Source organism: Nyctereutes procyonoides, unplaced genomic scaffold, assembly GCF_905146905.1.
Source record: "Nyctereutes procyonoides isolate TBG_1078 unplaced genomic scaffold, NYPRO_anot_genome, whole genome shotgun sequence".
Lineage (NCBI taxonomy): Eukaryota > Metazoa > Chordata > Mammalia > Carnivora > Canidae > Nyctereutes > Nyctereutes procyonoides.
In genome coordinates, this window is record NW_026575052.1 from 71,231,230 (window position 1) to 71,518,137 (window position 286,908).

General features: G+C 41.8%; 2 protein-coding genes across 2 annotated transcripts; one reads left to right on the forward strand and one right to left on the reverse strand.

Annotated features, from left to right (window-relative positions):
* The first annotated feature begins 33,868 nt into the window (after window positions 1–33,868).
* PIP4K2A (phosphatidylinositol-5-phosphate 4-kinase type 2 alpha) lies at window positions 33,869–211,185 on the forward strand. The gene is made up of 10 exons (XM_055332768.1): window positions 33,869–34,254; window positions 145,378–145,475; window positions 146,779–146,875; window positions 163,069–163,221; window positions 176,192–176,338; window positions 181,241–181,279; window positions 195,996–196,109; window positions 204,826–205,069; window positions 207,527–207,630; window positions 210,227–211,185. The coding sequence occupies exons 1-10, from the start codon at window positions 34,111–34,113 to the stop codon at window positions 210,305–210,307; spliced, it is 1,221 nt and encodes a 406-aa protein (XP_055188743.1). The 5' UTR covers window positions 33,869–34,110; the 3' UTR covers window positions 210,308–211,185.
* LOC129514185 (60S ribosomal protein L32-like) lies at window positions 67,044–67,501 on the reverse strand. The gene has a single exon (XM_055332769.1). It carries the CDS (start codon window positions 67,449–67,451, stop codon window positions 67,044–67,046), a length of 408 nt encoding a protein of 135 aa, XP_055188744.1. The 5' UTR covers window positions 67,452–67,501.
* Window positions 211,186–286,908: the final 75,723 nt, after the last annotated feature.

The following is a 286,908-nucleotide window of genomic DNA, read 5'->3' on the forward strand; positions in this document are numbered from 1 at the left end:
GAATATATTCATAACCATTTAGTCAGGAATTTTCTGGTCAGCACCAGTAAGGTAATCTGTCACATGGGCCCTCTCCACCCCCAAAGGAAGATGGGGTAACCCACCTACTGAGGCCCTTTTGTGCCCAAATGAAAGTGACCTCACCTGAAATAATCCTTTTTTCTGTTTATGACTTGCTGTTCCCACCTTTCAAAACTTTCCCCTTTCTGTAGTCCTTTGGAGCTCTCTTCTTGCTAGATGGAATGCTGCCTGATTCATGAATCAATTAATAAAGCCAATTAGGTCTTTAAAATTTACTCTGTTGAATTTCTGTTATTTAACAGTATGCAACTGCTCCCTCCTCTGCCCTCTCGCTGTATGCTGTGTACCACCCTATGGGGCACTGAGATCTTTGTTTTATTTACAGCAGTTTCTTGACATCTGTGTCTCTACAAGTGTGACCCCCTTGGGGGAAGAGGTTTTGTTTGATTTCTTCTCATGATTGCCCCACCACCTGGCATTTTTCCCATTGTAGGCAATCAAAAACGTTGTTTAAAGCTTATTGAATAAATTAATATCTAATTGTAATACATCATTGCAATTATGTTAAATGTAATATACTCAAATATTCAATGACTCTCCAACATCTTATTGTGAACTCTGCTTCCTATTTCCCTCTTTTTAAAGAAAGGAGTGCCTGGGTGGCTCAATCAGCTAAGTGTCTGACTCTTGATCTCAGCTCAGGTCTTGATCTCAGGTGGTAAGTTTAAGCCTTACGTTGGGCTCCCTGCTGGGCATGCAGTCTATTTTTAAAAATTAAAATAAATAAATAAAATACAATAAAATAAAGAACAGATGTAAACATACAAAGAAACACACACATTCCACAGGATTACACACAGAACTGGGAGCTTTAGTGAGTAGAGCATGAGTCACTCCAGCTTCTCAAATGGAGAAAAGATGGCAAATAAAAGAAGAGAGAGCTTTCAAAAGTTTATGGGAAATCAGTTATACTTGAAAAATGAGGCAAGCTTCTACATTTTCTGTGATAATTTACATTGCTCATTTTCATTAAGATGGAAAACAAAACAAAGCCATGATTCCTTTGTTGTACCTCAACCACTGACATTTCAATTGCATTGGCTCTTTCCTGCAGGTGTTCAGCCAACCCAGAGACACTTGCTGATTCATGTGGGCAAATGCAGAGCTGGCACTAATAGGCTCACAGATTTCTAACTCTTCTTCAATTGTACTTATGGTTTATTTATTGGTCAACTATGATTTTTGAAAATTATTTTACTTTTTTTCTCTTATTTATTTCAGAGAGAGAGTGCGAGCATAAGCAATGGGAGAGACAGAGGGCGAAGCAGACTCCCTGCTGAGCAGGGAGCCCAACTCAGGGCTCCATCCCAGCACACTGGGATCAGGACCTGAGCTGAAGGCAGAAGCTAAACTGACTAAGCCACCCTGACACCCCTGAAAATTATTTTAAATCATTCTATCCATTTTCCACAAAAAAATTCTAAACATATTTTTCCATCCCACCCCACCATATATCAAGTGGAATTCCAAATAGTAGTAATATAGAATAATCTAGCATTTCATTTTCTTCAGTAACTAATCATTATATATCTACTATCTATATACATGAGAGGGGATATCTGGCTGGCTGAGTCAGTGGAGCATGAGACTCTTGATCTCAGGGTTGTGAGTTCAAGCTCCACATTGGGCATAGAGCTTACTTAAAAAAAAGTTTTTAAAAGCTAAATCTAGATTTTTATGCCTGAAATACAACATTATAAATAAAGCCAACTATATATAGTATTTTCCAAGTGCCAGGAGCTATTCTAATAAGTGCTTTCCTTATTTTAGCCTCTAGATGAATGCAAAGAATGAATCTTAATATGCACGTATGATTATCAGCTTCCTTTTTCATTTGAGGAAACTGAGGCACAGAGAGATTAAATGACCTATTCAATGGCATACAGCCATGAGGCATAGAACTGGGTTCCAACCTAGACAGCCTGGGTGCAGTATCCATGCACTTAACTGTTACACTCTTTACCAATTCTGGCCTGAAAATATAGAAATATTCAGAGACCATGACAGTAGCCAACTTCACTTCAAACTATTGCAATATTGGCCTGAAGATGGTGATGAAACATGCTTGATAAATTTGGAAAGTAGACTACCTGAAATCCAGAACTGAAATTGTAGGGGTGTGTGTGTGTGTGTGTTTAAAGTGATCTTTACACCCATCTTGGGCTTTGAACTCACAACCCCGAGATCGAGAGTCACATGCTCTACGGACTGAGCCAGCCGGTACCCCTGAAACTTTTTATATTTTCAAACAATGTTTTACTGTGAATACAAGTAATAGATTACAGATTTGAAAATCATCAAGGTAGTTAAGTATATAAATATACAGGGGATCCCTGGGTGGCGCAGCGGTTTGGCGCCTGCCTTTGGCCCAGGGCGCGATCCTGGAGGCCCAGGATCGAATCCCACGTCGGGCTCCCGGTGCATGGAGCCTGCTTCTCTCTCTGCCTCTCTCTCTCTCTCTCTCTCTCTCTCTCTCTGTGACTATCATAAAAAAAAGTATATAAATATACATACATATATATATATAAAGAGAGAAATACATGCATTTTCCAATAAAATCTTTGGAATAACAAAGACAGAAATGTTGTAGGGCATTGTCAGTGCACTCAGTATTCTTGTGCTTATGCAAAGAAATGTGATGGGACCATGAATGGCAGAATGGAAGAACAGCTGCCAATATGTGTAATACCCACGCAGGAAATAGGCCAGGCCACATTCAGTAAAGCTCAGCCCTCTTAGGTGCACCTCAGTGTGGCTGCCTTACAGGGCTTTAGCTCATTGACAGCAAATCAGACTTGATCTGAATTACAACAGATGGCCAGCCTAATGATGTCAATGCCAACAGGAGGGAACATTTTAAGTGTAAGGAAGAAGAGCCAAGAATTTCAAATGAGCTTTGTCAAGCACATACTTAGATCCAATGATGACAAGGATTTGTGAGAATATTTTAAAACTTAAAAATACTTTCAATATCACTAATTCTGTTTACAAAACAGTATTGATCCAGCTGCAAAGAAATGACCAAGTTTTTAAGATAATTACACATGAAACATAGTTATAAAATGCCATAGGCTTTAGTAAAAATGTATGGAACACCACATCATTATGTTTTATTGGCTGTGAATGAGAAGTTTCTGGAGATTATTAAAACACAGGGAGTTGGGTCGTGCAGTTCTTCACACAGGTGTACAGTGAATCCGGTGGTTTGCTGATAATTGCCTTCCAGATTGGGATTTATCCTTTGTTTCCAAGTTTTTCTTATGTGCTACCGTTACAGAAATTCTTTCTAAGGAAATTCAAAATGAAACCAAAGACATTTTTCTTTGTCTTCTAAACCCTAAGCTGTATTTTGTTGTTTATCATCTGAGAGAAATGATGAATTTTTTTAACTATTTGGAATAGAAGAGATGAATAATGTCAGAATAATCTTGAAAAATTGCAAAGTAAAAAAAAAAACACCAACATTCCTTTCAAAGAAAAAAATCCAAGAAAATAGATAAAGTCTATCTGTATAAAATATTTTCTCTACTTCATAAGAAGGAAGGAATAAATTAATAATCACAACTAAGAACTAAGTACTATACTGTGGAATTCAAATGCTTTAAGAGAGCAATTATAATAACATGAATAAATGCTAAATTCACTATTTAAATAGAATGAACCACCAGGTACAGCAATAACCAAATATGAACAACAGTTTTATAAGCATAATGCAAATGTGATCCTAGAAACTCAATTTGAATGCAGCCACCGAAAGCAGAATTCCACTTAGACAAACACCATCAGTCCAATGGTTTCAAAAGACAGCAACTATTTTCATTGTTTCTTGAGGGTTACATAACACATAAAGGAAATGGTCGCCCACCATTGGTCAGAAAGAAGAGATGATATGTTGTGTGAGCCTCACATTCAGAAATAGGTTCTGGAAACAGAAGTCCCAAGAGCTCGGTAACCATTTCTGAAAGCATGAGGAATTTTGAAACAGTAACCTAAGCCCTGGTGAGATCGTCTCTTGCAGATATGTCTTTCAAGCCTTTGGACACCATACACACAAATGACTCAAAAATATGTTTACGACCATATCTCTTACTTGAGCTCCAGCCCCATGTATGCAACTGTCTACTTGGATGTCTTCTCAGGAGTCTCAAAGGCATTTCAAATCAACATGTCTAAATCCAAATTTAAGATCATTCTCTCCAAATCTGATTTTCTTTCGCTGTTCTCTAGCTCAGTGATTGGTATCATCCACCACGAACCTCCCAGTTACCCTTGATGTGTCCCTAGAAACCTGCCATTTGCTATATCCTGTCAACCACTGACACTTACCATCTTCCTATCTCTTGAATCCATCCAATTATCTCTAATCTCAGGTTCCAAGGGATTTGCTGCACAAATCCAGGGACCAGCATTCTTATAAACCACAGATTAAAGAGTGGACCCTCCTGGATCCACGCCAGGTTGTGGCCCTGTCACCATCACCATCCTGTTGTGGTCTCTTGCCTGAGTACTGCCACACTATTCTGGCCCCCTGAAACTGTTCTTCAAACTTCACACAAATTCCAAAACCCAATTCTAGTTGTGTATCCTTTGGGCTTAAAACCCCTATGGATAATCCCGGTTGCTCTTAGAATCAAGACTCAAGGGGCACCTGGGTGGCTCAGTGAGTTGGGCCTCTGCCTTCAGCTCAGGTCATGATCCCGGGGTCCTAGGTTCAAGTCCTGCATTGGGCTCCCTGCTCAGTGGGGAACCTGCTTCTTTCTCTCCCTCTGCAGCTCCCCCTGCTTGTGCTTGCTCTCTCCCTCTCTCTCTTCCCCCCTTCTCTGTCTCTCAGATAAATAAATAAAATCTTTTTAAAAAGAATCAAGGGGATCTCTGGGTGGTTCAGCAGTTTAGCGCCTGCCTTTGGCCCAGGACATGATCCTGAAGTCCCAGGATCAAGTCCCACATTGGGCTCCCTGATGGAGCCTGCTTCTCTGCCTATGTCTCTGCCTCTCTCTCTCTGTGTCTCTCATGAATAAATAAATAAAATCTTAAAAAAAAAAAACTCAAGTCTCTAATATGGTCTACCAGTTACTGGATAGCTCTGCCCCTCTCCACTCGGTCCCAACTCACAAGGTGCCCCCCAGCTGATTATGATCCACCCACCAGTTTCTTTACAGTCCTGGGAAACTGCCATGCTCCCTCCTCACACAGGGTTTGCACATGCTGTCCTCTTTATCTATAAAATTCTTTGCTTAGTTAATCCCTACTCATCTGTATCAGTTAGCTGTGACAGCTAATAAATATGTCAAAACTTAGCCTCTTAAAACAACAAACACCAATTATGGCTCGGAGATCTGAGTCAGCTGGATGGTTCAGCTGCTCTGGGCCAGGCTTGGCTGATCTCAGCCTGCTTGTTCATGGCTCTGTGCTTGCTTAACAGGTCAGCTGGGGCCTGGCTGGTCTTGGATGGCCTCACTCACATGTCTGGCAGTTTGCTGGTTGTTAGTTATGGGGTCAGGGAGGACTGGGCCACGTGTCTCTTATCATGCAGCAGCTTAGCCCAGCTTATTTGTGCAGCATTGTCAGGGTTTTCAGGGTGTGAGTGGTCATGCACAAAGCCTCACAAGGCCTAAGTGCAGAAGTGACTTTTCATTATTTCTTCCACATTCTATTGGCCAAGGTAAGTCACAAAGTCAGCCCAGATGAAAAGAGTCATGGATAGATTTTCCTGATGGGAGGAGTTGCAAAGTTGCCTTAAAGGGATAGAAATAGGGGCATCTGGGTGGTGCAGTGGTTGAGCATCTGCCTTTGGCTCAGGTGGTGATCCCAGGGTCCTGGGATCAAGTCCCATATCAGGCTCCCTGCAAGGAGCCTGCTTCTCCCTCTACCTGACCTTCTCTGTGTCTCTCATGAATAAATAAATAAAATCTTTTTTTTTTAAGGGATAGAAATAATTAGGACAATTTTACAATCAATCTACCACATTATCTTCTAAGATATTGGCTCCAGATAAGCTTCCTCAGAGGAAGCCTTTCATGGGCTCCCCGCCTGGATTTAATCATACTATTATGAATGCTTTAGAAGGCACTTCCCTGGTCACAGTTGGGATTTCACATGTATTTGTCTGTTTGCTTGAGCTATTTCTCCCCCTCCACTCACTCCTAATTCCCAGACTCAGAAGTCAATAAAAAGCCAGCCTCCATCTGTGGACAACACAGCATTCTCAGTACCCTGCACAGAGTAGGGACTCAATAAATAATTGTTTAATGAATTATTTTACTTCCAATTGTGTTATTTTTAGAATGTACTCCCTGTCTCCTAATAAAATGCTTTTAAAAAGTGACCTTTTGCTTATTTGAGTGAGGCAGCCAGACGATTTTGAGTCCTGTCCATAGTAAAATGCCCAAGTGATAGAGTATTATCACCTCTTTGGGACACATGGCTAAAGAAAGAACTGCAGGGGGGCCACCAGGTGCTGGAAAATAGATTTACACTTAACATATAAAGACTCATATTGGGGGCACCTGGCTGATCTGCAGAACTTGCAACTCTTAATCTCGGGGTCATGAGTTTAAGCCACATGTTGGGTATAGAGATTACTTTTTAAAAATTAATTAATTTAAAAAACAGCTTACATGGGGTCTTCTCGTTAACTGAGCAACACAAACACAGGAAAAACAGAAGGTTATTAGGAAAAAAAAATAACAGATTCCATTGTAGACTTGTTGAGTTCAAGGTGCCCAAAAAACATCCTTGAATCTAACTCTAGGGACAGAGCTTAAGATTGGAGAAGGAAATTTGAGAGTTAACAATAAAGACATGGTAGTGACTTCTGCCATAGATGGAGGTGAGAGTGGGCATGGCAGGAAAAGAAAGCTGAGGATGATGGAATTCAAAAGACGATAATATTAAGAGGCAGGAGGAACAGGCAAGGTGAGGAGTGCTCAGAGAAATGAAAGAAGTAAGAAACAGCCAGTCTGAAGTTAAAGGAGGAAAGAGCTTTAAGAAGGAGGAAGTGGCCAAATAGCATCAAACACAGCTGAGATGTCAAGAGATTAAGGCAGAAGAAAGACTCATCTCAATATGACATATGAGGTTAACGTCACAAATTCTTTTCGCCTCGAAAGATTGTTTCCACCAATGTGTATATCCGGAAAGTCTTAAATTTAAGATTGCATAAGTTGCAAGAGGACAACTTACAAGCACTGCAATCCATGCATTGGCCATTTTGTGAATGCACTTCTACTTTGAATGATCAGACAAGCCTGTTCAAATTCCTGTCCCCTTCTGCCTGTGTTATTTGGCCTCTCATCAACTTGCATATGTAAAATTAGTTGTTTTGATAATTTTCATTGCCACTCATAACAGGAAAAACTACTAGTATAGCTTAAGTATATTTATTCCCATATTGGAATTTTTTTTTAAGATTTTATTTATTTATTCATGAGAGACACAGGAAGAGAGGCAGAGACACAAGCAGAGGAAGAAGCAGGCTCCATGCAGGAAGCCCGATGTGGGACTCAATCTTGGGACTCCAAGATCTGCCCTGGGCCGCAGGCAGGCGCTAAACCGCTGAGCCACCCAGGGATCCCAACCCCCTCCCCCATATTGTAATATTTGAACTTCAATTAATAATCAGTGTCAAAATACCTTTAAGAACTTTTTTTTTAATTAAAAAAAAGAATAAGACAATTTAGGGCACTTGGGTGACTCAGTCGGTTGGACATCTGACTCTTGATTTTGGCTCACGTCATAACCTTAAGGTTGTGAGATTGAGCTGGCATTGGGCCCTATGCTCAGCGCAGAGTCTGCTTGTGATTCTCTCTCTCCTTCTGCCCCTCCCCCTGCTCACATGCCCTCTCTCTAACATAACTAAATCTTTAAAAACAATTAATTAATTGCTTTAAAAAAGCAAGACCAGTGAAGCAAATAAGACACATTAGATCTCTACCTCTAAATGTAAAGGTTGCTGCCAAACTTGGTAAAAATCCATCCATTTGTTAAATAAATGTTAACTACTGAGCTATCAGCTGAAAAAATGTATAGAATTTTTCTGAGTTCTGTCTTTTCAGAGAATTACAGCACAATCAAGTTATAAAAATGAAGATAACAGATGAAATATTGAAGAAGAAATACTAAATGTACCAGGTGTTAATGATGCTCCACCGTTTTCTAATATTGAGCTAATCATAAGTGTAATTGTTCAGCAATTTTTTTAGACAGGGGGGAGGGGTAAAGGGAGAAAGAGAATCTTAACCAGGCTCCATGCCCTGCACAGAGCCCGATGCTGGGCTCCATCTCACAACCCTGAGATCATGACCTGAGCCAAAATCAAAAGTCACATGCTGAACCAACTAAGCCACCTGGGCATCCCTGTTCAGCAATTCTTATAAGCCCTTTATTTTTATTTTTATTTTTTTTAAATTTTTTTTTAAATTTTTATTCATTTATGATAGTCACAGAGAGAGAGAGAGAGAGAGGCAGAGACACAGGCAGAGGGAGAAGCAGGCTCCATGCACCGGGAGCCCGACGTGGGATTCGATCCCGGGTCTCCAGGATCGCACCCTGGGCCAAAGGCAGGTGCCAAACTGCTGCGCCACCCAGGGATCCCCTTATAAGCCTTTTAAAAACTGTTTTATTAAAAGGGCTTCAGATGCATTATTTCATTTTATTATATTTTAATATAGATTTGAAATATAATGACCTAGGATATGTAGAAAAAGAAAAATAGCCTGACTACTACCTATAACCAGGCAAGTTCATAGGTAATTTTTTCAAAAATTTCCAATGATTGAGACCCTAGCTAAAGATATTTCTAATCTTTTTTTTAAAGATTTTATTTATTCATGAGAGACACAGAGAGAGAGGCAGAGACACAGGCAGAGGGAGAAGCAGGCTCCCCATGGGGAGTCTGATATGGGACTGGATCCTGGCCCCTGGGATCACACCCTGAGCTGAAGGCAGACACTTAACCGCTGAGCCATCAGGCATCCCAATACTTCTATTCTTATACATACTTGGGTTTGGTTTTTGTTTTTGCCATAGATGGGCTCTCAAAAAGAGGATCCACAATTTTATTGCTGAAATGAAGCAAGGATTTTGTTCTTCAGACCACTATTCTATAAATGAAGAAACTGAGCCTTCAAAAGATTAAGTGATTTAGCTAAGATTGCAAAGGATTAGAGGCAAAATTGAGATTAGTCCCTAAGTCTTCTACCTCCTGCTTTTCTCACCATACCACATAAATATTTATGGTAACATACAAATGAATTAATAAACTGAATGTTGTTTTAATCTAATAAGATAATGTTATCTAAGAAGAATAACTTTTAAATCAAGAAGCCTTTTACAATGTTGATATTTGTATGTCATTTTGAGGCTGTTGTGTTATTATAACAAGGCACACCAGTAAAAGATTACATTGTATTTGTATTTCAAAGGAGTTCATTAGAAACATTTCAATATTTACACTCAGTCAGATTCTGATAACATAACATAACTTCATTTAGCAATGAAAATGTTAACGAGAACATGGTGTTACATTATGATAAGTAGTACTTCACATCAATATCATGTTAGTGTTTTAGGGAATGGAGAGATTGTGAAAATAGCCACAGATTCTTTCCCTTCCTGCATCCACATTCTTGTGAAGTGACTTTGCAGATTCTCTCATCAAGAGGTGGAGTCTACTTCTCCACCCCTTGAGTCTGGGCTTGGCTATGTGACTTGCTTTGGCTAATGTAACATTAGCAAACCTGATGTAGGAGAGACTTGAAAAGAACCTATACATTAGGGTCTGCTCTCTGGCAGCTTGTGGGAAGCCTTCCAGCACCATATGGAAAAGCCAGGATATACTACTAGATAATGGGATCAAGTGATGTGGTCCCAGCTAAGAGATGAGTCTTCCCAGCTGAATCATCTAGGTACATTAGGAGCATGTACCTAGAAAGTGATCATACATCCACAAATGAGCCCAGCCAAGACCAGCAGAACTCCCTGAGCTGAAGTCAATCTAAAATGCTTATCCACAGATTTTGAGCTAAAGAAATTATTGCTTTTTGAAGCCAGTTGTGGGGTGATTTGTTACACAGCAAAAGCTAACTGACACAGGGAGAGAGAACAAAAAAAAAAACAGATATATTAATGTTTGCTAAGCAAGACTACATGAGAAAGAAAAGAATATTATTTTTCTTATCTGAGATAAGTAACTGAAGTATGATGAAGTCCCACAACTTTCTCAAAGTTCACATTATTGATATAAATAAAGATTTTAGACAAAAAAAAACCTAAATAGCTTGTATATCCACTGTGTTCTAATTACAACTCTATAACTATTCCAGATCACCCAGAACACTGTAGTTCTATCAGATTATTAAAAGCTGATTTGAATTTTGGTATGCTAATTGCTATCAAAACTAAAAATTCTAGATCATGTAGGCTACAGCCAGGTAGGTTGTGAAGCAGTCAAAGGGTATGTTTCTTTAGGTGAGGAGGATATGTTACTACATTGGGTATAACTAAACTTTACTTTTCATTACTCTAAAATTATAACACAATATGGAGTTTTTCCTCATTGTTATTTTGAGTTTTCTAAAATCTCTATATGTTCCATTTATCTTTTTATGGGGCTTTGTTCAGGCAAAACTGAGTCTTCCTCCTGTGGTTCTCCTTTACTCTCACATACTACTGTTATACTCACAACACCGCTGACCAGGTATGTGGGCATTTTTCCTACACCAAGCAATTGTATGACACCAGCTGGCTGTCCCACAATTTAGCTCAATTCCATGGAGATAGTGTCAGATCCCATAGAGTTAGGCTCAGTCCCATGAGAATGGTCCTATTTTATTTTCCATTCATAAGTGGTGTCCCCCAGATCACACAACTTCTGTGTGACTTGACTACAGATTGGAGGTTCCCATGGCATTCTCGCCATTAGATTTGATTATTTGCCAGGACAGCTCACAGAACTTAAGGAAATGCCCTCCTACATTTACAAGTTCATTAAAGGACATGGTGAAGGATACAGATGAACAGCCAAATAAAGAGCTACATAGGGCAAGATCTGGGAGAATTAAAAGTATATGAGCTTCTGTCCCCAAGGAGTTGGGGTACATCACCCTCCTGGCACAGGGATGTGTTCACTAACCTAGAAGCTCTCTGAGCCTCCTACTATTAGGGTTTTTGAAGGCTTCATCATGTAGGCATGATCAGTTTTTAACTCCATTCCCAGCCCTTCTTCCCTCTCTGGAGAATGAGCAGTAAAGCTGAAAACTCTCAGCTTGTGATCATGGTTTGGTCTCTCATGACCAGCCACTATCCAGGAGTCCACCAAGAGTCACCTCATTAGAACAAAAGACACGGCTATCACCCCGGAAATTCCAAAGGATTTAGGAATTCTATGTCAGGAACCAGGGTCAAAGACCAAATATTAGAACAAAGGTATTCCTAGTGTTGTTATCATTTAGGAAATTACAAGAATTTAGGTCCCCTATGCCAGGAACTGGGGTCAGAGCATACTTTAAAAAAATAAAAAATAAAAATAAATTTAAAAAAGAAAAGAGGATGTAGATGGAGCAAATGGATCAAATGTATAGGCTACCATTTTAATTATGACATTTTAACAGTAGAAATAATTTCCAAACCACTACAGCCAAAAAAACCCAAAGAAAGCACATACTAATCAGTCCAATGTTATGGTAGATCGCCTGCAGGGATGGTGAAACAGTCCCCCACATCCTGTATACCTGACCCATCACAATGATACTTTGCCATTTCCCCTCATCAAAGGTGGATTTTCCTCCTCCATCCTCCAGATCCAGGCTGGCCTTGGGACTTGCTTTGGCCAGAACAACAATGAAGAAGTGATGTTATGAGTCTTCTGAGCTCAGGACTCATGATGCTTTGCAGCTTCCACAATCACCCTGTTGGTAAAGGGCGATGACTGAAGAGACCCGTGCAAGCCTCCCTGAAACCAGGAGACCATGTGCAGAGAGAGGTCCAGCTGAGAGTCAATGGCAACACTCACACATGTGACTGAAGTCTCAGTAAAGCCACTGAACAGTTGCACCTGCATCAGAGATCCCAGGCAGGATCAGCAGAAGGACCTCCAGCAGAACCCAGCCCAATGTGCTGACCCAATGAAATAAGAAACAAATTAAAAGATAGTTGTTTTGAGTTTGGGAATGGTTCCTTATGTAGCAGTATATAACTAATAAATGAAATAAAAGTACCTTTGAATGGCAAGCAGAGAGCAAATTTAGCATTACAAAACAAAAGTTATAAGCAAGAGTTAAAAAGCCAAAACGGCATGTTTAAAATAACGGGACATCACCTTTACTCAGTTAAAAAAATAAAATAAAATAAAAAAGAAAAGAAAAGAAAGGGACAAAAATCAGCGTGCAAACCAAAAAGTAATTAAAAATAGAAAAAAACGAGAAAAAGTAAAAAGTATTTGGAAAATAAAGAAGGATATTTCATACCGATAAATGTAATCTTACCCGGAATAAGCAAAAGCCAATGACCTTCATACACCTAATGTTGTAACTTCAGATCAGGTAAGAACTGCTTTAATATGAAAGAAAATTTGACAAAAACACATTAGAGATAAATAGATTAAAAGTAAGTAAAAATGTAGACATTAAACTTACATAATCAATAAATGTTAATTGAAGAGATATATTTTAAGAAAATCTGTACCAGGGGCACCTAGCTGGCTCAGTCAGTGAAGCATGCAACTCTTCATGGTTGTGAGTTCAAACCCCACATTGGGTGTAGAGATTACTTAAAAATAAAATGAAGGGGAAAAAAGAAAGAAAAAAATCCATACCAAACATATGGAAAAATGTGTTTAATAGTCTTATTTTTCCTCCTGTGTATGTATTATTTCCAACATAAAAAGTACAATTCAATAGAATGTACCTGCCAACAAGATTGCTTAAAGGCTGACTTGCTTTTAATATTTGTTTAGATCTTTTTGCTTTTGAGAAATAAAATGAAATAGGTATAGCAACACTTTCTTAATCCCATGTACCTCTCTCCCTGCCTGAAGGTAATAACAATTCTTACTAAAAAATGAATTTCCCACCCTGTTGGTTTTTTTTTTTTTTTTTTAAGATTTTACCTATTTATCTGACAGAGAGAGAGAGAGAGAGTGAGCAAGAGCATGTGCACAAGAGCACGGTGCAGGTGTAGGTGCAGGGCTGGGCAGGGGGCTGGAGGAGGTTGTTGGGCAGAGGGAGAGGAAGACACACACTCCTCACTGAGCGAGGAGCCCTTCTGGCTCAAGGCTCAATCCCAGGACCCTGAGATCATGACCTGAGCTGAGGGCAGATGCTTAACCCTGACTGAGCCACCTAGGCACCCTGCCACCCTGTTTTTTATACATTTGTTACATTATATGTCTCCATAAATAATATATGAGGTTGCTTTATGTATTTTTAACATATACATTGTTGGGGAGGGAAAAAAAAGCTTTTCCTCTCTCCTCCTAGGTCTGTGGCTGGGGCCCTGAAAATTAAACTGACAAAAGACAGATTAACAAGAGAAAGACAGAGTTTATTAACATATATAGTAGAGGGGATCCCTGGATGGCTCAGTGGTTTAGTGCCTGCCTTCGGCGCAGGGCGTGATTCTGGAGTCCCAGGATCGAATCCCAGGATCGAGTCCCAGGATCGAGTCCCGCATCGGGCTTCCTGCCTGGAGCCTGCTTCTCCCTCTGCCTGTGTCTGCCTCTCTCTCTCTCTCTCTCTCTCTCATGAATAATAAAAAAAACAACATATATGATAGAACCTCAACGATGAGTAACTCAAATTGGGTTAGAACTCTCCTAAAGCATCTTAACAAAGAAAAATACATTTGTAGAGAAGTGACAAGAAAAAGGAATAGGGATTTGGGCTCTTAGAGGTGGCAAACTGTGGGAAGGTAAACATATGGGGAAAATACTGGAAGATGAGGGCTGTTGAGTAAGATTTGTCATGCAGAATCCTTTCTCTCTGGCTGAGTCTAGAGTCACGTCTGGGAATGAGTCCCAGTGAATAAGAGTTGTTCTCTGTACAGCATGGTGACTATACTTGACAATACGCTGCTGTGTATTTGAAAGTTGCTATGAGTGAATTTTTAAAAGTTCTCATCACAAGAAATTTTGCAACTATAGGATGTGATAGACATTAGCTAAACTTGTGGTAATCATATTGCAATATATAGAGAGAGTTTGCAAAATGAACATATGTATATACATATATATATGTGTGTATCAAATCATTATGTTGAATACCTTAAACTAACATAATGTACTAGTCAATTATATCCCAATAAAACTGAAAAAAATTTAAATAAAATAAACCACCACCACCCTCAACAACAGCAATTTTCCTTTTCTGGTATTGGAGAGACAGGCACCTTTACAAATGGAAATATGATGTCCTGCTTTTCGCTGGATAGGGGAGGACAGGGAGCTTTTTTTCTGGTGTGTGTGTGTGTGTGTGTGTGTGTGTGTGTGTGTGTGTGTGTGCTGTTCTTAATGTATATAAATGTGCCTCTTCCTGTGATATTTTTTGAATTCCAAATAAAGTAGCCAAACTATATCCATTTATTTTTTTCGAGCTTTACTGAGGTATATTTGACATAGACTATATCCATTTAAATACATAACACCAAGTTCATTCACCATAGCTGCTGTGAAGTCTTTAATCCAGTGATCCATTCTTTTACTGATGAATATTTATTTATTTGTTTAAAAGGATTTATTTATTTATTTGTGAAAGACATAGTGAGAGAGAGAGGCAGAAACACAGGAGGAGGGAGAAGCAGGCTCCATGCAGGAAGCCCGAGGTGGGACTCCATCCCGGGACTGCAGGATCACGCCCTGGGCTAAATTAAAGGCAGGCGCCAAACCGCTGAGCCACTCAGGGATCCCTACTGACAAATATTTAGGTTGCTTCTAATTTTTTGCCATTGTAATCATTCTGTGGAGTGCACCTTTATATACACTTTTGTAAATATATGTGAAAGCATTTCCCAGAGAAGTGGGATTGCCGAGTCATGGGGAATATACAGCTTTAGTTTCAATAGTTATTGCCAAATTTTGCTAAATTGCACCAATTTACACTCCACCGGCAGTAGCTGAGATCTGACTTCTTCACATATCAACCAATATTTTGTATAGTTAGATTTTTAACAATCTGTGCCAATCTGATGGAAGAGATATAGTATAAGTTCAGAACAGAGGTTCCTAGGTTGACAGTTACTCTCCCTCCATAATCCATTATCATATGGCATCTAATGTTGCAAATGAAAGATGGGCTATCGGTTTAACTGTCATTCTTTTTATCATTTTTTAAAGTAGTCTCTATACCTAATGTGGGGTTCAAACTCATGACTCTAAGATTAGAGTTGCATGCTCTACCAACGGAGCCCGTCCGGCACCCCTAACTGCCAATCTTTTTAGGTGACTTATTTATCTATCTTTAATATTTTTCCTTGTCTTTGACATTATACAGTTTATAAAAATGGTGATTGTTGATATTTTAATTCATTCTGCTCTAGACGAGGCATCCTCTTAAATTAGAGCCTTTAAAAGCTTCTAAAAAATTCTCAATTATTATCTTTTAAAGCATTGTCTCCTGACTTCTGTTTCCAATGGTTTAGTAAATTTGATGTAACCATCCAGGTACAGAACCATTTTTTTTAAATTTTCTAAATTATTTATTTATTTTTACAGAACCATTTTTAACTGATTGATAGAAATAGGAAATATTATACTTCAAATTGTTTCTGAGGGGGGAGGGGCAGAGGGAGAGACAAAATCTTAAGCAGGCTCCACGCCCAGGGAGTGGCTTCACCCGAGACTCCAACTGTGTCTCACAATCCTGAGATCATGACCTGAGCCAAAATCAAAAGCCAACACTTGGGACGCCTGGATGGCTCAGCGGTTAACTGGTTAACTGTCTGCCTTCGACTCAGGGCATGATGCTGGGGTCCTGGGATAGAGCCCACATCAGGGTCCCTGCAGGGAGCCTGCTTCTCCCTCTCCCTATGTCTCTGCCTCTCTCTGTGTGTCAAATAAATAAATAAATAAATAAATAAATAAATAAACTTAAAAAAAAAAAGCCGACACTGAACCAACCCAGCCATCCAGGCACCCCATGAAATGATATATTTCAAAAGGATGTTTCTCTGCAGTTGAGAAAGTGATGGGAAACAATGAGAGGCCACAAAATGCTAGAGAGCATGATTTCACATTCACTCAAACGAGCATTTAACCTGAGAGCATCTGCAGGTCCCCGATGGCCCAGGATCTGAAAGCCAAACAGAATAAAGGGTCAAACCAGGGGTTGTGCATGAAAGCCAGAACCTTCCCCTAAATATGACATCATCATAAGGGGGTTAACTGGAAAAGATATACCTAGAAAAAGAATACTTGCCAGTTTTGGCCGTGGCTCTGGGTAGAGTAACAAGAGAGGGCTGATCGAATCAGTGTGTTGTATAACTGAAACTAACAAAAAATTGTGTGTCAACTATACTTCAATAAAATCAAATGAGTAAATAAATAATTTTTAAAAGAGAGGGTGGAAAAGTCTCCTGAGCATTTGTAGCCACAAGGCACACTCACCCAGCACACTCACAGCATGTACCCACCAGCCACAGGGTGCCTGATTCACACTATTTGTATGGCAAAAGGAGGCCCAAGCTGGAATCCTCTCTAGAAGAACATCCTGGGGGCACAAGCCTCAAAGAATGCCAAAATATAAAGTTCCAAACACACAGCTGTGTTAACACCCTGAGTTTAGCCCAATGGAAGCCATCTCAGACTTCTGACCTCCAGAACTGTAAGAGAATAAATTCTGCTGTTTTAAGCCACTAATTTGTTGCCTTTCCCAAATTCCCATGCCAGGTTCTCTTGGAGGGACCTCTCACTTGATTTGATATCAGAGAGAAGCAGGCCCCTGGCATTCTGCAGCGTTTATCAAATTTACTGTAATTTGTAGGGCGCCTGGGTGGCTCAGTGGTTGAGCATCTGCCTTCGGTTCAGGGCATGATCCCGGCGTCTCGGGATCAAGTCCTGCATCGGGCTCCCCACAGGGAAGACTGCTTCTCCTTCTGCCTATGTCTCTACCTCTCTCTGTGTGTCTCTCATGAATAAATAAATAAAATAAAAAAATACTGTAATTTGTTATAGCACAAGAGGAAACTAAGTCTGGCAAAAGTGCCTATGGGGCGTAGTAGATCTGCGGAAAGTAGACTGCCCCAACCCTCACCTAGATGAATGGCAAACTTCTTTGTCTCCTTCCTCAGGCGAGTGGGCAGGCTTCTTTCTATTATCATTTTCATGGGCAGGCAGACTTTTGAGGTCAGGCTCTACCCACATGGCTCAGTTCCAGCTTTCAAACCTGTGCAGACCCAAGGTCACGATGCCCAGGCTTTAAAAACCTTAGCAGATTGTCTTTAGGGCCTTTTCCTGTCAGCTGTGGGAAACATGGCAAATATGACATCATTCTAGCTTAAATCATTTCATTCTTTATTTCTGGCCTCCGGAGATTTCTTTTTCATTTCAGCTGAGCTATTGACTAAAAATATTTTTTGTTATATTTTGTCCTTCATTTCCAAGTAACTGTTAGGTTCAAAAGGACATTTAAGATAAAATTACAAACTATCTGGAAAAAAGCAAAAAAGGGGCACCTGGCTGGCTCAATCAGGAGAGCATGTGACTCTTGATCTCAGGGTCATGAGTTCAAGCCCCATGTTGGGTGTGGAGCTTACTTTTTTTTAAAAATTGCAAAAAAAATAAAAGAGCAAAAAATGAGAAAACATTAAAACTATGAGATATGGGAATGCCTGGGTGGGTCAGTGGTTGAGCATCTGCCTTTGGCTCAGGGCGTGATCCCGGGGTCGTGGGATCAAGTCTTACATCGGGCTCCCTACAGGGGAGCTTTTCCTTCTGCTTATGTCTCTGCCTCCCTCTCTGTGTCTCTCATGAATAAATAAATAGAATCTTAAAAAGAAAAAAAAACTTATGAGATATGGGCAGAATGATAACGAGAGAAAAGTGAATAGGCTATTTGAAGGCATATATTAGAAAATAAGTAAGATTATAAATAAATAAAACATCTAATCATTCAATTCAAGAATACAGAAAAAGAATTAAATAATCCACAGAAGGAAGGAAGAACAGAGAGCTAGAATTTTGTCAAAATAGGATCAAGGAGGGGGAATCCTTGGGTGGCTTAGCAGTTTGGCGCCTGCCTTTGGCCCAGGGCACGATCCTGGAGTCCCGGGGACGAGTCCCGTGTCGGGCTCCCGGCGTGGAGCCTGCTTCTCTCCCTCCTCCTGTGTCTCTGCCTCTCTCTCTCTCTATATATATATATGTATCATGAATGAATAAATCTTTTTTAAAAAATAGGATCAAGGAAACACATCTTGAAAATATACGTAAGTGCAGGTATAAAAATTATTAATTTCAAGAGAATGTCATGTAGAAATTAAAATTAATAAAATATAAACCTAAGTGGTTAATTTTCTAGAAACATGTATATTATCAAAATTTTGAAAAAAAAAATTGAGGATGCCTGGGTGGCTCAGCGGGTTAAGTATCTGCCTTCGGCTCAGGTTATGATCCCAGGGTCCTGGGATTGAGTCAGGCTCCCTGCTCAGTGAGGAGACTGCTTCTCCCTTTCCTCCCCACTCATGCTCTCTCTCTCACTATTGCTCTCTCTCTCTCTCAAATAAATAAAGTCTTAAAAACAATTGAGTCAAGGAGATAGAAAACTTAACAGGTAAATAACTACTCCCCAAAAAAACCCTGAAATAGATTCTGTGCCAAGTGAGTTTTATGAGTGGTTTCTGCTATATCTTTAATAATCAAGTGAATCATATCTTATTTAAATATGATAGAAAAACATGTAAACTTATGAAAAAACCCCCCAAGTTAACTGTTACCAAAACCATGTAGCATTTATTAATGTGAATTGTCATTATAGACTTTAAATATAGTAAGCATCCTTTTTAAAAAATATTTTATTAATCTATTTGAGAGAGAGACCCTGCACTCATGCCCTGAGCCAAAATCAAGAGTTGAGCACTTAACCAACTGAGCCACCCCAATAAGCATTGTTTTTAAGTCTATATTTGATAGTTCTAATATCAGAAGCCCCTGTAGCCACTTAAATGACTAGTAGATGGGCTAAAATCTATACAGGGCCTTTTTGCTTCCAGTTCCCCTTTACTTCCTGGGTAGAGTCATCTTGTGTGTCAATTAGAAAATAAGAGGATGTACAAGGGTGACTATCATGCTACTCTAAATTGTGGCCTCTAACCATGAAAGCATAAAAAGAACTACTCAGTCTTTCAGTCACCTGTTTGGGAATTTGTAAAGGTCTCTCAGGGAAAAGCACCCACTTCTATGGATTTCCATCTTGTCCTTAATCTGAAATCAGAAATACTTCACAACTTTTAGCTCTCTGATGCTCTCAAACAGATGCTGGTAGTAGAACTCCTCCCACCACCTCCACCACTCCACCCAGCTCTAGTTTGCTCCGTGAGAAAGCTACTCAGTAGTTACTTAATATGTCACTTGTAGAAGGGGAAGTCTTCACCCAGGGCATTTTAAGGACATATACTTTGGTAGTTCAAGGCAACAGAAAATTCAACTTAGAGCAATTGAGGGTTTGTAAACAGAACACAGATCACAGGAATTTGAACTAATTGGTGAAAACTATTTGGTTTTTAGTCATGGAATATAAAAAAGCAAACATATTAACAAACAAAAAACACTACTTTTTTTTTTTTTTTTTAAGTTGACCCTGCAAGGCTGCCAAGGACTTAATGATTTGCACCTGGTCTGGGAGGCACTAATTTAAACACCATTTCTTCCTGCCAGAGTAATATGCTCTGGTTAGAAATCTGAGCACCTTACTTACACCATGAAGCTTTCAAGACACAGACACAATCTTCAATCATTCATTGACCTCAAATGTAACTTGCTCCCTGAGCTCATGAATGACGCAAATTGACTTTCAAAGAAAAGTGGGATCTAGTCGATGACACTTGTTTATGGTTGTGGATAAATACAACTTTTAAGAACACAAATCTTATTTTCTTTTGAGTAAAACAGATGATCCTGAAAAAAAGAAAAAGAATTGTCACTATAAACCAATCCCACTTATGAACATAGAAAAACATAGAAATGATAAAATGGTAGTAACCAAACCAGCAGATTGTTACATGTGTAATGTCCTTGGAAGAAAAAAAAATTCCATTGACAAAGGGGAAGGAAAAAAATATTTAGAAGTAAACCTAACTAATAAAGTTAAAACTTAAACAAAAAAAAATTTTTAAAGTAAACTCAGCAAGAAATGTATAAGCCCTATGTGAAGGAAATTATAAAGTTTTACTGAAGGCAATAAGTAAAAAGAAAACTTAAAAAAATAGAAATATATGTTCTTAGATGAGATGTCTCAATGTTGTAAAGTTATAAAATTTCAATTAGTCTGTAAATTTAGTGCAATCAACAAGACATGTTCATAAGAAAAATAAAATGGTTGGGTTGCCTGGCTGGCCCAGTTTGTGAAATATGCGATTCTTGATCTCAGGGTTGTGAGTTGAAGCCCCACATTTGGTGTGGAGGCTACTTTAAAAAAATCTGCTTAAGTAAACCCCAAAATTTTGAAAAATATCCATCAAATTGGAAGATTTATCAACCAGATACCAAAATAGAAAAATACAGTATTTTATAAATAAAATATTAAGAGAAAAATAAATAAAAGATAACTGGAATTGCATAGTCAAGACATATACCCATTTAAGTGAAAATTTAAATTCTAGTATGCATGTCTTTTTACATCAGCTGGTAGAAATAGTCTATTAAGTACATGGTATTGGGGCACCTGGGTGGCTCAGGCAGTTGAGTGTCAGACTCATTGAGTATCAGACTCTTGGTTTCAGCTCCTATGATTTTGAAGTCATGGGATTGAGCCCCCATGTGGGCTCTGCACTCAGCATGGAGTCTGCTTCAGATTCTTTCCCCTCTCCCCCTCTGTCCCTTCCCACTTGCATACTTTTTCTCAAATAAATAAATAAATAGAATCTTCAATTATAGGACATTACCTCTTACCATGAACAAAAAAACTCCAGAGGAATTTAAGAGCCATGGACATTTCTTAAAAAGCATGGAAATATTCAAAAATATATAAAATGTTTTTATAATCTTAGAGAAGGGAAATGGGCAAATTTAACTATTTAAAAACATAATAGGTCTTTAAAATAAATGACCCCTTAACAATGTTGAAGACCAGGAGGAGACTGAGATAAAATATTTGCAACATGTATAGCATATTAAGGATTAATACCCAGAATAAAGAACCACTACAGATCAATAAAGAAACAGAAAGACTATGAACAGGCAATTCACAAATTAATGAATATACTTAGTATAATGCATACACTATGCTGTGTTCTGGTCTTGATGGATTTTTTTTCCTCCAGCTGTTGGGGGTGTTGCTGGCTGCCTGCCCTCAACTGTCAGCCTTCTCGGCGAATGCTCCTCCATAGAAGAGTCTCCTCACCCGAAGGTTATGTATCTTCCCAGGGCAGCCCACAGCCAATGACTGAGTAAAGAAAACCCTCCTCACCAATGTGGGTGGCCATGATCCAATCCTTTGAAGTCCTGAATAGAACAAAAAGGCAGAGGAAGAGGGGACTTGCTCTCTGCTTGAGCTGGAATAACCATGTTCTCCTGCCCTTGGAAATCAGTGCTCCAGATTCTCAGGCCTTTGACCTATACTAGGAGTTAACATCATTGGCAAAGAAGCTATCTCAGCAGGGTAGTTGTTAAACTAGGGTCTGTCAGGGGCCGTCTTCTCTGGCACATGGTCGAATGAAACCAACACACTCAAGGCTGATCAAGAGATGGAAACATTGATGTCTGAAGCAATCATTCAGTTTCCAGTTCCAGCTGTGCCTGAATCTTCCATTTCAATAAACCAACAGTTTCCCTAACTTTGCTAAAACTAATTTAAAACAAGTTTGTAAATCCTGAAACCAAAAGAGTATTTATATAATTTGTTGAGTTTTAGGGGACATTTTAAACAAGTGACAGTGTGCTGGATAAAGCCTAAGACTCTTAATCTCAGGGTTGTGACTTCCAGCCCCACATTGGACATGTAACTTATAAATAAATAAACAAACAAACAAACAAATAAATAAAATAAAGTGACAGTATCTGCATATCAAAAGTTAACAAACTTAGGGAGCCTAGGTAGCTCATCTGACTTTGGCTCAAGTCACAATCTCAGGATCCTGGAATCAAGGGGATCAAGCCAACATCAAGTCCCATGACCAGCTCCACACTCAGCAGAAGTCTGCTTGTCCCTCTGCCTATCCTTCTGCCCCTTCCCTGCATCCTCCCTCTTGCTATCTCTCTCAAATAAATAAAATCTTAAAAAAAAACAAAAGAGTTGGCAAACTTTTTTCAGTAGTAATCATTTTATTTTAGGCTTTGCAGGTCATATGGTCTGCATCACACCTATTCAACTTGGCTGTCGTGGCATGAAGCAGCTAGAGATGGCACATATGCGATGTATATGGCTGTGTTGCCGTAAAACTTTATTTACAGAAATGGGTGGTGACCAGAGTTGGTCCTCAGGAAATAGTTTGCCAATCTCTGCTGTATCATGGAAACATGAAGTAATTAAAGTGCTGTCCTTCTATAGATACTCATACAGTAGGATAATATTTTACCACATAACCCCCTGGCTTTTCATTCTCAGTAATTCCTTTTAAGCTTTCTGCACTAGAGCCTTACCACCTGCAGGCATTCTGCTCGGAATATTCTTCCTTCAGTTACCTGCCTGGCTTGCTCCCTTTCACCCCAGGTTGCTTCTCAAATGTCTCAGTGAGGTTTTCCCCCCAGTCATCTCATCTAAAATCACAAGCCTTCTGCAATGCTGCCTTTCTTACTCCCCTGCTTCAAGCTTCTCCTGGGTTATTTCCACGTTTAACCTACTCTGTATTACCCTGCAAGCTCCATGAGGACAGCTGTGTTAATCTGTGTTAGTCTCTATTCCAGTGTTTAAGACAGGCCCTGGCACATAGCAGATGCTCAGTAAAAATGTGTTAATAAAGAATAAATAATTATAATAAAGAATAATAATTAATAATAATTGTAAATAAAGAATAATAATTGTAATATCTATTGAATACTTACTAAAACTTAAAGTATTAATAGAAAATGCTTTAAGTACTTAATACAAATGCATACTTACATTTAATTTATATCCATTATGTATTATTATAAAATACATTAATATGTTGTTAAACTTACATTAATCCTCACAACAATCATTCACAGTCGGTACCACTACTATACCTACTTGATGTGTATCTGGGCAGTGACAATGCTGGCACCTATTGTCACAGAGAAAGACCAGAAATAAACACCTATAAAGTTAAAACCTTTGGCTTTTCCTCCCAAAATTGTTCCTCAAAACCCACAGTGAAGGTAATAGTGTTGAAAGCCAGGGCATTTGCTTGCAAGAGCTGAACTTTTAAAAAATAAAAAAAATATGGGCGCCTGGGTGGCTTAGTCGGTTAAGCATCTGCTTTTGGCTCAGATCCTGATCTCAGGGTCCTGGGATTGTGCCCCACTTCGGGCTCCCTGCTCAGCTCCCTGCTCCCTGCTTCTTCCTCTCCCTCTGCCACTCCCCTGGCTCATGCTTTCTCTGTCTCAGATAAATAAATAAAATCTTAAAAAAAATAATATATATATATATATATGAAGGTTTTTGTGTAGCCAAAACCCAGTATCCAAAGGATTTAAGTATAAAGTTTATCCTTAAATAATAGTTTGGAATGAACACATGCCTTTTAGAAGGAGATGAGGAAAAACACTCTTGGCTTAGGAGCGCCTGGCAGCTTAGTCGATGGAGCATGCAGCTCATGATCTTGGGATTGTAAATTCAAGTGCCATATTGGGTGTAGAAATCATTTTTTTAAAGAAAATCTTAAAAAAAAAAAAAAGAAACCAACACTCTTTGTGTAGTTGGGAAATCTCCTCAGAGTAAGAGAGCAACAGAATGGGCCACTGGTGTGGGTTGGAAGATCATTCTGATGACCAGAATGATCTAGGCTTTGATTATCAGATGTATCCCAGGAGGCAGAAAGCTGCATCTCCAAGAACCAGGGCAGGACCAGGACGCTGAGTAGCTTGGACTGACTAAGGTTCCAGGTAGAAGGGCCAGCACAGCCCAAAGCCCCTGGGATCCTTTGGGGGAGGCAGAGGTGGCTGAGGGAGAAGGGCAGACCTGAAAGAAAGAAACTGGAATCTAGCTAAGAAGTTTCCAGAGCACGAGGCCTGAGTACAAGAGACCACAGTGTGATGGAAGTCGTCTGGGTAGATCCTGGGAGGTGAGCATGCCCACAATCTTCAAAGGTCTTCACCCACAAGCCATAACACCTGCCCCCATCCTACTTATACCTAGGAAGAGGGAAAATCCACCTTCACTGAGTATTTACCTAATAGAGGATGTGATTCTAGAAGGTATGCAAGCAGGTTCTCTGGGATTCACCTAAGAACTGGGCTAAGAGCTAAATGAAATGTAAAATTAATTAAGAAAATGACAGTTTTGTATGCATGAGATTTGTGATGATGAGACCAGTCCCTGTTGCTCCGATGTGGACAGATCTCCAAGGCATAGTGTTAAATGGAAAGGAAGCAAGTCATAAAACACTATGTAAAGTATATTCCCATTTATGCAAATGGGAGTAGAGGGAAAGTAGGAGGGGGGACTTTCCCTTTTTAGTCAATGGCCTTCTTAGGGTATAAACTTTTTGTATTTAGCTAAGTTTTATACAAATACAACAATGAAATTTTAAAATGCTACCTATTTCTGGCTTCAGATTAGTCCCTGAGTTCTATTTTATCACGTTTTAAAATATCACTATTATGACCTACTTAACATTTGAGTATGAAAGCGAAAACAGAAAAAGGCAAAATTAATAAAAGAAAAGCAGAGTTCCTCATTGAAAGTTCATTTCTCAACAACTCCCTAAAAGAACCATGTCATATTTAAGATGAAAGCACCAACAAAGGGCATGAGTATTGTGAATTATCAACAGTCTCTTACCTTTAAAATTCAGGCCTGGGATTTTATGTAACAATGATTCCATGTATAGCTTCCTTTTAGTATAACATTTGGATGTTAGCGGACACTAAAAATACATAAGGGAAATTCAAAGGAGCTCCTCTGAGTCTAAGCAACTGATGAAGCCCAACTTCCCTTCCCTTTTCAAGATTTTAAGAGACTTGACAAAGTGACCAAGGCAGGTCTAGATAAGGTGACACATAGACAGAAAATTATTATGACTGCAAGTAACCAGAACTTGACACTCTAGGCACCCAAAGCCAAAAAGAACTCAGATGTAGAATTCTGAGGTCTCTGTACAGGTGACAGAGCAAGTTCAGTGGATTTGCAGACTTCTATGTAACTCTCTGGGGGTCAAGTTAGGGTATTGAAATGGGGCTCCCCAGGTTTGGGAGAAGGGGTGTGAAGTGCACAGATGTGTCTGAGGGATGCCTTTATGGTGTACCTCCTGACTGCTCCCAGGCTGTTTCCGCTTAGGCACAAGGCAGAAACAGCTCGTTTCAGGAACTGAGAGCGGGGAGGGGGAAGTGGAAACAGCCTGCATAGGAATGGGAATCTCACCGGGACCCCTTGTTCCTCTTTCCCATTTCAGTTCTCCCCGCTGGGTGGATGGACTGAACCTGCATAGAGATAACCAACCCCAACACTCGGTACTACCAGCATAGGAAGGGTTTTGTCTCTTCCATTTGGTTCCATTTGGTTCTCAAGGGCAGCAAAGACCATGGGAAGCCTCCCATCTCTGACTGTTGGATAAAGCAGCCCAAAGACGGCATGATGCTGATCAATTATTTCTCTGGGTCTTCCTTTGGTATAGCATCAATATGGAATATGCTGTGTTTTAGAAGTAAAAATACCACCATTCAAGCAGAAAGGTGTGGTGAGATGTCTCTTTAGGTGCCTTCTCATTAAGAGCAACAGGTGCTTATGCCAGAATGCCCCCCAATCTCAGGAATATTAAAAGCACAAATGCTAGAGTGACTCCTTTGGTGCTTTCTTTACTCCCATCCACCTTGAGACACTACTGCCCCTTGTAGATTAATTTGCCCATTTTTTTCTTTATCTTTACTATCAAGTCCAAGCCACCATCATTTCTTACCTGGATTCCTGTATAGTTGCCTTATTTGTCTCCCTATTTTGGCATTCATGTTTCTTCAATTTGTTCTCCTTCTAGGAGCCACTGAGATCTTTTTACAAATTATTAGCTTTCGCAGGGCTCCTACTGCACTTAGAATAAAATTCACATTCTTGCCAGTGTCTCAATGACCTGACCCCTGCCTTTCTTGCCAACACAGTCTTCCTCTGGGTTCTAGAACAGAAGTCCTCACAGCATAGCCCCTCTGTCCCACTTTTCATCCCATTCTTTACATGGCTGACTGCTTCTCATCTTTCAGGCTTATCTCTTCCTCGAAGAGGTTTTCTCCAACACTCTGCCTATTTTCTATTTCTGTACCAGATTTATTACCGTCCGAACCCTCATCACAATCTGTAATTATAGGATTAGCCCTTTACTGCTACTTTGTAGCTTCTCAGACTGTGAACGCTATGAGGGAAGACATCATATGCAGTATCTAGCACACGGTAGGTACAATCAATATTAGTTGCATCAATCCATTTTTCTGAAATATTCATGGAAAAATAAATAATGGAGGAAAATCCCAACCACCTTAATGATAGTCAAACTTAACTCATGCCACAGCCAAAAGGGATTGGGGCAAATTCACAAACACCTTGCAGAGCTTTCTGTCTCCCTTTGGAGGGTCCTCAACAGCCTCCATATAGCTGAAGTCCTCTTGTTTCCTGCTTCTTGACATCGCGGACTTTTCTCTTAACCAGGAAAAAAGGCTCAGGTTAAAATCTAATACGTTTAGCCTTTTCCATCAGCCTTGACTTCTGAAGGTCACACACATTTGAATGGACATTGTTGATCAACAAAGAATAGACCCTCCCTCTTCCCAGAGTATTTGAAAGGCTCTCTTAAGTGCTGGGCATTATTGTTTTTAGAAGCTCCACCCCTTCATTGTATCAAACATATTAAAAGGAACTCATAACTCATATTTTTAAAAAGATTTTATTTATTTATTCATGAGAATATACAGAGAGGAGAGAGAGAGGCAGAGACACAGGCAGAGGGAGAAGCAGGCTCCATGCAGGGAACCCGACATGGGACTTAATCCTGGGTCTCCAGGATCATGCTCTGGGCCGAAGGCAGTGCTAAACCGCTGAGCCACCCAGGCTGCCCCATAACTCATATTTTAAAAAATTTTATTTATTTGTTTGAGAGAAAGAGAGAGCATGAGTAGGGGGAGCGGCAGAGGGAGAAGCAGACTCCCTGGGGAGCAGAGAGCCCAATGTGGGGCTGGATCCCAGGACCTGGAGACCATAATCTGAGCTGAAGGCAGACACTTCACCAACTGAGCCAACTAGGCACCCCATAACTCACATTTATATATATTTTAAAGACTGTATTTATTTATTCATGAGAGAGCATGGAGAGAGGCAGAAACATAGGCAGAGGGAGAAGCAGGGTTCCCTTGGAGAGCCCAATGTGGTACTCCATCCGAGGACCCTGGGATCAGGACCTGAGCTGAAGGCAGATGCTCAACCACTTAGCCATCCTGGTGTCCCAATAAGATGTTTATTATTAATATTAATCTTACAGTTTTATTTTGGATTCAGTTTGAGCTTATTTTTATTTTTATTTTTTTTAGGTTTTATTTTTAAGTAATCTCTGCACCCAACATGGGGTTAGAACTCATAACCCAGAGATCAAGTGTCGCATGCCAACCAGGTGTTCCTGGATTTAGTTTTCTTTTTATAATCTGATCTCAAATTTTTTCTCAAAAAAAGAAAAGAAAAAAAAGCCATAGGCCTAAGAATCTATTTTCCTCATATTTGTAGCTTTCTTTTTTTCTTAGAGATTCTGTGAGCTTCTCCTCCCCCTACATATCAGAAAATGGACTGTTCCAGTACAAACTTAGCTCAACACTGCCGAAATTTTTCCATAACTATAACAAACAGCAAGGAATAACTTAAAAAGTTGTTCTCTTATAGGAAGTGGGCCAGTATGTTAAATGCTATTACTGTTTTATTTATTTAACAAGGGAAGATTGTTGCATTAAAAAAATTACTATAAACATAACACAAATGAATTTTAGAACACTTAAGAAATGCAGAAATATATTTTTAAAATCATCCATCATCCAAACTGCACCCTTCATATATCACTCTTAACAGTATGATGTAATTTCTTTTGGTCTTTTATGTGTACACACACACACACACACACACACACACACATTTTGTAATACTAAAACCATTCTTATACACAATTTTATATCTTATTTTTTCCACTTATATTAACATTTAATTACTTTATGTCATTACATTCTCTGGAAATGCCACTTTTATTGGTTGCAATATAGTCTGCTATTTGGATCTACTGTAATTAAGTAAATTGCTCTCACAATGTTGGAGATTTCTATCTCTATTCTAAAGGTATGCATAATAAAGATATAATCCACCAGAGATTGACTCCTGTCCTCCATAGAGATTCCAAAGGGCTTGCTAAAGTTCTCACCTCTCTGGCTTGGTGAGTAGAGGAGAAAGTGAGGCAGACTGGGGATATGGTCAACCTCTTTGTTTGCTCCTTTATATCCAGTTCTCTCTCCATCCAATTTCCCTAAGTCAGGGCAACAGAAGAGCTGCCAACTAAGTGGTAGATTCCTGGAATTACTGCCACTGTCCTGGAAGTCCCAGCCGACTGCAGAAGCCAGAAGAATCACTATCAATATTTCAGTTAGGTGGACAACCCTACCAACTGGTGCCAAACCACAGCCAGCCCAGGAGGGGTTTGGACAGCACAGCTAGACCCTCAGAGCTCCCAGATGGCAAGCTGTCTCCTGTAACCTCCCCCACCACCAAAAGAAAAAGTAATTCATATGTTGCAATTGAATTCTTGGATCTTATTTATTACATTTTGTTTGGGTTCAACTGTATGTACTTTAATGATAGTCTTCCAAAATAAATACCATTTTGAATAAGGCTCTGGATGACACTACATTAGATGAAATGAAATAGCTCCATATCTTGCCTTGATTTCCTCATAGAGCAATGAAAGGCATAAAAGCTTCCAAACAGCATTACCGAATTCCTCTTCTCAATGAAGAATTCTAACTGGAAGTATTCAATTGAGGAAGTATTTTTCTTTTTTAATGAAAAGGGTAGTAAAATATAAAAGCAAAGTATCCACTTATTCCAAACTTCATTTTTAGTGTTGTATACCTTAGTTGACATAACATTTTCACTATACTTTTCTAGGAGAGTGAATAGAATTGGTTACAGTAAAGGACAGTAATACAAGTATAACAGTAACAACAAGCAGAAAACAAGTTAAGTATCTGTCTTTTAATCTTCTGGCATTTCCTTCCTTCTTTGTAGTGAATTGGCTGCTAGAGAATTTCTTGCAGCTGTGATGGCCTTGGCACTTGGATGAACAGCCCAAGAAGCCCAATGCAAACAAATGGGAACAGCATCCCCCCCTGGACCACCATAACCACATGCAACCTGAGATAAATTTCCTTGCTCCTCCTTCTCCAGCCATGCCTCTCTGGTCAAGACCATTGTAAAATGCTGGTAGTTGGGGTGCTCCAACTCTGCGGCAACAGACATAAGCTGCCTGAATTAGGTGCTGAACCAAGGTCATATGCAGTTTCATTATCCCACAAACTCCAAGAAAAATAGTGATCAAGTTGCTAAGTTGCGAAATCCACATAGCTCTCAACTTTATTATTTTAATTAATTAATTTTGAAAGATTTATTTATTTATTTATTTATTTATTTATTTATTTATTTATTTATTTTAGAGAAAGAGGTAATGTGCATGAGTGAGGGGAGGGGCAGATAGAATCTTCAGACAGGCCCTTCACCCTCCTGCTGAGCACCCAGCCCACATGGGGCTCAAACTCACAATCCATGAGATCATAACCTGAGCTGAAACCAAGTCAGACACTTAACGGACTGAGCCACCCAGGTACCCCTAAGCTTTAACCTTAAATACCTCCAACCTAAACTAATCTCCTGATAAACTATTCTGAATGGAGCCTGGCACAAACACTTCCTGGGCTTGGAATGTGTAACTTTGTTGCAGAGATGAAAATTTCCTTTTCATTTGTTCACCAAAATTTTACTATACATGTTACCAGAAAGAGAATATGTTAGGTTCATCAGGAGAATAGAGTTAGTACCACACAGACCCTGCCTTCAAGAGTTTTTTTTTTTTTTTTTTTTTTGCCAACAAATGAGGAAATTTCTTAACTCTAGATCCCAGTTGTCTGATGTATATAATTTGAGAACTGGATTAGGTATTTCCTGTGGTCATTTCTGTGACTGCAGAATTTCTGCATCACACACAACCTCTGCAAAGTACAAAGTTAATGTAAAGGGTCATTGGCAAAATCATTTAATGACCTATTCACGAGTGGCATTTAATATGCCATTCAAAACAAGTTAAATCACCCAAAATTCTACCCCTTAACAATACTGTATTGTATACTTGAAAGTTACTGAAAGTAGATCTTAAGTGTTCTTATCACACATGTGAGCACACACACTCAGCAATTACGTGTGATGGAGATGCTAACTAGTCTTATTGTATTAATCATTTCACCATATATATGTATCAAATCATCGGGCTGTACACCTTAAATGTACCCAGTGTTATATGTCATTTGTAACTTAATAACGCTGGAAAAAAAGGCAGCCCAGGTGGCTCAGTGGTTTAGCGCCGCCTTCAGCCCAGGGTGTGAACCTGGAGACACGGGATCGAGTCCCACATCGGGCTCCCTGTGCATGGAGCCTGCTTCTCCCTCTGCCTGTGTCTCTGCCTCTCTCTCTCTCTCTCTCTGTGACTATCATAAATAAAAAAAAAATAAAGCTGGAAAAATAATGCTGTCCTTTAAAGGATACAACTCGGGGAACCTTAGTGGCTCAGTCGGTTAAGTGCCTGCCTTGAGCTCTGGTCATGAGCTCAGGGTCTCGAGCCTGCTTCCCTTCTCCCTGCTCATGCTCTCTCTATCTCTGTGTCTGTCAAATAAATAAATAAATAAATAAATAAATAAATAAATAAATAAATAAATAAAATCTTTAAAAAAAATAAAGGATACAACTCTCCTCATTGCTATCTGAAAATAACACATGGAGGTTCATCTCCATGCCTACGTTCTGTCTGCCCCAACACGGATGACACCTTGTGCACACATCCACAGCTTGTGGCCCTCCTATATGAAACCTCATCTGACAGTACCCACAGATGTCCATCTCTCCTTCCTGCAGGTTCATTCAACACTTTCTCATCACTAAATCCACTTTTTCAGCATTCACAGCAAGCCTACTGTCTTGCATTAATGATATACAATTGAGTGCAATGAAACTGCAATGGACAAATGAAGTGTTCTGGAAGCACTGAGGTGAACAGATTGATTTTGACCGGGAGGACCATGAAAGCACCGGGGAAGAGATAATATTTGAACACACCTGTTTTCAAGGCCAGGACCTGGTAAAGGGGTTCATGTGGAGTAATGATGAGAGGCAGTAATCAATGATGATTCTAAGCTTTCAAGCCTGGATCAATGAAAATCTGTTAAACAAATGAACTTCTAGCTGGGCTGAGTGTTAGGAATGCCATTTCCTTTTCTTTTTTTTTTTTTTAAATTTATTTATTTGTGATAGTCACAGAGAGAGAGAGAGAGAGAGAGAGAGAGAGAGAGAGAGAGAGAGAAGCAGAGACACAGGCAGAGGGAGAAGCAGGCTCCATGCACCAGGAGCCCGACGTGGGATTCGGTCCCGGGTCTCCAGGATTGCGCCCTGGGCCAAAGGCAGGCGCCAAACCGCTGTGCCACCCAGGGATTCCAGGAATGCCATTTCCAATATAATATAAAAATGAAATAAACACGTGGGTTGGGGGAAGATGTTGAAATTGGTTTTATTAGACACTTTTTAAAACAGATTTTGAGAGAGCGCACACAAGCAGGGGGAAGAGCAAAGGGAGAAGGAGAAGCAGGCTCCCCGCTGAGCAGGGAGCCCATTGCAGGGCTCAATTCCAGAACCCCGGGATCACTACCTGAGCCAGAGGCAGATGCTCAACTGGCTTAGCCACCCAGGTGCCCTGGTTTTTAGACACTTTTTTCTTAAAAATGCATTTAAGTTGTAGACACTTTTTAAAGGTGCTTGTGGACAAGTGATGTAGAGATTTTTACCCAGGCCCTTACTTCTCTGAGGTCGGCGGCGAATACATCTGCTGGTATTCCACGTTTTATAGAGTATGAATATAACGCTGTATGGTTTTACAAAGGCCTTTTCGTAGCCATTGTCTACTACTGATTTTGATTCTAAAAAACATCCTCTAAAGTAGGTAGGGCAGAACCATAATTACCAGGCCCTGAGTAGTCCCTCAAGTGACAAGTGTCTGATCGTCCCTTTTGTTAACACAAAGAACCTGAAACAAGAGGGAGAGAACAAGAGGACTTTGAGGCAACCCCTGTGTTTAAAGAACAAAGAAAATAAGAGGAGCAAATGAACCTGACCCACATGACCTGTCACTCCCCACCCCCATGAGATTGGAGCTCTTTAAGGGATGAGGGTCTGTCATCCTTTGTGTCCTTGACAGAGCAAAGCAGATCACCAAGCACACAGTGGGTATCCACTGTATTTGAGTGGAGTAATAGTGACAATAGATAACATGCTTGCCCAGCGGGCTGAGTCAGGGGCAGGTGTGGGGGACAGCGCTGTTTTTAGACACACTTATAATAGCAGTTTCCTGAGGTGAGTCCGTTGTTCCCAGCACTGAAGTGCATATGGATGAAGACAATGAACAGATTTCCGTGGAAGGTGAGTGGAGTGGATAAAAGGAAGAAATGTAAGGAACGTCTCGGAGGCTGGGAGGTCCAAGGTGCTGTTTGGGGCATGCTTCTCCAGCCGAGACCGAGGGGGCTGTGAACGAGGAATCCAGGGTCCTGCCCGGTGGAGGGGGTTAGCGGAGGAAGCAAGACAAGCCAGTGTGGCAGGTGGGAGTCTCCCCGCTGCAGGACTCAGGGGGTGCAGAAGACTGAAGTCCAGGGTGCGAAAGGCCCGACAGTTCAAGGCACCATAGGATTATCACTTCATCTCGGCGCCGCCCCGGGAGGGGGGTGGTGGTGGCCAACGATGTGCCCAGGTCCTTGCCCTCGGTGCTGGGGAGCCCTGGTCTCCACGCAGCATTTCAGGTCTCGCCAGCTCTGCGGACTCCGGGCGACGGTAAGTGGCCGTTGCATCGCTTCGGGCCGCCGCCCCTGGGGGCTCCTCTTCTGGGGTCTCTCCTCTCCCCTGTCCCTCCCCCACCCTTCCTCCCCGGGGAGCAGAAGGGGTTGCCCTGCGGAACTCCCCCGGCCCCTCCCCGCGGCCTCCGCAGCCGGCCGGGAGCTCGCCTGCACGCCGGGGGGCAGCTGGACGCCCGCGGGGCGGGGGCGGGGGCGGGGGCCGAGCCGGAGCCTGAGCCGGAGCCCCCGCGCCCCCGCGCCCCCGCTGCAGCCTAACGGTCCCGCGGCCGCGCCCCGCCCGGCGGCGCCGCCGCTGCTGCCCGCCCGCCCCCTGCGTCATGACGCCGGCGCCCAACGCGGAAGCCGTTCGCGGCGCGCCTGGTCCAGCCGCGGGCTGAGCGCGGAGCCGCGGCGGGCGCGGAGTCCGGGCCGGGGCGCGAGCCGAGCGCAGCCTCCCTCCTCCGCCGGGCCGAGCGGGCGCAGCGGGCGCAGCGGGCGCAGCGGGCACGGCGCGCGGGGCCGCCGCCGGGGGGATGCGGCTGCCTCCCCGGGCCGGCGTGTAGAGAGGGCGGGTCCCCGGCCTCGGGAGCGCGGCGGTGGAGGGGACAGAGGCGGCGGCCATGGCGACCCCCGGCAACCTGGGGTCCTCCGTCTTGGCGAGCAAGACCAAGACCAAGAAGAAGCACTTCGTAGCGCAGAAAGTGAAGCTCTTTCGGGCCAGCGATCCCCTGCTCAGCGTCCTGATGTGGGGGGTGAACCACTCGGTAAGGGCTCGGGCTGCGGCGCGCAGTCCCCTTCCTCCTCCTCCTCCTCCTCCTCCTCCTCCTCCTCCTCCTGCTGCTGCGTCTGCTGCGGGCCGGGGAGCCCGAGCGGGGACCCGGCCCTCCGGTGCTCGCCCTCCGGGGTGGTCCGTCCGCCGCGGCGCCCGGGGGGCCCCCATCCCGGCGGCGCGCGTCCGCCTCGGCGGGGCCCCCGGGCGCCCCCTGGACCCCTTTGGACCCAGGGCCGGACGCAGGACCAGGGGTCCCAGCTGCAGTCGAGCCCTGCGGCGAGGACCAGCGTCGTCCCGCGTCCGCCCGTTGGCTCGCCGGCCGGCGGGTCCTCGCAGCCGGGCAACTGGGAAGTTTGTGCGGGGCGCGGCTGCCCTGGGCTGTCATCCCCGGCGGCGGCTGCTGCGGTCTGGGTGTGGGTGGTCGCCGCCTCGGGGCGGAGGGGCGCGGGGGCGGCCGGGTCCGCCGCGGGCCGGCAGGTGTGCGGGTGCGCGGCCGGGAGCGTCGGGGTCCTCCCCGCGGGGGACAGGGGCGAGAACGCCGGAGATGGGGAGGTGTAGTCAGCGGCCCTAGTGCTTCGGTCCTCCTTTTTCCCTTTAAAGGCGGTATTATCGGACGCAGCGAATCTTTTTGGCGAAGAGAAAGCCCGTGTAAATATGGCCCTGGTGCTCAGCATCTTCGTCTCTGGTCCTTCTCCCGCGTCGCCCTGCCGCTGTGCGGGGCGGGCTGAAGCGCTGCTTGGCGGGGAGGCTTCCGCCCCACACGGCCTCCCCCACCTTGGGGAGCCAGGCCGACGGCACCCACTGCGGAAAGGCGGCCTGGGGGGGGGACAGTAGGAGAGGGTCTCGGCGGGCGCGGCGGGAAGCCGTGGGGGGGGGGGTTAAGAGGCTGGAGGAGAACGCCCCGAAAGGTTGGCTTAACACCCCAGCCAGGGGTGGTGGAGGATGCGCCGCCGCGGTTCTCTGCGGAGAGGAGAGGGTCTCTGCGGACTGCGGTTCGAGGGTCTGAAATAGCCTCCTGCCGATCTTACTGCGAGGAACTCCTGCAATTTTAATCTCCGTAGGATCAGGAAACATGATAGGAGCTGTTGGCTGAGCCATGAAAGTTTAAATGAGTCTGTGAATTTTGGCCATGACCTTACCCACTGCAGTCAGTCAGCGTGCGAGGAAAAGTGGAAGCTTGCTTCCCGTACTTTTGATTTCTGTGGGTGTCTGTGTGCCCTTTTCAGCATAATGGAAATGACACAAAACCATCGTGGTTTTTAAAAGAACGTTCTCAAGTTAATGAAGTTGTTTAACATGGCTCGGAAGCATCATGTTTGTGTTTTTCTTCCCCAGGCTGAGCTGGGTTGAAAAGGTGAAACAGAACCAGGATTGACTGTGTTTGCATGAAGCGACTGTGTTTAAGCAAGTTGTTTTAAGAAAATGAGTTGTGTTTAGGGAAATGAATGCCTGATTCATTGAAGTTCATTTTAACTTCTTGATGACCTCTTTAGCAATTAGGCACGTGAGCTTTTACAACTGCGTGTATCAATGCACCAAAACTCTCCAAAGTTTTATTGTAGTAAGTAGAATGGAATTTTTCTTATGTGGAAAAAAAAAAAAACAACTACAGTTTAGAGTTCTGTCTAATTCCATTATGCTTTTTAAATTGATTATGTTAGCTACTTTAAAAAATTAATATCATTAGTTCTGTATTTATTGGTGCTTTTATAAAACTCCTTTGGAGTTCTTGTGTTATGGTCAGGAGAGTTTGTGTATGAGAGTTTAGTGTAGCAAAGTAGTGCCAACAATATGCTGCGGAAAAAAAAAAGAGTGTACTTTCTGGGAATTCGTCTGAATTCCAGTTTACTTTACAAGATCTTGTAATTTTGCATATTTTGTTGTAACCACTTATGTTGCTACCTTGTATTTATGAATTGCTACATTTGTTTTAGAGTTTCTTGCTAATTGGAAATTTCAAAACTACTTAAGGCATGTTTATACATGATGTTTGATTTATAGATGGTACATCTTATGTTGTTTTCTTTTGCTATCAAGAAAAGTTAGCAATTCTAAGTATAGTCATACAGAGGAGTCAAGTTTCCATAGAATGTAATGTAACCGTGTTATTCTTTCAACAGATATGCAGTAGGCACATGGACAGTACTGTGCAAAAGATGGCTAAAAATGCCCATATCTTCGCCCCAAAATATTTATTTTGAGGGATTAATTGACATAGAAATGGTCTGTGTCACAACTTTCTTTTTTAAAATGTCTATTTTCTTTATTTCTGAAAAAAAGTATATATAACTATGAAATCTAAGCACCAAGATACCATGTATTTCTGATTGATTTCATTTTAGGTGACAAAGTCTAATACTAGATAAACATTTTTATATGAATTTGACTAAATAGGACCAAAGTCTACAGTATAATTTGAGAATTAACTACATCAGCATTATTAAGAAGGAGCAAGCATAGTGTTGTATATGGTAGGGATATTTGAGAAAGCATGGAAGAGAGGAGCAGATCATTTAAATCAGAGTGTTTCTTCTATATTTCTAATGAGACCAGGATTAATTGGAAAAGATTTGTCATGCATATAGCAATTTCATGCTTTTTATAATTCATTTGAATTTGTCTTACAGATATTTAGCAGTAACTGTATGTTTGTAGTACTAAAGAGAAACTTCATATTTATTTTACCATGGAGGTGTCTTATATGGGGATTGGGAACCTACATACCATGGTAAAATGCTCATTGTACATGTGTTCTAACTTTTTCCTCTAATTCTGCTAACGTTGGGCATGATAATTAGTTTTTGCATCGATGTTTGCATCTGTGAAAGTAAGGTGATTGGACTGGATGATTTCCAAGTATTTTTCTAACTTCAAGATTCCCCTATTTTTAGTCTACTAGGTTCATAGCATTATGTTAGAATCTGTAGACTGGCAGTAATTAATTGTATATAATAAAAGTCATCACTATTGTAACCTTGAAAATGCAGCAGCATTCAGAGAATTTTCAAGGCTGTGACTGGAGGGAAGGAAATCCGTGGTGATTGTAAGTGAGGTGTAAACTAAGTTTGTTGGATTGATTGGAGTTGAACTGCATTGCGGTCTATTAAGTCAAAGTCTATTGATTGAAATGTAAAAACTTGCAATTAAGGTGGAAATTTCCAAGTCCATTGTGGTGGTAATTCTCAATGACAAGAATAAGCCTGACTTTGTGTGGTGAATTTGATATGTTTCTGCTTTCTAACTTAAAATACCCATCAGTGAGTGGATCACTGCCAATTTTTATTTTAAGTATTTTAAGCAGGGAATATAATTGAATACATAAAGGAAAAACGACCACTTAAGAAGGCAATTTTGTCTTGTTACATTTAGAATTAAACTAAAAATGATCAGGCAGTTAGCTTCCTAAAATTATATTCTAATAGTGTGGGGAACATGCAGAATGATGTGAGCCAAGATTTGCTTTAAAGAGATATTCTTGGGCGCCTGGGTGGCTCAGTGGGTTGGGCGTCTGCCTTGGGCCCAGGTCATGACCCTGGAGTCCTGGGATTGAGTCCAATGTGAGGCTCCCTTTCAGCAGGGAGTCTGCTTTTCCCTCTGCCCCTCCCCCTGCTCATGCTCACGCGCGCTCTCCCTCTCTCTCTCTCTCTCTCTCTCACACACACACACACACACACACACTCCCTCTCAAATAAATAAATAAAATCTTAAAAAAAATAAAAAGAATAGTCTAAAAGATTTTTATGCAGATTGACGTGAGGCTTTTGGAAATTAGTATTTAAGAACCTAATTAGATAGCTAGAGGAATTCATTGTTTACTTTTTTAAGATTTTATTTATTTATCCATGAGAGATACACAGAGAGAGGCAGAGACACAGGCAGAGGGAGAAACAGACTCCACACAGGAAGCTGGATGTGGGATTCGATCCTGGGACTCCGGGATCATGCCCTGAGCCAAAGGCAGACGCTCAACTGCTGAGCCACCCAGGCATCCATCCCCTCAAACCTGTTTAAAACAAATAAACAGTATCTATAAGTAGTCAATATTAATGTTAAAATCCTTTTGTTGCAAGCTATAGAAATGTGAATGAGCTTAGCCAAAAACTTTAAATATTAGGGTTTTGGAGGCTTGTCACAGCGCAAGGACCAATTGCTAACCAAACCAAGAGAACAGGAATAAGACTGGGTTTAGCAATAATTGGAACCAGGTGGTTGGGTGCTCTTGGGACTTTTTTGTCCATCTTGGCTTTATTCGTGCTCAGAGGTGAGCTGACCAGTTTCCTCCACAGGGTAGGGAATTAATGATTCCTGAATTTCACATTTTATCATTTCTGCCCCCCAAAAGGGACTTTCTGGCTCCTGTTCAGTTCTAAAAACCCCATGGAAAGATTCTGACCAGTCTGGCATCCCCCTGGGCTGAGCAGTTAGGAAAAGGTGGGAGTGCTTGTCTGTTGGATCAGTTCCCTTAAGGGCGGAGAGGGCCCAGACAGGCTGTATCAGGCAGGTCTCTGTCCTCTTGGTAGAGCCAGGGTGTTTATCTTGGTGTCTGTGTGCCATGTTTTGTGTGTTTGGGCAAATAGTTTTCTGGGTAAAGTATCCATAGCTTTCGTTATATTCTCAACAAGGCCTGGGACTTGAAGTAAGTAAGTACTATGTTGGGGGAAGTAGTGACGTTGTTTAGGTCGGTGGGTTTGTATTTGGGTATTGAAAAAAAAATGAGGGATCCCTGGGTGGCACAGCGGTTTAGCGCCTGCCTTTGGCCCAGGGCGTGATCCTGGAGACCCGGGATCGAATCCCACGTCGGGCTCCCGGTGCATGGAGCCTGCTTCTCCCTCTGCCTGTGTCTCTGCCTCTCGCTCTCTCTCTGTGTGTGACTATCATAAATAAATAAAAATTAAAAAAAAACTAAAATCTTTAAGAAAAAAAAAAAACAAGGGAAAAAAAATGAAAGAAGGAAACTAGGTTTAAAAATGAAATGAGTGACTATGAAATATTGACTGAATAGGATAAGATGAGGCAATTATTAACTAGACATTAGATGAAACTTATTGAATGGAATCCAAATAACCATTCAAGAACTAGTCTCACACTATTTTTGTTTTTGTTTTTAAGTAGGCTCCAGAGCTGGGGCTTGAACTCATGACCCTGAGATCAAGGCCTGAGCCGAAATCAAGGCTCAAGCTGAAATCAAGAGTTGGATGCTTAACCAACTCTTAGCCACCTAGGCATTGCAGTCTCTATTTTTATCTTTTTCCTTTACTTTAGAGCAAAGAAGAATGCCAAGTAGACACACAATGTTTATTGTTAAGAAAATAGTTTTATGCCCCTTCAAATTTGGGATTATATCCTAAGAAGAGAATACATTTTCTTCTCTATTTCCCCAATACCTTAGACTGAACTTGAGTGTTTAGAATGATGCCCATGGCAAGACAATGATTTCTCTTATTAAAACCAGAATCATCTGCTCTGCTTTTAGAAATCTTTAGAAAGATTTTCAGCAAGAATTGTAATAAACAAAATCTACCTTAAGTTGAGAAAATGCAGTCAAGCAGAGTAATTAATTTAGCCAATATACCCTTTGAAATACAAATTTTGGAACTTAAGGGAATTGGTGCAATTTGGCAAAATGGTTTGTGGTCAGACAGCTTAGGTTCAAATCCTTCCTCCATCAATTATGGACTCGTTGAACACATGATTTATGCACTTGAGCCTCAATTTATTCATTCTTAAAATAGAAATGATGATTCTGTCACAGGATTATTCTGAGGGTTAAGTAAGATAATGTATTTAAAGTCTAGAACTGTAATTAGCACATAATAGGGAGTTAGTAATTGATACCAAAAAATGATCAAATTCAGATGCAGTTAGGCTGTTGACAGATTTATAAGCACCACAGAAGTGCTTCTCAAAATTTAATGTGTGTATGAATCACCTTAAAAATGCAGATTCTGACTAAACAGGCCTAAGGGGAGTCCCGAGTCTCTGAATTTATTGTGCTCTTAGGTGATGACACTGCTGGTCCTTGAGACAAATGTTGAGTACCAAGGCCAACAGAAAGAATAGTGCTAAAAATAAAGAGAAATATTCAGGATTTGTCCCATGACTGTATGTGATGAATATCCTTGGGAGAATGGTGACTCCATGGTAGAGTTAGAAAAGTTAGGAGAAGGAATTGTGTATTGGAAAAGGTTAGAAAATTTTCTGGCTGGCTCAGTTGGTAGAGGATGCAACTCTTAATCTCAGGGTCGTGAGTTCAAGCTGCACATTGGGTGTGGAGCCTACTTAAAAAAAAAAAATCATTAAAAACAAGTGTTGAGCTGCAGGAGATAAGTGAGTGGATATTCTAGTCACATTGTCCATGGCTGGGAAGGGGTAAGGGGTGTGTTGGAAGATGGAATTACATCTCAGGAGCAAGGCTAGGGCTGGGATGGAGAATGGAGAATTGTGGAAGCCAGGGGGATAAAGTAGGTCTCTAAGGGGAGCAATTGGCTTTGAGGGAAGGATGGAGGAAGAAGAAACAGGAAGCAAGACAAAACTCAGCAGGAAGTCCAGCAGATTAATGCTTCAGAGATCATGATGTTCAGGGATGTACTTTTTGAGACAGCGGCTGATTGGTATGTGTGCACACAAGCACATGTGTGTGCAAGCTTACTGATTTAAAGAACAATGAATGAAGGTAGAAGCAGCATCTCTTTTGAGAAGAGAAGGTTAGTAGTAGAATGAAGGTGGATGCCATTTTATTTAGGGATACCCAGGTGTTTTCCTCACCTCTATCACTTTACATTCTCACTTGTACTGACCTAACCAGATTTGTTACCTTTCTTGAAATGTTAAAACTACCTTCTAGTTGATTTCCCTGTTATCTGCTTTTATCCACCTTTCGTTTTTGTGCCACATACCCTGATGGCAGTCCAGTGAATGCTGTGGACCCCTTCTTAGAATAATGCTTTTGAATGAATAAATGAAAACACATAAAACTACATCCAAGTTCATGGATCCCCTGAATTCTGTCCATGGACCACTTGGGAGTTGTAGACCCTGATTGAGAACTCTTGAAGGAATAAAGTACAAGTGGTATGGGATGGGAGATGGGGAAAAGCATGCAGCAGCCAGGAAGAAAAACACATAGTAGGAATGTGCATAGATGAAATTAATACCTGTTGAGCACACAGTGCTAGTAGATGGTGAGGGATTCGAACCTGGACTTGCAACCATTGAACTTGGCTGCCTGTTCTTCCCTTAGTCTACTCTTTCCTTTCCTTGGTATTAAAAGCTATACTTTGACAGACTATTAGCTACTAATATGGAGTATTAGCCATTAATAAGTGTTTAAAGCATTTTTTCCTTTATAGAAAGAAGATCATTGCATATTTTCAAAGCATGTAGGAAGAGGGCACATATATATTTCATATATACATATATATTTATTTTTATTTTATATATTTATATATATAATTTATTAATGAAAAGTGTTTTAGGGAATTTGAAAACAGTAACTTACCTAAAGATACACCTTTACATTCAAAGGAAGACCTCATAGTTTTTCACCTCTCTGTCATAGTTAAGAGCTCAGACTCTAGTGAGCTGAGGTCACTGGAGCTCACTGTTTGGTTGGCTATGTGACTTTGACTAAGCCATTTGGGATCTCTCTCTTAGTTCCTTCTTAAGAGATAATAATAGTACCTAGTACAGAGGTTTGTAATATGGATTAAATGGGTTGGTACTGGTAAGATGCCTAAAGAGTTGCTGTCACATGGTAAGTTCTTAATAAATGTTAGCAGTCATTAGTATGTTTTAAAAAATGTTTTAAATGATAAAACATGAACAATTATTAGAGTGCATGTTAAATTAATCATTACATTAACGTTGTTCGTCAATATAAAGTCGCCGCTCACTTGGCATCCTTGTGCATCTTGGAGTTGTAAATTGATCCTTTTCGAATTATCTTTGTGCGCTTGCTTTAATTTCTGTATCTATTTTGTTATAATGTCTTTCTTGTATCTTTAATCCTTCCACTACTGATCAGGTTGTTTGAGGTGTCAGAAATCTCCATCAGATTCATTAGTTGTACATTTTGTCAGCTACTGATTTCTTGTTTTACTTTTTCTTTCTCTCTCTCCCTCTTTTTATTTCTTTCTTTCATTTTTAATGTAAGAGGCACTGTGCAAGACTCTTGGGATGCAAAATGAATACACTGTGGACCCTGCCCTCAAATTGCTCATAACCACAGGGGAGACAGACATAGATGCATAGACATTATGTATAAATAATAGAGTATCAGGAATGCTGGGGTAGTCAAAGTATAAACCTCATGAAGAAGACATTTGAGTGAAGGGATGAAGGAGATGAAGGGGTTGGGAAATCCGGAGGAAGGTTGAAGGAGATGACGGGGATGAGGATATCTGGGGGAAGGGCATTGTAGGTAGGAGGAATAGCTGATGCAAAGGCCCTGAGCTGGTGGTAGCTTGGCAAGTTTAGGTAACGGCAAGGAAGCCTGTGTGGCTGGAGCAGTGTGAGAAAGGGGAAAAGTGATAGGACAGGGGGCAGATGGATCATGATTACTTGTGCCCAGGACTCTTGGAGGAGTTCAAGAGGAGCTGACTTTGAGAAGGCCTTGAAGATGGGGTACAATCTCCCTTCTGGAGAAGGCAGGAAAAGGTATATGTGTTAAGAGGATCAAGTGGTAAAAGTAAGCAGATGGAGTGGAGCATGGTGAGTGGTCTGGTGTGACTGTGGCCTAGGGGCCTTGCCACTCATCCAGAGTGTAATTTACAAGATGGTAGCCTCAGCCATCACCCAAGCGCCTGCGAGAAATGCAGAACTGTGGGCCTCTCCGGGGCAGAATGTGCACGGTGACAAGACAGATGGTCTGTGAGTTCCTGCCAGTTTGAGGAGCACTGGCTAAAGTAAATCCTCCGTTTCAAATTCCATGTTTTCTTGGAGGTGCCTCAGGGGCTGGGAAGGGGCTGAGCTGGTGGGAGGGGGCTGAGTAGGTAGGAGGGGGATGAGCAGGTGGGAGGGGCTGAGCAGGTGAGAGGGGGCTGAGCTGGTGGGAGGGGCCTGAGCTGGTGGGAGGGAGCTGAGCAGGTGGAAGGAATTAGCCTCAATTTCAGCTTCATCCAGAGCAGCTTGTTTTTGTCCTCTTCATCATCTTTTAAACATTTTTGATTGGGGGCACTGAATACATACTGTGTATATACAAGGGCAAATATATACGGTGGCAGGTGGCGGTGAAAATTCTGCAACCAAGAAGATTGAAAACCACAGAGGTTGGTGATGAGGAATGTTTAGGAAATGGTAGAAGATGTGGTTGGAGGTCACATTTGAAGGGCCAAGTAGCTGATGTTTGCCACTGAAATAATTAATAACAGTTCTGGCAAGGACTGCTTTAAAATTTGCCATAGATCATTTAAAAAAATATTTTATTTGAGAGAGAGCACGTTAGAGAGCACGAGGGGGGTGAGGGGTAGAGGCAAAAGGAGACTCCCCATTGAACAGGGAACCCCATGTGGGGCTGGATCCCAGGACCCCAGGATTGTGACTTGGGCAGAAGGCAGAGCTTAACTGACTGAGCCACTCAGGTGCCCTACCATAAATAATATTATATACTTTTTGAAACCATTTCTTACTTTTCTTTCTCCTTAAACCACCCTCTAATGTTTTGTCCCTTTGCTGTCTTCCAGGTAGTAACCTTTAACGCTTTAGAAAACACTGGACTGGGGTGCCTGGGTGGCTCAGTGATTGAGCATCTGTCTTTGGCTCAGGTCATGATCCCGGAGTCCTGGGATCAAATACCGCATCAGATTCCCCATGGGGAGCCTGCTTCTCCCTCTGCCTATGTCTCTGACTCTCTCTCTCTGTGTCTTTCATGAATAAATAAATGAAATCTTAAAAAAAAAAAAAAAACACTAGACCAGCAGAAGCTACTAACTTCCATTTTTCCCACCCCACAGTCTGTTAATTTTGAATGGCTGAATTCATGAGCCCACAGACGTGCTGGAAGGCTGCACTGTCCAGGTTGGAAGCTACTCGTCACACATAGCTATTGACATTTCATTGAATTAAAATTAAATGTTAACGTTCAGTTTCTCATATCAAGTGCCCAACAGCCACATGTGGGTAGTAGCTCCTGAGCTGGACAGTGCGGGTGTAGATGGTTGCCATCCCTGTAGCACTTTCTACTGGACAGTGCTCGCTGCGCTGGGACCTCCTGTCTTAAAACCAAAATAAACAGCCTCAGTAACAAAAGTCTCCTTTGACATTGCATCCTCACTTTAGTGTCCACTCTGCTTCTCTGTTCCTTTTTATAGCAGAAGTTGCAAAGCCTAGTCTTCTGCACCTACCTCCTGTTGTCTGCAGCAGCTGGCTCCCTCTCCTGCCACCCTTCCCAGAACCCACTTCAACCTCGCTTTCATCCTTCCCACTTGGGGGATACAGTGGGATATAGCAAGTGCCCACTCATGTTTTCAAATCCAGGGGACCCCTTTTCTTGTCTTTTCTTGTTTTCCTTTTGCCTCACCAGCTGCTACCCCTTAGGTACCTTACAAAGTTCCTCCTCCTTTATCTAGTCTCTAAAAGCTGGAATGCCCCAGGACCCTTTTCAAGGTCTTCTTGCATAATGAGGCATATTTTCTCTATGCAATGTGTTTTTTAAAGATTTTATTTATTTATTCATGAGAGAGAGAGAGAGAGAGAGGCAGAGACACAGGCAGAGGGAGAAGCAGGCTCCCCATGGGGAGCCCCAATGCGGGATTTGATCCTAGGACTCCGGGATCGCACCCTGAGCTGAAGGCAGATATTCAACTGCTGAGCCACCCAGACGTCCCTTCTCTACACAATCTTATTTAGTCTCCTGGCATTTCATGCTGATGACAAATTTTTATCTTCAGCTCTGAGTTCCCTGCTAGGCTCCATACTAAGTTTCCTACCAGGTATCTTCCCTTGCAAACCAAATAGACATCTCAGATGTGATCCATACAGGGCTTTCCATGTCCTGCTGCCCCGCGACCCCACCTGCTATCACTCCCTAAGCCAGTTTCTTCCCCTGGACCACCATCTCCCCGGCTTCTTACACTGAAACCCCTCGTGCCCAGCTTAATTCCTCTCTCATTATCACCAATACCATTCCTAAGTCCTGCATGTTTGTGCTTATTTTTCTCTTTCCCATATAAATTCCCTTTCTTCAGAACACTGCTGTAGTCTGCAGTGTTCACCTCTGCCCTGTTTCAATCCAAATTCTCTACAGTGGTAGCAGAATGATCTTCCTGTCACTTCACTTCTTTGGTGAAAACCTCCCAGAGGCTTCCTGTTGCAATGTGAACCAACCCCAGGCTCTCCTCCGTGGCCTGCAAGGTCTTCCTGGCCTGGCCCCTGCTTCCCTCTTTGCCCTCATCCTTTCCCACTGTCTTCATGACTTCTTTGTTCTCGCCACACCAGGCTTTTTCTGTTCCTAAACGAGCCAAGCTCAGTGCAGCCAGAGCTTCTGCATTTACTTTTCTCTTTGGAATGTTCTCTCTTTAGGTCTTTGGATGGCTGTCATTTTAGTCTCTTGGCTAAAGGATTGTCCTCTTGGATGGCCTCTCCAACTCCCTGGAAAGTAGCCTTCCACTCCTATTACTTTTGTTACCTCTGTGACACTTCGCACCGTCTGACACCAAGTTGTTTACCTATTTCTTATTTATTTCTCCCACCCAGGTCGTTAAATCTGCAGCAGCTGAGACGTCTCATTCACAGCTGCACCTCCCAACCCCAAACCTAGAATAGTACTTGTATGTAGTAGGCGCCCAATAAATATTATCGAATGACTGAATGAAGCAAGATTGTGTAAACCATAGGCCATTAGTGCTCAGCTGGTCTACTGTGAGCCTTTCCATATTAAATTTTCACCCACATGTAAAATTCATTTTTGCTATGATTGAGCACAGTATTTAGAGCATTTTGCTGAGTGGCTTGGGCAGTACAGTAGAGCATGGAGGAACTTGCTGCACATCGGTGATAAGAGGTGTGGGGTAACCGCGAGCTGCTGCCAGAGAAAGAGCTTCGTTTGTTTACGGCACTATGCAAGAACTCTGCTTTGTGCACAGAGCAGAGAAGTTTCAGTGAGTAAACCTCTTCGAAGAAGGTCACAGTGTTGAAGGGGCCATGGAGTGGATCATGTAAAGACTGAATGCATTTCTAAACAATCTAAGAATTATCGTAGAAGAGTGCACTGCAGTGTTATTTCTGTTTTTTTTCCCAGTAATTTGGTCTTTTAATGATTTTGGGTATTCCTCTAGTAATTCTAGTGTTCAGAAGTTTGCCACAAGTAAGGTTTTTTTTTTTAAAGATTTTATATATTTATTTGACAGAGAGAGTGAGCAAGCAAGCAGGGGGAGAAACAGGGAGAGGGAGAAGCAGACTCCCCACTGAGCAGGGAGCCCCACGTGGGGCTCCATCCCAGGACCCTGAGATCATGACCTGAGCTGAAACCAAGAGTCAGATGCTTAACTGACTGAGCCCCCCAAAGTGCCCCCATAAGTTAAATTTGAGATTCCTTGACTGATAATAAAGATGGTGCTAATGCCAACATCCTGGATCTTTGTGGGTATTGTTCTGCTGTGTCATATTTCTGCTGTTTTTTTTTTTCTTTTTTTAAAGATTTTATTTATTTATGAGAGACACAGAGAGAGGCAGAGAGGCAGAAGCAGGCTCCATGCAGGGAGCCCGACGCGGGACCCGATCCTGGGTCTCCAGGATCACACCCTGGGCAAAGGCGGTGCTAAACCCCTGAGCCACCCAGGCTGCCCTATTTCTGCTGGTTCTTACTCATGGTGCCTCCTTCCCGTATCTGCTTGGTTATTTTTGGCTATGAGCTGCTTATTTCCTTTGGACAGTTACTTGGGGAGGATTCTTTGAGTTTTAGGGTCAAAGTGGGTCCCTCTAGAGAGCGTTGTTTGTCTTTGCCATCTGGCAAAGGGGTGGCTGGGGGTGCTGCAGACCAAGGCCATTTTGAATTAAACTTGTAACTTGGAATTTTTTCAATCTCACAGTGATATAAATTTGGACTGCAGTCCCCCGGGGTGAGGGGAGTGGAATGGGTTTATTTTTGGCTTGTACTTACCCTGAGGGTGTGACCCTTTTGGATTCTAGCCTTATGGAGAAAGGGTTCCTCTTAGACCTCCCACCTCGGGCCAGCTGTAGGCTCTGACTTCTGTGTGTCAGCCTGTGAGACCATCAGAGCCCTGAGGGCCAGAATGACTTCTGTGACTAAGCTGACTGCTCCACATCCAGCTCTCCCTTAGCCTTTGGCAAGCTACCTCTTGCCTCCTCGGTGCTTTGATATCTTTAAGAAGATGTTTACAAAATACTTTATTCCGGATGCTTAGTTATTTCCAGTGGGAGAGTTGATCTACATAACCTAGCTTTACTCTATTAGAGACAGGATGGTAGGCAGTAAGCAAGGGAGTGACAAGTCAGAGCCTGCAGTGGTCCTGGGGGCCGGATCAGCCAGAGACTTGGTGCCACAGGAGGAAAGACTGTTGAGGAGACATTGCTGTCCTCTGGGAGAGGCAGTGAAGACAAAGGATGTGCCCAAGGGATGTTCTGGAAGTAAAATCACCTGGATTTAGTAACTACTCAAGGGATTGGACAGGGGAGTGCAAGTCCGGGTTTTCTGGCTTGGCTGCATAAATAGTTCTCTTACCATTCCTGCTCTGTGACGTTTTTATCTTTTGTGCTATCGGCCAAAAAGAGTTTGTACGTAACTAATAAGTGGAAATGATAGTCCAATTTTGAAGTTTAAACAAATGTTTCAATTTATAGGTCAGTGTAGCATTCAATTGCTCACCCAGCATGGATGTCCTCAATCTGAATAGAACCCTGAGATGTGGTTTAAAGGTCCAGCTTTAACTAATATACTTCATTTTTTAAAAAATTCACATCTAATAAAACTCTACTACCATAACCTATCATTGGTGTCCGGAGTTTTTGTTGTTGTTGTTGTTGTTGTATTTTCTCTAATAGAGGCTTAGAGAAAGACATATGAAAAAGACAGTTTTTGCTTATAGGGAGTTCACAGTCGTACAGGGAAGAGAGGCATGTAATTAATTATATAAACAAGGTGGTAAATTAGTGAATTAACAGAAGTGCTCCATTCAAGGTTTACTTGATGGTAGATGGCAGTCATGAAAGTCTGATCAGCTAAAGGAAAACAGGGAGGGTTATTGGGTCACGCATGGAGCAGGAGGTTAGGAGCCTCATGGAGGCTAGAATCTGAAGTGTCTCCTTCCTCAGGTCTTTCTGATCTTTGCATCTGTTTTTCAAGAACCTTTTTCTCTGGGAATATTGTCTTTTCTTACACAAAGTAGCTACTTTGTGCAAATAGACCCCACACAGCTTCTAAGCTTGTTTGCTCCCAGATCCAGGTCCATTATGATAGCAGTTAGCCACTTTGCATCCTAATTTCAGATTTCTTAAGAGTGATGGAGAGGAGGAGAGACAAAAGAGAGTGTTGGTGGCCATGAGATCCAGCCAGCTGTTGCCACAGGAGCAGGGCCTCCTGCATTGCGGGCTTGGTGGCACTTGAGTGGAGGCTGGGTGACAGTTTTCAACCCTGGGAATCTTCTTGAGTAGCATCCCTCCTCCCAAGTTTTATGCATAGACATATCCCTCCTCCCAAGTTTTATGCACTACCGGGGTCGGGGCCGGGGGCAGGTAGTGTTATTTGGGTTGGACCTTAAAAAATGAATTGTAATTAATTCAGTGAAGAGACCAGAGAAAACAGGTGACAGGCAGGGTTAACATATATAAAAGCAGAATAGGGCCTGTGTCATTTTCAGGCAACTGCTGAACCTCTTTTTCAGATGTTATTAATCTTCCCACCTTCAATTTTTATGGTTTTATTTGCTTTCCATTCTCTTGCATATAATTCTGTTGACATTATTTCTGTTTGCATTAGTTTCTTTAGGCTTGGTTATTTAGGATTAGAACCATATTTGCAAGTGGCCTGACACCCTAACATTTAGAGCTTAGTGTTATTTGTAGTTGTAATAAACCTGCTTTTTTTGTTTCCTCAACCTGTACTTTGAAGCAGCTATTCTGTATCACAACCCGAGAATGACCTCTGGCATGAGTGCCTGGGTGCCAGGGGCAGGTGTTGGCTGAAATCAGCACTGCCACCTGCACACCATGGCCAGGGGCTGCGTTTTTAGCCAAAGACAGGCACCCTTTTTGTGATTTGCCTGAGCAGGAGGAAGCTCATTTTCTGATGTGCACAGAGGTACCCTGTGTGCTAGCAGCTGCCCTGTTTTACCCTGCTTTTCTTGGGTCACTCATCCCAAATTTCTCATGTCAAATTCCTACGGGTTGGTACCATTGAGGAAACTTTCAGGTGGTGTTTAGGCTGGCCACAGAAAAGAAAATGGGATTTATTAAGTTCCTTTACAGATCTGAGTCTGCTTTAGAAAATGTATCATCATGCTGTCTTTTCTGCTACATGCATTTTTCTGCAATGGGAAGTAGTTTACACAAGATAAACAAATAGGGAATAGTTGCATATGACGTGGACATTAGTACATAGACAATTTTCCTTGACTGTCACTGCATCCCAGGAACAGCAGCTGGAAGCAAAGTATGCCAACAAATAGCCAGAGGCAACCGTCCAGGTAGGGCCTCAGGACTGTGCACTTTGCTTATCATCTGGACTCAGGGGGCCAGGTACTCAGTCTTAGAAGTCATAATTATGTGGTTCTCTCCACCCTTTGTGCATTTTGTGCTAATCTTTATAACTTGGAAGCCCAGTCGTTCCTTACATTCTTTCCATCGGGTGATCTTCACAATTGTATTTTTAAAGATAAACTCCATCCTGTACTTAATGGGAATTAAGCAATTTGGAAGTCTCATACGTATATTTTTAGCATTTTTCAAATTTGTTTTTTAAAAGATTTATTTATTTGAGGGAGAGAGCATGGGGCAGTGGGTGGGGGGCACAGGAAGAGGGGGAGGGAGAAGCAGGCTTCCCATCCTAGGCGGGACCCTGGGATCGTGACCTGAGCTGAAGGCAGACACTTAACTGACTGAGCCACCCAGATGCCCCAGCATTTTATTTTTTGAAGCATTCTGTAGGTTTTGAGTGGTCTGCTCCAATGTGTTCTTAGTGTGTATACAGATCTTAGTTTTTCAGGAACACCTATCACAGTATAATAGAAACATTTATATTTACCATTTGTTTCACTTAGCTGCACCCCCCCCCCCCAACTGGAATTCCCCTGCTTCCAAACACAGAATCATTGTCACTGTGTTGGTTTGCTTCCAGGGATGACCAGGCGGAAATGTGATGGAAGCCTTGCTGATTGAGTTGTCTGTGGTCTCAAATAAAAGTTCGAAGACAGACACATCTAAGCCAGCCAAAACTAAATTTCTTCGTGGTCCTTGTAGATTTCCTTAGCAATCCTCCCCCTTCCTGGCCACACTGCTGTCTCCCACTCTGTCCTGTGTTCGTGTGTCTTTGATAAGTCTGCCCTGACTCCTTGCGTTCCCATGCTCCAGGATTGCCTGTCTCCATTGCTACTAATCGACTCTACCTTTTTGAAAACTTGCTCTGTCTTCTGTGCTCACAAACCTGAGAAGAAACTGTTTACAATGGACCCCTCCCTCACAGAACCTAGACGTCAGGCTTTTACTATAACATGAGAACTTGGAATACGTTTCCCCATAGAAACAAACAGCCAACTTAAAAATGAATGTTTGGAGCACAATCCATTCATAAATTACATTCTGGCTGCACACAGATGAAAAGTTCAAATGCTTTGGCATAGAAAGAACCGTTCAGAAACAATTACGATAAATCCATAAGGTGCTTACTTTTTTTTGGCACATTGAACCAAAGTTGGAGGACAGGAACAAATTTAAGGTTAAATGAAAAAACAAAACAAAACAAAACCCACATTAGAAAAAGCTAGTGTGTCCCTTTGTCTCCCTTACTGTCCTCTTGCAGGTTCCACATCAAATAATTTACAAATTTAAAACATGCTAAAGAAGAGTTGATCCAGGAACAGCCAATGGTGAACATTTTTATTTTGTATTATCTGAAATGTCTTTTTCGTATTTATTTAGGTGAACTAGAGACATTCATGATGTCAGTGGAATTTAAGTTCTCATAACTACAGAGGAAGATCTATCTTTCTCCCCCATACTTACTGGCATGGACCCTGTATGAAAAACTCGAAAAATAGAGATAAATACAGTCAAGAGTTACTACAGTCATTCTCTCCAGAGGCAATCATTGTCCTGTTTTGATGTATCTTTTTCAATCCTTTGGTTTAATCTCACTGAGATTATACTGTCTATATATAATTGCCTCATACCATTATGTATTCCTCACAATGATAGTTTTTAATGACTGCCTAGTAGTCTAATGAAGTTTTAATAGTCTATACATTGGTTCCACTTTTTTTGCTACCATAAATAATGCTGCAGTTAACATCTCCCCATATAAAACTGTTTTCTTTTTCGGTTGGTTTCCTTAGAACAGATAGATGCCCCTTATGAGGAATTACCTGGTCAGAGGGGATGAATTGTTAAGGCTCTTGGCATACATGTTGCCAAATTGCTTTCAAAAAGGGCCACACCAGTTTATAATCCCAGCAATGTGGGTGAGAGCTTCCTTATCACATGCCCTGTTGGAGTATTCCCAAACTGTACAGCAAGGATTGGAATAAAAAGATATGCGTTCTCTCTATATTTTTTAAAGGATGCTTTTACCCCATTTAAAGCTCTGTTTAGAGGCATTTTAGGCAGTTGAACATATGTGCAGTGTGGGGGCGTCAAGTCTGGGGGATGGAGGACCAGCCGACACGCGTGCTGGCTGTCCTCTATGGAGAGCTGTTTTCACTGACTCATTCATCACAATTTCGTTCTTCATTCAGGCTTAGAATCCTCAGGTTCTCTGAAACAGAAGACTTGATAATTCTTCCTTTTAAAAACAAAAGCGCAAGACCAACTATGTGCTTTCCTACAAGTCCAGGGTCTGGAAAGTGGGGGTCAAGATAAGAGTAGGACGGGTGGTTGTCAGTTGGAAACTGGTGATTTTTTAGGCAGAGTACTTGGATCCTGGAAGCTGTTTACATTCGATTCACTTCAACTGGCCAGATTCCATATAGATTTTTTTATTCCCAACCCTATATATAGCAATTACTGGCAGGTAAAAGTCTTCAAATAGGTTACTAGGAAATCTGTAGTTGATTACCTAGTCTTACTACTTCACAGGAGACTAGACCAATGGATGATTTGGATAACTCTGTTCAGAAGATGTAATGCAATACACCCACTGGAGTCCATAATTAGAATATATGTGTTTGCTTTATAAAGACTGAGTGTTCTCACCCCACGGTAGTCCTGTCCTTGGCTAGGAGCTCCATTCTGTGTGCTCTCCCCTCTGCTCAGCATTATGATGTAAATATGTCAATCACCTGTACTGACTTCAACAAACATGTTGTAGCCCAGCAAGGCCAGGTACAGAGAGGTTGAAGCTTCACCAGGTAGCTATGAGTGCCTGGCTCCTTTCTTAGATAACTCATATTCCAAAAGGAGAAAGCAATGTAATTTTTCCTTTGAACAGAAGTGAACAAATATGATGTGTATTTTTATAAAGGAATAAAATTCCCCAGGGCACCTGGCTGGCTCAGTTGGAAGAATGTGCAGCTCTTAACCTCAGAGTCCTGAGTTTAAACCCCACACTGGGGGTAGAGATTACTTAAAAAATAATCATAATAAAATTACCTATTTTAACTCCTTTACATAATCTAAAATGTAACTTTTTTTTTTTTTTTTTTTTTTTTTTTTTGCTGGAGAGAAAGAATTCCTGAGAACATTGAAGAAAATTAAAGGGACAAATGCAGAGTTCTTCTTAGAAAGAAAGGAAAGGTCATGCTTATAAACCACAGCCATCCAGATAAACTGTTATTTCCACTTATGTGGATGTGTTTTATTGTGACAGTGTAACTACAGTTGCCAGTTTTCACAAGGCCTAAATTACTATTTCAGATGGATGTTGGCTTTAAAATTAGCCCTTGGATAATACATTTCTTTTAAAATTGAACCTTAATTGATTTTTATTTTTTAAAGCTTGATTTAAGTAGAAAATTAAGGGCCTTTTATAAAAAGATGGTAATATATATTTAACTTGGATGATTACTTAATAGAGAATTATTCCTATCCTATTATTATTTTAAAATATTAAACTGACAGGAAAAGCAGACAATATTGGATCTTGCTAAAGAAGTCTCTTTAATTCATGTTTAAAAGTCACAGACCATTCTGAATAGGCTTTGGGATAGGTGTTGAGTGAGAACATAGCCAGTATGACTTCTCAATATCAATAAGCTAGATGTACTTTTTCACTAATTTCAAAATAAGAACTTCCTAGAATTTATAAATCTTTTATGCTCTTTTTTTTAAAAAAGTACTTTGTTATGTGAGAAATTTCTGCAAGAGTTCAAAAAACTTAAGTGCAGAAGAATATTTGGAATGGAATTATTTAGCTCCACTTAACCAGAGTGGCCAAATACTATTTCAGAACAAACGTATTCCCATTTCTGAACCTCCAAAAAAAAGAGACCACTTAAGAATTCATTTCAGGGGGCACCCATGTGGCTCAGTGGTTGAGCATCTGCCTTCTGCTCAGGTTATGATCCCGGGGTCCTAGGATCAAGCCTTTCATCAGGCTCCCCAGTGGGAGCCTGCTTCTCCCTCTGTGTCTCTGCCTCTCTCTGTGTCTCTCATGAATAAATAAAATCTTTAAAGAAAAAGAATTCATTTCAGTTTGGTTATTTATAAGAAGAAAGGACTCTTCTGATGGTATGTGGAATAGTCCTAAGTAAGAGTTGAGCTAGAGACATTTATTTATAACTATTGGAGACACCAACTGGGGAGAGGCCCTCTTATCTTGTTTCCTTAAAAAACAAAACCGAAGCATAGATGTTTTCTTATAATAAACAAATTAGGGATCCCTGGGTGGCGCAGCGGTTTAGCGCCTGCCTTTGGCCCAGGGTGCGATCCTGAAGACCCAGGATTGAATCCCACGTCGGGCTCCCGGTGCATGGAGCCTGCTTCTCCCTCTGCCTGTGTCTCTGCCTCTCTCTCTCATTTTGTGTGACTATCATAAACAAATAAAAATTAAAATAAAATAAAATAAACAAATTAGAAATAATATAAACATCTATTAGTGTGATGTTTGAGTTAAATGAAATATGATGCATCTGGATATTGAAATACATTGTAGCTATCAAACAAGTTTATGGAAGTCAGTGTAACTGCTGTGGACAACTGTGATAGGTTGAATGAGGACACAGTGTTTTAAAATATTACGTGTTTTAATGTAATTAGAGGGGGCTGGGGAGGAGGGAATGATAGGTAATTTTTAAAAATTTCTATGTACATCTTTTTATGTTTGATTTTTTTAAAAAATATTGAACATGCAGTATTTTTACAGTAGGTGTGGTGGGGGGAAGAAATCTTTTACATATTGAATTTGGATAGGCAGAAATAACTTGCACATTTTTGTAACATAGATATATTTGCTTGATAGAAAGGATTTTTTTTCTTTGGTTAGCTGTTCCAGGAAGTTCTTTGATTATCAAGCATTGTGTGTATTGGCAGAAACTAATAAGTGACAAATGATTCTGAAAGTTGTTACTTTTGGTGAGCTTGAGAAAAGCAGAGATAAACTGGAGTAATTACCACTAACTTGCCTGTAAGTATCCAGGTTTTATTGTGCATCCCATTAGTGAAAAAAATTGAGCATATTTCCTCAATATATAAACCCTTAACACATTTCATGTTGTACTACTACATTATTTTGTTTGTTTTAGGATACAAAGGGTTTTTGTGTGTGTGTGTGTGTGTGTTTTATTTTATTTACTTATTTTTAAGAGAGATTGAGAGTGTGGTGGGGAAGGAGCAGAGGGAGAGGGAGAGACAGAATCTTAAGTAGTCCCCATGTCCAGCATGGAGCCCCACAGGAGGCTCGAGCCTACCGCCCTGAGATCAGGATCTGAGCCGAAATCAAGAGTTGAACCTTTAACTGACTGAACCACCCAGGCAACCCTAGAGTACAAAGAAATTTTAAAGCTACCTTAAAGATAAAGTAAATATTAACAGGTAAAATCCTGCTGTTGTTAAGAATGTTATTTATATAGTATGTGTTATGTTTTTTTTTTTTTTTTTAAATAATTTTTTTAATATTTTTTTTTTAATTTTTTATTTATTTATGATAGTCACAGAGAGAGAGAGAGAGAGGCAGAGACACAGGCAGAGGGAGAAGCAGGCTCCATGCACTGGGAGCCCGACGTGGGATTCGATCCCGGGTTTCCAGGATCGCGCCCTGGGCCAAAGGCAGGCGCCAAACCGCTGCGCCACCCAGGGATCCCATGTGTTATGTTTTTAAATGAAGGCTGTGCTGATTAATTTTTGCCATTGTTTTAAAAAATCTTTGTGAGCACTTTGTGATTTGCAAGTCTGGTTCTATGTTTAACTGATTTTGTTATTTGGTTTGAAAACTTTTAATAGCTAAAAAAAAGAAAAAAAAAGTTTCCTCATGAGATAATATCCAAATGGATGAAGGGCATTTTTGACTAAATTTATTAACTCGTGAATCTCATTTTCAAGCTATCTACCAGTTATACAGAACTTTTGGTTAAAATTTGATAAATTTCCTTTTTTCCCTAATATCATTAAGTTTGCAAAAAATGTATTTCAGTTTATATTAGTGAGGGTGGCAGGGGATTGAAATAAACTTTTTACATTCATTGCAAAATTTAAAATAGAAAACTATTTCTCAGTTCTCTGTAAATGCAGAAGCACCCCTCTGTTTAAACTTCTGTCTCCATAATATGAATTTCTTCCAAAAAACAGTAATTTTCTTGAATGTTTTGGAACCTCATCTTTATCTTAAAGGGACTAGGTAAAGTTCATTAAAAAAAATATCTGCCAGGTAGCATATTACTGGCAGCAACTTGTGATCATGGAATGGGTCAATAAATTTAGAACAGATTGTATTTACATAAAAAGAAGAATGTGTTAATCATCCTTAAGACAATTCTTTTATGTATTTTGCCATGAGATAACTAGAACACCTCTGTATGGTGCAAAGTATTTTTGTGGTCACTCCTGCTTCATTAGTTAAAGCTTTTGTTTTTTATGCCACATATATGCCATCCATACTATCATGGAATGGATGACAGGAGGATCATCTGACATGTGAATCCAAATGAGGGTGCTGGTCTTGATATAAGCAGCATTTCTTTCCTTTGAAGATAAAAATAACTATAAATAGACATTCTGAGAGTTTCTTCCTAAACCAGCAGATTGCCTTGCTTACTCTTCCCCTCTTCCCATAGGAGATTCTACATGTATGTAATGGTGTGACTCCAGATTTGCACCTTTCATCAGGTTCTCCTCATTTCTTAGGTTCCATCTCAAAAAATCGTAAAATCTGGGTAGAACCAGATGCTCCTTGTGACCCCCCCACACACTTCTTTCATTCTATTCATGAGAAAATGGGCTCGTCTTCAGTTAGGAGTAGAATCATGTTTCCGTACCCAGGAGAAAGGGATCGTCTTCAGTTAGGAGTAGAATCATGTTTCCATACCCAGCATCAGGCTCATCTGTTCAATTCACTTCATCTCTGGATAGTGTGTGGATGACCCGCAACTACCCACAAACTAGTGGAGATCTGTTGATAACTGACTTCCTAAACACTAATTTCCTTCTCAAATCTCTCTCCTTTTCTTTTGCTTCCCAAGCATATGGCCTCGGAATCATCTTTCTTTTTTCTTTTTCCTTCCTTTTTATCATAGACACATGCTTCATCTAGATAATACTGAAACGTGAAGAATACTCATAAGTAGAGCCTCATTTCCTGAGAAGTAGCCTTCTAAGTGAATCAAGATGCAATACAGAAGGTCTCTCTTTTTAGGGATGAAGATGAAATCCTTACAGCCTATCTACTCTCCAAAAGTCTTGGAGACTTAACCATGAAAGCATCCATAAAATAAAAAACAAACAAGGTGAAATATCAAATTGTAAGGAAGACGATGGAAATATATATTTACCATAACATCATACACAGTCCTGGTTAAGAACATTTGCACTTGAATTTTTTAGTAGCCATGACAAAGCTGTGACGGAACTATCCTTGTCTCGTGGGAAGACAAACACTGGTTTCATTTTCACTCCATGGTTCTGAGGGAAATTTGTTGTAGAGGGCAATAAACAACAAAATGAATGGCCCCAATAGAGTAAAAGAGGATTAAAATTGTTGGATATGCATAACTATTATTGAATTCCATGAAAGCCATGGGCAAAAATGCAACCTAGGATTGGGAACTCAGAATGATATAGCCCAGGTGTATGGCCATCTCCTAATCTGGCTTTGTGCTGAGATAAATCTTGAATAAGTGATTACTTCAAAAATGATTTTTCCTGTCTGGCTTGGTGATGAATTGAGGTGATTATTGATTGCCTAAAGGATGTGTTTTTTGCATTGTTGACTGAACAAAGATTCACATGCTTGTAGAATTAGTACCTTGGTATGTAGGTAGTGAAGACTGGGTTTTATTAGGTAAAAGGAGAATGTGACTTCATAATAAAGGGCCACCTCTGTCAAGGGGAAGGTCACAAGCAGGACCTGGGTGTTTCTCAGAAGCATTCTACTGTAACACACAGTCAGAGCCCCCAGATTCTGAACTATCGAGCAGGGAAGATAGTGTTTAAGGTAAGAGATAACAAGCAGCTACCCTTATGATTGGAGAATCTAAAGACTGCTCCCATAATATATTTATTTAGAAACATATTCTACCCTCTGCTTTTCCTCAAACAATCTGGTGTAGATTTTGGACTATTTTCAGTTGTCTAAGACAGTGACAGCATTCTGATACGTGGCCCAGATTGGCAGTGACGAAGAATGTGGAGTGTTGACTCTAGCCCAGAGATGCTTTCCATGACTCTTCTTGTTCATTCATTATTAGAAATGTTATTAAGAGAGCTCATTTTTGAAAAGTTGTGCTGCCCTGAAGTCTGTTCTTGAGAGTCATTCACTGAAGGCCAGTCAGTTCAACATTTGCTGAGAGCAGGTCTCCCTTCCTATCAGGAACTTCTAACTGAAAACATTGGAAATGTAATGGACGAGCCACCTCATCATCATGGAATCAGGTAGGCATACATTAAGTGATGACTGATTTTAATTATTTTTGTTTTATACCAATGGTATTTAAAGACTTAGGTTTTATGATGAAAAGTAAGGAGTAAAATGTTAAAAATTCAGTAACAAGAAGTTGTATAAAAACTGAGAGGAACCCCCCCCCCCACTTCATGTACGAGGATCCATATATAAAGAAACCCATGATACCAGAATGGAAATCAATAAGCCTGAGAGGAGGAGAAGAAATGAGAGAATAAGAATAAATCTGGGGCTTTTGATATCTAGAAGTGAAGGAAAGAATGGTGGCCTCTAGAAAGACACTTGGGGTCTATTACGTATAAGGTCCTGGGAGACGGTGCAGGGATTCAGGAGGTCAGATGCCAAGGACAGAGGAAGGCGTGAGTCTGATCCAGCTTGACTGTGGGAAGGGTAGCTGGGGAAAAGCTCTGGGCTCAGTTCATCACAGCCCCCAGAGTAAACTGGGGTGTTGGGGCACAGTTGCTACCATTTGGCACAGATACACAGCACTGGTGTTGGAGCCTCCAGCATCTCTGCAGGCTTTACCCAAAACCATTCCATTTTCTTCTTCTTTTTTTTTTTTTTTTAGGATTTTATTTTTAAGTAATCGCCACACCCAACTTGGTGCTCAAACCCACAACCCCAGACACAGAGAGTCACATGCTGTACCTACTGAGCCAGCCAAGCACCCCCCCTCCCCATTTTCTTCTTTGTAAAATGGGGATTCCACTTCCTCTTCTGCTTCCCCAAGGGTGCTCTGTGTTCTGTGGGGACCACAGACGATAATGTTTGCTTGAGGTTAAGGACACTTTGATCCTTCAGAGCCAAGCTGGGGCAGGACAAAGGAGCTGGTGGAAATGTTTGTCCGGGTGCTCCACAGCCCATTCATACCCCATGGCTCCCGCATTTGCATTGAATGCCTTTGTTAATTTCTTTTGCTTGGCATTGGACCCGGGCTGTTCATACTGTAACCCTTCATTAGCCTTGGACAGGTTATCCATCCTTCCTAGCTCAGTTTTGTCCTCTGGGACATGGGGTTGGTGTTCTTGCCATGTCGTTGTAAGGACAGAACGAGATAAGGTACATAAAAGCATCTGGTTTTTATCAGGAGTCGTAGCACATTCAGTAACTGTTAACGTTTTCTTCCCTTTTCCCATAGTCATGCTCTTTGAAGAAAAATTCTCTTGAAAGAGGAAATACTTCAGCCTTGTATCCCTCTCTTGCACAAAGAATTGAGAATCTTTCAAATTTTGGGGTAAAATATTTCAATTCATGGAAAGCATATTATGATAGTAAATAATCTTGGGGCGCCTGGCTGGCTCAGTCAGAAGAGTACACGAGTCTTGATTGCAGGACTGTAGGTTCGAGCCCTACACTGGGTATAGAAATTACTTAAAGAAAACTTTTTTTAGAAAGGTAGTAAATGATCTTAGGATTTCCAGTTTGGGAAGTGATTTAAATGTGACCTGATGCTGTATTGAAGATGTGGGGGAGGTGGTTCAGCATAGTGCCTGAGTTCAGACTTAGGAGCCAGACCGACTGGGCCCTACCACTTCTGGGCTCTCTGACCTTGGACAAATTAATTAATCTCTCTGTACCTCAGTGTCCTCTTTCATACAACATGGATAGTACCAGTACGTACCTCATAGGATTGCCCCCCCCACCCCAGAATAGTTTTGAGGATTAGATGAATTAATATACATAAAATCCCTAGAACAGTGCCTTTCACTATTGCTTTTGTTATTCTTATCATTATGATTCTTTTGCTGCTGTTGATCTAATGCTAATAAGAAGGTCAAGATTAATGCAAGTTTCAAGAGATACTTAATTGCATAAAATAATTTCTTGGCATAAGCAATTATGAGGCTTCCCCCCCCCCCCCTTTCTTCAGGGCTCAAGTATTTGAGTAGAGTGATAGACAAATTCTGGCCTTATTCAGTGATGTACTTAGAGCGATTTGTCTTTTTTGATGTTGCTAAAGAAGTGCGGCAGTTAGTAGAGAGGCAGCAGGTTATCAGCCACACAGTCAGGTTTTCAGTGGTTGTGCTGTGTTTGGTTGCTCTCCTGTGGTCTCACTTTTTCCCAGTGCATTGTTGCACTTGGGGACATGATGATGCTCCTTGATGCATTGTTGACATGTCCAAATTGAAGCCATATATATTCCTTTATTGTTGTTTACAGAGAAATGCATGTATCTGTTTTATCTAAGGAATTAGTGACATTGCCAAGCGGTTTGTCAACATTTTTAGAGGTAGGAGCTGTTGTTACCTGAATGCTCAGGATTCAGCTCAGAGTGTGTTATGTGAGCCTGGACAAGGGGACCTGCTGTGGGTCCAATGGCCTGACAGAAGAGGAAGAGGTAGAGAGGGAAGGAAGCACAGGGAACTCCAAGGCTGGGCCCTGCCCCCAAAGGTTCCAGCAAGCCCAGTTTTGTGAAACTTCTGGGAAGAACCATGTGCCCATGAAAGAATAAAAGGATGAGTTGGTGTTGAGTCCAACAAAGTTGGTCTACTCTGACTGTAGAGTTACAGACAGATGAATGAATCTTTAAGTGATTCTTTTTGTGAATCTAATTCTTCATCGTGGTCTATTATTTTGAGATGTGCCATCAGCCCAGATCTTTTGCTCTTGGTTCTGGCTATGCATATATGTAAGGAACCCAATGGGAATAGGAAAGCTTCAACTTTGTGAGGAAAACATTTCCTCCTTTTAGAGGCCTACAGTTTCCCCATTGTGTGCTGTCCCTACCACTGAAGAAGTACGTAAGTGATTTCTGTGAGGTGATTCTTAGCTTTGTGCCTGATATCTGAGACTGTGTACAGGTTTGTCAGATATAATCCTTCATCTTAAGTCTGCATAGAATCCTGTTCTCCTGATAACTATTTTATGTTATCTATTTCAATTTTTTCTATTCATACTGCTTTTTAAAATGTATTCAGGAAATGTTTCCTTATTTTCATTTTAGTGGGCCTTTTATTCATCACTAATAAAATGTGAACTATGTTCATTTTCAAATTTAAATATTGAAATGTAACTAGCCTACTTGTTACTATACTCTTTTATTCAGAGATTATAACAGAAAGAAGAGCTTCCTTTCTTCAATGACTAATTGGCTCCTTAGTCTAGAATAACTGACAGGGAGAAAACAGTCTTTTTGACACCTACTGATACCACTTTTCAGGTCACTGAGAGGAGCCCAGGGGTTCAGAGTCCTCTCCCTCAGTTCACTTGTGAGGTTTAAGTCAGATGTAGTTTGTGTAAGTGATTGGGAGATGAGATTCCCTTCAGGAGATAAGAACAACAGTCTAGGAGTTCAAGTTGTTTAAGGATGCAGTCAGCTGCCTTTGGGAATAATGAGTTTCCTGTTCCTGAAATTATCTGAGTATGTGCTGGGTCAGCATGTTTCAAAGTCTTTTTTCCACAGTGGTAGACAAGATGGATAAACATTCACAATCATAGCACACTCCCATGGGCAGAGTTGGGTTTGGGCAGCATTCCTGACACGCCAGCTATAAGTCCATCCCTCCTCCTCATTCAAGAATGAAAGGGACCCTGTGGCAGTGAATTTACTTACATTCATATGTAAGAAGTGAGTTCTTAGAAAAAAATCTTTAATTACTATTGGTATTGAATGACCAAGTACACAGTTGATAATAATTCTCAGTTATTCAACGTGTGTGACTGAGGTTGACAGCTACTGGCCCCATGCCTGGTGTTGTCCAGGGGCTGACAGTCCCCAGGTGGGTAATAGGATTAGGCAGCTTCTAACTTTTTTTAATCCTGAAGATTCTGTGTCATGACCAAAATTTGAGAAGAATTTTTCTTCTTTCTTTCTTCTTTCTTCTTTTCTTTTCATTTATTTTATTTTATTTTATATTTGTGGATCCTGGACACAAAAGGAGTTTTCTTTCTAATGTTCCATTTTTCTTCTGAAATTTATTACAGTTGATGTGTATGGTTCAGAGACATAGAGACTTTGATTCTTATGTCCTCGCCCCTTTTGCCTATTTAGCAGTAAGTGCTTGCTTGACTTCATACTAAATATCAAAAACATTGGGTAAAGGGTAAAAAAAAAAAAATCAGTTGAGAATGCACATGTACTCTGTTAATAAATTCCTCTTAAAAATTATATGCATGGAATCTTTTATACTATGTAATTGTACTTTATAATTTCTTTTTTTGTACTTTATAATTTCATTCCCTCATTTTAAACACTCAAGTTAAGAACCCTCTTAAGAATCAAAATCCTTTTGCAAATGTAAACCTTTGAATTCTTGAAAATATATACACAGCTTCTCTGTCCTCGTTGACATTAAATGAGAAGATTGTCACCAGTAATGAGGATTTTCTCTTTGCATCTGTTCCGCAAGCATGAAAGTAATCCTCACCAACCCACTGTTTTACTAGGCTGGACACTTGCCGGAAAAGCTGACAATATAAGAAGTGAAGCAGCTGTGCATGGTGAGCTGAAGTGGGACAGCTGCAGGCAAGATGGGCATAAGAAATGCTATAAGGACACACCAGAGCACAACTTGAAATGATTTGGCAAGGCAGTGAAATGCTAGGAAGCAGCCGTAATAGACTGGGCATTTTCCCAGAAGTTTTCAAAGAACCCAGCGGTACTTCACAAACGGTCACTTTGGCATATGCGTGAGACATTGTGACAGTCTCTAGCAGGTGACTCTGCTTACAAGGGTTGATGCCCAAGAAGGCTCTGGTGTCCCAGAGCCGAAGGATCCTTTTGATAACAGGGAGCTTGAGCTGAGACTGCATATTAGGAGGGAACTTAAGGTTTTCTGATAAACATAAATTATGTTTCATTAATACAGCATGGAATTTTTTTGAAGCAGTTTGAGGACAAGGAGAGCCAGTGGGTCTAATTTTTTATTACGACTGTGACATGTATGCAAAAGAACAAGTATGGCTCAGAGAGTAGTGGCGAACTATGCTGGATGTAAGCTTTTTGGGAGGGCACTGAGGGAGAAGCTTTAAAAGATTTTTGACAGTTTCCTTTGGCAAAAGCAGTAAAAGGAGTTGCAAGAAAAACAAGGAATGGGGCAAAGGATATTTGTTGTCCATGAACTGCTAATGCCATAGATTTTGATGCTGGCTTTTTATTTAAAAAGATCCAGTCAGTAATATCTTTGAGATTGCCTAAATTTACATTTTGATAGTAAGCATTCATAGATATGAAAACAACAAACCAATGGGGAAAATAAACTGAAAGATGGTTTGCCACAGATCTGAAACCACAGGAGTCCGGGAGTTAGCATACTCAGCTGTATACAGAAAAATGGAAGGTAATACATTTAGAACCTTAGGAAAATATTAGAAACATTTCGAAAAACAACAGGAAGAGTCTATGTTACATGTAAAAAATATTGAGCTCTAAACTTTTTTTTTTTTTTAAGATTTATTTATTTATTTGAGAGGGAATGAGAACAGCGGGGAGGGGCAGAGGGAGAGAGAGTCCCAAGGAGACACCTCAGGAGTTGCGGAGCCAGATACAGGGCTCGGACCCGGGGCTGGATCTCATGACCCTGAGATCATGACCTGAGCTGAAACCAGTCATTTGCTTAACCAACTGAGCTGCCCAGGCACCCCAGGGGCCAAACTTCTTGTTAATATTTCAGAATAGGATCATTCAGACAGTTTCTAATGGGTATTGGACTGACATGCTGCCAGTTGTATATAATGACAGCAAGGAAATGCTGGGCAGTTCCAGGACAGGTATAAAGAAAATATTTCAAGATCCTACACTTGAAAAAAATTTTTAACTTATTTTTTTAAAAAAATTATTTATTGAGAAAGACAGTGTTCTTGCACATGAGCAAGTAGGGGGAGGGGCAGAGGGAGAGAATCCTCAAGAAGACTCCTCACTGGGTGTAGAGCCCTACTTGGGCCTGATCTCATGACCCTGAGATCATGACCTGAGTTGAAACCATTAGTCAGTCACTTAACTGACTGAGCCACTCAAGTGCCCCCAATTTTTTAAACTTTTAATTAAAGTATAGATGACATGCAATGTCATTCTAGTTTCAGGTGCATAACATAGTGATTTGATGTACTGTACATTACACTATGCTTGCCACAATAAGTATAGTTACCGTTGGTCACCAAACATTACTACAATATTGTTGACTATATCCTCTATGTTGTATTTTTCACCCTCATGACTTCTTTATTTTACAGCTGAGAGATTGTACCTCTTAATCTCCTTTACCCAACTCCCTACCCACCTCCCCTCTGGCAACCATCAGATTGTTCTCTGTATTTGAATCTGTTTCTGGTTTTTGTTTGATCATATTTTTGTTTTTTTAGATTCCACATATGAGATCATAAAGTATTTGTCTTTCTCTGTCTAATTTATTTCACTCAGCATAATGCCTGCAAGATCTATGTTGTCACAAAATGGCAAGATTTTATTCTTTGTGTTGGCTGGCTAATATACCATTGGATATATACACACCACATCTTCTTTATTGATTCATCTGTCTTTAGACACTTAGGTTGCTTCCATATCTTAGCTATTGTAAATAATGCTGCAATAAACATAGGGGTGTGTGTATCTTTTTGAATTGTGATTTCATTTTCTTTGGGTAAATACTAGAACTGAACTTACTACATCATATGGAATTTCTATTTTTAATTTTTGAGGAACATCCATACTGTTTTCCAGAGCAGCTGTACCAATTTACATTTCCACCAGCAGTGTGCAAGGGCTCCCTTTCCTCCAAATCCTTGCCAACACTTGTTATTTCTTGCATTTTTGATAATGACCATTCTGACTGGTATGAGGTGATATCTTATTGTGGTTTTGATTTGCATTTCCCTGATGATTAGTGATATTGAACATCTTTTCATGTGTCTGTCTGTTGGCCATCTGTGTGTCTTCTTTGGAAAAATGTCTATTCAGGTCCTCTGCCCATTTTTTAATCCAATATTTTTTCAGTATTGAGTTATATTAGTTATTTGTATATTTTAGATATTAACCCCTTATTGGATATCACTTACAAATCTCTTCTCCCATTCCATAGGTTGTCTTTTTGTTTCCTTATCTGTGCAAAAGGCTTTTATTTTGCTTTTGTTGACCTTGTCTGAGGAGATGGATCCAAAAAATATTGTTAAGACTAATATGTAACAGATTACTGTCTGTGTTTTCTTTTAAGAGCTTTATGACTTCAGTCTTACATTTAGGTCTTTAATCCATTTTGAGTTTACTTTTGTGTGTGGTATAAGATAGTGGTCCAATTGCATTCTTTTGCATGAAGCTCTTCAGCTTTCCCATAAAAAAGAAGTCATTTCCTCATTCTATATTCTTGCCTCCTTTGTTGTAGATTAACTAACTATATAAGTATGGGTTTATTTCTGGATTCTCAGTCCTATTCTATTGATCTGGGTGTCTGTTTTTGTGCCAGTACCATACTGTTTCGATCACTGTAGCTTAATGTAGTATAGTTTGAAATTTGGGATTATGATACCTCCAGCTTTGTTTTTCTTTCTCAAGATTGTTTTGGCTATTTGGAATATATTTTTAAAAGGTTTTATTTATTTATTCATGAAAGATACACAGAGAGGGAGAGACACAGGCAGAGACAGAAGCAGGCTCCACACAAGGGCCCAATACGGGACTCGATCCCAGGACTCCAGGATCATACCCTGGGCCAAAGGCAGACGCTCAACCACTGAGCCACCCAGGGATCCCTATTTGGAATCTTCTGTGGGTCTATATAAATTTTAGGATTGTTTGTTCCAGTTCTGTGAAAAATGCTTTTGGTATTTTGATAGGGGTTGCATTGAATCTGTAGATTGCTTTGGATAGTATGGACATTTTAATAATATTAATTCTTCCCATCTATGAGCATGGTATCTCTTTCCATTTATTTGTGTCATCTTCAGTTTCTTTCATCAATGTCTTATGGTTTTCTGGGTATAAGTCTTTCTCTTCCTTAGTTAAATTTATTTCTAGGTATTCTTTTTTATATAACTGTAAATGGGATTGTTTTCTTGATTTCTCTTTCTGCTAGTTCATTACTAGTGTATAGAAATGCAATAGATGTTTGTATATTAATTTTGTATCCTGAAAATTACTAAATTTGCTTATTATTATTATTTTTTGTTTGAGAAATAGAGAGAGAGAGAAAGAGAGAGAGAGAGAAATTGAGAGAGAGGATATAGGCAGAGGAGAACAGAGAGGGAGGAAAGAGAGAATCTACAGCAGACTAAGTGTGGAACATGATGTAGGGTTCTATCTCATGGCCTGGAGATGATTACCTGAGCTGAAACCAAGAGGTTTATGCTTTACCAGTTGAGCCACCCAGACGCCCCTGAATTTACTCATTTCTAGCAGTTTTTTTAGAGTCTTTAGGTTTTATACATGGTGTTATGTCATCTACAAATAATGACTATTTTACTTTTTTCTTACTATTTTGGATGTCTTATTTCTTTTTCTTATCTTGATTGCTGTGGTGATGGCTTCCAATATTGTGCTGAATAAAGTAGCAAGAGTGGACATCACATCCTTGTCTTTTTTTTTTTTTTGGAAGTTTTATGGTTTTATTAACACAAATATGACACGCACATAAGCTGTTTTATTCATTTTCTTCGCTACACAGCCTGGCATTGGGATTGGTGACTCTGATGGCCAGCTGGGCTGCTCTTTCCACAATGGCTTTGCGGTTCTTGGAGGATACATTGTGAGCAATCTCTGCACAATAAGATTTGTTGCACATCAGCAGCACTTCAGGCTCCTTGACGTTGTGGACTAGGAACTTCCGGAAGCCACTGGGCAACATGTGCTTTGTTTTCTTGTTGGTCCCGTAACCAATGTTGGGCATCAAGATTTGGCCCTTGAATCTTCTGCGTACCCTATTGTCAATGCCTCTGGGTTTCCGCCAGTTGCGCTTAATTTTGACATATCGGTCTGACTGGTGCCGGATGAACTTCTTGGTCCTCTTTTTAACGATCTTGGGCTTCACCAGAGGTCTGAGGGCAGCCATGATGCCCAGCGATCGATGGCTGCCACCTCCGCAGGCGGCGCCGAGGAAGGGAGGGGCACATCCTTGTCTTGTTCTTGATCTTAGAGGAAATATTTTCAACTTTTTACCATGGTGTATAACGTTAGCTCTGGGTTTGTCCTATATGGCCTTTATTATGTTGAGATATGATTCTTCTATCCTCTGTATCCACTTTTTTGAGTTTTTTAAAAATTTTATTTATTTATTCATGAGAGACAGAAAGAGAGAGAGAGGAGAGAGAAAGAGAGGCAGAGACACAGGCAGAGGGAGAAGCAGGTTCCATGCATGGAGCCCAACACGGGACTCAATCCCCAGTCCCCAGGATCAGGCCCTGGGCTGAAGGCAGTGCTAAACCGCTGAGCCACCCGGGCTGCCCTTTATTGAGTTTTTATTGTGAGTGGATATTGAATTTTGTCAAATATTTTTTCTGCATCTACTGAGATGACCATATGATTTTTAAAAAACATTTTATTTTTTTTAATATCTTAAATTTTTAATTTTTTTTAAAAAGATTTATTTGAGAGAGAGAGTGCATGATCAGGGGGAGAGGGACAGAGGGAGATTGAGAGGCAGACTCCCTACTCATCAGGGAGCCAGACATGGAGCTTGGTGCCAGGGCCTTGGGATCATGACCTGAGCTGAAGGCAGATGCTTAACCAACTGAGCCATCCAGGTGCCCTGATTATATGATTTTTATCATTCATTTTGTTAATGTGACATATCACATCAATTTGTGAATATTGAACCATCCTTGCATCCCTGGAATAATTTTATTTGATCATGGCGAATATCTTTTTAATGTATTGTTGAATTTGGTTTGCTACTATTTTGTTGATAATTTTTGCATCTTTGTTCATTAAGGACATTGGCCTATAATTTTCCTTCTTGTAGTGTCTTGGTCTGATTTTGGTACCATGGTAATCCTTGCCTCAGAGAATGAATTTGGAAGCATTCCTTTCTCTTTAATTTTTGGGAATAGTTTGAGAAGGGTAGGTATTAACTCAGTAAATGTTTGGTGGAATTCAGCAATGAGGCTGTGTGGTCTTTAGCTTTTGTTTTTTGTGAGTTCAGATTTTCTATTTCCACCTATTTCAGTCTTGGAAGATTGTATGTTTCTAGGAATTTATCTATTTTTCCTAGGTTGTCCAGTTTGTTGGTGAATAATTTTTTGTAGTAGTCTCATAATCCTTTGTATTTTTTGTGGTGTCATTTATAGCTTCTCTTTCATTTCTGATTTTAAATGAGTTCTTTTTCTTGATGACTCTGGTAATGGTTTTATCAGGTTAGTTTATCTTTTCAAAGAATGAGTTCTTGATTTCATTGATCTCTTCTATTTTTTTTTTTTGTCTCTTTCATTTATTTCTTCTCTGATCTATATTAGTTCTTTCCTTCTACTAATTTTGGGCTTTGTTATTCTTTTTTCTAGCTTCTTTGAGTATAAGTTTTGTAGCTTATTTGAGATTAATCTTGTTTCTTGAAGTAGATCTGAATTGCTCTAAACCTTCTTAGAACTGCTTTTACTGTATCCCAAAGATGTTTAACTGTTGTGTCTCCATTCTGATTTGTATCCAGGTATTTTGTGACTTTCTCTTTGATTTCTTGGTTGACTCATTGGTTGTGTAGTAGCATGTCATTTAGCCTCTTGTTGTTTTTTCTAGTTTTTTTTTTCTTGTAACTAATTTCTAGTTTCACATCATTGTAGTTGGAAAAGATGCTTGATATGATTTCAGTCTTAAGTTTGTTGAGATTTGTTTTGTGGCCTAACATGTAATCTGTTCTGGAGAATATTTACATGTACACTGGAAAAGAATGTATATTCTACTATTTGGGGATGGACTGTTCTGTATATATCTGTTAAGTCCATCCGGTCTAATGTGAAGATCTTAGACATTGAATTGTGCATTTGTGTGCATGTGTTCATTTGTACTTTGGTATCAGGGCTGTAAGAGCTGGGAAAGGTAAGAGAGGGATAATTAGATGTCAAACCATGAGGAGAAATTAAAACCAAACAAGACTCTTCATTCTTGAAAGATGAAGCTCTGATTTAAAAAACAAAAACAAAACAAACAAACAAACAAAAAACAGGATAGAACATAGGCTAAATGTTTAGACTTCTTATTAAAAAAATAATTTCACCCAATGCGGGGCTTGAACTCACGACCCCGAAATCAAGAGTCACACTGAGCCAGCCAGGCACCCCTGTTTAGACTTCTTTATCACACTCTGCAGAAGTGACCAGTGCAGCTGTTAATCCCTGAGAGGTAAGTTCATGATAAAAGAAAGTAACCTCAGTTTCACTTTTTTTTTTAATTTTTTTTTAAATTTATTTATGAGAGTCAGAGAGAGAAAGAGAGAGAGAGAGAGAGGCAGAGACACAGGCAGAGGGAGAAGCAGGCTCCATGCACCGGGAGCCCGATGTGGGATTCGATCGCGGGTCTCCAGGATCGCGCCCTGGGCCAAAGGCAGGCGCCAAACTGCTGCGCCACCCAGGGATCCCAAGTTTCACATTTATAAAGCAGTTGCACCTTTGTTATTCACTTGACCCTAACACAACACTGAGAGGAGAGAGGGCTCAGTGTTGTTATTCATATTTGACAGATGAGAAGAGGGCTCTGAATGAGAAAGTGACTTGACTAAGCTGACACTCTTGAGGGGTGGGGTCAAGAGCAAACCCACCTCTGACTCAAGTCCTGGGTTCTTATTCCTCCTCAGCATTTAGAAAAGTGAGGACATCAGTAGGTACTTGCACATCAAGTCTCTCTGTGGTGACTTACCACGGAACAACAAAGTACAGGTAACAAAGTAAGAATGAAAATGTGAATACTGTTAAGATCTTAAAGGAAAGCCTTGACTCTTTGCGGTATTAGCATAGCTTTGAAGAGCTGAGATCATAGGGAGTAATCTCTCATCTCCTAGCACACTTTGTTAGAGGCTGAGGGTGGAATAATCTAAGTTTATTGACTTGATCAGATATAAAGTTTCCTCATTTTCAGTTATACTGTGCTATAATGTAAAATAAGCTTTTGCTCTTGTGTGTGTGTGTGTGAGAGAGAGAGAGAGAGAAAGAGAGAAAGAGAGAGAGAGAGATGGCCTTTATTAGGCAAAAAGCAGAAGGATCCAAAAGATTAGTCTTGTGTGAAAAAAGAACTGCAGGTAACATGGTAGGTAATTACACATTGTTCATTTCCTGGGTTAATGCCAGAATTTTCAGACACAGATGATACATCTTTAAAGATTATTGGACCATCTGTGTCTGTTCAGATGCCTGGTGAGAATCCCAAGTGTTCCAACAAGGGTCAACATGGTGGGTTAACACTGGCAAATTTCAGGTTATAGTTACAGGTCCCTGCATAGAGACCCTAGGAGTCGTATTCAGGTTTGGAGGAATTCACAAATTAGGCAGGTTCAATGTGAGAACAGATACTCTTAGTATTTTAGAGGCTCTGTTGTAATATCTATGTTTATCAGCTCATTCCTGCCCTACCCCCACCACTGACACTGTTGTTTGCTCGTTTTCTGTGTGTTTAGATAAACTGACAAGTCTTGACTTGTCAGCACTTTTTTTCTTTTTTAAGATTTGTGGACATTGTTGATATGATAGCCAATAATTTGTTTTATCAGTTAAGTAAAACACTACATTAGAAATAAAATGATCAGAACGGGGTAATTCCCTAATTTTTAGTTGCTGTCATCTTTTGGTAAATAAAGCCGAAATGTGCACACTTGGGGTTTGAAGGCTACTATTGCATCCTGGCAAAGGAAGTGAACAGACCTTCTAGTTATCAGTAAGGAAACAGGTTAAAAGAAGCTAATAGTTGAAGTTATAAGAAAAGTTTAATGAAAAGTGAAATTGCTTCTTAAGTAGAGCAGTTTGAAGACAGTGAAAAATTTAGTAGCTAAAAGTTGAGTATTTTATTTTTTCCTTTTTCTTTTTTTTTTTAAAGTAAGCTCTAGGCCCAATGTGGGGCTTGAACTCATGGCCCCGAGATCAAGAGTTGCATGCCCCACCAACTGAGCCAGTCAGGTGACCCAAGGTTGAGTATTTTATACAGGAAATATATGTGGATGTTTGTATAGGGTATTCGGTAGAGTATTTCCTTTTTTGGCATTTTTATTATATCTTTTGAATTAACTATAGCACAGGGATTGACAAACTATGGCCTATGGGCCAAATGTGGCCTATGGTCTGTTTTTATAAGGGCCTTGAGCTAAGAGTGCTTTCTGCATACATGTGTGGGAATGGTTAACAATTTTTTTTTTAAAGAAGAATATTCCGTGACTTGTGAAAATTATATAAAATTCACATTTCAGTGTCCATAAATGTTCTATTGGAACACAGCCATTCTCATTTGTTTGCATATTGCCTATAGCTCATTTTGTGCTACTGTCAAGCAGAATTGACTAGTTGTGACAGAGACCATATGGCCCACAAAGCCTAGAATTTTTATTATATATCCCTGCTATGGCAAAATAATATTAATATCTGAAATTAGGGTTCTTCCCCTTTTTCCTGTGATTTTTTAAAAAAATAGTAACATTTTAGCAAACAATGTGATTTTTGTTAAATGAAAGGGTCAACATTTTTTCAGTAGAGTGAATCTCTTTATAAGACCATAGAAAACAGGTCCCAAATAGCCACAGCCTTTTACCAAGCACCAAGTGTTTCCATTAAATATCTATCTCAATAGCCAAGGCTCACTCCAGTGGATATTGTTTTCCCCTGGGATGCCTAGAGATTGCAGAAATGTTCACCAACAGTTCTTCACATTCTTTTATGCTCAAGAGATTTTTCCCCTCCCCTGGAATCTGAACTGGTTCTCAACTTTCACCAACAGAATATGGTGATTGTGATGCCATGTGACTTCCAGATACAGGCCTTTTGAAGTCTTGCAGCTTCTGTTTTACCTCCTGGACAACCAGCCACCAAATAGAAGAGGCTTGAGCTGCTGGACAAGGAGAAGTGACATAGTGGAGAAGGAAGGAGCCACCCCAGCTGAAAGCTGTCCTAGAGACCCAGAAGTAAGAGTGGGTCATCTTGGATGGCTGAGAGTATAGGGGAACACTTCATGCCTGAGCCCTACTCAAATTCGGACCCTCATAATTGTGAGCCAATAAAATTGGGGTTGTTTTAAGCACTGAGTTTTGGAGTGTTCTGTTGTACAGTATTACCTAAGTGAAATAGTTTGGGGATATATATGACTTTTTTTTTTTGAATTTTTTATTTATTTATGATAGTCACACAGAGAGAGAGAGAGAAAGAGAGAGAGAGAGAGAGAGAGGCAGAGACATAGCCAGAGGGAGAAGCAGGCTCCATGCACCAGGAGCCCGACGTGGAATTCGATCCCGGGTCTCCAGGATCGCACCCTGGGCCAAAGGCAGGTGCTAAACCGCTGCGCCACCCAGGGATCCCTATATATGACTTTTTATTATAAAAAATGAAAAGAAAAATATTCTCTAATATAGGATATTAATAAACTGGATGTTGCATGCTTGAGTTCCTGGTACATGTGGTTCATTTGAAAAATTAAATACTTATTTTTATGATTAAAGGAGTAGTACATGCTTGGGTGCCTGGCTGGCTCAGTCAGTAGAGCAGAGCATGCAACTCTTGATCTCAGGGTTGTTAGTTCAAGCCCCACTTTGAGTGTAGTAGAGCTTACTTAAAAAAAAAAAAAAAAAGTAATATATGGTCATTGGAGAAAATTTAGAAAAAGAAAATTCTAAAGCACAGTATTTAAATTACTCATAAATCTGCCATCTAGACTAGAGGATCATTGTTAGTTCCAGCCTTTTCTTTACAAACAGAGTCTTATTTTGTAAAATTATAAATATATATATAGTTTTGTGCTCTGCTTTGTTTTTGTAATATTATACCATCATTAAATATATTTCAAAAACATAATTTTTAAAAAAGATTTTATTTATTTATTGATGAGACACACACACACACACACACACACACACACAGAGGCAGAGACACAGGCAGAGGGAGAAGCAGGCTCCATGCAGGGAGCCTGATGTGGGACTCGATCCCGAGTCTCCAGGATAGGCCCTGGGCTGAAGGCAGTGCTAAACTGCTAAGCCACCCGGGCTGTCCCAAAAACATAATTTTTAATGAACACAACAGCTTATTTAAGTGGACTACAAAAAATTCACATAATTCAAATATATGGTCTTCATTTTCTATTTTTAGGTTTGCTAGTTAGAGAAATCTTTTTAAAAGCAAACTTTTAAAAAACAGCTTTATTGAGCTATAATTCACATGCCATACAAATGTACTATGTAAAAAAACATTTAAAGTGTACAATTTGGTGTTTTTTAAGTATTTTCACAGGCTTCTATATTATCACAATCTAATTTTAGAACATTTCATCTCTCTAAAAGAAACCGAGCCTCCTCTCCCTTCCAACCCCTACCGCTAGCCCAAGGCAACCACAAATCTGCTTCCTGCCTCTGTAGATTTATATGTGGTCTTTTGTGACTGGCTTCTTTCACTTAGCATAATGTTTTCAAGGTCTGTCTATGTTGTAGTATGTGGCAGTACTTCATTCCTTTTTATTGTCAAATAATATTCTATTGTATGGATAAACCACAGTGTCTTTGTCCATTCATCAATTGATAGATACTTGGATTGTTTCCCCTTTTTGGTTATTATGAATAATGTTCTGTGTGGACCTTTGTTTTCATTTTTCTTGGATATATACCTAAAAGTGAAATTCTTGGGTCATATGGTAATTCTGTGTCTCACTTCCCAAGGAATTGCCAGGCATTTTCCCAAAGCAGTTGAGTCGTTTTACCTTATCACCATGGATGTATGAGGTTTCTGATTTCACTGGTCCTTGCTGATGCTTGCTGATGTCCTGTTGATTTACAGCTGTCCTGTGGTGTGCAGTGGTATCTCACTGCGGTTTTGATTCTCATTTCCCTCATGGTTATTGATGTTGAGCATCTTTTCATGTGCTTATCTCCACATCTTTTTTGAAGAAATATCTATTCAGATCTATTTTGCCCATTTTTAATTAGGTTATTTGTCTTTATTATTGAGTTATAAGAATTCTTCCAGGTACAAGACCCTTGTGAGAGATCTAATTTGCAAATCTTATCTCCCATTTTGTGTATTTCTTTCCCTTTCTTGATAGCATTGTTTGCAGCATTAACATTTTCAGTTTTGATGATCTGCCAGTTTCTCTATTTTTTGTTGTTGTTGCTTCTTCCTTTGGTGTCATATATGAGAAACTATTGCCTAAACCAAGGACATAAAGCTTTTAGAGAATTTTTAAATATTTTATTTTACTCAATAGCCAGTATTGCTAGTTTTTTTGTTTGTTTGGTTGTATTAAAGTGCAGACCCTTCTGCGACAATATGTATAGAACACATTCTTTTTAATAGTTGCATAATATTCTATGGTATGAATATACCTTAATGTAGTCAGCCATTATCTGTTGATGGGCATAAAGTCTCATTTCCAGTTTCTTGGAGTTTGCCACAGACAAGACTGCAAAAGTCTTTTGACATTTATTATTTTGTTCTGGTGCCTTTGTTTCTGCAGGATACGTTATCTAGGATGGAATGGAAAGCTTCCTTCAAATCTAAGTAGCTAAGATTGTTCTGTATTGGGACATGAATACTCTAGTCAGCCAATTAAGAAAAAAAGATTATGAATCTACTGTGAGAGAGCTTTTCATTGCAGCAAATTCATTTCAGAGAGCAGGGCTGCCCTCATGATTATTTACTCTTTAAAAGCTTGTTTTTTGTTTTTTTGTTTTTTGTTTTTAACACCTAAAGTGGGAGAAGACTTCTTCCTAAACAGCAACAGAGTGACAGAAATACAGAAAGATTTGGACATAGCCACTAAAAAAAAGTATGCCAGTGCACCCTGTTGCCTTCCATTTGGATTTACAGTTTGTGGGGTTTTGCCAGGTACTGCTGGCACAGATTTTAGGGACCACATAAAGACACACTTGTACCCCCAGCATACATTGGTATGTAAACTGGTGGGATCCCTCTGGGGAGCCTGTGCTGGCTCTTTGCTGAGGTCCCATGACTGACATTTAATTTCTTGTGTACTCTCAAAGGGGATTGGCTGGGCTAAAACTCATGCCCCTTGTATTTTTCAGGCAATTGTGACAGACTAAGGACATTTAAAAAACAAAAATCCTACAATTATAAGTGAATATAATTTTTGTATGGTTTATTCATATTGATCTAAAAGGAGTGAGAAATATATTATGGGAGCTTTAACTGATGTGCTGGCCCCTAACATAGTTTAATGGTCAGCTTTTCATTTAGAAGAACCAGAGTGGCAGGGAGTGTTTTTAGCATTTTTAAATTTTCTTTTTAAAAAATATTTTATTTATTTATTTATTTGAGAGACACACACATACACAGCGACAGCACACACATACACATGAATGCACCTGAGCATGAAGCCCAATGCAGGACTAGATCCCAGAACCCTGGAATCATGATCTGAGCTGAAGGAGAGGTTTAACTGACTGAGCCACCCAAGCGCCCTAAATTCTTTTTCTTTAGCTTCCCAATGGCCCATGATATTGACTCTCCATTGGAACATACTTGGCCTGTTTTTAATAAACCTTCAAATTGTTGCCATTATTTAGACTTTGGTAGGGGGCTACTTTAGTGTCTTTGTGGCCGATTCACATGCTAAGTTATATCTTAGTTTTATTTTTAAAAATTATCTGATGGTTTTAGGTTCTGTTACTGCTTGGTAGGAGTTAAACTACGGCAAAGAACATGTGGGAAGCTGACAACTAAAGGTGCTTTCGAGGGCTTTTGTTTTTCTTTTAACTTGTTATTAATGGAAACTTGAAAATATTTAAAAAGTAGAGAGAATAGTGTACTAAACCCCCATGAACCTGTGACTCATCTTCCAGCATTTATCATCTCAGAGCCAATTCTGTGTCATTGTTCTGCGTGGCCCATATGGCAGCCAACAGCCACCTGTGGCTGCTCCTAACTGAGGTGTGAAATGTTCCCTCCCCGCCTGGTTTGAAGTTCTACTCTCCCTCCTGGGAGATCTTCAGAGAATTCTTCCCTGACCCTCACATATAAACAGACTTCCCCCCCCCAATCCTTTTCTCGGTAAGCTCCTTGCTTGTTTCCTTTCTAACACTTTTACAGCTTGTAGTTATTGAATTATTTGGCTTGCCTGGAAAGTTTGGGTCGACTCCTATAGTAACAAAACTTCAGGAGGGGCAGGGCCCTGCATAGGATTGGTGACTCCTCAGTGACCTCACACACCGTGGCAGGAATGCTTGATTCAGGCCCACCCAGCACTTCTTTCACAAAACATGGATATTGTAATCCCCTTTACTATGTCGATGTGATCCTCATAGATTATAGAAATTACCTATACACAGAACTTTTAAAAATGAATATAATGCCCTAAGTATAACATCGAGAAATATAAGGAATTCATAATAAAATAATGTGTTTTTGTCCTCCCTGTCCCTGCCCTGTTTCTAGTATTAGCAGTGTGATTTGTATCAAATGTTATAACTGCCAGCCAGATACAGTCTTAAACTCTGGTTAATGTCTTTATAACCCACACAAACAGCAATAATAGTCCTGCACTGCTTGGTACCGTAGTTATTTTCAGGTCTCTGCTAAACAATGACGAGAGAGACCTGCCCCTCACACAAACAGCAGCCTTCTAACCCAGCATTTCCCATCCCTCTTAACTCAGTCTTTTCCCCCATAGCACTCAGTACCACCTGACATTTTCCCTGGTTTTTGTTTTGGTTTTTTAACCTGTTTCCACCTACTGAAAATCTCCATTAAGGCAAGGGAGTTTTCTCTTGAGTTTAGCACTGTATCCTCAGCATCTAGAACAGCGTCTGGAATGTAGGTGTTTGATAAATTTTGAGTGAACAAATGAATCCTTATCTCTCTCTATTGCACTATGATTCTTCAGCAAGAAAGGCCATGAATAGCTGAATTGTGAGCAATTATCCAAAAAAGTCTCCCTCATCAGCCCATCATTGAGACCAAGTATTCCCCTTAGTTAGTCTCTTACCCTTGTTCTGCCATATTGAGCAGTCACTTGTAGAGGGACGTTGTATACAATATGAAGAGACTCACCACATGTGTCTTTTTCATCACATTCAGATTTTTAGGGCACTCCTCTTGATCTGAGGCTGTTAGTTGAGAGGTGATCGATTGATTGGGTTGAAGATTGAACTATAGCTTCTGACTTAGGACAGACTAGGGTTTGACATCTTTTGAGTGGTCACATTGCCTGTTGGTAACAAGGCATCAATAATGGAAAGTTCTGTTGGCATCGGTTCCTAAAAGAAGGGATGCAGTCTTTATTTGCTGTTTAACTGAACTTGGTAGTGTTTTGTCAAGTGGAAGAAACTTGTATGAAATAAAAGCACATGTTATCTGGGCCATGATCAGTGAGTCTATGCTGTCAATGGATTAATACATTTGCAAAATTCTCTACATTGTTAAGAGGAGATCTGAAGAAGGGAGTCGAGATCAAGAGGAACCAAACTGCCAACTGCCATTGTAGAGGATGGAGATGGAGTGGTGGCTGTGAGAGGTGGTGATAGTCTGTTCATTTGCCTGTGAACAGTATCTGCAAGATACTAACCAGCATCCCAAAGTATTTAAGTCATAAATCATTTATAGTAAATTCTGTTATTTTACCAAAGTGTAAATCAGTTTCCTTCTTTTCCCAAGTCAGGAAATGGAAAAGAAATAGCATTTGTGGCTGATGACCAGTGTTTAATGAGGCTTGCACACTTCCTGGTCTTGTGTCTGTCCTCCAAACACAGTGGAGTAGACACGACAGCCCCTTCTGGAAATCTAGTTCTCTGTCATAAGAAATATGCTACATTGACCATTTAAAGGAACCATCTTGCTTGTTAGGGAGATTCTTTCCTTTATAATGCCTTGTTTATTGGCCTTTATTATTTACCATTTTTTCTCAATCATGTCCTAAGAGTTAAAGCAAAGATGTCTGGTAATACTTCTTTGTAATGGTGGCAGTGATAGAAGAATTCCATTTGCTTGCTACTCTCTCCACATGCTGTTTCCCAACACTAAGTGTACCAATCAACATTCTATGAATAATAAGCAATGTAAAGGGTAAGAGTGAAGGACCAGAAAGATGTTCCATACCGGCAATGACCGCCCTGAGCTATGTTCCTTTAAGGCCAGTAAGGAAGTTCTCTTTGATTAATGGTTACCTCGGCTACCTTCTAACGGCCCATGAAAAGTATAGCTGGAAATTTCTTAATAATCACAACACTGGTTAGTAGCACAGTAGCCCAAATAATTGTTCTAAAGGCTATAAGGAATCTATAATTATGAAATTCCATTTCCAGAAAATAGTTCCATCTATTTTCAGCTGAGGCTAAGAGTAAAGAACTGCACCTAGCATGGGGACGGGCGGAAAGTGCCCGCACAATCAATATTTGCTGAGTGCCAAACTCGGTGGTGGAAGGAACAGACTTTGAGCAGCGAAAGCAAATAGTCTCCCCTCTTTTGCTCCCACGTCTCTTCCTCTCTCTGATCACTGTAGCATGATTCTTAGAGGTGTCTGATAAGCATGGCAGCAGTGCTTTTGACAGGAGGGTTCACCAAAAGCCAAGTGATCTAAGACGAAAGGGATTGTTAGAAAATAGCATTGAAACAGATGTCAAGGCTAGTTAATGTTTTGTAAACACCTGCCGCCTGCAAGTCAGCGTCCAGGGTCCGCTAGTTGCTCCAAGTCTGAAATTAAAGAAAGTGAAAGTCCATGTCCGTGTGGTTAAATGTTTGGTTGTCAGCATGCACAAGCTTGATGTGACACCAAATTAGATACAGAAAAAAAAAAAAAAAACAGAAGAAAAAGCAAAGGTTCTGTGTATAACCAAGAGGGTGGAGTAAGGAAGCCTTGCTTGCACAGCACATTCCTGTAGAAAATAAGTTGGTCTTTCAGTTGGTGAAGTGACTTTTCATTTGGCTGTAATATTCCTCTGGGAGGGCTCCACGAATTCAATAAAACAAAGCTAAAGAAAAGCCTCTTCTGTTTGAGGGAATATATAATTAACCCATAGAAATTAGTGCCATCTAGTATATTACTGAGGAAAAAGGATTAAATACCGGTATGAATAAAAATAGTGTCTGTTATTGTTCTCTCTGGGATAAAATTACAAGGACTGTCAGTCATCCTGTTTAAGGGTCTGGTTTGTTATTGGCTGGGTTGGGAACAGTGCTTTCTACCTCCTTGTTACATAATGGTCCACAGTGAGATGAATAGTGCGATCCCCCCCCCCCCCCCCCCGCCGCCGCTTTCCTCGGGGTCGGCTGTGAGGTGCCACAGTAACAGAGGAGGCAGTTATGATTGTTTGGGAATTGTGCTTAGTGGATGTTATCCATTAGGATAATTCTTTTTTAAAGATTTTATTTATTTATTCATGAGAGACGCACAGAGAGAGAGAGGCAGAGATATAGGCAGAGGGTGAAGCAGGCTCCAGGCAGAGAACCTGATATGGGACTCGATCCTGGGACTCCAGGATCAGGCCCTGGGCTGAAGGTGGCGCTAAACCGCTGAGCTACCCAGGCTGCCCTAGGATAATTTTTATACCTTTGAAAATTACTTTCTGGATATTGCGTAGCATTTTGTCTTGATGCTAGATCTGTGAAGCCGAGCTAGGTAGACCTCGGACTGCCGTGGTTTTTAAAATTAATTAATAAACATCGATTGCCTCTTCCTGCATTAAGTCCCCAATGAACAGAAAGGAATAAAGCCCAGTTCCTGCTTTTAAAGGAATCAGTTTCGTTGGAGGATCATCCATGCAAGCATAACGGAAATGTGTTTGAGCTATTTTGTGGCTGAGGGAAGGAACCCAGACCATCCCCAGTGGGGCACAGTGTGAGGGGTAGGCACCCGGGGGGGCTCATGGGCTCTTTGGGCCTTCAGGCCAGAGGTGTCAGTCATAGTACCATAAGTTCTGGTACTAAGGTGTGTTCGGAGGAGTCACTAGTCCACCCAGGTGGCCCTGCGCGGGGAGGCAGGAGATGAGGCTGAGGGAATGAGATCTCTGGATCTAGGTTTCTACCCCTGAAAATGAGACTGTGTTAACACAAAACTCCTAAAGAACTCTCTCATTTTCTTGAAAAGAGGCTGTGTTAACACTGCAAAGACTCTTAAGGAAGGTGCTTATTTTCTCAAAAACTTTCACATGGTTGCTCTAGGGGAAGGAAGACAGAACTTTCATTTTCCTTCACCCACCTTGGATTCCTTGGCTGGGGCCCTATAAATTAGGCTGACAAAAGACAGACGGGCCAGAGAAGAACAAACACAGCTTAGGACCATGCCGTTCCACTTCACAGTGACAGTCACTGCCACGGGACACATGGGAGTTCCCAGCAATGAGTAACAAAGGTAAAGGTTAGAGCTTGGGGCCTATAGACCTAATTTAGTAGAAGAAAGAGAGGGGGAGAGGGTCCTTTTGGGAAAATACATGATATTTGGGAAAGATCAGTGGGCTGTTAGGAGAATCAGTGGGAGAAGGTTGAACTTGCTCCCAGGGACAAGTTTATGACAGTTGAGTTCTTGGGGAGGCTCTACTTTTAGGTAGGTGTGGGATTTCAGGAACTCAGTCAGATGCCTTCAGCTCAGAAGAATGTTTCTGCCAAAGTGCTGTGTTTTAGGGTTGAATGTCCTGATCTCTTTGCTCCTGCTTAGTCAGTAACATATTCACCTGGCAGCCCATGTTTTTTTAGGGCATTGAGGTCTCAGTATTGTCTGGAGTTTAACAGTATTTTGACAAGAACACTCTAATTCAAGGTTGATATGACTTGTGATTGCGTTATTCTTCCTTCTGTTTTTCTCTAATCAGTTGTCTTTATCTCTGTGTTTGTCTCATGCAGCCCTGTCTCTCTTTTTGCCCCTTCTTAATCTGTCCTTCTGAAATTCATCTCTGCATCTATGTCCTCTGGACAAGTGTTCATTTCAGTTTTCTCTAGCCCATACCCAGGTCCCACACACCTGACTGGATTTGTTCCCGAACATCTCAGGTGCATCTGTGACACATGCCTTGTATTTTCAGATATTTGTGCTAGTGTGAAATGTGCACATATAAGACACTGAGGTGAGCATGTTCTTAAGGTTGAACTATTTTGGACAAGGATATCTTCATTTTTCTAATTCCCTGGAAGCAGTGTGGAGGTGTAAACAGATTTACTGTTTGGATAGATCGGACTACGTTGGATTCTGTGGCATCAGCCCCATCCCTCTCTTAAGAGCCCTTGGGACAGCCAGCAGGACATTTGTCTCCCAGTGCTCTGGCTGATGTATTATTCATGGTATAAGGAAATTCAAGGTGTCAGTTGGCTAGGTTCCTTTTTTCTTTTTAACACTTACTACATATTGTTGATTGATCTTTATCCTCACGAGAAAAAGCAGAAAAAGCATGACAGGGAGTCTTTTTGGAGGAAGAACTTTTGCTTTTAGTTGAGATCCACCTTTATGGTTTTTGTTATTAGATAGTATATGGGAAACATAGCTGCATATCTTTTATAGTAATTTTGACTTCTGGTGAAACCATTGTTGCCAAAAGAAATCATTCCATATATTAACATGTTACTAGTTATTTTTGCTAACTTATTCTTCCCAGTGGGTGCTTATCCAAACATTTTTCTGTTTCTTAACAGTAATGGGCCCGCCCACTTCCTGAAAAAAAAAACCTCAACAATTTCTTTACATTTAGCTAGAAAAATATTCTTGGAGGAAAGTCCTAGACTGCCATTTTGCATGTGCTTGTAGATGTGTAGATTCTAACTAAATCTGGAAATTTAAGGCAATTGAAAGCAAGAACTGTCTCTGTTCAGTGACCTTTTTTCAAGTCTCAACTTTTTTTTTAAAGATTTTATTTATTTATTCATGAGAGACACAGGGAGAGAGGCAGAGACATAGGTAGAGGGAGAAGCAGTCTCCCTATAGGGAGCCTGATGTGGGACTTGATCACAACCCCACTGAGCCACCCAGGTGCCCCTCAAGCCTCAACTTAAATGACATTTCCTCAAGGCCTGTGCTTGCCTCTTCATTCTGGTTGTACCTGTTTGCCCTGCCCCCTGTGTCACTAGGTGCATCCCCATAAATATTCACCTAAAGTCCAACCTCCATCTGGCAGGGCCTCCAGTAGTGCCAGCACTCAGGCTGCTGCCTTCCAACCACATGCCCTGATTATGTGGTTGTGAAAATTAAATAAGATGGCTTAGGTAAAAGCCTCAGAACAGTGGCTGATCCTAGTAAGTCATCAATGAATAGCAGCTCTTAGTAGAAGTTAATCAGTGTGTTCTCTCCACCCAGAGACCAGTAGTCAAGGTTCATTGGATCTTTCTTTCCCCTTCTTTCTTTGTGTTTTTATTTACTCATATTTCCTTCTGCAAATTGCTTATTGCCAAGGACATTAAGTAAATTGTATTGAATTTGCTACTTTTACAGTATTTTAGATGGGTATGTATCTTTTTAAAGACTTTTTTTTTTTTTTTTTTTTTACTTTAAAAAGTGTGGGGCTATACCCAACATGGGACTTGAACTCACAGCTTCGAGATCAAGAGTTGCATGCTCTACCAGCTGAGCCAGCCAGGTGCCCCCAAATGAATATATTTTTATTTTGTGTATATATGTATATAGATACATACATACATACATAAGTGTATCCTATACACATACATATGTATATATAAAATGTTTCCCCTAACTCCTCTCTAAGAAATTACTTTAACTTCTGGTATTTACCCCTGGGTCTAGTGGGTACTCACTAAAGGGGAAAGGCAGTCCCAGAATCCTTGCTGCTGGATGCCCAGTGGGGTGAGCCTGGTCTGACGCTTCCCTCTCTGCTCTCTCTTCCCCTGTGTCTATTCATTTCAAGAACTTTGTGCTCACCATATTTAAATAACAGTTTCCAGTGCCAGACTTATATTAGAAGCAAAACAAATCTACTGCTTTGCCCCCCCCCCCTTTTTTTTAATTAGAGGCTAGAATTCTGATACCATCCCTGGTGAGAATTTTTGGTCTCTTTCCACCACAAGCCTTGCTCTGAACTCAAGTGGAGTTAATTCTGTAGCCAGAGTTGCCCTTCCTCCGCCTTATCTTTCTTTTCTCACTTAGTTTCCATTTCAGACAGGTAGGTTTTTAAAAATTTATGCATACATATCTTTCCTTCCCTCTTTTTTGATCTTCAACCTCTCATTTTCCTTTTTATACTTTCTCTTTGTATACCAAAAAAATCTCCCCTGGTTATGGCCGAAAAACATAGTTAACATTAGTGACGCTTAACTCTAAAGAATTTCAGAACCATAAGTTTTGAAGTAAAACAAGGCTTAGATACAGTGTCCCTAGGCTCCAGAGCTCTTGAAAGCTCCATGAAAATGTTAAATGGTCTTTCTTTTTAGTTACACGTGCTTTCCCTAAACTAAACTGATAACTTTCTATGTAGTAACAGTGTATTACAACCTAGCAGCAAAAGAATGGGTATTGAAACCAGGAGTGTTTTATTAAAAAGAAACATATTAAATAGAGAATAGAGTTAACAGAAGCCAGACGCAAAGATACATTCCCAAAGTTTGCTATTACATTATTTCATTTGTTGTTTGTTTGTTTTAACAAAACTAGCCCAACTGTTTTGCCTCAAGCACCAGGCTTCAAGAGAAGTAAATATTTCTTATATAATTTGCATTAGTGTTTTGTTTCTGTTTAATGCCTAGTGTTGATGATAGAATGTATATTGCAAAGGAGATTATTCTCTGTGTTGAAACATATGTATTTCATTTACATATGGGTCATATAGAATTTTTTGGACTAGTTTAGAAAACCAACATCTGTTTATAACATTGAATTTTAGGGAAAACCTATTCTGAGTTGGAAGCTGCCTCATTTGTAAGCCAACAAAGGACTTTCACTTGGAACCATATTGAAATCTGATCAGAAGCATCTAGCTTATTTAGCATAATGAAAGAACAAAAGCATCTTGCTAGTTAGCTGGGAGAGGCCCTAGTTTTGCTTTGAAACTAACCTGTTGTCTTTTAGTTAGTGACAGTGGGTGATGAAAACACCAACTGAGAAACTTTTGGAGAATCTTTTAAAATTTTAATGCAGGTGTTTGTGTTTTTTTTTTTTTTTTAAGATTTTATTTATTTATTGAGAGACAGAGAGGGAGAGGGAAGCAGAGACCCAGGCTGAGGGCGAAGCAGACCCCATGCAGGGAGCCAGACATGGGATTCAATCCCGGGTCTCCAGGATCCTGGCCTGGGCTGAAGGCGGCGCTAAACCGCTGAGCCACCGAGCCACCTGGGCTACCCTAAATGCAGGTGTTTTTAAAGACCAATTTAAAAATATTACTTACAGGTCCACTGAAAACTTTAGGATTTTCCATGGCTAAGAGGCATATCAGTCATGAAAGCATGATTCTACTTCTAAAATACTTCGGAGGGGTTTTAAAAGTGGTATTTTCTAGTTAGGAAATACAAGTAAAGGATTCACTTTCCAAGAGAATTTCAATTTTTATAACCTCCTACGTTATTTTGGTGTGTGAAAACGTGTGTCAATGGAATGTAATGTGAGAAAGAGTTCATTTGTTAGGTGTTGTTTTTATGACCAATAGTTGTATAAATGATCCATTGTTGAAGAATGATTAAAACCACATAGATATGACCTTCCCACTTTAAACTTCCGTATGAAAACCAACACATTTAAAGCCAAGGAGTTTATAGTGGCATCTTAACATTAACCTTGCTACCATAATTGCGATTCGTTGCTCCCTGAAATAATCATCCAGTATTTCAAGAGTCGTACGTTGTATGTGAATACACACATCAAAATTTGCTAGTTACTTTTTTCCCTGTATGAAGGTTAAATCAGTTTAAGGCTATTTTTTAATGGAATGTGATTAAACAAGAGTTACTTTAGTTTCCTTGCTACTTGATCAAAACCTTGCTCTTTTAGCATTATAGAAAAGCATTCAGGGATCCCTGGGTGGCGCAGCGGTTTGGCGCCTGCCTTTGGCCCAGGGTGCGATCCTGGAGACCCGGGATCGAGTCCCACATCGGGCTCCCGGTGCATGGAGCCTGCTTCTCCCTCTGCCTGTGTCTCTGCCTCTCTCTCTCTCTCTCTCTCTCTCTCTCTCTCTCTGTGACTATCATAAAAAATAAAAAAATAAAAAGAAAAGCATTCATACCTCCTCTTAAAAGAAGACTTTTTACATAAAATGGAAAATATTATTCTTAATCCGAGGAAAGATATCTGTAGTTATCTGTTCCAGTCAATACATTGTTATTTTTACAAAGTTACAGCCTGTGGATTAGAAACATGAGGGAGTTTTTTTCTTCATTTTATTTGGTATAATTATTAATATAATCAATGTATTTTACTTAAAAGTAAATTTTACTAAAGCAAGTAGTGAATGCCTTCCACCTGCCCTTTTTACTCATGGCCCATACAATGGCAGCAACTAATGGTGTACTTTCTTACAGATGTGTCAATGTTGGTTATTCCGACACTGTGCTGGCTTATTACCCCTACCAGTGGAGGACCATTAAAACTTTTTACAAGTATAATGGAAACATGTGTATTTGGGAAGCAGAGGGGTAGGGCTTATCAAATGCAAGTGACTGCTTGAAAAGCTGTGTTTCAGATGGGACCTGCAGAGAAGTAGGTCCCCGGAAACAGTACAGGGAATGCTCAGGTACAGAGGAAGAACTGCAAGTGGGGTCCGTATAGGCTGAAGCAAGCCTTTGTTGATAAGCCCACTGCAAGATGTTGCAGAATGGCTATGCTCGTCTTTGGGGTTGGAGTTGTCTTCTGAGTAGAATTTTAGAGCCGCTCCTGAGTTCTCCCTAAATACTTGATTATATCTTTTTAGATTGATAAATGTTCAAAACAGATTTCCTAAATTAGTGCCTTCCTGCTGCATAAAAAGCTGTTCTTTGATATACTGGGGAAAGAGGCCTTGAAAGGTCCTGGTTTTCTCTTGGGACTTTTGTATATATGTCCTACCCCATGCCCACCCCATCTCTGCTGTGGTTTAGATGGCCAACATAAAAACTAGTTGATAATCAGGAAATAATGTAATATATTTTAAAGTCGTGGTCTCAACATTTTGCACGTGTTTATTTTGAAATTCATGGTGGAAAAAAATTGTACAATTTTTTCTGTGTTCTCTCGTATAATATTAATAATTGGATAAAAGTGTTACAAGGAAACAAAAGAGGGTAATAAAAGCATAACCGTATCACTGGAATTTTAGGAGAATAATTAAAAGGTGTTCAGTGGGTATTTAATTTGCTCCTCAAGATACAGGCGATAGGGCAGCCCAGGTGGCTCAGTGGTTTAGCTCCACCTTCAACCCAGGGCGTGATCCTGAAGACCGGGGATCGAGTCTCCCATCGGGCTCCCTGCATGGAGCCTGCTTCTCCCCCTGCCTGTGTCTCTGACTCTCTCTCTCTCTGTCTCTCATGAATAAATAAATAAAATCTTAAAAAAAAAAAAGATACAGGCGATAAGTCAACCTTTGCTTGGTCAAGTTTGTTTAGAAACTATCTCAAACATTGTAGAGATAGTTACATGTTTACAGTCCTTCTGGAGAACCATCTGGAAATATCTATCAAAGTTAAAAATATATACAGCCTTTGATCCCACAGTCCCACTCCTGATAATCTATCTCCTAGAAATAGAAACACTAGTTAGGAAGGTTATATGTACACAAGTGTATTTCTTGCATCATATTGAATAGCATGAAAACATTGGAAACAGAATGAATGACTTTCAGTAGCAGACTGGCCAAATAAATGGTAACACATTCATACTCTGGACTATTAAGTAGCTATTAAAAATAATAACTGTGGCTGTTACATTGGCTGAAAAGATTGGGAGTGGCAGAAATTTATGGGAAAAAAAAGTGAAGAGATGACACAGATACAAGAGCCAGTTGTTTATGTAAAAGTATATACATGTATATATATGTATGTGTCTCTATATGAAAGCATCGAAAATATGCATAAAATGGGTATATTAAAAATTTCAAAATATTAATGGTTGTTATCTTAGTTATTGGTATTATAGTAATGATTTTATACTTTTTTGTGATTTTTCTCTATTTGAGGTTTTTTTCCCCAAGAACCCCACGTCTATAAAATATCAATAAAAATAAAACTTCATGGGATGGGGGACAAAAGAATAGTGATTTCTAGTAGTCAATTTCATGTTCTCAGCATTCTTTTTTTTTTTTTTTTTTTTATGATAGTCACACAGAGAGAGAGAGAGAGAGAGAGGCAGAGACATAGGCAGAGGGAGAAGCAGGCTCCATGCACCGGGAGCCCGACGTGGGATTCAATCCCGGGTCTCCAGGATCGCGCCCTGGGCCAAAGGCAGGCGCTAAACCGCTGTGCCACCCAGGGATCCCTGTTCTCAGCATTCTTATGTAAGCCCCAAACCTTTTATGAAATGTGCTACTTACATACAGATATATCTCTTAGTTTACAAATAAAAATCCTATGGCTCTAGGATAGTAGTTTGTATTAATATCATAAAGGTGGTTTTTTGTTACATCTTTGACACGCTTGTTAGTATTAAATAAAAAGTAAAACATTTCAGAATTGTGGAAGTTTTGTTTAAAAACACAGGAACACCAAACTTAATGCAAAGGGAAAGATTGATAGATGGAACCGCATGAAAAGGAGAACCCCTTACCTTCAATGCTTGCCAGAACCAAAATCAAAAGAAAAAGTAGAGGAAAATTGGCAACTATAAAGGTATGATCAAGAGGGAAAACTTCAATTAAAAAAATAAAGGAAAAGCTTCAGTAGGAGATGGGTAAAACAACAAGAACAGGAAAAACCACAGGCAAAGAAATGTAAATAGTCACAAACACAAAAATGTTCAACCACAGCAGTAATTAGTGTAAATTAAAACAGCAGTTATACATTGCTGATAAGAATATAATAAGGTCTCTGTGGACAAGGCATATGTATACCTCTGACCCAGTAACTCCACTCCTAGGAATTTATCATGACTTAATTAGAGACGTCTTTAAAAATATGTATGTACAGTGATGTTTATCATACAGCTTTATTTATAATGATCAGAAATAAGGAGAACATTAGAAATGCAGAACAATAAGAGGATAAATTATAGTGTAGCTATACAGTTGAGTCCTGTTAACACTAATTGTGATGTAACTATATGGGGAAATGGTTAAGAACTAATTTGAAAAATAGTATACATGTTTGCCACTTTTGCAAAATTATATGTTTACAGGGTATTGCATGGGGAAAAGTCTGGAGTAATATATATCAAAATATCCCTGGGTGATGGAGTGATTTTATTTTCTTCTCTTTGCATTTTTTTAAATATTCTGATAAAAACCCTAAACCTTTAATGGAATATGGTACCTACATACCAATACAATTCTCACTTTACAAATCTAATATGCAATATGCTCACTTTCTACAATAAACATGTATTATTTTATAATTAGGAAAAAAATGACTTTGTTCATTTGGTACGTTAAAAAAAAAAAAAAAAAAAGAAAAGCCAAACAGAAAACCACATGGAAAATACACACAAAGCATTTCCTCAAAGTTTAAAGGGAAGAGGAGGTTCAAAGTATTAAGTACCAATTGTATGCCAGTTCTTTGCATATGTTATTTCTGTTAAGTGTTCCTTTATTTACTAATTCAGAAAATCGATATTAAACACCTACTATGGTATTATAATCACAAGAAACAGGACCCTTCTTGAAAAACATATAACCTCAGAAATGTGTCCTTTGAGATCACACAGGAAGTTAATTGGAAAGCCAAGGTTTGAAATCCAGCTAGAATTGACAGGAGCCTCTCCATGTACCACTGACGTGAAGCTCAAGGAGTTGACCTATCGTGGTCACTGCATTGTTGTTGGGATTAGGAGAACATACATCCTCATTCTGGGCTGATCCCAGAATTTGGAGGGTTTACTGACTGCCTCCTCTTTCTCCTTATTCTGGGCCAACATATTCTGGATGTTGCAGAGGTGCATGTGGGCTGCACGGCTTGTCCCAGCCCCACCTAGATGTGTGCCTCCAACTCTAAGCCCATACTTACAGATTCCTATTTGGATCAGGTGGTCTGATTTTATGGGGACAATTTGTATTGAGATGTTCTCACCACTGGCTTTTAGCCATTTCTCTACCGCCTGTGTCCAGATACACACTGTTGATGTATACACACTGTTAATGTCATTTCTCCAATTCCTGGCCAGGGCCTGTATATTTCTCAGCCATTGGAGTGGTCATCAGGCTAAAGGTTCCTTTTACATGATTCCACATCTTGTCAAACGAGCTTTTAATCTAACTCAGGAGTGTACTTTTCACAGATGAACAGTGATGTGCCTGCCCTGCATATGAAAGGACAAAGCTAAACACCAAACACAAGAGTCCTAATTACGTACAAACTGTTTTCAGTCGCATCTACTGATGCTCACTGATATCAAATCGAGGGTGCCTTTTGGAAACCTCACAGTGTAACACTTCAGAGATCCTCTTCAGCATTCAGCAGAATCTCACTGAGATGTTCGAGCGGAACCAGAGGAAAAAACCTCTTCTGATCTTACAAAAGGCTCTTGGCTCTTTACATTATACTTAGAGGAGAAGGAAAAGATTTTCCAGTGTGGGAAGATGGGAGAGAGAACTGATGGAGTAATGCAGTCAGATGGGAAAGTGCAGATATCTGGATTAAATGATTATAATCTATTTAAAAATGAAATTGCAGTGGGATAGCAAAGAGGAGGGTGCAGGAAAGAAGGAGGGTGCAAAACTTGCCACTGAAGGTGGAGACTAGAAAAAGATCTTGCACCCAGCTTCCCAGGAGCTGGAACATAGTAAACTGTCAGAGCTGCTGTGTCTACTGGTTAAGGAGTTTTCATTCTCACAAACTGGGAGATCCACTTTGGCCTCTGAATTTCACAAGGCTCTTTCCACCTCCGTGTTCTCTTTACTAATTTCCCCCAGTGTTTGCCTACATTTTTCCTCCTGTGGGTGGATTTCTCATTTCCAGCCTCCATCTAGAATCTGTGTCCAATATCTGTAGCTCCCTGCTCTGGAACACTGAAAAGAATATGTTCACTTTATTTATTTTTTTTAAAGATTTATTTGTTAGCAAGTGCATGTGTGTGGGGGGGGAGGGGCAGAAAGAGAGGGAGAAGCCTCAAACAGACTCCCCACTGAGCACGGAGCTGGACAGATGTAGGGCTAGATCCCAGGACCTTGAGACCATGACCTGAGCAGAAATCAAGAGTTAGGGGCTTTACCGACTGAGCCACCCAAGCACCCCTGGAAATAACTATGTTCACTTACCGAGTGATTCATTCACAAAGATAGATAGATAGATAGATAGATAGATAGATAGATAGATAGATAGATTTATTTATTTAATTTATTTATTTATTTATCACAAAGCATTTATAGGGTACCTACTGCGTTTACCAGGTATCAGGGAAGGGCAAGAAAATGTCAGCAAACAGCAACATTCTTGCCCTGGAGGAGATTACCATTTGATTTAAAGGCACACATGCATTCAAACTGCACAGTTGGAGTGGGGTGAGAAGGTGCTGCAGATCAAGATGGGCAGTGGGCTGGCTGCTGGCAAGCCTGAATGGAGCAGCTGGGAGAGGGAAAGACTTAGGGGCTTGAGGGCTTCCCGTGAGCCTTGAGCTTCTGTCCAGTGGTGATCTCATTACCCTGATGGAAGGATTTCTGGTGTCTGCAAGGGAATCACTTTCCTGTCCAGGCACACGACTTTTCTGCTTCTTCCTCTGTGTGGTCAGCCTTGCTCTTGCATTGTTAGGAAACACTGCCCCCATAGTCTGCTCCCTCTTTCCTTTGGAATTCAGTTTAAAATGGCCTCCTCCTGGAAGCCTTCTTGACTGGCCCCACCTTGGGGACAGGGCATTGTGGCCTGATTTCAGGACACATGATGTTTTCTGTCTTTGTGCTCCAATTAAAAGCATTCATATAGATCAGTATAGCCTAATATACACAAATCTGAACTAAAAATAAGATGAGAGGCCCCTGGCTGGCTCAATCATTAAAGCACACAATTCTTGATCTCAGGTCAGGGGTTCAAGTCCCATGTTGGGCATGGAACCTACTTTGGTTTTGGTTTGTGGTTTGTGTTTTTGTTTTGTTGTTTTTAGAGATTTATTTATTTACTTGAGAGAGAAAGCACACAGGGGAGAGGGCAGAGAGGAGAGAGGGGACACAGACTCTGCTGAGAGCAACACAAGAAGAAGGGCTGGATCTCAGGACCCTCAGATCACTGCCTGAGCCCAAATCAAGAGTCTGACACTTAACCAACTGAGCCACCCAGGTGTCCCTGGAGTATAATTCAAAAAAAAAAAAAAAAAAAAAGAAAAAGAAAAAGAAAGAAAGAAAGAAGAAAAGATGAATTTGGAGGATAAATACATATCTTTTATGGGCAAACTCCATTTGATTAATTTCAGTTGCTTGCTGATAAATGATTTTGTCATGTTGTGGTTTGTAACTGTAAGGATTTAAAAAAAATGATCTAAGTGAAAACACTCAAGCCTTTAACAATGTAGATTGACTGAGGTGGTTTTCAGGTTCCATGACACAGTTTTCACTTTATTTTATTTATTTACATTTTTTGGCCTCCTCTCCCCACATTTTTCCCTTTAAAAACATCTTGCAAATTTTCTGGGGTTATAGAAGCTCCCTTGTGTAATTAAATATTGGTTGTTGTCAGGAGATGGCAGATGTACAGATTATTAAAGCAAAATGTAAAGAATTGCCTCATTTGAAATTGAGATTAAGATTCTTAGAAATTATTAGCAAGATGAATCAATTTCTAATTCTCCTTATCTTTTAGGAACAGGTCCTTTGTGCAGAATGAGGCAGGCATGTACTTGGTATGTGTTTAATGGGATCCTGTGAGTCATAAAGTACATAGATCACCTAGACTCTTATCTGCTTTCCTATCTACCTTTTTAAAGAAAGAAAATTCAGTATTCAAATAAACATGTGTTGAACTCTGGTCACGTGCTCAGCATTGTAACAAGGAGTAAGCGCTGGGGATATGGGGATAAGTTAAGACGGTGTTCAAGGAATTCATCGCAGACTGTATGAGAAAGTCATGGGAACAATCATCAAAGCTTGTGTGGTACACGAAGGACGCAGTGTGTGTACTTTGCAGCTGGGAAGGACAGAGTTTTGCTGTGGGTTGGGGTGTGTGGGTGGGTAGAGAAAGCTTCATAAGACTTGTGACATTAAGCCACACTAAAGATAACCAAACTCTACCACAGTCTTATCACCCTGAAGACAGCCTCTAAAAGAGATCCCCAGTAGATTTGTCCTTTACGGGTATTAAACGAAGGCCTCTTATCCAGTTTGTCCTCATGGTAACTGAATCATTTGTAACGTGTATGATGGATATATTGGTCACTGTATGCTTAGGAGTAGGAAAAGACCATCCCTGAAGCCCAATTAAAGGTATATTTTTCAAATCAAATTCAGCAGAACCAGAAAGAAGCCAGAACCCATCCAGTCTAACCAGCTCCTGAGCTAAGGCCGCAGGGGCCGTAGTTTGTTTGGTCAAATAGGATGACTGCCGATCTCTTGGATTCTGATTGGTGCACAATCCACAATGCTGAGCTGCCCCAGGCAACTTGTACTGGCCTGGAGCTCTTTATCTAGAGGACAGGAAAAACTATGGGTTTTGTTGTGGAATTAAATATAATCTGGTGGGTGTGATTCAGCTTTTCTGAATGCATTTTTCTATGTATTTGTCTGTTTATTTATTTGAAAGACAGAGCATGAGCTGGGAGGAGGAGAAGAAGGGGGAGGAAGAAGTAGACTCCCCACTGAGCAGGGAGCCTGATGTAGGGCTCCATCCCAGGACCTTGAGATCATGAGCTGAGCCGAAGGCAGATGCTTAACTGACTGAGCCACCTGGGCACCCCAGTTTTCTCTTCTTTAAAATGGATGTAGAAAATTCTTAATCAATGGACGTGTTCTGCAGACTGTATGAGATAATATATGTAAAATACCCGGGATATTACAGGGTTTAAGATAGCAGCTTAGAGTTAATTAAAAAGGAGAATGTCCTCATTCTCATTCCTATGGGATCTTTTGCCATATATCATCTCCATAATCCCTATGGGTTGATGAGATAGAGGAGATTTGGTAAAAATCTAGTTAAAGAAGCTTCTGGCTTAAGTTTTGTTGTTGTTTTAAAATAGGTATGGAATTTCCTCTAGTTGTGGTTCTTGAATTTACATTATTTTCCACTGTCTCACTACAGTTAGGCCTTTTGGTAGTTTAAACTAATTATCTTTCCTACTTTTTATTATATTTGTGTCACTTTAGCATGTATTTTTTAAAAGTTCTCAGATTCCTGTGTATAGATATGAAACATTAATGCACCATGGTTCACTGCTCCACCTTATATGTAGTTCAAATGTTGAAGTTGGTATTATGTTGCAAAGTATTACAATTCTTTCCAGGAATAAATCTCTTCCATTGCAGTTTATGTCACATTCACCACTTTGAGTTGTTTTTTTTGTTTTTTGTTTTGTTTTGTTTTTTAAATAACTGTTACATTTTCTAATTGGCAATATTTTTCTAAAATGATTTACCTTGTGACATGACATTCTGCTGCCACATAAAGTAGAGCAAACCCTTGAAAGTCTAATTTTGAAAAGATCAACAAAAGCAGTCTTGGCGGTGAGTAAAGCATTTTTGCATTTTTTTCGTAGCTGATTCCTTAGAAAAAAAATTACACTTTTCTTTTCTTGTCTGTACTTCTGGTGCCACATTTTCTGTAGTGGTGACTTCTGTAGGGTTGTAGTCCAAAAAAAAAAAATAGGTAGGTCCCATTGGTAAGTCCATACTAGATTTGAAATTTAACATGATTGCACCCATTTTAAAAGTTACTTTACTAACAGTATTCCCATTTTCTCTCTCTCATCCTATGTCCAGGCTTTAAACTTTTCAAATGGATGGGCCAGCTATGCTACCTGCATTTCAAAGAATTACATGTGATAGAGAACACATTCCCAAAATTCAAGCTGTGTCATCAGGTCTTTGTTTTCTTTGGTGGGCACATTCTTTTCAATGACACTTATATTAAGAACAAGCGCAAGGATGATTCAGTTCTAGAGACCTGCTGGGCAACATTGTGCCAGTATTAATAATACCATATTGTACATTTTAAAAAGTATTGTGGGTAGATCTCATGTTAAGCTTTCATGCCATAATTTTAAAAAGAAAAAGAATAAAGACCCTTAACATATACCACTCTGGAACCTAAATTCATTTTATGTTTGTTTATTGGAGTTTTTGTTTTTTGCTTCTTTTGGTCAAAATGGTCTTTCTTTCTATGACATGAATCCTTTTTTTGTGTGTTTTGGAGTGTGGAGATTAAAGGCATCCTCTTGGAGATCCTTCAGATGAAGAGAAAAATCTGAAATTGCTCTTGGAGGAATTTTTACAGACCCACAAAAGGAAAAAATAAAATAAAACCTAAGAAGTTCCTTGAAGAGGCAAATATTAAGTCTCTTGAAATTGGAGGTATTGACAGAAAACTGGCGCTTTGTTCCTAAGAATTACTCATTTCTCTAAGTGATTTGGGATTATTCCCAGCAAATCTACTTGGCTGTTGAAGGGATATGCAGAGGGCAGGAAGCACTGCTTTGCCAACAGCATTGTCTCTACCAATAGGCTATGATAGGATTGATGCTTATGTGAGTGTCATTCCATTTGAGGACATAAGTTCAAGGAACAAACAGATGTTTGACATGTCCATCACTGTCTTAGGTGTTGGGACAGATGCAAAGCAAAATAAACCATGGTCCTGCACCCAAGGGGTGCATTAATCGTTGAACACTGTTCTTGGTACAATTGGGAACCAGAGGACACTTAATCAGGCTCAGGGAATTTTTTTTTTTTAAGGTTTTATTTATTCACGAGACACATACAGAGAGGCAGAGGCAGAGGCAGAGGGAGAAACAGGCTCCATGCAGGGAGCCCGATGCTGGACTTGATTCCAAGACCCCAGGATTATGACCTGAGCCAAAGGCAGACACTCAACCACTGAGCCACCCAGGTGTCCCAGGCTCAGGGAATTTAAAATCTAATTGGCAGATCATTCAGGGCCCCAGTTTTTAGATTGATTTTGCAAACGATGGAAACTAACACAGGCTAGATTAATCAAGAAGGGAACTCACTGACCCATTATACACAAATTCAAATGTGGTTCAGTCTAGAGACCCACAGATAAGTTTATCACTTCCTGGTTCTTCTTATCTCAGCTCCACTTTGTGTTTGCTTTATCTTTATCCTTTTGGCAGCAAGATGGCCCCAGGGCCCCAGGTCTACATCTTTCATTATTGAGTCCTGCAGGAAAATGTCTCTTCCCCTAATGGTTTGAATAAAAGTCTTGGACCTGACTGTCCCTGGACCATATTGTGTCATGTGTTGGTTCCTAAAACAATGGAAAGTGCTTATTTCTTAAGAAAGGCACAGTTCATATGTTCCATGCTTGGAGCTGGGCTTGGAATCAGAGAGAAGCTGCTGCCCCAGGTAATAACACAGGACACTGTTACCAGAAGGAATGGAATAGATGCTAAGCAGCAAGAGCAACAGGTGTGTCCATCACAGGATGACAGGATCAATCCAAAAGGGGGAAAAAAAAACACCACTAAATGATCGGTGGTTACATAGTTATTTCATTGAATTATTCATTCTCATTATTGTCAAGAGGACATAAATGAGAGCTGGAGTGGTTAGGGCACTGAAGCTTCATAGAGCAGATAGATGTGACCTTGACCCCTTAAGAACAGTTACGATTCTTGTTTTAATCCCAAGACGCAAGATGCTACTGAGGTTGATAGCAGTGATGCTAATGCTGTCAGAATGTGTCCATTCCTTTCTTTAGTCCCCAATGGAAGGATCCAACACTACATAAGATTGTAACCCTCAGTCTGATACGGGAACAAAAAAACTAAACTTTGTACCTGAACAAAATCATGGATGAAATGAAACACCAAGGAGTGGTTCAACAACATAAAAAAATAAAAATAAAAAAATAAAAAATAAAAAAATAAAAAAGACCAATCATAATAAATACAAACATGTTAGAATATTTTCTAGCCATGTAATCATATTTGCATTTCAACAGTTATTGAGCACCTACTCATTAAAATATTTTGAAGAAATCTTTCTTTTTTGTTTTTAAGATTTTACTTATCTGAGAGAGAGACAGAGAGAGTGAGAGCATGAGTGAGGGACAGAGGAAGAGGGAGAAGCGGACTCCCCGCTGAGCAGGGAGCCTGACCCGGGCCTTGATCCCAGGACCCTGAAATCATGACCTGTGCTGAAGGCAGATGCTTAACCAGCTGAGCCACCTGGGTGCTTCTGAAGAATTCTTAAATGAAGAAAACTAAGCTATCGTATGATTTACTGTATGAGCTCAACCATCTGCAAACTACTTGGAACCTAAAAGCCTAGAAGGAAATAACATCAAAGTGATATGTGGTTGCCTCTGTTCTCTAGGCTTCCCTGTACTTTCAAAACAGCTAAATCAAGTGACAGCATTTGAAACATGGGGCATCGGGCTTCTGCAGAGGCAGAATATAGTTACACAGTTCTGAGAGTCATGGCCGTGGTGGCAGACAGTGGTCTCAGCCCCTGCAAAGGGCCTCAGCACAGAAGGCCATCCATGTCTGCAGACGCAGAAACAGTGATAGCAGAACATTTCGCAGTGCCTGCGCACTTATTTTTAATTCCAGTGTAATTCCAGTGTTAAATTCATTTCAGGTGGACAATATAGTGATTCACTTCCAAGTGTTACTCTGTGCTCATCAAGATAAGTGTACCCTTAATTTCCTTCACCTGTTTTACCCATCCCCCCTTTTCTGGCAACCATCTGTTTTGTTCTCTATGGTTTTTTGGATTGTCGTCCCCCCCCCCCCCCCCCCCGCTTTGCTTGTTTGTTTTGTTTCTTAAATTCCACATGAGTGAGATATATGGTATTTGTGTTTCCCTGACTGGCTTATTTCACTTAGCATAGTACCCTCTAGCTACATTCATGTTGTTGCAAATGGCAAGATTTCATTCTTTTTCATAACTGGATAATATTTCGTTATGTATATACATCACATCTTCTTTATGCATCCATCTCTCAGTGGACACTTAGGTTTCATCCATAATTTGGCTATTATAAATAATGCTGCAACAAACGGGTGCCTGTATCCCTTCAAATTGGTTTTTGCAGATCCTTTGGGTAAATACCAGTAGTGCTGCACATCATTTAAAAAACTCCTCTTTCCTTACATATCTACAGAACCTCTGCCTCCTTGTTGTCGGGCCAAATCATATTTTTCCATTATTCTAGGACCTTCATCAGCTTATCCTGCCCCATCTCCCTCCACCTCCTGTGAAGTACTGTTTCCTTGGTGCATACATTTCTTTCTCGTGCATTTCCTTGGGCAAAGCTCCATGCCGGCTCTTGCCATAGCTTTCCTCTTCACCTTTAACTTGAAATTTCATAGAAACCTTTCATGGTTTTCCAAGCACTCAACACATCCCGTTTGATATCTTGTGATATAGCTGGAAAGTATTATAATCCCTGTTTCAAAGTGCAACGAGAGGCTCAGAGGGTTTATAACCTGCCTGGGATTATATAACCAGGTCTCATGGTTCCAGATCAGTTCCTTGCCTATGGTGCCTGTTGATGCAAACTTCTAGGAGTGCTTGGCCCTCACCAGCACTAGGATCAGACCCTCCGTTGGGAATTACATGGTTGACCATCCTTGCATCTCTTTAAAACTTACCTTCCTTTGAAGACTTTGCTTCTCAAGAGACCACTAAACTAGTACTGTTCAGTCTAGCTAACCACCTACCTACCCACCACCTTCTTTAAATTCTGAAATCACAGCCCATGTCTGGAACGCCTTTCAGAGGCAGGGTGGTTAATTGGATCCTCCAGTTTGTAACTTTTCATGCTTTGTGATTTGAATCATTTGTACACTATTAAATATGCTTCTACCTTTTTTTTTTCATTCCGTACACTGTAAATTCTTGGAAAGTGAGAACTGCGTTTCCATCTTAGTAGTTGGTTTTTCTCTTAGGAAGAAGTTCAATAAGTGCTGATGACCCACGAACTGACTGACCTTGAGGAAATAAAATAATTCAAACTTCAGGAATGTTTTCAGCATTTCTGGAAATAATTAGGAGATTAAATTTTCCTGAAAAATGTACTGAAACATCTGTTTTCCAAAATTAAATTGGAAATATGAATGGCCTTGGGCATCTGTACCCAGCAGAAAGTCATTTACCATTTCGGAACTCCTCGCTGGGGTTTCCTTTCTTCTGCATTATTAAATCCATGGCCTGTAGCAAGCAGAGACACTGCTGTGCTCACCCAAAACCCACCCTGTACAAATCTGTGGTCACTGCAGAGGATACAGTTGTTTCGTTGTGGCATCAGTACTGACCTACTAAATGCCAGTTACTCAGATTGCAGACCTTTACCAAAGCCTCCACTAAAACTTCCAGGGTGTTGGATTGATAGAGCAGCTAAGGAAGTCTCAGCAGGAGTCTTCCAGCCCACCGAGGAGGTGTCCACTGTGCTGTGTAGATTTACCCCTGGCAGCTCTTTAACCAACAGATTATAAGCAGCTTATGGGCAGGAACTGTCTTCGTCTTTTGTTTGTCTGAACGGCCAGCATGCAGTGTGTGTCTGCTGAATCGAGTCGGTAAGAGACATGAAGATGGGTGGATGGGACCTGTTAGCCTGCCCATGCTCACAGATCACTTCCCCAGTGAAACCAGCCTGTGAAGAGAAGACGAAAGGAATTAGAAATTTGAGAGTAAATTGTTTTCATCAGCATGGCTCAGAGTCTTGGGATGCCTCAATGTGAGGGGCTGGGGAGAAGAGGGTTAGAAGTAGCTCTGCTTTGCAGAACATGTTCTTCCTGCCTTTATTTCCTTTTCTCCCACACCCCCCATATCTGAGGCAAGAGGGGAGGCCTCTCCTTTTTCATTCATTCTTCCTTATATCTGTTCTTTTTTTTTTTTTAAGATTTTATTTATTTATTCATGAGAGACACACACAGAGAGAGAGGGGCAGAGACACAGGCAGAGGGAGAAGCAGGCTCCACGCAGGGAGCCTGACACGGAACTTGATCCCGGAACTCCAGGATCACACCCTGGACGGAAGGCAGCGTTAAACTGCTCAGCCATCCGGGCTGCCCTTATCTGTTCTTTACAATTGTATTTTCCATCTCAGAGCTATCCTTGGAGTGGCCCTGAACTTAGCTTACTGAGTGGTTCCTACCCTCAGGGATGACCCTTTCTCATAAACATTTCAGAGACACATAGTATTGATGGAGAACAAGGAATAGCATTTTTAGCTGAGAATTATTTGTATGTTGTTTGTTGAACAAATATCATTTTCCATTCCATGTGTTGCACATACTAAGTACAACCTGAGTTATGAAACTAAATTTATGACACAATGGAAGACTTCTTCAATATTTAGTTTTACTACATATTTGACTATCTTGAAAGCAAATATTACCTTCAAGTCATAAAACAATATGCTTGATGACTTTCATCATAGATATTTAAGCTGATTTGGATTATTTCATGAAATATAGCCACAATGTTGATAACTCTGAAGACATTACTTTGCAAAAGGAATCACCTGCAAAATATCCCAGTCCAGTGGTCTGTAAGACTAAAGTGCAGTTAAAAATGGTCATGTGTGTAGGTTATAAACTTGTTTATGAATATTAAGTGGCCATTCAACCTGTATGGAGCACTGTATAGGTGAGGGTTTCAATTACAGAAGAAAGAAGCTACTGAAACTTGGTACAGATAAGAAGAAATTAAATGTATTAGTGGGTATTGATAGTGACTCAGAGAATCTTTCAGAATGCTGAAGAGGCAACCCTAGGTTGAGCTGGAGGGTAGACTGATTTTACATCTGGATGGCTCCTGGCAAGGAAGTTTGAGAAACAATTTTTGTTTTATTTTATTTTAATTTTAATTTTTAATTTTTATTCGTTTATAAATCTGGAATGCATGAATTTGTGTGTCATCCTTGCACAGGGGTCATGCTAATCTCTGTATGAGAAACATGCTTTTTCACCTCTAACCTCAGCAGTACAGGATTCCCACAGATAGGGGGTGCAGGCAGGGGGAATGAGTGCCTGCCAGGACATGTGCCCCACTGTGTTTGTGGCTCCTGGGGTAACTGCTCTCATGGCCTATAGAGTGGAGAAACACTAAAGACATGGCACAAATGGCAGTACTGACAATCGTGGTGAGGCTGGAAAGAACAGGTACACGATACTTAGAAGTAAATAGTAAGAGGACTTAATCCTAACTGAAGATTAGGGTGGGTGCTAGAAGGGCTTCTGGAAGAAAAAGCATTTAAGCTGAGAGTGGAGTAGAGTTTGCCAAGTGAAGCAGGAAGTGGAGTGGGAAAGAGAACCCCAGGCAGAGGAAGTCTGAGTTAGGGCTGAGGCTCACTGGAACATGGAGAGAAAGCCCGTGGGTGTGAGGGGGTGAGAGGTGACATGGCTGCAGAGTTGGTCGGGTCTGATCAGGTGGGGCTGTGAAATCACAAGGATTTTTTTTTTTTTTTCCTGAAAGCGATCAGAAGTGAGCCTTTGAGTCTGAAAAGTGGTTAGTGGATGAGTGTTATCACATGATCCCAGCAGCTGCAGTTGGGAAAGTGGCTTGGAGGAAGGAAGGAGAGAAATCCAGGAGACCAGTTAAGAGCCAGTGTGAGAGGCAGAGTGGGGCGGGGGAGGGAATGGTGAGGATGGCGGGTGGCAGCCCACATGCACAGGTGTGCAGTGCCAGTGGCACTGGAGACAAACCAGAGGCCTGGACACAGATCTAGGAGGTAGACTCTCCAGGACTCAGGGAGTGACTGGTGTGGGGGGTGAGTGAAAGAATAGAATTCCCAGGTATCTGGTGTAATTAACTGGGCAGTGAGTGCTTCGAGGCCATCTATGTGGAGATGTCAAGAAAGCCATTGGGAATAGAAGTTTGGAGCTCAGAGGGAAGGCTTGAGGTGCGCTTACAAATCTAGGAGCTGTCTATCTTGATAGGATGTGGAGCCATGTGGTGGGAGAGGACATGGGGTAAGAGGGCCCTACACCACCCATGTGTAGATGTCTACTAGATCAAGAACAGCCAGAAAAGGATAGAAAAACAAATTCAAGTAAAATCAGTGAATTTCCCCAAAGAGGAAACTCGCCATCAAGTTCAGTGGGGAATATTTTTATTTTTGAAAATAGACCCACCTAAAAACTGTAGAGATTGGTTCATGTGTCCACTTCTGCTGGTGTTAGACTATGCCTGGTCATTTGAAATAAAGAATGAATTTATTGCTCTTGTATTAACTGATATATGATGATATACCATGAGTGATACCTAAAATGAGAGGCTATGCTTTTGAGACCAGAAATCCAGATTGTTAACAAAATCTAGCTAAAATGTGATCTTACATTTATATAGTGATGGGCAGGCCACTCCAAAATATTCCACTTTTGTATCTGATTTTGAATCAAAATTACTTAAGAGACAGCCCCTGCAAGAAGGACACTCTGCCCTCCTCTACCCCTCTGAAAGCAGAAAATGAATTCCCCATGGGAAGGGATCCTTCCTGCACCTGGACAGTAGAAGGAGAAGGCATCCTTATGGCGAGAGATGGGGAATTCAGGGCTGAGAAGGCTGTCTAAACAAGCCCTACTACTTCTTCATTAATTTGTTATTCCAAGACCAAGACCTTTTGTCAAATCTTCACAAATAACTGTTTCTCTAAAAGTTGTAAAAGCTGCCTGCTTTGGTCCCTTCTTTCAGTCTCATATTTCTGTGAACTCCCATCTGTATGAAATTACATTCGTTTTTCTCCTGTTAATCTATCTTATGTCAGTTTAACTATTAGGCCAGCCAAAGAACCTAGAGGGGAAGAGGGAGAAAGTTTCCTCCCCCACAGTAGTGTGCCCTGATATTTCACAGTGAGGTATGCAGGGCACATGTTCCAGTTTCCATTTTATAGTTGGGAAAACTGAGGCTAAAACAGACTACGTGACCTGGCAGTGGAACAGTTTCACCCACTAGTATATCCTTCTAACGGATTCTCAGATCATTTGTCACCTGAGAAGTCCCCAAAGGAGTGGGGCACAGAGCAGGCCACTTTGGATGGGGGAAAAGTTTGGGGCGCGGTTTGGTAGCATATTGACAAATGATTCTTGAGCCAAATACAAATGGGCTCTGGGGTGGAAAAAATGAGTGTCTGTCCCCACAGAGTTTATGGACTAAAGGGGGTAGGGAATGAAAAGGAACAGATAACAGATAAATAGACTAGGTGCTTCCCCTGCAGAAGAGACAGGGGACCTTTTATGACCAGATGGGAGAGGAGGGTGTCATGAATGGTGGTACCTTTAAGGAAAGTGAAAAGAAATAAGGCTGGTGGTAATTTCCCAAAGAAATCAGTCTATGTAAGCATTTTGTCTAGGGCCAGCTTTCCATCATGCCCTGTGCCCCAGGGGTCCGTGGTGGTCATGTTATGTTCTTCCTACCAAGTTAATTTGTTGTGTTCTGTAGTGGACCGTGGTCCTGGTATAACACTCAGGTACCTGTCCACACCCCAGAGGTGGGTACATCAGTGTGTTCAGGCTTAAGCGTTAGCCCCCACCTACATTATGTCCCATTCCCATGCATTTGGACTGCTTGCTTCCTCATGTGTGCAGCATCACCTTCCAGCCACGCTATCAACTCCTGGAGGACAAGGAGCATGTTTCCTTATAACACTGTGGCCAGGCATGTTGCTCTGCACCAGATGCAACATGGCACTTGCGTAGAAAAGAAATGCCAGTTGGGTGTGTATTTTGGCTCAGGGTGTTCTCTTACATTCAACAGGGAGACCTGTCACTCTGCCCTTTTCACGTGGAAGAGGATTCATTTGATAGCCAGCTTAATGTTTTAAAAATGTGAACTGAATAAAGAAACTTTTTTTTTTTATAAAACAATTATAGCCCAAGGAGGAAGAAACTTAGAAACATTATAGACCCATCTGATAGTGAAATACGGGAAAATGTTAAATTATTCATAAGTTGCTTGATAGCTGGTAAATAAATGCATGATGGAACATTTAAAATTTGGCAATGCCTTTCAGAGACTCCATTAAACAAATGCATGCCCAGTTGTACATCTGTAAGAATTTCTGGAGAAATTCTTATTCTGAAAAATTTGAGTGACATATAGCTAAACTCCAATTAGAACTGTGAATGAAAATATATTGCAATGCCTAAAGTAGGGGCTTGTTTTTATAGGGGCCTCCAGACTTGCAACAATGAGATTTTGAGGAAAGTTAGATGATTAATTCTTCACAGCCAGGTATTGGTATCCAGAATGTTCTTACTGCTCCCAAGCAAATGTCTCTGGGCTATGATGATCACAAACATCTCTGCGCTTTTTTAATTTCAGGAATGAGTAGAGTCTCCAGCCTTTATTGGTCAAATTGATCCCCCAAAGACATTGTGGTCTGGCAAAGCCACTTTTGTTCGTTAGGCTTGGGACATTCAATTATATTTGTTGCCTTGAACCATACAAAGAAAATGTGCTTGTTTGAGACCACAAGAGCAAGGGGATTTTTTTCTTATATTTGGTCGTGGTTAATCAGTTTTCTGTTCTTCCTAGAGATAAGCTACATAAAAAAAAAAAAAAAAGATAAATGTTTCAGGGTCCACCCCCCCCCATAAAAGTCAGAGATGTTAGAAATAACAGGGGAGAGTCCAATATTAATGAATGTTTTTCAATCTGAGGGAAAATACTTAGAAGAGGCAGAAAGCACATTGTCTGGAACAAGTGGTTAAAGATTTTCAAAGACATTCATAAAAATTTGAATAAGTGGAATAATGAAAAGAAGCTGTTCCTTGGAAGAAATTTCCTTGACATTACTTTTCCTCTTCTTTGATACAGTAATAACCTGAGGGCCAGGGAATGCTGGCTAACAGAGTATTAACAGAATATGTTATGCAGATTTGTCCCTCGTTTTAAACAAATGCTAGTTTTTTTGTCTGAATATTTCCTATAGATAATAACTCAATTTAATACCTTTTTTTTTCTTACTTTGTGTATTTTAAGATACAACTTTGCAGAAAGAGAGAAAACTAGATGTATAAACACACTGAGTGGTCTGTTAAATGTCCTCTAGAAGTGCAAAGACTGGAAGATCACTCAGGGCTGAAGTCACCCAGGAGGGCCTCAAGGAGGGAAGAAATCCAGTCTGAACAGCCTTGCAAGATGGGTCGACATCCAATAGGACTCAGGAGGGTTTTTAGATAAGGATGGCTCACAGTGAGTAAAGATATGGCGGAGATGTTCTCCTCGATATTTTATTTTTATCTTCGAAATGATATTCTTGAAACACAATTCTTACTTCTTTTCCCAAATTGTTTTTGTTTTGTTGTTCTCAGCCCTCTACTTACAGGGCTAAGGCCAAATTTTTCTGGGACTTGCTGGAGTTTTTCCTGCAGGAAGTCCCAAAGGGGTCTCTCTGCATATACTTGTTGTCAGTAGCATATTTTCATTGGGTCATTTACTGTGGCTTCATTTGTCATCTTCCTCAGCGGACCCGATGTGCACAAAGTCTCTACAATATGGTCCTCTGTGACCTCCCAGGGGCAGCTCCCCTATCACTTGTTTCCTGGAATCACTTGTTTCCTTCCTTCACATGGTCAAAGGCACATGGAATTATTGTCATTTTTTGGTATGTTGATCTCTTTCTCATTGTACCAGACCAGTTGGGTCTCGGATGGGTTTTGAGATGGGGTGCTGCTCCCACCAAATCCCAGGAACACATGTGTACCTTTAACTCATGCATCCTAGTGCTTCTTACGTTTTCTTATCCGTGTCTCTGCTTCTCCTTTCCTCCCAGAACCCTTTCACAAAATGACACATCTACTTTAAGACAAAGCAGGAACACGTGCACACATGCACACGCACATGGTATTTAGATACTGAATTATCTGGAAAGACTTAGAAGCTGATTTTCCTTCCCCATGGCATTCTACTGAATGGCATGTGGGCAAACATAGACCCTCTTCATAGGTTTCTTACAGCTCAGGAAACAATGACAAGAGTAATGATAATAGGAGTTATGAGGTCTCATTTTTCCTATTCTTTTGGCAGGGAGCACTTAAAGCCTCTTTCAGAAAGCGGGTTTCAATCCTTGTTTGAAAAAACATTGTAGTGTAAGTAAACAATATTATTTATTTTAGGGAGAGAAAACATCTGTGGGTCAGCCGAGTTGATAGCCTAGTCAGCTTTCATCCTGTTTTCTTTTCTTTCTTTCTTTCCTTTTTTTTTTCCTGCTGATCTTTTTCTGTAAGAGTCACAGTTCTTCTCACTCTAGGTACATAGAAGGCAGTAATTAAAGAAAAGAATGTATCAGTCAACTTACTTCAGGAATGATCTAACTAGATAATCTTCAACTTTCTTGATGTAGTGTGTTTAACATTTTGGATCAGTCCTAACTCGCATCTGCAGGTGGGAATAAAGAGAGCATATCCTCCCTGGAGATTCTAGGATGCCCACCGTGGCTCCCAACTCCTGCTTAGGTTCAAAAAGAGATGAAAAAGTGCCCTCATAAGTTAGAAACTCAGTGTATATCGTGTAGCTTTTACTCTCTGATAAACAAATGGCATTCCAAACAATTACTCTCAGCAGAAGTAAGGGTGGTCTAGATTTTTTGCCATCCAAACAGATCTGCTTCCTATCTCAGAGCTCAAGACCATTTGTAAGAAAAGTGTGTCTACTTAAACCCCCCATCTATGAGATGAGTACAAGATACCTAGAAGCAAAATTCAAGCAGAATGTGAGTTGTCAGCTCTGATTTGAGTTCTTTTGCGTGAGACGGAAGAATGAAAACTCAATGTCAGGCAATCCGAACTATTTTTATTAAGATTTTATTTATTTATTTGAGAAAGAGAGAGAGTGTGAGAGAGAGCTTGAGCCAGGGGGAGAGCGAGAAGCAGGCTCCTTGCCGAGTGGGGAGCCCAATGTGGGGCTCCATCCCAGGACCTTGGGATCACGACCTGAGCCCAAGGCAGATACTTAACCAACTGAGCCACCCAAGTGCCCCTGAACTATTTTTAAAGTAAGAATATAGTCAAAAGTCCAAGAAAATTTTATTCTTCCCTCTCCTCTTGGCTCTTTCTCCAGCTACATGGGAACAAGTACATCATCCCCAGAGTTGGGACCTTCTTGACCAAAGAGCCCAGCCTGCAGAAAACAGAGAAGTTGTTTCTAGTATCGACCAGAAAACTGGCCATCAAAGGTAGTTGATGTGTTGTGCACTGCCAGGATTATTGGTTTTCCCAGGGAAGCTGATCATGAAATTAAAAGTGTTTTACTTGGGCATCCCAGGTGGCTCAGTGGTTTAGTGCCGCCTTCAGCCCAGGGTGTGATCCTGGAGACCTCGGATCAAGTCCCATGTCGGGCTCCCTCCATGGAGCCTGCTTCTCCCTTTGCCTGTGTCTCTACCTCTCTCTGTGTGTGTCTCTCATGAATAAATAAAATCTTAAAAAAAAAAAAAGTGTTTTACTTGGGTTAATTATGTTATTTATTATACCTACTTCCAGGTGAGCGAAAAGAGATTCTTTGTGTTCAAGATACTAAGGTGTGTTCTGAGGGCCAAAGCCTGCAGCATGGTAGGGCCAGGGCTACAGATGCTGCCAGGACCTCTCTGTTTCTTTTTTTCTTTCTTTTTTTTGGACCTCTCTGTTTCTCATCTGTGCTTCTGTCAGCACCTCTCCCTCCTCCAGGCCAAACCCTCACTTCTTTATATCCTGCCATTGAGCCATGTGGAGACCCAGCATGAAGGCCCAAGTCCAGTCCTGGAAAGAAGACCCTGCTTGTGCCTGGAGCTGTGGTCACTCCTGCACCTGGCGGTTATGGCGAGGAGTAGGAAACTCTGATGGCCAGGGAATGGGGTCACAGCATATAGAATCCTTATTCCTGTGCTAACAGATATTGGAGGGGCGATGATGTGGGTGGTGAGCTGGGCATTCAAAAGAGAGCATTGGTTATGCATTAAATGAGCAAATGGGAGATCACTTGAGAACAAAAATTCACTTCTTATGTCTAAGTCAGCACCTTAATGTGATCAACTGACGATCCATTTTTTGAGACCAGCTGTGTTTGTCATGAGAGAGTAGCCTTTGTAGGCTCAGGATCATTTCACGTGGGCTATGAGTAAAAGCAGTGACCTCTGGCTGGGTGGTCAGAACCCTGGAGTCTCGCCCACCTTTTCCATGAATGCCCTTGGGCCTCAGTTTCTTATTTGAAAAGAACGAGGAGTCTCGATTAGTGGCCTACAGAGTACTCCTCAAGTTTAAAACTGCTGTCTGCAGCATCATTTGTCAGAGCATATCATACATTTACAATAAGATTAATGATGATAAACTTTAAAAACACTGCTGCTCTCAACATATATTGCATTCCTTTGATAAGACTTTGATCATATAAAATGGTCATTAGGATGTTTTCAAAATGAAATATGAATAAAATTATATATATATATATTTTTCCCCCCTCTCAAATCTTTCTAGTTGGAACTGTGTATTGCTTTTTTGCTTGATAATTTTCCCTTGGATCTCATTAGGCATCCTTACTATATGTTTATATAGAACATTTGATATTGTTCTCTTTTATCCAACTACAACTGCTTCTCTATTTCAGCTGCACTGTATTTCCACTTTGCATTAGGGTATACAAAACTGAGCCATGTTTAAGCAATGTAGTGTCAATCACTGGAGTCTAGATTCCATTATCCCACAGGATGAGAAGAAGGTAAATAAATTGGATCTACCAAGAAGCCTGAATATTAGGATGTGCCCATAATTGTCTTTTTCAGCAAAACCCCACGAAGAGGGCTGGCAAATCCCTGAGGGGGCGCCCAGGTCACTGGGAGCATTGCCTTATTATATACACAATGACAGCATAATCCGCTTCTGGGTCCTTTGTGGGACGGTGGGTCTCTGCTAGCCTGCCTTCCTGCCCAGTGGCTCTCCTTCAAGCAGATTCTGCAGCTCCTTAAACGCTGTCATGTCATTCCCATGAAAAAGACTTTGTGTTGGTAAACAAGCTGACACTTCTACAAGATGGATCTTATCTCTCATTTCCCCTTGCCCCACCCCATCACTGGGAGTGCTCCTGTGTGTGTAGAAAGATCACTTGCTTGTTGACAAGATTTCTTTTGCTTCTAAAATACCTGGTGCTACCAAGGGAGATACTGAAGAGTGAATTTCCCCGAAGTAATACTGTCATCATCATTCCGTAATTTCTGAGTCCCTATTTATTGTCTTAAGCCAAACAAACACTTTCTTTCAATATTCTAGAACTAATATAAAATCCAGTGAGTTTCATGTAAAGGATTGTGTTTTAATAAAAGTGGTAATTCAAAACACCTGTTTAACTCATGGCTTTCAATTCTAATCAAAGCTCTGTTAATCCTTTGCTTGGGACATCCTGATTTTTCTTTTGCTTTTTCTTAAAAAAAAAAAAAAAGACAACACACCCATTTGATTGAAATTTGAATCTTCTTGGTGAAACTGCCAGTTTTAATTAAGTTTGAAAATTGAAATACAGCTGGAAATTGGATGAAATTCAGCGTAGTGATTTCCTTCACGTGTTCTGCGTGTTCTGAAGAAGGGACTGTGAATTTGTGCAGATGAAGATATTACATGACTAATCTTTTCTGCTTCTATGAATTAAATACAACTTTTTAGTTTCACTGGTGTTCATAAAAATCCTTTTATGCTGATTGAAGGGAAGAGATCACTGAAAAGATATTCAATATCAAGCTATGGCTTCTTCTTTTTATTAGCTAGAGCAGTCTGTCCAGGAGTCTCAATTAGGAAAATTGGTGTTGTGAAAAATTGTACTCTCAATTTTAAAGAAATTTTAGGGTTGGGTGTTCTGTGATGGTGCACACTCTGTTTCTGCCCATTTATATTCTTGGATGTATTATCCACTTTTTTTCTGCTGCTTATTTCCAAATCAGTTTGACCTGAAAAAAAAGTTGGGGATATACATACCTTATTTTTGTTGTTTTTTTCAGGAAGCTTTTAATTCTGACTCTTGCATGGAGAAATTAAGAGAAATGCATTTATTTTGTATCTCTCAATTAATTAAAATGTTAATTCCTTTTAAACTTCCTTTGATTTATCTTAAGTATAAAATAAACAAGAGCCAGAGAGGCTGTTCTTGGGAAGCTGAGCTGTGGTTTCTTTGAGCACTTTTTGGTTTCTTGCTTTTTAAAAATCGACAGTTACCTAAATGTGCTTCAGATAGTGCTTCTTGGCCTCGGTGGATTACCTTTTATTGACTAAATTACATGCTTTACATTTTTTCTCTGAAGTCTTTGATTTCATGAGTGCCCTGTATTGCATATTCTCCCCTCTCATGACCACAGGTTGGACCATGAGAAATTATTTTTTCCTATCAGTATAATCAAATCAATTTGATTTTGCTGGGGATGCCTGGGTGGCTCAGCGGGTAAGTTCTGCTTTCAGCTCAGGGCGTGATCCCAGGGTTCTGGGATTGAGTCTCACATTGGGCTCCCTGAGGGGAGCCTGCTTCTCCCTCTGCCTGTGTCTCTGCCTCTCTCTCTCCATGTCTCTCATGAGTAAATAAATAAAATCTTTAAAAAAAATTGGTTTTGCTGCCATCGGTTGATGGTATGAGCTAGTAATTCTGGCTTTGGCCTTGAGAATATACCTTCCAGCTTAATTACCCCGTTAGTTGCAGTATTCATTCATTCATTCATGAGTGAGTGAGCATGCATGAGCAGGGGAGAGGGGCAGTGGAACCGGGAGAGAGAGAGAGAAAGAATCTCAAGCAGACTTCATGCTGAGTACAGAGCCCCATGCAGGGCTTAATCTCACAACCCTGAGATCATGACCTAAGCTGAAATCAAGAGTGAGACACTCAACCCACTGAGCCACCCAGTCGTCCCAGCTTTAACTTATTTTTAAATAAATGCTGGAGATCTGTGAAGACATTAAGATGTGAATGGTTACAAGAGTCTTACTTGGGTCTATCACTTCTAATCTTCTGGAAACACAGTAATAGATATTCCAAGGCACCATGAGTTTTAGACCTTCTCCTGTATTGAACTTCAAGATCCTATAGAATTCTAAAACAAAAGCCAAAAAAGTATGTCAGAGAATTTCTTGTGATTGAACTTAAAATAAAGGAGAAAGATTTTTTTTACCCTTCTCTTTAATAAATGATCCTTGGTCACTGGGAGAATAGTAATAGACAATTTCTACATATTTTGGAAAATGTTTAGATGGAATGAAGAGAAAGCAGAAAAGAAGACAAGGCTTCGAAGGAAGAGCATGAGCAGTTGTGTTGGACAGTCCCTGCCCCTTCCTTCTGATTTTATACTTAAGTATGGAATACTTTGGGGGTACCTGGCTGGCTCAGTTGGTAGAGCGTGTGACTCTTGATCGCAGGGTTGTGAGTTCAAGCCCCACGTTGGACATAGAGATTGCTTAAAAATAAAATCTTTGAAAAAATAATGTAATACTTTAATAAGGCATATTTTAAGGATAACTGAAGACAGAATATCAGGAAAACCTTTTTTCCGTGGAGAGGGAAGGAGAGGAGTTTTTGAGAGGGGTTATAAATTTAAGTCAAATTAACCAAAGAACATGGTCTTACATATGTGGAATCTTAATGGAAAGGTATGAAGAAGAGATTACAGAAAAAGGACAGGCATGGTAGAGACAAACGGAGTTCATTTAATATGATGTGCTTTTAAAGTTCCAACCCTAATTTTATATCATAAAGGGGTGTTTTAAGTCAAAACATAATGCTTTTTATTTTAATTATATTAATTTATTCTTAGCAAGTTAAGTCAACCAGGAAGGTGAAACCTGCTTCAAAATGCAGGAGGGTCCCAGAATGGACCCTTCTGGGAGCCCCAGGGGGGATCATTAGTATACATTCCACTATAGGCCTTGGTCAAAGGAACTCCTCAGAAAGAGGTCACGAGAGAATAAGCCAGCGAAATTATAGGGCATGAGGTCTCCAAATGTCAAATTTTCCAGAGCTAGTGTTCATTTATAGATCCGTTACAGAACTGTCTTCACACCTCTTTTCAAATTATCCATTTGCCTCATTCTGTGAATCAGAAATGTTGGTTTCAAAGTATTTTTATAAGACTGTTTTAGTAAATGAGCACTGTACATCCTGGAACTTGATACACACTGAGGCTAAATGTTGAATAAAAATGATTGGGGGGGCTTTGGGGTGACATGCTCTCGGTTCCTGCGGTTGCTTTGGTAGTGATGGCCTGAGCCCTGGCCTCAGCAGTGTGGCTGTTGTGACCTCTCAGCGAAGTGCACCTCGTGCCACTTGCATTTTGCTTCCATGTTGCTTCTTGGAGCACCACTTGGATGATTCCATCCAGCCGTTAAGCCTGACTGCACAATCAAGGAAAGACTGTGTGCCCCATGTGTCCTGGGGCCTGAGAAACGCTGGCTTTCTTGAGGCCATAAAGCCTAAATTATGAGAGTGTGTGGTCGTGACTGGGCTGGTTTGTAGAGCCCAGAGCACATCGGGCTGAGTGGTGGCAGCTCAGGATTCTAGTTTTGACACTAAAAACAGTGTGTGATGCTTTAGGAATGAGTCACTTACTTGGTTTTAATTTCCCCATCTTTTAGCCATCTTTGGGTCCTTTCTGCTCTTCAATTCTGAAGCCAACACAGGTTTCAAATCATGAAAGCAGTTTTAGTCTTCTGTGGGTGGGTAGATGGATTGATAGATACTTCCATTCTGAACCTAAACATTGCCTATTCACTTCCACTGCTTCTGTCTTGAAATATTCATATTCATGGGGCACCTGGTTGGCTCAGTCAGTGGAACTTGTGACTCTTGGTCTCAGGTTGTGGGGTTGAGCCCCAGGTTGAGTGTAGAGATTACTTAAAAATAAAATATTTTTAAAAATGAATAAATAAAATAAATATTCCTGTTCAGACTCTTGCTGAGTCTTCTTCCTAAGATCCTGGCCATTTTGTGTTTTCATTTGGAACAAATCTCCTTGCAACAGTATCCATTCCTAGAGCTGCAACTTTTCCTAAATCTTTAATTGATATCTCTTAACAGGTTACTTCTCAATATTTTTGGCCTCAGAACCATGTTGATAAGTGCATATTAGACATCTCCTCATGAATGATCTGCACACCCAAAATAATTCATCTTCTACGTACCCTAAATTTACCTCTCCTTCTGTATTTCCTATTTCTGGTAATGGCTTCACTGTTCTCATCTCAAAGGCTCCAGACCTCTTAAACATATCATGCCCTCCCTTTCTCCTTGCCTCCTGTGTCCCAACTACCACATCCTGCGCCTCAGCTCCTGCCTCAGGCCCACATGGCGATGCCTGACCTCTGGGCTTCATTCTTGCTGGAGATTCCAATCCTCACAGGAGGAACTAATTCCTTCCTTGGCCTTCATCTTATAACCACCTGGCTCAGAACCTTCCATGACTCCTTTCTGCCCACAGAACAGAAACCAGCCTTCTAGCCTGCCACTTAAAGTCCTGTCAGTTTGATCCCCTGGAGTCTTTCACTGTCTTCTCCTGTGTTAGTGATACGTTCTCTGATGCAAACTCAAGTGCTTTCCCCCCCGCTCTGAGTTCTGGCTCCCAGATCTCCTCAGAGAAACTCAATAGATAGTAGTGTCTCCCTTCTCGGTTATCACAAAGCATGTCATGTTACCAGTGCCTCTTTTTTTTTTTTTTTTTTTTTATGATAGTCACACACAGATTGAGAGAGGCAGAGACACAGGCAGAGAGAGAAGCAGGCTCCATGCACCGGGAGCCCGACGTGGGATTCGATCCTGGGTCTCCAGGATCGCACCCTGGGCCAAAGGCAAGCGCCAAACCACTGCGCCACCCAGGGATCCCCTTTTTTTTTTTTCTTTTATTAATAGACTATATTTTAGAGGAGTTTTAGGTTCAGAACAAAATTGAGGGAAAAATATAGAGAGTTCCCACCTGCCCACCCTCCTAGCCTCCTCCACCATCAACATCCTGTGCTGGGTGGTACATTTGTTACAGTATGAACCAGCATTGACACCTCATTACCAACCAGAGACTGTAGTTTACATCAGGGTTCACTCCGTGTTGTACCTTTTATGGGCTTTGACAAATGCAAATGCCCTGTATCCACCATTACAGTATCAGACAGAGTCTTCTCACTGCCCTAAAAAATCCTTTCTGCTCTACTTATTTATTCATCCCTCCCTCCTCCCAAACTGCTGGGACTCTGCACTTAATGTCTGTTTCTGTCACTTGGTTTTGAACCCACCTTGTCTTAGTCTCCCTTCACTACATAGATCTCTATTAAAAATATGGATACATTGATTGCATCTTTAAAAATCTCAATTAAAGAGGCACCTGGGTTGCTTAGTGGTTGAGCATCTGCCTTTGGCTCAGGTCATGATCCCAGGGGCCTCGTATTGAGTCCCACATTGAGCTCCCTGCAGGAAACCTGCTTCTCCCTCTGCCTGTGTCTCTGCCTCTCTCTGTTTGTGTCTCATGAATAAATAAATAAAGTCTTTAAAAAATTAAATTAAAATCTCAATTAAAGAGGTTCCTGGGTTGCTCAGTTAGTTAAGCATCTGCCTTTGGTTCAGGTCGTGATCCGGAAGGCCTGGAATCAAATCCCGCATCAGGCTCCTTCAACTGGAAGCCTGCATCTCCCTCTCCCTCTGTCCCACCCCCCCTGCTCATGGGCATGTGTGCTTGCTCTCTCTGTCAAATAAATAAATAAAATCTTAAAAAAAAAAAAAAACTCCCTCCCCCTAAATAAATTAAAGAGCAGTAATTATCTAATTATCTCCTTATGGAAAGCCTGAATTTGACACAAAGTGGAATTGGGGGTGTGGGGGACACATAGCACTGAGGTGAGAGGTTGCTTTTGAAAGAGAATAATGAAACTTGACAAAGGGAGACATTCTTCAGCTTAGTACAGGCTGATAAGTATTGAGGGGAAATTAGAGGTGAATTTTGCTTTCTATTATAGTTATGTGTGCTCCTTCCAAAATGGTTTTTCTCCATAGATTAAAAAAATCCATGCTTCCGGAAACATTTTGCACTCTGCTAAATTGAGAGACAGAGGCAGAATTGGGCCTTGGAAAAGAACACTTCAGTGAGTCCTTCTTTAAAGCAATCACATTTTATAATGTGAATAACCACCTCTTAATTTGTTTCCTAAATTTGGACTTTTCAAAGATACTATTTAAGCATAAGCAGCAAGCAAGCCAGTAATGTATGCAGAATATGCCACTGCTTCAAAGAGCTAAACAAAAAGGTATAGAGTTCTAACAGCGTTGAACAGCATTGCCAGCAAGCGTCCAGGTGTTCCCCAAATCTGCAGCCACTAAGGAAGTGGACGTGAACGGTAACCAAGCACTACGGGAAAGGAAAGTGATACACCAAAGACATTACAGTTTCCCATAGCAGAAGGTGTGATGTATAGTTGTCTTAGATTTGCTAATGGCAGCAAAGGGAAACACACCAGGCCTCTTCTGGAACAAAATCCTGTTTTGGTCGAGTTGAGTCTGCATCTCCCCACCCCCTTCGACTGTTCTTTCTTTGGTCTGTGCTGGAGTTTGTGAACAGACACGCTGCAGATGCTGGGGGTTGCATTGGCCCCGGATGGCTGTGCGTCTGCTCTGAGGAGCGCCGGCTGCAGTCTCTCGCTTTGGTCGCCGGCTCCTGTGACTCTAAGCCCGCTGATCCTGTTCGGTTTCAGCTCCGCTTTGTCTTCGACGAAAGCCAGCACAGGTTTACTAAGGGTCTGCCCTGGAGCACCCTCCGGGGGCTGTTGACGACGGTGACGGGAAGGTGCGCTCCCCGAGGGCCTGATGCTGCTCGCACCCGCGCCCCTGAGACCGCCTCGGAGCTGCCTGGAAAAGCCTCAGCACCGCCCGTGCCTCCGCGCAGACTCGCCTCCTTCACCCCGGCGCCCCCATCCGGGGGTGAGGATGTGGAAACAAAGCTACCCGCGTGTGTTTAGTATTTGTTGTCTTGTTTCTCTGGTTACCAGCTTCATACAGTGCTTTCAGAGCATGAAATTATGAACAGCTTTTGGGTGTGGCATCCAGGAACGACAGCCGAGTTGAGGGGTCGGCGCCCACCGTGTCTCCGACCCTGTCCGCCTGCGGGTTCTCAGCCTCGCTCCCCTGTCGCGACCCCCGCCTTGGCCCGTCTCCCAGCATCCTTCGCTCCAGGCTCCCGGGAGCACCCAGGAGCCCCAGCCTGTGCTGGATGGGGGGAATCACATTATTTTTTTCCCTCAATTTACTAGCAGATGACATGGAGCTGGGTTTTGTTTTTGTTTTTGTTTTTCATGTGGAATTTTCGCTGTGAGTGACCGGTTAAAATAAAAAGGGCAGGGCACCTAGGTGGCTCTGTAGGTTAAGTATCTGCCTTTGGCTCAGGTCCTGATCCCCTGATCCCAGGGTCTTGGGATCAAGCCCCACGTCGGGCTCCCTGCTCAGTGGGGAGCCTGTTTCTCCCTCTCCTGCTCCCCCTGCTGGTGCTCTTGCTCTCTCGCGCGCTCTCTGTCAAATGAATAAATAAAATCTTGAAACAAAAATAAAAATAAATAAAAAGGGCAGAAAGTCGCATACACTAAACAAAGTGGATAAGGTATTTTACATAGAGGCTTTGAGTTTCTTCAGCCTAGCTACCATCTCCCCTTATGCACTTTTCCTGGGGTTACTTTAAGTTATTGAACAGGTGGGTTTTTTTTGTCTCTTCTTTTCAAAATTTATATCCTTATTTATTTATGTGTATATAAGACAAGAGGCAGTTGAGTGTCATGGCTGAGAGCCCAGGTTCTGCAGTCGCACTGAGCAGGTGAACAGAATCAGACTGCCCTGCGTAGAGGTCTTTATGACCTTGAGCCAGTCAGATGTCACTTAGCCATATTTAGCCTCTGTTTCCTTCTCTGTAAAGGGGAGGGAAGTCCTGTGAATTTCATAGGGTCATGAAGGTGATTACATAAGAAAGACTGTAGAGCAATTAGCAGGTACCTCACACATAGTAAGCCCTAAATAAATCTTAGTCTTGAGGATGTGCTGCTGCTAATTTTTAGAGATGACGGATGCTGGGGATGTACAGGTACTGTACAAGTAGAAACCAAATGCAAAGCAAAAAATAAAATTCAAATATTTTCTAAAAGTAAGGCTTTTTTCCCCCCTCTTATCTGGGAATTGTTCATACATTTGAATTATCAAATGTAACAGAGTCAAGACTTTTTCACGTCCTATTCCCTTTACTTATTTTCCCCATAATTTTTATTTAAAAATAAAATTTAGAGATTCATTCATACATTCAGTGCTGAGCCAGGCACTGAACCAGAAGCTAGGGATGTAAGTGCCCATCGTACCCATGAGGTACATTCTTCTTGCTCACAGACTACAACAGATAAGATGACACCACTTATCCCAGTGGGACATGAGAGAAATATTCCAGTTAATACATATAAGATACCTATTTGGCTTAAGAACTGCAAATTGAAGAAAAACGAAGTTGTTAAGTTAGCAGGATACAGATTATTAGGGAGAGATGTGTTGTATTAAAAACACAATTTAAATTTTTTTAACTTTTCATTTTGAAATAATTCCAGACATATAAAAATGTCATTAAAAATAGTACAAAGTGGGGAGCCCGGGTGGCTCAGTGGTTTAGCGCCGCCTTCAGCCCAGGGCATGATCCTAGAGACCTGGGATTGAGTCCCACGTCAGGCTCCCTGCATGGAGCCTGCTTCTCCCTCTGCCTGTGTCTCAGCCTCTCTCTCTCTCTCTCTCTGTCTCTCATAAATTAAAAGAAAAGAAAAAATAGTACAGAGGATTCTCAGACCCGACATACAGATGTTAACACCCTACATAACCAACGCTATACTTACCAAGTTCAGAAAATTAACACTGATACAATTACTGTTAGATAATCTGTAGAAATCATGCACATCTTTCTGATTGTCCCAGTTTTGTTTCCTTCTTGGTGTGGGATCCCATGTTGTGTTTGGTTTTCATATCTATCTCCTTAGTCTCCTTTAATCTGGACCAGTTTCTCCATGTTGATATGTCTCTCTGAATCTCCACGCTTTTGATGAAGAATATCTGTCTAGTTATTTTGTAGAATGGCTGCCTCCTCATGAGGGTTTGTATCCTAAGGATCAGATTCAGATTATGCGTTTTTCATCACAACCATTGTTGATGCTGTGCCCACCTCAGTGCATTATATCAGAAGACACACGATGTCCATTTCTCCCATTACCAATGATGGTGGTAATTTTGACCTCCTGGTACCAGTGTATCAGCTTTCTCTCCTGTAAAGTTGCTATTTTTCCTTTTGTTATGATTGGTGAGAAGTTGTCACTTTAGCTCTTGCCAATATCTTTCATCTGTTTCCATCATACTATCCATCAGTATTTAACATAATAATAATAATAATAATAATAATAATAACAGCATTGGTGTGTCAAACTTGACCTGGGTTCACTGGCTGAATTGGGAGGGACGACAAAGGAAGGTGTGTGAGGACATTGCAATAACTATAGATGGTGAGTCAGACCTCAAATTTGCACATCCTGTCTGAACTTTAGGTGTATTGTAGTTCCTGAAACCAAAACTTGAAGAACAGAAGTTTTTTACTATCTTCTATGGCTCATTCTTATGTTTTGCTGATAATCATATTGTCCCTAACACCTAAAAACAGAGCACTAAGATCATTGCTGTAAAGTAAACAAATGTTAGCAGTTGTGGACGAGGTGGACTCATATTTAGGAGGGGAAGCAGTTTTCCCTGCCCACCTCTCCATTTCTTGTGTTATAAAGACCATTTTTGCCCAGTTACATTTTAGTAGTCATTTAGTAATTCTGTATTTGAATATCTAAGTAATTACAAGTAATATATTCTGAATATCTACAAAGTAGCTTTGGTTTGAAACAATGATTAAAATCACAATGTATAATAAATGGGCATGGAGTGCTTGGGTGGCTCAGTCATTTAAGCTTCTGCCTTTGGTTCAGGTTATGATCTCAGGGTCTTGGGATCGATCCCCATGTCAGGCTCCCTGCTCAGTGGGGAGTCTGCTTCTCCCTCTCCCTCTGCCCCCTGCCTTCCACTCTCTCTCTCACTCTCTCTCTCTAAAATAAATAAAATCTTAAAAACAAAACAAAACAAATGGGCAGGATTCTCCATTTTAGTGCTCTGTATCACAGGGTTAGAGAAGAGTATAAATCACTTAATTAAACTGCTTTCATGATAATTAGGGGCAGTGTAACTCAACATTAGAAATTGGGTACAGGAAACAGCATGATATCATTAACAGCTTTGTATCAAACAAGAAAGCTGTCTGTCCTGTATACTCAATTCATGCTGTGGTCTGTGGTTGGAAACCTATCCTAGTGGGCAAGCTTTTTTAGTTTGGTGGAACCTGCTTACCACGTACAGAGAGAGCATCATGTATAGAGAGGGTCCAGTCAGCCAAAGAGTCAGGCTTTGGGGGAGAACATCTCTCTTAGTTCACACAGGCTGCTGTGTCAAAATATCACTGACTGGGTAGCTTATAAACAACAGAAATTTATTTCTCATACTTCTAGGAGCTGGCAAGTTCAAGATCAAGACACGACCATAGTCAGATTTTGGTGAGGGACTTCTTCCTGGTTCATAACTGGCTCCTTCTTTCTGTGTCCTCACTTGGGCCTAGGAATCTCTATGGGTCTCTTATAAAGTGCTGGTTCTATTCATGAGGGCTCCACCCTCATGATCTAAGCGCCCCCCAAAGGCTTAAGCACCTCTCCCCATCTAATATCATCATTCTTGGGGGTTAAGAGATCAGCATGTGAATTTTGGGGAGACACAAACATTGAGACCATAGCAACATCTAATACCTTTTCTTCTTTCTGTCATCTAGTGAAAGTAAGCCATCTTTTTTTCCTTCTTTTTTAGTTAAAAGAAATTTGTTTTTAGTTAATCTCTACACCCAATGTGGGGCTCGAACTCATGACCCTGAGATGAAGAGTTGCATGCTCTATCCGCTGAGCCAGCCAGGTGCCACACCATCTTTTTTTCTTAATCCTATTTTGAAAGAAGTCTTTTAAGAAGGAAGAATTGAATGCATTTATTGACATCAGTAATTACAGGCTTTGTTGTCTTTGTTGTGAAGTAATACTTTATACAGGAAGTATATTTCCTCTAGAGTGTTAAAAAAGATTGCGAGAGAACCTACGAGACTGGGTTAACAATTCAGCACATTGGGAAAATGACAATTCCTAAAGCTCTGGTGAGGTTAGGCTTCTCTCCTCAGTAAAAATGGTAAACCACGTGAAATTTTCACATTGGGGTATGTTATTTTTGTATCTTCAATTAATCTTCAGGGACACCTGGGTGGCTCAGCGGTTGAGCGTCTGCCTTTGGCCCAGGGTGTGATCCTGGAGTTCTGGGATCGGGTCCCGCGTCAGGCTCCCTGCATGGAGCCTGCTTCTCCCTCTACCTGTGTCTCTGCCTCTCTCTCTCTCTCTCTTTCATAAATAAATCTTTTAAAAAATTAATCTTCAATGTTGTTTATATATTATCAAAAGGCCACTCTTGCTTTTTGAAATACAATGTAGAATTTTTTTTTTTTAAAGAACAACCTGATTTATAGTTAACTCAGTAGGTGGCTGTCCTTGAAATAAAAATGTCTTCTCCTTCTAGCTGACTGTGCCAGTTAAGATATTACTGCTCTTATCTTAAGTAGTCATGGATCTGAGGAGCTCTTTATGCACCCACATTTTTAAAGAATGCAAGTAGGTAAACATTTAACCACGTGGAGGTAAGGTATTAAGTAAAGTAGGGCACCTGGTGGCTCAATCTGTTAGGCATCCCACTCTTGATTTCAGCTCAGGTCATGATCTCAGGGTAGTGAGATTGAGCCCCGAGTTGGGCTCCACACTCAGCAAGGAATCTACTGGAGATTCTCGGTGTCTCTCTCTCTCTCTCTCAATCTCTCCTGCGTCCCCCCCCCCCCCCGCCTTTGCTCACATATGCATGTGCATGCACACAGTCTCTCTTTCTAAAATAAATAAATTTTTTAAAAAAGTATTAAGTAAAGCATGCTTATAGTAGCTGGTTTCTATTTTTCCTTAATTTTTCTGGCTTGCAATAGTGTGTATTTAGAGACTGTGAGTTTAAAGATGCTCGTGTATTAAAACTGAATACATCCATAGTGCTGTTGACCTGAGTCTCTGATAAAGTTCTTTTCTGTTTGTTTGGCTGCCACCAAGTTGAATGGGAGTGAAAGTTGTTTGTTGGGTTGTGTTTTTGTTTTTGTTTTTTTTTTATGAAGAATTGCTGTTTCCTTAGCAGATAGTGATACTTTAAAACATTGAGGGTACCTTTTTCTGTGACTTAGGAGCTTTGGATGATAACAGAGGTTCATATATTATAAAGATAATTTAAATAATGGATGTGGACATTTTTTCATGAATTTAAAATGCTATGTGAATGTACAAAAACAAACATTATCTTCTTCAAGAACTGTTCACTGGTAGAATTAGTGTTTGGGGAATATTTTATTTCATTTATTTTATGCCAATAAAATAATCTTTCAGTAAGTCATCTTGCATATTGTCAGTCCACATTTTGGTAATTTGGTAAATAGGAATTTATCATTGGTATTGTGGTTTTTGGTTTTCTTAGAAATCAATATGAATATTAGGGTTTGTCTTTGCTAGATATAATTGTAGAGTCGCTTTAAACTTTATAAGTGAAGGAAGGATTTAGTTTAAAAATTTGTTTAACAACTGTTTCTTATAATTGGTCCCTGGGGTGGACAGGAATGTACAATAATAAATAAAATCTAGTTCCCACCCTTGAAGTGCTTATAATCTAGTAGGGAAAAAAGATGATAGGCCAACTTTTCTCTCATTAGAAGACATTTTGTTTTATCCTGCTGTTTTTTATCCAGCAAATGCTTAGTTCTCATATTTTCCTTAGATTGTCTTTAGATAAGGAATCTGTAAGGTCCTCAAATAATTGCTATCACTGAATATCATGTGGGGATTCTTAAATTCAACAATAAAAGGCCTTGCGCATGGGCAGAGCTCTTGTAGCAGCAGTAGATAGCATCTATGAAAAGCATAATTTGTCATGTATCACAGCAGGATTTTCAGTGGCTTTCCTTATTTTTCTTAACATTAGATTTTAGCCTAACAAATACAAGTCTGTTTCCCATATTTCTTAAATTTCACATCCTTGATGAGCAGGAACAGGAATGCAATAGCTTTGGGTTGCCTTCCTATTTATGTTCTACCAGACAAAATTGTAATTGTTTTTGTTTTGTTTTTATCCTAAATTGGTACCAGTGAGCATCCATAAAGCTCTCATTCTTCACTTTCAAAGATATAATTGCTTCTTGCTTGTCATTACTGAACATTTCAATCAGGCAGTGATGCCGTGACCATGGCCAAAGAGGCTTTCCGGCTCTATAGGGACAGAGGTCAATTCAAGTCCTTTGGCCTTCCCAGAAGTACATGTGGTAACCTATGACAAAAGGGGGGAAAAGATCATGAGGGGAAAAAAAACTATAATTCTCAAAGAAATAAGCAAATTTTTATTTTCCTCTGCTAAGATTGAAAAAAAAGAAAAGGATGATTCCCATGGGATTTCATACAGCATTCCCTTGATTTTACCTTGACTATTTAGGGTTAGGGGAAGAAAAATAAATGACCGCAAATGAACTTATCCAGAATTGACAAAACATGAATTTGGAATTCTCTAAATCACGTTTCTCTCTCTTAAGTGTACCTTCTCACTGCAAGTTGATTGGTAAACTTTAAATTGTGTTTAAATCGTGTGTTTAAATCGTGTATTTAAAAGGCAACCATGCTCTGGTCTCTGAAACTTTAGCTTTTAAGCTTAAAAAGGAAAATACATCTGGATGCAAAAGTTGACTCCTGGAGTCAATGTAAAAAAAAAGACATTCCTGAGAAAATACTCAAGAAAAAAATATAGTATATAAGATCTGCATCCTCATACTAAGATCTGCATTGCAATTCTTCCTACCTTACCTGGGAGAGACCACTTAGAGACCATAGGACAACAACCAGCCCTATGTTGTTCCTGGGAACATATTCATATTGTAATGTTGGACAGTGAGTAGTTTATATGCCCACCTGCAGTTGCTCTTTCTTGATGAAAACTCTTAGTGGGCAGCCCGGGTGGCTCAGCGGTTTAGCACCGCCTTCCCCCCAGGGCCTGATCCTGAAGACCTAGGATGGAGTCCTGCATGGAGCCTGCTTCTCCCTCTGCCTGTGTCTCTGCCTCTCTCTCTCTCTCTGTGTGTCTCTCATGAATAAATAAATAAAATCTTGGAAAAAAAAAACTATTGGCCTCAAATGATTCAGAAAAAAAGGTTACTGAAATATAATGACAAAAGAAAAAAATGTGATCTTTTATAACAGCTAAGGCTACTGTCAGTCCCCTGTCCTACCTTTTAGAAGCTTCCAGGTTTAAAATCCAGTAAGAACTGCCTGGATTCAATCTGGTGTGTTGCATCCTTAATTCATGTTCATAGCATATGGAGAATGAGAAATTAATGTCAGTTGATCTAATTAGGAATTAAGATTCTCTGTCATCTAATTCTCTGGGGTATTTTTTGCTTATCTATTTTTATAGTCAGTAGAATACATAAAATGTAGTGGGAGGAGGTGGGGAAAGGAGAGAATAGAATTATTTATGCAAAACTCATGTGATGGCAAGTGCTCTTTTTCCTAAAATAATGAAAACAAACAGCAGCTTTTTTGTTCTTCTGACAGTTTGTGGAATAGGAGTATTTGTGGATAGGAGATACATAATAATATGAATGGCATGTTTTGGATAATTAATAAATTATGAAAAGGTGATGGGTTTTTTGACCAGGTAAAAACAGTGCTTGTTATTTTTATTATTTGTAAAACATTTCAGTACATTGATTTGTGAGTATATATGAATCTAAGTAAAGGGTTAAAAATATTCTATTTTCAGCCATGAAAAAAAAATTAACTGAACTAATGATACTTTTTTTAAAACCACAACCCTGTGCTTTATATCAAAATGTAAAGTAAATTTGTGTCTGTATGGAACAAGTGACTTTCTGCAGTGCAGGCTGATGGAAGCATAAGGCAATGCTAGAAACCCGAAACTGAAGCCTACGTTGAGCTTATCCTCAATTTTCAGAAACATTTTCACTGACAAAAGAAAATTATGTAAGAAATGCGGTCTGGTATGTCTTCGGAAAATAATATCCTCTTGTTCTGAATAAAATAGCTTTAGACTATTGTTTGCTAAACAATTATTTCTTTTTTAGACAAAACTTGAGTTGCTTGTTGGCTTTCATTTTTTAGAGAAATACATTTATACACGTTGGAAATAGTCTTTTAGGCTAAAGAATGTAACTCACCAGGAAAACATGACTAATTCAGCCTATCAGATACAAAAGCTTTGAGCTTAGAGGTAACGTATTCTAAAGTTTTGGTACAGAATGTATTTTCAAAGTGGTGAGGAAGAGAAATGAACTGAGAAGATTGAGATTTAGATACGAAACGTGGTTAATCTCATACAATCATTTGATACAAATTTATGTCCCAAACTCCCCAAGTTTTACAAACTTCTCACATACTACCGCCTCCCTGTGATTACCAGAAGCATCCTCTTACAAGCCCCTGGAAGGAGCCCTGTTTTCTCATGAGATACTGGACCATGGCTCTCCTATCTCTTCCCATGGGGCACCCCCTTCAGGACTCTTGGGTTCAGGGTCCAGTGAGTGCGAGGTTGGCACAAGCATCAGGCTTAGCAGAAAGGAGTCTAATTTTACCTTTTCTAACGATGAGCTAAAGGAAGCCATTAACCCTCTCTGTTGAGTCCTTAAACTTTATATCTCATTTGTGCAGTGAGAATAATTCTGCCTCATTGTTACGAAGGAAAAACCAGGTAAATGTGACTCATTGTTATGAAGGAAAAATCAGGTAGATGTGAAAGTGCTTTTTGACAGTTTTTAAAAATGTGATGTTGCTATGGTTAAGTGTGAATGCTGTGTAGCATGCCTGTCTCTGGCCAGCGAGAATGTAACAGGATTGCGTTTCTTTCTCAGTAATTTCTACTAAATGCTCTGAGCATGGTAGGGCCCGCTGGCTCCCTGAGGGAGAGCAGAGGAGAGGATGGTGTCAAAAATACCTGGGAACTTTTTATTCTCCAAAACACACAGCCAAATACCCTGTTTCCCACCACAAGGCTTATAGATGGGTAAAGATTGGCGTATTTTGAAAAATCTCCCATGGAACAGTAACCTCCAGATATTTTTGATCACACATCATGTGTATGAAATCTAAGCATAAAGCCATGTACATTTATTTATACATTATACTCATATGCAAATTGTAAGCTTGGATACATTTTACAACCAAAAAAAGGTAAGATTAAATATTTTAAAATATTTCAAATAATTTTAACACTGTAAACAAATCTTTTGCCCTCATTAAAAATGACTGCTTTTTGAGTGAGCAATGTAATTAATTTGTGTATTTTGGAAATGCTGTTTTAACACTGATTCCTTTTAAGCCTACCTCTAAGGTTTGTTCTGTATATTTTGATTCTTGATTTTAATGGCTCTTCCTGAAAAATATACACACAAAGATATGTAAATACTAACAGAAGATGCCTATCACTGGCCATTTCATTTCTACTAATTCCCCACACCCGTTGCCTCAACCCAACCTACCAGTGTTGGTTGACAAAGTTTAGTTGACTTTCAGATGTTAAATTTCATTTTTCCTGAACACATCAAAACTTATCGAGAGGTATTATGCTTTAAATTTTTAACAAAGGAGCGTGAAACTCTTTGGCAGGATTTCTGATAGGCTAGAATATTCTCTTTCCAAGTTTTTGAGTGTGCTGATACAAGAGTTTTCATAGGTGACACAGTTACATTGTTTTTGGCAACAAGATCACAAAACCGTGGAAACATTTCCAAACATCTGTTTTTAGAATCTTCTCTTTTCAAAGCATTAGTTTCTCTTGAAAAGCAGTTATTTTTCCCCTGGATGTTGAGTCTCACCTTTACTTTGAAAGGATGCTTAAAGTGTGTTTATTTCTTTGCTGCTAGGTAGCACACCACTGACAGGCACTCCTGACCCCTACAAGGGCCCACAAATTTGGAACATTTGTCTTGTTGTAAAGGAAAAGCATATGACTCATCTCACTTCTTAAATTAGTACTTGGGTTTTGCTTGCCTCACAACCACACACAGTAGTGTGTGTCTTTGAATATATGGAGTAATTTAGCTGACACGAGAAGCAGAAATGTGGTAAGAGTCATCTTCACTTCCATGCAACTATGTGGCAAACTTTTGAAGCTGTGCAATTTGTTCTAATCCTCAACCCTTCACATATTGCCCAGGATCTTCTAGATACCTGCTAACAACGTTTGCCAACAAAGGAGTGCATTTGAATTTGGTGCCATATTGGTTTTCATGCACGTTTGGCCATTTTTGCCTTGGTAGGAATAAACCACGGGGTATGAAATGCCTAGTCTTTTGCTACTCAAGGAACCTAGAAAGGAGCTTCTGACACTAATCATTAAATTAGTAACATTTTGAGGAGTGCTACATTTGCTACTTTAGTACTACATGATGTTAAGCATATATAACCATAGATGTTTGTGTTCAGGTTGAGCTCTCAGTTTTGAAATGACTTGCCAATTTCCGTAGCACTAGGCTATCACCAGCTAATATCTCAAGATATCTTAGGGAAGTACATTTATATCAGTTAACCAGAACGGATGGGAGCCCACATTTTAAATGGTCCTCTCAATAATTTCAATTGTTTTTGAACTACTCTTGTCATACCCGATTAAATCATCAATGCTTGACCTCATGATGTGGTCAACAGAGAAAATATTAGGAGCTCAGCTTTCTGCTAGGTTGGCCACGTTCTTATTAACTGGTGCTTGGGTTTTTAGTATTAGCTTTAGTGGTTCTTTACAGGCCTCTTTTTCAACACGTGTCTGTTCTGTGAGGGTTAATTTAGCTTGGTTAAAACCAGACATGTGTTCTGTAAACCCGCTCAGCCGGGCACGTGTCAACTGCAGTCGGCTGTGATGCCCTGGATGTGGACAAAGGCAAGATGTGCCCTCCATATACCCATGAGTTTACAGCTCATGACTGACGTGTGGACTGATGAGGTATGATACGTTTACAGAGGTTAGTCTTCTCTGATGTAAAATAAATAGAAATAGAAATTTGCCCTTCTCTTTGCTGAGAGCACGCACCCTTTGTTGGGGACCATTGCCTTGTAGTTACGTGATATGCCCCTGGGTTAGATGCTTCATGAGCACTTTGGTTTTCCCTCCATCATTATTATGAAAACAACATGTGAGGGGATCCCTGGGTGGCACAGCGGTTTGGCGCCTGCCTTTGGCCCAAGGCGCGATCCTGGAGACCCGGGATCGAATCCCACATCGGGCTTCCGGTGCATGGAGCCTGCTCCTCCCTCTGCCTGTGTCTCTGCCTCTCTCTCTCTCTGTGACTATCATAAATAAATAAAAATTAAAAAAAAAAAAAACCGAAGACTTACATTTAAAAAAAAAAAAAAGAAAGAAAACAACATGTGAGAAACTTCACCCCCACCCTCCATCCCCAAATCCGTTCCTCCAGTTTTTATGCACTTCCTGTAAGTTTCATATACAAATATGAGCATGTATAACCTTTCTCAGATTCCTAAGGGGCGGCTGCCTGGGTGGCTTAGTTGGTTAAGCACCTGCCTGCCTTTGGCTCAGGTTGTGATCCTGGAGTCCTGGGATCAATCCCTGCATTGGGCTCCCTGCTCAGCCAGGATTCTGCTTCTCTTTCTCTCTCTCTCCCCCTCTCTCAAATAAATAAAATAAAATAAATAAAATAAAATAAAATAAAATAAAATACCCTAGATGGGAGCACAGTAAACACATCTTGCTTTTTTCACTTCATATTATTTCTTAGAGAACTTTCCATGTTAGTACACAGGTACACTTAATAATTATTAACCCTGGTTTTTACCTCTATATTTCTAGGTAAGAGACGCATCCTTTGTCCACACATTTATTTGTCAATTGTAAATATTACTGGTTGACGTTTGCCATGAGAGATGATGCTGTGGCTCTCATTCATCTTTTCCACTCTCACCTGTTTTGGTTGAAATAATACACAGCCTGGGATCCCTGGGTGGCGCACCGGTTTGGCGCCTGCCTTTGGCCCAGGGCGTGATCCTGGAGACCCGGGATCGAGTCACACGTTGGGCTCCCGGTGCATGGAGCCTGCTTCTCCCTCTGCCTGTGTCTCTGCCTCTCTCTCTCTCTCTCTCTCTCTCTCTCTCTCTGACTATCATAAATTAAAAAAACAAACAAACAGATTTGCTTTAAAAAAAAAAGAAATAATACACAGCTTTTGGTGAAAGTAATAGTATCTACCTTCTATGTCTCAGTTATTTTGAGTAATTAGTAAACTACTGAATTTGATAATTTAGTATTTTTTTTAAAGATTTTATTTATTCATGAGAGACACAGAGAGAGAGACAGAGACAGAGACAGAGACATAGAAGGAGAAGCAGGCTCCATGCAGGGAGCCCGATGTGAGACTCAATCCCGGGACCCCAGGAACACAACCTAAGTCAAAGGCAGACGCTCACCCACTAAGTCACCCAAGTGCCCCTCTGATGTGAAATATCACTGCAAGAGTTAGAGATTTGTTTGAGTGCCTCTTTCACGCGAGGAGCTTTCCTCAGTTGTCTGGTGGTTCATGGCTATCCTATTCAAATTTAGGGATGCACCGAGGAGACTGTCTGCAGATTCTGTGTAGATGGAGTGGCAGTGCTTGCTGGCCAGTGGGCTTCCGGGTGAAAGCAGTTGGGGAGCATCTAGCCTTCAAATCGATGCCCACCTGTAGAATTTTCTCTGGGGCCTTTCTCCTGAGGGGAAGCCTCCAGCATCAGTGTCCTCAGGGAATGGCCAGATTTGCTGGCAGCAGAGCAGAGGGTGGGGGCTGAGGTCCCAGGGGTGACCATGGAGACTGCCACTGGTCCTGTGCCCCAGCCTGCCCTGCTCTGTGCCTGGCGTTCCCAATTCTGAAGCCTCTTGGGTTCAGTTCTCTAAAGAAACAATTCCCCTGTCTCACCTGGTGGTTGGCAACAGGCAACACACTCTCTGCCACCAGAACTCCAGTCTCCAGGGCCTCTGTGTCTATGAGAGCAGAGGGGCCAGTGACATTTAGGTACAACTGTCCTCTGACAACAGTTACCAGTGTTCCATCTTCTTTTATTTATTTATTTTTAAATATTTTATTTATTTATTTATGAGAGACACAGAGAGAGAGACAAAGGCAGAGGGAGAAGCAGGCTCCCTGCAAGGAGCAAGATGTGGGACTTGATCCCAGGATCACACCCTGAGCCGAAGGCAGATGCTCAACCACTGAGCCACCCAGGCACCCTCATCTTCTGTCTTTTAAAAAGTATTTGAAATTTTCTCCTCTACTCTCCAATTTTATTTATTTTTATTTTTTGATCAGGGTTGTTTTTTCCATCTCTAACTTTATTGTCATTTTAGCAGGGTTTCTGGAAGGAAAGGAGATAAAAATGCATGGTCAATTCATCACTTAAAACAGGAATCCAGGAAAGCTATAAAAACTGCATAATGGTAACCTTCCTCATATTGTTCTTTCTTGTGCAATAAAACAAGCTGACTCTCTGTTCTGTTCATGGAAAGAAAAACAAAGGCCAACCCCAACAGAATCAGGAATTCAGTGCTTCCCTTCTGGAATCTTAATATAGGTTCGTTCCCAACTAGGAAGTTTGCTGAAGGAATCCTTTCTTTAGAAAAAAGGCTGAACTATATACATGCCTTTCTCCTTCCTACTCATCTTGTGGGTTCTATTGATCATGTGTGTGAGTGATTTTCTCAATGTATGACCGTCTCTCCTTGCTTTCTTTATCAGCAGATTGGGTAGACCAATGGGACATACCGAACCCCTCCCCTCTTCAGTGTAGTCAGCCAGGCCGTGCTCCCAGAGGGGTGTGGGAGTTAGGGCCTCCTGCCAGAATTGTGTCAGCATCGTATCTTCCAGTACCTTATGGAAGCTTCTTGTTCACAGTCCACCAAAGACACTGTATACTTAGGATGTTCTCAATGCAGTATGAATGTACAAAAAGACATCAGGAAGTATTAAATTATTTTGGCATATAAGATATCTGACCATAAAAAGTAACATTTATTCATTGGAAACTTTCAAGACCAGTTTCTTGGAGTGCTTCGTCATTGCTAGTGTTCATGCCTCCAGACTAGTGAGGTTTGTTTTCATTGACCTTGACTAACTATACGAGTATTGTATTTGAATGTCTTCAGTCACAAGTGACAGAAACCTAACTTGCACTAATTTAAAGAGTTGGTTGGTTTGGGTATCTGGGATGGGTGGCAGGGGTGGACTGGCCTTAAGATCCACTGGGCCCAGGAATTCAAATGATGTCATTTCCACATGGTTCATGTCTTTCTGATCATACCTGTCCTGTGTGTCAACCACAGTTCCCTTCTGGAGACAGGCTGAAGGCATGGTTACAGCCAGCTGCAGATGAACCACCTCAGCTTAGCATCTCTTGCAAGTCTTTACACCTATTTCAATGAAGGATCAATATCATACAGTGTCCTCAATTATATTAGTGGAGCCGTGGGCTTCCCATGATACCTATGTCCTTCTCCTCCTACATCCACACAAGCAAAACACTTCATGAGGTCATCAGTTTCTTCTAGGAATTAAGAGAATCTCTGTGGAAGGTTGTTTTATGATTCACTTTTATTTGTGGTACAGCCTCCCATGCAGAGACCGGAGCCCGGTGGTGGCTGAAACCTTAGAATGAATGAGGTCATCTAGGCTGGTGACTATGGGGAATGGTGGGAGCTTTGCCCAGCTAGCGGGTGCATCCCCACTGGTACTCAGCACCAGATGATGCCAGGCAAGGTGCCAGATCTTCCTGTTTTTCAAAGAAGCTAGAAATCCAAATCTGGATGTAAATTTTCTCAAGTCTGAAAAAAATTGGTAATTAATTCAAGCATTTTCTAAATCACTGTCTGGGCCAAACAACACATCATTTGTAATCTCTTGTCTTCTTGAACTCATTTTTCAAAGTATAAAGCAAGATCAAGAGAGCTGGAGCAATTTGCTCAAGGTTAGGCAGTGATGAAGTGGCATTAGAGATCTATCACAGATCTCCTGACTTCAAGACCACATTCACATTGCAAGATCTTGTTTTCATTGGCAACATTTTTCTTGAATTTTTTAAAGCCAATATTACTTCTGTAAAAGCCTGTAAATTTTTGGCCTTAATTCAGTAGTTTCATGTCAGATTCTTTGGTTCACAAGAGGTGAAATTTTAACATGACTTCATTCTTTTGGATGAAGTTGGCATTGGGCCAGCCAGTGAGGAACACCCATCAGAAGTCTGATTGAGCTTGCAGATACCAAGTTGACAGATGGTGTATAGTAGAGTGTGTGTCTATGTTATAAATTAAGATTCTAAGCAAGAGTTTAAATATTTCTGATGACATTTTAATTTTAGTCAAGTAGCCATTTATCAAAAGATTGACTTAATGATCCTTGTTCAACAGAAAAATCCCCGTAAGTGTGTTAATTTGGGCTTTTGAGTTTATAGATGTTGGAATGACAGACCTTTGTGCTTTGGTTTGCATCTCTACTCAGCTTTGCTATCAGAACAGTTTTATTTGGCTCATCAAAATAAAGGATTTATTTTCTAGACATTTGAAGGTAGCTCACATTTCACAAGAAGGCTTTAATTAAAATATGCTTGCATTTTTTATTTTGCCTTATCTGCAAATAAGAAGATAATAACTTTTTAAAAATAGTTTTAATGAATAGTGATGGAACAGCTGTAGAAAATTGACCTTTTGCCTCAAGACAAATAAAATTACACTTCACAAACATTTTCAGCTGTCTGTTTTTTTCTACCTCTGTAATTGACTCTAATTTGCTCTGCCTGCCCCTCTGAAACCTCAGAACTTTGAAATTGCTTTTCAATTTGCAGTCTAAGTTATAATGAGAGCCACACCATTCCAAGTGCAGGCTATGTGCTTGAGTCATATTGAGATCTCAATTTTTTAAATTCTTAATTATTGGGATCCCCGGGTGGCTCAGCGGGTTAGAGCCTACCTTTGGCCCAGGGCGTGATCCTGGAGTCTCGGGATTGAGTCCCACATCGGGCTCCCTGCATGGAGCCTGCTTCTGCCTCTCTCTCTCTCTCTCTCTCTCTCTCTCTCTCTCTGTGAATAAATAAATAAAGTCTTTAAAATAAAATTCTTAATTATTTCAAACTATATTCATTACAAGATTATAAAATTATTTCCAACTGATAGCTGATGCTCAAGTGATTGGGTGTTTTTCCAATAGGGAGTAAGAAATTAAAAAAAAAAGAAATTACAAGTTTGGTATCAAATGGGGACATTAAAAAAAGTTAGGTAATCTCCCTCTCCCCCTTCCAAAATTCCTATGAAAGTTAGTAAAAGAAAGGCAAATTAAACAAAAGTGAATCGTAAAACAACTTTTACGATTATTTATGATATTTCATATTCTAAGGACATTGATTGCTATCTCAATTACAAAATATGAGCTTCAGTATATAAATTGCTGCTGAGATCCCCATTTTACAAACCAATAAATGTAATAAGTTTTTAGAAGCCTATTCTCAGGCATTTGGAAAGGGTGGTAAATAGGTATTGCCCCTCATTTGGGCAATTCTGTCTATTAAGCAGTCTGCCTAATTTGTTAAAGTTTATTGTTACAACCCTCAAAGTTATATCTCTGCTCCACTGCTCCTTGCCAAGCTCCTGCTCCCCATCCTCCCCAGAGGTAGTGAGCGCCGAGGGCTCTGCAGAAGAGCGTGGGGAGGGACATGTATAATCTTGATGACCTTTCCTTGGTCATGCTATGGAAAATATTTCTTAGAAATGCACCTGAGGTCATTTTGTATACCTTTGGGGAGAACCAGCGAAAGTTCTGGTTTGCATTTAAATGCCTCTGGTGTTTATGGAACCTGAACGGAAAGCATCAAGACTTCCAGCTGTGATATATTCCAAGCATCAGGACTTCCAGCTGTTATATATTCCGACAGTTTTGGGAACACTGTTACCCCGTAGAAGTAGTTTTAGTTTTCTACTTGTTCACATCTGAAAGCTGATGAACCCTAGGTCAGAAATGTTTAAATTATTTGGTGGGATGGGATCCTTCTATGCTTATTAACTATAGAGTCACAAAGGGATTTTGTTTTTTTAAGGATGAGTCCAGTAAGTGGAAAGTATCTATCTTCGCACACTGAAATGAAAGGACACATGGAAGGGGAAGAAGACATTCTTAACGTTAATGGTGAACTCGTACCACTTTTGAAATTGTGAAATCAGGATCCTTTTGAGGACCAGAAGCAATTGTGAAATTTGTAAAGTCTAGGGAATCTGACATATTTATTATTTGATTTCCCTATGAAATTAATTAAAATTAAAAGAGTATCCAAAACGGTAGTCATGTCAAGTTATGCATCAGGTTCTTTTCCCATTGGGTCCTTACTGCCCTTGAGCCCTTTGGGTTTATCTTGCTCAGGATTATCACCCTGCAGCTTACTTTATTTTTATTATCAATTTATGTTTTTAAATATGCATTTATAGTTAAGTGGTAGGAAAGTTGTGGAGGAGGTTAAGTAAGCCCCCTTCAATCTGTGTTTTGAGATTTTTATAAAGGGACAGATTGCCCTCCCCCTTTTTTTGCGAGCATGCATGCGTGGTTGGTTGTGGGGCAGGGCAAAGGGAGAGGGAATCTTACACAGGCTCCTCCCGCATTGCTAAGCCGACTAGGGCTGGATCTGAGATCCTGAACTGAGTGGGAATCAAGAGTCAGATGCTTATCGGGCTAAACTCCCAGGTGCCTCAGGATAAATGGCCTTTTAAGATAATTCTCACCTCTTTCCATCTCCCATCTTGCCCCAATCCTAGGTGGACGTGCCACTCTGAAAACAGCTCCCACCCACCACCTTTATGCACAGCAGCGTAACCTCAGATTCATGTGCTGAGTGCCTCCTATTTCACCTCAACATGGCATAAGCTGTAGTGAATGGTCTATCATCAGAATAAATATCTCAGTGTCTCCATGTGAGAGGTTTTCTTCTGGTGGATGGGGCATCTTTTTTGTTGATTCTTGACTGAGTGAAAACCAATTACTAATTATGTGTAAGACTGGAAACATAGTATTAAGGCTGAATATATCTGAATTAATTGTCATTAATAAGACCTCACAATTTATGAACATAGTCTTTGCTCAATTCACAGATCATAGAAAATAGTGACGTTTATTCTTTAAATGTTGCAGTGTGAAATGGCCTTGTGGGAACACCTCTGTATGTCTTAATTTCAGAATCATTACCAGCTGCATCTTATTTATTCTTTGTCCAGTAACTATTTATTATGCCCACTTTTTTGCAGCTTAATTGCAAACTCTGTTTTCTTGCTAGTGTGAATTCAGTGTTATATCTGCAGGAGTGATAACAACTGCAATCCGCAGATCTGCCCCCCCAAAGCAAACCTGTGTTTTGCAGCATAGGAGGTATCTTGAATGGGATAGTACATTTGAATGTTTTTTCTGAGGAGAGGAATCAAGATAACTTTTCTGAGTCAGTCCATATTTTAAAAGGGAAAGTCCACATCAATTTTACTATACTATATGTTAATCTAATTTTTCATAAAGGAAAACTTAATTTTCTTTAATAAATAATTGCTTTGGAAATCAATTTTATATCCTTCAAGGATACTGTTTATGATTATTGTGATTTAATGGAGCTTTGAGGAATATTTATTTTCCCTTTTTTGAAATGACAAGGAATGTCAGAAGAATGATAACTTTTCACTGATAGTAGGTCTTTCCAAATTTAGACTGCACTTATTGAAATCATAGCTGATGAAATTGTAGCAGACCATGGTGAAATTCAATTAAACATGTTTAATCATTTATTCAAAACATCTATTTAATTATTCCCTTTTTAAAAAAAGATAAGGAATCTTTTAGAAATTTTTGGCACAACAGAAGACTTTATTTCAGGTGGATTTTTTTTTTTTTTAAGTAAGCTCTACACCAAGTGTGGGGCTTGACCTCATGACCCTAAGGTGGACATCTTATGAAGTTGCCATGAATCTTCCTTTATAGGCTGTCAAGTGCTCCAAAGGATCTTATTAATCCCACTGTCTGGATTTTGTATTTGAGGTAACTCAAGTGAGTTGCCTGAGCAAGACAGGCTGGGTCAGTTTATCTAATCTGACTAAGCCTCAATTTCCTTATCTGTAAAATGGGGATAATAATAGTATCTACTTCATTCTGCTGTCAGGATCCAGTAAGATACTGTACCTGAAGTGCTTAATAGGATGCTTGGCAGGTGTCCACCAAGTATTAGCAGCAAGGTGAATACTAAGTATTAAAGTGAGTTAGGCAAAGCTGAGCAGAGACCTCAGAAGCTCTCCCCATCCTCCTTTGCCACCCAATGCCCATCAGTATTCTCCCCTCTACATTCTCTCTCCCCCACACTTGATTCATAAATGGGCATCTTGTACTAAACCTTGGTACTAACCCTCCTTGCACCCCTTTGCCTGGTTTCTATTGAGACTTGACAACAAAGCTTCTTTATTTGATGTTTCATGTTGGGCCCCAGCATTGTCCATATAGATGCCCAGTGGCTAAGTGGAAAAGCAGAGCTGGTCCACACCTGTCTTGTTTTCGGGGCAACTGATATGGCATAAATGGATACAAGGCTCTTCCCAGGGCAGTCTGTCTGCATGGGAGTATTTGCAGTACTTATGCCCTTGAGTTTTATAGGGCTGTGAATGTGACTATCAGTATACCTACAAAATGAAAAAATATTTGCCAAAATGGTTTGACAACTGTGAAGTACTTCACAAGTTGGTGAAAAGTGGTATTGCACTTCTGTTATGAGAGTTTGTTAAGTATTTGCAACCCAAGGAACCTTAAATGTGGCCTTAATAATATAACTAGTGCTTTCACTATATTGTTAACCTAATAAAGTTTTAATAAACTCCAAAACCACTTTTATCTCCATAAATTTAAAACTATTTGGATTTCATAATGTATGCTAACTTCTCTGGGAGGTATGTGTCATTCCTTTCTTCAGAGTCCTAAGGATTGACAAAATTGTTTTATTTCCTTTCAGGGATATTATGTAGCATATAACTGTGTATGGGTGTTCCCTATGTAGGTATCTATGAAGAAGGAAAAAAGTATAAATGCCTTGTTAAATACTAATAATAGCAGATGTAAACTAGTAATGATAACATCAGTTTTGCTACCAATTTCGGGGTGGGCCCGAAATGGAATTGTGGGACTAGATAGAATGCCAAACTAATAAAGTTTCCTCACACTGAAGACTTTGAAACCCAAGAATTATGTCCTGAAATCTGAGTGTGTACAGCCCAAAGCTCTGTGTGGAATATAGAAATTAAGAAATAGGATTAATGTAACCTTATTCAGCTCATTGTCATTACCTCTATAAGCTCAAGAATGTGAACTAGAAATAAGGGTATATTTTGGTTTGTGTAATGTGAGACTAAAAGAGAGACTATCCAGAAAGTTAAATAGTCTTTCAGTTATTGGGCAGCCCTATAATTAATACATTTTGGTGAAACTGATGGATATTGTGTACAGGTGAACTTATAGAAGCAGATAATATAGGGGCACACTATTGAAAAATGTTTACTAATTAAAAGCTTTTAAATGGCAGATCCAAAATAAATAAATAAATAAATAAATGGTAGATCCTCCAGTTTGTGAAGTGTGATCACAGATCATGAAATCTAGCTACATGTAACCTGACCAAGTGGTTTGCAGGGAGAATTTCTGGGGAAAACAGAAACTCAAAGGAAATGGGAAGCCATTCTGAATGAAAGAAAGATAAAATACCCATGAAGTAGCCATCTGATGTAACTTAGAATGGAGCTGCTACTTGACTATAAAGGAATAGATATATCAGGACACGTTGTAATCTGCAAACTGAGGGACTAGGATCTCTTTAAGATTCTCTTTTAATTTCTTCATCTTATGAGACTGTGTAAACCGAGAAGTGAGAATAATTACATTTCATTTCTTTTGTCTTTTCGTCTCTTAATCACGAGGGTGCAACATTCCCCGCGTCCGGGCGTGTTCTGATTTGTGAAGCTGGGATTTGTAGCAGTAACTAAAAAGATGCATTTTCCAGACCTTTAGATGAAACACTGGTCATATCTCCCCACCCTCAAGAGCCACGCGAGGCTTCGCTCCCTCGAAGGCAGACAGCGTTGCACCTGCCTGGCGGCTCGCTGCTCCCCGCCCCTGCAGCCCTTGGGTCTAGCCTCCAGCAGTTCTCCCCACCTGTGGGTCTCTACCTGGCTCTGTGGCAGGTGCTGCCCCGCCCACGGCTGACTTCCCATTTCCAAGTGATTATCCTGGAACTCCGTTGCTCTCCCTGCCACACTTTGTTCCATCTCTGTGTCACCCTTGACTAGCAAAACGCTTGAACCTGAAGGACCCCAGCCAGCCTCGGTCTCTGCACCTGCCCCCACACCTGCCCCCGAGGCCGTGGCCCGCCCAGGATGTCATCCCCGGGTTCCCCTGGTTCCCTGTAAGTTAAGCAGCACGGACTACAGGTGGACTCCCCTCTGCCCTGGAGCCCAGCCCTGCTTCCCTCTTCAGACTTGTTCTCCCGCATTCTGTGGTCACTCTGTGCAGTTCTCTGTGCCCTCTCCAAGCCTCTGAGCACCCCATCCCTGCGGCCTCTCACTGTCCGCCCTTGGCCACAGCCCCCCCCCACCCCCCGGGGAGAGGAGTTGCTCCCTCGCTCCCCACACACCGGTCCCTTTCCCTCTTCTGCCAGAGGAGCTGCCTCCCCACAGCCCATTGCTGCACGCTCGCCTTGGATCCCTCCTGCTCCCACCGCAGAAGGCTGTGCAAGCTTCCGCCCTTCTCTCGGGCATCTCCGCCCTCTCCAGCCCTCGCCCCCCCCCGCCCCCCAGACTTAAAACCAGCCCGATGCAGCTTCTGCACGCGCTCCCCTGCCCTGCTCAGCCTTCCCGCTCTGGCTTCCACTGCGGCCCTGCCTTCCGTTCCCGGGGCCTCCAGAGACCCTGTGGTGCCCGTCCGGGTGGACTCCGCACTTCTTAGAGGCAGTCAGCCGCGACCTTGTCCTAGTTCCCTCTTGACTGCCTCCGTCCTCGCGTCCTTGAGGTGGCACCGTGCTTCCCTTGGCCGCCGCAGCTCTTCCTCTCCCTGCTAACCGTCGCTGTTCTTCGAGACGGCGTGGAGGCCCTCCTGTCCTCTCTGTCCACTCTGCAGCTCACTCCTTTCGCTCCCGAGGGACAACTACTGTCTTATATGCGGATAACACATATTTTTATGTCCCTGCTCCTGCTTCCCCTGGGAACTTCAGATCCACCTGCCTGCCTGCCATCATCATTTAAGATGTCTAGGGGCACCTGGGGCTCAGCAGGTGAGCGTCTGCCTTCGGCTCAGGGCGTGATCCTGGGGTCCTGGGATCGAGTCCCGCATCGGGCTCCCCACAGGGAGCCTGCTTCTCCCTCTGCCTGTGACTCTGCCTCTCTCTCTGTGTGTCTCCCATGAATAAATAAATAAAATATTTTTTAAAATGTTTTAAGCTGTCTAAAGAGCACATCAGATTTCACAAGTTCAAAACTGAACTCTTCCCTTAAAGTGCTCTGACTCTGTAAATAGAATCATGGATCTGTCCTGTCGCCCAACTCCACGTTGTTACCAGCCCAGCGTTGCTGGAATTTGCTTTCTTTGTCTCTGCTGTCTCCAGGCGATGCCAGGCTTCCAGCCTCTCCTGGAGTTCCACAGGAGCCTCTTAGGGTCCTTGGAGGCAAACTGTTCAGCCCCGTCCTGTCACGTGCCCTCTTGATTTCTTTTTTGCATTCCTGACATGTTAGCCTTTTATTTCTCTAGTGAACTGTGTGTGTCCCTTCTTGCCACAGGGCCTTTGCACCTGTGTCCCTGCTTCCTGGAACCCTCCCCACCTGCCTTCTGTTCAAGTTTAGCTTCTCCTTCAGTCACTCCTGCTCTTGTCTACGCTCTGTCATGCTTGCTCCAAGCCTGATGTCCTTCTCTCTCCCGGCACTTGTCATTGCCAGAATTTTACATTTGTGCACTTCTTTAATTAAGGCATGTGCCCCTCTGGACTGTATGCACCATGAGGGTGAAGGCTGGTGTTTGTGCAGTGCCCAACCCAGAGCAGACACACACGGGTGTGCTCATGAAAGGATGGGTGGTGAGTGAGTATGGGGGGATTCTCTGATCCATTTTGGCTGAAAGGTTTTCATATTTTTTTCCACAACACTTTTTCCAGAGCAGGAACTCTATAAAGCAGAAAGGATTCAAAAAGTTTCTTTTCTCGCTTTCTTCCAAAAAGAGATACTGTTACCAATACAGATCCCCACAGTATGAGGTGTAGGAATTCAGGGATTTGCTTGCTCCAACTTCAGATTGGGTTTTGCTTTCTCAGTAATCAGTCAGAGCCTACATTACAATAGGAATAATTTATTATGCTCTCCCTGACTTTTTTCTGTATAATTTGGGGAAAATGATTGCTTCCCCTTGCGACCCTGTAAACATTCTCTGCTTTTATTTACACTTGTTTCCATAAGATACTGAAAAACTGGTCATTCGGTTTTGCTCTAATTGTGCTTGTCACGAAACTTGGTTCTCAGTTCTGATTCTCTTGTTTTCAAGCTTGAATATTCCGGTGCTGGCATAAAGATAGTTATTTTCTGATTTTCACAGACATACTGAGAATTATTTAATAGTTGAGATACTTGGATAAAAAAAAAGATACTTGGGTAAATTGAATAGGAAAGAATATAGGATTTTTTTAAAGATTTTATTCATTCATTCATAAGAGACACACAGAGAGAGGCTGACACATAGGCAGAGGGAGAAGCAGGCTCCCTGTGGGGAGTCCAGTGTGGGGCTTGAACCCAAGATCTGGGTTCAGGACCTGAGCCAAAGGCAGAGACTCAACCACTGAGCCACCCAGATGTCCCAAGAATGTAGTATTTTAAATCAGCCTGTGTTTCTGTGAAATGGCAGTTTCATACATTTTTTATGGATCATAACATGGATCTTAATATTATAGTATAGACTAAAAGTGATGCCTGATTAAGTCCTTGGAATAATTTGGAAGGAACAGAACTGTAATTTGGCCTTGCACAAATGTAGGTGATCTGGAGTTACCTGAAGAAAACTACTTAGAGATCATCAGTTTATACAGGTTAAGGATTAACTGCTGGTTATAATTAAAAGTGTTTGGGATGAACCTAAAGTGCTTAGATCCATTGCAGTGAATTTTAAGGGATTATTCGGATGATTTTATTCTATAATTAGATTCTATCATTTGCTGTTTTAAACATCTGCTGTTTATATCTGTACTCCAAATTGTACTAGGGTGCCGGAGGGCATTGCAGCAAATTTACCAGGAGTGCCACAGGATATTTTAGAATTTCAAGAGAAATGTGGCAATACTCAGCATCTGTAGGAGAGCATGCAAACGACTAGCTTGAGGGAGTTCACGATTCAACTTAGGTCCTACTGCATTCCTTCCAAGGACAAGATATCTTTGGGAAGCTGGATGCCGAGTGGTTGTGTAAAAAAAAAAAAAAAAAAACAAGTGTCACACGAAAATCAAAGGATCAGGAAATGCAAGTGGTGGTATCAAATCCAATCATTAGGTTTGAGAATCTGCGGTGCCCAACATTATGTATGTGTGTTATAAATAGCCTCATAGTTTGCATGTTTTCCATTTTGTCATTTTTTAAAAAATTATTAAAGTACTCAGTTTTAATATGATTCAGAAAACAAAAGCAATAAGAAAGAACACAGAATTCTCCTCCACTTTGGAGGATGGCTGCTCTGTCCCCCTCGTTGCTCAGGCCAAGGCCTCGGACTTGGTCTTGGCTTCTGTCTTTCTCATACTGCACATTCAGAACTTCAGGAAATCATGTTGGCTCCACTTTAAAAAAATATCCCTTTTCCTACCTACACTGCTGTCACTAGGCTCCCTGCTTCTATAATTGTGCCCACTTCCACCCCTCCAGTAATCTTCTTAAGCCCTAAATTAAGTGATGTTATCACTCTACCACCCGGAACCCTGCAACAGCTCCCATGTCATTTGGAATAAAAACCAATCTTTCCAGTAATCTCGACTCTTACTGTTTCTCTTCTCAGGTAATCTGTTCCAGCCACTGAGGTCTCTGTGTCCCAGGTGTACTAGGCACACCCTGCCCCAGGGCCTTTGCACTGGAATGTTAAACCTCTTTTTTCTTCCAAAACTTGGTTTACTCCAACCCTCCTGATTTAAAATACTTTGGTGACACCTACCTATGCAGTGATAGGCATTCCCTACCCTTTTATCTGGCTTTTTCTTTTTTTCCATAGTTTTCTAACATAGTAGACAATTTATATCTAACATAGTGATTTACTAAGTGTATCTTTTATTTGCTGACTTCCCACTCAGATACAAGCTTCAGGAGGGCAGGCATCTTAATCTGTTTTCAATCACACGTCTCAAGCATCTGGAAGACTACTTGGCATTTATAGGTGTACAGCATATATTGAATGAATGATGTTCAATATATTGTTTAAAAATCTGTATCTTTCTTAATTTTTTGGCTGTTTGAACTATCCAGAAAGCATATTCAAATCTTCTTTTATAATAATGAGTTGTCCATTTTCCCTGAAGTCCTAATGATTTTTGCTGTACACTTCCAGGCTAATTAGGTACTTAATATATGAATCCTATATTCCTGGCTAATTGAACCTTTTATAATTATGTACAGATTTTCTTTATCCTTAACAATGCTTTTGTCTTAAAATTATTAGTTTAACCGATATTGGTAAAGGTCAGCTAGCTTCCCAATAATTTTTGGTACTATTTAATATTTTTTTCTCTTCCTTTCAACCTTCTTGAGTTATGTTTTAGGATTTCTCTTGCATATAGCTTATAGTTTTTAATTCATCTTGACAGTCTATTTTTAACCACTCGTTTGTGTATGCTCATTGGGATTATATATATATATACATATATATAGATATAGATAGATAGATGAATTTCTACTGTTTACTTTCTATTTGTTCTATTTTTGCAATGTTTATATTTTCTTCTTTGCTCTCTTTTTTTTTAAAAAATAAATGTGTTTTATTTATTTTCTTATTCTGTTTTTTCCCTGCTACTAGTTTGGAAGTTATATACTCTGTTTCTTTTAATGTTTGCCTTTTAAATGTTATCATAATACTTAAAGTTGTATCTTGCTCTCCTCCTGAACAATACAAGGGCACTGTAACTTTGTCTACTTCCCAACTTACATGCTATTGTTATTCAATGTTTATTTATATCCATAAATAATGAACATTCATTTAATCCCATGAATTAAGCATTATTACTTTATATAGGTGATATTTACTTGTATTTATCTTCCTATATACCAATTTATTTGCTTACAAATTCTTTTTCTATCTCAGATCTTAAATACACATTTACTTTCTTTCTAAATTATATCTCAGCAGTCTAAATACTATGCTTCTAAAGCTCATAAATTTCTTTAGTGAGGTCCTTTGTAGGTAAGTTCTTGGTTTTTGTTTCTATTAAAAGCCATTATTTTCCTCTCATTCTTTTGAAGATAGTTTTAGTGGGTATATCCCATGTGTGTTTTTTCTAATAACACAAAGCTGTGAATTTTGACACAACATTTCTGGAGACGGCATCAGATCCTCTGGGTCAAGGGCTCTGTCCTACAGACTGCCCTGACTTCAGACGCCAACTACAAGCCCAGCTGTTACCTGCACTTCTCACCTACTGGCTGTACATTGGCCATTCCATGACCCCCTCCTTGGGTTTGATTGATTTACTACAGTGGCTCACAGAGCTCAGAAAAAAAATATATATATATGCATATTTACCATTTTATTATAAGGGATACTATAAAAGACCTGGATGAACAGCCAAGTGAAGAGGTACATTGGCTGAGGCCCCAAAGGGTCCCAAGCACAGGAGCTTCTGTCCCCATGGAACTGTGCCATGGCCCATGGATGCCCCATGTGCCATCCTCTTCGTGTGTGTGTGGTTGTATTCACCAACCCAGAAGCTCACCACTTCTTGTTCAAGAGTTTTATGGAACTTAATCTCTAGTTACCCCCTACCCCTTCCCCGAGGTCAGTGAGCAGGGCTGAAAGCTCCAGAGTTATACCTACTTGCTCATTCTAGTGACCAGCCCCATCCTGAGGCTCTTGAGGGGCCCCACCCTGACTCACCTCATTAGCATAAATTCACGTGTTCTCTAAAAGGGCACCTTATAAACAGCAGAAGATATTTCTATCACTGGAAATTCCAAGGGTTTTGGATTTGTGCCAGGAACCCAGATAATGGACCAAGAAAATATTGTGCCACAGTAAATGGTTTTATGTAGACAGTAACTTTTTCACTTTGAAGATACACCACTGTCTTTGGGCTTTCAGGTTTGCTTTGGGGAAGTTAATTGTCAATCTGATTGTCATTCCTTCTTTGTGTTCTGTCTTTTCCCTCTGACCACTTTTCTTTAATTTTGGTATCTTCAATTTAATGATAGTGTATGTAGGTGTGGATTTCTTCTTAGACTCTTCTGTGTATGTTACATATCCGTAGATGTATAACTTCCATCAGTTGTGGAAAATTCTCAAAATTCTTATATTTCAAATATTATCTTTTCCCTATACTCTGTTCAATCCTCTAAGATTTCATGTAAGCTCCCTCCCAACCCCCCTGTCATAACCTGTCATAAGCATTCTCTCTCTCTCTCTCTTTTTCTTACTTAACCATTCTTTTATATATGACATTTTCATTCTATGTAGATTCTGGGTAACTTCCCCAGCTCTCCCCACTGGTATACCAGTTATCCAGTCTGCTGCTGAAGCCCTAGGTCAGGGGCTTTTTGTTCTATTTTCTGTTTACCGATTATAGTTTTCATTTTGTAGAAGTTTTATTGGATTCTTTTTCAACCTGACCGGTCATTTTGAAAGTCTCATAGTCTGCTCATTTTTGCCAGCCCATCTTTTACTTCTTCAATACATTTTACATACAGTTTTTGTTTTCTTTTCCATAGCTGATCATTCTAATAACTGAAGTCTTAAAAATGATTTTTGTTTCAGCTGAATCCCACTCTCATTTATCTTTGTGAACTCATATTTGGTTGAACTAAATCTGTGGGCCGCTCAGAGGCCTGCATTGGGGTTGCTTTTCCCCAGACACCATTTGCATTTACTTCCACCAGGTGTTGGGATGACTTTTACTTCTTTCAAGGGTCCTCATTTTAGGCTGAAGTGTTTGGTTGAGCTCCTCAGGTTTACTTTGACCCAACTAAGTGTCGAAATCAGTATTTCTCTTCAGATCAACAGCTCTGTTCATGCTTGTATGATAGTCATCAAATTCCCTGTGGATTAAAATCTTTTTAGGAAAAGGAAGGCAAAGAAGAAGGGGAAGAAATCTTGAAGATTTTCTCTACGTTCTATGAACCCAGCAATGTGTTAACCACTCTGCTTTATCAGAAAACTCATTTTTTTCCTTTGTTTGGTTTTGTTTTGTTTTTGTAACTGAGAACCCTTCTGAGAATCTTCAATTTACTGAAGTATAAATCTTTAAAGTGGTTTTTATTAGCAACAAGGGAGGTATAGCTGGGAGCCAAGGTAGAAAAATAATTGCCCAAGAGAAAGCTCAACTTTTTCAAAGTCATATTCAAAAGCTGTTTCGCCATTCACTGGGACTCAGACAGAACTTGGTCCAGTCCTTTGTTTTCTTAAGATTTTATTATTTATTTATTTTAGAAGGAGAGGGAGTATTAGCAGGGAGAGGCAGAGGAAGAGAATCCTAAGCAGGCTCCATGCCCAGTGTGGGGCCCGACGTGGAGCTCAATCTTAACAACCCTGAGCTTATGATTTGAACGGAAAACAAGAGTCAGATGTTCATCCAACTGAGCCACTCAGGCACCCGGGTTCAACCCTTTGTTTTCTGTAACCACATCTTTTGTTCTTGACACCTTTCAAACGTATCTCCTTCTTACTTAGTACCAGGGTCATATGTCTCCTTCCCTTCCTTTGTGAAGCCTGCTCTTTTGGTAAATTCATCCCCTGCCCCCAAACTTTTAAATATAGCTCCTATAAGCAAGGTAGAGGTCTCATGAATGACATTGTTGCTTTGTGAGTACCCAGATGTGTAAAGAAATGGTCACATTTGTCAATTCAACAAATACTTAAGTCAGAAGTTCAAAAGCCTCCTTTCTCAAATAGTATTTTCTTTACAGGAAGTAGTTGTCCTGGACATGTGGTTGAAGGAGCTCTGGGCTGAGGCTCTGGAGGGGAAGTGAGAAGATAAATGGGAGAAACAGGGAGAGCTGGCCATGAGGGCTCACCCTCTGGATTCCTCCCTTGCCACAGCACCCCGAGGCCCCCACAGGCCAGCAGCAGGCTGAGATGAGTGGGAGGTGGAGCTGGATGTGAGGTGGAGTCAGTGGCAGGGCCTGAAGAGGAAGTGAAGAGGGCAGCAAGAGAGATGAATTGGGATAGGAGCAGGAGGAAGGGGGGCAGGAGGTTCTTGCGTCTACTGGATTGTCTTCCTGAGGTCTGTGTTCAAGTCAAGCACTTTCCACATAGGTAGTAATAACCTGTGCCATTTATTTTGTATTTTTCTAGATCAATGAACTGAGCCATGTTCAAATCCCTGTTATGTTGATGCCAGATGACTTCAAAGCCTATTCAAAGATAAAGGTGGACAATCACCTTTTTAACAAGTAAGTACAAGTACGGCCTTTTATTGGACTGACATGGCTGCCAGGAGTGTGATTTTTATGAATTTCTATAATCACATTATTTGTCAATGGGTGGGAGTAAAGTTTTGCTGATGAAGTTAATCCTGTGATAAACATAACCATCTGTCATTTTCAGAAAAGCAACAGCAGGCCCTCTTGGGTAATATCCTTTTGCCATATGGCATATTGTTCTCTATGAATATCTTATATGTTAAAAGTGATATTCTCATTACAATTTAAATGTTTGAAGCTGTAAATTGCTTGGAATTTTTAGCAGCTATGGACCTCAGCTCTTCTACAAAACTTAACCTCATGAACAGAAATGACTACTTCATAGAACAAGAAAGAAGATCCATTAAGGTCCATTTTTATAAAACGTAACTGGATGCCATGTTGGGCATTGGGGATATTTCTCCTTCATCTGAATGTCACTTTAGATATTATGGAGCACCGTATGTATTAGCTGTCCACTGAGAGCAGGAGGGACAGAGAAGTATAAGAAATGGCCCTGCCCTCAGGGGGCTCACAGGCAGGTGGTTGAAACCTGACGCATATACAAATTACTATGTTTTGGTGTACAGAGTATGGCAGTAGAGGGGTGTGTGTGTGTGTGTGTGTGTGTGTGTGTGTGTGTGTGTACATGTAACAAAGGAGGAAGCAATTCTAAATGAATGGGATGAGCCTCAAAGAAACCCCTCCCACTTGAGGATCAATTACAAAATTTCTTCATGTGGCCATTGTTCTGATATGAAGCTGATGTGTTAATTCTCTTAATACTGTTTAGAAGTTGACCTTTTGAAGGGATTTTTTTTCTATGTGATTTTAGATTGTGGTATTTATATATAGCATAAAATAGGTCATTCAAGGAGTAGGGGATAGTGTTGCATTGCAAGCTTTAATCCGCAAGTACCTGAGGAGGAGTGTGGGGAGCACATTTGTGACTCGTTCTGCTGCCCATCCTACTCTGCCCTTCACTGTTTCCCTCTGTGTGGCCCCTTCTTCTTCCACCTCTTCTTCCTTGGGGAAGCGGCTGTAAGGAGTGGCTGGGATTAGAAAGGTCATACAGTCCTAGTGCCCCTAGGTGGTGAGAGATGAATATTATCAGTCTGTCCTGTGTCTCCCAGATTTACTGTGGGTTGTAGTTGGTTCTATGAAGCACACCCATGGCTTCTGTGGGTGGGGAGCTCCAGGCACTCGGGCTACATGTGGAACTAGATGGTGGCAGATCTAAGTCCAGCTAACATTTTGTACATCTCAACTTTATTCCACAATATGCCTGTTTCAGAGAAAACATGCCAAGCCACTTCAAGTTTAAGGAATACTGCCCGATGGTTTTCCGTAACCTGCGGGAAAGGTTTGGCATCGATGATCAGGATTTCCAGGTGAGTTGCTTTTTTGTAACCTTTGTTTCAAATGGGTTTTGGTCTGTAAAGTAGGACTTACATTTTTTTCATTGCAAGTAATTACATAATAGTAATTTTCATTTTGTATAAGACACTTGCAAATGAGCTTTCTGAAATAAAAGGTTCTTTCAGTTAGGGGCCTCTAATCAAAATTATTTTAGCAGATGGTAGGGAAAGAGTATTCTTTGGGAAGAGAATATACGTGAGAGTTCTACACAATACTCATTTCCCAGTGGAAGTGTCCTGCCAGCAGAGCCTCCTCCCGATTTCTGCCATCAGATGTGTCAACAGCCTGTATTAGTGTGCATGTGTGTTTTGAATTCGCATTTCCTGTATTTGCAGAGGCCACTTAGCAATTGGAGAAATTTTATTTTTGTTCTGATTTGCCACTTTTCAAATTGGCCGAACCTGACTCTTGTCTGCAGCATTCTGTCAGAGGCCACACCTTGTGCGCTGTGATGTGACATGGTCTAGTGACTGCAGAGCTGTTGTCACCAGCAGGAGGAGCCTGCCAGTCCTAGGCACAGCTTGGGGAGCTCTGTGGTCTGCTCTCGGTACCCCCCACATAAAAACGTGCACTGTTGCTTTTCTTCCCATATATGCCTGGTTCTCAAATCTGACTTTTAAAATTAAGATCATGGTGCTGTCAGAGTGCCAACGCATGGTCATTTCCCCCAAGAAAGGATCTGATGTTAGTTACTTGATTTTAATATAGCTAGTCAGATTTGTAAAAACAGCAGAAAAAAAATGTAAAAACCAAGGAATTTTCTAAAGGATTATTTATTTATTTGTTTGTTTGTTTGTTTGTTATTTGAGAGAGGGAGAGAACATGAGCAGAGGGGAGGGCCAGAGGGAGAGGGAGAAGCAGACTTCTTGCTGAGCAGGGAGCCCGATGCAGGGCTCAATCCCAGGACTTTGGGATCATAACCTGGGCCAAAGGCAGATGCTTAACCCACAGAGTCACCCAGGTACCCCCTACTCCCCCACCCCCCATGGATTTTTTTAAGAGCAGAGAATCAGAGTTAAGAGATACAAGGGCTTTTAAGACAGTCCATTCATTTTACTGTGAGAGCACTGACTTACTATAAATCCTTTCAAATTTAGTAATGCTTTCTTTTACTTGCCCCAAATCAGAAATCCTAACCTATCCTGCACTAAGTGACATATTGCTACCCTGACTGACCTTACAAGTTGAACATTGACACATCTTACCCTGTATATTCCCTTAAAGAACAGAGCCCCTAAGGCAAATTGAGCTTACCTAAAGATATGTGGACCTCCCCGCCCTGCCCTGCCCCATTACTGAGTTTCTAAGAATTTCTTGCATGCTCACTCAGGCTGACTGAAGCCTCCAAACTGCCAGGTTTTGTATAAGCAATGTTAGTCAGGCTGCCAGTGACATTCTCTCCTGTGTGGACCAAGGCTGATGGTTCCACAGAGCTGGGTTCTGAGCAGAGGCTTGGGTGTGCCTGGGAGAGGGCTGAGGAGAAGTGCTACAGTGTGGAGAGGGTGCTAAGTTTGCTTTTAAAAACTGGTGGAGGGGTCTGGGTGGCTCAGTGGTTGAGCACCTGCCTTCTGCTCAGGGCATGATCCTGGGGTCCTGGGATCGAGTCCTGCATCAGGCTCCCTGCAGGGAACCTGCTTCTCCTCTGCCTGTGTCTCTGCCTCCCTCTCTGTGTCCCTCGTGAATAAATTTTTTAAAATCTTAAAAAACAAAAGCAAAAACTGGTGGTGCCAGCACTCATGATTTGGGCCTCATGTGTAAGAGAAAGAGTTGCATTCAAACCTAGACTTGTAATTTACTGCTGAAAAAATAAGTAATCTTTAAAGAATAAATTTTGGAGTAGTAAAAAAACAAAAAAAAAAGGTTCGTATAAAGTAAAAAGGAATGATTCTACATTATTTAGGAACTGTGTAGTACATTTCAAGAGACCATATGAAAATAAACAGAAGGCTTTAAAGGAATGAATAGCTGAAACTTTGATGTCCTAAGAAAATCTACTCTACCTGAATCCTACGTGAAACTCATGTGTGTACCTCCCTCTGTCCCTCTCCTTTTTTTTTTTAAATCAATTACACTTGCATTTCACAGAAACTGGCTTTTGAAGACATATGCTACAGGATCCTGTTAGGTTCCTCAATTCATTATCAAAACGGAGTTTTAAAATTTCTTCCCATAATCAGCCCTGTTAAGTAAGATCTAAAATGGACTCTTTACAGCCTGAAATCTGTACTGCAGCAGATGAAAGTAGTGTTTTAAATTTCCTAAAATGACCAGTTTAGTTGCAGAAATACCAAGACATGAGCCAGCTTTCCTTTACCTTTTCCCCCTAAAAACTACCATGTCACTTGATATTTAAATACGTGCAAATTGCTGAGTTCAAACTTTAAAGACAAATCAGGCAAGTAGAGGATGATTCACGTAAGTAATTGGCAAGCCACCTAAGCTCTTAGCAGGAGAGATCAGTATAGAGAGCCGGTGTGAGTATAATTAATCATTTGAATGCCACTCCTTTCCTCAGCCGTGCCCAGTTCTAGTGGCATTTAAATTGTTGCTTTCTCTTTGGTAACTGTATTTCTATTTAAAAAAACAAAAACAAAAAAACAAAAAAAACCTGGGTGTTGGGTGTTTAGAGTAACTTTAGTAAACCAGAGATATATGCTAATTTTTCTCCCCAGTTCCACATTCCTTTCCCAAAATCTCTACCTTTTAGGAAATCTTCAGTCGGGGCAGGCCCCTGAGTTTAAACTGCAGATGATATTGTAAATGTGGGGCTCCACTCCCCACTTTGTTGGCCACTTGGTTTGGAAAACTGGAGGAAATATGCCAGCTCTGGCTCTGAGTTTGTACCTTGAGGGCTCTTGGGCATTGACAGGGTAAAGGCTGAGGTGCTGTGGTCCCAGGATGGTTCTGGGAAGGACCTGCGAAGCCCAGCAGTGGACATAGGCTAGGACTGGAGGGGCTGTTACCCCAGCTGCTTGGCTCATCAACTCATCACTGCCAAGACATTGCATTTATCATGGCCAGAACAAGAAATACATATCCATTGACATACGTGGTACCAAATTAAATACTCTTTCTCAATCTGATTTGAAAAGTGAGACCTGCGACCTGGGCTCTGATCATCTTTTGATGGCACCAGATTGCTAGAGGGGAACCAGGCCTCACACTGCTTTGCCTTGCCTTGATCTGTTTATTTTTCTGAAGTGCTTGCTTATTGGACGAGTGGCTTTAAATCAATGTGATAAGGAGGTCTGCTGTCTGGATCATTTAGTATTCAGACCTTCACATTAAATCAAAGGGATGAATGGTGTTGACCTGCCTTATGTGTGGGAATACCTTTTTGTTGCACCTGAAAAAAGTCAGTGTTGATGAATCTGATAAAAATGAACATAGTAATTAGCCTACCTAATTGACCTCTATCAGCAAACTTAAACTTCTTGAAAAGAATTGAAGAGCATTCCTACTGTAAACATTTGTTATTTCTCCCCTGGTTTTGGTTTCTTGAATGTCCTTTAAAAATAAAACTTTTTTTTTCTCACTGTTAAAGACAAGTTCAAACAATGGTTTGAGAATATTCATCATTAATAAGAGTATCACTTAATATTTATATATGTATATGCATATATATATATATATATATATACACATAAACCTCTGTGTAGGTACATATGTTTATGTCCGCTGCTTCCAGATTCAGAACTTTCTCCAATTTATTAGTGTGTCTTAAAATTATTTCATTGGTTTCTAAGAGGCTCAGTGTTGAATTATGTTCTTCCCATCGTTGTTGGGCCAATGTGACTTCCCTTTCCCATACTTTTAAGATAAGACATCTTTCAAGATGAATGCACCCATGGAGGCCTCCACTATTATTTGCACTGTGGTGCTGTTTCTGCCACCGCTGCCACCCAAATCTCTGGTCCCCCTGCAGTGCATGATTTCATGCACAGTTACCACTCCGTGTGTATTTATTTGTACCTACTGCATGTCAGCGCTATGCAAGACATTATAGGGGATGAGGAAGGAAAGAGGGAAGGAATTCCTTTGCGTTGGTTTTAACTATTCCATATCAGATTCTATATTAGATGCTAATGAGATTTACAGAAACCCAGACATCTTGATTTTTAATGTTCTCCAAGAAAATCTGCACCCCTCTTTCCAGTCTCTCAGAGAGAGACCTCTTACAACAGGCCCAGGAGGCCCAAGGGAGGCTCCACTTCAAGTTTCTGAGCTGCAGGAGAGGATTGCCCACCAGAAACCAAAAAGTTCTGCAAGCTGGAGATGATGTAGTTAAACCTCAACACACCACGTAATTGAAACCGAGTCCTGTTGTTCCTTGTGGAGGATAATACCCGGTTTACTTTTCCCCTACCGTGTCTCCTGAATTAGAATCCCTCATTATTTGCATTTGATGCATCTTCTTTGTATTTGTAACAGAGAATTCTAATTTTAAAATAATTAATTTTAAAAGCTAACATTTTAACTTTTGATGTTCTAGTTCTAAGTTTAAAACTAAAATTTTAAAGTGTTAAGACCAGGGTATACAGAACCTTGTTGGGCTGGGGGGGCGGTGAGAAATCGCCAGTACCTGTAGAATACAGAGCCTGTCACCATGTTTTCAAATGTAGACTGCCCAAATACCATTTAAGCTGTCGGAGGGCAGGAATGGAGTCTGGCATGTCCACCACGGGGCAGGCCCAGAGTTTAGCATCAGCCTGGCTCTGGGCAGGCACTTAGGAGATATCTGTGGCAGGAAAGGATGCAGGGCTGGGGCGGGTAGACTAAGGGAAGCCAGCTTTCCGGGCCAAAGCATGGCAGCCCTAGAGCTCAGGAAACACGAAGCAACTGGATGGTGTTGGGGCTGTAAAACTAAAGATGGGAAACCGGCCTGCAGACTTTCCCCTGGATACTTCAGCCCTAGAGCAGCTCTGTGGATTTTGCACAGGCGAATGATGTGATGACAAGTGGATTTTCTAAAGATAACTGAGGTGGTTGTGTACAGAATGCATGAAGGAGATAATGCGGCTAGGAGGCTCTGAACTATCCCAGCAAGTGAAGAGGGATAAATCAGGGCCCTCGGCACTGACAGGGTCAAACAGAGAGCAGCTCCCCGAGGTGGGGGGGAGAGAAACCTGACAGGAATGAAGGTGTTAGAGCTGGAGGGGCTGGGAGTGTAGGAGGGCCAGTCACTCACTGGAGGGAGGCTTGGGAAAGGGTGAGGAGAGAGAGAGGAAGATGCAGTTGAGTTTTCAGCCTTTTGAAGGTGGAGGCCATCTTGCTAGGCATGGTGCAGTGGGGCAGCTTAGGTGGTGCTCAGGGTCAGGAGCCCAGGCCCAGATGCGGGAGAGGTTGGGTTGTGGGTGCTTGTCTCTCAACAGGCCTACTTGTACTGTCATCACCTGAATTTGCTTGCCCCTTGAATCATTTAAGCTCTTTCTTTCCTCTGTAACTGTTGTGTCTCTTGAGCCCACTCATTCACAGCTTCTCCTTACTCTCGCTGGCCTTACTGGTAAGCCTTCGTGGGCCTCACAGTGCATAGCAGACAGAAACTCCACCTGGGCCGAAAACCAAAGGAGCTCTTCTCACATTGGACAGTGCCCTGACAGACTTTCAGGAGAGCTCCTTCACAGCCTAGCAACATCATCAGATTTTTTTTCCCCTGTGCTTTTTCTGCTCCTTACAAGTTGAATCAATGACTGTCCCCACCACAGATTGTCCCCACCTAACAACTCAGTCTTCCTGTTTGCCTTCATTTCCCCACACTGAACCCACTTTGGGTTATGACCCATGACTTCCAACCAAGAACTGAACAGTTGTCCCTGCCACAGGGAGTTTCTGTCCAGGTTAGATGTTGTGTTTGCTTAGTGTGATCCTCAGACAAGGGACTCTGGTATTTTAATGTCAGTCAAGTACCAACCTGAGATTTTTAAAGGAGATCTCATGGTGCTCTGTGAAGTTCCCACAACTCTGCCTCTTTCTCTGGTCATTGCCATTCATTTTTGTGTTCTTCTTGCCTCCGTCATTTCATTATTGATAAGTGTTAAATTGCAGTGTGTCTTGCTCCTCCTTTTAATGAAAGCCACTCTACACCTGGGATCACAGCCTAGACTTTCTTTGAAATTCCCGAAAAGCTTAACACACAGCTTTGAACACAGTGGGCATTTAATAAATCCTTCATGATGATGTTCAAGTTAGCATGTTGGTCTTTACCTCTCTGACAAGGTCAGAGGACCATCTGTGTTCTCTCAGATACGTCAAATGCAAACTGAGAAAGCAGCCTTGTCTGGGCAGTTGCTCCTGGCTCCCGGCCTTGTGATTTGAGGCATGTAATCATAATCCTGATTTGTCAGCAGGGAGCATTCAGCTTCCAGGTTTCAATCCCATGAAACAGGTAGCATGGATTAGGAGCAAGAACATTTCCTGGGAGCAAGGAGGCTGGTGTGAATCTTGGATTTTCAGGGAGTGATGCTGTGGCTGCATCCAGTCGCTTCTTCCTGGTGTGTCTTAATTTTCTCATCTATGAAATGAGGGAGAAGGACATGATCTTTGCGGCAACCCTCCCAGCTGCCAATGCTCTGAATCTGTTATTAAGTCATCTTGAGTAAATGACAGTCACTGAGGTGCTCGTGTGCAATGTCGACATGTTCCCTTTGTAAGGTGGTGGCTTTTATACGCTGGAGCATGGCTTAATTGATATTAAGTGGCCTTTCTGCTGATTAAAAATAAAAACTTTGAGTACGTGATTTTTCACAGAAATACAAACCCATATCAAAATGGGGAAAAATCCACGAAGGTGTAGACTCTGGGAATTAAGTGTTCATAATGCTTGGGTATTGAGAAATGCACTGGGGACCGTAATGGTTACTAAATCATGACATTTTCAGGAAAGACATAGAAGATCAGTGGTAAGAATGAGCTAATTAAATTGACCTTTACATTTCCTCCACCCTTCTGGAGGCCCCACTAATCCCAGACCTCCCACTGCGGAAATAAACATCTTCAGTGTAGACTTTCAGAGGAGTGGGGAGGAAGGATGGCACCATTAATACCTTTCTTAAGGGAAATGACAGTAAATTTCCAATTAGAAGAGTCAGAAGGCCACTGAAGAGTGAGTTTCATCTCTCATTATCTTCCTTTATTTCCTGCCAAGGGCTGACATGACACAGAGCTTCAAACACTGCTATTGAGTTTTGGGACAGGATGTTGTAAGATCAGTCACGTGTTTGCCTGTGCAAGACGGAAGCGGTAAAAATAAGGCCACTTACCAAGAGGCAAGAGAATCAAGCAAAAAATGGACTCAATTGTCATCTCTCTACCTGTCCTACATCTAATAGGTCTGCCCTAGAACTTCAGTTTTTGCCAGAGAGTTCTGCTTTTCCCCCAACTCCCCTGGGAGCATCCCTAAGAATCAAGATTTGCTGGCTATAAATGTGTCCACCGCGCTGGACCGAGTACAGTGTACGTATGATGGTCCCTCACTTACCCAGAGACAGCCCAGGATCTATAGCTAGCAAGTTGGTCATCTTAGGGACTTGCAAGAAGAAAGTTTGGCCCTGTCACAGATGCCTGTGTACTGTAGGAGTGTGTTTATATGAACTGTCTGCAATAGGCAAATCTATAAGGTGGTGGATCGTGGTTTCCTGCTTGGAGGGTGGGGGTCAGAACGGGAGTGACTGCTAATGGGTAAGGGTTTCTTTTCAAGGTGATAACCATGTTCTCAAATTCACTGTGGTGATGGTTAATTTTGTCTACTAAAAACCATTAAACTGCACACTTTAAAGAGGTGAATTATCTGGCATGTGAGTTACAGCTCAGTAAAGCCATTAAGGAAGAAGAATGCAGCTTAAGAGTAGTTTGTATTCGATAGGTGATTTTAATTTTCCTCCACCACTGACTTGAGCTCCCTTTTTCTCGAGGGTAGGGCAGTGAGATAATGGTGTTTCCATTTAGAACAAGTGAATTTGAGGCATCAGATCGTTTATAATGTGAAACTAACAAATGTACAGAAGAACGAGGTGGCTAATGAATACAGCGTGTATGTTGCAGTTAGTTTACATTTGTGATTAGATACCACCCCTAAATTAACAGCAAATCATTGTCCATCTCCTACTTCTCTGCAAACTAATAGCAGTAACTATTACTGAATACTAATTAGTGGAGCAAGAAGGAAACCCAGAGATGTTAAATCCAACTTTCTTTGCCAATAGTCAGGTAACAGAGCGAGGGGAGCTGGGAGGGCTCGTTCCCTTGACTTCTGACTCGCTCTGTTTCTGCCGTACATGCTGAGATCTGAAGCCTATGAATAAATTTGTGGGCAGTGGAGGTAACAAGACACTTGTATCAGTGTCTCTTAATCCATATTTTAAATGTTTAATTGAATCTTTTAAAGCTCTGCATTGAACGGGATTGTGGACTTCGAGGTAACTCAGCCTGTCATCCAGATTACTCCCCACACTGTCAGTTCCAAGGTTGCTTTTGCAAACCTCCATCTCTCTCCTCGAGCCCTCATCTTTACCTGGCACCTGCTTGCTTTATTCTTGCTTCTCCCTTGAGGTAGCAGAGGTCTGCGCAGTGAGCTCCCCTGACTTTCCCTCCCCTGTGCCTTTCAATCCGTGGGCGTCTTCAGCCTGCTTTCCTCCTCTCCTCAGGAAGGAGTCACCCACCTCTCCCGGCTGCCTTCCCCTGTGCTTTCCATCTCTCTCTCTCTCTCTCTCTCTCTCTCTCTCTCTCTCTCTTTCTCTTTCTCTCTTTGTCTTTTAAAGATTTATTTATTTGAGAGAGTGAGTGAGCAGGGAGGAGGGGCAGAGGGAGATGGAGAAAGAGAATCTTAAGCAGACTCTGTGCTGCACCTGGAGCCCAATGTGGGGCTCGAACTCACGACCTTGATATCATGACCTGAGCCGAAACCAAGAGTCCAGTCAGTCCTCAGTCAACTGGGCCACCCAGATGCCCCACTTTCTATTTCTTTAGAGACCTGTCCCACCCCTTTATCCCCTTTGATGGAGATAAGTGGGCGCTGAGGACAGGAGGAAGACCTTGTGCATTGGGATTTTTTTTTACCTCAGAGTTCTTTATAAAATGTTGTAAATTCGTTTGTAAAAATATAAGTGGTTGTTAAGGAGGGCTGTAGGAAATAACCTGCAAAGGTAAATGGACAGCAGGAGGCTCTCAATTTTTCCTAGGTACAAACCAGAGGCTTGGCCAGGGTGGGCATAAGAGGAATCCAGGACAAACTGGAAGAAGATTATCTCTGAGTCCTTCTTCATTTTTAGCTTCTCAGTCTGCAGAATCATCTGTCAATATTGATCTGCACTTGTAAAGATCTTCCAAGTTGAAATTCACTATTTATAATCATCGCTACCATTTATTGAGTACTTCTCTATTCCAGGCACTATTTTAAAACATTATATTCCTCTAATTTAATTCCCAAACTTGTGGCTCATATTATTATTATCCTTATCGTTATTTCTATAGATACGGAAACCAACGCACCAACCAAGAGCTTAAATTAACTTGCCCAAATTCATGGTCTTGATTTTAAAGTTTCCATGCCCAATGCCATGTTATACCATCTGCCAGCTTCATCAGCAGCACTGTTTGGAACTTGAAAGGCCATCATGGCTCTGCTTATGGCAACGTGAACCTGAGAAGATATGAGTAAACTAAATAGAAGTATGAATGGACTAAACATAGAGAGATGGTTTCAATGTCAGAACATTTTGATTGGGCAGTCTAGGTGGCTCAGCGGTTTAACACCGCCTTCAGCCCAGGTTATGACCCTGGAGACCCAGGATCGAGTCCCATGTAGGGCTCCCCATAAGGTGCCTGCTTCTCCCTCTGCCTGTGTCTCTGCCTCTTTCTCTCTGTGTCTCTCTTGAACAACTAAATAAAATCTTTAAAAAAAAGCAAAAAAATTTAAAAAATTAAACCATTTTGATGAATGTGTACTTCATGGCTTTGTGAGGGTCTTCTCTGATGGCTTATAGACTTGGGAAGATGTATGAGGACATTTCACAAGGCCAGTGGGACATTTCACACATTGAATGCCCTGGATTGCCTTTAAACTGTGTTGTGACTTTGACTCCACATAGCCAAAGAGCACTTCGTTTTGCACATTCACACTTTTGAACTGAGAGGTTCAGAATCCCAGATTTTGAATTTTTAAAATGGCACCGTGTTTCAGAATATATAGCTTTGTCTATAACAAAGAATCTGTTTTCCTTTTTTCTTCTTTCTTTTCTTTTCTGAAATCTGTTTTCTAATGAGGGCATATAAGAGTAGAGCTCCATATTCTAGGTAGATATCATTGTGTCATTTTACCTGGCAACTTTCTCATACACACAGAAAGGTAGGTATTGGTGAACATTCCTGAGAGTAAATATTTTACTTTGGAAATGGGAATTACCTTGAAGATGACTAAACAGCCCTATAAGCAGTGATTTTTAGGCCTTTGATTAGATCAGATTTTCATCTCAGACTTGGTCTTTTTTTTTTTTTTAAGATTTTATTCATTTATTTGAGAGAGTGAGCATGAATTAGGGAGAGCAGGAGAGGGAGAAGCAGATTCCATGCTGAGCAGGGAGCCTGACATGTGAGTGGATCCCTAAGACTCTGAGATCATGACCTGAGCCAAAGGCAGACACTTAACTGACTGAGCCACCCAGGTGCCCCAAGACTTGGTCTTTTAAATCAGGTGGTTAAGAGGGAAAAGAATTTAAAAAAAAATAATAATAAAAAAAAAATATATATATATATATATATATAGTATCTTCAGCTGGACCTTCTTTCCTCTATGCACAACTTGTCCTCACTTGCAGATTTTGTCTTAACTTCTTTTTGTCTTTTCTTTCTTTTTTTCTTTTTTCTTTCTTTCCAGTTTAGCATTGTGGAGAGTAACCCAGAATTTCGCATTCCCAGAGTAAAGGATTTCTTGTTTCAGCCTTGGCATTATTTGTCAAGAAAACCCTTACAGTTTTAAGCAGGGAAAAACAGGATAGGACAGTCTAGAGATAGAAGCCAGTCACCAAAAGGGAATGAAAAGCGCCAACAATTCTCAGAACGTGTGAACTAATTAAAATAGACACAGTGTACTGAGTCACGTGGTCAGAAATGTGAAGAATTCTTAGGATTGACACCATCACCCCCAGTACACAGCACTGTCAGAAATATGAAGTGCTGGGCATCTTTCAGCCCTGTCTGTGCCGCATGAATTGTCTGACTTTAAGCCCTGGGCTCAACCACACATACTTTCCCTGTCCTGAAGCCGTGTTCCAGAAACATACATCAGTCTCAGCTCTTGCCTTGCGAGAAGACAGCTCCTCAAGTCGAGTAATGAACAGTCCTAGAATGAGTCAGGATAGATTTGTACACACGTTAATAAAATGTAGATTGAGGACCTTGGCCTGCATTAGCATTGAGGCTATTACTGATGATTTACTTTTACTTGGCAATACTGAAAACATAAAGACAGCTTGGTTTTGTGCCAGTACTTTCATGCTCTAAATTGTCATTGGATGACTGTATCAACGATCCCATCATTAATGCCCACCAGACTTTTGAGCCCAGGAGGGAGGCAGCAATGGTGGGAGGGATGGAGGCCGACTGCTCTGGGAGAGGCCCCTGCAAGGTCCTCATGTGTATCGTCCCACTCAAATGTTCAAGTACTAGGGCAAGCAAGTCATTTCCACTCTCTGGGATTCTGTTTTCTTACCTGTAAATTAAATGGCTTAGGATAATCTCCAAGGTTGCTGTCAGCTGTCATGCTCTTTGATTGTGAACATTATTTACATATAGAGGGACTCCTTGGGGGTTACCAAAGGTCACTGCGAAGCTCTGCTTCTCTCAGGCCTTCTTCCTCTTCACCTCCCAAACTCGCCAACCATCCTGTGTGATACTATGGTTCATTTTTTCTTTGTGACAGAGCAGAGCACACTGAATAATTTCAGAATTTAATTTTGCTACATAGCAGACTGTATGGAAGCTGCCTAGTGGCTCCTTTAGATACATGGCTTTGACTTCCTTCTCTCAGCTCATTTTCTCCATCTTGCCAAAATTGTCCTGAGAGTATCTGGAATCTATGAAGCATTATTTTCATGCTGCCCTAAGAACTATTGCCATCTTCTCTTCAATCATGGCCCAGATATCTTAAACCAACATTATGCCTCTGCTGAGGTGATGGCCGTAACTTTCTGACTGAACTTTTGTTGGGAAGTGTACTGACTCACCCTCTGAGGTGAATCTATAGCTCCTGGGGCAGCATGCCATGCCTTCAAGTAAATTCGTTCTGAGAGTTACGAAAGGTCTGTGGTAGAGATCTCATTCAGCTCACCCTCTCCCCTAGTTTATTCTCCATCACTTTATAGACACAGAAACTGAGGCTCAGAGAAGCTAATGGACATACCCAAGGGTTGAAGAGCGGTAGAACAGGTGCCGTACCATTAGATGCACACGAACACACACACACACACACACACTTCTACCTTATTTCAAAGACCCAGAAAGTCTATGATTATGATGTAAAGTGATGGCAAAAGTTTAGTCTTATCTTCAAAAATTACCCATTTTGGCTTCCTCAGAGGAAATGTTAGGCAGGAGCCTCAGGCGTATTACTTGACTCTATTGTACTCCACAGTCTGGTTATCTTCAAGTGGGAAAAAGCACTTGGCCTTTCCTATCTCAGGAGAATGTTGTGAAAATAAAGATGAAATAGTGAGTTGGATTTTTCCAGGCCTTAAGAGTCATTTCAAGTATTGTTCATTTTGTGTAAAATAGTGTTTACTCTTCTGATTTTCTACTTCTCTAAGGCTTTCAATAAATTTGGTTCATATTTTTTTATGTTCGTAGTGATTATAAAAGGTACTTTCTTAATTCTGACAATGTGGCTGTTCCTAACTTCACTGATTATTTGAAAACTGAGAGCCTTAAAAAAATCCTTACATGCACGGAAAGTAGACTACCAGTTGGATTGGGTCTACTCATATGATTATTGAAAAACTGAGTTGAGGCAGAATCAGGATTAGAATTTGTAAAGTGTTATGACCAGGATTAAGACATGGGCAATATGCTAATGCAGAGTCTAGAATAAATGATTATCAATATATTTGAAACTGAAGGGAAAGACAAAGAATTTGAAAGAGGTAGCATCTGAGCTGAAGAGCCACTACTTATTTGATGAGTCATTTCTAGCCTTTTGGAAGCCCATACCTTGCCTTGTATAAATCATTATTAAATATTTTTCTAATGAATTAATACAGTGAATGGAATGAATTCTTCTACTTCACTACAAAGTTTCCCATTTTTGGAAGCCTGGGTGGCACAGTCAGTTCAGCATCTGACTCTTGGTTTCTGCTCGGGTCATGATCTCGGGGTCATGGGATTGAGCCCCACGTCAGGCTCTGCACTTAGCACAGAGTCTGCTTGTCCTTCTCCCTCTGCTCATCCTGTGTGCTCTCTCTTTCTCTCTCTCAAATAAATAAAACCTTTAAAAAAATAAAATAAACTTTCCCAGGGATCCCTGGGTGGCGCAGCGGTTTGGCGCCTGCCTTTGGCCCAGGGCGCGATCCTGGAGACCCGGGATCGAATCCCACGTCGGGCTCCCGGTGCATGGAGCCTGCTTCTCCCTCTGCCTGTGTCTCTGCCTCTCTCTCTCTCTCTCTCTCTCTCTCTCTGTGACTATCATAAATAAATAAAAATAAAATAAAATAAACTTTCCCATTTTAACCAAACCAAAGCTGGACAGAATATAATGGGAGAGGTATTCATGCTAGTAAGTATGTGATTATGACACACTTAATGCACTGGAGTTTATACCCTCCGCATAGACAAAACCCACTCTAGCCACACTTCAGTAGACTCTTGATTCTCACGTGGGAGACAGACTTGCCATGGCTCTGTCGTCCTCATCTCCTTCTTCAGATACCCCAGCCCACACTTGCAAGGTCAAAATCTGCATTTCAGTGTGATCCCCAAGTGATTTGGTTGCTCCTTAAAGTTTGAGAAGCACTTACTGTGCAGCGTTCAATTTTATTCTCTCCCATTGGTCTGTGATATAATGTTAGACTTTAATATCTGATATTAATCAATATGTTGCTGTAATTCTATCCTTTGCTGAGCACAGCATCCTTTACTACCTACCCCACCCCCCCCCTCCAAAAAAAGAAGTTATTTGAGATAATTTTTTGCAAGTTAATGTGTGGGAGAAAAATGTAAGACCCTTAGCCCATGACAATAATTGATTTTTTTTTTTTGCTGGTGTTTAAAATGCCAAAAGGGAGAATTCACTTCCATTTTCTTCCTTTTAATTCATAGTAGGAAGTAGTGTGAAGGAGAATTTTTTTGAGGAAAAAAAGAAAAAAAAACCCAATGTAATGGAGAATTAGACTCTCGTCAATATGGCCATTTTCATCCTGAAAATTATTTTCATCCTTCTCTATCTAATGGATTTCAGTTGTCTCAAGAATAATTTAACCCTGCCAAATCCTGCTATTTAAAGTCATTGGAAGTTACATCGATTTTTTTTCCCCTTCTCTCCAGTTTCCTAATAACCTAAGGAAAGCAAATTCAGTTAATTGGCAGCATTGGCTCTGCTCTTGACAGTTGTGCCTGCCAGCCCTCTAATCAAGACGTGCTGTGTTAGAATGTGACGGTCGCCACAGCCGTGCCAGGGTGCATGCTGGGAGATGGCAACACAGTTGTGGGCCACTCCCTCAGCAATGAGAAGGACCTTCCTGAGCGACTCTGCCACTGCAGCCTAGTTGTCCTTCATAGAGCTAAATCCTGTCGGATTTCATCTAGAGAGGAAGGAAAGCATAGCGACCTGCGTATACTAGACGGAAAAGACCTCTTTCATTGAAAATCCATGATGCAGTGATAACCACTCATTTCTCTAAAGACATCTGTGTCCCTTTTACCAGACATTCAGTGGGGCTTTCAAATGCCCACTTGTAGAGAGGAAGTTGGAGAGGGAAAGTGTCTTGCCTTTGAATCCCTCCTATGCCACCCAGCTCTGGAGCCAGGCAGGGTGGGAAGGTCAGTACTGAGAGGCACAGGCAGGCAGCAGGGGTGGGGAGTACCCTTCTGAGGTGCTAGACATCATCCTAGTAGTCTGAGTGACCAGTGTAAGAAGGTTGGAGGAGATGGGAGAGGTTTCTTGAAGGTTAAGAAAACGGGAGATTCAAACAAGAGAGTCACAAATGAGAAAAGGGTCGACTTTCAGGTGGACTTAACCTAGCTAGAGTATCAGCTTGAGCCAGATACTGGAACAAAATGGTGCTAAAAGAGCCCCTGCTCAGAGCCACTCCTTGTCCACCAGGAGCTAAATTGTTCTCAAAATGGCTGAAGTGGGGTAGAGGATGGACTAAGTCAGAGTCTTATGAGGAGCTAGTTCAGAATACACCTGCCCAGGCCTCTCCCAAGGATGGCACAGACGAAGTAGTTGCGAGTGGTCTTTACTAGTTGAGAACTGGGGCTCTGAGTCCTCTACCCTGGAGATGGGGCTCCAGCGCTTCCCCTTACTAGCCATGGGGCCTTTGCCCAGTGATCGACCCTCTCCTGTCCCCATCTCCTCACCCGTAAGATTATGAGAAATATGTTCGGCCTGCTGTTTGGCAGAGTAACTGTTCTGTAAGGAAACTACTCGGGGAATGGAAGAAATTCTTTTTTGGTTGGAACCTAATTTTATTCAGAAGAAAATATGAGCTCTTGTCCAGCTCAGAAAAAGAACAAGGTAGACAAAGTAACTGGTTGGAGTTGGCCATTAGCCTACCTTAAGGACATTGGAAGCATAGTATATATCCAAGCTGTTTTCATTTCATTTGAAAGACTAGCGGTTTGAGGGATCCCTGGGTGGCTCAGCGGTTGAGCGTCTGCCTTTGGCTCAGTGCGTGATCCGGGGGTCCTGGGATTGAGTCCCACATCAGGCTCCCTGCAGGAAGCCTGTTTCTCCCCCGCCTTTGTCTCTGTCTCTCATGAATAAATAAATAAAATCTTAAAAAAATAAGACTAGCAGTTTGAGTTATGATACATATTTAATGTTGTCATCCTACATATACCAATTTCTTTCAAACATAAATGTGTTTGAAAACTTGTGATGACAACACATGATCTGGAAATCAGAAGGCCATGCCTCTAACCTATGTCTTCCTTCCTCCCCCCGCCTTATCCCAACGGGAAGAATTCCTTGACCAGGAGCGCACCCCTTCCCAACGACTCCCAGGCACGCAGCGGGGCTCGATTCCACACCTCCTACGACAAAAGATACATCATCAAGACCATCACGAGTGAAGATGTGGCCGAAATGCACAACATCCTGAAGAAATACCACCAGGTAATTTTTCTCTATTTGAAACTCTTGAGAAAGTTAACATTCATGATGAATTATGACCAAGGCCAAAGATCTAGTTAGGAATAATAAGAACACATTTGACATAAAAATCTCCTTGCTGGGTTTATTAACATTTCTGTGACCAGATTGCTGATCATTAACATTTAGGAATTCTTGTACTGTGAAGATCATTAGTTATTTATTTAACACTTTTCATGTAAATACTCTTCCGCATAATAGTTTTGATGATTACCATTCTGAATTTAAAATCACTTAGTTTAAGATTTGGCAACATTTCAGAAGTGTTTTCCCCATGCCAGAAGTCAGGTGTTGACCTCTTGGGTATTTATCCATTTACACTTCCAAATCCTATCTTGCTTTCTCTGTTTCTTCCTGTCCCCGCCCCAGAGGGGTCCACCCCACTCTGAGAAAATTATTCGATTTTAGAAAGTTGGTGTTTGTTTACTTCCTGCGTCCTTTTTACCCTTCAGTGTTCTCCATTCATAATCCCCTGGGAATAAAATGAAACTCCCGTTGGGAGCAATGATCTATCTCCCTCCCTCCCTCCCTTTCTTTCTCTCTTTCTCAGTATCAACAATTCTGACATAAGTGTGCCTGATAGAGCACATATTCCCCAGGTCCCAGCTGGAGCTGTACAAGGCTTTATGTACTGTGGTATAAGGGCATGAAGTCCATTGTCAGATACTCCTGGCTTCAGATCCCAGCCCTGTCACCTCCTAACCAGGTGACTTCTGGACTTTGAAGCCTCAGTTTCTTGGTTTATACAATGGAGGTAATAACAACACCTAACTCTGGAGTCCTGGAGGTTAAGGGGGAAGAGCTCACATCCGGTACTCAGCACAGCTCTGCCACACGCTGGCACCTCGGTAGATGGTGCTGGCGACCATCATCACCAAGTCACACAACAGTAACCACTGTGGCATCCTGAGAAATTGTGGTCTTTGGCATGAATATGACCATTGCTTGCAACATCACAGCAGTCATCTTCAGAACTACTATCTGAGCCACACGCCAACACACACACGCTTGCTTTTAGACTCCTGCTTTATTTTTTGACCTAAATAGCTCCAAATCCTCCTCACAAGTAAAGATTGGCTGTCACAGAGGATTCTCAGAATTAAGTGCCTGTGTTAACTGAAGGATTCTGAAACATTATTAAATCTCGGCCTCTCGAGGTGACTACTTTGAAGGTAGTGGTCATTTGGATTTGTGAGCTCTGAGACTTCTGTTTAAAAGTCCGCTTCCCTACTTTATGGTCACATGTGATGTTCTAGCGTCATGAATTATTTCTTGGCACTTGCTTATTCTTCCCATCTCTGCGAATGTGATCGATTGCATTTTGCTTGCAGTGAAATCTATTAAAAATCTTTGAGCTATATTCTGTTTCTGGAAACTGGGGACTGCTCCTGTTTTGTTCTTTAAAAACATTAAGTCAGCCTCTAAATTCATTGAATGTCTAAAAAATCTTTTAAAACATCTCTTCCTTTTGAAATTTGTTCTATAGCACTTATGCTGTTGCCTAATATAAAGGACATTTTAAAATACCAGGATAGTATGAGTGAGGGCACAGGCACAGGCCTCTGAATGAATTGAATTACAGTATGAGACTTTTAACTATTCACCTTTTAAAGTGTCTACTATTTCATGTTTCCCCCTCTGGAACCTAATGTCATGCTTAGACAGTCTTTTTACTCTTTCTTTAAATTATCTCAGAACATTCAAAGCAAAGTGATACCTCAGTGACTGATGAAAACATATTATTCTGATACGTGGCTATGATAACGTTCTAATAAAATGTGACACGCAATTCAAATATCAACTTCCTGATGACAACTTTGAGTTCAGAATTTCTTGGCTTTCCAGAAATCACTGTTTGAAACCTTTTCTCTGGGGTAGTCGCTGTAACCTCGCATGCAGATTTGACATGTCACCAGTATTACAGAAAATACATTGGGGATCATAATAAATATATTGATGTCCTCCTAGGGCTTTCACAGAGCTCAAGATTGCCTTTCGTTCCACTGCTAGAAAATAGTTATCTTCTTGGTATGTTCTTTCCCCAAAAAGTCTGTTCTCCAACATCTGGATTTTTCTTTCTTCTTAAAAATAGCATCTTAAACCTAAAGTGTCTTAATAAATGAGAATTGCCATGATTAATACAATTTATTTCAAGGACATTAAGTTGAAAATCAAGAGACCTACATCCTAGCTTGTGAAGAAATGGCTACTTAGATGATCTTTGAAGCTCAGTTTCCCCATCTGTGTTTCATTCATTCATTCATTTGTTCACAGATTTACTCTTGACCTAATTCCAGAAAGGATAGAAGGTGGCCTTCCACAAAGTTTGAAACATGAGGTAGAATAAATGGGAAGAGAGGCAAGGTAGAAGAGGGAAGGAGAGGATGGATACAAAATGAAACCTGGGTTGGGCTGGGATGACCAGCATGCTTGCTAGCATGAGGGCCAGGAATTTGAGTTTCCTAGCAGCCAACATGCAAAGAGAAGCCTGAGTAAGTCAGTGACACAGCTACTGTGCTTGAAGATACCAATGAATAAGTTGAGCAGGACTAGAACTGTTCTTGGTGCTAGGATCAGACAAGGGTTGCCTTAGTCTAAGGAGTACCCCACAGAGAAGACACGTGACACAGTAAACGTCATCCTTGCAAACACCTATGCAACATAGAATTTCATGGAACTTGAAACTCATCGGTGTAGGCTGCTGAAACCACATCAACACAGAATTACACTTGGTACCACGGTTGTGCAAGGGAGGATGCAGTTTGCACGGGCTCCCTGGCCCTCTGCTGGCCTGGCTGCCTCCTGAATGTTCTTCACGCCCCTCCTGCCAGAGGCCACCTTCACACGGGATACTGGTGATTTGACCCAGTGGCGAGCTCAACCTCGTAAATCCCCAAGTTAGCTGTTGCCCGCGATCGGATACAGGCCTCGTCATCTGTGATCCAGGAGAGGTCTCTCCAGGCTTTGTGGTTCTCTGTTCTATTCTGTGATGCTCCCAGGCATTTGAGGCACATGTCAGGCTTTTTTTCCTGCTCTAAGGAGATCTGGACCAATTTGAGGATTTATGCTGAGTCATAAATTTCTGTCTGTTGCTTGGGCTACAAGTGTCAATTCTTCGATTTCGTCTTGCTTTTTGTTGTTGTTGTTTTTTGTTTTGTTTTGTTTTGTTTTACCTTCTAATGTGCTGCTGTGCTTCTGAACTGCAACCTGGTCTGGATGAGCAGTGAGGTGTGTTCTGATTGTCAGTGGACAGGACTGGCTCTCGGAGAGGATGCCTCCTTGGAGTAAACGAATGGACTTGCCGATAGTTGTGGTACTTCCGTGGCCCTTTGACTTTTCTTTTCCCTTCTCTTTTCTTTCATTGTTTTCTGTTTTGATGAAATATAGCCAGAGCTATAGCGATAGTCAGGAAGGTTAAAATTGCCATGAGGCCAGTCTCTGGAGAAGTAGAACATTACTAGATGTTTACATAAATTCTTGGGACTACATTTCTGACAAGGTGGTGTGGCAGGAGGTTCAGGCCTCAGACTCTGGAGCTGCAGTTTTGCCTCTGACTAGCTATGACCTTGGGCAACTGACCAAACTTCTCTACACCTGTTTCTCTGTCTATAAAATTTGGTTAATAGTACCTCCTTTACTGGGTATTGTCTTAATTAGGTGAATTGATATTTACAACCTGCTCAGCTTGGTGAATGGGAAGTGCTCTTATTCAATGATTGAATAAGATAAAGACCATTCTTCTACTTCGTTTCCTTCATTTCCTGCCTCCCTGTGCTGAAATCATCAACTCTGTCAATCCACTAGGGGGCCTGGTTTCTGGTGTCCTGTGGGATGGTTGCAAAATTATGAAAATTCAAACCATAAGGAGTTAGAATTTTTCCCAAGCCCCCATATCTTGCCTCAGTCTTTACTTGCGGCCCAAATCCTACCATAATTTCCACTCCACATCATCCCTCAGACCAAAAGAGAATTTCTATTAAGCAAAGCAAACATTTACAAGCCTCTTTTATTTTATTTGGTTTTCTCTTTGTTATATTTGGGAAAATTACCCAAAGTTTTGGTGTCAGTACCATTTTCTTCACTTTTCTGTTAGGCTAGAACAAACTTGGGTCTTGTAAATGACAATTGTCAACTAATTTGCTCACCAGTGTCAGCATTCAAAAAGGAAACCTACTTGAATGTCTCTTAAAATGACTGATTTTTTTTTCCCCCCGCTGGCGTAAAATCATTGGGAGTTTTGGCATCATGTAGCTTCAGCTTTAACTGAAATTCAGGGTCAGTGTCAGTGGAATCTTAGAAGTTTTAAGAGAGGGAACAGGTTATTGTATGCCTCATCAAGAAATGCCTAGGAATATATCATTAAGAATATCTTTTCCATTTTTGAAATGCAGAGTTTAAATTTACTTGTTTCTCATTTCAAAATAACTGAACTGATAAACTGATAAAGCGACCCCCAAAGCATTGGGAAACAATTAGTAACTTGACCCAAATCTGGAGGTCCTGTCTAAAAATCTGAATTTCTTGTTGTTGTTGTTGTTTTAAGATTTTATTTATTTATTCATGAGAGACACAGGCACAGGGAGAAGCAGGCTCCCCATGGGGAGCCTGATGCAGGACTCGATCTCAGGACCCTGGTATCACAACCTGAGCCAAAAGCAGATAGATGCTCAACCACTGAGCCACCCAGGTGCCCTGAATTCCTTGTTGAGTAAGCTAGCTAGTATCTTACATCTCAGGAGAGGATTTTAGAATGAATGCTTGACTTTTTTGAACCCTCCTTGGAGTCCTATCTTTTTATCCTTCCATGAGGGACAGTGGTGTGGGTATTTTCATTCGAAGAAGAAGCCACGGAAAGAAGAAAAAAATAGGCACATAAAAGCCAACAGCTGAAACAGTTGGGTGTTGCACAGAAGAACAGGTTACACAGTGTATCAGTGCTTCTCAAACCTTGGGTGGAGACTCGACACCGGAGCACCGCGCAGAAATGCAGATTCTCACGCAGTGGGTCTCAGGTGGCCTGAGATGCTGAGTCTCTAACATGCTCCCAGGTGATGCTGATGAAGCTACTCAGGTGGCAGGGCACTATCTACTTTCTAGAGCTGGAGAAGCACGCTGAGTTTGCTTTTGGGTTTTTGGTTCTCTATCTGGAGGAGAGGTCAATTAAAATTTGAAAAGTACGTTAAAGTTTTAAGTCCGAGGAGCGCCCTGGAACTCTGCTAACTGAAGCTGAGCTCCCAGCAGAGCCTCTGCCCTCAGAAGCTGCAGATGCATTTCTTGGCATCTCTTCGCAGAAACTTCAGGAAGGCTATTGCCATCTCTCAGGTCTCTGGGGAGCGCCCTGCTGAGCTCCACTTTGCAGGCAGGGAGCAGCCATTTGCTCAGAGCCCTCAGTTCCCAGAGTTTCTCCTCCCCCCGCCGCCCCCCACTCATGCTCAGGCTTCCGGGCCCCCAGCAGATTTCCTCCAGTTTTTGGAAATTCCATCATCCTTTTCTCTTTATATGCCTCCTGTCTCCTCTCAGTTCTGCAATAGCTAGAACGTTCTCATTCTGGTCTCCACTGCCCCCCACTCCTCATTCCCATTTCCATCCCCAGACAACCCTGCTCTTGACTTTCCAGGGCAATTCCTCAGCTCCGCCAGGCCCAGTCCTCTTTTCAGCTGTCCCATTCTGTTGTCTCACCTGCCCAGTGGGTCGCTATTTCAGTAATTCCATATTTCCTTGTAGAAGTGCCATTTTAAAAAATGTGCCAGTTCCTTCCTGATAGTTTCCTGTTATGTGCTCATCTCAGAAATTGCATCTTTTATTTTTTAAATGTTTTATATGTGACTATTCAAATTCTGTTGCTGATGGTCCTAACCTCTGCAATTTCTGGGAGCCTGAATTTGTTGTTTCTTGGGCCTGCTGACACTCAGAGTGACCTATCCAAGCAGAAGCCCACACAGACTGGGGTCAGGGTGTTGACTAGGGATCAAACCTATGTAGGGTAGGGGGAAGAAGCAGGACTGGGCAGAGGGGCAAGTCAGGCTACCACGCAGGCCAACCAAACTGCAGCCAACTGGTGGGGTGCTCTTGAGTCCTCCCTCCTCCCCATCCCCACCCCAGGGTAACAGGGAGGCTGACCCAGAAGGAGCTGCCAACAAGGCTGCAGACCACACTCTACAGCTGGGCGGGGAGGCCTTCCCCAAAGGCAGCCACACTTGCCTTCTCATGTTTGATAGTCTTGGCGAGCTCATTGCTTAATCTCCAGAGGGCCTCTGAGCTTATTTTAGGAAAGGTGCTGTCCAGAGAGTTTTGTCTGTGCTGAAAAAGATGAACATGGAGCACATGTTTCTGTTGGAATTTGGCACCTCCACTCTCTGGCCCCAGCTCCTCCTCCTGTCCCGGCTCCCTGGCACACCTGCTTACACATTTGACCTCCCAGCCTCAGTCCCGGGCCACTGGGGCACAGCTCCTGACTGGAAGGCAAGGGGATGATTCTGGAACCCACCTTCTTTGATCAGCTAAGCCTCCCATCGGCGGTGGACCTCTCAGATCTCCTTACGGTGACATCAGAACAGCCATTCAGCATTTTCATTGTCATCAATAAATAAATGCCATCTGCACGTACGATAGAGTAGTTTTTACCAAGTGATTTCGTCTTTAATAACCATGGTGCTGGGCAGCCCAGGTGGCTCAGCGGTTTAGCGCCACCTTCGGCCGGGGGCCTGATCCTGGAGCCCCGGGATCGAGTCTCATGTCGGGCTCCCTGCATGGAGCCTGCTCCTCCCTCTGCCTGTGTCTCTGCTTCTCTCTCTCTCTCTCTGTGTGTCTCTCATGAATAAATAAATAAATAAATAAATAAATAAATAAATAAATAAATAAATAAATAAATCTTAAAAAAAAATAACCATGGCGCTTCTGAGTCTTAGTCATAGTGTAACAAACGAGGAGCACCAGTGTTTGCCTTCAGATACATTCTATATATTTTTCATTATCTCAGTACTAGGAATGTTTGTAAAAACTACAGAGGAGTGTTTGTTCCTTTTAAACCTGATTTTATCAATTTTAAGAAAGGCAGTAGTTTTGTATTTATATCAGCCTAAATGTAGTCATCCTTACATTCTTTTTTCACCTCAAAACTATTTGAAACCAAAATAAATTGTATTCACTGCTACTTAAAGACCATTTTCCCAAAACATGAATTCAAGTAAAGTATGGATTTATTTATTTGCTTGGTCATTCTAAAACAAAGCACTCCTTAATTTCAGGCTATCTTTCTTTCTTTCTTATTTTCTTTTCTTTCATGTTGTCACAGCGATCGATAAACATAACCAGAGGCACAGTAAGGATTACAGATAATTTAACCTTTCAGAAACATTAAATGAAACAAGACTTTACATTGAAGTATTAATTTGATGCTATATTAAATTGTCACTTCAAGCCTCTAAAAAAATGAGTGAAACATGATAATAACAGCAATTTCCAAAAGCCAGAGCCCAGGATCACACTCTCATGCAGAGATATAAATATTTATCTGTTGCAGTACATCACTTAGAATCCTCTCTGCTGAACCCTTCAGTCAGCTATGACTCTTTTAATGGCATTTCATTTTGCATGAGAAGAGCAACAAACCCGGGATTCATAATACTTGTTATTCTTGTTGAGCCCCCAAGAGCAAAGGAAACAGATCTTATGGCTGTTTCATCATATATGTTTTAAAAATTCTGATTTCACCACGTTCATTTAGCATTTAGTATTACAGTTCTAACAAACCCGTGGCTATATAGGAAAAAGTTCTAAGGAAGACTTATGAAGAGATAAAATTTGGTTTTATTGATTGTGCCATGGAATCATTAACAAGTACATTTTTTAAAAGAAGACAGAAGAAAGTAAAAACTGTGAGTGTTAGAAACACAGGTGTCAGACAGACACATTGCCAGCAGATATAAGTTTCTGAGAGTACTCTTGAAAAAAAGAGAAGCCACTCTATGATAAATAACAGGTGCCTTGAGGTATCCGGCCATGAAAATACAAAAGTGAAAAATACTTAATAAAAACAATATTTTATTTTTTTAAAGATTAATTTACTTATTTATGATAGACATAGAGAGAGAGAGAGAGAGAGAGAGAGAGAGAGAGAGAGGCGGAGAAATAGGCTCCATACAGAGAGCCCGACGTGGGACTCAATCCCGGGTCTCCAGGTGGTCTCACACCCTGGGCCAAAGACAGGCGCTAAACCTCTGAGCCACCCAGGGATCCCCAATAAAAGCAATATTTTAAAATGCAAATGTAGGTAATGAAGTGGGTTTAACACTGACCCCAAGAATAATTGTGATTGTTTTAGCTCCATATAGTAAGCATAATAAAAATTGATGATAATCAAGTTCACTCTTTTAAAATTGGGAAGTAAATATTCAGTTCCTATTCAGATGAAAGCTCGCTGTCCTCTTGGAACTGCAAGCATTTGAAAGTCACCAGTACAAGTGCCAGACCAAGCTTCTCATTAGATGTGAGAGAGACCTTGGCTGCAGGTCACCTAGAGAGCCAGCATGATGCCACAGATAGGAATGTCTCAGGAAAATGCCATATTCGAGAATTCACTGAAAGGCACACTCTTTAGGATTGTATGCATGCAGCCCATGCTCTTGTAAAAGAATCATCTCTTTGTCTGATGTGTGCTCTTAATATCTGAGCCACACATGGAAGATCAGCATTGCCAAGTGTTTGGTCTGTTCGTGGCCTTATCTCCCTTAAGACCTCAGAGTGGCAGAGGACAGAAGTAGCGGACTCATCTGACTTCTAGAAAGGAGTCTACAGACTACACTAGGCACTGCACCTGCTAGCCTGTAGACTGAGATACTAATACAGCGGATGGGGCACACCCATGTATCTATATGGCCTTTGCCAGTAGGGAAGGCCTGCTTTGTAGCCACATCAAAACAGTGGTTGAAAGTGGAGGAAATATTTATACCTTTCTTAAGGAATCATCCTCAGGATTAAATTATTTCTCCATGCTCGTAATCTGGGAATTAAGGACATAGAAGGGAAGAAGCAGAGATTCCTTAGATTATCTTGTGATTGAATCAACAATGTTAAAAAAAGAATTTAATAGCTGCTGAGGATGTTTTTCAATATTCAAAAAAAGGAAGATACTCCAGCCAAATAATTGGTTATTGAAGAAAGGCATGATATTATAGTGCCCGCAACACACCCCTTTCTTCTTATTTTTGAAGCATTTGTGTTCAAGTTGTTTTGTAAATTTGTCAATGATGTTTAAGTTCTTGAAGGGAAAGTGCTCAGAGTTCTGAGAACCTGAAAGCAATGTGAGAGAGAAATACAATTTTTTTCGCGTTTCTTTTATATTTCAAAAATATAAGCAGATATTTTATAAGCAGATAAATATAGTAAAGAGTAGTTTCTTTGTGATAAATATCACAAAGAGTAGTTTACGTACTACTACATACATACACTTACAAAATTATTCATTTTTGGAAAGTCTTTGTTCTGGGGACGTTCACTGAAATTGAGGGTTCCCATCATGCACTTAAAAGAAAATCCATTTCTCAGAGAGCATTTTAGAGACACATCAGGTGCTCTAGGAAGTTTCCACCCTTCACCCCAGGGTCTTGGCTTTATGGGCAGTCAGTGCCCCCAGTCCTGTTTCCGTGGTCCTCACATTCTTCACAAAACCCTGATGCACTCATTACTCTCATTACCCCTTTTCTCCAAATGCAGAGGCACAAAGAGATTGAATAATTCATCAAAGGCTACACAGCTAGTGAACATGGAGCTGGACCAGAAGGGCTCCTAGCAGCATGATGTGGCCAAGTTGTGCAAAGGGCCCGGCTAAAGCTCTGGCCATGAATTTACAGTCTCTGTGGATGTGGGATTACCCCCAATGGTCTGTACATGTGGTTTGCAGATGTGACCACTGGCATTTAGAATTTGTGTGTAGCATTTCCTGGGTCATCTGGTGAAGACCCTAAGAGGGTGAACGTCCAGGCCTCTGGGCCAGCTCCCACCTGCAGTGACACACCATGCTAGAGCAGCAGTCCCCCAGCCCTGGTGTTCACAGAGCCAGTGGAATGTCCCTCTCCTATTATGAAATTGTGTCATTTTTTCCCAGTGCCCCTGCCCGGCAATTCAGTTAATGGGTGGGATTTTCTCTTCTGACACATAAATGCTTTCTAAACCTTTGGCACCAACTGTTGCTTATCAGTACTGGAATCTTAATACGACAGGCTTTAAATCTGGGCTGTGGTCTTGCACATGTTTCTTTACTCGGCTCAATTCTATTAAATCTGTATTCTTCAAGGTGTTCATCTAAGAGTCTCATAAGATACACAATGCCTTTGAGAACAAGCAAGTGTAGAAATGTGGAGATGCCGATTAAATTGATCTAATTTGTATACACAGTAGTTTATTTAGTCTTAAATAGAGGAATTATAGAATGTAATCTGCGTGGGTGTTTTTTGGGGCGGGGGTGGGGGGGTGGGAGGAGCTTGTCGATGATTTCCGGTACAGCATTCAGAAAGTTTCTGTATTGTATTCATTACCTGAATCATAGTATCTACTCTGTCCCATGGCACTCTGTGGCTTTGTACAGAGATTTTGATCAAAAAGACTTATTCTTCTGCCAGCACTTGTAAAAGATAGGCCAAGATGGGAATCACCTGAGCACAAAGAGCGGTTGAGCAGCCAGACTGAAACTGGTGTGTGCCCCCCTGTCTGTCCCTGACAGGGGACAGACATGCCCTGTGGGCCTCCAAAATACTACGCACAGCCTGCCTCAGAGTGGACGCCCATCCAAGTTCGTGAGTGAATTTGGAGGACAAAGCAGATGAGTGTAATGCTGATTTCTTAGGAGAGTTTTGAATGAAAATAATTGTCACTATTACCACTGTCCTCAGCAGAGGGAAGAAGAATGTAGTGCAGCACACAGGCTTCGTGTGAAGTATTCAGACAGACTAATCCTCGCAACAACTTGCCTTCATGGTAGGAATTATGGCACTTATTTTCCAAAACATGAAACTAAAATGAAGAGTGATCTAATAACTTGCCCAAGATCCCACAGCTGGTGAATGGAGGCACTGAGATGCATGTGCGTTCTTTCCAGCTCACAAACCTGCCTTCTTGCTACCGTGCTTACATGGGGTAGACTCCCATAGTCACCATGTTTGTAAGGCTCACCCAAACTGTCTTTCTTCAGAGGTGAGGGACAACTTTTTTATTTCCTTAGATCAGATGAGAGAAGTTTTCTTTTCAACCAATACCACTTTACTGTCTATCTTGTATTAGCAAATCTCAAGTTAGTTTACTATTTTTTGAAAGAGAAATAGAAAATGTTCCACTGACCTGACTTCACATGAAGAACAAATTGAGGTGAAACTCTGCTCAGAAAAATATGTCAAATTAGGGGCACCTGAGTGGCTCAGTGGTTGAGCATCTTCCTTAGGCTCAGGTTGTGATCCCGGGGTCCTGGGCTTGAGTCCCACATCAGGCTCCTTTCAGGGAGCCTAATTCTCCCTCTGCCTGTGTCTCTGCCTCTCTTTCTGTGTCTCTCATGAATAAATAAATATTTTAAAAAATTAAAATGTGTAGCTCAGTTATGCTCAGTATGATAAAAAAAGAGCAAGAGCATCTTTAAAACCTGCCAATACTCTGGGTGACAAAAATCAAACTCATGTACTAATGCTGCTCATCTTTAATGACAAAAACTAAAGGCTTTTTTTGACTCTGAGGATGGTTAAATATTATCTGAGTTGATTATTGACAGTGCTTACCACTAAAAAAGTTTCAAAGGACTTTAATTTTTATTTTTATAAAATGTTCATTGTAAAACGGAAAAACTCAGGCAGCATATTTTTTTAAATGGGGGATGGAGAAAGCAAAGTGACCCCAAATTCCACCATTACCACTTGGTGACCATTCTTTTAGGCTTCTCCCTGTAATATGCACAACGTGTACGATTTTAACAATTTTTACAATTTTTGGAATCATGCTACTCATGCTATTCATTATCCTAGAGGTTTCATACACCTGGCAAGGACATAAAAGAGCTCTTTTGAAATATTCTCTCCCCTTTCATTTTAAAGAAAGGAAAACCTGACTTTCCTTTGGAGAGTGCCATTGGACTCGTTTTATAAATATCAGCTTTCAAGGAGGTGTGTCTCCCTCTTGTGGGCCTCTAGAGGATGGCCATCAGTACTTTGAGACTCATGTTGTGTTTTTGCAACTATAATCAGAAATGGTGTCAAAGATGGAACTCGTCCAGTGGCCTTGATGAAATCCAACATGGGGCCAGAGTACCTCCGTCTGTCTGTGAAGCAGGAGCAAGCACTTTGGGGTAGTGTGGTACCTTCCTTTCATGCTGCTGCTCTGGCGGGCAGCTTAGCTCAACACCTTAGTGTGGTGGGTGAGAAACAAAAATGAGGACTGGACATAACTGTCCCAGCTTCTAACACTCAGCTCTCTCCATAGTTTCCTCTTTAATCACAGCTTCGATGCTATACTTTCCTAACACTGTTAAAAGAGTGATCTCAGTGGCCAAGTGACTGTCCCTCAACCTCAGAGTCATCACCTGGGCTTCTGGGGAGGAGGGGGGGAGGACCTCGGTAGGGTGTGCTTTCACTTTAGAGGAGTTAGCAGATGGACCAGTCACTTGCCCTCTTGTCTAACTTTATTATATCCAAGTTTTGACTTTACAGATTAGTTTGGAATGTTAGGAAAAAACATCTCTTTTGGAGATAAAGTTCAATTTTCTTATCTATGTATATACATGGTGAACACAGATCCTATATCAGGCAGTATAAACATGGCCATTTTCTCTAACCAGAACCTTAGCGGTTGGAGGCTTTGACTTTGTCTAAACACCATAGGCAGAAGAGTTATAGTTTACATCTGAATGAGCACCTTTTGATTGCATAATGTGTTCCTTTCTCTCTCTCTTGTGCAGTACATAGTAGAATGTCACGGGATCACGCTTCTTCCCCAGTTCTTGGGCATGTACCGGCTTAATGTTGATGGAGTTGAAATATACGTGATTGTTACAAGAAATGTGTTCAGCCACCGTTTATCTGTATATAGGAAATACGACTTAAAGGTGAGATTTTTGGTTAATTTTTATTAAGTAATTAAGCAAAGGTTGTAATTGATCATGCTAAACACTTAGGTGCTCAGAGCTTAAAGCCACCAGGCAACTGAACCAGCAGTGCTCGGCTCCGAGTTAAGCAAGGATCGCTGACTGGCTTTACCAGAATACTTGTATACATGTTAGGAGGTATCGTGTCTGATTTTCAGCAAGCTGTTTATTGAGCACCAGCTGGGTACCAGGCATTGGTTTTTTTGTTTGTTTGTTTGTTGTTTTTTTTTTGCTAGGAATAGTGTGACAAACAAAACAGACCAAACCTGCGCTTAAGGAGCTAACATTGTGGCAGGTACAGATAGGACGTAAAAGTAGCTAGTAGTTCCTATTATATATTAAGAAGTGGTAAGTGCTATGGAGAGAAGTAAAGATACGGGAGAATGGGGAAGGGACACAGCTTACAGAGGGTGTTGGGGAAGGTTTCACTGGGAGGATGACATTGCTATTTCAAAGACTTTGAGTGGGAGACACACAACGGGAGTTCTGAGGGGACGGAGGTGAGCTGACTCTTTGGATCACTGACTCTGGGAGAGAACATCCAAGGTAGGAGCTGGCACTCTGGGACCTGCCTACATGGCAAATCCAACTTGGCCATTTTTGTAAATAAAGTTTGATTGGCACACTGCCATGGCCAGTGTTTCTGTATCACGTGTGGTTGCTCTTTGTACTAGAATGGCAGAGTCACGTAGTACCACAGAGACTGTTTTGAACCACAAAACCTAAAACATTTACCATCTGACCCGTTCAGAAAAAGTTTGCTACCCTTTGGTCTTTGCTAGGAGATCTCAAATTTTTTGATCTCAGACTCCTTCACTCTTAAAAGAGGACCCCCAGTACAGCCACTGTGGAAAGCAGTAGGGGAATTCCTCAAAAAATTAAAAATAGAATTGTCATATGATCCGGTAATTCCACCACTTGGTATTTATCCAAAGAATGCAAAGACACTAATTTGAAAAGACATATGCACACCTATGTTTATTGAAGCATGTTTATATTAGCCAAATTAGGGAAGCAACCCAAGTATCCTTTGATAGATGAATGGATAAAGAAGTAGTAGTGTACGTATACAATGAACTATTTGCCATTACAAAGAATGAAATCTTGCCATTTATGACAACGTGGGTGGAATTAGAGGGTATGATGCTAGGTGAAGTAAGTCAGTCAGAGAAAGACAAATATCCTATGATTTCACCCATGTGGAATTTAAAAAACAAAACAAACGAACAAATGTAAAAAGAGACAAACCAGATACTTAACTATAGAGAACAAACTGATGGTTATTGGGAGGGGAGGGGGGAAAGAGGGGAAGGGGATTAGGAGTGCACTTGTCATGATGAACACTGAGTAATGTGTAGAATTTTCAAATCATTATATTGTACACCTGAAACTAATATGACATTGTGTGCTGATTATATTGAAATTAAAATTTTTTAAAAAGAGGACTCCCCAAAGCTTTTGCTTATATAGGTTGTATCTACTGCTGTTTACAATGTTAGAAATTAAAGTAAGAAATTTTTAAATGCTTACTTTATGTACAATAAAAAACCATTACATGGGGATCCCTGGGTGGCGCAGCGGTTTGGCGCCTGCCTTTGGCCCAGGGTGCGATCCTGGAGACCCGGGATCGAATCCCACGTCGGGCTCCCGGTGCATGGAGCCTGCTTCTCCCTCTGCCTGTGTCTCTGCCCCTCTCTCTCTCTCTGTAGCTATCATAAATAAATAAAAAAAAATTAAAAAAAAACCATTACATGTTAGCATATTTTTATGAAAAATAGCTATATCTTACAAATCAAAAAATTTAGTGAGACAGGTGGCCTTTTTTTGTTCTTTGCATTTTTGCAAATCTCCCTAACATCTGACTTACTTTGAGACAGTTGGAATGTTCTCTCTGGTTGTGCTGTCCGTTGCAGTGTTACTTGATTAAAGAGTATAAAAAAGTCAGACTTTACAGGTATAGTTGGAAATTGGGAGGGCGGTGTTTTAATAACTTTTTCAGGAATTTCTGGATCTTCTTATTTGATATGCCAAAACCTGACAAAAGGTAATTTCTCAAAGCTTAGTTACAATGTGGAATCTGATATCACATCAGTGAATATGTAAGTGATCTCTGAGGCCATCTGTCCTGGTTTTACCACTTGTTAGCTGTGTGTGGGTTGCTGAACTTTTCTTGTGCCTCCATTTCTCCATCTGTAAAACAGGGATGATTATTCTTACCTTCACTGGGTTGTTACGAGGATTCAATTACATACACACACACACACACACTTACATATACATATGTCGTGTCCCACATAATGTGTGGCATATGCGAACTGGTCAATTAATTTTGGTCATGACTCATCCATTCTCCTAGTAAGTGCCTTAAAAAGCAAATTTTTGGTCCTTTTTATTTTTTTATTCCCCTAAGATAGTGCCTCATTCAAGCAAGCATCTAGTAAACATCAAGATTGATGTAAATTATACTTATAGCCTGGATATTATAGTCTTAATTTGCCTCGAACTTCACTAATTTCATCTCACTATTTTAGCTTGTAGAATGAATGAATGAATGAACGAATAAATAAATAAATAAATAAATAAATAAATAAATAAATAAATAAATGCTCTTCTTGCCAGTACTTTCGATTGTGATGGAACCTGGACATCTGGCATCATTTCATGGCTCAAACTCTTGGCCTTGACTTACTAACTTTATTTTCTACTCCTGTTTGAGTTTTTATTTTGAATTAAATTTGGATGAGGTGTTCCTCCCCACCCCACCCCCGGGCTAATGATCTGCATTTACATAGAGATGAAGCGTTTCTGAGAATCAGAAGCAGGGTAAATTATGTTGCAGGAGGGAAAATACACACACACACACACACACACTCACAGACTTAGAAACTTGGCTAAAACTACAAAGAGGAATGAGTAGTTTCCACCTCTGACCAGTAACTTAGTGCTCAGATATTGCAAATATCAGTCGTTTTTGATGTTGTTGTTGTTTTAATTTGGGAACATTCTTTGTTAGAAATCAGTGTGTAAGGGAAGATATTTGTGGTCTGTATTCAAGAATCTCTAAAAACAAGGAAAACAGACCATTTCAAGGGGCAGCTGCGAGTTTGTGCAGAGGGTGTATGCTGTGACTGTGGAACAGGGCCACACGATTTCCGTCATGAACAGTTCACATTGTCCATCATCATTTCGTGGGTCAGCTTTGTGCTCCTCTGATGCATCCCCAAGAAGCTTTGAGCATTTCCCTTGCACTGACAGCAGGGTCTCTGACATCCAGGAGACCCAGGAATGCCGAGCACCAGGGGGATGGAGGATTGGCCCCCAGGTGGGGTCCGGGCCAGGGGGATGACTCCAGCCTGGGCTCTCTTCCCCAGAGCCAGGAGTCTCCTCTGTCCGAGTCCCTCATCTGTGAACCACAGGCTACGTCCTAATCAGTGCCTGAGCTGCCTGGATGAAAGATGGTCACAGAGAAGAAATGTTGATTTCTTTAAGAATGGCTGATCTAGAAGCTACTTAAGTTTTTCCCATGTTGCAGATAAATTCCCTTAACAGTTGGCTAATGCAAGTGTTGTAGGGCAGTGCGTGCCTATATAAGAGGTGGGGGGCAAGCGTGTCACTCTGCCGACCTGGTCTTGCCTGGGTGGCCAGCACTACAGCGGAAAGGAGAGCAGTGAATCGGTGGTGATCCTTCTCCAACCATTTCTACAGGGAATGCCTGGCATTGCTGTGTGAGATCCTGCAGTGGTCAGAGGAGCACAAAGAAAAATTGTTCTTGTCAGCTTGACATAGCTAGAAATTCACTGGCCATTTGTTTCCCAACTTTTCTTTTGCATTAACATCTTCAACAAAGGAACATTTCTCTTCTTGAGCTCTACCCACCACCCCCCAGTGGTGTCTGGGTGGCCTTGGGTCCTCTTGGACAACCCTAGAGCTCCAAGGCATGGCTTTGAAAACCAGTGCAGTAGAGTAGGATTGCTGAGATCAAGAATGGCGTTTTCTTCCACATTATATGTCTATGCTTGGCCTAGGGCCTGGCACAAAGAGGGTGCAAGGAAACGTGTATGTCTGAAGGGATTCCCAGAGTGCAGGGGACAGGAAGTACCAAAGGGTCTTACTTATAGTAGTAGGTGAGGAAAAATGTTCACCAGTAACTCTAACACAGGGGAGAAAGGCAGGCAGAGGGCAGGACAGACCCCCATCTGGAAGATCATGCGGGGAAAGAGGCATTGAATGCCCCAGTGGCCATGGCAGCCACTCAGGGGCCCATTTCATCTTTGAAGATTCCGTCTTCTAGACCAACCATTTCTGGCAATCGAGGCAAGAAGCAGAGCATGGTTTTGATCTAGTGTCAGTAAGTTATCATTCAAGGGGCGCCTGGGCAGCTCAGTCAGTTAAGTGTCAGACTTGATATTGGCTCAGGTCATGATCTCAGGGTCGTGAGATGGAACCCCTGCATCAGGCTCTGCACTGGGCGTGAAGCCTGCTTAAGATTCTCTCTCCCTCTCCTGCCCTTTGCCACCCTTCATGTGCTTATTCTCTTTAAAAATAATAATAATAATTTAAAAAATGTTATTGTTCAAGGGTTCCTCAGGTTTTCTGATTTCCAACTGGAGGGCAAGAACCAGGGAGAGAATCCAGCTCGGTTGCCGAGCTAGGGAAAGGATTGGAGACGAGCCAACAGGGATGTCTGCAGAGGAAGGAGCGCCCACTGGGCAGGGTTGTGATCAGGGAAGGGACCAAGCTCACTCCAAAGCAAAGTTGGCGCTCATTCATTTCTGCGCTCTGCCCTGGAACATTTGCATACCTTAAACATGTGAAGCCCGAGGCCTCCCATGTGCATGTTTTAATGACATCTTTGTGTTTCAGGGCTCTACGGTGGCTCGAGAAGCCAGCGACAAGGAAAAGGTAAGTACCCTGACTTACCTTTACCTGTCCTTCCCGCCGCAGTCCACCCCTTATGTCCACTCTTCCTCTCCTGCCTCCCGCTGTGATTCTTCCCTCTGCCTGAGAACAGCCCATCACTGACCAGAGGAGCCTCCTGCCTCAGCTTCTCTTCCTCAGATTAGCTGCCCCGTTCTGTTGGGTAATGGAATAGTTCTGTTTATTAGTTTTAAGTGTGGTTGAAAGAAATGTTTCTCATGCAACATGGTCTTGAAAGCACAGCTGTTGACACCCTCATACGTGGCTGTGGGAATATAAAATGGTACAGCCATTACGGAAAACAGTTTGGCAGTTCCTTACAAAGTTAAATATAAAATTATCCTGTGACCTGCAATTCCATTATTAGTTATATACCTAAAATAATTGAAAAGAGGAATTCAAACAGATAGGTGTATGTCAGTGTTCATAGTAATGTCATTTACAATAGCTAAAAGGTGGAAACAGCCCAAGTGTCTGTCAGCAGATGAATGGATACACAAAATATGGTATATCCAAACAAAGGAATATGATTCGGCCACAATAAGGAATGAAGTGCTAATATATGCTCCAGGATGTATGAATGCTAAAAACATCATGCTGGCTGAAATAAACCAGACACAAAAGGTCAAAAAAAAAAAAAAAAAAAAAAAAGCTGTTACTTAGGATCCAGACAGGCAGGTACAGTTTAGCAGCCAGGGTCCTAATCCCACTTTACCCCTAACTGGCAGCTGGGAGCCCCAGTCCTTTCCATGCCTCTCTGAGCCCTGGTTTGTCTCCAGTAAAATGAGCGTGTTGAGCTTCAGCTTCACCTATAAAAGGTTGGCTCAGATGAGATTCAAACTCCTTCCCAGCTCTACGATGTGGTTAGAGTGCTTTTTACTTAAAGAATTAGGGATGAGGAAATTATTTTTTCCTGAGTCACTACACAACAGGTAATATTTGAACCACATTTGGTTTATTATGCAAGATTATAGGCAGATTCAACTTAAGTCAGTTTGATATAGAGTTTGGGAAGTAGCTTTCTGTATGTAAACCTAAGCTGACCAAAATCGACATTTACTTACACGAAAGTACCTCGATACTCTCCGTTACGCCCCTCGTCTGTCACCTTGGGAAGTTATTTGAACTGTTGAAAGCTGGGCTCAAGATTTTTGTTTTTGTTTTGCTTTTAAATTTTGTTTTTAGAATGTTCTCATTCTGTCTGATTTGAACTTTATATTTTGGAAATCTACTTTTCTTTATTCATTCAGAAGTATTTGTGGATTTTTTCATGGTTGGAGGATGATTATAGGGAGATTTAGGAAGGAGAAGCCACACAGAACCCAGAGATTGAATGTGGGAGGTGGACAGTGCCAGGGAGTGTGTGTGGAAGGTGGGCCGGGTTCAGAATAACTCCATGTGTCTGGTTTGGACCATCAAGATGATGTTGGTTCTGGTCACTGGAAGAGGGAGCAGAGTAGGAGGAGGGGTTTGCAGTGTCAGTGTGGTACTAGAACAGAGATGTCAGTAGGCGTGAGAGGCTGCAGGGATAAAGGGCTTGGCAACATCACAGGAAGGATGATCAGCAAAGACAAGGAAGTAGATGAGGCCACCCACGATGAGTGTATGGAATAGAAGCATGTCTAGAACCAGCCCAGAAAAACATCATTTAAGGAGTGGGGAAAGGAGAGAGTCTGGCAAAGGATCAGCCAAAGAGACAGGACACAAGCAGATGAGTGGAAAGTTTGGGTCATTTGTGCAGACACTTAGGGAGCATCTCTTGTGAGCAAGCACTTCTCCAAGCGTTGTGAAGAATAGTGCCGTGAAATCGCCCCCTCCCTTGGGAGACTTGCACTCTAGTTGTATTCCAGAAGCCAGAGGAAAAGAACTGGCTCAGAATCAGATACTGCTGCAAGGGCAGGTAGGATAAGGACTGAGAATTAGCCATGGGACTTACCACCAGGGACCTCTCCAGTGACCTTGTCCATGACAGTGGGCAGAGCAGAAGGCAGGTAACAGTAGGTTAAGAAGTAAAGAACAGAAAAGGAAATGGTGGATCCTGCTCTGACCATCTGTATTTTTACTGTGCACTAGTGAATATATTTTTACACTTCTGATCTCCACATAAATCCCCTGAAGGCACCAGCTTTGGCCAAAGGAAACAGAAACAATGGACTGCCCACTTCCTTGTTGTTATGACCAAATGTTTCTTCCAAGTGTCTGAGACCCGAGTGGGTATTTAAATTGTATTTCATGAGAGACTCGGAGGTTTAGTAGGATTGGGATTTTTCTCCCAGGAGAAAATATCTAGGCTGTTTGAAGAGCCTCACACACTTTTCGGCATCGTAACAAGAAGCCAGCCCCTGAGTAAGAACTGTGTTTGTGATGACAACCACTACTCCATGCTGGTGGCTCTGTTTTCACTTTGTTCACAAGTCCCTTGAAACTATTGCTAGCAGACCACCCTCTCCCTCCCAACTCTGTTCATTTTCATTTCTTCAGATTTGATCAACAAGGGCATGGTCCTCTCTCACAATTAACAATGCCAAGAAAGACAGTGAGAGGCCATAGGGTGGTTGCTACTGAAGCCAAAATCCTTGAACGAGGCCATATGTGAAGGAAAGCCACAAGTATTTGACATCCTTGAAGCTGTAATATTTCATCAGAAGCAGACCATCCAGTTGCCTGGCCCTCCGTCCACTGCTCTGGCCATAGGACCACAAATTTCCCAGAAACCCATGGCATTCACCGTATTTCAACACTGAGCCCTTTATTGGTATAGGTTTCTGTGAAAAGAATGAAGAATGAAATTAGAGGATTTAATAGAGACCCCCTTTTCTGAGGAGCCTACTTAGGATGCTTTTATCCTGTGCTGAACTATTCCTCAAAACATCTCCCCTGGAGGTGGGCTCAGAGAAGTCAGCGATGGGAAGGACCTGGCCCACCTCACATCTTGGCAGATGTGAGACTCACGAGCTTAGTTCCCATGCTCTGTCACATGGTCAGGGCCAGAGGTGAAACCTTACCTTTGACTGGGATTTATTTTTTTTATTGTTAATTCTGATGTCTTGGGATTTAGAAAGGCCCATAGTAATAACTGACATTTGTTGAGTGTATACAACATGGCAGTCAGTGTTGTACATTTTGCATGAATCTGGTCATGTCATCCTTCCAACCGTCTTATGAGGCAGTGCTATTATTACTTCCTCTAAGTTAATGAGGGTACTTCACAGACAGGTCCAGTAAGTTGTCCAGAGCCCCCCAGTTACGATGTGGTGGAGCCAGGCTTCCAACCCAAGGCTGGCATTTCTAACCACTGTGCCGTGACCCTCTGAATGTCTGGCACTTCTCTGTCTCCTTTTTTAAAAGGACATAAGAATTCATAGCGATCCCGTGAATCATGAAGCATTCACTGCATTGACAAAAACAATGTTATGGAGTTAAATTTGGTACTAGAGCAAAGGTCATTCTGAGTCTTGGTCTAAGAATTTTCAAAGTAGTGAAGTTTTCAAAGTAGTTTGGTTTCTCACGGTGTTGGCAAAACAACCAATTCACATTTCCTCCATTTGAGGCTTTAGGCATTTTGTAAATGCAGTCGCTGTCACAGCACCTTACACTGTGTGAGCATTAAAGTCATCTACACGATTCCCCTGAGGAAGAATTCAGTGCCCTCTCCTTCCTTTGGGGCTTGGGGTTCATGAGAGCTCTTCTAGAAGGAATGGCTCCAAAAAGCGACCCACCTGCCCTTCTAGTTTACAGGCATTCACCAGGCAGGGGCAAGAGGAAAAACCTTTAGAGTTAAGGAATGTAAAGGCATTAAAATTTGTAATCGCGGGCACCTGGGTGGCTCAGTGGTTGAGTATCTGCCTTTGGCTCAGATTGTGATCCCAGGGTCCTGGGATCGAGTCCCACCTCGGGCTCCCCAGGGAGCCTGCTTCTCCCTCTGCCTATGTGTCTGCCTCTCTGTGTGTCTCATGAATAAATACATAAAATCTTAAAAAAAAAAATTTGTAATCGCTGGAGACTACGCTACGCCTGCCTGTGTTGGCAGTGGGGCATCACTGATACAGCAGTTTGTTTATAACCTCCCCACAACTAAGGTAACATTCATCAAACTGTAATACATAAAAAATAAATGAAATGTGTATGGTGGAGCTTGCTGAACTTCTAAAAACACTGAGTCTTTTAAGTTCTAAAAATAATCTGTCTGCCTCTCCTTTTCTGTCAATTTCCAGGCTTTCTTTCCATGAGCAGTTAACATTTTTCATCTTCCAAAGATACATGCTTTTCTTTATCCTCACAAATAAAACCATAAATGTTATCAAAACAATGGCTCTTACCTCTGGGTGGAACTATTTGAGAAAGGCTAAAAATATTTATTTTCTACATTTTTGCCTTTTATGAATGAAATCCCACAATCTGCCAAGAATCTTTTCCTTGCTCTCCCCGTGGAACTGAATTTCTCTTAAAAAAAAAAAAAAAAATGATGGCCATGGTGCAAGGAGTAATTTTCATCAGGAATCTCCATTGACAGGGCTTAATTAGTAATCTCAATTGTGAGTTTTCCTTTCATCTGAGTCATTATAACTGTTTTAATTTCCCATACTTTGAACTTGTTGATGACAAGTTTTGAAACCGTCATTTCAAATATTGAGTGCTATATAGGTGCAGACGAGTCCCGTCCCTTCGATTTCAGCTTGACACGCAATTAGTGTGATTTGTATTAGCATAATAATGAAGATGAAACGGGAATAAAGAAGTTATGTTGCAACAATGGTGGCATCACTTTCATGGCAACAAGTATCAGAACATGCATGTACAGATGTCTTGAATTTTTTTGAAAAAAGCAGAACAGTGCTCTTTTTTTTTCCTTTTTTAAACCGTTGTCAGATTCTGACAGCTGCTATGACTTGTTTTATTCTTTAATTCTTTCCTTTTTAATGGAAGGGCATCTTCCATTCATGGCTGCAGCAGTTTAGCCGCCTCTAAATGAGACAGAGAAACGCGGATCTCCCTGGTGGTCGATCTTTCCACAGCTGCGCTGCGATTCCACTGTGACATCAAATTAGTAATTATAGCTGAGCGGGCTGCTTTTTACAAATGACAGTCTTAGCACGCTGCCAGCAAGCGAGCAACGCAGCAGGGAATCGAGGGAAGTAAAAGAAAACATAACTGGACTCACTTGATTTCTGAGGGATTTGACCTGACTCTTTAAAGAGCCCATGTTCTCGAGAGAGAGAGAGAGTCCTGGGGATTTACACAAATATGCATTTTGTTCATCGTTCTGCACACTTCTCCAAACTCGGGCCTGATTTTATTAGGTAAAGTAGAGCCTGTGTAATGGAGTCACTGGGTCACGAGAAGAAGATTCCTTTTTAACATCTAACCTTCTCCCTGGAACCCGTGTGAAAGGAAACAGCTGCCCCGCAATTGGCATTTGTGTAACGATATTGGCAATAATCATTGTTGACACTTGGTAACGGGCCACAGAAGACTGCCTTGTCGATTCTTAGGCTTTGTGAATTGCACTAGCAATTAAGTGACTGTCACTCTCTCTGACATTTTACCTATTAATGACTGAAGGTTCGGGAGAATTGATCATTAATACCCTCACATCGAAAAATGCTTTCCTAAACCACTTTTCAGCATTTCTTTTGTGATCTTTAAATTTAACAAATTACAATTAATTACTCCCTCTCTCTGATTCTTTGGGATGCAGCTAAAGGCAAGGTGACAATGATGCTCAGAGCCTGAGGGACACCAGGCACAGCTGCGTGTCCTTCCGGGAATCTTTCCACTGTTAGCTGATGATCAGCTAAAGCACAGTTTCCATGCCCCAAACTCAGCTAATACTTTAACCTTCTTCTGTAAAAATCCCTTTGCTCCGCAGGGGGATGGTGAATCATTTCCCTTTGCCAGCCAGGGCCAGAAACACCTATTCCAGCACCCAAAGTACAAGGACTGGCTTCCCGTCAGGACAGAAGCAGGGCCTGTCTCTCAGACTCAAGTTAAAAGGCAACATGGGTCACATCTGCCTCGTGGCCCAGAGATGTTCAATAAGAAGGGTTTGTGGGGAGGGTGCCCAAACAGCATTAGTGGATCTGAGTCCCAGCCCCTGCTCTAGCATTAATGGAAGTTCGGGGTGTGGGGATAAATCAATTCATTTTATCATCATTTGTAAGATGAAAAGATTTGATTGTATCGTTGGTTCTCCTGCTTTAAGTGTAAGAATCTGTTGTTTCAAACGAAGCTCTCCCCTCCTGCAGAAGGGCAGTCCAGCAACAGACTTGATTTTGAGAAGTCCTGGACTTGACAATCACTAAAATCCTGTCTGTTCTAGGTATGGATGAAGGTGATTGCTCTGATTAAGGGAAGGAATGTTTGGAACTGTTATATCAGCGGATGTCGGAGCAAGCCTTAAGAACCCTATAATGTAAACCATCGGGGTTAGTCTGGGAAGCGGAGTTTTTAAGATTCAACTCATTTGGAATTTGGCAAACGTGGTATGTGAAATAGAGGAGGTGACATGCAGTGGCTCTTGTGAGCACCTCCCAGGTGACAGCATTAAAGATCTCAGGCCAGTCTGGCTTAAGGTGGCATGCAGACTCTCAGTTGCTGTCGTTTCATTTTTATTTCTCTGGAATGAATTCAACCCAGAGTATCCCAAGCACATGTGGAGCGGTGCTTTAGATACAGGGATTTTTTTTTTTTTTAAAGCTGACAACTCTTATTCAGTTAGTTCCAGAAAGAGTCACAGTGGAAAGAAAACTTAAAAATGTAGAATGGGGCCTGAATTTAAGCCAAGCTGCTGCAAATGCACATTTTTTTTTTAAGATTTTATTTATTTATTCATGATAGAGAGAGAGAGAGAGGCAGAGACACAGGCAGAGGGAGAAGCAGGCTCCATGCAGGGAGCCCGACGCAGGACTCGATCCTGGGACCCCAGGACGGCACCCTGGGCCAAAGGAAGGTGCTAAACCGCTGAGCCACCCAGGGATCCCCCAAATGCATACTTTTTAAAATAATAAAATTATGGGGCACCTGGGTGGCTCAGTCAAACATCTGACTCTTGATTTCAGTTCAGATCATGATCTCAGGCTTTGAGATTGAGCCCTGCATGGGCTTCATGCTGGGCATGGAGCCTGCTTAAGATTCTCTCACTTTGCCCTCCCCTCTCTAAAAAAATATAATAATAATAATAATATAATATAAAATAATAAAACTGTGATGTTCACTAGGTTAGTATTAAACCAGAAACCAAAAATAAATAAATAAATAAACCAGAAACCATATAGTACTTAGCAAATTTCTTAAGTTTTCAGACTGTGATTTCTGACATTATCACCATAAACATCGGTGCAACAGAATCTTCTAGTCAGATCCTAACAACCTATTTTGTGGGCCCCGCTTATAGGTTAACTGTCACGTCACAGCCTGTGGAGGAAAACCAAGGTGTCACCATTGATACCACCACTTACAGTTAAAGGACCATTAACGTTTTGCAAAGTATGACAATGTTAGAAAAGCAGTAAATTTCACATTTTAAATATTAGCTTGAAAATCTTAGGGAAAATAACCCACAGCTGGGCACTGTGTTCTAAGGGGCAGAATTACACTGGGGTTTACCCAGTTTTGTGCTTCTTAATTGCAGCCCAGTTTCACAAGTGTGTTGAAGTATATTCTCTTTCAACGTTTACACACAGACAAGTTAAAAATAAAAATGATGAACCTTTCACCTGCAGACTTTGGCCACAAATGTATCCATTCTCATTGTGGAAATCACAAAGTAGCAATGAGCTCTTGGGTCACTTTCCAAGCCCTGCACTTGCGGATGTCCAAGAAGGTTGTTACATGTGCTTTTTGTGAGAAAGCACCTGTTATCTTTGCTACTTCTATATGAACTCTACCCATATTCACTAATTTGCCTTTTCATGTATCAAATTTGTGGCTTGAATGTTTTGAGCAGCAGAACTGATTGCATAAGTCTCTAACATCTCTTCTTACTCTAAAATTGATGCCGCATATATGTTATTCAATCAAATTATCTTTGTCGTAGCTCCAGTGTAAGGATTGCCTAAAATTCTCTCCCTCACAGAAATATTTCTGGAGAATATATTTTCAGTCCCACAGATTCTGATTTTTATGAAGTTTTGTGGAAAGCCTGCTGAAGTGGGTATCATTTTCTTTTCATTTTTATTTAGGTGAGCTTGGAATAACAGGTAAATCAGGAACATAAGCAGTCCCTCACATAAGACAATAATTAGTAAATATTTTTTTATGTTGTGTATTCAGCTCCACGTGTGACAGTACAGCCCATCAAAGGACACCAGGCTGCAATATTTGACATCAAGGCTTACAATTAGACTTTAAAAAATGGGTTGCCAAATGAGCACATCGAACAAAAATTCATTTCATACTGAAATACAAGTCCTTTAATCACAGAGAACTATGCTATGTATTATCCTTTGCATTGAAACCTTCTGGTGCCAAAATCCTGTTTGCATTAAACACTCAAGTGTGACAGGAGTACACTTCATTTTCCTGTTACAGTTACCATCCAGGCAAAAACAAAAACATGGCTTTGTATTATATAAATTTTGGCTCTGTGCATTTTGAGTGTATATATATATATATATATATATATATATATATATAAATTTTTTTTTACTTTCCTATTGGTAGTGGCAATATAAAATACAATAGGCTCTTTTAGGATAATTTAACATAATTGTAGAATGATGATAAAACCTAGTATCATTTTCATTTGAATTCTGCATACAGGAATTTAGTTTTTGACTGTGGCTACAGGTTTCAAATATTTGTGATTTTCAAAAAAATGTTTTCGGACTCCTCTAAGAGATACTTTGATTTTTTAATCTAACTAAAATAAGACTTCTGTATCATTTCTGGCTTCACTAACCCTTAAAATAGGCAGTATTACAAAACTTCATGCACATGACAGCAATCCGATATATCACAACACAGAACCCAGTGAAGTAGGTAAATATTTATATATAACCAACAGGTTAACTTCCACTTGGAACAATATTTAAATCCCTTTGGTAAACATTCATTTTTGGTTTTGTTTTCAGATAATCTGCAAAATGTTTGCTAATTTGGAATTTTAAAGTTTTCATTAAAAGTGCTTTTTATATTAAAAGGGCAGTACTAATGCCTTGTTTTGTTTTTTGAATCTCCTTTCTACCTTTTTTTTTTTTTTTTTAACCTTTTGCCTCCTTTGCCCTCCCAGGATCCATAATTTCTCTCTGACCACCTGGGACTTTGCTGAGCTGGCCTCAAAAGCACATGTTCACTTCTAAAAAATGAGAGCTCTAAACTCTGTAGTTGTTAGTTCTGCATACTTTTGGCTTTTTTTTTTAATTTCAAAGCCTGGGCCAAATCTGTCCTTAGAGATCATTTATTTCTGTCTTTTATTGAACTCCAGGGAATAATAAGTGATTATTTATTTATATTCAGAAGCATGTATACATTTAAAATATCCAAGTGTTGATTATCTTCAGGCTCTGACACGGTTGTATATCCCGACTCTCACGGCCACGTTCATTCATGTTTAGTTGCACAGAAACCACTTTTTACCATGACCAATATTGTTACATAGTATGTTTCTTACTAATGAAGAACAGAGACTCAGGAGGGACAGGTTAAGTAGCTGCTTCAGAACATCACAGCTAGTATAAAAGTGTTAAATATGCCAGACTTTTAAAAAACCTTGCTCTGGATTTATCAGCAACGAGTTTTTCTCTAGCTACACAATCCATACCTGAGAACATGACCAACAAATAACACTGTTTCTGTATAATCCTCTGAGGGGCAAGCACTGCCCTAAGCTCTATATGTATGAACTCAAGGAATTCTCACAGCAATGCTGTTTGCTAATCCCAATCCAAAGAAGAGGAAACGGGATGCCTGGGTGGCTCAGTGGTTGGGCGCCTGCCTTTGGCTCAGGATGTGATCCTGGATTCCAGGGATCAAGTCCCACATCGGGCTCCTTGCATGGATCCTGCTTCTCCTCCCTCTGCCTGTGTCTCTGCCTCTCTTTCTGTGTCTCTCATGAATAAATAAATAAAATCTTAAAAAAAAAAAAAAAACAGAGGAGGAAACCAAGTCACAGAGAGGTTAAGTAACTTGCTCGAAGCCGCACAGCTAATAATCAGAGGAGCTGCGGTATAACACCGGCAGCTTGGGCCCTGTTTGTGCTCATAACCTGACATTTGTGTCTGTGTCTCATGCTGGGCCATGCTGAATGGACCCCGGGTCTGGCGTCACCCAGCAGGGAAGTGTGAGGGGTCTACATCCTGCTAATTTTATCCAAACAATGGAAGCAAGATCCTACCTAGGCTGCAAGGGCAAGAGTGTCTCTCTGCTTATGCCTTTGGCTGTCTTTATGCATACGCCTCACGATAGTAGAGGTGAATGTCATTTTGGGTCCAATCCACCCCAGTAGAATTATCAAAAGGGGAAGTAACCGTGCCTCATTACACTTGGGCCCTGCTGGACTCGATGCTGAGCTTGGTTGTGCACGCCTCCCTCAGCTGGCTGGGGCCTGGGAGCAGCTCCCAGGCTGGAGTCCCTGGCCAGGGCTGGGCAGCCTGGGGAGGGTGATGTAGCACGTCCTTGGCATCGCCAAGGAGGAGGACATTGTGTGGTGCTGCAATTCCCCCATCCCACCCGGAGGCTCCCAGTCTCCACAAAACCAGCCAAGAGGACTTAATTCAGAGGGAATAAATAAAGACTTCACCTACTACCACTTCAGAAAGGTTGCTGACCGCTGGCCAGGAGCCAGGCTCGGCGAGTCCGCAGTTAAGAAGCGATTCTGAGCTGATGTCTTTAGCTCTGGGGGTTTCCTCCGCCCTCTGGCTGGTTCCACATTGAACTAGAAAGAGTATGAAAGACACCCATTAAAGAACCAGACCTGCCACTTCGAGGCTTTCAAAGCTCTCCTGGGTGCAAATAATCCAGTGTTGCAAGGCAAAGAGTAGGCTCCGTTGCTACCCACGGTTATTTCTGTGCTACTCCGCAGCCCTCACCTTTGTGGGCGGTGAACCCAAGAGGTTTGTAAGGTCATTCATCCATAGCGTGGTAGTTTTCTTTAAGAAAAAAAAAAAAAGGTGTTTTAAATATAAATACTTCTCATTATCAGAAGGCTATGTTGAAATTGTTCTGAAAGCTAAGCAATAAAGAGAAAAGACAAACCTGGAAACAGACTCTCAACTCTAGAGAACAAACAGATGGTTAGCAGAGCAGAGGCGGGGGAAGGGGGACCAGTACAGCGGGGGACGCACTGTGGTGGACACCTGAAACTAACAGGACCCCAACTTGCCTATCCTGGAATTAAAATTGACAAAAATTTTTGAAAAGCTAAGCAATAAGGCTTTCTTGGGCGTGAGTTACGGTCAGGTGACTTCATCTTTGTCACCTAGTTCTTAGTAGAAAAGAACATCAAGTGTTTTCCTTTTTTAAGAAAATATTTTGTATGCAGTCTCTCAACCTATTTTTTTTAAGATTTTATTTATTTATTCTTGAGAGACAGAGAGAGAGAGAGAGAGAGAGAGAGGCAGAGACACAGGCAGAGGGAGAAGCAGGCTCCATGCAAGGAGCCTGACCTGGGACTCGATCCCGGGTCTCCAGGATCACGCCCTGGGCTGAAGGCAGTGCTAAACTGCTGAGCCCCCCGGGGCTGCCCCTTATGTTTTAAATCCATACAATCCGTTGAATGTTCACATCGACCACGATGGTGAGGACAAGCGGCTCTGACTACTGAAGTGTGTCACACGGGGTTGGGCGGAGCTCTGCGCACAGGCCCCAGAGCCGCAGGTGAAGCATTAAGGCAGCCTGGTCCCATCTCCAGGTGACAGCTAGTTTCCTCGTCGCGCTTGCCTGCCCCGAGCTCAGCGCAGGCCTTAGCTAACGTGCATAATCTGCACCCAGTTTCCCTATCGGCATGAACCCAAGGGTAAGAGTTAAGATTGCTGGGAAACGAGGTGACGCACTGAAATGAGTCGGTGCACGTGAAATGCCTGCTGGCACAGCACCCACGCGGCCGGGGCTGAGTGTCTCCCCTTCCGAGCTAAAGCCGCAGCCTGGGCCCCGGCCTGTAAGGCAGGGAGCCAGGATCACGTCCCGGGAACCCCGGTGGTGCCCCCACGCGCTGCCCCACACAGGCACTTGGGGGTGGGCATGTGTAGACCAGGGCTGGATTCCTCCAGCAGCTGCCCCGCTCAGGATCTGCCTGTTTCCTGAGCCTGTGGGTAAGCCCTTAAGTCTTTTAACCAATCTGGTTGCCCTTTTTAAAACTTGATCCAGTCTAAGTACGTCCCCAGTGCCTGTGAAATCACAAGTGAGCTTAGTCTAGTACAGGGTGCCCAGAGTTTTATGAGCTGGGATTAAGTTCTCCCTGTCACATGAGGTAAGCCTGGGGGTGCGGAGGGGGGAGCCCCAAATGGCCTTCATCTTCATTAATGTGCCTGCAATTGCAAACACCCATCCAGTGTGTCATTTCCTGCCTTGGCTCTGCTCTGACATCCCTGGCTTAGGGTTTCCCTTGCTCCCCCAAAGCAAAACTCCCTGGGCCGTTCTTCTCGCCCACGGGTGGAGTGAGTGGGGGGCTGGGGCTGATACCTTGATCCGTAACACCGCCCCCCACACGCACACCCAGCCGCCCGGGTTGTCCCCTTGCACGCCTGCCTCTCCCTAAGGCCCTCCCAATTTCGTAATTCGGGCCGTGCTTTTCACCAGGGTTGGTTAAACTTCGGATCCTTGCGTTTTTCACTGTGAAACTTGGTTACGTTTATGATTGTGATGGCAGAGGAACGGAGGGTTGTCTGTGCTTGACTCCAACATTTCATGTTAATGTACTATCTTCACACTTAGGGTCTTTTATGTCGCACTTATGACATTTTAAAATTATTAAGGACAGGTTTAGGGAGCCAGTCTAGCCTACCAGGCCCCTCCATGGCTTTTGTGAAGAACCGCATTGTGTTTTTATTCCGTCAGCATAAAAGTATTTGAAAGCTCAGTCGCCTCCAAGAATGGTTCTATTTGTCCATTTTGCATACTCCTGCGACCTAGTTTTTTACCTGCTTGCTCTCCTGTCTTTCTCTCACACTAGATCACAGACTCCTTTAGAATAGAAATGTTGACCTGTTCATTTTTGCATCCATGGACATTTGGTAACTGCTAATTGAATCAAATCTTTGGATTTCTGATCTTTGCTATACTCGCTTTGTAAAGATAATTATTTTGGCAATAGTTTTAGCAAATTAAAAATCACAAAACTTCTAGGGCACCTGGGTGGCTCAGTTAGTTAAGTGTCTGCCTTTGGCTCAGGTCATGATCTTGGGGTCCTGGGATCAAGCCCAAGCCCAGCATCAGGCTCCCTGCTCAGCGGGCAAGTCTGCTTCTCACTCTCCCTCTGCCCCTCCTGCTCATGCATACGTGCTCTCTCTTTTCTCCCTCTCTCTCTCAAATAAAATCTTTTTTAAAAAATTGCAAGACTTTGAATTTTTTTGCAAAATTAAGATGAGTACCAGAGCTACAAATTTGGAATTACATAATGTGTGTATATGTGTATGTACAGACAGATGTGAATAGTTTACACAGAGCAGTTGGGGCCTTTGATAGATGCTTCTGTGTATCTCTGGAGTGGGTTTTCTTTTATTACTCTGAGTAACAGCAGGGGTCACAGTATGGGGAGCAGGAAGGAGAGTATGTTCTCGGATTTTTTTTTTTTTCATTTAGCTCACACTTATGGGAAACCTAGCCATTGAGACATTCATTAGCATACTAAGAAAATATCTTATGTTGGATTCCTTTCAGCTGAAAGAAATAAGCTATGATTAGCTGACGGGAGTAGGGAGGGGTTTTGATTGGTCTTGAGCTCTCCCGGAATACAGGGTGCACGAAGTTGCATAGAACAATCCACACTAAAAGTATATGCCCATATTATCCTATAGGATAAGCTGTGTTTTTCTACTGCTTGTGACCCATGTTTTGATAGTCACCCCTTACTGTGCGTGTGGCCGTCAGCACAAGGACAGGGTAGTTGCCGGCTCACCACCCTCTTGTTTATTTGTAAAAGACAGAACTTCTTATTTTAATATGTCTCAAGACATTTTCCTTTGGCATTGTCCAAATGCAACCAGAACTTTCTTCTTGATGGGGTGGTGACCTTCTAGAAGGAGCAGATGGCCAACCTCTGGCCGCATATTCTTCTTGGCTGAGAAATTAGATACGATTATGGGTGGTGCTTTCCTGAGACAAGATAACCTGTTATTTGTAACATGAGCCCAGCAAAGGCTATCCAAAAAGTGTCGCGGGTGTGGAGTTGGGTTGTACCAGTAAGGAAATTGGAGGTTCCTGACAAAAGTCCAAGAATACAAATTCTATACTTAGAAGACTTCTTGTAAGAGAGTGAATCTAAGAAAGCAGGCAGGTTTCTGCCGTGAAATCTGTTACCAAACTTCATAATATGGAGAATGCGTGACCCTCCACTCCTAGTGAGATTGCGTCCAGTGGTCGTAGCTCACTGGTGCCCCCTCGCGGTGGTCAAGCCACCTCGCATTTTGTCGCCTTGGGTAAGACGCCTGCCCTGAGCCAGGCCGACTCCATCTCCCGGGGTGGGTGCCTAACCTCCTGGGCTGGAAGGCATATATTTCTTAGATTTCATTCAAACTCCTTTCATACTCTTTGTCCTTTGTTTCAGGCCAAAGAACTACCGACTTTAAAGGATAATGATTTCATTAATGAGGGTCAAAAGATTTATATTGATGACAACAACAAAAAGGTGTTCCTGGAAAAACTGAAGAAAGATGTTGAGGTAAGAAAAGTCGAGGTAAAGGGCAGTCCCATCGTAGAAATGTCACCACTCTTGGTCTTTAGAAGCTTCTTCAACCATCTGCTTAAATCTGCAACCGAGGCAAAAAATACATACTGTACCTGATGAACATCAGATCGAAACAGGTGCATCCTTCTAGATGATCTGGTTCAGGAAAGAAGTGTGCTGGTTCAGCAGCTCCTTCCTTTAGATGATGGACCAAGGAAGGCACCGGCCATCGCCTGCCGGGCGTCCCCACCCTCAGGTTCCCACGTTCTTGGTCAGAGAGGAGCCTGTGTGGTGGCAGCCTGCTCTCACTGCCGCAGCCAGAGGGAGGGTACCTGTCACACAGCAAAACATTTCAAAAAACAAATGTTGAGTAACTATTTGAATGTGGGGTTTTCTTCATCTAAACCACATCTCGCTGTGAGTAAACACCGCCCCGGTCACCTGGTGCTTTCACATTTCCACCAGCCTCTGTGAAAGTAGTGTCATTAGGCCCACCAAACCTTCCCCCTCGTGGGAACAGCACAAAGGCAGCTCGCGACCCCGGCATCACAGGAGGTGGCTGTGACACGTAAAATATTGTGTGAAAATGGGCTTTTTGTTTCTCATGAGGGAGGGTGTTTGTGGGTTTTTTTTTTTTTTTGGTGTTATTTTGTTTAAGAATTAAAATATACTTACCCCTATCCTTTTGTTGATTTTAAAGGCATCACAGCTCTCTTGTCGGACATCCTTTTATAAAGAGTCCTTTAAAAATTAATTCAAGGAAAAAAAGATTTTCTTGAGATTTGTTAGGTTTACATGACTATGCAAAGGAAATCCTAATGTAGACAGTTACTAAACAAAGTTTTTCTGAGCTGTTACTTTCAGTCATATGCACATGTGAATGTGGTATACTTTTTTTAAATTTTTATTTTTTTACTTTGAAATACAGTCGTCCCCCCCTCTGCCATCCCCCACCCATACACACACCAGTACAACTCTCTACTCAGAGAGAGGCCCTAGTGGACAGTTTACTTCTTGATGTCATTAAACAAAAGCAAAGAAAATGGCTCAACCAGAGAATGAGTGTCTTGCGTTCGACTGTATCCCCCAATAGGGCAGAGCAGGTTTACAATTCCCTTTATAGAGTTCTGACATCCCTTCCATTGTAAGACACCCAGGCTGATTGAGTGAGTTCGTAATTGTTTTTTAGGTTATGAACTATTTTCATAAAAAATGTTTACTTATTTTTTTAACCTACTTGGTGTATATACTTCAGTTAGAACCTAAATATTGTTTCTTTGTGAAGGATACAAGCGTCTGCTTACAAAGGGAAGTTGAAAAAAGTGTTTGCTTTTATCGTTTACAATTTTTTTCTCCAGTCTTTCATTAATAAACAGTTATTTTTCCACTGTTGCCAGTGGTTACTATTACAGTCTTTATTGGTTAAACATTAGTTAAACATTTCCCATACTTCAGTGTCAACTTGATCTAAGTGATAAGTACTCTAGGTAGATGTCCTCACTTTCGGTTTTTTATTCATCAATCAGCAAATCTTTGATCCTGAGAAAAAGACCATTTGAGCAATTATGGTAAATATCCTTTAGGGTTATGTGCACTCTGCCAAAAAAAATTTATTTTTGATTTTTTTTTTGTTTCCATGCTTTTTTCTGTTGGCTGTGTATCACTGGGATATTTAGACTCCAGACATAATGTAACTGAAGCAGTACACATTTACAGTTGAATTACATGAGGATCCTCTCAGCCCTTTTGTTGTCTCTAATAATGTCCTTGATTAGAGGATTTGGATAGTTTAATCCCATGCAGGGCTCTCGCACTTAGCTGTTTTGTTGAAATGGAAGCAGGGCATAAAGCATTCTTTCATTAAAAAAAAAATCTCAATGGCTGATAAAAATATCTTTAGTTTTGAAATTCATGCAGAAGCATCATTAAATTTTTAAGCAGGTAATTATGGTGAAGTAGCTTGACATCTGATCTTGATAAATGAGACTAGAATTTAATCTAGTTTTGTTTTTTCATTAACACTCTGCTTTCTAATTCAGCTGACTGGCCTGTTAGTTTGAGAATAGTTTTTTGGTTTGGGGTGGGGGATGGGGGCAGGGACAACTCTGTTTTTTACTTGATGCTTAAGATAAAAGAGGAGTCTATTACAGCCCAAGAGGTAATCTGTTTTTATAGCAAAAAAAAAAAAAGAAAATAACTGTCATGAGAATCTAGCTGCTTTTTTTTTTCCTGCAACTGAAATCCTGCTCTGTTCATATACCCTGAAAATATTTCAGTTCAGAAAGCTTTGCACATAACTACGTATTGGTGAGCCCGTTTCTCCAAAAGACAGTGCTCTGTGGAGAGTGAAAATCACTTTGGCCTTCTGGCCTGCGTGTGGCCGGCTCCGACCAATGACAGTGGATGGTGGAGAGGCGGCATGATCTCCTCTCATGGGCTCAGGCTGGGAGCCCAGGGGTGCCTGGGAGCACCCTTACTGCAGGGCATCTCAACTGTTGTGTTACTGGGTGTGCGGGAAGGAGAAGGTGGGCCACTGACATTGACCGAGCCATGAGTAGAGCCCGAACTCCTCCTGTGCAGTCATTCTCTCTTCCCTTGTAACAACTCCTGAGGATGCGGGCCGTCACCCCCTCTATGGATGAGAACACTGAGCCCGGAGACTCTATGCAGGTTGCTCAGACACACACAGCTACTAAGTCCAGGCTGGGATTTGAGGCTGGCAGAGGCCACATTTCTAAACTGCTCTGATATAAAACACAAACCGAAAATGTCTGCGAGAACACAGTTGAGACTTTGTTTCCCAATAAATGCTCCAGAGGAGGATTATTAAAACTTTTAACAAGTGACACATAATAGCTGTTAAATAGGGCTGGCTGGAGTTTGAATTCTGCATTGCAGATGTGTTAATTCAGTCGAACCAATGTGTTAATAAAGTTAGCAAATAAAGCGAGTTTAAATGTTGAGAAGGAGAGTTTATTAATAGTGCTCTTACCACATAGTTCTCTAGAAGGGCTCGTGGCAGGGCTCATTAGAGGTCTCAGAGAAGATTCGAGCTCAAAGATTTGGCATAAAGAGGAATTAATTATGAAGGAATCAGATTAGGTGAGATGTTATGAGGGAAAAAGAAGCCGACCAAAGGTCTGGCAAATAATTATTAAGAAGCTGGAAAGGAGGAAAGGCAAAGAAGGGTCTAAGGATTATAAAGATTTAAAAATGGTCATGCTTTGAAATCTTATGTACTTAAAAAAAAATCAATAAATTGGAGCCAGAAGCTTAAAAGGATGAACAGAAAACAGAGCAAATATGTATTAAGTTCCTCAAAGTCAGCTTCAGGCAAACCCCAGCAGTGGAGCCCCTCCTTCCCCCTCCTCTCCCTCCTCCCCTCCCTCCTTACCCCTCCCCTCCATGTGGAATCTTCCAGGCCACAGTAGTTTTGTGATACCCAGCAGGAATTTTCTCTAACAAGAATCTTGGGTTTATTGCCACATTTCATTCCATTCCACTTCAGAAGAGAATTAAAACTAAGTTTGTGAAGATAAGAGCTGGTGAATCTACGGGCCTTTTCCATTTCTCTTATGGGCCTACCTGACTTGAACATGTCAACGTGTTTAAAGTGGGGGTTTGATGAGAAAGGCCTTCCACTGTAATAACAACACAGGCAATTACAAAACAGCCTCCATTGTCACCTGCGAGGCGCTGTCTTCATTGCCAAAGCTGGATTTTCTCTCTCTCTCTCCTCTGTCCACCCCACTGTGAGTTCAGTGGTATTATCCCATTTTATAGGTTCGATAACTGAAGCTCAGAGAGGTAAACTCATTGTGAAGGCACAGAGCTAAGAAGTGAGAGAAAGAAGATTTAATCTCCCATCTGATTCCCAAACCCATTCTCTTTTGATTTTAAAGATTATCTGGTACTTTACTTAAGGAACTCACAGGGTCACCCTTACCAGCAAACCCATGCTCTTAACCACTGTGCTGTCCTTGGTCTTGCATCTCCCCCTCAGTGTCATAGATCTGAAAACTTACAATGTCATAGCCACTGGGGGCTGCAGTTGGGTTCCGGGACCTTGGGTGGGTCAGAACAGCTTCTACCAGTCACCGATGGTTTCGTTTGGTGTTTTGGGTACAGAGCCTCCTTACTGGGCAAGGAGCCCGGTGTGACTGCAGAGCTGCGGCCGAGAAAGGGCCTAGCATTGTGAGCAGCACCGACGCAAGAGGGGCCACTCAGGCCCGCAGACCCCCTACCGAGTAAGGCAGTCCAGCCCCGGCTGTCATCCCGGCCCGGCTGACCTTTGCAGGTTCATGGAGGGCAGCCCCTCACTTTTATAGTAAAGCACACACTTGAAGGCATGTTTGAAAGCCAGCCATCTGAAGGTCGAACAGTAGACTTACATGTCACAGAGATAGTCCGTTCTGCAGAGACGCAGGGTAAAGGTCTCCTTTTGCTTCTAGGAGCTGCTGCCTCTGCCTTTGGTCTCAAACTAAGGGTTTCCTTATTGCTTTGTTCTATGTTGTTACTTGGCTGGGATGCTTATCTCTTCGAGAAAGGCGTTAGGGAAATTAGGGTCCTAGTTCACTTGTTCAGTGCACAGCAAGACCTACGATCACTTCCTGGCAGTCAGGAATGCAGCGAGGGCAGAAACAGCCAGAGTCCCTGCCCTCGTGGGCTGCCATGCTCGGGGAAGACACGTCTACTCAGATAATCTCACCAGATAAACGTGCACCTAAGCCGAGCATCAGTAGGGAAAAGTGTGCTGGTCCATCTATCCTTGCCTGCACTTTGGGGATGTGGCCAAGTCAGGAATCTGGAAAGGCTTCTGTAAGCAGGTGTCTCCGCAGCTGAGATCTGGAGGATCTGAGTGGGAGGCAACTGGGTGCTGGTGAGAGGGCCAGAAGGTGGCCCGGAATAGGGTCAGGACAGCCCAAGGAGTAACAGGCCGAACTGTCCTGGCCCACTGGGCCATGTTCGAGTTTGCTTCTGCCCTGCAAGACGTGGGAGACCATCGAAAGGCCTTAAGCGGGGGCAGGGCAAGATCACACTTGCATTTTGAAAAGCTCTTCCCTTCGCAGGGGACTGGGGGGCAGTAGGCATAGCATCGATCGTTACCACTTCCCTGGGAAAAGGGATGGAGAGTAGGGGGTCTTTGCCCTGCCACCCATGAAGCAGAACAGGACCTGGCCTGGCCAAGCCCCCACCCACCTTATAGCCACAACACACACACACACACACGGGACCTCTGTGGGGAGATGTTGCCACCTGGGAACCAGTGTCTGCAGCTGAGCCCAGACCTCTAGAGGGTGTCCAGGATGGGCAAAGGGGGCAGGCCAGATGGATTCTAGAAAGAGGGGTCGGGGCAGGCACTGTGCAGTGGGGGGAGGGCAGGGGCAATGCAGGAAACAAAAGAGGCACTGGCCCTGTTCTCGGGAGCTCAGGCCGAGCTCAGCCCCAGGCACAGCCTCCCGGGACCCAAGGCCACTCGTCATACCTGCTGGGGGTGAGAGGGTATGACTGGGTGTTTCTGATGTGGTGTTTCTGAATCACTAGGCCCCCGGGGTGTTTTGAAGGGGGAAGAAAGCAGGCTTTGTGATGAAGTCTGTTGTTGGCATGCTGGTGGCGGATACCCTCGCCGAGACCCGCAGTCCTAGTAACTGGGAGGCCCTCCTCCTCAGAAACCATTTGATTTGATTGACTCATTTTTTCCCTACCAGCGTTGCAAAGAGCAGGACTTGGGAAAAGCTGCCTTAATGCAGTTTCCAGAAGCAGAGTAATGCAGTATAAAGACCAAGAGCTTTGAACCTAGGCTCCGGAATTCACTACTTCTTAGCTTTGATTCCTTGGGCAAGCTCTTTTAATCTTCCTCAGCCTGCTGGCTGCCTGTGCAGGATCGGAATGCCTGTCGGGCCAGGCCAGCTGTCTCCGTACAGCAGGGTGCACTGTGCTCCCCAAATCCATGGGCTCATGTGGAGCCCACCAGGTACCCAAGACCCAGTTACACGGCCGGTTGGTACAAGATTCAAGCACTTCACGGTATTGTCACTCCCTCAAGAGGGGGAAGGTTGCCCACACAAATGAGTTCCTGGCCATATGCACCCTGACTGACACCCAGCAGTGCCAGGGGGGTATGGGAGGATGAGCAGTCTATGGCCACAGGCTGAGGGAGGTGGAAGTGGAAAGTTGTTCTGTGATTACTTTAAAAGAGGAGTTTGGGAGAGCCCATGGGAGGAGGAACAGCTTCCTCTGTCTCTGGGGCTCAGAAAATTGATTGAAGGCATGAGAATCAGTGCTGTTTTGTTATTGGCTTTTTTTTTTTTTTTACTAGAATAAGGAACATCTTTATTTCTTTACCCAGCTTGACTGAGCTATAGTTGACCAACATATTATTATAAGATATTCAGTATATACACAGTGATGATCTGATGGATGTATCCATTGTGAAAGGATTTCCCCCTCAAGTTATGAACACAACCATCACCTCACATATTTACCTTTTTTGTTTTTCTTCTGGTGAGAACATTTCAGTTCTACTCTCTTAGCAAGTTTCAATTATCCAATACAGCGTTACCAACTATAGTCACCATGTTATGTATTAGGTCCTTCATCTGATAGCTATAGGCTCGTACCCTTTTACCACCCTATTTTTCCCACCCCCCTCAGCCCTTGGCAGCCACTGAGTTCAAATCACACACACACGTGAGATCACACAGTATATATCTTTCCTTGTCTGGCTTATTTCACTTAGCATAACACCCTCCAGGTTCATCCATGTTGTCAAAATGACAGCATTTCTTTTTTAAGGCTTAACATTCCACTGTGTGTGTGTGTGTGTGTGTGTGTGTGTGTGTACACATTTTCTTGATCCATTGACAGACACTTAGCTTGTTTCCCTGCCTTGGCTATGATGAATCATGCTGCAGTGCACAGGGGGATATAGAGGTCTCTTCACGATGATGATTTTGTTTCCTCTGGCTACATACCAGGACTGAGATTGCCAGATGGATCATAGGGCAGCTGTATTTTTAATTCCTTGAGAACCCTCCATACTGTTCTCTACAGGGGCTGCCCCAATTTGCATTCCCACTGACGGCGCAGGAGGTTCTCTCTTCTCCACATCCTCACAAACACTTGTTATCTTGTCTTCCTGATACTAGCCATCCTGACAGGTGTGGGTGACATCTCATTGTGGTTTTGATCGGCCCTTCTCTGACAATGGGTGATGTTGAGCATCTCTGTGTGCCTGTTGGCCACTCAGCACTCTTTTTTGTGAAAGGGTTTGCATGCATCAATTTCTTTCTAAGTATGAGCTTTCTCCTACCTTGCTTACATATCTAAACAAAGGTTTGCGTGATTTTTTTTCCCCCCTGGGCTTAAATGAGGAGTCAGTCTGGCCCCTGGGGGACTGATGGTGGGCAGACAAGGAAATGGGGACTGAGGAGGAGGAGAGCAGGCAAGAGGAGGCCTGGTCCAGTGAGGAGCTGAAGGCCTCAGGGAGCAGCGGGGGCAGGTCCTCTCCTTGTCTTTAAGGGAGCCCGGCCCTCTCAGCTCAGAAACCTAGCTGCTTCCTAACAGGCTCTGGAGAAAATAATGACTCCACGGGTCTCCACAAATTGATTTCACCTCATTTTCAGCCAGAACGTCAAGACCTATGGTTTCATATGCTTGCCATTTCCTCAATTCAGCCCGAGTCACCCAAGGCCCACCAGCTGCTCCGCATCCTTGAGCGAGGGTGGCACCAAGTCCTCCAAGAGTCGGGGTCACACGTCTTCCTGGGCCACGAGCCCAGGGTCAGAGCAGTCCCGGGCCGGGCCGGGCCGGGCCGGGCCGAGCCAGCCGCTGGGGAGCAGGGAGTGCTTTAGCTTTAGCCAGCAGATGGCCTGCCACGTTGTGTCCTCCCTAACACCAGCCACGCTTTAACTAGATAAATCTATCGATCAATAAATTGAAATGAGCGATTGCTTCAGATCAGGTGTCTGGGTATCTCTAAGAAGAGTCCTGACCTGAGAATCCAAGCAGAACCCGGCAGGCAGGAGTAGGCTAACCCGAAGAGCTGGGTCTCACCGAGGTGGAGCCGGGGAAGGAGGAGGGGGAATCCTGAGAAGCGAACCACCTTCAGAGTCTCTGGTCCTCCCGCTTCCATCCTCAGGAAAGTGGAGCAGGACAGGACTTCGTTATTCACCAAAGCGTTGACACAGGCATTTGCTGGTTGATTGGGACATTTGGGCTTTTACTTATTTGTGATGGACAGCATAATAATCTCCTCTCTGCCCAGTGTGCTGAATTTCAAAGTGCTTTCACAAGAGACTCTGCTGGAAGCTACTTGGGAGGTCCTTGGTTTTTCCCATCAGCCAGTCTTAATTGTTGGGAGAACAGCTTTCCTCCCTCCTTCTTGCCAGTCATGCTCTCTGCTCTCTGGTGTAATCCAAGCTCTATGTGATCAATGTATGCCTCTCAGCGTCCAGCTTTGCGTTTCAGGGAAAATAATACTAGTACACGGCCAGCCTGAAGTGGGGGGCTACATGTTTGGCCAGAGAGCAGCCCGGAACTGAGAGAGCCTCATAAGGGAGGCCCCCCCGCGGCTGGCCACCTCTTGGGGAGACCCTCACCTCGTCTCTGCTGCCTTCACTTGCAGTGTGCCCCATGCATTTCCCTGAGCTTGTCCTCTTCAAATCTGAGGTGTTAAGGCCTAGCTGACCCTGTTGCCTCCCATCCCCAGTTTCTTGCCCAGTTAAAGCTCATGGACTACAGCCTACTGGTGGGAATCCACGATGTGGAGAGAGCTGAACAGGAAGAGGTGGAGTGTGAAGAGAATGATGGGGAAGAGGAGGGTGAGAGCGATGGCACTCACCCCGTCGGGACCCCTCCAGACAGTCCCGGGAACACGCTGAACAGCTCCCCGCCCTTGGCTCCTGGGGAGTTTGATCCGAACATTGACGTTTATGGAATTAAATGCCATGAAAGTAAGCACAGTTATCATCAACTCTTTTTATCTGTGAAATGGTTTGATTTTTTGCAGTTTACTGCCAGTAATTGTAATCCCAGTTCAAAGTGTGCTGGCCTCTGAGATTATTCTCCAGAGCCTCAATAATTGATTCAGGGGCAAGGGTGTGTTAAAAGTAACTGTAATCTCTGGTCTTAGAACATAATGTCATAAGGTCCTTGAATTTGGTGATGTTGAGGGAGTAGAGCAAAGCCACAAACTATTTTATATATACAACACACATGTGCACACACTAACGTAAATGTAGGTAACATATAGAAGAAAAACTTTTAAAAAAGATTTTATTTATTTATTCATGACAGAGAGAGACGGAGACATACGCAGAGGGAGAAGCAGGCTCCCTGCAGGGAGCCCAGTGCGGGACTCAGTCCCAGGACCTCCCCGGTCACAACCTGAGCCAAAGGCAGACATTCAACCACTAAGCCACCCAGAAGAAATGTTAAAAAAATTTTTCTTAGCCATCTCTTTTGTGGCTCTAGTATGTGGCCCCTCTGAACCTCACTCGGATACCCTGCAAGGGTGGGTGTTTCATCACTACCAGCCCTTTCCTTTTTCAGGAGCGCCGCAGCAGAGCAGCCCAGAGAGTGGGATGAGAATGTCTGATTTGCTGTTGTGTCCGTGCTCTGCTGAGCTGCACCCCCTGCCCCACCCGCATTAAAGGGTCTGTGGCTCTCTTTAGAGTGAGCTAATCTTAATCCTCAAAATCTGTATAACTATTTCAAGGAGGATTGCCTTCTACATCCTTAACTACTTATACATGAGAAAACCAAAATAATTTAGAGAGATGATAAATTCAGGCCTTTTGGTTTTTGAGTAATAAAAATGGTAGGTCATCATTGTTTAAAAAAAAATCTCATGTACCATATCATCCAAGTGAGTTTGAGTTGTGTTTTTTATTTTGCTCACCAAAATTTTCAACACAGAAATTTAGATATAGTCTAATGTACTTATCTTATTGTTTATAGTTAAAGCAGCATTATAGTTTTGGAAGTACATAGAAGACCGATCTTATAGATGCTACATGTCTTTGTCCAGTTCTGATGCTAGACTCAATGAGAATTATGAAGGGTCATATGTACAAGCATGCCTCAAAGATACTGTGGGTTCACTTCTGGACTATCACAGTAAAGCAAGTGGAATGAATTTTTTGGTTTCCAGTACATAAAAAATTTATGTGTACACTATACTATATAGTCTATTAAGCGTGCAATAGCATTATGTCTTAAACAATTAAAAAAATACACATATCTTATTTTAAAAATACTTTATTGCTGAAATATACTAACCATCTGAACTTTTTTTTTTTTTAAGATTTTATTTACTTATTCATGAGAGACAGAGAGAGAGAGGCAGAGACACAGGCAGAGAGAAGCAGACTCCATGCAGGGAGCCCGATGTGGGACTCGATCCGGGGTCTCCAGGATCACACCCTGGGCTGAAGGCGGCGCTAAACCGCTGAGCCACGCGGGCTGCCCACCATCTGAACTTTCAGTGAGTTGTAATCACTGATCACAGATCACCATAAAAATATAATAATGAAAAAGTTGAAAACATTGCCAGAATGTGAGAGACACAAAGTGAGCAAACGCTGTTGGAAAAATGGTGCTGACAGACTTGCTTGATGCAAGGTGGCCACATACCTTCAGTTTGTAAAGAAGGCAGTATCTGCAAAGCACAATGAAACTGTAATGGGAGAAAGGGATGAAGGACCATAATTACCTCTACTTGTTGTATTTTAAGAATAGCATTTTTCTTTACACCAAAGCAATACATAATCATTAAGGAAAATGCACATTAACAAAAAAATGAAAAGAATCTTGCCCTTGGACCTTTACTGGTAGTATTCTGGGGTTATACTTTTTTTTTTTTTCCTTTTAAATGGAGAGAGAACTCAGAACAGAGAATTAAGCTATTTAACAGGGATACACAGGAGTTATGTGGACTTTTTTTCACAAATTACTATTTTATTTTTAATCACTTTTTTTTTATTCGAGGCTAGCTGACACACAGTTACATTAGTTTCAGGTGTAGAACATACTGACTAGACAAGTTTATATGTGATGCTGTGCTCACCACAAGTGTGGCTACCATCTGTCCACAGCACTGTTGCCACATCCCTGCCTACATTCCTTATGCTGTGCCTTTTTCCTCCTGTGACTTACTCATTCTGTAACTGGAAGCCTTGTATCCCCCAACCCCCCTCACCCATTTTGCTTCTCTCCTCATCCCATAAACACAAAGGAGGGCATAAAAAATGTGTTGTTGTTTTTTTTTCTTAGAATGTGTTTGAACTTCAGTGTACAGGGCCTTTGTTTTCAGACTCTTCCAATCCCTGTCCTGAACCCTGCACCCTCCAGGGCACGCTTCTCCAGGGGGTGGCATTTGTCCCACATTCACTGCTCTCATCCCTTTACAGACTCTCCCAGGAAAGAGGTGTACTTTATGGCCATTATTGACATTTTGACTCATTATGATGCAAAAAAGAAAGCAGCCCACGCGGCAAAAACTGTTAAGCATGGCGTAAGTATCTCCACTCTGTTTCCTTCTCTGCTTCTGGGCCCCTGATGCTGTCTGTGGTGCGGGGACCAGCTCTGGTTGTCTTCTTGCCACCAAGCTGTCCAGAGGCCCTCAGTGGTTCTTGTTCGCTTGGGGGGTCGAGTTTGGAGTGTGAAATATAGAGTCAGCAAATGCCAACAGCTAATGTAGCCCTCCCTAAACTTTGAGCAAGTCGCTTAAACTCAGCAGCTAGTCGTCTTTCGACACACTGGGGATACTACTGACAGACACATGCGTCTCTAGAATATTGTACAAATTCGTTTCTGTTAGGAAAATGCTTCAAAGATAAAAGCAAAGACAGCTAAGTGTTTTAACATGAATTCTCAAAACTGACATGATCAGAACTGAAGCGCAATCCTATGCTTCAGACACTTCCCGAATATGCAGTATTATTTTTTTGTGCAGTGAATTGTATTTTTTCTATTATAGAAATCTTTTGGGTGCAAGATCTAAGTTTAATAACATGAATTCTTCACCTTTATTGTGCTTGTTCTAAATTATCACTATTCTAGGCACATGTTGACTTGTTGAATTGCCCATGACAAGCCTGTGAAGGGTACTAGTGTATCCCTGTTTATCAGTTGAAAAAAACTGAGGGAGAAAGCCCAGGTCTAGAAGGTGGTAGAAATGGGACTGCTCCCCAGAACCAAGCCCAGCCCCCCATTCCATGCTAGTCCCATCCCCCTCCCCTACCAGCAGATCCCACCTGCCTGGCTGAACTTCACCAGTTGTGAATATCCATTATGCTTGTATCGTAGAGACTTGTTTTGGCTTTCCAGGTGTTGCTAAAAAAGCCAGAGACCCCATCCCATAGAGATGAACCTGGACCTTGCCTTGTTCACACTGGAAGGAGAGGTACCTCCTCAGTAGTGTGTACAACCAAGCAAGACACACTGGAACCTCAACCTCTATTCGAGACCCCTTTTCTGTATTTTTAAAATCAAACATGCTGTCCTCCCAGCAAGGGAAGGAACCAGCCTAAAACCATATTCAATTTTCCAAAGACACAGTTACATCAGCAGCCACTATTTATGGTATTCCTACTGTGTGCAATGCAGGGACTAACACCTCAGGCAATCCACAACAAGTGTTGGAAATCCTGTATGAGTAAGAGAGGAGGGCACCACTAGCTCTCACCCAGCCGCTGGCGTCGCAACCTTCAGAGTCGCATTTGTTAAAATGTGTGCATGCCCGATGCACATCCCCTTTCCCTGATCCGAGTCCAGTTCCAGAGGCAGGAGTGGGGGGGTGGTAGGTGGGAATGGTTCTCTAAAAGGCTCTGTAGTAATTCTGATGCTCCCCTCTGATTAAGAACCGTGGGTATACAGGAAGGACAGAACTGGGTCCAAATCCCCATGATCCTTACGTTAGCTCTCCTGGTCGTGTAACCTTGAGAAAACACTTTGGAGCTTGTGGGCCCTAGCTGGTGAAGGGGACCCGCCACCTTGCCAATAGGGTTTGCAGAGGATGTGTGAGGCCAACAAGCCAACTGGAGGGAGGCACTCTGTGCTGTCCCTGCCCTAAGTGCCCCAAAATGCCACACACCACGTGCAACTACACGTTGGCCGGAGTATGGCTCCTCATTCGTCTCCACCATCAGACACCAGCTCAGCTCCAACACATGCCACATGGCCTAAAACTGGGCTTTCTGCAGGAGCCACACATTCCACTTAGCAAAGGATGTTGTGTTGAGCTGCCACTGGCACCTCTTCTCTGCCTTCAAGGCCTGGGCTCCTCCGTGAAGATCCCAGGGGCCCCGGCCAAGCTTGGAAATCACAGGTTCCCCGGTGAGTCTGGGTCTAAAAATAACACCTGGTGACTTAGTAAAACTGGTCTTGGCCTTGGCAGCTCAGGAAACCGGCAGTAACTATATACCTTGAGTCTGGTCGCCAGTGCTGCCTCTTGTAATAGGAAATCCCCCACTGAGCACCCCCTCCTTGCTCCAAGCAGGTCTCTGTGCAGGGGAACAGTGGCACCCCTGTGCCCGTGCTGAGTGAATCCGGCCCCTGGCCCTCTGGGGGAGGTGCCGTCAGCAGCCTGATGTGTCTCTCACCTGGCCGTTGTGCCAGCTGACACGGGCCCTACTGCCGCTGCCCTCACCCCTCTCTAGAGCACTCAACCACTTGCCTGGATCCTGAAGAAGAAACACCATCCTATGTCATTGTCACTGGGATTTTCCTTTAGCCAAATGTTGCTATTAGGGTATCTCCAATGTGCTCTCCTGAAAAACAGAAATGTTGTTTGGCATGGCTTCTGAACGTAGGCCACACAGAGTCCACTGTGCGATAGGAACATCCCAAACATGGCTAGGTCACTTTTTTTAAGTTGCTGCAGTCACAGTGTGATCACAGCATCTGTCATTACTCTGAGTCTTTGCCTCATCTTCACAGAGATTCCTGAGAACCTTGATTATTCAGACACAATGTCCAAAATATTTTATGCTTTAAGAACAGAGGCAGAGATTGAAAAATGATCAGCTTTGTATTTAGCTGCAATTGGAAATTGCTACAGATACTAAGTAGTAATTGAATCGATATTCTTCTCCTTGACATCTGCCTAGGCTGGTGCAGAGATCTCGACCGTGAACCCAGAACAGTATTCAAAGCGCTTTTTGGACTTTATTGGCCACATCTTGACGTAACCTCCCACATGGCCTTGGACGGACATGAGCCCGGGAAGGAGAGAGAGGTGGCTTCGGTGTAGGAAACATGAAAACCAAACTCAGTGAAGCACACCTCCTCGTTTACATCTTCAGGCCAAGATGACTGATTTGGAGGCTACTCGCTTTAACAGCTACCTGATATTTCCCAGCATCGTTCTAGCTATTTCTGACACGTGTGTGTGTGCCGCGCACGTGTGTGTGTCTGTGCGTGCGTGCGCACGCGCGTATGCGTGTGTATTAAAAATTAATTAATGAAAGCCGATCAGCTTCAGTCAGAGTGCATTTGGGCAACAAGCCTCTGATTCCTGCTGTGGATGGATGGACGGATGGATGAGCACATGCGGGGGGAGGGGGTGAAGGAAATGCATGTCAGACCAACCATGTTGGCGTCACGCAATAAACTGTGGATCAGTTTATTTTCTGGAGTCGAAAGATGTGATAGTATTCATAATAATAATGAAGATAATAATAATGATGATAATAATGATGGTGATTAAAAGAAAAAGACTTACTGCGAATGTTACATTTCTACCCCGCACGCGGACACTCCTTAATAGTTGTACCCCGAGCCCCCGGCACTGCACACAGAGGAGTGCTGGCATCTCCAGCATGCCCCGGTTCGGGGTTCTGTCCGCATCACAGTGTTGGGACCCCAGCGTCCGGGGACGAATGCCCCTCCTCCAGCAAGAAGCTGATGCCCCTAGTGACTCTTGTCTGTACATTCTCACCTCAGTAAGTATGTCCAGGAAAACTGCTTAATTCTCTTTTCTTGCCTGGAGCTTCTTCACTGTTACACTCTTATGTTGCAATATAGGAATTAATGCTACAAAATAAAAATAAAGCTTACCTGAAAAGTGCATAGTTTTGGGCAATGTTATCTACATCTCCTACTGTGGGAAGGTGAGCGAAGCATTAGAACTCTGAATTCTCTTTGTTAACGATGGCAAATCTGAATTCTAAGATGTTTCTGTTTCACCATTGGTTAAACAGTGGTATTTTGTTATGAATTATCCCTTGAACTGAAACCCTCAATTTTACTGTTTACATTATTAGGAAAACAGGGATATTTTTGAATCTAAAAATTTAATGTACAGCATGTGATTTTTGAAGTTTACATGTAAAGTCATTTTACAGTGTAGGTGAAATAATGTTTGTCATATTTTGAAATGTATCCTGCAGTCCTGTTTTTGGGTGAATGTTTTATTCAAAGTACATGGTAGGCAGCCTTCTACAATAAAAGGAAAAGGGTTGTTTTGTTTCTTCCAGATGTACATTTATCAACCTGATGATTTTTTAAAAACATGTTTAACCCAAATCTGGTTATGTAAGCTCATTGCCCTAAACTGTGCTGATTGTGTTTTTAACCAGTTTATAAATTTCCAACATCGATCATGTATTTACCAACTTTCTGGCATTTTCTGAAAGGCGTCAAGCTAAAATATTAGACTTGCTTAGAGTAGGTTATCAACTTATACACTGTGCTAAAGCTGTGCCTTTGAAATTCTTTGTTTAAAATATGAGATGATTTTTGTAGGCAGTTTCAGAAAAGAAAAAAAAACCTACCCTTCAGTGATTACTTATAACTCAACAAATACCCCCTGCCGTACTGCCTCTTCCAAGAACTTTACTTCAGGGCTTATCAAGACTGCGATAATGCCCACTGTTGCGTTGGTTTACTTCGGAAAACATGAGGTGATAGCAAATCAGGATCTCTGGAAGCCAGCGGCAACACCATTCTACCACGAGTTACTGACCACCCAGGTATGTTAGCCACAGTAGATGATGTTACTGCCACTGTGACATGGTTGTCCAAATCTGTATTTTATGCATTTAAAATTAGTTAAGACTGTGATTTGCCCACACACACACACACACACACACACACACCATTCATTCTGGCATCAAGTCAGTTTCAGTGTTCTGAAGTTCAACTGTGGTTTCTTTGACTCAAGACTACAAAAGTGAGACCCTGAAGTAAAGATAAGGTACACATACATTATTTGAGTAACTACTTTGTGGCCAGTCTCTGTATGCTTTTAGAAGTTTACAAAATGCTTTATTTTTATCTGTAACAGTTTCTGTCATTCAGTTCTGTCGATAAACTATTTGGACAGAGTAAGGAAGTTTGCCTTGTATCTCCTAGTGCTAACAATACACTCCAGTCATGAGCCAGGCTTTACAAAATAAAGCACTTTGATGACTCACAAGGTGGATCCTTCATTCCTCTCTCTCGATTGTGTTTCTCTGTGGCAAATAAATTTTAAGTACTCAGTACTAAGACTACCTTTAGCTGCTCCTTGAAGAAGGCAAGGTGAAATTGAATCTTTTCATTCTCAGGAGCTTTGCCTTCAACCTGTGAATTCTTTGATTAGTACAGAATAGAAACTTCCACACCAAAATGGACTTGCTGCAAGACGGACAGGCAGAGAAAAGAAATCTCTCCAGTGAATACCCTGTGAAGTATATCGTTTTATTTTTAATTTTTACCAACCACAGTTCTGTGTCAGCATCTCTTGAAACTTTATTGGACTACCACTGATGGATGGAAGGCTTTCTTAGTGCATTCTACTGTCCTTGGTGCCAGGTTAGCAAACGTGGTCAGTTTGGCTAGAGCACTTGTTTTGAAAATGCAGAGCTGTTCTAATGCAATTGATGTAAGAGGGAATGATCTGAGCATAATGTACTTTCCCTGTTTACTTCTGTACACCTCGGTCCATCAGGAACAGTAGATGAACACAGAAAACTGCACCTAGCTGAACTGCGTTGCACAGGAATACATAAGACACACACTGCCTCAAGCAGCACTGGCTCCTCCACTGCTGCCCTTGTGGGCAGTCACACCAGTCTGTAACCCGAGCTAGAACTTTCCATCTGACTTCCCGTCGCTCCTTCCTCTACTTTTCAGCAGTCCCAGAGATGCAGTCCTTCCAAGGCCTGCCAGCCCAGGCACCCTTCGGGTCCTTTTCAAGATAACCTGCCACATTGGTTGTGGTATTTCTATATTTCGTGACCACCTAGCAACGCTTAAAACTGTACTACAGCTTTTATTAGGTTCCTCCTTTTTTTTTTTTTTTTAACTGTATCAGTGATGAAAGGTGTTTGGGTGCTGTGCCCCTTAGTCCCACTATTCCCGTGAGCTCTGTTTCATTGCGCACACAGCAGTGATTTAATTTCCTAGACTGAATTCACATTGGTCCCAGAAAAATGGTTATTGCTAATTCATAGAAGGACAAAGGCTGATGTGAAGCATTAATCCTCGATTCAACGCTTTCAGAAATAAGTGATTACGGGTTGAATGCAAAGAGACTAAGTTGTGGATAATGAAGTGGTAATGTATAAAATGGATATAATGCAGTGGTGCAGTGAACAGAACGCCATGCCAAGAGATGGAACATGGAATTAAACCTAGGAGTTCTTAAAAATCAGTGGACTCTGCAAGCCCCAGCCACCATGTACACGGACTGTTTAATTAGTACAAAGTCAGCAGTCATGGTCTATACTGTACATAAAAGCCTTCTTCCAGTTCTCAAAATAACACTCCCCTTCTCTTCCTTCCTCATCTTCTCAAACAGCATTTTATTCAGCTCCAGCCACGTTATCTGGAGCTGCTATGTTAAAAATATCAAAGTGATTCTCCCTAAAAGGCAGAAACACACTGCAGGCCATGCAAATTGGATCCCCATCCACAGGAGTGACTTGCACAGCAGCATTCACTCAGGCCCCTGATCACACATTGACTGAACTGCTTTCTTTACACGGCTGGCATATCAAGGGGGCACTCCTGGCAAAATGGCCCCAAAGACCAGGGAAGCATCTCCGGAAAAGTAGAGTTGATAAGTTACTTAGAGTGATTATTGAAAGTTCTTTGATAAAAAGAAGCCCCTAAAGAGTACAGAGGGGTACCTCTTCATCTGAACTGAATGCCCTTCAGAAGGTTTAGTCCTGTTTTTGTGATTCAGTGAAAATCCTGCCAAAGGGCAGTTAAATGCCATAGTCTGTAATTTTCTCTCACTCTTAAACACTTGTGTTTAGTTTAACTTCTTAAGAGAAGGGACAAGAGGTTAGGATTTCTCAAAATCCAGTGTGACAAGAATCCCACACTTCTCGGTGAAAATGGTGTCACAGATAAGGAAAGTTTGGCCCCCAGAAGGTAAGTGACAGTTCGCAGCAAAGCCAGGGCTGGCCCCGTGGCAGCTCAGGATTGAAGGTTGAAGGCTTGAACCACGACCTCGGACCCTCTGGGGACTCCCAAGACCTCACCACCACCCTTCCTTCATGAGCGCTCCTCTCTCCCTAAGCCCTTCAGCTGTTTTTTGAGAGCTGGCATGAAGCCTCCTGGATTTTATAACAAATGTTCTACACAGTCCATTTTATGAGATTTTTAATCTGTATTATTCCATTGCTATCATTTTCTCTTAGTCCAACAGCTTTTTCTGTCAATTGACTTTTTAAATCAAAGGTTCTCACTTCTGATGAATGGCTGGTTGGAAAACACTGTCTTAAGTGGCTACTCTCTCCACCTAAATGAATCACTGGTTTTAAATACTTTTTGTAATATGCTTCTTTCTGTCTCTGCCTCTCCTCACCTCCCTTTTCTATACTTAAAACATACAAACAAGGGAGCTTCCTACTGATTAGAGCAGCAGTCGGCAACCACAGCCTGAGGGCCAAATCCAGCCTCCCATATGATTTTTGTAAATAAAGTTTTACTGAAACAGCTACACCCATTTGCATATTTTCTACTGCTGCTTTCAAGCCACAGTGGCCAAATGAGTAGTTGTGACTGAGACCAGAAGCCTAAAACATTTACTCTAGCCCTTTTCAGAGAAAGCTTGCTGACCCCTGAAACGAGCCTCATTTTGGTACCACGATGTGGTTTCTGCAAAACCACGGACTTCAGCTACAATTGCTCTATTATCCACAGAGATCTTCCTCTTTACCTAGAGTTGTTGAGATTTCTTTCATTCTTTTACTAAAGTTGTTGCAACTTCTTCACTGCCCTCAGTTTTTACTGAAGTTATTAGTGCCTTGTGAGTTTGTTTTTGAGTAAATCACTATGGTCATCTTACATCTTACATCACAGTCACCAGTGAAGTTGACTAAGAAATCCATTTACAGAAGGGGCATAACTTTCAGTCATTCGGTCACTTTGTTAAAGTCCTATAAAAACAGATGACTGAGTTCTTCAACATGTGACATTTTAACAATTTTAATATACTCCTATACACTTTAAAAACTTTTTTTGGCCTCAGAGAGTATTAGTTAAGGATTCTGTGGCATCTAATATGTGCTATTTTACCAAAGATGATAATACTAAAATAGAATAGTGGGACTATTTGGTGGGACTGTGGGAACCTAATGTTTCTCCCCCTTCAAGCTTCCTGGTAGTCTAGGGGTGAAGAGCTCATTAGCCTGTGGATTCTGTGCCTTAGATGGCATCCGATATTTTCCCCCAAAATTCCAGAAGGGAGCTTCGGCTGTGCTTACACATCTCCAAACCAAAGTTTGACCAGGCAAAACGAGGGAGTTTTCCATTCAAATTCTGAGAATAGAGCTCGTCCTTCCACCCTACTCCACTCCTACGTTCTGTCCAGACTGTAAGGTTGATTTACTGAAAATTAACAGCTTTTTCTGTTTCTAAAAATAAGTAAATAGTCACAGAATGAATAGACTGTGTGATTGCAATGAATGCAGACACACTACAGGGCGTGCAAAGCAGATGATCTTCATACTGTGAAGCACAAGGCTCCCAAAACCAAACAGTGAATGTTTAACTATGAAGCCTACATTTGTTTCTTTTAGTATTTTCCTACATGGCTTAGGAATTTAGCTTTTAATTAAACAAAATGTCATAAATACAGCACTGCCTCTTTTTGCCAAAAATAAGCAGCAGCAAAAATACTAAAATATACAAATAAACTGTATGTATTGATCACAGCTCTAGTGGACCAAACAGACTAAGGGACATTTGGGATTTGCTGACTGGAAACATATCCACTGTTCCCATGTAGGGAGGAGTGGGATATATGTGCCATGGATGGACTGGTGCTCTTGGCTTTTGGTCCTCTAGATGATTTTATAAACAAAGGCTTTTAAGGCATCAGGGTGATAAAATTTAATTTTGACAAAATTTGTCCAAAAAAAACTTAGTGGTCTGTGTTGTGCTTTTACAGTTTCTAAAGCATTTTCCTCCACATCTGTTTCACTTAAATCTCATATACATGGTTTCATTTTTACTATTCTCCTTTCACAGTTGAGAAGCCCAAGGCTCAGACAGGTTGATCAATTCTCAGAGGTAAGTTAAGTCACAGGGCCAAGTCTTCAGCCAGCTGGTCTAGGTGCTCTTTACACTGCAGTAAGTGTTCTTTGCACTATATCACATCACTCATTAAGTTTCCCAAAATATCGCAGGTCCCTAATTTGCTCCCTTTTAATGCATATGGAGTCAAACTGACACTGTAACTTGGTACTACATGGGATTTGGACAGGCATGGTTGGCTTGGTTTCCCCAGAGACCCCATGAAAATATTCAGTCAAACACTAGTCTTGGTGTTGCTGGGAAGCTAGTTTGTAGACGCAATTCAAGTCTATGATCAATTTATGTTGACTAAGAAAGATTCATGTAGATGATCTGGGTGGGCCTGATTCAGTAAGGCCTTACGAGCAGGACTGGGGTTTTCCAGAAGAAGAAATTCTACCTGTGGACAGCAGCTCAGCTTCATGCCTGAGAGTTCCAGCCCACCCTTCCCAATAGCCTGCCCTGTGTTTTTTCAACTTAACGTACTAAGCCCTCACAATCACATAAACCAATGCCTTGCAATAAATCACTTAATATATAGCTTTTGCTGGTTGTGTTTTTCTGGCAGAACCCTGACTCATACATATCTTCTAGATCTTTTTCAGTAACACGGGGAAAGCGAATAGTGGAACAAAACCCTCTGCAAATCCACTTCTCCATGAAAGTAATCAGAACACTAGCAACAATTGTTGTCATCAATTTTTTCAGAACTCTGGATATTAGCCAAAACCTTGCAGCAAGCAATCTGAGGAACTTTCATTCAAGAAAACAACTGGATCTTGGGAAGAAGTGAACTTCTCGTATTTTCTCTTATCCTATTTCCAGATAAACAAAAACAGAAAATTTGTCACTGGCAGACCCTCCTCCCTACATAAACAAACGAAGTCCTTCAAGCTGAAATGAGGCTGATGTCAGCAAGATAGTGGAGTTGGAAGCCCTGGATCCCCCTTCCCCCAACAAACACAGCAATTCAGCAACACTTCAGTCTCTTCATGAGAAATCCAGAAACGAACTGAAAGGCTCCTGCACCTGAGAGAACACAAAACTGGACTCACTGAAGTCAGCAAGGAGGTTCAGGACACCCGGAGTCCCTGCACCCGGCTGAGCACCACACGAACAGGAAGAGCGTCCCTGAAGAAAGGAAGAGGCTAGTTTATACATCCAGCACCCCACCTTTTCTAAGAGGTCTCCTCAGAACACTGGCTTTTATCTTGCCAGTCTTGGAGCTCTGACAGCTCTGTCACTTAGCTGCCTGGGGAAAAACAGACACAGCAGCTCGGGCTGGTAGATGCCGTCGACCCTCCCCCTGCCCGGTACAGAGTGAGTGGATGGAAAATCCCTGTCAGTTGTCAGCTGCCCCTAGGGAGGAAAAGAGTTTATTTTTATGGCCACCACCCCAATTTCTCCAGGGCCGCCCAAAGAGCCAGCAACAGTCTAACCCATTTTGAATCTCTTGACTGGTTGGCACAGTCTGGTTGCCTGGGGGAGAAGAGAGATGGTGGTTTGAACTGATGCGTACCATAGCACCCCTCACCCCCGACACCCCTGCAAAGAGCAGGAGACAAAAATGACAGCCACCTGCCTCTCCCTGAGGAGGGAAAGACTTGATGGAGGTCCCCACAATCTCTAACTGGGCTGAATGACTAGGCTCATCTGTACAAAGTCAGTCCATGAAGCAGGAGAGGCGCCTGCTTTGCCTAATGCATGAATAACCACAGAGTCAAGGACAATGAACAATCAGGAAAAGATGTTCCAAACAAAGGAACAAGACTTCTATCCAGAATTCATAAAGAACTGTTACAACTCGATAATAAGAGACAAATTTTAGAATGAGGAGCGAATTTGAATAGGTGTTTCTCCAAGTAAGATACACCAATAGTTAATAAGTACATGGAAAGATGCTCAACATCTTCAGTGATTAGGGAAAATGCAAATGAAAGCCATAAAGCACATTACGTCCCCTAGGCTAGCTATCATCAAGAAGGCAGAAGATAGCAAATACTGGAGAAGATATGGAGGAACTGGAAGCTCAGTTGGGGTGGAAATGTAAAATGGTATGAACACAGTCTGGCAATATCTCACCTGGTTCAACACAGGTTACCATATGACTCGGGTATTACACTCCTAGTATATACCCAAGAGAAGAGCTGTATTCCTTCCAGATGCTCTAGGGGAAAATCCATTCTCTTGCCTTCTCTGGCATCTACAGTTTGCCTATATTATGGGCTTGTGGCTCCTTCTTTCATTTTTAAAGCCAAGAGTGTAGTATTTTCAAATTTCTCTCTCCAACACTGCTTCTGCCATCACATCTCCTTTTTGATCAAATTAGCTGGTGGTCTATTTTTAACATCTTTTCCAAGAAACAGAATTTTGATTAATGGATTTCATCTACTATTTTTCTGTTTCCAATCTCCTTAATTTCTGCATTTACCTCTGCTATCTTTGTGTATTTTCTTTTGGCTTTATTGTTCTTTCTTCTAGATTTTTAAATTAGGGATCTAATTCATTTATTTTCAATTTTTAATATTATTTGACAGAGGTGTCTAGGGCTACAAAGTTTTTAATGATCACTGCTTCTTACATAGAGACATTTTAAATATGTAACTATATAAAAGTTATATATGTACATTCTTGATTTATAGCCTTTCATTATCACTTTTCAGAAAGTGTGTAATTTTTGTGTATATTTCCCTTATAACCCAAGAGTCGTTTAATAGAAATTTTAAAAAATTTCCAGGTGGAAGTGTTCTTTTGTTTTTAGTTTTGTTTTTCATTTCTAACTTCACTGTATTGCGTTCAGAAATTATTAGTAATATTTCACTTTGATGAAACCTGCTAGTTATTTCTCTCTACCCTAATATATGATCCCTTTTCAGGAATGTTCACATGGTCTTTAAGAGAAGGTATATTCTCTACTACCAGGGGGCAGTGTTTGATATACAGCCAAAGGTTCCTAAGGCCAAGAGTGCACAAGTCACTCTAGTGATGGTGTGTGTGGGGTCCTCGATACCTGCATGCCCCAGTTTTTGTTTCTTTGTTCAAGTTTATAGTCACTCTACAGCAGCCAAGAGCATCACTGCCATCTAAAGTGGCATCCTTAAGGGCGGGCACGTGGGTGGCTCTGTGGTTGAGCGTCTGCCTCTGGCTCAGGGTATGACCCCGGGGTCCTGGGATCCAGTCCTGCATCCAGCTCCCCACAGGGAGCCTGCTTCTCCCTCTGCCTGTGTCTCTGCCTCCCTCCGTGTGTCTCTCGGGAATAAATAAATAAATAATAAATATTTTAAAAATAAATAGAGTGGCATACTTGAGAATTCCTTCCCTTAAAGGGACAGTTGTTTACCCTCTGCCAACTAAGGCTCTGTGTGCGCGTGCGTATGGGCGCCTGTGTTCTAATCTCTCCATCTGCACAGCTGTCTCCGCAAAGAACCCATTTACATTAATGCCTTGCCCTTGAAATATCTGAAATCTTATTTCTTAAAAAAAAAAAAAAAAAAAAAAAAATTGTGGGGCAGCCCGTGTGGCTCAGTGGTTTAGCGCCGCCTTCAGCCCAGTCGCGGGATCGAGGCCCACGTCGGGCTCCCTGCGTGGAGCCTGCTTCTCCCTCTGCCTGTGTCTCTGCCTCTCTCTCTCTCTCTCTCTCTCTCTCTCTCTGTGTCTCTCATGAATAAATAAGTAAAATCTTTAAAAAAAAAAAAATTGTGTAGGTCTCATGCCCGTGACCTCTCGACTTCACCCTAGAGTTACTCGGCTGTCAAATCAGTATCAAAGTTTTCACTCACCTCATTGGGATGACCTACAGATGGAATTTTCTTGTAGTCTTTAACATCATCCACCTGGCCAGTCTCCGTGACCTGACCCCCCACCCCCCGCCCATGGACGAACACCACACCAGGAAATGCCCATTAGCCCGGGATACTCGGCGCCCTTGAGGCGGCTCCGGCCCAGCAGCCGGCAGCACGTCCTGGCCGCCATCTTGGCTGCTGACCCTTGACCCCGCGTCCTGACGCACCAGGGGCCCACGGCGCAGGCGCACTCTCACCCTCTTAATAGACCTCCTCTGACTCCCGTCGTGGGCGCTGCAACCTTACGGTCTCCGTCTCTTTCCTCTCCTCCTCTCTTCTCTTACTATTTTAAGTTACATTTTCTGTACTTCTTCAGAACATTTCATGTTTCTATATTATTCTTTACCCATAATTCCATCCTTGTTTTAGCCTAGGCGCTATTATTATAGGAAATGTCCACCATCTGTCCTTTTGCCAGTCTCCCCAGCCATCTCATACGGATAAAGTCCATCCTGTAGTACGAAGGTAGACGAGCTTTCTCACTGAGGAACCAGACAGTAAATATTTTAGGCTTGGTGGGAATCTGTCAGAATTACTCAGTCTGCTGCTGTAGTGCAAAAGCAGCCATAGACTATACATAAATGGATGGATGTGGCTATGTTCCAATACAAAAAAAAAAAAAAGTGATGGGCAGTTTGCTTAGCCTTGCTGTGTTAGAGTTAAATTTATGTGTCAATTTAACTGGATCACATTATGTCCAGACACATGGCTAAACATTTCTAGGTGTGTCTGTGAGGGTATCTCTGTATGAAATTGCCGCTTGAATCAGTGGATTCTGTAAAGCAGTTTGTTCCTCCTCACCTCCCAGTGTAGGAGAGCATCATCCAATATGTTGAGGTCCTGACAAACACAAAACCAGAAGGAAGAATCCAGCCCTTCCTGCCTGGTCACTTGAGTTGGGGCGTTAATCTCCTGCCCAAGGCACTACTGGTTCTCAAGCCTGTAGACTCATACTGGCTTTCCTGGGTCTGCAGCTTGCAAATGGCAGATCATGGCCCTTCTCAGTCTCCGTAATTGTGTGAACCAACTCCTCACACAAGTCTCTTCCCATACATAGCATCCTATTGGCTCTGCTTCTCTGGAGAACCTTGGCTAATATGCCTGCTCTGATAGATTCCTTAGGAAAAGCACCTGTGTATGGTACTCCCTGAGTTCTTGCACACTCGGGACTGTTTCTCAATAGCTTTGATATTTGAAGGGTGACTTGCCTGAATAATTTTCTTCTGTATCTGTAAAGTCTAATCATTTTATCAGGCCTGAGAGGCAGCTTCCAGTGATCCTCTCCTGCTATTCATATCTTTGTTTAATCACGTCCCCTCAAGTGTAGACTGGAGCAGTGACTCACTCCTAACAAATAGAATGTGGCAAAAATGATGAGATGTCACTTCCAAGATTAGGTTACAAAAAGACTCTGGCTTCCATCTTCCTCACCCTCTCTTGCTCTCTTGCTTGCACCCACTGATGGAATCCAGCTGTCATGTGGCAAGCAGAGGCCCGCTTGGCAAGGAAGCGATATCGCTTACCAACAGCCAATGAGGACCTCCTTCAACCTGCCAGAAACCATGTAGGTCCTCCGTCAACTGAGCCTTCAGGTGAGACCCAGGGCTGAGAGCTTCATCGCAGCTTCACAAGAGACCTTTAGGCAGAGACGTTTAGCTAAGCTACTCCTAGATTCCAGACCCACAGAAACTGTCCATGAAGAACTGTTTGCCATTTTAAGTAGCTAATAGGTAACACAATAAGTAACAATATACCAGGATAACTCACAGATGATCTTTCCAGGCTCACTGTGAGGGTACCCACTTCCTTTTTAAAAAGATTCTTTTTATTCATGAGAGATACAGAGAGAGAGGCAGAGACACAGGCAGAGGGAGAAGCAGGCTTCCTGCAGGGAGACTAATGTGGGACTCAATCCCAGGACCCCAGGATCACGACCTGAGCCGAAGGCAGACGCTCAACCATTGAGCCACATAGGTGTCCTCCAGATGGACCACTTCTTTTTTTTTTTTTTTTTTTTTTTATGATAGTCACAGAGAGAGAGAGAGAGAGGCAGAGACACAGGCAGAGGGAGAATCAGGCTCCATGCACCAGGAGCCCGACGTGGGACTCAATCCCGGGTCTCCAGGATTGCGCCCTGGGCCAAAGGCAGGCACCAAACCGCTGCGCCACCCAGGGATCCCCAGATGGACCACTTCTACTTGTATTTCACTACAACCTCCTCCAAGTGGGGCATAGACAACTTGTTCTTAGACTGTTTAAAGTTTTGGTTTTCCTGAGCCTCCTCTGGAGTCGGGGAAGTGGTCAGGTCTATGCTCCAAAGGGGACTCAACAGAAAACAGTGGGAATGGAAATGTCACCAAAGCAGTCCAAGCACATGGGCCTTTCTTCTTTGTTATGGTGGCTCTGTCCCTAGATATTGCTACCCAAGATCAGGCAGTAGGATAATGCATGGCAGCTTTTAAAGTCTTTGTGTTTACAGGGAAAGTTGGAATTTCACCTTCATCTTCTCACCTTCCCATTCTCAGCTTGCTTTTGCAGACTGCATGCATGCTAACAGCTCCACGCTGACTGGCTGGGCCTTCTCATGGCTGACCTGAATCACAGAAGTCAGTTGTGGTACCAGATGTACACTCACCTTCTCATTATACTTTGAGTGAATGTTGATTCAGCATTTATAACTTTACTTGTAAAACATAGGATGTTGAACACCCTCCCCCGCCTTCTTTCTCATTTTTATTTCCTCAGTCATTTTCATGTATTTATTATTCCCCAACCAGAACTCTCACAGGGGCAAAAACAATTGAAACGTGTGAATCACATGTCAACAGCAGCCCTGATGTTTGCGCAGGAAGCAACCACAACAATGAACAAAGGAAGGGAGCGGGCTATGTGGGCAGGCTGTGTCAGGCTGTTAGGAGTGGGTGTCCCAGACGCCTGTGGAAGCAGCCCTGACAGAGAAAATGCTGCCAAGAAATAAGATCCCTAGATAAATGGAAAAGGCAACCTCTAGGAGTTGATAGTACAGAATTTACATCGTAAGCTCTCATGGAACAAATTGCATTGAACTCCTAGTATGTGTTAAGCTTTGTGTGAGCCACTGATGATGTAAAAGTAAACAAACTAAAGGAACTTAACAGGCGAGCATGGAAGGTAACTTGACATTATGGCAGCAGTGAGGACCAAGGTTACAGAGGAGGTGGGCCTATCCCCTGAGGCCCATCATGCTAAGGATCTGGGTCCCTGTTCCTTGCTTACATGCTGCCTGCAGGTATTTATGTCTTCCTACCATGCCCTGCACTTCCACGTGGACAGTCTTGAGGTTCTTCTTTTCTATGCCAGCGTTGAGAAGAGCACAGACTCTAAAATCATCCAGATCTGAGGAGGAATCCCAGATCTGCAGCATGAAGCTCAGGCAGGCTTCTGAGTTTCTGTTTCCATATTTATAGAAAGGTGATACTATGCAGCTCACATGGTGGTTTTAGGGATGAACTAAAATAATATATGTTGTTATGCACTAGTTCTAGGACTTAGCACATAGTAGGTGCTTAAGCCCCTCAGGCCATTTAGGACCATGCATACTCATCAGATATTCATAATTTATTAATTAGGAGGAATAATTGGATCCACTTCCATGCAATCATGTAAGATGATAGATGAGTACAATATTACACATGCTGTGTGGCTGCAAGAGACACGTCAATGTTCTGGCTTCAACCATAGTTTCCACTCTTCCCTAATGGTTTCCATTAATGAACCAAATTATATGAAAATTGCCCTTCCTTCTCATTCCTTCTTCCATTCAAATTCCCTTTCTTATATAATCATATGTGCCTGAGAGCAAGGTCAGCCACGTCTGCTTTCATATGTCAGTGCAAAGTCAATGTATCAAGGTTGGGATTTGATGTGTAGGTACAATAAAATAGATTACAAAGTAGTAGGAACAAATGGGTTCACCAGAAGGGACCAGACTGTGCACTAGATGAAATGGTGTCTTTTCAGACATTTATAGAATAAAACACAGTGAGGTGAAAGTTATGACTTCACAGAACCAGTGGGCCTGCCTCAGGAGCCCAGGCTCTGCAGGAAAGGGAGAGAAAACATGGGTGAGTAAGGACTCCTAGCCCACCAATTCACCCACACACACCAACCTTCCAATGACAATTTTCTCCCAGACAGATGATGTGACAGGCTCTCACCTCCAGGGACAGGAAATGGCTTTGCAGTAACTGGTATACACATAGCTCTGATAGGTTTTCTTTTGGGACCAGAATGCTTTCTAAAGCTGTCTTAACAACACGTTAGATGCATTTTTCTTCTCCTTTACCCTGCCTCATTACCATCTAGATCCCTGTTCAACATCTCCCTGAAACCTTCCTCTGGCTGGTGGCTTCCATCCCGATTTTTCTCTACAGGTAAAAGGGGTGCAGGCCCTCTATTGAGATATTCTGTAGCCGATCTTTGATGCAACCCAGAAAAAAAGAAGAAAAAACTTTATTGGACAAGAAATTCAGAGAAAACATGTTGATAAGCGTGCTCTCTGTTTTGAGGCAGAAAGAGGACTGGAGATTAAGGCAGAGTAATTCCTCGTTTCTTGGATATTGTGAGTAAGTGATCCTTATCTGTTTTACCAAATTAAAAAAAAAATAATGAAAACTTCCTAAAAATATTTTTGTAGAGCACTGAAAAAGTTTAAAAAGCATAAGGAAAAAAATACATCAATCCCAATACATTGTAAACATAGTCAAGGTCACAAAGAGAAACCATGACACAAATTCTAAAACTTCAGGGTTTTTTTTGTTTTGTTTTGTTTTGTTTTGTTTTGTTTTGTTTTGTTTTGTTTTGTTTTTGCTTGTGGCTTAAATCAGCAGATTCCTCTCACTTCAGAGGGTCCCTTTCTCAGAGGCCCCAGCAGCCCACTGAGAATCCCACTTAGCAAAGGTCAAACCCATCAACAAAGGTCAATGCTGGTGGCCCCACTGCTGCAAAGTTCTCTTGTTGAAATTTCAAGCAAAGATTAGATAATAGCACATTTCATAATGAAAGAATAAAAACATAGGTGAAATACATTTCTATTTATCAAGAATCAAAGTTATCTGAAAACAAGAGTTCACAGAATGCTTTTGCTGAACTGCACAATGATAAATGATGCCCAGGCAGGGCAATATCCTAAAGGGCTTTATGACTCACCAAAGAATCACATAAATCATGGTTGGGTTGGTCTGTGTGGTGTGAATGTTATTAAGGCCTTTGAACACTTTTTTGAAATTAAGTGGTTCATTTAGGGCATATTAATCAACTTAATCAGGAGTCCCCATTTCCCAATCATTTGGGGGCATGAGTGGGTTCTACAAGAAAAAGCATTGACTGACCTTTTTTTGTGATCACAAAACCTTTCACTGGGTCCATCCAGTCATCCATCCAAACAACAGATCTTTATTGACGACTGTGTTTCGTGCTGGGAGCTCGGTGGTGCTTGCAATTCCTCTATTCACCCAACACCTCCTCTGACCCAACTGTCCTTTTCTCCCCCTCTGCTTCTAATCACTTTCTTGTCTAGTCATTTGTGTCAGAAATTGTGAAATAAAGGCACCCCCTGTATCCCCCAAACTTCTCAGAAGTATGCAACAATTTACTCTTAAATGCTTAGGGCTGAGATGTTTCCATAAATGCATGACTTCCTAGGAGAAATATTAGGGGCTTTAATGAAACAAAGTATTCATTTATGCCCTGTTTCTGAAAAAGTCATGTTTTTACGGTGATTTCATGCTGGGAACCAAAGGCAGACATCACCTCATTTGATGGTCACGTGGGTTTCACATATTCACCCTCTGATACCTACTCCCCAATCTGTGGCTAAGAGCCTCTCCCAGACCCAGGCTGCTCAGATGTTACAACATCTGTCAAGCGCTTTCTCAAAAATAAACTTACCAGAGAATCTCACTTTCCCTCCATAGTTCCTCAAGTTAGGAAAAAGAATTCATTATGCATGAAATCTGAAATAATAGGATTACTTTCTAAGCAATTAAATACTTAACCATTTTAACCCCACAGATGGGAAACCCAGCCAAATGCTTCTTTCACACGGAACAATATTTTAACAAGGTGATGTCAACTTCGTTTGATGAATACACTTTCACGGAGTTTTAAAATGGCTCTTTATTTGCAAACACTAAGTGTAACCTGTATAAATGTTCATGTAGTTGCAAACTTGGTCTCAATTTTTTTTTTTAATCCACAGTGTCTGGAGTCTCTCTAACGACAGTGGGTGTTTTCTTCCTTTAAGTGATATCACGACTTTTCCTTTGAAACCCCGGCCTCACTGAAAAATGTATCCACATTCATCTCTGCCTGCTTTGTCAGTGACTGCAAGGCACTTGTCAGCACACCGCTGGCTTTGAGATGGTCTTTCTCCCCCGTTCTTAATACATGTTGACTTTGAGACACTGGTCAAGTTATTTTAAGGCATTTGAAAAATGTTAAGTGTATCAGAGGGCAAATAAATAACAAAGATGAGCATGGAAAGAGCTATTAACATAGCCAAATTCCTGCCCTTGAAGTAGGAGGAAGAGCTGGCTTGGGGGCAGCTGGAGGGAGCAGTTTGCTTGGTGAGGCCATACCACTCTTCCAGAAACATCACCTTCTGTGTGTTTTCTGTATTTAACTGCCAGAGGACTGTTTTTCCAATAAACAATAACTCTTAACTCCATTTAATGATGATTTTTATTGACACACAAGTCTCTGAATCTGGGCTGAATCAGCCCATGGTCCTGGGGCTTAGAATAATCTGAAGAGGTCCTCCAGGGGGACCTCATGGGTCTTGATATTATTGAAGCCATCTCTTCCGACTTTTATGTGAACTCTTAATAGAGGCTCATAACATTCCTGGGAAGGTGATTTCCTCTGATTTCCAAGGATAGCAAATGAGGCACGTGAGGGTGAAAGCGTTCTCTAGCATCATACGGGGATCCTGTGGCTCTGGCGCAGGTTCAAATTTGACGTACGTATCTAATTCCTAGTTTTTAAATCTTGCCAGCAGAACACGCTCCCTCCCTTTAGGCCTATATGTCATATTAACCCAGGAATTGATGCTGCCATTCCAATCTAATCATAAAGGTCACTTCCAGTAATGGGAAAAGGACACATTTGCATATATCGCTCGAAGTCCATTGTCCTGTGAACACGGCCGCCCACTAAACAAAGGCTTCCTCACACAGTGGAATCACAGGGGACTTCAGGATCTTATCTATCTGGATGGTCCCGAATATATGGCCCATGCCACAGTAGAAAAATATGACTGTCAGCTCAGGACAGGCTTGGTTACTATAAACGCTGCAGGAAGGGTGTGTGTGTGTGTGTGTGTGTGTGTGTGTGTGTGTGTGTGTGTATTTCATCAAAGCTATTACTATACACAACCATTTCCCCCCCATGACCCTCTCTATAGTTCCTAATTTTAGAAGCAGGCAGGGAAGCAGCATGGTTTGTATTGGCTTAAGTGTGTGTACAAAGTGCAAATGTACATATTGATTATTGTGAACCACGGGGTTTGGTTTGGTTTCTTAGCAGCTTCTCCTTGTTGACAGAAAACAACTGACAGATGAGAAGATAAATGTCACTGAAAAACAACCACCAACTTCTGTCTCTTTCTAGCTATAGCTGTGATAATGGGAAGCATCCACATCCCCCCGAAGCAGGGGCCGCCAGTCACGGAGTGCACTCAGCATCTTATCATGTCTACATCCTCCCAGGCCCCAGGCCCTGCCTTATAGCCTCCAGATTGGGGAAAGAACTGGATTGGCTGCTGGCACTGGAAACTTTTCTCCATGATTGCTTTTTATATGGTTTTGGCAGGGACATATAATACCAGTGGCGAGAGAAATCCCGCTGGCAAGAGAAAATAAAACCGTAACATAACTGTAATGGCCCTGGGTGGTGTTTTACATGTTATGCTTGCTCGAGATTTATGTCAAAATCAACCTTGCAAAGAGGTTTTTAAAAAGTCTATCAAGCTGCCAAAATTCGAACAGCTCTTTCTTGACTAGCCAATGACAGTTGGCTTAACACCCCCAACGGCTGGTCCACACTGCCACCTCCCCCCAGGCTGGGGCCTTAGGGGGCCCGGGGTTTCATGTCACCCAGTGATTTTCATTTACCTGACAAATAGCTGATTCCTGCCTGTCATCTGTCTCTCCTCAGATCTCCCTTATTTCTCCTTTCCCTCTTATTCTCGATTCTTTCTGTCCAAACTTGGGAGGGACCCAAGAAAAAGGATGCTAATTAATCCAAGGTCATTGAAAGTACTGTTTTCATTTGGAGACCACATTTGGAAACGCTCTTGCTTCTCCCTGAAGCCCTCCCCTCAGACATCTGGGCCAGGCGGGAGCTTGTTGATGTTTACACCCCCACCACTAACTACTATGGATCCTTCCCAGGTTGGCCAGTTGTCACTCCTCCACACACACCCTCCCAGATCAGCGCACCACTGCCAGGCCAGTTCTGCCCTTGGAGGGCGGGGGAGGCAGGGAGGTCTGTACAGCTGCTTGCACCCCTACACCCTCCCCCCCCCCCCCGGGATTTCTTCCACAGAGGACACACCCTTCCATAGGCACTCCCAAGCAGTATTTATGTCTCCCTTGGCTGGCTAATTCATTTACCTGGCAACTTACACTTTTCAATTGCTGCCTCTGACAAATGCTGAAGGAAGATTACTCTCCACATGGCTCCTTCATGGCTTAGCAGATACTTTTTTTTTTTAAGATTTTATCTATTTATTTATGAAAGAGAGAGGCAGAGACATAGGCAGAGGGAGAAGCAGGCTCCCTCCCTGAGGGGAGCCTGATGTAGGACTCCATCCCAGGACCCTGGGATCATGACCTGAGCCAAAAGCAAATACTCAACCACTGAGCCACCCAGGTGCCCCAGGCTTAGCATATACTTAACGAGAACAGGGACCATGCTTCTAATAAGAAGCTGGTCTAACAACAAACCAGGAACGTTTTCTTTCTTCCTTCCTTCCTTCCTTCCTTCCTTCCTTCCTTCCTTCCTTTCTTTCTTTTTCTTTCTTTCTTTCTTTCCTTCCTTTCCTTCCTTCCTTTCCTTCCTTCCTTCCTTCCTTCCTTCCTTCCTTCCTTCCTTCCTTTTCTTTCTTTCTTTCTTTTTCTTTCTTTTCAATGTATTCATAAAAGAGAGGCCACCTGCTTCCAAGAAGGAGCTCAGGTCGCAAACCAAGGCAGGCAAATCATTACGTTTTCATCATGCTGACGTGGTATCTCAGATGCCCAGTAAGTGACGCAGGGCTACCGGCTACAGAGGCACAGCAGGAGGGCAGGACCCAATAACCTTTAAGGAGGAAGAAGGTGCCCAGTGGTTTTCCATTCTGAGTGGAGAACAGAAAGTAAAAACCAAAGTATTAATGTTGAGAAGACAGACTTGTCAGGAGTGGGGGTCCAAGAGTGAGGCTGCACCACCTCCCTTGGGAACCTTACCTGTCCCCATCACCCAGCCCCTCCAGACACAGGGTCATATGGAGGAATCTGAGTCCCTGCATGGATGAGGCATCCTCAGAAGTTTATTTGAATTCACAGCATTTGATATTTGCTCTAACAGTTCATGTACAAAAGATGATGGTGATGACCATCAAAGTAGGAGAAGCATATTGCTGCCCTCACACACACCGGCTGCCTGCTGTTTTTTTGTTTTTTGTTTTGTTTTGTTTTGTTTTTTAAAGATTTTATTTATTCATGAGAGACACAGAGAGAGAGAGGCAGAGACACAGGCAGAGGGAGAAGCAGGCTCCATGCAGGGAGCCCGACGTGGGACTCAACCCCAGGTCTCCAGGATCACGCCCTGGGCTGAAGGCTGTGCTAAACTGCTGAGCCATCAGGGCTGCCCTGCATGCTGTTCTTTCTGAACCCACGGTAAAGCCCACGTAGCCTTCAGGGCTTAGGGTCTTCACAGAATAGTCTACACATATTCTACACATGGGACCCTCAATTGGGGATTTCCTAGTGTGATATCTGAGGATGGCTATCCCCTGAGAATATGGCAGGTTTGGAAAGGAAGCCTGTGCCTCCCAAGGACAGATTAAAAATGCAATGGTGCACAGGACACCATTTCTCATCTCAGTTGGAATGACTGCCATCCCTAGCCCCAGGGGCTCCTGCTTTTTACGCCAAGGTGTCTGCAAGCCACTGAGCAGAACTTTGCACAGGTCCTCTCCTCAAAGGCCTGTGAAGTGTTTCTAATGGCCATACTCATAGTTTTATAAGATGCCCACTGAGAGTCACATGTCCAGGTGACTAGTCAACTCCAAATCACTATGCCAATGTTAATTTGTCTGGTCTGATGGATAACTAGCATGATCAAATGAAACGAGCCTTGTTACACAATAGCTTGGATCCATTGGTGATGGGGCCAGGAAGAAAGAAAGTCATCCACTCTGGAAAACCATACATTCTCAGAAATAAATTTAGGGTATCAGGAATGTCCTGAGGAAACAGACTTGAAGGGTGGACACCAGGTCAGCTGCTAAAGGGAGCAAAGATTTCTGGGAGATGTAGGAGCCCAGAAAACGAGCACTGGTTAGTACAAATGTCGAAAGTGGTTCAGGTTCCCTGCCCTTTCCTTCATATACTTATGAGAAGTTTTTTCTAAAACACTGACCTCATCCCTTTACTACCCTGTTACAAAGTCTGATCCCACCCTCCCTCTAGCACCCTGCCTGTAGGTAAAATTCAATCCCCTCCACCCCCTCCATGCATTCTGGAACCTCCCCCAGTTGTTCATGGGCCCCTCCAGTTACAGCTCTTGAAGGAACCCTGTGTTCTAACCACACACTAGCCAGAGCCTAACTGCCTGAACAGGCTCGGCTTAGGTCCACTTTTCAGTTTTGTGAGCAGGAACTCTGACCAGAAAGGACTCTGCCTTGTGTCTCCATCTACCCAGTTATACCTGTTCTCCACAGCTTTGCTGATTGTTCCACACATGTCCCCCTTCCCTGCCATGGAACCCTTAGAAAAAGTTCCTGCACATGGTTAGGACTTGGTAAATACTTTTGAACAAGCGAGTGGCTCTGATGGGCACAGAGTGGGTAAATCCTACTAAGTTAGGCCCACTCAGTTTTACATATCCTAGTCTGGGCCAGGTGCACCACTAGCTTTTTTGAAAACTTCTTTCTTCCTAGGTGCCCATGGAGAGAAGACGTGCAGAAATCCATTCCTTGAAGAATGGCTGAGTGGGTGTTTTGATGGGGGGTAAGTCCTGTCAATTAGAAAATGTACTAACGTCTTAAGATTCATTTGTTCGTTCTTTCACTTCAACACATAATACTTGACTCTGTGGTAGACACTGTGGAAGCCTCTTCCCACGCTTCATTCCTGCCACCAAACATTGCCTACAGAGGAGAAGGAAGGAAAAACAAATCAAGAAACGCAGTAAGGAAAAATGCACACAGATACTGCAGGTGCCAGAACAAGGACCTCAGTTCAGCCCTGAGAAGGGCAGGGGGCTCCCATAGGAAGTTGGTCCCTTGAGGGAGCAGCAGCACCCACAGCTAAGTGGGAATCTGTGACTGGGGCAGGAGGCAGCACCTGGAGCCCTAGAGGGTGGGCTCAAAAAGCCTTGTAGAGGGGCACCTGGATGGCTCAGGGGTTCAGCATCAGCCTTTGGCTCAGGTTGTGATCTCGGGGTCCTGGCATCAAGTCCCACATCAGGCTTTCCTCAGGGAGCTGCTTCTCCCTCTGCCAATGTCTCTGCCTCTCTGTGTCTCTCATGAATAAATAAATAAAAACCTTAAAAAAAAAGCCTTGTAGAATCCACTACAAGGACTAACACAAAAAAGATGAAAAATCCCAAGTTCCAGGTGTTGGTGAGAATAGGGAATGACTGTGACTCTCTAACGCTAGTACAGGGCATGTAAAATGGTCCAGCTGTGTGGAAAACAGTTTGCAATATTCTTACAAAGTGACATTTACCACACGATGCAACAATCCCACTCCTGGGAATTTACCTGCAAGAAATTAAAACACATGCTCACTCAGAGACATGTCCACAAATGTTCCTAACAGATTTGCTCAGGAGAGTGAATAACTAGAAACAACCCAGTTGCCCATCAACTGTAAATGAATAAACTAGTTGTGATATGTCCACATGATGCAATACTAGTCAACCATCAAAAAGAACAAACATCTGCTACACACAACATCATGGACAAATATAAAAAGCATTATGTAAAAAGAAGCCAGGTACAAAATGCTACATTCTTTATGATTTTTTTATATGAAATTCCTTTTTAAAAGGCAAAACTACAGAAACACAAGGCAGATCAATAGTTTCCAGAGACTAGAGATAAGGGGAGGGCGATATCAAAGGGACATGAGCAAATTGTTCTATGTTCTAAAAGTGATGGTGGTGGTAGTTCCCTGGATAACACATTTTGTCAAAACTCACTGAACTATACATATAACATCAGTGAATTTCATTGTACATAAATTATACTTCAATAAAGCTGATTAAGAAATGCAAAGGAAAAAGAAAGAAATGAAAAAGAAAGGAAAATAAATAAACAAAAGGCTTGTGTGTCATACAAAGGGGAGAGACTTTATCTGGAAAGGATGGGGAGTCCATGGAGAATGGTGTAAGCAGGGTGGATGACAAGATGAGATTTGTACTCTAGGAAGGTGCTCTGGCAATCAGGAAACTGGATTTTCATGCCCAGCCCTGAGGCCACCTGAAGGAAACCCAGTGGGCAGTCCTCTTGATTGGGAAGAAAGTGCTCTCTGTGGTTCATATGACCACACAGACCGGAAGCCCTGCCTCCCACCTTGTGCCATCTAAATAGGGTCTAAGAGTTAACAGTGATTCTCTCTGGATAGAATCTATCATTTCATAGATAACCTGCTTTCTTTATAACATATTTTCCAAATTATCTATAGTAAGCATGCTTTACTTTCATAACCAAAAAAAGTTATTTTAAAACAAAACTATTACTAAAAAATTAAGCTAGCATCTAATCTCAAAAGAATTTTAAGAAACAAGTCTAGCTCCTTCACCTGGCATCTAGTCAATGTAGCTCCAGAACATCATTCCTGGGACATCAATGAGGGCAAAAGTTTGCAGCACGCATGTTGCTGGTAGCTGCTTTTGTAGTGTCACGTAACTTGCCCATGTGCTGTTTCTACCTGCTGGCCCTCAGTTGCACACTGGCCCTCATGTGCTGGAGGTTTCACAACTGTAGTCATGTGGGGAGTGGGCAGTGGGAAGAAGATCAGAGATAGAACAAAGAGCCAAGAAACAGAAAGCTGAATCTCTGGAAACTGACCGTCAAGGCAAACCAAAGAGACAGGTTGGGCTTGGAGGCACACAAGTCAGGGGTGGTGACAAGGGGTGGGTCAACACTGGACAACTGCCCCCACCCAAGTATGGAGAAACTAAAGAAGAGAGCTGAGGGTCAGGGCAATGGGAGACACTACTGGAAGACCTGGATTTGGGCAAAGCCTAACTCAAGAGTGAAACCTTTTATATACTTTCTGCTGTTGCAAGAAGATGGAACATTTGCTACAGTATAGCAACCTGACATATGAGACAGATCTTCACATCCAACTAGTCATTTGGATGGATCTATTCATTTAACTAATTTTTATGGCTATAGCCTAAATGTTTGTGTTCCCCTAAAATTCATATGTTGAAACCTACTCCCAATGTAATGGTATTAGGAGGTGGGGGCCTTTGGGTGGTGATTAGGTCATGAGAGTAGAGCCCTTGTGAATGGGATTAGTGGCCTTACCAGAGAAACCCTCAAAAGGCTTCCCTCATTCCTTCCTCCATGTGAGGACATAGTGAGAAAACAGCCCATTAGGAACCAGGAAGCATCTATGTCCTCACCAGACAATCAATCAATGCCTCGATCTTGGACTTGCTAGACTCCAGAACTGTGAGAAATTTCTGTTACTTATAAGCTACCCAGGTTATGGTATTATGTTATAGCAGGATACTTACTAAATACCTACCTATGGCAGGGACTATGCCGGGTGCTACAGATAGGGAACAAGAAAAATGAGTTCTTGTCTTCGTATAGCAGCATTATATCATGATTTGAATGCTGCCTCGGAAAAAAGTAGTTCATCATTTACAAAAAATTGGAGCATATTTGAATTGTCCATTTAGCAGCTGAGGTGCCTCATTTGTACAGTAAGCTGGGTTGTACCAGGCCTTATGGTTGAAAAATGATTCACTTAATGGGATATCTCACTGGGGCATTGGGTAAGCAATACGAGCATTACTACCTGAACCTTCCATTCCAGTCTCCCTTGTTTGTAAAAGGGAACATTTCTGCTAGTACATGAAGTAGAAGTCCCTGAATTCAGTTAATAAAACAACTGTAAAGAAAAAAATCTCTCCAGATCTTGACTGAATTTTCAGCTGTCCTCATTCTGGTCCATTCTGATGGTTGTACATCAGTGATGATAGTGGCCTGAGGCTGACCTTAGGAGTCAATGAGCATCAACATCATTATGGGTGCCTAGAGAAATCTGGAGGTTCTAGAGAAGTGATATTTAATTGAGTTTCAGGTGTTTTTATTAGGATGAAATCCTCTTTTTGTGCACCCTCTCCATCATGGCACTACCATGGTTGCCATTTTACATGTAATTGTGTGGTTATTTTATGTGTCCCACCCATCAGACTATAAGAGTCATGAGGGTGGGTGCCATGTCTCACAAGTTCTTCCCCTGAACCTAATATAGTGCTAGGAACAGAGTAGGTTCTCTACAGAGATTTGGTGAAAGTGTGAAGAGGTGGTGGGAGGGGGGAAGTGGAGACAGGTGAGAGAGGCTGTTCTGCAGCAGTGGATGGTCCTCCTCTGTGGCAGTTTGTTCTGTGTCAACTTTGCTAAGCTAAAACCATTCCCCAGAGTTCCCTTCCCAGTCTGGTTCCAGGTAGGTCTGGCCAGGAGAGATCTGTACTGGGTTTGGAAGGCAGAAGTGAAGCAGCAGCCACGTCACACTGAAGGTCAGTGTAGGGCACCAAGGGCCACTGCTGCACCTGCCAGTGAGGTGCTGGCTCACCTGGTCTGCATTGCAGGGAGTGGCACCTGGCCCTACTCCTACGGGATCTCCTACTTCAACTTCCCTGAGGCTGGGATTAGGTGTTCATGTAGGTCGCAGGCAAAGGTCTCCCATGGCTCAAAGTTGGGGTTCATGAGAGAAAATGCAGATCCCAGTTTGTTTGATAGGTTCCAGTTTGTTCTCACCCTCTCTCATTCGCATCCAGATTTTCTGCCCAAACGCCATCCCTGCCAACCTAAAAGTGACTTTGGGATGGCCCTAGGCTCGGAGGCAGCAGTAACAAGAGACCTTGTCATCCCTACACTAAATCCTTCATTGCAAATCACTCTAGTGCTCCCAGATGCACCATCAGAGCAGTTTCAGTCTCTTCCTTTCGGGGCAGTGCTCTTATGAATTAAGGGCTTCCATCACTGATACTACAATCACAGGTAGTATTAGCTACCAATGACTTTGCACCGAGCTGACAAATGCCTATGTCACACAGTTGAGGCAAGGATTGCAGCCTAGATTGATCTGCCTTGGGTACCTACGTTCCTTTCAGATGCCATTCTTTCTTTTGTATTTGTAAGGTTTTATTTCTGAGTTGGAGTTTTGTTGTACTTAAGTTGCATCCATGAGCCATCGTAGACTGGGATTTCATTTAAGCACAAAATACCAAATGGAGGGCCATAAATAGGGCTGCTCAGGGACCCCAGCAGACGGTTCTTCAGCGATAAAAGGATCAATATTCTATTTACATGTGACTTTTTAAGCATGTGAAAGGTCATGAACTGAGGAATTGATGAAGATGATTTTCCAGAAATGAATTCCCAAGACTCTTGGAGGACTGGGGGACACCTGAGTCCGTCGTGGCTCCTCACCACACAGGCCGTGGTCTGCGCCACCACAGTCTCCTTGGGAATGGCAGCTACATCAACTTCATATTACTTCTCCAACACCTAGCAGACAGTAGGTGCCCAATGAATGCTTGTTGTTGAACAGATAGGTTGTGAGTGAGCTCGTTTACCCCACTCAGCCTTTCAATCCATGAGCATACTGTTCTCTTTACCTCGTCATTGCTCCGTCAGCCTCTGGGAATATTGGGGCATATTTTTAACGTGGCAATTCTTACTTCCCCATTACTCTGATCAAACAGTGATACACTCAGCAACCAAGGCCAGATTTGGGAAGTCTTTATGACAAAGAAATGAGTTGGGTCTGCTTTATCTGACTCAAAACATGTTCGTCATGAGCAAAACCCCAAAATACATGAAATGATGTAATTGAAGTAGATTTTTCAAATATATTTTACTTCCCATAAAAGACTCCAATAACAAGCACTCTTTTCATAGGTGGGAATCTACACAGCTTCAAAATACCCTTAAAATTGAAGGGAAACTTTACTACAGTCAAATGACAAGTGCCTTTTACAAGACTTCACTCTTCTTCCTGTCTTAGGGGATAGGCCCAGGGATGAATGCTGTTCGTCAGACAGCAATCTGTCTCTGGAGTGACACATGGTTTCTTTGACAGACTCTGTCATCTGGCTGTCAGTGACAGGTTTGTTAAGGAAGTTAAACTGTGACTTTCCATGCTTCCTTGCCATTAAGAATTTGACAGTGAATTTGCTAATTTATTTTCCATATAAAACATTTATCTGCTCTTTATGAACCGTGGACTTCATTTCTTTCAGGCTGGCCTCTTTGGGGAATTAACAAACTGACAGTGTTATTCCATAGAGTCTTTCTACCTGCCAAGGTCTTGCTGTTCTCAGAGAACTTAACACATCATGAAACTATCCGGCCCTTTTCACCTCCATGATTACTCAAAAGCAGTAAGTGGTGTTCCTACATTTTAGCAAATATTTATTAGGAACATGCCACATACAAGGCACCAGAGAGGATTCCAAAGAAGTGTATGAGAGAGGCCCTGTCCTGGTCATGAAGAGGAGCATAGCTGAGGAGCAGCATGCAGTGAAAAGGATAAGTGCTTGTGCTTGGAAGTCCCAAGATGAGATAGAGGAGTGTGGCTTGAGTGATCTGGGAAGTCTCCTTGGAGGAGGTGCATCAGATTTACCTAAGTCCTGGGAAACTGGGAGGTATCAGAGACCAGCAGGGACTGACAACTGGAGGCCTAAGACAATACATTTAATACAAGTTTAAATTAAGGGGTGATGGCTTTGTAAGTAAACAGACAACAGGGTGCCCTCTGATCTAATAATAAACTAGCAGCCATAGTCAAACTGACAGTAAAGGTCATAAAGTGACTTAAGTTCACACTTCTCTGAATTCCTCAGTTTCAACCCTCTTATCTTTATTCCATTCTCAATATTCTTTTGAAGGAGAACCTGTCAGGAACCTAAAGTGATTCTAGGCCCAAATCTGGAGATAGGCCAAAGGGGCCAACGCCAGCTCCAATGTCACCAGCTTGAGAGTGATAAGCCATGTGGCTCAGCTTCCTGATGTTTAAATTTAGGTAATGGGAGGGTGCTCAGAAGATTAAATAAAATTATGTGTGTGGAATCCCTAGCACAGAGCTCCACATATGCTCAGTAAATGGCAGCCATGATGGCACAGTGTGAGTCTGCTGGAGGTTTTCTCCAGTGGGGGCATGCCATGGGGATGCCATAAATGTTTACTGAATGAATGACTGAATTAATTAAACAACGGTCCTTCCACTTATTTAAAAGCTACTATTAAATCAAGATGGCATTCATTTTATACTCCAGTGACACTTGAGCTTGATTGTTTTGAAGAAAACCGGTGACAGAAAATGCTCTCTTCTACTTGACCTCAGAGAGGATGAATGAGGAGTTCGGATCTTCTACAAAAACTGCCAAGAACTACTGGTGAGGTTCTTCCATAAATGTGGAAAGCTAAAATGTAATCAAGAGAGTCCCACAACTGGGGCATCTAGGTGGCTCAGTGGTTGAGCATCTGCCTGCAGCTAAGGTCATGATCCCAGAGTCCTGGGATCGAGTCCCATGACGGGCTCCCCACATGGAGCCTGCTTCTCCCTCTGCCTGTGTCTTTGCCTCTCTGTGTGTGTCTCTCATGAATAAATAAATAAAATAAGCTGTGTAAGTTACTTTTATATGTGAATGTTGAGAGTTTTATAGAGATATTTCAAGCCCTCAGCATGCAGTCACCTCATTGGCATAGTTTGGGAAGAAAAGTATCTGTAAAAATGTCAAAAGAAGGAAGCTGTGAGGCCAAAGGATAAATAACTGATAAGCGCAGTGTATCAGAATATGAGAGAGAGAGACAGAGAGAGACAGAGAGAGAGAGACAGAGAAAGCGAACACAAACATCGGCAGCAAACCTATCTCAGGACTGACTCCTTGGTATTCTGGATACCACTTGGGTCAAATTAACTTCACAGTTTAAGGCTATCCTGTTTTCTGAAGCTGCCATGCTTTGAACAATTCTGTAGCATCTGCTGGAAGTAAACTATAACCTGTTCGAAATCACTTGTATTTTTTGACCTTTGCCTCAGCAAGCCCTTCCGACAGATTCTATATCTCCCACTGCTAGTGGCAGAGCTTTGGTAAAAATTGCTGGTCTCTCAGAGAAATGAGAAGCCTGTGCTTCAGCCCGCTCTTCTGGAAAAGCAGAGTCAATGAGCAAACGTTAACAGCAGCTGTTAGGACCCCAGGGCCGTGACTGCTGGCACCTAACAGGAATGGGTTCTGCTGTGTAAACATTTTCTTTTTTTTTTTTAAGATTTTATTTATTTATTCACGAAAGACAGAGAGAGAGAGAGAGGCAGAGACACAGGCAGAGGGAGAAGCAGGCTCTTTGCGGGGAGCCTGACATGGGCCTCGATCCCAGGACCCCGGGATCACACCCTGAGCTGAAGGCAGGCGCTAAACCACTGAGCCACCCAGGTGTTCCAATGCTTTCTTTTTCCTGACTTCTTTTTCTACTGAGATTTGTTCTCTGCATATTTGCAACAAAGAAACTTTCAAGATGGCCAAAGACACATATTCTCCTGCAACCAAAAGGAAGAAGTGAGGGATTGTCTGCATCCACACAAAGCACTGATTTGCCATGATGCCAGCTCTGGCTACAGCCCCGGTGCCCATATGGCTCTTGGGGCCGTGGGAGAACTCAGAACAATCCAGGGGAGGGCCCTTTACACAACAGGGACATTGCACGAGGGCTGGGGAGTGGAAACTTGGTGGGGGGGAGGGAGTGCCACCTTCTAAGCATGCCACTTCTCTCCAGCTAATGGATGTGTTTTCTGGGCTTTGGTAACTACCCATGGACAGATTTTAAAAACAAAACAAAACCTCTGTGAATGAGTTTTGAAGGACTCAACATGTACGTGTACGTGTGTGTGTGGTGTCCATGCTAAAATGCATAATGTTAAGGTTGAGAGTCAGAGATTACACTTTAAGTTAGGAAAAAATAACTCAGATGTGCATGGTATTTCCACCTCGGAAAACCTTTCTAATTAGGGGAGAATAGTCATGCGTAGTCCCCAGAGGCTTGCTGGCAGACTACCTAGCAAGACTATGAAAACTTTTTCTTTTCCCTTTTGGGAAAGTACAGGAAGAGAAAAGTGAAGGGTAAATCTGAATCAACAACATAATCTACCTTCACAGGTTACTCATGTTGATCTGAATGAAATATTGTTTCTAGTCTTTGCTTCAAAATGTTTTTACAGGTAAAAACCTAAAAAAAAAAAATCAGAGCTGCCTCTGGCAGTCTCTGTTAAAATGTATGTAAGTTACAATTTTTCAAGAAAAATGTAAAGGCTACATAAACTTGCTTTCGTTACATGATTCTATTTGTGTCTCTGACTTCAATGATAGAAAATGGCAGAAATATGTTCCATTTTCCATGCAAGCTGGCGCTTGACTTGTTGGAGTTGAGGAAATTCACCCCCAATTAGTGTCAAATGATCAACTTCAATTAGTTTTGATAAATAATACTGTATAATCAAATTACCACCGAGTCATCTGGCAGTGCTGCACAATCATCTCTAATGTGAAGCTATTTTTTTAAATGTAGCCTACAAAACATTTCAAGGTCAACCACAGAGTAGGACGATATTTGAATCAGCCACGAAAGACAAGAATTTTTTTTAAGATTTTACTTATTTATTTGACACACACAGAGAGAATGAGAGTGTGCACAAGTAGGCAGAGCGGTAGGCAGAGGGAGAGGGAGAGGCAGACTCCCCGTGGAGCAGGGAGTCGGATGCAGGGCTCCATCCCAGGACCCTAGGATCATGACTTGAGCTGAAGGCAGATGCTTAACCAACTGAGTCACCCCAAGACAAGAATTTTTATGTATAAAATATAGAGATCATTCAAATTCACAAGAAAAATCCTGACACCCATAGATACATGGGCAAAGTGATTACCCACAATTCATATATAATAGGAAAGACAAATTTGCAAACATCTGAAAAATCTGTCCTCCCTTGTAATCAAAGCAATACACATTACAGTACCCCCTCCCCAGCTGTCACCTTTTTTTTATAAGATATTTATTTATTTATTTATTTATTTATTTATTTATTTATTTGTGAGAGACAGAGAGAGAGAGGCAGAGACACAGGCAGAGGGAGAAGCAGGCTCCATGCAGGGAGCCTGATGCAGGACTTGATCCTGGGGACTCCAGGATCACACCCTGGACCAAAGGCAGGTGCTAAACCACTGAGCTACCCAGGGATCCCCACAGCTGTCACTTTTATACCTGCCCAGGTATCCTCTCTTGAAAGTAAAAACATCCAATGGTAAAAGGTGAAAGCAAGACTGGCTCTCTTCTTCACTGCTAGAAAGATGATGCACCATTGCAACCCCTTCAGATAGTGACATGGCTGGACATAGGAAGAATCATCATAAAGATATTTTTTCTTCACTGAAAATTGAACAATAATGGACTAAAGGTAGAGGGATGGTAGCCTTGTTGGTTACAGGGACAGAAAGTACATGGGGGCAGGGTGGCCAGTACCTTCCTGTATCTGCCACCACCAAGACATGCCTCAGTTTCCAAGTCTGTAAAACCAGATTATCAAAATCTACCTTTGAGGACTTCTGGTTAAGCCTTAAGCAAAATCATATACACTTTTAAAAGTGCCTAGCATACTTCCTGGCACAGAGTAAGTGCTGAATAAGAGGCCGATTTCTTTATCATTACCAATTAATTAAAGAGCAAAACATAAAATTGAAACAATTTAATTTTTCAAATGCATGGGTTGATATATTGCAGCAAGTCAGTAGAACAATTTGCACGGCCATTTTCTTAGTATGAAGTCTGTTGAAATCATGGGATGTTTAAACAATAATATGTTGACTAAAATATAAAATAATATGCTTCCTCTTATTGAAACTCTTCATGTGCACACATCACCCAAAAATAAAAACAGTTGTGTGAGGTTGGGCGAACTGTGGCCCATTAAACATTATTTTAATGTTGTTTTATTTCTATTTACAAAATTAAGTAACATATTAAAACTAAGCCATGTGAGAATGATTCCACACTTTAACATATGGTCTGTGTATTTAATAAGCCAAATAAATGCATTGTGTGATGAAGAAAAAGACTAAGTCACTATCCTCATCAGTCATTTACATCTACTTAACTCAAAGTATTTTACATTAAAGGACACACCACTTCTATCACACTAGCCCTTTCAAAGTTGACACATTCTGACATAGGTACACATAAACTACTCAGAAAAAGCAAAGAGAAAATCTTGGAGTTGCTTTGACCAGATATGGAGGCATAAAACAATTTTTGGAGCTAGAATAGAACTTCTTCATCTAATTGACCTTTTCTTTTTCAGTTTTACTAACAACCAAAAGTATGAGAACAATGATACAATTTTTTTAAGGAAATATTCTGAGAATTTTACTAGCTAATTAATTAATCCTCCTGGATTTCAGTTTTTTGACCTATAAAAAGGAATTGATCATATCCATAACTCAGAATTATTTGGAAAACAAATAAAACACGTAAAGCACTTAGTCAGTGCCTGGCATTTGAAAATAACTTTTCTTTTTCTTCCATAATCCCAGGAATTCATTTTCTGAGAAAGAATAACACACCCTATCCAATTCTTTCGATGTGAGAATAAACGAAATAAATATGCAAAACCAGAATGCTTTGAAAAATAAAAAGTGCCCTAAAGACACAGAGTATTGTTACAAAAGCAAAAATGAAAACAGAGTGTTAGGGGAAATAAACATGTGTCTAAAAACACTTTGAACTATAGAAAAGTTTCTAATAATTATTGAAAAGAAAATAATAACTTAGGAGTCAAACAGTTCTCTGTAAAAAGCTTTAACTGCCATTGATGAAAAGTTATTTATATATTAATTTAGCCACTCCCTCTCATTTTCTCTTTCATATTTTCAATGCATTATTTTACTTTCCGTTTCATTTTGTTCATATCTACTTTCTCTGGTTTATTACATCAGTTTTAGTTGGCTTTATTCCTGCTGCCTCTCTCATTTCCTCCGATTTAAGTGAAAGATAAATAAGAATGCCCTGCCATGACAAGCCATCCTGCAGCTTGAGGCAAAAAGAAATGTCAGTGATACTGCCTTTTACTTAAAATTTTGATTAATTCATCATTAATTTTTTGGTGTTAATTTTGATTTTTAAAAGTATTACATTAAAATGTTTCTCTTGAGAGACACCTGAGTGGCTCAGTGGTTGAGCATCTGCCTTCAACTCAGGGTGTGATCCCGGGATTCTGGGATCGAGTCCCGCATTGAGCTCCTCATAAGGAACCTTTTCTCCTTCTGCCTATGTCTCTGCCTCTCTCTCTCTGTGTGTCTTTCATGAATAAATAAAGAAAATTTTTAAAAATAAAATATTTCTCTTGATTAACTGAGTTTTTTTGGCACCCTCTTGAATCTTATGCACAAGGCAAATATCTCATTCCCAACCCTGTACAAAAGAGAGATCAGAAAGTTAGAAGTATTCCACCTTTCAAAAATTATTTTTTAAATTTTAGGTAGTTAATATACAGTGCAATATTGGTTTCTAGAGTAGAATTCAGTGATTCGTCACTTAGGTACAATACCCAGTGCTCATCCCAAGTGCCCTCTTTAATACCCATTACCCATCCAGCCCACCCTCCACCAACACCCCTTCATCATCCCTCAGTTTGCTCTCTATCAAGAGTCTCTTATAGCTTGTTTCCCTCTCTGCTTTTTTCTTTCCCTCTCCCCTTATGTCCATCTGTTTTCTGTCTTAAATTCCACATGTGAGTGAGATCATGTGGTATTTTGTCTTTCCTGACTGACTTCTTTCACTTAGCATAATATGCTCTAGTTCCATCCACGTCATTGCAAACGGCACGATTTCCTTTTTTGATGGCTTAGTAATATTCCATTGTGTGTGTGTGACTTTATTCCTGCTGCCTCTCTCATTTCCTCTGATTTAAGAGAAAGATAAATAAGGTAAATAAGATAAATAAGAAAGCAGTGCTATGACAAGCATGGGATATATATATATCACACATCTAGAAGTATTCTTAACACAGGTGACAGAGGGGAAATGACCACAGAGGGTGTATGCACAGAGGAACCTAACTTGGTTCTTCTACTTACATGAAGAGCTCTGCATGTGACCATCCCTCTTTCTATCTTGCCAAAGGGGAAAAGGAGGAAGACAATAAAGTTGGCTGGAATGCCTGTAATACACATGCCCTTTCTGGAGAAATTACTCTGACATCCTGGATTGGGTGTCATAGCTGCATGTCAGAATGAGTCATCAGGATGGAAAAGGCTGGAAAGAAGCTCTGCACTATGTTTCAGGTTGGCAGGTGGATAGTAGGGTTTCCAAACTCTGGTAGAGGGGACAGGATAGAAACAATGGAGACAGAACAAGCTGATATGTGCAGGTAGAAATGAAGGGAAACCTTGTAGGGCAATGTTTGGGGAAAAACCACCTCCTTTTGATCCTGAGGGCTGCACATTGACATTTTCTTCCTTCAGAGGGCACGATGTGTCACTTGGTTCTATGTGGGCCAGGCCAGCCTAGCCTGGAATCTTTTTAACAAGGGACACAGCCTTTCATTCCACAATTAGAGATAAGGCCCCAAGCACAAAGAGGAAATGTCAAAAACGAGAGGCCATGAATGAATATGTAGACTGTAAATAAGTGTGATCTGTGTACAAGGCACTACTGTCATTGACATAAGCCATGTGGAATGTCCAATGACCAATAACAGGTATTTTCTTTGTATGCTTCAGCCCGGCTGCATTCAGAGCTCTGTAGCACAGAGTCAGGTTACAAGAGGAAACTAATGACAACGAATCTTTCCATTTCTAACCACTTGCCACCTTCCCTAAGCTCAACCACAGGAGTCTCAGCTCTAACACAAGGTGGGGGCATGGGAGTGGGGAAGGAAAGCAGAGAGAAAACAGCTTGAAATGTGTTCTTGCTAAGACAGTGAAGACTTACTCTCTCCAAAAGAAGCTGCTTGGTATAGTGCACACAACTTTGGTGAGACCAGCTTCACCTGTTCGATCGATGGCTTGTGCTAGTTCACAGGTGAACTAGTGAAATCCCGACTCTGCTACTTATTGGCACTGGTACAGAACATTTCTGTGTCTCAGTTTCCTTACCTGTAAAGTGAGTATAGTCGTAGCCACTTCCCCATAGTGTTGCCTCAAAGATGAAACAAGTCATTATGTATCACAGTGCCAGGTACACAGTAGGTGCTCCTAACTGTCAGCTATCAGTACCAATCAGACTCACTGCTTTGGTGAGTAGCAGTTAAGTACTAATTTTCATAACTAGTTGGCAAAAATCTTTAAATCCTCAAATGTTTATTAGCCCCAGACTACCCATCAAAGAGGTCATCCTCTCTCCTCTGATACTCCTTCCTACCTCACTCAAGCATTTTCCAGGCAACCAAGCTGAGGACGTGAGCAATTCAAAGTAGCAAATAGGAAAATCCAAGCAGAAGAGGGGAAGATGGGCAGCCCAGGTAGCCCGGGTGGCTCAGCGGCTTAGCACCACATTCAGCTCAGGGTGTGACCCTGGAGACCCGGGACGAGTCCCATGTCGGGCTCCCTGCGTAGAGCCCGCTTCTCCCTCTACCTGTGTCTCTGCGCCTCTGTCTCTGTGTCTCTCATGAATAAATAAATAAAATCTTTTTTTAAAAAAAAAGAGGGGAAGACTACATTCAATTCTTGCTCATTTTCTCAAGACCTAACCAGCATGAGAGGTGTAGTTTAGATTGATCGTCATTGCCATGAATGACAGGTGCCTCTGGGTGTCTATGCTATATCAAATTTAGGAGGCCTTAGAGGTCTGAGATCATTGAGTGTCTAGTGCTAATCAACATCATGTAGCTTCTAAGGAGGAAAACCTGTCCCAGACCATGACCTGCACTGCTAATCAAGCACAGCTGCTTAGGCCTGTGTCCAGTGAGTCAAGCAAGAGTGGAAGGGAGGGAAGAGGAGAAATATGGGGACTGACCATCATGGGGGGACATCCCTTGTTCTGGCTTCATCTTTAAAAAGAGGGGCTTCCACTTTCATAAATCTAGAAGGCTTTGTCCTGTGGAAAGGCCTGGCTCCCACTTGTGTCTTTGGCTCTGTTGCTTGGACCATATCCGGTTTCTTGTTAGGCACCTCTCTCTGTTTGCTGAGAGATGCATTGCACCCAACTCCTGCCCCATGGAGTGGAGAAGCAATGTGAACTCCAGGGCATCATGGAAGAGGTCATCATGTCTACTGCTGACCTTATAGTGACAGGTGTGGTAGCAAGAGCCCAAGGACAAGACGCAAAATCGCCCATTCTCTCTATGTGGCCTTCACTTAACCTCTCTAGACTTCAGTTTCTTCATCTATAAATGCAGATGATGAGTTGTTGCAAGAAACTAGCCATAATTTTGTCAGTCCTAATGTCCTACAAAAATGGGAGGTGTTATGTTGTGATTCCTGTCACAGCTCCAGGAGTTGAGGGAAGATCACTCAACAAAGCTCTTGTCTGGTCCAGCCTGGCACCTCAAGGCCAGCCTCAGCCGGCTGGTGACAGACCCAGCAGCTTTCTGGGTCCTGTGCTAGCATTGCATCATATGGGGCGGAGCAGGGTGAGGCTGAGCTAGCAGAATTCAAAAACAGCTTCCAGACTTTTACTGCCATGAGGACTTAAAGCAGTGTGTGGGGTTTCGGAGAGACAAGTTGGTACATGGCTTTGATCTTTATTAGACTAAAAAAGTTTCACACAAAATACAAAAAGGGCAGATTTGTGAGTGTGTGTGACGGGATGGGTGAAAGAGCGATCCCAACGCTGTCGCTAGCAAAGGATGATTTCTAAATGCCTGTCCCAGTCTTGTGAAACCCTTCTTGGTCGAGATGAAAGAGTTTCCAAGACAATCGGAGAAATACTCCCACTAGCAGATTTCCAGATGCCTGCCTGTGCTCTAAGGGACAGGAGGCCTTTGTATCTGCCCACATTCCCACCGCTGCCTGCCTCCACCCACCACAGCAGAGAGAAAAGTAGGATAGAGCACACACATTACTCCATGGAGGCTCTAGGCCTGATTATAAACCAGGCAGTTCTAGCTGAATTTCCCTTTAGAGAAGGCCAGCCCCACTTTGTCTTCATGTACTTCTGGGTCTTTTAACATTTACTCAACACCTGCTGGGTGCAGGAACAACAACAAATAAAACCCATGCCTATAAAAAATGCCTTCTACTGCCAGCCACCCTGTCTTGCTGCCCATGCCCTCATCATCACCTCCTCCTGGGCCACTGACTATATACATAGCTTGCTTTCCCACACAGGTGATCTGGGTGCTAGATGGTGGGAGCACTGACCTCCTGCCCTGAACACCAGAATGTGTCCCCCCTGCTCTGAGACCCAGGTAACCATTTGTTGCCAGAGTGTGAAGCCTATGCTAATTTTACAGGAAACACATTTGGACAGCAAAAAAAGCTGACCTTGCCTCTGGAGAGACTTGCAGAAACTGCCTACAACATCCATAGCTACAGTCCAAGTATCCAGCTCTGAGATGGATTTATTTTTGTTTTGTCATTTCAATGGATAAGTAATACTCACCAAACTCAGTAACCACCATAGCCTGATAACTGACACTTCAGCTTCCAGAGCATATAATTTCTTTTAGTTGGGCCTTCCTGACAGATCTGTATTTTTTCTTAAGATTTTATTTATCTATTCATGAGACACACACACACACACACACACACACACACACACACACACACGGATGGGGGAGGGGCAGAGACACAGGCAGAGGGAGAAGCAGGCTCCATGCAGGGAGCCTGATGCGGAACTCAATCCAGGGACTCCAGGATCACTCCCTGGGCGGAAGGCAAGTGCTAAACCGCTAAGCCACCCAGGGATCCAGAGACCCTGTATTTTTAACTGAAATCTAATAGGTACTAATTTAAACTGCTGTGAGTGTTTTACATAAATATTTATTTTGCATTTCAAAACTTCCTCCCGATGCACTTTAAATGGAATGTATCAAGTAAACGGACATATTAATATTTTTAAATGATCATCATAATTCCTAGAGAGTGGACAAGCCAGCACCTCTCTGCATGGAGCAGCTGTTTGTTGGCACAAAACTTTTTGTTTTGTTGCCCAACAGAAGCGGGCAAGAAATAATTCGGCGGCTCCTCTTGGCCTACGATGTCGCCTTAGTAAGAGCGACCAGATTCGCGCGAAGAAAGCAGGGGCTTGTCAAGGAGCCCAGGGGCGGTGTGTCCTCCCTACGGGCTCTTCGCCTCCGCTGCTTCCCACGGAGGAGCGCAGTTGGGCCTCCTCCAGCGTCCTGGGTGCCTGGGCTCCGCAAAGCCTCCTCCAGGGGGCCAGCAGGGACCCCCCTCGGCTCCGTAAGAGGCACCGGCGGGGGTGTAGGCCTGCCCGCGGGAGCCTGCGGATCGGGAGGCGGGAGCCGCCCCCAGGGCTTTGCAAGCGACCCCCCGCGGCGCCGCCGGCCTGCGCGCGGGGAAGGCCTAGTGAAGGCGCGCACGTCTCGCCCGCTCCCGGCTCTCGGCTTTTCGGGCACGTGGCGAGGGAGCGCAGCAAACCGCACCAGCCCACGAGCCCCGCCTGGGCCTCCCACCCCGGAGCCCGGGGGCGCACGGAGTGGAGGGGCGGAGGGACCCCAACATCGAGGGGCACCGGGTAGGCCAGACCTGAGGGCCAGAGCGCCCCGCGGCCGTGGAGCCCCCCGGGCTGCTTCCCGAGCGCAGCGGGGCCGCCGCAGGTGCCTTCGGTTCAAAGCCGGGGCGGATCCCGCCCGGTCCAGGGCTCCCCGCTCGCGCCGAGCTCCCCAGACGACCGCTCTAGGAACCGGAGGTCTGGGACGGGTAGAGGCGGGGTCCCCTGTGGCGGGGACAGCGTAGGGGACGCGAGGCGGCCGGTGAAAAGCCGAAGGGCGTCAGCTCCAAGCGCTCGGAGCGTGATCTTAACTCGCCGAGAGGCGCAGCATATGGTGCCCAAGCTGGGCGGCGGATACAAGGCCCGCCTGCAGCCAAGGGACTCTCTTGACACCGAGACCCAGCAATCCTGACTTGGGGGGCGGGGGGGGGCGAGTGACAGCGGGCTGGATTTTTGGTTGAGTTGCAATTAAAAGGAGATAATTATGCCGAGCCTCTCAGCTTATTAATATTTATAGCTGGGAGCGACAGGACTTGGCCCCCCGGGGGCGGACCCTTCAGGCCCAGGAGGAGCGGGACCCCGGTGTCTCCGAGCTCGTGGCTTCGCCAGCGACCCGGGAGGAGAAAGTTCAGTGGGTAAAATGGGAATCGTCCGCCTTTCGCGTGTCTGCTAATTCCCCGCGCGGTGGAAGTCGGGGGGGGGAGGGGGCGGTGCGGGCGCGCCCTGCAGGACCGCGGTCTGTGCCCGGGAGGCGGCGGCGCGGGGCCCAGCTCCTTGCAGGGTGCAGGCCCACGGCGGCGAGGGTTTCGGAAGCCCCGTTATTGTCTCTTTATTAATTACCCAAACATTGCCTTCCTGCAATATGTTTCTAGCTCCCGGGACAGACGGCGTATTAGGAAATGTTCCAATAATTAGGACTCGGGGTAGATGTCTCTGACGCTCCCCTTTAGGGAGCCTGCAGGGCCGGGGCGAGGCATTAAATGCGGCCCTCGCTTCGGGGACGTTCTGCAAAAACGCGCACGTCGAGCCTCTAATTTTCTCGGTGCGAGGGTCCCGCCGGGGTCCGAGCCCGGCCCGGCGGGGGGAGCCCCGGCCCGGGGGGGGGCGCCGGAGCCGCCGGGAGGAGGCGCAGCGCGAGCGGGTCGCGAGCCGGCCTGCACCCGGGGCTGCGCACCCGACCTCGGGGCTCCGAGCGGCCGGCTCCCGGCACCGCCTCCCGAGGGTCTGCCCCCGCACGGGTGCCGCGGGCGGGGGGCGCGGGCGGCTGCAGGGCCGGGGGGGTGCCGCGTCATAAACGCGGGGTTCCGCGGGGGCGCCGGCGCGGTTCCCATGGCAACGCGGCGCCGGGAGGCAGCGGGCGAGTCCCGGCGGCGGGAGGCTGCGCTAGGATGGAGCTCTTCGCCGTGGCCGCCGCGGCAGCCAGCCTCTTCCTCCTGCTGGTCTTCCTCATCTTCATCTCGGTCTACGTCGGCTCGGGGCCTCTCCACCAGCCTCTGTCCCAGAACTGTTAGCTCAAGAGACAGGACGTTGTCGTCGCAAGGCGTGTCCCGGGTGGAGCTGTGCGCTTCCAGGGGAGCCCCCGCTGCACCCGTGGGGCCCGCGCCGCCGCCAGGCCCAGATGCGGGGACACCCGGCAGGCTGCGCAGTCGTGCTCGCCCCCCCCCCCCCGCAGCCGCCCCGAGGGCTGCTTAGCACCGACACCGACCAACGACGAGGAGGAAGACTCCCGGTGTATTAAAGGGGGATCAACAGGATTTAACGATGATGATTATGGATCATAGCATAAAGGCGTATTTAACAAAGAGACATGGTTGGCATTGTGAGCGAGTTTTCTTTCCACATCTCTCCCTCGACACGCACTCGCACCTGAGAAGAAAACGTTTTGGCAGACACGGAATGGTTTTTTTTTCCTATTTATCGCCATAAAGAACGTGTGTCACTCATGGATGGTGGAGTTACACGGGGCGCGATGGTGACACTAGGTAATTCACGATGAGGAATATGCTACCTCAAAAATAAAAGCTATACTGTTTATATCAATCCTTTGCCATTTATGTGTGTACAGACCTTTTTTAATGCGAGCCCAGCTTTGAACACATGTGGTGATGCAAACAACCTTCAGTTTTATCATGGGAAAGTCAATCTGATAGAAGGGTAATCTGATAGATACTGATTTCCAGTAGATAAAACACTTGCTCTTTGTGGCTTATTTACGCTTAGTGCTTGAAATAGATCCTGTATACCAATATATTTTTTTTTTATTTTCTTGACCTTCCAGTGGTGTCTTGGGTAAGTGCCATATTATCCATTCCCCACCCCCACCCCCATCCTGCTTGTTTCTGTTGTTTTTTTTTTTTTAATAAGCTTTTAGAATTTTAGAATGGTTTTAGGTTTGCAGAAAAGTAGCAAAGTTTTCCTACACTCAGCTCCCAGTTTCTCCTATTGTTAACATCTCACGTTACTATAGTACATTTGTCACAACTAATGAACCAATACTGACATATTATTAACTAAATGCCATACTTCATTTGGATTTTATTCATTTTTAAGTTTTTCCTTTTTCTGTTCTTAGATCCCATCCGGGATATCACATTACATTTAGTCCTCATGTCTCCTTAGGCAGTGACAATTTCTCAGACTTGTTTCCAACCTTGAAAGTTGGAAGATTTTTTCAAATTGAGGTATAATTTATGAATAGGGAAAGCAGAGACCTCATGTTATGGTTTTATGTGTTTCAACAATTGCATACACCTAATACAATCCACCTTTGCATAGTAAGCATCAAATCTTATATTGGAAATGTTGTCACCCAAATATTGCAGATAGATTTATGTAGCTTCTCCCACACAATTTTCTAAAAATTTTCCCACAACCTTTCATCTCTAGCTTAACATTTTTAAATGTTCAGTTCCAAAGCATGTTAAAGAGCTATTAGCCTAATGTTATTTTAATGTGTTGTTGATCATTTAGCTCACTAATCTTCTTTTGGACACAATTTAAGCTACTGATTGTTTCCTACTCTGAGAACATTTGCTTCTCTATGGAGAGTATAGTCTAGGCGTGCTTCTTAATAAGTCAGACAAAGTGGGGGATGAGTCAGTCTGGGAATCTTACTGGGATGGCTTAGCAATTTTAAACACAGTTTCTTCATTTTGAAGTTCTTAATATCGAAGCAATAATTAATGCACTCATTCATGCACAGCTCTTGGGGGAGTTGTTTTTCGGCAATTTTGTCATAGATCACTGATTCTCCTAATTATAAAAAAAAAAAATTGTTCCACATTTTCTTAAATCCTTGAGAATTTGACACAGGATATAACCCCTAAAGGTGTATTTTTAAGTGATGTTAGCAAATAGGAAAAAGGAAACAAAGGTTTTACACCACTGAAAACATGGATTCTATAATCTAGAACTTGATGCAGACATATACATTTTAAATAAGTGAGTAAAGCATTCAATTAAAAGAATCTTGTCTCCTCTCACTCCTTTGGTGTTTCATGCTAGCAGCCTCAGTGGATCCAATTTTTATGGTTGGGAATACAGAATAGTGGACATCAGAGAGAAAAGGTAAAATTTAAAATCCTAATTCTCCCCTTTCCAATTTACCATTCATGCATGACTATTTTTAAGAAACCCACAAACTTCCCCAGTGGAGTGGAGAGCTTCTGACCACATTTAGTTGAAGCTGATCATGTCCCAAGACACTTCTGTTAGTAATTCCAGGACCTACCTCTCGAAGAAATTTTTGGCTAACGCAGCTTTTAAAGTCAGACCATTTTGTGCCAACACAATTCATTTTATCTTTCCCAGCCCACAAGTAAAAAACCAAGCCAACAAAGGTAGAAGACTGTTGAAAAAGTGTGGGTAGCAGCAAGCAGATGATTTCACCACAACAAAAGAAGATTTAAAAATCTGTGTAATTATTTAAAGATATTTTCCACACACTATTAAAAAAAATCTCAATTCCTATTCAAACCACATAACATGAACAAATATCATCCAGAAAGATAACTCGGAGAGGAAGAATGTTAGTTTTTTGAGGAGTAATGCCTTTCTAATGAAGTCTACGTGCAATTATAGCTGAGAAAAGACAAAATGGGTAAGGACTTAGCATGTATGATATTTTAAATTATTTGTCTGAATTTAGATAAGCTGTGACTATTGGAAAGGATGTCAGAAACAAAACTGTGTTTTCTCCCTGCTTATGCATCATGTTTCAGCAGCTATCATTCACGGGCTGAGGGCTCATCTGAGTAAAGCCTGCCAGGGTCGTGTGTGCCTTGATTCAGACAGTAGTGACAAATGAACATGACCCCTGAAATCAGACAGCCAGGGCCATATCTGGTGCTGCCACAGGCTTGCAGGTGACCTTAACATGTCACTTAACTCTGTGACTTCAACTGTAAAATGGGGATAATACCAACTTTATAAAATTGTGAAGATTAAAAGAGACATACAAAACACTCAGAATGAGAAGCGTGTAAAGAAGCATTGGGGAAATGAGTTTTTTATTAAGTTTCAACTAGCTAGTGTAGCTGGGTAGTATATCATGTGCTCATGTGCTGGGTTTTCAGTATGTAGAAAACAGATGGGTTACTGCATAGAGCCTAAAAAGCGCATCCCTAAATGTCCCGTCCATTTTAATTTAAGAAGCACTTATTTCTGGCCTATGATATGACACTGTGCTAAATGCGGTTGTTGTGTTCTTGCGCATTATCACAAAAGAGTTACAAATGAAAAGGAAATGTAACTCCTGGCCATCCTGTCCAAGCCCCAGGTGGAAAAGATGGGTAATAACACAGATCCTGATAAGATTCCCCCAGAAACACTGAGGACTGGACCAACTGTAAAGTCTCCACCATTTACTCAACAGACATTAGCCAGTTGCAAGCGAGTGCCAGACACTGTTTGGAGCTGGCTGGTATTCATAACTAAGATACAGTCCCCACTCTTCAAGATGCATATGGTGCACTGGGCAAGATACAAAATTTAATATATGATTAGGGTTCGCAAGATAAGGGTCATGATAGAGATGCAGGAGATGCTGTATGAACAGATGGGGCATCTGGCCCATACTGAAGGGTACAGATAGGCAAGACACATCTCCCAGAGAAGATAACTAATGTGGGTGTCAAGGAAAAACTGTGGCACTGATTCAGGTGAGGAACAAGGAGAGCTGAGCTGAGAATCTACTATGGATGGTGAGAAGGGATTTGGTTCCAGAAGGAGAGTAAAAGGCTGGCTACCAACTGAATGTCAGGAATAAGGAAGAGGAGAGCATGAAGGAAGATCCCAGGTTTCCATTTGGGGGACTGGATGGATAGTGGAGCCATTGACCAAGAGGGAATCCTGAGGAAAGGGCAGGTTTGGGGAGGAAGATGTCTTATTCTTATTTGATCTCAGGTACAAGAGCTTGAGGTGTCCAGGAGACAGGCGAATGGAGATGTCCAGTCTATAGATGGTTATAAGGTTCTGAAGGTGGGAGGGCCAGTAATATGTATATGCCCGGTAGGAGCAAAAGACATGCTAATGAATGTCACTGTCATTATATGCAATTCCCAGTTCCAGAAAGTAAAATAAATGTTCAATCCAAAGGAAAACAAGAATTTGAAAAGCCAACCAATCTCCTGATTGAGATCCCTATTGTCTAGGAACAGAGAACATAAAACAGTAGGAGAACGGGGTGGAGAGGCAATATCTGACTTAGAGACATGAAACACTGCTACAAGATATTCTAGGGTGTTATATGTGATCATTCCTCAAATCTTAATCTTTGTAGGTTAGGGTAACTTTCTGTAAAAATAGACTTACAGTTTTCAGTGAGAAACTGGCATTCACTCTGTAGAAAGTCACTTTATAACTAAATCGAACACATATTCCATTCCCAAAATAAAGGATGTACAGAATTACAGTTAGTTCCCTCATTTAGCTTAAAATGTTTAAGTATCAGGGGTGCCTGGGTGGCTCAGAGGTTGTCTGCCTTTGGCTCAGGTCGTGATCCCGGGGTGCTGGGATCAAGTCCCGCATTGGGCTCCCTGCGAGGAGCCTGCTTCTCCTTCTGTGTATGTCTCTGTCTCTCTCTGTGTGTCTCTCATGAATAAATAAAATTCTTTAAAAAACAAAACAAAAGTTTAACTATCATAAAGTTTCTCAAGGAGTTTTAAGAATTGTGAAAATGGATTAAAATAAATACATTACTTTGTTTATACTATTGCCAATTCCTTTGTTTATTCTTCTTGGCACACTATTAACCCAAATATGAAGCTCCAATACCTATGAACAAAGAAATCACTCCCATTGACTCAAATGGCCTAACTGGGGTGGGTGTTGAGGGAAAGAATAATTTATAGCTTCCAAGAGATAGTGTGGCACCGCCTGGGCATTAGGATGAGGGGGAATTTTAATCCTACCAGGCTTTCCCTCTTGCTAGCTGCTTGACCTTGGGCAAGGACATACCTTCAGTTGTATGCCACAATTGTACTTTTCCTATTTGTTGTAAATATTCAATTAGGTAGTCCATGTAATTAATGTCTTTAGCATACTACCTGCAACACAATAGTCTCAATATATGTAGCTATTACTGATAACTCAATTATTTTGGGGCCCAGTTTTATTTAGAATAAGTTGGTATCTCTTGGGTTACTTCACTCCTCAAAGTCAGGTTCATCCAACAAGCCATCCTAGGATATGCTATTGTCCAGAGAATTATGCCTGCATTTAAAATAAATGATACCTGAAGGAATGGCCCTTAGTTCAGTAAAAATCAATACAAAGTTTTAGGTGTCAGGGATGCCTGAGTGGCACATTTGGTTAAGTGTCTGCCTTTGGGTCAGGTCATGATCCCAAGGTCCTTGATTGAGCCCTGCATCTGGCTCTCTGCTCATCCAGGAGCCTGCTTCTCTCCCTGCTGCTCTGCCTACTTGCTCTCTCTCTCTCTGTCAAATAAGTAATTTTTAAAAAAGATTTATTTATTCATTTATTTATTATTCACACAGAGAGAGGCAGAGACACAGGCAGAGGGAGAAGCAGGCTCCATGCAGGGAGCCCTATGTGGGACTTGATCCTAGGACTCCAGGATCATGCCCTGAGCCAAAGGCAGACGCTCAACTGCTGAGCCACCCAGGCATCCCTAAATAAGTACATTTTTTTTTAATAAGTACATTTTTATAAGAAGTTTTAGGTGTCAATTCTTAGGTAAAATTGAGACCTGCCTCTATGCTTCTCCTGAAAATATAATGGCAGCAGCAACAAAAGGTGTCTTTTCTCTCTGATGAAGGCAACACTTTCTGACTTGTGGTTTAGTTGACTTTTCCATCAGCTCTCCAAAAGTTTCTGAAAGAGGACTGCAGGGTGAACACTGCAGACTGGAAAATCAGACTGGCCCTGGGTCAACGACTTGCTCTAGCGTCATGAGCTTAGTTAAACCCAACTCTCTAGAGGGCTCTGAAACTAGCACACTAAAACTCCACTGCAAGAGGGACTATAATTTTAAATGCTGTCTTGGACAAGGGGTCTCATTTAATTTAGCAGAAAGTTACCCTTGGCCAACATCCCTTCCAGCTCCTCTTCCAGTAGAGAGGAGGTCTGGGACCAAAGGCTGGTGGGAGGTTGTGCTCAGTGGGAAAGCTGCTGGTCTGAGTTGAGAGCCAGAACCTCTCCAGCATGGGATGAGCTCGGGAGAGCACCCTGAGGGTGTAGGGGATCCAGGGAGAGTGTTGCATTTTGTTCTCAAGCTTTTTGGCACCAATACATCCTACAGACCCGTGAGCAGGGAGCAGATGAGCTTCCCCTCCTGCCCACTCATGAGGCCATCACTGTGACTTCTGCTGATCCCGTACTTTTTTGTGTATATGCATCTTTAGTTGACTGGATTTTTCCCTTGAATTAAGAAAGAACTCCAGAGTGAATCAAGGGGTATGAGAGTAGGAAGTGAAGGCGCCCAAACCTGGAATCACATCCCTGGTTATTCTTTAGGCAAGGAGTAAATATTTATGAAATATTTGTTGAATGCTGAATTGCTACATAGACACGTGTCTGTATTCCTAAGCATTTACTATAGCAATGCTTCACCACCTTTGCCCATTGGGGGAACACTCATATATTATCCCATTTTTGACAGGTTAAAGTGACCCACGCCAAATTAAGCAATTTCTTAATGGCAGCAGAGACATCAGTTAGCAGAACTGGAATTTCAGATCCCTTCATGATGAGCTGTGCTAACGCACATACCTTTCAGTATTAAAAATACCATGTTTAGACTCTTCCTTGACAAAAAAAAAATGCAGAAAATAGGTGATGAATGACATGTATGTTAAATGTTAAATTGCTTTCTATATTTTTATGTTAAGCAGAAAGGGCAGAACACATGACCAGAATTCTGATTTTTTTGACGTAGTGCTGGCCTAGGGTTATTTCTGTTTCTCAGGAAACAGCTTGAACTGCATTAACTACGCAGTTGAGTTCTTAAAAAATTCATTTTCAGTATAATCCCAGCAGACATCAGATGAGACACTTCCAGTATTTGTAGTCACCTGGAATAAAATACAGAAAGAAGTACAAGCTTGTGTAAAGAAGGACAAGTGTCACACCATGCACAAGTTTAATATTGTTAATAGCTAACTGTGTATGGTAATTATATTTTCTAAACCAAAGTCTGGCATATGATCTGGAAAATACATGTGGGAACAATATGGCAAATATTAACAACCAGAACGGTCTCAGAATATTTGGATGATCTTCTTATTGTATTATTAAACATGAAGAAAGTATTTTGGGATAACTTGAAAAGACATGAACATTCAATTCATATTGACTTTAATTGTATCTTTTCAATTCCTGTACTGCATATTTGCCTACCTCTCACATATCTGAAATAACCATTAGTAATGACAATTCAGCTTTAGAATCTTAAATATTAAAATCTTAAATGTTAAACTTCAGATCCTATGTTGTTGATTTTTCCCCCAATAAACTCCAAAGACTATGGTCTATAAAGGTATCAGAAAATGGTACATTGAATGATGTCAATGTGGGCAGACATAGTGGCCTCTTTTATTTAAAAATCTCTGTTTTCTCTGAATTATGGAGCTGCTTTGATTTATTCTGAAGTTTAATTACTGACAGATACATTGTTATTTCCTTGATTTGAAAGAAAAATAAGAAGAACTCAGAGAATTAAAATAGCTAGAAAAACTCGACTTACTATCTACCACTATCAATGCTCAGATACAGAAAAAGAACAAACAGCCAAACCAACATATGGCCGATTGGCTCCTGGCCTCAAGGAGCCTCTAAGGAAACCAGACCAATATAGAGATAATTGCAATACAATGTGGCAAGGTCTTGATGGGGCAAGAGTTCACACCAGGAGCTAAAGAACAGCTACTTGCCCTCCATCACACAGCCAATGAGCAGTTGGACAACATCATCCAGCATGGTGGATACCTCATGGCACCACCTCTCAGATAGCTTCCATTGAAGTGGAGTGCTCAGGATTTCACAGAATGTATAGAAAATATACTTAAGGGGATAAAGATAGGTGGTTGCCTTGAGGATAAGCCTTACATCACCTAGCATGCTGTATATAGTGATCTGTTTCTGCTCAAGAAGGTTTTAATGTCCAGTCTTAAGAGTAGGTACAAAGAAGTTTACTTTAACACAGGAAAGCAGGCACTTCTTGACAAGCTGCAAATTGTAAACTTAATACACAGTCGTTTCTATGGTCAGATTAGACTTGATTAGGAACTAACAATGTATTTGCTCATTTACGCATTCTAAGAATTTGATATTGGCCCAGTTACTAACTCAGAGCACCTCATCTTCCTCATCTGTAAAATGGGACATTAGTATCTATCTCACAGGATTGGGGTGAGGATTAAATGAGATAAACCATGTAAAGTACTCGGAATTTCACCTGCTACATAGTTCTGTTTTACCTATACATTTTTAAAGATTTATTTATTTATTTTCTATATATATAAGAATGCATGTGTGCTCGTGTGTGGGGAGGGACAGAGGAAGAGAGAAGCAGAGAGGCAGACTTCCTGCTGAGCAGGGAGCCCAACATGGAGCTCAATCCCAGGACCCCAAGACCATGACCTGAGCCGAGATCAAGAGTCTACCACTTAACCAACTGAGCCACCCAGGCATCCCCATAGTTCTATTATATTTTTAAGCCAAAATATAGTGTCTGAAGTAGAGATATTAATGAAAGGGAATAGATACAGTTTAAATAATTTGGTTTAGGAGAAAGGCAGAATTTATACTCTAAAATCTTCCTTTGTTCTTTTATTTATTATTCATGTGAGAATCATTTGTTAAAAATAGCATCCTTATCTTTCAGAGAGTCACACTGAAATATTTGTGGATGAAATTATGTGGTAGCTGGGATTTATGTAAAAATATTATAGTGGGTGGGGGCTTAAGAAGGAGGGAGTATAGAAATGAAGCACGATGAGCCATATGTTGATCATTGTTGAAGCTGCAATAGGCATGTGAAGCCTAGTTAGACTCGTCTTTATTTCTGTGTATGTTTGAATCTGTACATGAAAGTTAAAAAATAATAGTAAGGTCAGGATTCGTAGCTACTCTCTGTTTCTATGTATATATTCTCTGATGGAGATCGAATGTCCAATTTTTCTTTTCAAACCAGGCAAGCATGAATTTGTCAACCTGGTGCAGAAATCATGTTGCTACGGCAACTCGTCACCATATTAAATAATTGCAGAGTCAAAAATGGCAGCAGGTTTCCTTCAGGAGATGATCTGAGTATCAGAGAGAGAAACTCACCTCAAAGATCCTTCCCAGCCATCCCACACCCTCAAAGAGCCTCCATCCTCTGCTTCCCTTAAGGGACTGAAAGGTGTAGATGCCAACTGAGTTTGGAGCCCAAAAGATTGGGGGATGGGGAGCCTCTGCTACAGACCCCTGGAAGAAGTTACCTATATTCAGAGCGAGCTCTCTCTCTATGACTGGGCTTCCCATGGGGTCTGCAGAGCCTGGGGGAGGGCCCCTGGTTGTCAAGCAGTGAGATCTCCCTAGGAAGAGAGACCATCAGCAAACATCTGTTTCTTTTCTTTTATGCTCTTTCCCAAATTTGGGAATGACAATTGGTCAAGGACAAGAAACGGAGCTCAATCCCAACTTCCTGCACAGAGGACCGTTTCCAGAGAGGTTCACCATGCATTTTTAGAATCATAAGTAAACCCTGATGTGGTCAAGGATCTCTGGGCATCATTAAGTCAAAGTCTATGCCTTCAGAAAGATCTCCTCTAAACACCCTAGAGGGGGCTTAAGGAACAACCTGAAAGCAGAGGGACCCCAGGACAGAGGCATGTAGGTTCATTCTGCAATACACACTAGGCCCACTCGGCTTTGATCATTAGGGATTGGTGGTTGTGGTCCCCACTCCTTCACCTGTTTGCCAGATCATCCTGAGCAAGTCATTCAATCTGTGTGTTCATTTCTTTGTTTGCTTAAAAAAAAAAAAAATCCCAAGGTTCTGATGAGGATGAAACAGGATAAAATCTGAGGAATGTGTGAGTAATTGCTACTCGAGTGAAGTGGGACGACGTCATTGCTTTTTCCTCTTCCCCCCCTTCTTTCCTCTTTCTCCCCTACTCTCTCATTCCCTTTCTCTCCCTTCCTCCCTCCTTCCTTCTTTTTAAAGAATTCTACAAACCAGCCTGAGGTGTTTTTTTTGTTTTGTTTTGTTTTGTTTTTTTAGCATGTCCCCTGGACATAGTCCTCTCACATTTTCAGCAATTAGTTTAATTTTAAGCATCTGGGCATCATCAGTAAGCACCTAGTGCACTGCACGCTGGTTCTTGGGTTTAATCGTGCATCGCATTCCCTGATAGTGAGTACACTAACCCTCAGTGCAGTCTTTCTCCTTCAAGCTCCCTCCAGCTAATTGAATTCAATACTTTATTCTTCACACGAATGTGAGGTGTCTCTGAAAATTGCCTACACGGCGGTACAACCTGGGAAGCTAGCTACCTGGGATTTCATCTACTCAATCAAGAAGTTGCCTTTATTATGGGAGTAATGAAATGTTTATTTTGGCTGAGCCAACAGGGAGAGAGGTTTTTTTTTTTGTTTTTTGTTTTTTTATGTTTTCCCAACACTTGGTGCTGGCTGCAAGAAGCCCCCAGCATCCTGCTTGGCATCAGGGATTCAAAACATTTTTAAAGTGACAGAACGTCTGTGCTGGTGTGTATTTTAATATATCTCAGTGGTTTTGAACAGGCTGTTTTTCACGAGGCTGCTTCTGTTCTGGTTGATTTTTCCCCCCAGGTAGAAATACTGACAAATGTAAACAGTCCTTATTTAAAGCTTTTTTTCTTTTTCTTTTCACCCTTGAAAATGGTCATTCCAAATCCTGTCTTTGGCTTTCAGAATACGTGATGCCCGTCAGGCCATTGAATGGTATGTTAATTACAAATTGATTGAGCATGTCTCCATTTAGTTGCCACAGCATGCTGGCTATGGAGAGTGAAGCACATTTCTCCTCACGGGCTCCCCATGGGGTAGAGGCCCCAGAGCATACAGGGGCTGAGGCATGAAATGCAGCACACACAGGAAGGAACCTGCATGCATGAGGGAGAGGAATAAAAGTGTAGGACAAAGTCTCAGAGAACCCAAAGGGCAATGAGGAGCCACGGTAAGTCCTAGAGCAGTGACACAATGAAACCTGTTAAGAACCACCTAACTTGTGGTTTCCTCTGGTTTCTCTGGTAGTCTATAACAATCAGATCAGATTGTAAAGCAATCTACTTAATGGCCAGTCAAATGACAGATAATGGTCTAGATGGGGTTCAAACCTACTAAGTCTAAGATGTGCCAGTATGAGACAAAAGCCCTAATGCACTGTAATCATACTTATTAACCCAAAGATTTAAAAATAGCAATGGAGGGGCACCTGGGTGGCTCAGTGGTTGAGCATCTGCCTTCGGCTCAGGTTGTGATCCCAAAGTCCTGGGGTGGAGTCCCACATCGGGCTTCCCACCGGGAGCCTGCTTCTCCCTCTGCCTATGTCTCTGCCTCTTTCTCTGTGTCTCTCATGAGTAAATAAATAAAATCTTTTTTAAAATTTAAAAATATATATAAATAGCTGTAGAACATCTTCATTTCTAAGAAAAATATGCCAAGGATTTGTTAAGAAAAGGGTCCTTTGGAATTAAAGAGCTTTGTGAAGAAGATCCCTCACTCTTAGCAATATTTGTAACATCATAAAAAACAGATGTTGAAATTCATGCAACCATTGCAAAATCCTGCATGAAGAAACAGGTAAAGTCTTCCCATTAAAGCAGCTTAAACTCCAACTCAGAAAATAGCTACATAAAAGATGCCAGACCCATCCATCAAACACACAGACTATTCATATGCTGTAAATGTCAGTCATATTCCCAGGACTACCAGTTTAGGAGTAAAAAAGGTGTCCAATCAATAGGCACCATCTCATATTTCTCAGAACTTGGTGTGACTCACTTGGTAGGAGCTCCAGCCCTACCCTCAGATTCCCAGATTCCTCCCAGACACTTCCAAGGTTTGGGGAAGAAGGGACAGTTGGAGAGAGTGCAAGCTGTCTTTCTTGGTTTCTGAAACTATTGAGCAATGTTCCTTCTCCCCTGGGCCAGCTCAGGGCAGGCTGTCATGGATGGCCAGGAGTGGGAGAAGGAGGGCCTACAGGACTAACTGAGACTCCATGCTAAGTATGAGTATGCCTCCACCTCCACAGCCACTAGGACCGCCTTTTTCTGCTTCCTGTGTTCCATGGAAGCTTTAGTGAAGGCAGCTCTTCATTTTTCCCTTTCCCATTTACCCAGTCTAATTATTATAAGCAAGAGCTCTGAAGTCAGACACAACTGGGATTTGAGACTCAGCTACTCTTCTCTCTAACTTTGTGGCCAAGGGCAAGTCACTGAGTCTCAGTTTTCCCAGCTATAAAATGGGAACGATCATAATAGTACCTCTGTAATTAGAGTATCTTCAAGATTAGATTAACTGATTCATGTAAAAGGCTAATCCTAGTGCCTGATCTTGGTAAACGTGTTCCCATGGATGTTACTACACTTGTCAGTGTTGCTGTACTTCTGCCACCAGTCCCCTTCACGGTGGCATTCGCCCATTTGGCCAGGAGTCAGTGGGAGACAAGGCAAGAGGGCAATCTGCATGATCCACACTAAGCTATTGTATGGAAACCATGAAGTGCTTAACACAATGTCTGGCATCTGCCTTCAGTGCAGGTCCTGATCCCAGGATGCTGGGATCGAGTCCTGCACTGGGCTCCCCACAGGGAGCCTGCTTCTCCCTCTGCCTGTGTCTCTGCCTCTCTCTGTGTCTCTCATGAATAAATAAATAAAATGAAAAAAAAAGAAATAGTCTTTCCCATCTTTAAGCACATGTCTATTGCTTGTACAAAGGGCACACTTCTGTCCTTGGGGTTTTCTTTTTATCATTTTTAAGCTTTTTGGAAAGATCAGAAATATATCTATCTCAGCGTTGTTATTGTTAACCTTTGTGTCCCCTGGAGCACCTCTCTTGTTTCCTTCCCACCTCTTGGAAAACTCATCCTACCCCTGGATCAGCACCAGGAGAGTCCCCATCTTTCATGGGGAGTGTGTAGCATCCTCAGCCCCCAGAGCATGGACAGCAGCTGCTCCAGCCTCCCCTCCTCTCCAGATTCTGCTCTGCTCAACACAGCAAGCCTTGGCCTGTCAAGAGTCTTCATGCCAGTGAAGGAGTCCTGAGACTTTTTTAAGTAAACGCAACACCCAACATGTGGCTCCAATTCACAATCCAAGATCAAGAGTCACATGCTCTCCAACTGAGCCAGCCAGGCATCCCTAGACTATTTTAAATATTTCATAAAGGGACACCTGGGTGGCTCAAGGGTTGAGCATCTGCCTTCAGCCCAGGATGTGATCCTGGAGTCCTGGGATCGAATCCCACATCGGGCTCCCTGAATGGAGCCTGCTTCTCTCTCTGCCTATGTCTCTGCCGCTCTCTGTGTGTCTCTCTCATGAATAAACAAAATCAAAATAAAAAAATAAAAAATAATAATAAAATAAATATTTCATAAAGTCTAACAAGAGTCATCTATGGGCATGCTATAAAAGTACCCATGTCTGATTAAAATGCCGTGAGTCATGGCAAGAGGCAAGAAGTACATCGGCGACATGAGGCAGTACTTTGTCCCTCCTGCTGATCAGATGCTCTGAACTTAAAAAGCAGAAAACCAATAAATGATCATTTCTTGGGGATCCCTGGGTGGCTCAGCAGTTTAGTGCCTGCCTTCAGCCCAGGGTGTGATCCCAGAGTCCCGGGATCAAGTCCCACATCGGGCTCCTTGCATGGAGCCTGCTTCTCCCTCTACCTGTGTCTCTGCCTCTCTCTCTCTCTCTCTCTCTCTCTCTGTGTGTGTGTGTGTGTGATGAATAAATAAATAAAATCTTTTTAAAAAATGATCATTTCTTTTTTCTATGATGGGAGGTAATAGGAAGAGTTCTTGGTGGTTAAAGGCTGGCTGCCTCTGCCTTACTCAATTCTGTTTTACCAATAACAAATTTTCATGAAAATTAAACCAAAGGAGGGCAAAACAGGCTAAACAAAAATGTAAGGATATTATGAGCCTTAAAGGGCCTGGTTTCCATAAAACCCAAAAGCCATGCTTAGCTTCATGAGGGAAATGTACTGTTGCTTTTCAAGACCATCATACTCAAAAATGCTTAATTTTCTGAGCACCTATCAGGTAAAGGGTAGAGAAACTTGGACTGGACTCCTCTGCCCTCCCTAAACCGTACAGTAAGGCATCCAATAAGCTATTTTGATCATACTTTTAAAGAACTTTCATTCTATCTCTATATTTTTCTGGTGATGACTCCGACCACATCGCTTAATGAGGCCTCGGAATCCATACCACTTTAAACCCACAGAAGAGAGGGATAGCCTGGAGGGACTATTTCACAGCTTGGGCAAGGTGATGAGTATTTCCAGTTTGTGCTCTTCGGCCTCATTAACACTCATTCTTATAGTTTATTGTTCTCTGAATTGATCATATTAATAAATAAAGCATGTGTAGGGAGGAATCTCTCCTAAAAAAGGAGCTCACTCATCCTTGAAAGATTTGTTTCTTTAAGTGTCTGCTTGGGGAAAATGCTGTGGTAGCATTAATAGACAACAGCATTTTAATTATGAATCTAATATATTTGTATCACAAAACCTGGCATTTTCAACGATAAAGCACTGTGATTACAAGAAGCATTTTTAGAAATAATAAAACCTCTGCTGAATATGTTCATGAACCACATTAAGATTCAATTTCAGCTCTCGTTAGTAATATCAACTAATACGGGTGGGTTGATTAGTTTAAAATGTATTAAGTGTAAATTGATTTTGTATTCTCAGAAGTAATATTGAGGGACATTCTGTAGTCACTCCCAGGCCTCCTGCCCCAGCTCCTGACCTTTAGGTCCCTAATCGTGGAATATTCTAATTACAGACAGCATTTTTATTTTCATTATATTATATTGACTATCTGAAAGATCCTAGCTGCACTTTGCTTCCCACCAAACTTGGGTTTGTCTGTTTAATGGGAGCCAGGGTCCAGTTTGGGGATAAACTCAGGGCACCAAGTCCAGGGCAGAAGCTGGGGAGACTGGCAGGCAGTGTCCCAAGTGCAGGCTCATGAGGCAGCTGCATCATTTCCAGACTTTTCCTCTCACAAGACAGAAGAATAGCAGAGCCAGTGACCTCACATCTAAGTCACAGCATTAGTTTGTCATGCAACATGAGTTAAGACTTTTTGACTATGACTTTATTCCACTTCTGGCTAGATCATGAAGCACTGATTGCCAACGTCCCCTGGGACCTGTAGCAAGGGATCTGGATATTCATACCTCTTTGGTTTGTTCACAAAACCCATTTCAGAGTATGTCTCATAAACATGCTAAAATAATTATATGCTTCCTAGGAGATTTCATCTTTGCCCCAGATAAATGAAAGAAAGAAAGAAAGAAAGAAAGAAAGAAAGAAAGAAAGAAAGAAGAAAGAAAGAAAGAAAGAAAGAAAGAAAGAAAGAAAGAAAGAAAATGAAAAATTAGAGAATTCAAGACCTTAACTGATTAGCTATCCAGTGCAGAAAACACTGGTCAAGGAGGACTTAGGGTGCAATAAGATGGGGAAGGGAGAAGCATTTTTAGGCAAAAGAGCAGAAGGTGCAAAGGCTTAGAGGCAGGACGCGTTGGAGAGCAGGCTGGTCTTACCATGTGTGGGGCCCGAGGGGGTGCTGGGCCTAGTTGAGAATTGCTTTAAATTTCAGGCTTTTGTCTGAGGAGGAGGATGAGGAATATCTCCATAAACACATTTTATACTTAGGTTGTTTTGTTTAAAAAACAAACATGGGTGTGGTTGGCCATACCCTGTGTTATATAGCCTGCTTTTTCACCTAGCTGTATATCATAAACATTTTCAATGTTTTTCATTAGAGTCATTTTAAAATGCAAAGTAGCCATTCAACCATTCCTTGGTAATTAGGTAGATTTTTTCAAAATTTTTATTATTATAAATTGGAGTAGTGTTGAGTAACTCTGTGCATAAAGCATTTCCTCTTATTTAAAAGTAATTCTGTGTCAGGTTATGTTCCTAGATGTCACACCAGCAATATGTGGCAAAATTAATTTCCTTGCTAATGTGACTGTTTGCTTGATGGGTAAAAAATCACGATCTTCTAGTTTCAGCTTACATTCCTTTGATGTCTAGGAAAACTTAATAGGTCTCTGTGTTTTTCAACAAGTATTCTTAGAGTGATAGGTAGGGTCATAAAGTAATTTAGTGAGTAGATAAAGGGAACAAGTTTGGTGTCTTACATCCCAGTATATCTGTGGAATGCACAGACCACAAAACCATTTTAGACTAGGCTAAAGGTCTTTTTTTTTTTTTTTTTTTTTTGCTAAAGGTCTTTTTAAAGCTATATTATTGTTTAAAAAACAAAGTGTTTTTTAAAGGCTAAATTCTGCTTTGGAAGAAAGATATTAAGACAAGTTAATAAACTCTATCTTTAGACATGTACAGATAGTGAAATCAAATATTCATATGGCTGAGATACCAGAGGAATCTGTTTATGTGGTTTGGGCACAAATCTATGCCTAAACCAGTGTCCAAGTATCTAAGAACTTTCCTTTTCTGTTAATAGGAACATATTTTTTTGACCAGTGGATGTGTCTGAAAAGATCTCATGGGAGGGGGGCTCTGTGGGAAACTCCGATGGTTTTATCTATCATTACTATTACTATTTTATTACCATTTTTTACTATTTTGACCATTTTTTTAAATTGAGACATAATTGACATATAGACCAATGATTTAAAATAGTGGCTTCATTGAACAACCCCACACACAGGAAAGCTGTGTTTTCCAGCCTATTAGGACAAACTCCCAAATCAATTTACAGCTGTATTCATGAAACGCTCAGAGCAAGATAGCTGGTGAATCCACTTCAAAGCTCAAGTTCTAAGTGGGACTTTCTCCCCTTCCAGCTGCCTCCAGGGTAGGACCCTGCTCTTAAAAAGATTTGTTTGAAATGTATGTAAAACTGGACGGGTTCTCCATGAAATAATTACCACCACTGAGCCAAAGCCAGGCCTCAGATGGCACAGAAGCCTGAGGTCTGCCTATCACGTGAAAAGCAAGCCTGTGGACTGAGAATGGTTCTGGTGGTGAGTAGAACCATCCTGTGCTTGGAGTTGTTTCCCACCATTAAGTTGATGCACCCTAGAGGCCAGCCCTGGAACCCCAGCACTGAAAGCCCCACAGACCAGTGCAGAGCTGGCTTCTTTCTGGTGGCCCAACCTGTAAAACCCTGGATCTGGCCTCTTAGGGACTGGAGCTCTCTTTGCTGACAGCGCTGATTGGGTCATGGACAAGGAAAGCCTCTGGAGTCCACAAATTGCCACAAATTGCTCAGTCCTGCTCTTAGCCCAGGCTAAGGAAAAATGCATGTGGAGAAACCTGCATGGGCTTTTTTCCATTGCTGCCATTCCTTCAGCAAGTGCGGTGCAGGGGCCACAGCCCCCACCATCAATGTGTGTGCCCTGCAGTCCCAAGCCCAGTGCCTATTTAATAGGTTGTGGAACGCCTGGATGGCTCAACGGTTGAGCGTCTGCCTTCGGGATCTGGAATCGAGTCCCACATTGGGCTCCTTGAGGGGAGCCTACTTCTCCCTCTGCCTGTGTCTCTGCCTCTTGCTCTTTGTGTGTCTTTCATGAAATAATAAAATCTTAAAAAAAAAAAACAAACCCTTGTGGAAGCCAGTTGTTTAAAACTGCTTTTAGAAAATGCTGTCAGAACTCCAAACGGCACTCCAGGCTAAACACTGAAGATAATGACTCCTTAAGGTGCAGTCAGCATAAAGCCACCGAGGATAAGGCTTAGCCTCTCGGCCATGGTAGCATGTTCTTATCTTGGAGCCTCTGACATACTCTTTTGGGCCACCTCCATGTGCATCAGATTAAAGGAGCAAGAGCGTTTTTGCCAAAACCCTTCTTGTGGAAAGCCAGGGTGACTAGACCGACCCTCTTTGGTTCAGTGTATTTGGGATAATCAACAAGTGGGGCATGAGCAAAGGACCTGAGGAGATCTGAAAAGTCACTCTAATGTATTTTCTGCCTCGGGACAGAGGGAATGTTCATTTAGGGGACTTGTTTTCCTCCATGCTCCTGAAACTGGACACTACTCTGGGGAGGGAAGAGCATGGAGAGCTGAGACAGCATAAAGAAAAGGATAATTAATCAGGTTGTTACTTGGCATACAGCCACAGCTTCCTTGGCAACATGGATCCTTCAGCTGTCAGCAATCAGACTACGGGCAACTTTCAATTATCAACGCTATTGGAGGGGGCAGTGATGTGGATAATCCAAAACAGCAGATAATCCCTCCAAATCATTTAATTTATCTTTTGAATGGTTTTCACATGTACACATATGCAAACACACGTGATTCTTTCCTTCCTCATTATGTTCTGTGTAGGCCAAAAATAAAATTGATGTGCTTTCCTTGGGCATACACCAATTGATAAGAAAGTTGACTGAAGGAAGCTAGTCCTTGGATTAAACATTTTCCATGGATCATCCACTCATGGATAGTCAAGAGCTTAATATATTGATTTCATAGACTCATAGCACTGGAAGGAACCAGGAAATCATTCAATTCCAACCCTTTGCTTTGCAGAGGAAAAAACTAAGTCCTGAAGTATTTGCCTAAAACCCTATAGCTAGCTAAATGCCCCTCGGTTGTCATCATTTAATTCACAAGATTTCTCCTTCCACTGACTGTCCTTTTAACCAGTTTCTTGCCCAGTGGGGAAAGTCATAGGAACTTCTCATGACTGCATTGATGCTAAGATGCCAGGCCCCAGATCAGAGGCCCTAACCCTGGCAGCTCTTCAGAATTGCCCAAGTACATTTAAAATACCTCTGACCAATTATAATATTTTTTAAATTTTTTTATTTATTTATGATAGTCATACAGAGAGAGAGAGAGAGAGAGAGGGGCAGAGACATGGGCAGAGGGAGAAGCAGGCTCCACCGGGAGCCCGACGTGGGATTCGATACCGGGTCTCCAGGATCACGCCCTGGGCCAAAGGCAGGCGCCAAACCGCTGCACCACCCAGGGTTCCCCCTCTGACCAATTAAACTGGAATCTGGAATTGGGGCTGGAGCATACCTCAGATGAAAACCAGGCATCAGAGTTTTAAAAGTTCCCAGGTGAATCCAAAGTATAATCAAGGTTGAGGATCACTGCCCAGACCCAGGATCCTGACACCCTCCCCTACTAGCTACGTGGCCTCAGGAAAATCTCACCAATCTATGCCTCAGTTTTCTTCCCTATAAGACAGAACAATGAGGATGATAGTTTTAATAATTACCTGAGTTGTTGGCAGGATTAAATGATTTACTATATAGAAAATACCTACCGCAGTTCTGTATGGACCAAATGTTTGTATCCTCCCAAAGTTCATATATTGAAATCCTTTTTTAAAAAATATTTTATTTATTTATTCATGAGAGACAGAGAGAGAGGCTGAGACATAAGCAGAGAAAGAAGTAGGCTCCCCGAGAGGAGCTTGATGCGGGACTCAATTCTGGGACCCTGGGATCACAATCTGAGCCAAAGGCAGATGCTCAACTGCTGAGCTACCGAGGCACCCCAATATGTTGAAATCCTAACCTCCAGTATGATAGTATTTGGAGGTGGGGATCTGGGGGGATAATTAGGTCATGAGGGTGGAGTTCTTGTGAATGGAATTAGTGCCCTCAAAAAAAAAAAAAAGAGTTTGTTTTCTCTCTCTGCTCTTTGTCATGTGAGAATACAACAAAAAATCAGCTATCTGCGCACCAGGAAAGGACCTCACCAGATACCAGATCTGTCAGCACCTGGATCCTGACTTACTAGACTCCAGAACTGTAGCAAATAAATATTATCTGTTTAAGCTGCCCAGTCGATGGTATTTATTCTTTTTTTTTAAGGTTTTTATTTATTTATTTAAGAAAGAGAGAGAGAGAGCTAACAGAAGCTGGGGGAGAGGCAAAGGGAAAGGAGAAGCAGACTCCCTGCTGAGTAGGCAGCCAAACATGCAGTGACCTGAATTGAAGGCAGACACTGAAACAACTGAGCCACCCAGGCACCCCTGGATATTTATTCTGTTAGAGCAGCCCAAACTGACTAACTCAAGTTCTTCATACATAGAAAACATCATGTAAACATTAGCTATTATTTTTATTGTTGTGGTGGTTACTATCCCTGCTAGTACTATTTTACAAGGCCCCAAAGAAAGAACATACTAAGGGTTCTGGAACTATTGAGCTAAAAGGAAATCTCTTTTAAAAAGTTGACTTGGAATCTAGTCCACAAAATATCCAAGGAGGAGAATGTGCAGGAGAAAGTGCAGGGAAGAAAGAAATCAGCTTCTGAAAACACATTTATGGTTCAACTTGGTGGGAAAGGAACAGTATTTAAATGAGCTGGACTAAAGTGCTAACTCTGTTTAAGTTACTACAGCATTTGGCCATTTTCACTTAACACTTAGCATATTGATTTGCACTTAGCATGCAACAGTGTATGCTTAGAGTCTGAATTTAAAGCATTACTGATCCTATTGCATTACAGTCACAAATCCGCCCCCCCCCTTTTTTTTTTTAAGATTTTTACTGTTTATTTGACACAGAGAGAGCACAAGCAAGGGGAGAGGCAGGCAGAGGGAGAGGGAAATGCTGGCTCCCTGCTGAGCAGGGAGCCTGATGGGGGGGTTGATCCCAGAACCAGGGATCATGACCTGAGCTGAAGGCAGACACTTAACGACTGAGCCACCCAGGAACTCCTCACAGATCCCTTTCAGCACCTGTGATGCACATTATATTGGTATGAACGTCAAAATGTATGTTTGCTTCCTGAGGCCTATAGTGTCAGGGAACACATTTGGTATCAGTTTACTTGTGGTTTTAAATTGTATATTATAATTTCACTCTAATGCCAGGAATTTTTAAATTTCCCATGTTATATTTTATTAGCAAACTGAAAGATCAAAAATGATCAGTTACTTGCCTTTAGAAATTGGCCTATTTACCATTCTTTCACAAAGTGGCAATCAGTTTTGTTCTAAGGAAGTAAAACTATAAAAGCAGCTTCAGGCAGCTGAAACTCACATGCTTCTCACTAAATGCTGAATGCTAGCAAATGAATTCCTTTCTAAACCAACAATTACTATCTACAAAAAAATTTGAGACTGATCATTTCTAATAACACAGATAAGCATCATGATATTTGTATATCATAAGTACTACAAGATTTCAGAATTTAGTTCACTTCTCCCAGTAAAGAAACAATGTCAGAGTTAACTCATGACTTTAAAGACTTTCTTTAATAGAGAAGTTTCACTCACTGCATTTTTTTTGGCAAGTTGTATTTATGTGTAACATACATCCAGAAAAGCATACCAATCGCAAGTGCACACAGCTTGATGAATTTTCTCAAAGTGTACAAACCCGTGTAAGGAACAGCTTTATGAAGAAGCAGAACATTCCCAATACACAGGGCCCTATCATGCCCAGTACAGCCTCCACATAACTCCAATCCTGATTTCTAACACCATAGGCTACTTCACCTTTAGAAAATGTTCTCTTTTAATATAAACACCTATTTTTACAGAAATGGAATCATATGGTGTGGACCCTCTTGTGCCTGGCTTTTTTTGCCCCCCATGTGACATCCATGTATCCTGTCGCATACAGCTATAGTTTCCTGTTGTTGCTGTGTAGTATCCCCTTGTATAAATGTGCTACAATGTTTTTATCCACTCTCCTGTTGGTAGACATTTTGATTGCTTCTGGTCTAAAGCCAATAGAATAGTGCTGCTATGAGTATTCTAGTACATGCCTATACCTTTGTGTGGGCTCTATGCCTAGCAGTAGAATTGCTGAGCCTTAAGGTATAGGACTTGTATGTGTTTAGCTTTAGTAGATATTCCCAGTTTTCCAAAGTGATTGGACTACTTTATACTCCTACCAGCAGAGTATGATCATTCCAGTTGCTCTACATTCTCACCAACCTTTGATATTACATTCCTTTCTAATTTTAGCTATTTTCCCACTAAACACTTTAAGAGGGGCAGGGTGGCTCCGTGGTTGAGCGTCTGCCTTTGGCTCAGGTCATGATCTTGGGGTCCTGGGATCGAGTCCTGTATCAGGCTCTCTTCAGGGAGCCTGCTTCTCCTCTGCCTATATCTCTGCGTCTCTCTGTGTGTCTCTCATGGATAAATAGCTTTTTTAAAAAAAAGAAAAAAGAAAGAATCTTGTGAGTGATGATATTGGGGAAGGCCAATAAGCCTGTCCTTGCACTGGGCCAGGTCTGTCAGTCTGTGGGGACTGGTAACGCATAACAGCCCGTGTAGGCCCCACACATTCCTGGCTGGGCTCCTTCAAAAATGAGAAAAAGGGAAGATGATGGAAAGGGACCTAGTTCTTACTGAGGATGCTCCCATGAATGTCACACACTCTAATCCCTGGAACAGTTCACAAATATTTGCTTAGGGGCTCCCATGTTGGAGCCTTATCAGGAACCCAGGACCTGCCCTCACACAGTTTACAGTAATTCCCTTGATGCCTTGGAAGGGTGTCTCTAGCAGCCAGCCACACTGGGCACAGCAAACTGGATCAGGGAGGAACTGAAACAGGGAGGTGCTACACATCTAGGCATAGAGGAGCAGGTGCTAGAAACAGTGAGACAAAATTTCCAATGGTTTCACCTACTCACTTTCCACCTCCATAAAAGTGAGTTTCCTTTCTTTGAAAATTCAGACTCTCACCCTAAAGTGAGTTAATTTTTTGGCTTAGTATTTTGAATGTTAAATACTTTCTGCTTAAGACTTCCTTGGGGGTCTTGGGCTAGTCCTACATTACTGGGCCTGTTGCCTTCATGGTTTTCTCTGTATCTCTAGGGTACTGCTCCTCAGTAACTCTGAATGCTTACAAACTTTTACCACAAGAACTCATTAAACACAAATCTACTTTCCTGACACTATTGGCCCTCCTTACCTGGTGTAACACCTATGGGAACACACCTAGGGTTTAGAGTTCAACAGACTAATTTTTGAAACTTCTAGCTGCAAAATCACAGCTCCCTGAGCTTTAGTGTCTTCAACTGGTTCTCTGAGGATTAAATTAGATTAACTTGTGTAAAAATATTTAGTACTGCCCCTGGCAGACATTGGGCATACAATAAGCAATAGATAATATTATTAGCTATAATTTAACATCTCACTTGTTGTATTAGTCTGGATCCTCCAAAAAAAAAAAAAAACAATAGGATATATAGAGAGAAAGAGATAGAAAGAGATGGAGAGATGGCAGGGGGGGTGGGTTGTAAATTTGTCATAACTAGCTGGCTCACACAATTAACTAATTGGCTCTCCACCCAGGAGACCCAATGGTGTACTTCCAGTCTGATTCCAAGTCTGAAGGCAGGAAAAGACCAATCTCCCAACTCAAAGTCAGTCTATCAGAGAGAAAATTCTTTCTTGTCCTTCCTTTTTGTTCTATTCAGATCTTCAGTGGATTGGATGAGGCCTACTCATAGTGGGGAAGGCCATTTGTTTTACTCAGTCTAAGATTCAAATGCTAATCTAGAAACACCCTCATAGACACACCCAAAATAATGTTTAACCAAGTATCTGGCACCTCATACCCAGTCAAGTTGACACATTAAATTAACCATCATACTAGTCAAATCATAAAGCAGTTTGAATCAGATGCCTCATTTCTGATGAAGCTGTGCTGATCCCATGGATAAGCCACAGCTTTATGGCCAGGGAAAGTCAGGCAGCTACACTCACACACACCTTTAAAAAAAAATCTCAGGTATATTTAAAACAAATATTTTAATTAAACTATATATATTTTAATTAAACTATATATAGCATATAACTAACATTGCTTTATCAATTAAATGCACACATTTAGTAGCAACCATCAGTTCCAAGGACAAACTGATTCAGTATTCATATATCACAGGGTGAGATACATCTGGGTTTTGGGGGTGCAGGATAGTGACTCTTCATCCTGAGATTACATTGGGCAAGTCTGACAAAAGAAAATACAAGTTTTGATATGTAACTTTAGATTTTTGAAGATATTTATCATTTAAAAAACCCTCTAAGGTAATGTTAGTTGAAGATACAGATAATAAAATATTCTAAGTAACCAATATTGTGCAAACTGATTAAATGAAGTTTATGTTTTTTCAAAAGCACTGCTCGTATGGGAATCACCACACCTTGTTTAACCACAGCGATAAGCACCCTTGGAAACTCACTGTTTAACTCATGGAACTTTGGACTTTGTGGAAGTGAACAAACTTCAGAATCTATTGATTGCAAATGTTGCTGGTGACTCTGCTTAGAAAACATTTCCCCAAATTTGCTTGGCACCTAAAAACTGTCTGCAACTGGTAATAATATTAAAATACTTGAGCTTACTAGTTGATAGATTCAGCTGTTACTACTACAGATATCCCATGAAAAACATGTGTTTCTACACATTGACTAAAAGAGTGAATTTCTAAATATTAAGACTCTTTTCTAATTGGTTTCTTAGTTTTTTATTTTTTAAAAGATTTCATTATTTATTTGGGAGGAGAAGGGGTAGAGGGAGAGGAAGAGAGAATCTTAAGCAGATTCCTGCTGAGCACAGAGCCCAAAATGGGGTTCAGTCTCACAACCCATGAGAACAGGACCTGAGCCAAAACCAAGAGTTGGATGCTTAACTGACTAAGCCACTGACATACCCCCTTTTCTTTTAAGATTTTACTTATTTATTAGAGAGAGAGTGAGTGAGCAAGCAAGAGAGAGAGAGAGCACGCACAAGCAGATGAAGAGAGAGAAGCAGATTCCATGGTGAGCAGGGAGCCCGACTCAGGGCTGGATCATGGGACTCAGAGATCATAACTTGAGCTGAAGGTAGATGCTTAAATGACTGAGCCACCCCAGAGCCTTTGCCCCTATTTTTTTTAAAATAAATATGTTCCTTTGAAAAATATTGAAGCAAATATAAAATAAATATTTTTTAAATAAATATAAAATAAATATGTTCCTTTGAAAAATATTCTGGCACCAACAAGTAATAAAACTACACATATGCATGCATTAAATTTTAAAACTTTTCACATTGAGGTGAGGAGCAATCATTTTAATTCTGTTATTAAAATAGCTATTGTACCATATGGGGCACCTGGGTGGCTCATTCAGTTAAGCATCTGACTTGATTTCAGCTCAGGTCATGATCTCAGGGTCAGGAGATAGAGCTCCACATGGGGCTCTTGCTCCACACTCAGTGCCAAGTCCGTTTGAGATTCTCTCTGCCCCTCCCCTCTCTAAATAGATGATAGATAGATAGATGATAGATAGATAGATAGATAGATAGATAGATAAAGTATTTTAAAATAAATTCACATAAAATGTGAACGTGAAACATACAAGGTTTTACTTTTTGTCTATTATTTGTAAACAATGCAATAAAAGTTTCAAGCATACATAAAAATATGTGTATGGTAATTCTTTCTGAACCCACTGCTCAGCCTCAGCAACCACCAACCTCATGGCTAACCCTGCCCCATTCACACTGTCATCCACTTCCTTCCTCCTATAGTATTTTGAAGGGAATTCCAAACATTACATAATCTTACCTATAAACATTTCAGTACTTATCTCTAAAGTGTAATGTAGGGGGCCTGGGTGACTCAGTGGTTGAGCATCTGCCTTTGGCTCAGGTTATGATCTTGGGGTCCTATGATTGAGTCCCACATTGGGCTCCTTGGAGGGAGCCTGCTTCTCCCTCTGCCTATGCCTCTGCTTCTCTGTGTCTCCTTTGAATAAATAAAATCTTTAAAAAATATATATAGTCTACTCTCTTTCCAGACAAACACAACACCATTATCACATCTAAAACAATTAGTAATCAGCCCTTAAAGTCATCAAATATCTAATCAGTGATCAAATTTCCAAAGTCTCATACATATCATAATTTAATATTTTAAAAAATCAAGATCCAAATAAAATCCATGCTTTGCAATTGACTGATTGATCTTCTAAGTCTCTTTTAAATTATTGGTCCTCCTCCATCTCTCTTCTCCCCACTTTGCAGTTTATTTTTCAAAAAACTGGGTTGTTTGTCCTAGAGTTTCGTCTCTCAGGATTTTGCTGATTGTATACTGGGATGGCATTTAGCATCTTTTTCTGTACTCTATTTTCTGTAAATTGGTAGTTGGAAGCTTGATCCATACGTATGATTTTTTAAGTGTTTTCTTTGGCTTTTGTCCCCCTTTATTCATTCAAGTGTTACTAAATACCTGCTATGTGTCCACTCTTGCTGGCTGCCATGTAAACAAAGATGCCTCAGGAATTTAGATAAGAGTGAAGGAAATGCATGCAAACAGAATTTTAATCAATGTGTTCAGTGTTTTTAAAAAGTGTAAAATAGGGATCCCTGGGTGGCGCAGCAGTTTGGCGCCTGCCTTTGGCCCAGGGCGCGATCCTGGAGACCCGGGATCGAATCCCACGTCGGGCTCCCGGTGCATGGAGCCTGCTTCTCCCTCTGCCTGTGTCTCTGCCTCTCTCTCTCTCTCTCGCTGTGACTATCATAAATAAATAAAAAATTTTTTTAAAAAAAGTGTAAAATATCTGCTAAGGAAACCCCAAAGAGGTAGCAACTAGCTCATCCAGGGAGGCTTTTTGAGGAGGTGCCTTTTGAACTGGGTTTTGAAGGATGAGTAGGGGTTTTCCAGATGAGAACATAGGAAGAGAGGAAGAGGAGGCAATTTCTACTCTAAAAGATCAGCATGGGTGAAGGCAGAAAATTGTATGAGAAAATAAGTACAACTCAAATCTCTACCTGTCTAAGGTAGGAACACTGATAGCTGTGTTGCTGAACTACATAAAACATCTTTAACTCACTCTCCCCCATTTCTACTTCAGGAAAACCAGCTGCTAGCTCCTTCCTTCTCAGTGTCTAGAGAAATTGGTGGCTTTTACAGAGTTGATGGTCTTGCCCAAGGGGAAAAGGAGCAGTATATGGAGAAGATTCCAAGAGCAGCAGAGAAGGAATAAGAGGAGATAAGAGGTCAGGGGATCTGAGCATTCATGACAACTCTGGGCAGTGCCCAGCAGACTTGCCTGTGTCTGGGGCTTTTGGCAATTTCAGTCATGGGTGTAATATTTTACACACATATTTCGAGGCTGGCTTTGAACAGCCTTCCTGGTATAATGTTCCTGACTATCCCAGGCTGCTGTCTCTGACACAGTGTGAATCCCCACCCCTGTTCCTATGCTAACCACATGTGATCCCCCATCCCTAACCCTCGGTGGACTACCCAACATTTTTTTTCTCATCATTTAAAAAAAAATATTATTTTTTCCTTCCAAGATTTTACTTAAATTCAAGTTAGTTAACATATAATGCAGCACTAGTTTCAGGAGTAGAATTTAGTGACTCACCACTTATATATAAAACTCAATGCTCATCACAAATTCTCTCCTTAATGTCCATCACCTATTTAGCACATCCCACCCCACCCCACCACCACCCCCTCCTCCAGCAACCCTGTTTGTTCTCTATTGTCAAGAGTCTCTTATGGTTTGCTTCCCTGTTTTTATTTTATTTTGACATTTTGTGATCATTTCCATCCATGATCATGCTGATCCCTCTCATGTGGTACTCGCATCTCTCCCTTCTCTGATTGGCCAACTCCTACTCATTCTTTAAGGCCAGCTCTAGGCCTTCTGGAGCCTTCCACTCTGTCTAGCCTGGATGAACTGCTTCCACAGTTCTCACAGTACATGCACAAATCTTTGTTCCTGTGTCCATCACTCTGTATTGTGACCATCTGCTTATATCCTCCATTTCTGTACCATTTACCTCTTTTGGTATAGGGATCGTGATCCATTCCACTATTAGTCACATGCCTGGTCTAGTTCTGGCACACAGAAATATTCAGTAAACATTTGCTATGTGACTAATTGGAAGTATTAACTAGAAAAGTGTGCATCCTTTGCCTCACTCTTTTTTTTTCTCCCAGTTATAAGAGGATCACGTCTCTCTTGAATAAATAAATAAAATCTTTAAAAAAATATCTGGCTTAGACCAAAGTAAGTTTCATAGGATTGCTGAAGGTTAAACTCTAAGAGAGCCCTAGGCTAATTTCCTTATATCCCATATTGCTTTGTCCTCTTTAACTCAACTTAATACAAGGGGAATCAGTTCAGAACCAAAGCACTGCCCAGCTGGGGTAACCCAAACAAGAGTATATTTCTTTGGTTTGAATGGTTTCCATAAATGCCTCACTTTCCACATGGCATTAGTATTGGAACAGAAGAGTTATTCTGAAACTGCATTTCAAGTTTGTGAAAGAACAAGCACATTCCAATCAGCAGCTTTGAGACAGAAACCACAATTTTAAGATGCAGAGCAGTATTTCTTCACTTAATAAAATACTTACCATGTAGTAATTTTTAAGATCTAGGTACTAGAAAACACTGATGAAAGAAATTGAAGACACAAAGAAATGGAAAGGCATTCCAAAAGAAAATAAAAAAAGAAAGAAAGAAAGAAAGGAAAGGAAAGGAAAGGCATTCCATGCTCATGGATTGGAAGAACAAATTTGTTAAAATGTCTATACTACCCAAAACAAGCTACACATTTAATGCAACCCTTATTAAAATACCAACAGCATTTTCCACCAAACTAGAACAAATAATCCTAAAATTTGTATGGAACCACAAAAGACCCCAAATAACTAAAGCAATCTAGAAAAAGAAAAATGAAACTGGAGGTGTTACAATTCTGAACTTCAAGTTCTATTATGAAGCTGTAGTCATCAAAACGGTACAGTACTGGCACAAAAATAGACACAGAGGTGAATGGAACAAGATAGAAAACCCAGAAATAAACTCACAGTTATATAGTCAATTAGTCTTTGATAAAGGGGGCAAGCATATGCAATGGCAAAAAGATAGTCTCTGCAACAAATGGTGTTGGGAAAACTGGACAGCTACATGGCTGGAGCTACAGAGTATAAAGCTAAGCAAAATAAATCAGAGAAAGACAAATACCATATGATTTCACTCAGATGTGGAATTTAAGAAACAAAACAGAGAACAAACGGTGGGGGATACAAAACAAAAAACAGATTCTTACCTATAGAGAACAAACAGATGGTTACCAGAGGGGAGGTGGGCGGGGGATGGGTGAAATAGGTGAAGGGGCTTAAGAGTATACTTATCCTGATGAGCACTGGGTGATGTATGGAAATGTTGAATCACTATATTGTACACTTGAAACAATATGACTGTATGCAAACTACACTGGAATTAAAATAAAATAAAAAATAAAAATAAACCACCTAAAAAAGATATAGGTATCAGAAAAATGGGGAAGTAACAACCACCCAAAACTAAAATGAAGAAAAATCTAAGCTTCAGAAATCTATCAAAGTGATGTTCTCAAAAAAAAAAGAAAAAACTTTCATTGCTGAATCATTCTTTTTTTTTAAAATTTTATTTATTTATGATAGTCACAGAGAGAGAGAGAGGCAGAGACACAGGCAGAGGGAGAAGCAGGCTCCATGCACCGGGAGCCCGATGTGGGATTCGATCCTGGGTCTCCAGGATCGCGCCCTGGGCCAAAGGCAGGCGCCAAACCGCTGCGCCACCCAGGGATCCCCTGAATCATTCTTTTATTTATTTATTTATTTTTAGTGTTTTGGTAACTAATTTCAAAAGTGACTTTAGTGAAAAGCTCAGATTCCATCCAGAGTTAAAGTCCATAGTTCTCTGCATAATTGCCTGAGATCAGCAGGGTATTACTTAATAATACTGGGCATTATCAGATGAACACATCTGATAAATGTCTGGGACACTTTGGACAAGGCTCAAAGTCATTTTTTTTTCTGGGCAAAAAACAGCATACTAAAGATAGAGAATGGATTATATTCATTTTTCAAATTTTCTAAGTCTATTTTGACGTTTGCATTTTACTATAAGTTGCAATACTGTGTGTTATTATTTCAACTTGATCTTACTCTAGGAAGCACTTTACGAAAGCTAGCAATAACTATTACCTCAGCCTGAAAGGTGTGCTTGTTAATTTAGAAAAATTTAAATAAATAATAATGTTTCAATAGTTCCATAGCTCTCCTTGTCCTTTCCCACCAATATCCTCTTAGATAACCCAAAGATAGCACAGCAGACAACAGGTGCTGTGCATAGATTGCCCCCCACCACAGTGTTCAGTTCTATTTATAAATATTGTTCCATCCACCTTTATAGCAGACACTGGCTTATGGAATAGTTACAGGAATCATCCATAGTCTCTCAGAACTAGAAACAGAACACAGAACTCTTGCTCTTGACTTTTCACACTGACTACTGGACCCTTGAAACTTCTAGTGTGCTAAGGGATATTGACAGCTCTCGTGGTCCAGCCCTCATTTCCAGACATACTCACATGTAAGTGAATCTCAGGGAAACACTGGCCCAGGGTATCCTTTTCGCCAGTCTTCTAAGAGGCTGTGGGAGAAGTGATAGGAAGCCTGTGGTCAGAAGTCTGGGTTCCAATCCTGGTTTTGTCACTAACTGGCAGAGTATCCTTTGGCAATTTCCTCTTTCTGGGCCTCACTTTCCTTTATCTGTAAAATGAAGACACTGGACCAGATGATCTTCAAAGGTTCTTTCAGGTACAAATTTTTATGTACACTAGATGATATCGAAAGATAATCACAACAGTCCCTTCTACTTCCTATTTCCTGCCCTTCAAAAAATAATTTACCTAATAATTATAATAAAATGCACACATTTTGACAAATGTATACACCTATGTATACACCACCACAATCAAAGTGCAGACATCTCAATCACTCCAATAGGTTCCCCCATGCCCTTTTGCTGTCAATCTCCACCCTCCAGCCCTAGGCAACCAGTCATGTGAAGCTTTTTGTCACACTAGATTACTTTACCTTTTCTAGAATTTCATATAAAAAGACTCATACAGGGGCACCTGGGTGGCTCAGTGGTTGAGTGTCTGCCTTTGGCTCAGGTCATGATCCCAGGGTCCTGGGATCAAGTTCTACATCAGTTCCCCCAGAGGGAGCCTGCTTCTCCCTCTACCTATGTCTCTGCCTATCTATGTCTCTCATGAGTAAATAAACCCCAAATCTTGAAAAAATAAAAGAAACAATAAAAAGAATCATACAGAATGTATGCTTTCACAAGAGTCTTCTTTCACTCAGCATAAGCACATCTTTTTTTGTAATGTGCCTGTATCATTCTCCCATCAAGAGTGGGATCTGTTTCTCAATCTCTTGAATCCATGCTGGCCCTCCGACTTGCTTTGGCTAACAGAATGTAGGGAGAGTAATGCTTATGCGATCCCTTTCATCCCCTTGGAAGACAGCCACCATGTAAAAATGCTTGAGCTAGGCTACTAAATTATGTGAGACCACAGGGAGAGAGAGGGGTATGGCATCTGGAGGGGAACCAGACATGTGGGTGAGGCCACCTTGGATCTCTAGCACCAGTTAAGGTATTCTAGTCAAGACCACATAGAGCAGAGCCATCCTCCCTGAGCCCTGCATGAATTCCCAGAGTTGTGAGCAAATAAAATGGTCTTTGTTTCAGCCACTAAATTGGAGAGTGGCTTGTAACAACAGTAGTTAACTGAAACGAGTATTCTGCCCTGTTTTCTTTATCCATCAGATTTCTTTCAGACCCCAGAACTATTCAATAACTACACAAATGTTTTACCTGAAATCACTTCTACTTCTCTTACTCCCTTTTCTTCTCATTTTAAATTGAGGTATAAATGGCATACAACATTATATTAGTTTCAAGTGTAGAACATAATGAGCCAATATTGGTATATCCTATGCAGTAAAATAATCACCATAAGCCTAGTTAACATCCATCACCACAGTTACAGATTTGCATGTGTGTGTGGTGGAAACTTCTAAGATTTACTCTCTTAGCGAGTTTCAAATGTGCAATATAGTATGATTAACTGTAGCTGCCGTGTTGTACACTACATCCCTAGGACTTGTTTATTTTATAGCTGGAAGTTTGTACCTCTTGATCCTCTTCATCTACTTTGGCCCTCCCCCCAACAACCTCTAGCAACTATCACTTTGTTCTTTATTTATGAGGTTGGGGTTTTTTGTTCCTCTCTCTCTCTCTTTTTTTTTTCTTTTTTTTTTTAGATTCCATATAGAAGTGAGAACTTAAAACATTTGTCTTTCTCTGCATGACCTAGTTCACTTAGCATAATGTCCTCGAGGTCCATCCATGTTGTCTTGTTCCCTTTTCATATGGTTCTTCTTCATGTATCATAAATTGCACTAAATGCTAACTGCATGATAACCTTGTTACTTACATGGGCTTGAAAACTGTAAGGTGTTTTGGTTTTGTTGTTGTTGTTTTGTTTTGTTTTGTTTTAGATTTCACTTTTGCAGGTTAAAAAAAATCTCAAATTCCTTTTCTCTTCCCTTCAGATCTATTGTCTAGCATTTGGTTTACAGCATGTTCTAGGGAAAAGAATGCCAAGTTGGGAGCTAGGAGCACTCACTTCATACCTAACGAGCTGTATGGTTCCCGGCAAGTTTGAAAGCTTCATGCACCTGATTTTCTCCATGTAAGCTATGTCTTGGGCTGGTAGAGAGAAGATAAACTGTCAAAACAGATGGAAGAGTTCTTTAAAAGCAAAAGTACTTTTCATTTCCATAACTCCATAACTCTCCATAACAGCCTCTCCGTGTGTCAAGTTCTCTGTGATAGGATTAAACATGCAAGATACATTCACCAATCACCTGGAAGACAAGATAAACACTATTTCTGCCTTACAGCTTCTTGTTGGGAGAAATGAGAGATGTGTGAGGGGGTGGGTGGGGGAATGGGGGGTATATGGGAGTGTGTATGTTTTACTTTTCTTCATATAATGTTTTGTTGTGGGCCATTATGACTTGTTATGGTCAGGCAAAATCTGGTGAAGGAGATGCTCTCACGGAAGGATGAAAGCTGAGGTTTACAGGAAGAGATGCACTGGTCTGTGGGGGACTTAATAACTATAAGGCTTAAGATTTTTAGAAGCCTCCCCTAGCAACAAAAAAATTAGGGGAGTCCCATCTCTCTCCCCAAATATAATTCTTTTTTTTAATATTTTTTTTAATTTTTATTTATTTATGATAGGCACACAGTGAGAGAGAGAGAGGCAGAGACACAGGCAGAGGGAGAAGCAGGCTCCATGCACCGGGAGCCCGACGTGGGATTCGATCCCGGGTCTCCAGGATCGCGCCCTGGGCCAAAGGCAGGCACCAAACCACTGCGCCACCCAGGGATCCCCCCAAATATAATTCTAAATAAAAAATCATGTAAACCATAAAATAAAGGTACAGAAGCCCCAAAAGTTTCTGATTTGCACCATGATAGTTAACTTGAACGCTTTGTTTGAAATAACAAATGCAATCTGATTTTTTCTTTCTTTTTTTTTTTTTATGGTGCCCCTGTTTGGGGGGATTATATCATGGTAGCAGCAGTAGCATCATCTGTGAACTAGTTAGAAGTGCTAATTCTTGGGCCCGTACCCCAAATCTACTGAATCAGACTCAGGGTGTAGGAACTAGTGATTTGCGTTTGAACAAGCGCTTTCAGGTGATTCTGAAATGCTGAGGTTTGAGAAACACTGCTTTAGATACTTAGCTGCCCACTGCACTGTTTCTCAAACTGGCTTTCATTCAAATTTTCCAAGACCTTTAGAAAAATGCGAGTTTTGGGGCTCTACTTCCAAGGATTCTAATTCTTTGGTCCGGGCAGGCCCAAGAAGCCAGTATTTTTTTAAGGTCTCCCAGGCGATTCTAACATGCTAACCAGGGTTGAGAATCACTAGCATGCTGGAGAATACAACTCTAACCCTTAGGCTTGAGCAACTCCGGGTGGGGAAGAGATGAGAAAAGATGGAGAGGACAGAGAGGAGGTATGCTTTCAGTTTAGGGTGAAAAGAATGAGCAGGAATATAGGATAGCTCAGGAATGTTTAAGCAAAGTTGAACTTTAACACATTTAAATGTGAAATGGGGAAGGCCATAGTTCGTAGTTAAGCCAGGATCTTATGTGAGCATTTTAGACTGAATGAAAGGGAAAAAATTTAGAGGAAATTGGTGGAAGAGAGCAGAATTAGTACAACTATGATAACAGGCTTGAAATTCCTTCTGGTACTAGAACCTTATTGTTCATTTATATTCTGAGTTTCCACTAGAATCTTATTGTTCATTTATATTCTGAGTTTCCACATCAGCATTTAGTTTATTCCTTAAGAAAATAAAATCTGGTAAAGGAATACTTTTGTTTTTAAAATTTTGTTTAATATTGCTGTTCTCCACATTATGTTTTATTGTATGCTACTCTAAGATTGGTATGGTCAGGTAAAGTCTAGGTGAAGGAAACATTCTTGTGGAAGGGTGAAAGCTGTTTGGATAGTAATTATCTTCACTTACAGCCAACTAAAGGAATCCAGGAGAGTCATTTTTAAACTTTCAAAAATTATAGCCATAAAAAGAAAATTTGAGAAATGGACTTTTTCTGGCCAAAACTTAGGTTTTAAAAGGATTTGATTTTTAAAAGATGTAGTGAAAGGATGGAAGGGGCCTGAAAGTGGAACAATATAAAGCAAGGGAGAGATTGCTGTTTCTTTTTTCCCACTGCTATATCTACAGCACCTGGAACAATGCCTAGCACATAATATTCAATAAATAAAGTGTATTTGTTGAACGATCTTCCAGGATACCTCCAATTTTGCATACCAGGATGCCATGATTACTGGATGATTGAGGCATTGACATATAAGATTTTAAACTTAGTTTTCCAACCTATCAGGTATACTCTGACAGGTTATTATAAACTCTCCTAGGCAAGGTTTGGTTGTGGTCCTTTCCTAACCAAAGTGTCAGAGAAAAGGAGGTTGAGACAGGGATAATTCCTTAAAGGGGCTGGTTATTCTGATTCTCTTCACTCTCAAACACTCCATTTTCATTTCCTTGGAAACCAATCCGGGGCACCTGGGTGGCTCCTTCGGTTAAGTGTCTCTTGGTTTTTGCTCAGGTCACAATCTTAGGGATGTGAGATCCAGTCCTGTGCCTGGGGCTGGCACTCGTCAGAGTCTGCTTGTCCCTCTCCCTCTCTTTCTGCCTCTCCCACTCGCTGCCACTCCCTCTCTTGTGGGCACGTGAGAGTGCTCTCTCCCACTCGCTCAAATAAAATTCTTAAAAAATCCATCATTTATGAATCAGCCATTTTTGAAGGGGCGTTCAGGTAGTAAGTATTCAGCCAGCATATTTTCGTGTAAAACACACTCTTCAGATGTGTAATATACGTGAGAGGCTCCAGGACAGAAAAATATATACGTAACATTGATGTGTATAATGTGTTCTCAATGTCGCGAAGCCCCATGTCTTGCTCATCAGACAGTCCACCTAAACTCTCAGAGGTGAGCATGTGCCCAGGGTTACCAGGAATCCATCGTCCTCACAGATTTTTCGGTAGGCTTCCCTCAGAAAATCAAGCCCCAGAAAGAAGGGAAAGCAACCTGAAAGCGCCAGCTCATTTATCTTCCTATTTTTCATTGGAAAATGGAATGGTGGTGTGACTATCTTTTGGCTTATTCCTTATCAATTATGGCTCCACGACGAAAAGCGCACGTTTGACGAGATCCATTTTCCTGGCGTCACGTGGCTTCCGGGTTGGTGATTCCCTCACAATGCCTTTACGTCACGCGTCACGTCTGCTTGGAAATCACTCATTTCACTAAATATTTGCAAAGCCCCCAGTACTTTGCCAGGTACCGTACTAGGCTCCAGGGAACGACAGTACACAAGTAGCAAGCGGGGAGAGACGCCAATAAATGTGTAAAAATACACGTTATCAGGTGGTTGTAAACGCAGTGAAGAAATAAAAGAGGGGTATGGGAGAGCAGCAGGGCGGAGCTGTAAATCCAAACTTTGGCGCTATTATTACAAGGGCCCAGCGGCTCTCCTCCTCCCGCCGGGCACCTTCCCTGGCTCCCCAAGTAGCTGTGACTCCCTGTCCTCCCCTCCCCCCTGCCGGGGCCTGCGTCGGAGCACCCGGGTGGATTCAACCAAACAAACGCGGGCGCTCCGTGTGCCTGAGCATCGCCCACATCCACCGTTTCCTAATTATTCCCGAGACAGCACAGGACGCTGCTGAAAGGGCCCATAAAGCCCTCTGTTACGTCAACAGTTTTCGGGTGGCTGACGACTAACATAAAGGAGGTAAAGTCAAGGCGGGTGGTAGCTCTTTCCTGCGGCAGACACCTGGGGCTCAAATCTGAAGAAAAAGGTGGGGAGGAAAATGCAGATTCCCCCCCCCTAATTGATATGGGAAAAAAAAAATTTGCGGGCGGTCCCCGCGGAAGGCGGCCGGGCGGCCTTTCAGGAGAGGCCGTGTCGCAGCAGCTCTTCTGCAGACAAAGCCTCCTTGTAAGTCCCTCTGCTGCCACCGGATCACCACGTTGGGAGTAAGAAAAACAGCGCTGCTGCTCCGTCAGGCGGCCACACAATAGCGGCGGGCGGGCCGCTCCGCGCCACAGGGCCAAACGCCGTCATCTTTGTCTCCCTTGCCGCCCTAAAGTGAGGCTCCACATATTATCGCCCCGAGGAGGACCTGAGGGCCGGCGTCCTTCCCGGGGGCCGGGACC

Bases quoted from the DNA above. Each gene is read 5' to 3' on its own strand.
- PIP4K2A (XM_055332768.1), top strand. From the start codon at position 34,111: ATGGCGACCCCCGGCAACCTGGGGTCCTCCGTCTTGGCGAGCAAGACC. The intron at 146,876-163,068 runs GTGAGTTGCTTT...CCCAACGGGAAG, and splicing joins TCGATGATCAGGATTTCCAG to AATTCCTTGACCAGGAGCGC. The intron at 207,631-210,226 runs GTAAGTATCTCC...ACATCTGCCTAG, and splicing joins CAAAAACTGTTAAGCATGGC to GCTGGTGCAGAGATCTCGAC.
- LOC129514185 (XM_055332769.1), bottom strand. From the start codon at position 67,451: ATGGCTGCCCTCAGACCTCTGGTGAAGCCCAAGATCGTTAAAAAGAGG.